The 261,763-nt window shown below is 54.8% G+C and overlaps 55 protein-coding genes across 55 annotated transcripts; 28 read left to right on the top strand and 27 right to left on the bottom strand.

The window, feature by feature from the left end:
• Positions 1–20,648: 20,648 nt before the first annotated feature.
• On the bottom strand, positions 20,649–22,787 carry GCG54_00004108 (Tyrosine-protein phosphatase cdcA; the record flags this gene model as incomplete). Its single annotated transcript, XM_045404163.1, has 3 exons — positions 20,649–22,177; positions 22,230–22,550; positions 22,760–22,787. 3 exons carry the CDS (start codon positions 22,785–22,787, stop codon positions 20,649–20,651), a joined length of 1,878 nt encoding a protein of 625 aa, XP_045263998.1.
• Positions 22,788–24,171: 1,384 nt separating this feature from the next.
• GCG54_00004107 (uncharacterized protein) lies at positions 24,172–24,608 on the top strand (the record flags this gene model as incomplete). Its single annotated transcript, XM_045404162.1, has 2 exons — positions 24,172–24,209; positions 24,335–24,608. The coding sequence occupies 2 exons, from the start codon at positions 24,172–24,174 to the stop codon at positions 24,606–24,608; spliced, it is 312 nt and encodes a 103-aa protein (XP_045263997.1).
• Positions 24,609–25,052: 444 nt separating this feature from the next.
• Positions 25,053–27,155, bottom strand: GCG54_00004106 (Phosphorus acquisition-controlling protein; the record flags this gene model as incomplete). The annotated part of the gene is made up of 2 exons (XM_045404161.1): positions 25,053–26,552; positions 26,604–27,155. The coding sequence occupies 2 exons, from the start codon at positions 27,153–27,155 to the stop codon at positions 25,053–25,055; spliced, it is 2,052 nt and encodes a 683-aa protein (XP_045263996.1).
• A 4,690-nt stretch (positions 27,156–31,845) lies between these two features.
• Positions 31,846–33,486, top strand: GCG54_00004105 (uncharacterized protein; the record flags this gene model as incomplete). The annotated part of the gene is made up of 7 exons (XM_045404160.1): positions 31,846–32,108; positions 32,168–32,246; positions 32,322–32,521; positions 32,597–32,733; positions 32,799–32,919; positions 32,982–33,024; positions 33,082–33,486. The coding sequence occupies 7 exons, from the start codon at positions 31,846–31,848 to the stop codon at positions 33,484–33,486; spliced, it is 1,248 nt and encodes a 415-aa protein (XP_045263995.1).
• Positions 33,487–42,356: 8,870 nt separating this feature from the next.
• Positions 42,357–42,830, bottom strand: GCG54_00004104 (uncharacterized protein; the record flags this gene model as incomplete). Its single annotated transcript, XM_045404159.1, has 1 exon — positions 42,357–42,830. One exon carries the CDS (start codon positions 42,828–42,830, stop codon positions 42,357–42,359), a length of 474 nt encoding a protein of 157 aa, XP_045263994.1.
• A 3,860-nt stretch (positions 42,831–46,690) lies between these two features.
• GCG54_00004103 (uncharacterized protein) lies at positions 46,691–48,155 on the top strand (the record flags this gene model as incomplete). Its single annotated transcript, XM_045404158.1, has 2 exons — positions 46,691–46,945; positions 47,004–48,155. 2 exons carry the CDS (start codon positions 46,691–46,693, stop codon positions 48,153–48,155), a joined length of 1,407 nt encoding a protein of 468 aa, XP_045263993.1.
• Positions 48,156–48,360: 205 nt separating this feature from the next.
• GCG54_00004102 (Peroxisomal biogenesis factor 6) lies at positions 48,361–52,673 on the bottom strand (the record flags this gene model as incomplete). Its single annotated transcript, XM_045404157.1, has 3 exons — positions 48,361–49,006; positions 49,063–52,429; positions 52,493–52,673. 3 exons carry the CDS (start codon positions 52,671–52,673, stop codon positions 48,361–48,363), a joined length of 4,194 nt encoding a protein of 1,397 aa, XP_045263992.1.
• Positions 52,674–55,558: 2,885 nt separating this feature from the next.
• On the top strand, positions 55,559–57,745 carry GCG54_00004101 (Sterol esterase 2; the record flags this gene model as incomplete). Its single annotated transcript, XM_045404156.1, has 1 exon — positions 55,559–57,745. The coding sequence occupies one exon, from the start codon at positions 55,559–55,561 to the stop codon at positions 57,743–57,745; it is 2,187 nt and encodes a 728-aa protein (XP_045263991.1).
• A 2,689-nt stretch (positions 57,746–60,434) lies between these two features.
• GCG54_00004100 (uncharacterized protein) lies at positions 60,435–61,376 on the bottom strand (the record flags this gene model as incomplete). The annotated part of the gene is made up of 1 exon (XM_045404155.1): positions 60,435–61,376. The coding sequence occupies one exon, from the start codon at positions 61,374–61,376 to the stop codon at positions 60,435–60,437; it is 942 nt and encodes a 313-aa protein (XP_045263990.1).
• A 2,684-nt stretch (positions 61,377–64,060) lies between these two features.
• On the bottom strand, positions 64,061–65,204 carry GCG54_00004099 (Cytochrome c peroxidase; the record flags this gene model as incomplete). The annotated part of the gene is made up of 2 exons (XM_045404154.1): positions 64,061–64,653; positions 64,712–65,204. 2 exons carry the CDS (start codon positions 65,202–65,204, stop codon positions 64,061–64,063), a joined length of 1,086 nt encoding a protein of 361 aa, XP_045263989.1.
• Positions 65,205–68,133: 2,929 nt separating this feature from the next.
• GCG54_00004098 (Pre-mRNA-processing factor 39) lies at positions 68,134–70,522 on the bottom strand (the record flags this gene model as incomplete). Its single annotated transcript, XM_045404153.1, has 6 exons — positions 68,134–68,305; positions 68,359–69,665; positions 69,835–69,910; positions 69,962–70,065; positions 70,155–70,370; positions 70,451–70,522. The coding sequence occupies 6 exons, from the start codon at positions 70,520–70,522 to the stop codon at positions 68,134–68,136; spliced, it is 1,947 nt and encodes a 648-aa protein (XP_045263988.1).
• A 3,053-nt stretch (positions 70,523–73,575) lies between these two features.
• GCG54_00004097 (Inositol-1 4 5-trisphosphate 5-phosphatase 1) lies at positions 73,576–77,749 on the top strand (the record flags this gene model as incomplete). The annotated part of the gene is made up of 6 exons (XM_045404152.1): positions 73,576–74,210; positions 74,260–75,549; positions 75,598–76,133; positions 76,187–76,296; positions 76,345–76,454; positions 76,504–77,749. The coding sequence occupies 6 exons, from the start codon at positions 73,576–73,578 to the stop codon at positions 77,747–77,749; spliced, it is 3,927 nt and encodes a 1,308-aa protein (XP_045263987.1).
• A 2,871-nt stretch (positions 77,750–80,620) lies between these two features.
• On the top strand, positions 80,621–81,310 carry GCG54_00004096 (uncharacterized protein; the record flags this gene model as incomplete). The annotated part of the gene is made up of 1 exon (XM_045404151.1): positions 80,621–81,310. One exon carries the CDS (start codon positions 80,621–80,623, stop codon positions 81,308–81,310), a length of 690 nt encoding a protein of 229 aa, XP_045263986.1.
• A 934-nt stretch (positions 81,311–82,244) lies between these two features.
• Positions 82,245–83,201, bottom strand: GCG54_00004095 (14-3-3 protein-like; the record flags this gene model as incomplete). Its single annotated transcript, XM_045404150.1, has 3 exons — positions 82,245–82,607; positions 82,681–82,768; positions 82,849–83,201. Coding segments are annotated over 3 exons (804 nt in total), but the record flags the coding sequence as incomplete, so codon positions are not given.
• Positions 83,202–88,247: 5,046 nt separating this feature from the next.
• GCG54_00004094 (Lipase A) lies at positions 88,248–89,501 on the bottom strand (the record flags this gene model as incomplete). The annotated part of the gene is made up of 1 exon (XM_045404149.1): positions 88,248–89,501. The coding sequence occupies one exon, from the start codon at positions 89,499–89,501 to the stop codon at positions 88,248–88,250; it is 1,254 nt and encodes a 417-aa protein (XP_045263984.1).
• A 914-nt stretch (positions 89,502–90,415) lies between these two features.
• On the bottom strand, positions 90,416–91,013 carry GCG54_00004093 (uncharacterized protein; the record flags this gene model as incomplete). Its single annotated transcript, XM_045404148.1, has 2 exons — positions 90,416–90,590; positions 90,652–91,013. 2 exons carry the CDS (start codon positions 91,011–91,013, stop codon positions 90,416–90,418), a joined length of 537 nt encoding a protein of 178 aa, XP_045263983.1.
• A 1,475-nt stretch (positions 91,014–92,488) lies between these two features.
• Positions 92,489–93,215, top strand: GCG54_00004092 (60S ribosomal protein L36; the record flags this gene model as incomplete). The annotated part of the gene is made up of 3 exons (XM_045404147.1): positions 92,489–92,545; positions 92,866–92,966; positions 93,053–93,215. 3 exons carry the CDS (start codon positions 92,489–92,491, stop codon positions 93,213–93,215), a joined length of 321 nt encoding a protein of 106 aa, XP_045263982.1.
• Positions 93,216–93,646: 431 nt separating this feature from the next.
• GCG54_00004091 (uncharacterized protein) lies at positions 93,647–95,247 on the bottom strand (the record flags this gene model as incomplete). The annotated part of the gene is made up of 2 exons (XM_045404146.1): positions 93,647–95,045; positions 95,111–95,247. The coding sequence occupies 2 exons, from the start codon at positions 95,245–95,247 to the stop codon at positions 93,647–93,649; spliced, it is 1,536 nt and encodes a 511-aa protein (XP_045263981.1).
• A 785-nt stretch (positions 95,248–96,032) lies between these two features.
• Positions 96,033–96,849, top strand: GCG54_00004090 (Proteasome subunit beta type-3; the record flags this gene model as incomplete). Its single annotated transcript, XM_045404145.1, has 4 exons — positions 96,033–96,035; positions 96,101–96,119; positions 96,192–96,643; positions 96,706–96,849. The coding sequence occupies 4 exons, from the start codon at positions 96,033–96,035 to the stop codon at positions 96,847–96,849; spliced, it is 618 nt and encodes a 205-aa protein (XP_045263980.1).
• A 278-nt stretch (positions 96,850–97,127) lies between these two features.
• Positions 97,128–100,302, bottom strand: GCG54_00004089 (Calcium-transporting ATPase sarcoplasmic/endoplasmic reticulum type; the record flags this gene model as incomplete). Its single annotated transcript, XM_045404144.1, has 3 exons — positions 97,128–97,218; positions 97,269–100,119; positions 100,185–100,302. 3 exons carry the CDS (start codon positions 100,300–100,302, stop codon positions 97,128–97,130), a joined length of 3,060 nt encoding a protein of 1,019 aa, XP_045263979.1.
• A 2,223-nt stretch (positions 100,303–102,525) lies between these two features.
• GCG54_00004088 (uncharacterized protein) lies at positions 102,526–105,690 on the top strand (the record flags this gene model as incomplete). The annotated part of the gene is made up of 6 exons (XM_045404143.1): positions 102,526–103,335; positions 103,383–103,700; positions 103,757–103,957; positions 104,010–104,463; positions 104,517–104,738; positions 104,789–105,690. The coding sequence occupies 6 exons, from the start codon at positions 102,526–102,528 to the stop codon at positions 105,688–105,690; spliced, it is 2,907 nt and encodes a 968-aa protein (XP_045263978.1).
• Positions 105,691–106,715: 1,025 nt separating this feature from the next.
• Positions 106,716–107,358, top strand: GCG54_00004087 (uncharacterized protein; the record flags this gene model as incomplete). The annotated part of the gene is made up of 3 exons (XM_045404142.1): positions 106,716–106,879; positions 107,124–107,247; positions 107,302–107,358. 3 exons carry the CDS (start codon positions 106,716–106,718, stop codon positions 107,356–107,358), a joined length of 345 nt encoding a protein of 114 aa, XP_045263977.1.
• A 2,524-nt stretch (positions 107,359–109,882) lies between these two features.
• On the bottom strand, positions 109,883–110,383 carry GCG54_00004086 (uncharacterized protein; the record flags this gene model as incomplete). Its single annotated transcript, XM_045404141.1, has 2 exons — positions 109,883–110,256; positions 110,326–110,383. 2 exons carry the CDS (start codon positions 110,381–110,383, stop codon positions 109,883–109,885), a joined length of 432 nt encoding a protein of 143 aa, XP_045263976.1.
• A 6,869-nt stretch (positions 110,384–117,252) lies between these two features.
• Positions 117,253–118,035, bottom strand: GCG54_00004085 (uncharacterized protein; the record flags this gene model as incomplete). Its single annotated transcript, XM_045404140.1, has 3 exons — positions 117,253–117,580; positions 117,681–117,906; positions 117,954–118,035. 3 exons carry the CDS (start codon positions 118,033–118,035, stop codon positions 117,253–117,255), a joined length of 636 nt encoding a protein of 211 aa, XP_045263975.1.
• A 332-nt stretch (positions 118,036–118,367) lies between these two features.
• Positions 118,368–119,232, bottom strand: GCG54_00004084 (uncharacterized protein; the record flags this gene model as incomplete). The annotated part of the gene is made up of 2 exons (XM_045404139.1): positions 118,368–119,009; positions 119,074–119,232. Coding segments are annotated over 2 exons (801 nt in total), but the record flags the coding sequence as incomplete, so codon positions are not given.
• Positions 119,233–120,418: 1,186 nt separating this feature from the next.
• On the top strand, positions 120,419–123,597 carry GCG54_00004083 (Serine/threonine-protein kinase plo1; the record flags this gene model as incomplete). The annotated part of the gene is made up of 4 exons (XM_045404138.1): positions 120,419–120,757; positions 120,811–121,259; positions 121,303–123,007; positions 123,058–123,597. 4 exons carry the CDS (start codon positions 120,419–120,421, stop codon positions 123,595–123,597), a joined length of 3,033 nt encoding a protein of 1,010 aa, XP_045263973.1.
• Positions 123,598–124,292: 695 nt separating this feature from the next.
• Positions 124,293–124,718, top strand: GCG54_00004082 (uncharacterized protein; the record flags this gene model as incomplete). The annotated part of the gene is made up of 1 exon (XM_045404137.1): positions 124,293–124,718. The coding sequence occupies one exon, from the start codon at positions 124,293–124,295 to the stop codon at positions 124,716–124,718; it is 426 nt and encodes a 141-aa protein (XP_045263972.1).
• Positions 124,719–124,841: 123 nt separating this feature from the next.
• On the top strand, positions 124,842–125,924 carry GCG54_00004081 (uncharacterized protein; the record flags this gene model as incomplete). The annotated part of the gene is made up of 1 exon (XM_045404136.1): positions 124,842–125,924. The coding sequence occupies one exon, from the start codon at positions 124,842–124,844 to the stop codon at positions 125,922–125,924; it is 1,083 nt and encodes a 360-aa protein (XP_045263971.1).
• A 3,292-nt stretch (positions 125,925–129,216) lies between these two features.
• GCG54_00004080 (uncharacterized protein) lies at positions 129,217–130,041 on the top strand (the record flags this gene model as incomplete). The annotated part of the gene is made up of 1 exon (XM_045404135.1): positions 129,217–130,041. The coding sequence occupies one exon, from the start codon at positions 129,217–129,219 to the stop codon at positions 130,039–130,041; it is 825 nt and encodes a 274-aa protein (XP_045263970.1).
• Positions 130,042–130,408: 367 nt separating this feature from the next.
• On the bottom strand, positions 130,409–131,668 carry GCG54_00004079 (uncharacterized protein; the record flags this gene model as incomplete). The annotated part of the gene is made up of 3 exons (XM_045404134.1): positions 130,409–131,021; positions 131,107–131,224; positions 131,305–131,668. 3 exons carry the CDS (start codon positions 131,666–131,668, stop codon positions 130,409–130,411), a joined length of 1,095 nt encoding a protein of 364 aa, XP_045263969.1.
• A 1,013-nt stretch (positions 131,669–132,681) lies between these two features.
• On the top strand, positions 132,682–138,435 carry GCG54_00004078 (putative glucan endo-1 3-beta-glucosidase; the record flags this gene model as incomplete). The annotated part of the gene is made up of 6 exons (XM_045404133.1): positions 132,682–134,418; positions 134,475–134,522; positions 134,583–137,848; positions 137,900–137,993; positions 138,088–138,141; positions 138,193–138,435. 6 exons carry the CDS (start codon positions 132,682–132,684, stop codon positions 138,433–138,435), a joined length of 5,442 nt encoding a protein of 1,813 aa, XP_045263968.1.
• Positions 138,436–140,291: 1,856 nt separating this feature from the next.
• Positions 140,292–142,535, bottom strand: GCG54_00004077 (Protein SKT5; the record flags this gene model as incomplete). The annotated part of the gene is made up of 1 exon (XM_045404132.1): positions 140,292–142,535. One exon carries the CDS (start codon positions 142,533–142,535, stop codon positions 140,292–140,294), a length of 2,244 nt encoding a protein of 747 aa, XP_045263967.1.
• A 10,422-nt stretch (positions 142,536–152,957) lies between these two features.
• Positions 152,958–156,702, top strand: GCG54_00004076 (Chitin synthase 4; the record flags this gene model as incomplete). Its single annotated transcript, XM_045404131.1, has 2 exons — positions 152,958–156,216; positions 156,266–156,702. The coding sequence occupies 2 exons, from the start codon at positions 152,958–152,960 to the stop codon at positions 156,700–156,702; spliced, it is 3,696 nt and encodes a 1,231-aa protein (XP_045263966.1).
• A 5,476-nt stretch (positions 156,703–162,178) lies between these two features.
• On the top strand, positions 162,179–164,488 carry GCG54_00004075 (uncharacterized protein; the record flags this gene model as incomplete). Its single annotated transcript, XM_045404130.1, has 2 exons — positions 162,179–163,276; positions 163,334–164,488. The coding sequence occupies 2 exons, from the start codon at positions 162,179–162,181 to the stop codon at positions 164,486–164,488; spliced, it is 2,253 nt and encodes a 750-aa protein (XP_045263965.1).
• Positions 164,489–166,423: 1,935 nt separating this feature from the next.
• GCG54_00004074 (putative beta-glucosidase btgE) lies at positions 166,424–168,272 on the bottom strand (the record flags this gene model as incomplete). The annotated part of the gene is made up of 2 exons (XM_045404129.1): positions 166,424–167,985; positions 168,107–168,272. 2 exons carry the CDS (start codon positions 168,270–168,272, stop codon positions 166,424–166,426), a joined length of 1,728 nt encoding a protein of 575 aa, XP_045263964.1.
• A 5,222-nt stretch (positions 168,273–173,494) lies between these two features.
• Positions 173,495–178,093, bottom strand: GCG54_00004073 (Vacuolar protein sorting/targeting protein 10; the record flags this gene model as incomplete). Its single annotated transcript, XM_045404128.1, has 2 exons — positions 173,495–174,134; positions 174,192–178,093. The coding sequence occupies 2 exons, from the start codon at positions 178,091–178,093 to the stop codon at positions 173,495–173,497; spliced, it is 4,542 nt and encodes a 1,513-aa protein (XP_045263963.1).
• Positions 178,094–180,298: 2,205 nt separating this feature from the next.
• GCG54_00004072 (uncharacterized protein) lies at positions 180,299–180,916 on the bottom strand (the record flags this gene model as incomplete). The annotated part of the gene is made up of 1 exon (XM_045404127.1): positions 180,299–180,916. One exon carries the CDS (start codon positions 180,914–180,916, stop codon positions 180,299–180,301), a length of 618 nt encoding a protein of 205 aa, XP_045263962.1.
• Positions 180,917–183,167: 2,251 nt separating this feature from the next.
• On the top strand, positions 183,168–186,984 carry GCG54_00004071 (Calcium-transporting ATPase 2; the record flags this gene model as incomplete). The annotated part of the gene is made up of 3 exons (XM_045404126.1): positions 183,168–185,912; positions 186,096–186,481; positions 186,528–186,984. The coding sequence occupies 3 exons, from the start codon at positions 183,168–183,170 to the stop codon at positions 186,982–186,984; spliced, it is 3,588 nt and encodes a 1,195-aa protein (XP_045263961.1).
• Positions 186,985–187,940: 956 nt separating this feature from the next.
• On the top strand, positions 187,941–188,221 carry GCG54_00004070 (uncharacterized protein; the record flags this gene model as incomplete). The annotated part of the gene is made up of 2 exons (XM_045404125.1): positions 187,941–188,090; positions 188,162–188,221. The coding sequence occupies 2 exons, from the start codon at positions 187,941–187,943 to the stop codon at positions 188,219–188,221; spliced, it is 210 nt and encodes a 69-aa protein (XP_045263960.1).
• A 654-nt stretch (positions 188,222–188,875) lies between these two features.
• Positions 188,876–189,549, bottom strand: GCG54_00004069 (Protein HMF1; the record flags this gene model as incomplete). Its single annotated transcript, XM_045404124.1, has 4 exons — positions 188,876–188,992; positions 189,050–189,253; positions 189,313–189,326; positions 189,393–189,549. 4 exons carry the CDS (start codon positions 189,547–189,549, stop codon positions 188,876–188,878), a joined length of 492 nt encoding a protein of 163 aa, XP_045263959.1.
• Positions 189,550–190,858: 1,309 nt separating this feature from the next.
• Positions 190,859–193,313, top strand: GCG54_00004068 (Dolichyl-phosphate-mannose--protein mannosyltransferase 4; the record flags this gene model as incomplete). Its single annotated transcript, XM_045404123.1, has 3 exons — positions 190,859–191,122; positions 191,202–192,837; positions 192,886–193,313. The coding sequence occupies 3 exons, from the start codon at positions 190,859–190,861 to the stop codon at positions 193,311–193,313; spliced, it is 2,328 nt and encodes a 775-aa protein (XP_045263958.1).
• A 792-nt stretch (positions 193,314–194,105) lies between these two features.
• On the top strand, positions 194,106–195,436 carry GCG54_00004067 (uncharacterized protein; the record flags this gene model as incomplete). The annotated part of the gene is made up of 2 exons (XM_045404122.1): positions 194,106–194,720; positions 194,774–195,436. 2 exons carry the CDS (start codon positions 194,106–194,108, stop codon positions 195,434–195,436), a joined length of 1,278 nt encoding a protein of 425 aa, XP_045263957.1.
• A 137-nt stretch (positions 195,437–195,573) lies between these two features.
• Positions 195,574–198,261, bottom strand: GCG54_00004066 (uncharacterized protein; the record flags this gene model as incomplete). Its single annotated transcript, XM_045404121.1, has 2 exons — positions 195,574–197,159; positions 197,217–198,261. 2 exons carry the CDS (start codon positions 198,259–198,261, stop codon positions 195,574–195,576), a joined length of 2,631 nt encoding a protein of 876 aa, XP_045263956.1.
• An 814-nt stretch (positions 198,262–199,075) lies between these two features.
• Positions 199,076–200,350, top strand: GCG54_00004065 (uncharacterized protein; the record flags this gene model as incomplete). The annotated part of the gene is made up of 2 exons (XM_045404120.1): positions 199,076–199,552; positions 199,961–200,350. 2 exons carry the CDS (start codon positions 199,076–199,078, stop codon positions 200,348–200,350), a joined length of 867 nt encoding a protein of 288 aa, XP_045263955.1.
• Positions 200,351–205,876: 5,526 nt separating this feature from the next.
• On the top strand, positions 205,877–208,264 carry GCG54_00004064 (Zinc finger transcription factor ace1; the record flags this gene model as incomplete). The annotated part of the gene is made up of 2 exons (XM_045404119.1): positions 205,877–206,614; positions 206,675–208,264. 2 exons carry the CDS (start codon positions 205,877–205,879, stop codon positions 208,262–208,264), a joined length of 2,328 nt encoding a protein of 775 aa, XP_045263954.1.
• A 2,375-nt stretch (positions 208,265–210,639) lies between these two features.
• On the bottom strand, positions 210,640–213,987 carry GCG54_00004063 (ATP-dependent DNA helicase MPH1; the record flags this gene model as incomplete). Its single annotated transcript, XM_045404118.1, has 2 exons — positions 210,640–213,750; positions 213,808–213,987. The coding sequence occupies 2 exons, from the start codon at positions 213,985–213,987 to the stop codon at positions 210,640–210,642; spliced, it is 3,291 nt and encodes a 1,096-aa protein (XP_045263953.1).
• A 1,112-nt stretch (positions 213,988–215,099) lies between these two features.
• Positions 215,100–217,205, top strand: GCG54_00004062 (Nuclear RNA export factor 1; the record flags this gene model as incomplete). Its single annotated transcript, XM_045404117.1, has 3 exons — positions 215,100–215,600; positions 215,684–217,117; positions 217,170–217,205. 3 exons carry the CDS (start codon positions 215,100–215,102, stop codon positions 217,203–217,205), a joined length of 1,971 nt encoding a protein of 656 aa, XP_045263952.1.
• A 6,698-nt stretch (positions 217,206–223,903) lies between these two features.
• Positions 223,904–226,216, top strand: GCG54_00004061 (uncharacterized protein; the record flags this gene model as incomplete). Its single annotated transcript, XM_045404116.1, has 1 exon — positions 223,904–226,216. One exon carries the CDS (start codon positions 223,904–223,906, stop codon positions 226,214–226,216), a length of 2,313 nt encoding a protein of 770 aa, XP_045263951.1.
• A 1,841-nt stretch (positions 226,217–228,057) lies between these two features.
• GCG54_00004060 (uncharacterized protein) lies at positions 228,058–228,801 on the bottom strand (the record flags this gene model as incomplete). Its single annotated transcript, XM_045404115.1, has 1 exon — positions 228,058–228,801. The coding sequence occupies one exon, from the start codon at positions 228,799–228,801 to the stop codon at positions 228,058–228,060; it is 744 nt and encodes a 247-aa protein (XP_045263950.1).
• Positions 228,802–229,722: 921 nt separating this feature from the next.
• GCG54_00004059 (uncharacterized protein) lies at positions 229,723–231,741 on the top strand (the record flags this gene model as incomplete). The annotated part of the gene is made up of 2 exons (XM_045404114.1): positions 229,723–230,823; positions 230,893–231,741. 2 exons carry the CDS (start codon positions 229,723–229,725, stop codon positions 231,739–231,741), a joined length of 1,950 nt encoding a protein of 649 aa, XP_045263949.1.
• Positions 231,742–232,450: 709 nt separating this feature from the next.
• GCG54_00004058 (Exocyst complex component sec10) lies at positions 232,451–235,051 on the top strand (the record flags this gene model as incomplete). The annotated part of the gene is made up of 2 exons (XM_045404113.1): positions 232,451–232,646; positions 232,695–235,051. 2 exons carry the CDS (start codon positions 232,451–232,453, stop codon positions 235,049–235,051), a joined length of 2,553 nt encoding a protein of 850 aa, XP_045263948.1.
• Positions 235,052–235,340: 289 nt separating this feature from the next.
• Positions 235,341–238,358, bottom strand: GCG54_00004057 (Mitochondrial protein cyt-4; the record flags this gene model as incomplete). Its single annotated transcript, XM_045404112.1, has 2 exons — positions 235,341–237,969; positions 238,021–238,358. The coding sequence occupies 2 exons, from the start codon at positions 238,356–238,358 to the stop codon at positions 235,341–235,343; spliced, it is 2,967 nt and encodes a 988-aa protein (XP_045263947.1).
• A 3,408-nt stretch (positions 238,359–241,766) lies between these two features.
• Positions 241,767–243,731, bottom strand: GCG54_00004056 (uncharacterized protein; the record flags this gene model as incomplete). The annotated part of the gene is made up of 2 exons (XM_045404111.1): positions 241,767–243,341; positions 243,681–243,731. The coding sequence occupies 2 exons, from the start codon at positions 243,729–243,731 to the stop codon at positions 241,767–241,769; spliced, it is 1,626 nt and encodes a 541-aa protein (XP_045263946.1).
• Positions 243,732–255,668: 11,937 nt separating this feature from the next.
• GCG54_00004055 (putative L-lysine 2 3-aminomutase) lies at positions 255,669–257,336 on the bottom strand (the record flags this gene model as incomplete). The annotated part of the gene is made up of 5 exons (XM_045404110.1): positions 255,669–255,956; positions 256,005–256,555; positions 256,612–256,799; positions 256,850–257,016; positions 257,073–257,336. The coding sequence occupies 5 exons, from the start codon at positions 257,334–257,336 to the stop codon at positions 255,669–255,671; spliced, it is 1,458 nt and encodes a 485-aa protein (XP_045263945.1).
• Positions 257,337–259,177: 1,841 nt separating this feature from the next.
• On the top strand, positions 259,178–260,791 carry GCG54_00004054 (uncharacterized protein; the record flags this gene model as incomplete). Its single annotated transcript, XM_045404109.1, has 5 exons — positions 259,178–259,209; positions 259,283–259,752; positions 259,809–260,117; positions 260,178–260,277; positions 260,341–260,791. 5 exons carry the CDS (start codon positions 259,178–259,180, stop codon positions 260,789–260,791), a joined length of 1,362 nt encoding a protein of 453 aa, XP_045263944.1.
• Positions 260,792–261,763: the final 972 nt, after the last annotated feature.

Below are 261,763 nucleotides of genomic sequence, written 5' to 3'. Positions count from 1 at the left end.
GGTGGTGGTGCCGGGGGTCTAGGAAGTCGATGCTGGGGTACGACGAGTCCTCCATGGTCCAGGCAGGCAGGACTCGGGAACGGGTATTTTGTGTGTGTGTGTGTGTGTGTGATGGGTTGGATGGGTTGTCCATTCTGGGACTAAGATGGGCTGTTGGGGGCGAGCAACTTTCCCAGGGCCAATGGAGGGAGGGGATTTGGATGGGCAATGATGGGTGTCTTTTTAGGAAAATCCCGATGACCCTCTCTGGCGGCGACCTCAAGGACCCAAGGACCCAAGGATCCAAGCAGCCAAAGACGGGACCCTCTCTGTTGTTGTGCAGGCCGAGTGCATCGGGTTGGCGTATGAGGCGATGCATCACAGCGGCGCACCTTATTGGGGAGGCGATAATCTTCACGGGCAGGGGTGTCTTTGGGATGCTGTGCAATGTTAGTGGGTGGACGGAAGGATGGATTTGATGGACCAGGCCCAGGATTGCACAGAAAAGAGAGGAGAGGCACCGCAGAGGCGGCCCAAGATGGGTTGGAGAGGAGGAGTTGAAGGCCGGGAAGTGATGAGGAAGAGGAGGATGAGAGGAGACACTGGAGGAGGGCCGCTGGTGGGGTGGAGAAAGAAGGGTGAGGTGGGTGGATGCTGGATGCTGCACCGATGCGGACCAGGGACCGGGAAGGGGAAGGGGAACACTGTGAAGGGGGGGAAGGGGGGCGGCACAGGCACGACGCCAGCCAGAAGGAGGGGGAGGGGGGCGTGGGACAACCAAAAGGACTCCGCTTCGGCGGCCGGGGGTCGTCGATGCTGGCCCGTCCAGCGACTCCAGTGCCACTGGGCGGCCGGGCTGTCGTGTGGCCGGGAATTTGGTGGTGGACACTGAGGGGATCCATGGATACCTACCTCCCTAAGGTAGGTAGGTAGCTGCCAGGGACACCAGGTACCTCGAGCCAGTAAAGGGCGCTGGCAGGCCTCTGCGAGGATATTCAGTGGACCCCCGCCCGGCGCTGCTCAGCAATTGAGCACCGCGTCCCGCTGCGGCTTCACCACTCACAGCGCCCAGAGGCCGTGTCGAGCGGCCTGCTGAAAACCGACGCCATGATGCCCCCCGTCAGGCAACCCGCTCCAACAACCGCAACACCGCAGCTTCTCCCATCGGTTGGCTGGCTTGGCCTCTCGTCCACTTTGTGCCAATGTGCCAATGCTGCTTCATCAATGACTGATATCACGCGAGGGGCACAGGACATGGTTCCAACATGTCCTCAGTCATGATCCCCGAGCTTTGGTGTGTCTAGACTCAGGCCTGCCCCAGTAAGAACCACAGTTGCACACAGCTGGTTCGAGCCCGCCAACCTGTCACAACCCAGAACGAGGCATTGACCACATTGAGTCTTTAAACACAACACCGACCTGGGTATCTGTAGATGGACCATGCTTCGTTGAGAAAGGCAGGTGAGCTGCTGATAGGCAGATAGCATCCTTCACACAATTAGGAACCCTTGACGTTGTGGCGTGGCTGCCGCCGAGGCGACCACTGATCACCACCACCACCGAGGGGCAAGCAACCTCTTTCCATGTCTTTCCAACTCCCTGGGTCGTTCTCTCCACGGTGCTGAATACGTATTCTCCAATGTGATGTCAGGCGAATCCGTCGTGTCTTGCGGTTGGGGCCTTTCCATTGTCTTGCCGCCCTGGCCGCCGCATGTCGACCGCGTCCTTCAACGACGTTTCTTTCATCGCCTTAGTCCGGCCTCGATCTCGACCTAAACTTAACCTCAAAATCAACCTGCCCGCTAGCCAACGTCCGGCAGATCTCCTTGGAACCTGTCGAGTGACCAAGGGCTCCCTCGACTGTCGACGGCCTCCCGTCAAGTTGACCTAGTCAACTGTCGTCACTGGAGGTTTCCCAACACTGCCGCGTCCCACCAATCCCGCTCAGCCTCTACCAACCGTTCATGCCTGGAGGCTTAACACGACCAGCTATTCATCTATCCTGCCTGCCATCCATCCTGTCTGTGTCCTGTGGCGCAAATCGGACGCACCGCCGACCACCTGTTGACTCAGATCCCTCACCTCCATCGCCGTCGTTGACCACATCCTCGGCACGGCACCATTTGCTGCATGTCTAAGACACCACCAGCTCAATGTCTCGCCCTTTGACGTCTCTCTCGTTACAATGCATCTCCGTGTCTCACTCTCTTCCCCCTCCTGGAGCTCGCAGAGCCGAGGCACAACTATCGCAACGTGAACCACAGCTTCTGCCGGCTGCTGTCCTTCCGGGACACGTTTTGGTCAGGTCAGGCTCGACGGTCCTCCTCTGCCACATCATGGATCAACGGCTCTTGGCCATCTTTTAGTCCCATCCCGTTGTTTGGTACGCGGTCGAGCGTTTCAAAGGCGGCTAAACAGTCCCGCTGAGGTGCGTGGCTTGCTGGCGCGAGTCAGCTGGACGCCAGCGAGGCACGAATAGCAAGAGCCCCAGCCTTCGAGAATGGAGATGCTACTGAGAAGTGCCGAAGGCGTGCGTCTCGTGGGGCACAGACTAGAGACCGACGAGACGGCAAAGGAAGACACGAACAACGCCTGTCGCACTTTGCGCAACCTGTTTTTGGTTCTGTTCTGTCCCGACCAAAATAAACGCAACAGGTTGACGACTCTTTGCCACGTCGGTCCACCACGAAGAAGACTCCATGTTGCGGTTTCGCCGTATCCGTACTGCACTGCGCAAAATGGCCTCTCAATCAATGTACTGCATAGTGCTCCTCGGAATGTACACCATATGGACATGGGCATGGCCACCTGGACGGGCCGACATGGTACCCCTAGGCTGGCCCAGCTGTGTGTGGCACCTGAAGGCAAAAACAGCACTCAACCGACTTTAGGGCTGAGCAGTGCCCTGTCAATTACGTCGTGTGTACGGATACAGCTGAAAAAGAAGAGGCAAACTCGAGATGCCCCCGGTTTACTTACTGCAAGGCCCTGACTCTAAGGGTCCATCAAAACGACAAGAAAAGAAGCAAACATATTGGCGGTCGGTCTCCGACGTCAAAAAGAAAGAATAGGGCCACGTCGTCTCAAGACATTTCTCGCTCTCACTTCCAAGGCGCCGAAACCGTTGAGCTAGTCTCAGCAACTAAGGCACCTAAGCAGCACCGGCGGTGAGGTATGCTAGTTAGCAACCGCCTAAGGTACCTTAGGTGCGATCAAGAAACGCCACGGCAGAGACAGTCCTTAGACGCCAGCCATCGCGCGGACATCTTCAGACCGCAGCCACAGGGTCTTTCTGACACATGGAAGCCAGCATGCTGTTAATTGAAGGTTTCCCAGCCAGCGCCGGCGTTCCTGCCCGGGCAGGCATGGCGGAAACAGGCTTGCCAACCCAAAATGCTCACCAAGATTGAGTGGACTCCGCCTTTTCATTTCCAAGCCGCCTTCAATCTCAGTTTCCAAGCCCAACCATGCCAAATTGAACAGCGCCAACGGCCTTGTTTGCCTGTCAACACAGATCATAGTCTGGGGCACAAGTCCCGGATGACCGTCACTCCGCAGTCCGCATGGCCATCTCGGCCGACCATGTCTTCATCTCACGCCGGCGGTTGTGGACGGCGGCTTCAAAGTCCCATCTGCAACATCGAGTCTCGGCACTCTACTCGTCCCCAACGCGCCAGCCCCCGATTGAAGCAGCCGACTAGAATAATGTATGACACGCATCTCAATTACATAGCAGTCACAGCACGCATGGCGCCGAGCTAAAGCACACATGGTCACAGAGACACGGCAGCCTCCGGCAGCCCATTTGCAGAGTCACCCACCAATGCAACTGGTCTCTGGTTGGCCCTGTGGCGCTTCGTCGCCGAGCCTCTCAGAGCTCACAAAGCAATTACTGCAACCTGAGTGGTGCTTTCGACCTGTCTGGCTGACCACTCAAGCACCCCTGTTCCAGAGATCGGTTGGCCGTCACCGAGGCCGTTGCGAGCACACAGCATAAGACCAAAGTCGATGCCAATCCTCTTCGCTTGTCCTGGCCATTCATCGCCTCCCATGACGCCCAAAGAGTTCTCACGTTACCAGCGCAAGATGCGGCCTGTCTCTTTCTGGCTGCTCAGAGGTGGCACGCAACTGAGGCCTGGAGAGACTCGGCTGAGTGTTTCCCGAAGTGTTGGGAACCCCTTGGTGCTTCAGAAAGCATAAGGCCCATCCGAACAAACTCCCCCAGAGTCGAAATTTTCTACTAGCTTCTCGGCGGTCCTGACAGAACTCAATGCCCGTGTCTGCAGGTCTTGAACCCGCCTTCTCTGCATACACATGTACATGCGGCGCGTCGGTACGAATGTGCCTGGCATCATTAGGGGTGCGCACCACGCAGGAGGAAAGACTTCCCGCCCCTCCGCGACCCCTGTACGCCCTCTCATCGAGTCCTTGTCCAGGCATGCTCAGCTCGACCCAATCACAGACAACAAGACAGAAGCGATCCCACCCACACCTTTTACCCCCGCAACCCACACCACCACCACCACCACCACCAACAGCTTGACCCTGGACGTCAGGAAGGCCCTCACATCTGCTCGTGCAAAATGAGGTCCAGATTGGACATCATGCGATATTGCGTCCACCGATGATCTTGATGACGGAACAGTCTCTTTGGAAGAAGGCTGGCTGTATCGCAGCGTCGAGAAATCTAGGCAATTTTGTGGCGGAAACCAAACTGTTGCATCAACCAACTATCGAGATGTTTGTGTGATGAGGTTGTGCCGCTCAATAGTCCTTGGAACCGCGGCGCTTATCGATATCTGCAGCCTTACCATTTCATGCGATCGTCCGTCCTTCACCCCTTTGCAGTCACAGTTCGGCCCTTCTGTCTGCAATGGATCGGCTGGATTTGGGAGTCTATCACGAGGTTCTGTGAGGCACCACAGACGGCCAACATACCAGCGTTTCACAACGTCACAACAACACTTCCCTGCACCTCGAAATAGCCTTCCTAGGGCGGTCAACAATTTGACGTCCGCGGCGGCAGTTGAGTTGCTGGAATCTCAAGCAGAGATGGATGTGCCGATTCTCCTGCCCGCAATGCATAACGTGGAGTGCTGTCAACTCCCTGCCGTCACCCTGTTTCTGGGCTGTCTTCGCGATGGCAGACTCGAAACGAAATGCCTCAAGAAGCATGTCGTAACTTCCAACCTCGAACACGAACGGGCGGCCAGTGATCGTTTGATCGGCAACAAACCACGGGATGGCTAGAATACGACATCTGCGCTATGCTGTTCCATGTCGCCCGTTTAAGAACACGAGAGGCTCGCCAACCACCGGAACCAGAATGAGACATTACTTGGGTCTTTAAGCTCAGGCAAAAGAAATTCGAGCTTGCCGGCAACCGAAGCTCTCCGAATGCGGTGAGCCGCACATGGTTTCACGGGAGTCCGTTGGATTTGATCATTGGGTGTCTCTACCGCATAATCGCATTACGGCCGCAGGAACGGCACGCATCACCATCTCCAGATGACACGATACGGGAGGCTCGCCGGTGTTCTGCGAGACACACGCAGAGCTGTGCTGGATCTGCCGATGCCATATTGCTCACACCCCTGCCATTAGGAAGGCTCCTTGGCAGGGCTCAGTAGTAACAAGCAGGTTGGTGAAGAAGGCGCAACACGGCTTCGAGGCAGGCCGCACAAAGGTGCACTGAGCCGTCTTGGTTGCAGCTATTGCCTGCTTCTCTCACTCTTCCGCGTGGAATCCTTCGCAAAGCAACGTTGTGTGGCTCAATCCTCAGCCTTGGCGCCGGCATCGACAGGGTGTGTCATCCGCCGGCGGGCTTCTAGAAGATGCAGAAATACCGCGCAGAAAGCTGCTCGGACGCGTCACTGCAGGACGGCATACACTTGCTCGAATGGGTATGGACTTGCCGCGACTGACAAGAGTAGCGCGTGGTACCGGTCCATTCCGCATCATGTCTCACTTCCAGGCCGTTGCTTCGAAGCTCAATGGAAGCATCTGAGCCGTTAGTCGTGGCTTGGAACTACGCCTGCGTGCCTGACTCGAAGTTTGGTTCTTGTCAAACTTCTTTAAGCTAGGTATTATCCGGGTCAGCACTATGGACAGAAAGGAGCGGTCCGAGAAATTGGCCGGCGGGAAGCAAATAGGCAATACTTTGGGGGAAATTGATCGTCGCGCGGGTGGCCTTCTCCCACCCCAGCATCGAAATGCACCCAATCCCATCGAGGCCCTCGCCCGGATAGGCATGCGGACGCTGTGCAGCGCAATAATGCCTGCTAAGGTTGCTGAATATCTGGTGCGTTTCGCGACTGTTGCGGTAGGATCGTCAGTCCAGGGGACTCTACTAAGTAGGTCGGCGATTGAAATTGCCTCGCAACGAACCTGGTCATTGTCAATGAACTTGACATCGGCCCGGAAACTGAGCGCAACCAACAGCGGACACCGACCGCAATGACCTCTCAGTCGTTGCGAACCGCTATGGGGAGCAACTCCTATCATTTCCACACTTTGTGAATCAAAGGTACCAAAGGGTCTCAATGTTTACAAGTTCAAACATTACAGAGGGTCTGAGCTTTCAATGATTGCGACGGGAAGTGAACCGGGGTGCCTCTTTTGGACGCGTTGAGGATTGGGACCGTTCGGGGAACAGGCTCGACCGTATTGCCGGAACGCAAAGCCGAATCACAGCCATTGGAGACGCTCCGCCGTATGCAAGTCAAGTGCGATGCTGCGGATGTAACGATTCTGGTCGTGAAGGGGTAAAGGTTTGCGATGTTGGCCCGTTTCCATTGTCAGCCCAGGCTGCCCTCCGTTGGCATCGTTGCAGCGTCAGAGGGGTCTTTTGGCTCGCCTGTGACGTCGGTACCAGAAAGACTAGGAACTGCGTAACACGGCCAGTCGATTCCATGATCTGACCACAGGATTACAGATATGGCGATGCGGAGCCCACGTTCACAGCGCCCGGCCCAAGCAAGTTACGACAACGGTGACTGGTCAGCTACCCAGGCTCTGATCGGGCTCTCGGTGTGAGCATTCCGGGGCCGGCCTAGATCGCCAAGACAGCCTGAGAGGCTTGGGACACTTGGCCAGCCGGGAAGCACTGGATGGGGAAGTTGAAGACGACGGCGATGAAGATGTTGGTATGCGCCGCGACGGATGACGGTCTGGACCGGCGGTTTCCGGGGGACGCATATCGGGAAAGTAAGCCTCGCGCGGTTCAGACTGCAAGTTGCTGCTTCGGGGCATAAGAAACCCTGACTGAGGCCGACAATCGAAAGGCGAGAAGGCCGGCTGTCGTCATCAAGGCCAGTCCCTACGGATAGCTGGTGGACGCAGTGTGCGCCAAGTGCCGCCAGGGTTTGACCAGATTTCCCCCCCTGAAGGCCCTGAAGGGTTGCTCTGCGGCAAGATCCACATCTTCCCCGGTCAAAGTAAACAGGAGGGTGGACGGCGTTGGAAAAAGGACAAAAAAACCTCTCAAATTCGTGGGAATACCAACAACAGGACCGACCGAGCGGGTCCGGCGCCGGGCGACGAAGCAGTTTTCGGGAGGTCGCGTAGGAGCAGGCGGAGCGGGAAACTAACTGGTTCCAGAAGCCCGCCCCGAAGTGGTAAGCCAGGGGAACCAGTGCTGACAGGGCCGCCAGGGCGCCCTTCTTCTGGGAACATCCCACGCAACTTGGTTGCGTGTGCGCATCACAGCGAAGTTGCCTGCCTCTGCCTCCCGTCGCACGCCGCCGTAGTTGATCTGTTCACACCTTCTCGGACCACCCCGGCCACGCAGACTGGATGGATGGACCCAAGATTTCTCCCGCCGTCATCAATGCGTGACGCCGAACTCGACTGTGCGCGTTTGTCATCGCTCGTCTACGCTACCATACTGCGATAGTCGTACTGCAGTCTGCGGCACACACACTACCACCAGATGCCCACTTCACGCTCACCCGCGTCCGTCGATCCACTGGCGAAGACGAGGCACCCCTTCTCATTCGACAAAGGCGTGCCGGTCAGTTGGGCAATCGGAGAAGGGGAATGTCTTCCGCCAGCCGCTCTGGAGACCGCCCACATGGCTTCCCTGCGAGCACGTAAATCGCTGCTTGTCGTTGGAGGCGACACACGCGAGACGTGCCATTGAGACTGGAACCCATCGTGCCATGTTCTCTCGTCAGCCGCACCACAGCTGCAATGGCAGCGAAGACGACTGGTCCGCTCGGAGAGGACAGCCTGGGCAGCTTTGCCTCTTACAGACGGGACTTACAGTTGAAGATGTCTGAGTGAGGCATTACGCAACAACCGAAGCCGCTCCCGGAGTTGTTGTCGATTCTAATTCGACACCAAACGGACTGGATGCGGCCCGCACGCCGGCCGATGGGAAAAAGCGTCATCAAAAAAGCAACGACCAGCAGCGGCCCCTCCTTGGGCCGCAAAAAGCCTCTTCAGGCCACATCCCGTTCTCGCGTTCGGAGCAGCGCAAACCTTATCAACTGTGGGCAGCGGAGGCATTAATGATTGCGTACCTTTCCCGGGACCAAAATCAAAAGAAAAAAGACGCTTCCACTTTTCAAGGACATGACAGGTCTTTACACATCCAAGCGCACTTCGTCGGAAACATTGTACCCCGGGCAATCTTGGGAATGCCAGGACAAGGTGCCTTTGCACCACGTTCGTCTCATCCACTTCCCCACCGACCTTTTTATCGCCCCCGGTCTGTCCCAAGGACTTTTGGACATCTGCCTGTCAAAACTCTCGACGACGACAGGCAAACAGGCCCACCACCTTCCAAAAGCAATGTTGGCCAGCCTCATCCCCTTGGTCTGGGTCCCTGGGCCCGTAGCGGTGCTGATCTTGGACCTGTCAGGAATCAATTGAGGGACCGCCAGCAACCCCCGCAAAACGAACGGATTGCCCGTCGGCCTACACAACACGATGCCTTTCCTGGCCCAGCACGTCGGGTTTGAAATCGCCGCAGAGGCAATCGGTCCAACCAAGTGACTAACATTTGCCAATCCCCTGCTAGATGGCACTGCCAGCAGGCCCCCTATCCCCTCGGACATATGAGCTGAAGCTTCGAGCAAAGATGGCATGATGAGAATAGCAATTGCTCAGCGCGCATTTGATACCGGCCTCGGGTTTGCTTGAGACACGGGGTTTCCAGGCCTCCGTTTCCTTATGTCTAAAGTCGAGCCGGGCAGCATGAGTGATGCCTTGACATCCTCTCTCCCCAGTCCTCAACGAACACTGCATCCCTGATGGCAATTTACTTCTTTGTTCTCGCCTTTTTGTGGTGTGAAGCACCAGACCCTTCAGATTCTGTCACATTTCTGGAGCCCCTCAGCATGCGTATGCACACTTCGACGCAGGCACAAGTCGTCTTGGAGGACCGAAAAGGCTGCATACTGCAGCCCTGGTTGGCCGAGTGAGGGTGTAAGTGGGTAATATGCAGCTTGGCATCGCTGCTCCATCCTTCTCCTTCCTCAGATGCTCACCCTCCGTCTTGGAAGCCGCGTTCCTGTTCGTCTCGCTTGGGGGCCAGAAGGATCGTCTCTGGTTTTCGTCTTTTCATATCGTCTCCGTATGTCGTCATGGTCAACTTATTCAAGTTTCACATATCGCCCGCCCTGGCTAAAGCCTTGCGGGATCTTTCGACGAGGATCAAACGACCGTACACGGCGATAGTCATGTATATTTCAGCCCTTTTTGGATGGCATAACACGAAATTTGGCCCATCGGGGCGGTGCTCGAAAGTTGAACGGAGCGATGGTAGCCCAAGTGGGCCAAGACCTTGTCAGAATCTTGGTGAGGAATGGTGTGATGGGGTCGTTCCTCACCGGGAGCCCGGTGGCCCGGGAAGGTTGAGTGAGCTCCTGCAAAATACCGTATCCAGAAGAACCACTGCAAGCCACGATGCGGAGTAAAGGGCAAAGAGAATTCTCTAGAGCCGACGGGACTCGGGAAACCTCATTTGCGTGCAATTACCTCAATTCTGCAGACTGCTCGAAGGGGGGAAAGCTGACCGGCCAAGGTGTGTCGCCTCTCGTCCCAACTCGCGCGCAATCGTCTCGTGTATATGCAGTTGGACGTTGGATGCAGGCCAAGCATAGTCTGCAGGAGGCACAGGCCGAGGGTGGCGTTCGACAACGACGGCACAATTCTAAAGACTGGAAGCAGAACGCAGGGCAAGACAACATTCGACCACGGACATGTGAGCTGGTTGCCTTCTTGGTGAACGAACCCCCGGTCTTTGCAATTCTGACAGAGTTCGCCCAAGGGGATCCGACAATTTCATTTCGCCAAACTGAACCGTGCCTCGCTGATTCCAACGAGGATGCGGGCTAGCGTTTGGCACTATTGACAATTCGACATAAACTCGCCGCTGCTGCAGAGACAAGTCTTCCCAGCAATATGGGAAGATGAAGAGAGTCGGTCGGGCTGGACAAGGGATTGTCATTTTGACACCCCCCGGAAGATTCCTTGATGTGACGCTGAGGTTTCGTCGGATGGAATTATCCATCTCGTTGATCGACGGGAGCCCGAAGCGACTCCGCTAGGCGGGCAGCAAAAGAGGGCAAAATAGCAACGCTTCAGTCTGGCGGACCCGACGATCCGACGATGAGGGTTGTGTCCCGTCTTTTGCGGCCATGCCCAACGGAGGTTTTTTCCTCTGTTCCCTTTTTCTCGCTTGTCGTGTTTGCCGTTGGGGGAGCTTCCTTTACCCACCCTCGATGGCACCTGTCAAAGGGTCTAGTCGTTCGAAAAGAATTGAGACACGGCTAACTTTGGTTTAGGCCGGACTGGAGCGTTGCATCGCGTGGCTCTGGTAAGAAAGCTCGGGGGCACGCGTCGAGTAATGATCTTCGCGGCGTGGGCTCAGACTGTTCTCTTTTCGATACAATCGTTCGAAACTTCGGGATTGCGAGGATTTGACGTCTTTCTCTGTTGGTGCTCCGATGCGACGTCGGCCGCGACGCTTTTCTGGGGCCGTTGGGGATATTTTTTCTTTTGCTGTTTGCTGCGCGCCGCAGTACCGTTCTGCCGCCAAATGCGCGCGGCGGAGATGCGCTCCGGTATTTGATCTGCAAAGCGCGAAGCTTGCGAAGCTACGAGGCTGGGGTTTCACTTTTTGGCGCACTTTGGCGGTGAGGCTTGCTGCGGTGTCTCTCAGGTCGTGGAGTTCGTGTTGTGCGACGGACTTGTCTCCGATGTCTCTACCGGAAGTCGCGGTTTGCTGTTCGTTCGGCGACCGACATTTGCAGACTGGGCGAAAGTGGCGCCTGAAGATCGCCATCTGATAATGGCTCGAGTCATGCTCGGACAAGGCCCCCTTTGTTCGTTCCCGGGCTATGGGGACCTTGGATGGAATGGAATGTTCCTTATCGAGTGGGGGATCGATGATCGCGTGGACGGTCTTGTCGTCCTTGGCCTTGGGGAAATGGCGATTCGTGATTTCGGGGCTGAGCAGGGGCGACCCAAGTGGTTGGAGAGGGCTTCTTTGAGATTGACGATTTTGGGGATACATTGGTCTGGGCAGAAAGTTTCTCGGATTGCGACGGTAAGCTTGTGCGGTGATCTCAATATCGGAGGGTGCTCGATAACTTTCTTGGATCAGTGTCCATTTGTCTCTGTGGTTGTTTGGTACTTTCAGGTTGACAGCTTCGAAGGTTTGCATGGAGGGCTCGGAGGACTCGAGGAGGGGTGGCATCCAACCATCTCGACGAGGCAATGGGAGAGAGTGTGAGGGGTGCGTATGTGAGTCTTTGGAGCACTCTTTTGGCGTCTATTGGATAAGTGTACCTCGGACGCCGCGGTTGTCGATCTCAATCCATGACGACACGTGAAGTTGGAGATGCCCTCGGGGTCAAGCTGACGTCTGCCCCTTTGCACCGAGACATCCTCACTGGCACCACATGCACTCAAGTCACGCTGCATGGTCATTTGAAGGTGTATATCAGCTCTTCTGAGAGTAAGGTAAGGTAAGGTCGTCATGTGGCAACTTGCCAGGTAACTAACAAGACGTGCCCTCGGAGGTCGGCGACGAGCAAAAGAGGGGCCACAAAGAACCAAAAAAAGACATGCAACACCAGGCATTCGCTGGTCGTCTCCGACCCAACTACTACTCTGGCCCTCACTGGTTTATCGATGGGAGAGCGGACGGGATCCCGAGTTCTCCAGTGGGTGTGGTCGCATGTGCTTGGAGATGGGGTGGAGGATGGTTATGAGGTGGGTGATGATCGGTATGGGCGGGTTGAGTTGCCTGGGGTTGAGAGTCGGAATCAGACCAGATTGTTTGTGTTGAATCAACTTAAGGGAGCCTGGGTTCATGCCCAGAATTCGCCGCAGGTTGTCGCTTTGAGAGAGTACTTAACGGGGTTGAGGGGGTTGTGATAGAGAGCTCTGTAATTGATGTCTTTGACACTCTAGTCGCAATGAAGTATCTCCTAGGAGACTGTGTTACAGCAGTCGTGGTTACACAGATGTCTACAAATCTAGACACGTCGTTAACTCTATCTTCCTTTCAGCTGTCTCTCTTCCTCACTTCCCTGAGTGTATTCATGTTTAAAGCGCGTACGAGCCAACGTCATGAAGTGAGCCCGGAAATCGGTGAAGCGCAGGAAGACGGCTTTCTTGTCGATTCGGGGTCGGCGCCAAGCAGGATCCAATGTCATGGCAAGATACTCAGCGTTTACCGGGCTGACAGTTCTTGGCCCAGCTCAACAGACGGCGTTGACACCGAGACTTTATATCCCTCCTCATGGAGCCAGGTCTTGAGACGAATGCATCTGGCTCAGCCCGCCTCCTTGCCGATGTCTATGGCGGATGGTTTAGTCGGTCCGAGTGTGAATTTACTTCTTTAAATACCTTGACCGGCTGGTATTCCGTTTAAAGTCTAAGCAATATGGTGGTATTTAACTGCTCGTACATCCTAATAGTTGCCTGGGAAGAGGTATGACGTTTACAGACTATGCAGCTTTCAGGTTCGGTACATGTCTTCGTCTCGCACGTTTCTGTCTGATTGCGGACATTTTGTTTCTGGTCGCTTCTCGTGGCCGTTTATGAATGTGTATACTTGAAGAATACGATATGGAAGGAGAGTCTTATATGATTGTGTGATTACTCTTCACTATTTATATAACTCTGACGGGTCTGTTCATGTCATGGTCCGCGTATCTAGCTTTTCGTTGCGCCTTGGACTGTCAGCTGAGATGGTGTGAGGGTGGTGAGTATGGGCAAGTTGTATGAGGATATAAAAGAAACATGGTTTGGATAGTTTCTGGAGGTAACAAGACAATGAGTGCTGCTGTTATGGTTGCTCGGTCGCTATGAGTGTGTTCAGGCAGCATCGTCTTGATTTGATGCAATGTGAATGCTGTCCGACCATATGTGTTGAGAACCACTCGAGAAGGAGCAATGATCAGCACGTATTCAGCATAGTATAATACATCAAGGACGGAGATTACGAGGGAGGATAGAGCCCAGTAGTCACGCATGTTTCGGCCGGGAAAGCCCTGTTCCGCTTGGCAGCAAAGTCCTTTTCAAGCATGAATTTTTAAGCCTCACCCGAAAGTGTTTCAATCGAAGGCGTTGGGACATGAAAATTTGCTTGTTCAGTAGACCTAGAAAAGAAATCGACAACAGTTTACACACACTACGAAAGTCCGCCGACCAAGTTGAGACAGATTCCCAATCAAAAGCAAAACAAAGTCAAACCAAATCCCACGCGATCAAAAGCTGACCGGAACACAAGAGGCGTTGATACCGTTTTTTTCTAAGCCTCTTTTAAATGAGACGGTTCACGCCGACACAAGCTCCTTTCTCCCATTCATTTCGTTCGCCTTGACCCAAACCCTCCGTCTTAGCGGCGGGCCCACTTCGACTTCGGAACCTGTTGTCACCTTGGACATGATGTCCTCAAGTTCACCGTCCTTAGTCTCAGTGCCTTCTTGGATTATATGCGCGGTCTCTGGAGAGAAGACTTGGCTTAATGACATCCAGATGTTACCAAGGTAACTGGTTCTTGTGAGCCTCAGAAACAGTATCATTGTAGTGATTAGCAAACCAAAATGGATACCGATGATGCTAATTACAATACCGAAGCCGAGCCACCGGACAGGAATGAGTTTCTCCTCGGCTAAGATGAAAGTCGCAGTGGATCCCATGTTGTAGTACGGCAGCTCCTCGTAGTATTTCATCTGCTCAAGGATGGTGAATAATTCCTGCAATGCTTCCGGGAGGCTTCCAGTTTCTCAAATGACATTTTGAAATAGGGATGCATGAGCGTAGTGCACAGCGCGAGTGGAATAACCCCCTACTTGCAATGTGCCGCAAGGGTTTAATTCATCAGTGATGTTGAGGGGCCCGCGGACGACGAAGGGCAGGTCACTGGCAACAGAAAAGAGCCCTGTTACTGCCAAAGAGTCGACCGAGCCATTCGTCGTAACTGGATTGAGATCCCATGCGTCCTTCCATTCAAGACGAAGAATGCCGCGCTCCTCGTGGGACATGGTTTTGTCATCGACGCTGTGATATTGAATCCTCACACCGTCGGTGTCGTATCGGCTGGCACGGCGATCCCAAGCTACGCTGCGTGGTATTCCGTTGGTCGTGCTGGACATTTCAACGTCTTCGATGGAGGCTCCGAAATTGGAGAAACATGCGCTGACAGCCATGCCAATGGTGTTGTCTGCCGAATCAAAACGTGTCCATACTCCCTCTGAAGATGAGTCCAGCCCTAGTTGATTGACAGTAGAATCCCACAAATGTGTGTTTGGGTTCTCTACCCCATGCTCCTGTACGCTCTTCCGCCAGTCATCTCCGACTCCAGTGCTGTTGAACACCAAGAAAAGGTTCGTCAATTGTAAGATGACGCCAGGGACCAGTCTCGGAGTAGACATGATACCTCCTAGAGCTAGAGCTCCCCCATTTACGGAACAGATGGATGCCTGCCAGTTGAGAGCGGTGTTGTTGTGTTTAGTGGGTGCGACACAGTTGAAACTCCATGGACCGCCGTCAAAATATTCCAGGGGAGAGCTTTGATCGTTGCCATCGACATTGAAAGTCAGATTACCGCGGATGAAAACGTCGCTGAGGTAGTCGTTATCATCGAAAGACTTGCTGGAATAGGAAAAGGTGATATTGCTGAGCACAGGTCTGTGACAGACGACCCTGGAATCTACGACAGTGGCCGGACCGTCATAATTTCGCAATCTCATGCGACTCTCTTCATTCACGAAGGGAAGGAAAGCACGCAAGAGTCTCCCTGTATCTTCAAAGTCGTCTGCTTCCTGAGCTGGAGTAGATATTCTTGGGTGTTCAGCAAACCGGAAGTATGTTCCAGGAGCTGAGTGCCAGACCTTCGAGCCATCCCAAGTACCTTTAACTCCCCCGCTGTCCTTGTTGAGGTAATTCATACTGACGGATTGCTGAGGGGAGGTAACATTAACATTTCCGAGATCGGAAAGGAGAATAGTTGACGTGAACTGTGAAATAGCTGTCAAAAGTACTGAGACTCCAACAGCGGCAGAATAAATCCCACTCGTTCGCCAGGGAAGATTGAAGCTGGTAAAGGTGACGAGGTTGTGCGGTGACGCAGATATTGCTCTTAGCAAAGAGACCAAAGGGGCAGAAGTTAAAGGAACCCCAGTCCTTTCTAACATGAGTGAGGCTGTCATCGCTGTAAACACACCCATCTGAAGTGATAGCATCACTCGAATGATAGCAGAGGAGACAGTGATAGCTCTCGAAGTCCAGTCGGAGAACACGATCAAATTCCACAGCCGGCCACGGTTAGTCTCGCTGGTCTCTGCTGCCATCGCGCCTTGCCAAAGGCATACGAGAAAGGAAACAGACACGAGAATGGATATTGTACCCAAAGACAGTATCAGAATGCCCATTATCCCGATAACACTCCAGTAGTTGCGAGTGGTATGGGGTCTCGATGGCTGCGTCCTCTGGTGGTCCAGAGATTCTTTGCCTTCGGACTTTGGACGTGATTGAGCCATCGCTTTCGTCTTCCGGACATCGTCATCCTTTGCGTGGATATCTGGTTCACTCCCTTCGACCGCTTGATAATGATTTGTTGTAATCAGCGGCCGCGTCCTTTCGTGCGTTGGGCGTGACTGGTCTGACGTTTTTGTCTTTGAGACATCGTCATGCTTCAACTGATCTATCGTTTCGATGTCTTCGATTGCTTGATATTGATTCATGATTATCGCATACTTTTTCTGGGAAACGGGGTTGAGTTGGTTTGTCAATTGGGCCGCTCGTTTAGAGCTCTGTGGATGTTGTGAATCAGATGCTGATGGATATTGGTGAGATTATCACAAGAAACACGATTACATGAAACAAGATTTGAAGAAGAAGTTCTTCTATATATGTCTGAGTCGGCTGTGGAAAGTTGCTGGCCAAGTTCATTTTATTGTCGTATCTCTGAGACCATAAAGAAATGCACAATATGATCATGCGCATGTCAGATAACTCCGCCGAGGATGATAGGTTCTTGCCTCATGACAGCCACAGATGATGTGTCCTCCATAAAGATTTTCAGAATACATTCTACGCTTTCGAATTCATAGGCACGGAGGGTGTGGTACGTAAGACGCCCCCAAGATTGACAAGGTCTTGGCTCCTACAGCCATTTCTATTGGAGGACCGCGCAGGCAGACGAGGCGCATCGCTGCGCCAAGTGCATGGAAAATATATTGACTGCCATCCAACATTCTATTCTGGACTCGTCTGCGCCGCAGAAGAGGGAGGCACCTTTTGAAATGCACATGTGCTATTCAACAATGTGGAATCGAACCCCCTACTCACACAATATTAAACTAGATCTAGATAAGTAAAAAGAACGAGACAGGAAGAAACGAAGGCTTTCTTGCTGAATTGGTTTCCCCATAGCTGCTACACTAAGTGGCCAGTCAGTACAAATCAGAGTAGTTAAGTACAGGCACGGATAGTTCTCCTGTTGATGAAGAACGCGCAATGTATGGCAGGTAATCAGAATGATGAGCACTTTTCTTTGACGCTGAATGGGGCCGATAGCTAGGAACCAAGACTTTAGCAACACCCGAGTGTAAAATTGGCACGAAAATTCTGCGTCTTGAGTTTCTAGAAGATCAGTATATTGTTCGTAGCTCGCCCAATCTGTAATACTTCACTATCCTCATCACGGGAACTACCAGCATGCCGGCGTCTTTGAATCTAAAGCCAGTCCTCTTGACTATGTTTAATGTGACGTTTATTTTTCAACTCTTAAGTCTGTTATCACTACCAATCTGGTGTCATGAGGCAACGTGTCTGAGGCTACGAAGAAAATGACCAGAGCAAACGTGACACAACGTCGAGGAGCAGGATTGCGCTCTGGCTAGTAGGACTCAAATACGCAGAGGCTAGACGTCCGGGAAAATGATTGAAGAAGCCTCAAGTGATGGAGTAACGAGAAGCAGGTGAAATCTCACACCCAGATGAGGCATGTCTCCAGTGGCTTGTCTGCCCTCGCCAGTAACAACCTCGAAGTAGTAAGCGCATTCCTGGGTCGGCTAAGATATTTTGGAAGCAAGATCTCCTTCTGAAATACGTCTCAGCACTCTAGATGGCTCTGGAAGCCGACAACATTTGCTACGACCATTGACTCTTTCGCAGGAGAAGTCCTACATAATTTCAATTGAAAACCAATTTTGTTCTTGCCTGATTCGACGTGTACACGCTGACGAAAGCATGACCAGGTCTTCCAAGGCTCGGCAGTACTGTAGTCTCCTATTGGTGTATCGTAGTATTTGGCCTCGCTCCAAGGCAAAACTAGTACAAAAACAGCGTGTGCATACAGACATGGACTCATGATCGTTCGCATTACTACAAGCCAGCCCGCAACACTAACAAGGCTCTATTCCAAACTCATCAACTCTTCCGTCGTATCTGGCATCAAGGGAAGCTTCCCATATCGATCCTAGAAGCTCATCAACATAGCTCAGGGAAGGGACTGTATGCCTGGGTAGAGAACACCTGCAATCGTTGCATTTGAAGGCAAGTAGTCTTGACCAAAATCAAAGCGACGCATGTATGCTATGTTGTGGTTGACACAAGGCCGGAAAGGTCGAGACAATTTTTATAAAAGGAGACGGAACCACGAAGATACTCTTTCTGGAGCATAAAGAGCATCTACATCCTTAAACAAGGCTTCAATCCGGAATTTGGTTCGTAAATCCAGACACCAAGCAGGGCGGAAATCATCTGCTTGCTGCAAGATCGGCTCGGAGGAAGTAGACTACCGATGTCCTGGCCCACTGATTCTCTACGGATACACGCAAGACGGAGAACAGAATAGCTTCGCTGTAGGAATCAGCCAAGACGAGGATGCTTCTAGTCCAAGGCTGTGGCTTCGGAATCTAAGATGGGGAACACAGTCGTGTCTACCACCATTCATGGTGCAATCATTTCCAGAACCCTGCACCTGGTCCTTATATGCAGCCTCCTATACCAAAGAATTCAACTGGCTAGGTGAAGTCTTTATAAGTTGCATTCTCCGATGAAGACTTTTGTTCTCGGCCAAATATGGTGCTGGGCTGATGCTGGCGATAGACAGCTTCAGAATCCGCACATGAACAGAGAGTATAACAACACAAAGAAAACAAGAGAATGCATTGTTGCTAGAAGTTCAGTCAAGTTATGCTTCCGACTAGGAAAACCTATGAAATACTCCAGGAAGAGACATTCAGGATGACGACGGAGGTATCCCGTGCCTTTAAAAAGGGAAGCGGAGACAGCAAAGGGAGACGGCCTGTGGAAGTATCGCGCCTGCGAGGAGCTGGCTTCAGTCAGTATTGGCTCAGTCTTCCATTCTAAGGCATTCCAAGACCGAGTCCAGTTGCTCCGGAGGCACAGTATGAACTGCCGTTAGCCTGCAATATATACTGGCACCATAGATGGTCAAGGAGTCTCTGCTACACGAACGGGTCAACGGCTAGGTCTCAGCCCCCTTACTCGGGGCCAGTCAGATAAATAGGGACTTGTTCGACTGAGAAGAAAAGATTAGGCAAGCAATCTAAACCCTCTCAGTCAGGGTGTTTAGATTGTGTCATAAAACCTTCGCCTGCGGGGGTTTTGTCCCTTCCAAGAAGACATTCCCACCCTCGACGAAATCGCAGGACAAGAGTTCAAGCCCCGGCTACTTGCCGTCCCTCAACTCGGACGCTCCCATATCATTCGGCCTCTCATTCCACGATCCACGAATCTATCACGCGACGTTCGAATTCAGTGCATAGACGGAAGAACCAGCCATGGCCTCACATTTCATGCGGAACGCCCGGAAACCTTTTATCCAGAAACACGTTCTTACACCTGGGAAATTTGCATGACGGGAGTTCTTGCCAAAGCGACGGCAAATACAAACACTTGCCAGACTTACCTCTCAACAGAAAGACCATCCCCAGATTCGAGGCTTAAATTGCATCTGGCGAGGGTATATAAAGCCACCAATACCGCTGCCAATGTTCAACTCTCCACTGGGATGTAACCAAGGTCTTTGTTCGCACCGTATAGGATCTCGCGGTTGTTAAGTCTCCCAGGTGCGTTCTGTGGATGACAGGCCTTGTCGCCATCCTTCTCCAGCCAACACTCTCCCATCATATCTCCGCTGACCTCGTCTCTCCTCACTTCCATTCACAGGGTATCCATCCGAATGCTTCCAGGTTGCAGTCAGACAGCCAGAAACTGTGAAAGCTCTCAATGAGCCCACGGGCCATTCTACCACATCTATCTCTGTACAAGAGGGATGCCATCCATATTTTAAATTGGCTCTCATGGACACAGCCAAGACAGTAGTAGCGATCTGGCCTGTCCGTTGAGACGAAAGTGACTTCAGCATGGTCATGCTTATATAGATAGAGACCCCTCAAGGCGACCGCAGCAGACGCGGAATAGCTTGCACGATCATTACCAGCCTGACCGATGGTTTACAGAGGATCTGTCTCCAATGCAGGCTGAGCAAAGAGGCACTTACACGTCATGAAGTAGGCCAATCAAACACCACCATGCTCAGGACAGATCAAGTGTGCGTACTTTTTGTATTGCTGCGGAAAATCAAGCGGGGAAAGCGTATCCATCATATTCTGACGATGATGCTCACGACATCTCTCCGGGAGGAGGCATGCCCACTGCCACTGCCTGCCATCCCGACCTCTCCATTCTGCCTCTAGCCCATGCGCACGGAACGACCAAAAAAATAATGTTGAAAACAGCAAACAAACAACAAATACAATTACAATACTCAACACCCTTATGCCCCATGAACGCCGTTTGTGAGAAACCCTCCAAGCAGTTTGAACCGGCTGGCTGCCGTGCCAGCCCTGGTATATATGCATTGAATGCCTGGGCAGGTAGAGAGAGAAGATGCAAAAGCCCTCGTCAGATACGCCGAAGTGACCATCATCGTCATCATCATTTCGCAATGTCGTAGACATCATTCCAGCCAACGCTGGATTTCCTCCCATTGAACACCAGTTCCCCTTTGCCGCAATCTCCAAGGTTGCCAGAACCCAACGCCAATACATGCAGATCGACATGGACCGGTCGTGATCATCATCATCATAAGTGGTTAGTAAGCTATCGGCAAGCACCTAGTGGTCCTCGGAAGTGACTCTTAGTCCTGGACGAACGAGACGTCTCTGGCGCTCCTACGCGCCAGAAACTTTGCGCGCGGTTGAGGCGGCCGTCGCGGACATGGCTGAGCTGCCCACGCTGCCGACCCGACCACTCGTCTTTCGTACTCCTTCCTTGGTTCTCAATGGTGAATCGCCCGAACGCTTGCTGCCACGAACTTTGGTGAGGACACCTGATGCGCTGCTAACGCGGTCTCCAAGGTTCTTGACGCGTTGTGTCCCGATGTTCTCCGCATCGTTGCTGGCATCGTTGTCGATGTACGTCTGGTACACAGTAGCGGCGGAGTGGCTGACTGATCGCTTTTCGCTGCGAGTAGGCGACTGCGAGGTCTTCCTGTGTGTGCGCATCCTAATGTCCCATTCTTCGTCCGACTCGTTGGGGCCGCGAGACTGCTTGTGAACGGAAATTACTTCCGTCTCCTGGTGGATGGCGCCCTCCTCATCGACGGTTGCGTGGTATGAAGGGGCTCTTTGGTAGGGATGATGACGGTCTGCACCTGCCCTGTTGGTCTTTCTTGGCTGTCCTGGTGTTGGTGCCGGGAGATAGTCTTCCTGAGCCCCAATGTTATTGCGGTCGTGGTCGACTTCGCTCAGAGGCGTCCTGTTTGATGTGCTGCGGTGGGGAGGTGTGGAGGCCTGGCCGTTGCGAAGGGAAGTCTTTTGCATGGCGCGGATGGGGGTGCTGGGGACAGCAGCGTTGGCAGCCATCTCCTTGCGGAGCTTGCGCTCGATGCGCTCCTCAATCCACCACTCACGGAAGATACCCTGGTTGATGTGCAGCCAGTGCTGTTGGGGACCGACGACCATGCCGGGGCGCATGAAACGCATGAAGGCGATGATCTCGTTGGCGGTGAAGCCGTGGCGGTAGATGAGGTAGGCGCCAATGAGGCAACCTGTCCTGCCCAGACCGGCCTTGCAGTGGACAGCGATGCCCTTCTTCTTGACGGTGATGGTCTCGTGCGCTAACCTGATGAACTTGCGGACGGTTGTGAGAGGCGGGCAGGTGCCGTCGTCGAAGATCATGTCCAGGTGGGAGATGCCCATGGACTCGAAGAATGAGGGAGAGTAAAGGGGAGAGTTGAGGCGGACAACAAGGCCAATGTTGCGCTCAGTGAAGTGCTTCAGGACGTTCTTGAAGGGCTGGGGCAGCGCCTTGTTGGCATCCACCTGTCCGATGCTCTTGGGGAGCTCATCCCACTCCTCAGTGCCCTCGATGACCTTGGCGACGGGGGTGTGCTGGGGCGACGCAAAAGCCAGGAAGTGTGGTGTGATCCAGTTGAAGTCTCCGTGCTCAACTCTCTCGAACTTCTCGTACTCGTCAAGGTCGAAGTTGTCCAGGGCGCAGCAGCCCTCCTCCTTGGCCTTCCACACGCCGTAGACGACGTCCTGAACGGTGATGCCGTAGTCGGCCTGACTGTATCCAGCGTCACGGAAGGGCATCAGAGGGGGGTCGACCTGGGCGATGGGGGCCAAAGCCAAGTGAGGCGGCCAGTTTTGGATGAGAACCATGTAGCAGGCGAGCATGCAAGCGGCGTTTGCGCGACCTGGGCGACTGTTAGTGACCGGTTTTCATCGCACCCTGAGACTGGTACTCACTTCTGGGGTCAGCTCTGCTCCAGAAGACGATGGGGCGATCCTTGTTCTCCTTGGCACCGAGCACATCGTGAAACTGCAGGGCGAAGCGGTATAGGTGACCGATGTGCAGCGGGCCGAAGTCGTGGTGGAAAGCGTTGTACAGGAGGGTGTCGTCGACGGAGAAGTAGTAAGGCGTAGGGCGGACGGCGGCAGACTGAATGGGGGTAGGGCCTTCGGCGGCTCTCTGCGATCGTTTCCTGGGGGAGGTCTGGACGGGCTCGCCGTAGGGGAAGATGGTCTCGGCCGTGGGAGGGTGGATGTACGCAGCCAGGTAAAGCCGGTCTGAGAGTACAGTCAGAAATGAGATCGGGAAGTATGCGCAATAAAAGTAGGGATGGATCTGCTGCGATGCTGCGCTCGTGCTGGAAGGCGTTGCGCTCAAGTCGCTGTGCGACGATCTTGAATGCCGACTCCGCGCAGGGTAATTATGCGACATGATGGCGATGATGCGAATGGACGGTTGAGGTCCGAAGAAGGGGTGGGAAGCTTACCTGGGATGTACTCAATAACCTGGCCCATGTTTGGGCTCTTAGAAGAAGGGGCCATTGGTCTCGTGACTCTCAGTCTCCTCTGATGATGTTTGGATGAGGCAATTGCTCTTGCGACGGGACCTTCTTTTGGATGCAGGTGCAAGCGGGCCTGGTTCGGAAAGGATAAGGCAGGTGCCGAAATTATCCAGAGGCGAGGCTACTCTTTGTATGCAAAGTAATGCGCGATCCAGGGAAGGCAGCGACGGAGGTGCGGGTGCGAGCGAAGTGTGTTGGTCTGCGGGTGAGGAATGTTGGAATCGTCGGGTCTGAAACAATAACAACAACAACAAGATCTGTAGTTGGCGGCGAAGCCAGGGAGGTATTTCTGATGAAGCGAAGGCAGAGTGCAATCAATCCAACCCAGAGGCGATTAAAGCGGCGCTTTCCTGCGGCAGCGCAAGAATTGAAGAGATTTTGGCGAGAGTACGAGATGGTGAACAGGAAGGTATTCCAAAGGTAAGGAGCGACCGATGCAGGTGTTTTTGTATGGTTTGCTGTTATTTTGGCTGAAGCGGTCAATATGGGGCCGGCCCAAAACAGCAAGGGTCGACTGTTGTTACGGAGAAGCTTGGTTGCTGGCTGCCGGGCTGCCAGCCGTTGTCGAGACAACCAGCAAGGGGAGGCACAGACCACCCGCGCCTCCTGACGAATCGTTCGACGTGGTTCAGCGCCTCAGGCAACCGCACCCGCCTCCAGCTCATGTCTCTAAACCCGAACCAGCTCTTTGACGGCTGTTTAACCACTGACTGTCGCCCACGAAGGAGTCTGAACACCCATCAAAACAAATCCATCGATGTCCACTGCCCCTCAGTGCCCTTCGCAGTGATCCCTCGCGCCGTCTTGAGTCTAGCCTTGCTTATCGGGGGGGCGGCATTGAGTCTTGCGCTGCCGCAGCCAGCCCAGCGCCTAGGCAACCCCACGTCGCCCAGGTCCGCATCAACCGACCGCACCTTGCAAGCTGCCCGCAAGGTATCTTTGCACGGCTTCTTGTCTTGCGCAGTACCTGTCGACGCAGCAATCCTGTGCGCATGCGCTGTCTGGTGTCACCCTCGTGGAATGGCGGGGCACCTTGTCTTCTTCTGATCTGAGCTGTCCGCTGCCATCTAGAAGGAGTTTGTCCGTCCTTGTGTATCCTGTCTTGTCCTGTCCCGTCCCGGTCAACCCATCCCATCCCGTCCCGCGGTGAGCCATCATCGGGTGGGCGGGACACCTTTTTTTTTGCGCTGCCGCCGCCAGCTCCAATGACGACTTTGTAAAGACCGACAGCCAAACACCAACTTTTTTTTCCCCCATTCCTGAACCCCTCCAAACATTTGCGCCGACACTGTACCTACCCACACTTAACCCAATCCACTCCCGCAAAAACCGCAACCATGGACAACGCAATTGACACCGAATTCCCATGCTCATTGTAAGTTCCCGACTCTCACTTGTCGCATTGTAGCCCGTGCAAGGTGTGTCGCGCATTGTGTCATTTGCGACAAAAAGAAAAGCCGACGAAAATCACAAAAAGAAAGCTAAGACAAATTTCCGCAGAACTATCGACGTCCCGTTCCCTACCCCGCGCCTGGCCTCCGTCGCCCACAAGGCCCTCGCCGTCGACAAGGAGCTCTCGCCGCTCGTCAGACGCACCTTTTCCATCGAGGAGAACTCCTCCGAATCTGCCATTCTCCGCGTCAACTACAAAGCGACCACGAACCGCATGCTCCGCGTCTCCGTCAACGGCCTCATGGAGAGCCTCAACCTCGTCGTGGAGGTCATGGAGGAGCTCGACGTCGACGTTCTGGAACACAACCGGGACAGCCAATGATTGCGTGTGTCACGCCGGCGTTTTACGGAAGCTGGGTTGTCTTGGGGTTCGGACGTCAGTGTCGGAGGGGAGAGACAAAAATCAAATCGCATCCACGTGCGACGGGAAATAGGAACGATGCATCATTATTCTTTTTTACATTTGTGATACCCAATATACAGCCACACTTTGTGCGACGACTTTTGTGACGCCTGGAACATAGTCCATGATCACAAGGTGTCAATCCTACTGTGTGCTATGCCCAGATCGAGGTCTGGAACATGAGCCAATCCTTTCGCACCTATTTTCGCCATGGTATATAACGTTTACATGGCCACATAAACCTAGCAATTATACAAATCCAAATAACCCGCCATCGATGCTCCTAGATTACCTCGTATATATCGTGCCTGTTGGGATATCCCGCTGCCGAAGGCTCCATAAGCCACCCTTAATGCGCACCCATTACTCTGTCGAGCTTTCTTTTTGTTCAACAGCTTCCGTGCTTCCTGACGGCTCCATGCGCTCCAGCTTCTTCTCGAGCTCTTCGGCCCTCTTGTTGGCCTCGGCAACCTCCTGCTTGAGCTGTTTGATATACTCAATCGCCAATTCGACAGTGCTGGCCTTGCTGTTCGGCGCGCCTCCCGCCTTGTCTTTCTCCTTCTTGTCCGCGCTGTCGCTTTCGCCCGACTCCTTTGGCGGCTGAGGAAGGAGTGTTGCGATCTCCTGCAAGGCCGAGTTGATGCGATTTCTCCGGCCCTGTTCCGCGATCTTGTGGGATGTGCGCTTGGATGTGAGATTCGTCGATAACTCGCTCGGGTAAGTGACGCCAGGAACAGTGTTGCCTTCGAGAATGTTCTGGTAGTTTGACTTGGAAGCCAAAAGGCGGGAGGCTGTATCCTCGGCGGACATTCCGCCGGGCGTGCCAGGCAAAAGCGGCTTGATGCTAGGTGATATCCTGGGTCGCAGAGCAGGAGAGACGTGAACCGAGCTGACACTTCCCCTCTTCCCGCCACCCTTGCTTCCCCCTGCCAACAGTTGGGGCGTCCTGCGCGCCGAGGGACCCGTGGAGCCCGGTGCGAGGTTCGGGCTTGCGCTCGCTGAAGCAGCGGCAGTCGGTTTCGCAAAGATGGGAGATGGCAGCGGCTGGAACGACGAAGCCCTAGCCGAGCCAGGATCTGACGGCGACTGGGTCGGTGTTGCCGTATCAATTCGTGGAGGCTGGGGTCTTGAGTTGAAGTTGACGGACTCGGGAAGTTCGAAGGATTCGATATGATCCGAAGGCCCAAGGTCTTGAGGATTTGACGCTGCTGAGTTGTTCGCGCTGGAAGAGGGAAGCTTCATGAGGGAAGCTGGTGTGGCGGGCGAGGGCTTTCCTTGGATGTGAGCCGGAATCGCGGGGTGCGGCTGGGGCTGAGGTTGGGGCTGGATGAATGGAGATTTGCTCGACGCCTTCTGGGGAAGTGGTGGGGGCGGCATGTCGGACAGGTTCTCAGGTGATACTGATGCGTTTTCGGATTCTTCGCTGCTCATAGGGGCAGGCAAGGCCGTCGAAGGCAGCATCTGATCAAGCCCATCTTCGTTCACTTCCTGCATCTCAGTGAGGGCTTGCGATACCATCTTTGGTGTCGGGCCAGCCTTCTTCCGCTGAGGCTTTGTAATGGGAGACTGGCGAACACTCGACTTGGCCTTTACTCTAGCGTTGCTCTTCCGAACTTTCTTGGCCAAATCCATCGCCGCAGGCTGCGCGTTTGCCGATGTCTCAACGTCCATCTCGGCGGGGGAGTTGTGCGCCGACAGAGACGAGCGGCGGTCATACAACAGCCCTTGGTCACTTTGCGCATGAAGGGCTGGAGAGGTAAGAGGGCTGAAGTATGCGCCAGGAATGGTAAAGCCACCAGCTTCCATCTGGAAATGGGGATCTAACGGCGTGACGGCAGGTGACACTAAAGGAGTAAAGGCCATCTGAAACAGTCAGCGATGCGGCTTTCGGGGTGGTTAACGGAAACACCTTACATCTTGCTGCTCCTTCATCCGCTGGTACCGGTTGTCGAACATTGGGGTTCGGCTCTGATCCGAATAAAATTGATTACTAGCGGGAGGCATTTCGAGACTCTGCGGGGTTGGGGGAACCGCATGCTGGTTGGTGTAGTAGACGTGCTGCTCGTGAATCTGGCGATGTTGCTGCTGGACGCGCTGCTGCTGCAGATACTGGATCTGAGCATCGATTTCGGTAATGGCATCCGTGGGAGTCGGCGGAGGGATCAGTTGCGTAGGAATGGCAGGGTGCGCAGCTGCAGTGGTCATGTTGATGAGCTGCGACTGCATGGCGGCATTGGCGTTGCTCATGACCATATTGGCGTCGGTTCCTCCCATCTGTGTGTCGAGCTGTTCACGGCCGGACGGGTGCATCATGCCGGAGCCACTTCTGGACTGGAAGTCGTTGAAGTCGAAGGCCATCGAGTCGCCCAAGTTGCCCATGCCTCCCATGTTCAGAAACTGCTGAAACTCTTCATCGTGGGATGGCGCCAAGGCCGGATCTTGGTTCCAAGATGCGGCGTCCATCATGGCGACACTGATTTTCCGAGCCGCTAATTCGGGTTCCGAAGCACCAATTCCAAAAATACCAATGCGCCAAAATCTTTTCGTAGGCCTTTCTCCGCTCGGCTCACTTTCAGTGGTTCAGATCGTCGAGATAGTTGATCAATAACAATAGTCGAAGAGGTAGCTCGGAAAGTCAGTTGGTCGGAGGTTGTCGGTAGATTGCGCATGAAGAAGGGTAATGCACAGCGCAGGTGGTCGTGGGGTCGTGTTCGAGTTGCGTGGGGACAGTTGGAGTCTGCCCTATATGTCAAATGCGAGAAGCGCAAGTGCTTCGCGCCAAAGATGTTGGTGAGGATACGTGATCTCTCTCGATTGTTGGGTAGCAGAGACGTCAGACGGATTGGTTAACGGGTGGTGAATGAAGTCGAGAAGGGGAGGGTGGCAGCAGAGAAAAGCTGCCTCTCTCGGTGGAGAGAGGCTGGCAGAAGGACGGCGAGCAGCGGCCGGCGGCAGAGGACGAGCAGCTGATAATGGTGGGGGGACACACCCCCGGGCAGAGAAGGATGGACGCTGGAGGCGGATGGGATGGGCTGCCCAGATGCAGATGGATGGGTGGTTGAGTTGCACTGGCATTGGAGGGCCATGACTGGTCAGCGAGACCGTGGACACATTTTTTTTGCGCATGTCGGCGGATCCAAGCTTTGGGACTATCAAGGGTGTTGAGGGTCGCTAACTTGAGGAACTGGACCGTGCCCAGCGTACTGAACTTGCCAAGGGTTTTCCTTGCACTCGACCAGCACTTTCTGCGCAGCAAGGAAGCCATGTTTTTTCTTTTCTGCAGCAACCGTTGCCGACGGACACGCGGTTTTAATGGGAAGAGAGAAGGACAGCCTGGGTTGATGAGTGAACGCTGATGGCCCGTGGAAGATTGAATGAAGCAGCTGGTACGTGTTGCGCTCCCGTCACACCGTTGCAGAAACCGACCAGGACAGGAGGACGACGTTCAGGGCAGGGCAGCAGGGCGCATTTGACGCTTCCATTCTGAGAAGACGAAACAACTGCCTAACGAGGTTTCATGTCCGGTCTTTCTTTGACTGCCCGCACTGTCAGGTTCGGAAATCCCCGCCTCCATCAGATCAGGCACCGCTGGAGACGCGGAGGGCCTTCTGCATGCCTAGGTACCTTACCTCAGTATCATGTCCCTGGCCAACTGCAGGAGTAATTACTTGGCCGGATGCTCTTCAACTGCACACCAATGTCCACAGTCCAGGACCTCGAGTGCGAGCCACTTCATAGTCACCAATGGTTTCCGTGGTAAATGCCCTGACTAAGTTGCCTGCCCCGACAAGTCGATCCGAGACTGAAGGGTCCTGTCTGTGCTCAACGAGACCCTGACTAGGTTGGTCCCTCTGCGGTCTGCACTCTCGTCCCTCGCCATGGGACGAAAAGCTTCTCGTTTTAGCCCCTCGGCTCGGAGGGAATATCGGGGAAACAATCGCCTGCGATGACCAACCGTTGAGGAAGCCCGAAGCATCGCCCGCCTCTGTCAAACCCGCGACTCCCCCGTCAGGAGAGCGGAGAGTCGCTGCTAAATATCACGGCTGGGAAAATTTCTCACACGATACCCTTCTTTGGCCAGGCGCCCCGATCAACAGAGGACTCTAGCCAACAGTTATTAAATATAGTGGAACCCCTCCCCTATCGGTAACGGCGCCGGTGCCTCGCTACATAAGTTCGTCGCCAAGCGAACTGCAGGCCGGTGAGTCTCCAGCCGCGTGCTGAGTCCTGCCTATCCGTGTGTGTGAACAGACTCCCGCCCGTGTGGTTCGGACTATATATCCAGAAAACAACATACATGCGAATACAGACATTACCGGCGGCAGGAGAAAAGAGGAAAGCCAAGACGAAAAGCTGACCTGTCAACTGCCCAAGGTGGCTCCCGCATGCTGGGCGCTGGGCAGTCGACCACATCCCGTCCCGGCCGGCGGATTCATGTCCACTGGCCTCGAGTCGGGGTGCCATCCGACTTGACACTGACAGCTGCTGCGGGAGATTGGGAATAGTACCCAGCCGGCATCGGGCACTGCACCGCCGCATGCCATGTACGAGAACGGGGACCAGACGCTGGATGTAACCGTCGCTATGGAGTCAGAGTAACAACAGTCCAGCTCGCATTAATTTAACGCCACCGGTACTTGCCTGTCTAGAGATCCAACATCGGGTTCTTTCGTGACTCTCACAGTTCGAGTCCACAGTCTGAGCCCTTCCCAATGGAACCTGGCAAGGAACCGGCCTCGGGCTCCGAATGCCAGTGATCGCCCTCATTACCCCTCTCTCGGGCCATTCTTTCATTCAGATCTGGGTGCGTCTGATGAGTGTCTCGTGACGGCTCCAGATAACGTTCAGTCGGGAGATGTGAAGACCGAATGAAGCATTCGCATGCGATGAAGCCCGTCATCAACAGTTGCGCCCGACTTCTTCCGCGGACCAACCCCCCCAGGCATTTCCTTAGGTAACGCAGTTCTAGAACAAAACCGCAGGGCTCCTTCACGTGCGTGCGACACTCGTGGGGGTTCGATGCTCAAGGCGGGGGGCCCAGAGCCCCCTGCTAGGTTGCCTGTCGGTCTGTCCAACCCGAATCGGTACGTACTGCGGTGCCTGCACGTCTCGACCCTCGAGGTCAATCAAGCCTGCGCTGAAAGCTTACTGCACCCGCTGCAAGTGGTCCGAACTTCATCACGTCTTCAGCCAGGCCATTTGAAGATTGAGAATTATGTCATTACCTCTGCAGCTGCATTTCGACAGTCAACCTTGTCTCAACCTCGCATCTCTGGACTCCTGAAGGTTGCGTCCCGCGGCATGAATTATACCATTTTTAGGACATGGCCGACATTCCCTGCTGTTCACCTCCGTCATTTGCATCCACCAGGTCAACTTCCAGACGTCATCTTCGGCATGGCAGCAGACAAACAATGTCGATCTTTGTCGGCGAACATATCCGAACGCCGACCTCAAGGCATGGAACCGCGGAAACGCAAGAGAAGCAACAATGAAGACGGTACAGACAGATCGTTTTAGCGCGGCTGTCGAAATTCCGCTCAACTTGTCAAACAAGAGCGTCCATCCATCTCTAGGTCGAACCCACTTAACCATAATCAAATACCTACCTAGTCGCCCACGGCTACTATTTCCTCCGAGCCTTGTCGTCGTCACCCAAACTCCCTCAGGTAAGAAAGCTCCGAATGTCTTCTGTCGACGCTTCCTCACGCTGTTCGCAGGCAAACGGGTCGCGCGCCAAAGGCTGGTTGGATAACGATGCGGCAATCTTAAGCGGGTTCAAGGTCCCAACATTGCGACTCGGCATTGAAGAACGAGATGCCCACCACCCTGCTTGAGGCCTGGTCATCTGTGCAAGACAGCCGATTCGCCGTCACCTGGCCTGTAGGAAGGACGTCCTTGGCACCGTTCCCCCACAGGCATTCGTTCAGGATGATCTGCCAACTTCAACACACCAATCCCGTCTCCGCCGTTCCAGTTGGCTTTCCTATGCCCTCGATCCAATCTCACCTGCAGGATATGCGAACGAATCACATCGCGGCCGACTACACCTATTACTGCCAGCTGCAATGGGTTCCAAGAGAAGAAGTCCCACGCTGAACCGGGCGTGCGCTGTGATTACCCTAATTGCCCACTAATTGGTGCTCCCGCTCTGCGTCGACTTTGCAACCGGTGCCGCCCTTTTTGGCTGCATGGCCCCCGCGCGGAATGTGCCAGCGGCTGCAGAGCGGGAAGCTGCGGGGAGCAAGGCTTTGACTTCATCCATCACAGCCGCAGTTCATCGAGAAATAACCTCGTGTGTCCGAGTTCCACCCGGTCAACGCGGCATACCTCTCGCACAAGGAAGCAAGCAATAACCTGTAAACGGGTCGCTGCTGTTGTTGCGTTGGTGTCCTATCATTCGCCCTTTCCACCTCTGAGAGTGCAGACGTGGAACCAGCAGGCCTTAGCTGTGAGGCTTATCGAATATACCCAGACAGGCAACAATTAGAAGAAGACGGAGTAACGGGCAATTACCTCTCCGTCTGTGTTCCAGGCCTTATTTGTGATTACTGTTTCGTGGAGGCGGCGTCAACTCCGAAAGTGAGGCTGGAAGCAAAACTGCGCCTGCTTTCGGCGGTTTATTTGTCTCTACCACCCTCCTGGGTAAACGGCCATCGGGTCGGTATTCGATGATATCCCTTGTCTTGCGAGCATGTTGTGCACGAGGGCACCCCAAGAGTCAGAGAAGAGAGGAAAGAGGCGAAAGTCAGTTCCCGAGAGCTATCCCATGAGTAGCTAGTGCTACGCCTCAAAGCCATGTCGATATGGGCGTTGGCTGTTTCCGGCGCAAAGTTGGAGATGATCAGCCTCGACCGAGCCGCCGGGCCTCCCTTCGTCGCCGTTTGTCTCGCGCCCACACGCAACTGTTTGGACACAGATAGCTCCAGCTTTGGCATCCCCTCCAAAACGACAGCATGGCATTGCGCGGGTGGCTTCTAGGTTGCGATCCGGGCTTACAGGCCTTTGTGTCGTTGGGGGCAAGTGCCCGTCCATCCCTCGAGTCGTTCTGGCTTGCCTGGCACTCGGCGGGCAGCCTGCCGGAAGCGGCCAGGGACCTGCCGAGCCTAGAACTAGTCGGCGGCCAGCTCAAGTTCCTATCGAGTCTTATAATTCTATGAACCCCTCTCATGCCGACGAAGGCGCATCGCCGCAGTCGAATTTCAGAGTCGCAACTTCCGATGAACGCTCTCAACGAACATCAATGGTAGATCTCGGGGTCAACGGCATCGACGCCAACATCGAATCGGGTATACGAAGAACGGTTCGGTTTGGCTCGGCGTGGCTGCATCCTGTCACGAATATGGGAAACCCGGTGGAGATGACGGCGGAGTGCTGGGTATGGTACTGCTTAGCCATGACGGCGGTTGTCATCCGATTGTTCGTCCGACCTCACTATCTGGTCTCAATTCGACGATGAACTGACCTTGGACGAAAAGCACATCGCAGTATATTGTAAGAAAGCGCAAATTTATCAAGGAAATCCCGCCAGATGATATCTTGATGCTCCTCCTCAGCGTACGTTCCCTGTGTGCCCTCTAATCATTTTTCTCCTGAGTGACAAAACCCCCAGCTGACATTGAAATGTGTTAGATCACATACACAACAGCAATCGTCGCGCTATTCCTATACTTCGAGATCGTATCGGAAGTCGACCTTGACAACATCACTGCCGAGGATAACTTTGTCGTGGGCCGCAAGCTCGGAATTCTCAACATCCTCGCAGAGACGTCCATGCAGACGACTCTTTGGGGCAACAAATGCTGCATTCTGCTATTATACCACCGCTTGACGTACGTGGGCTCCTCCTGTCCGTTCGGATTTTTTCATGTATCAGGATGGCTGACATTGACCCCGGGGACACACAGTCTCTTCTGTCATCATCGCAGGATGTGGGTGCTTGTTTCGGCGTATGTTGCCTTGGCATACGTCGCAGTCATCGTCGCTTTGTACGGAGGATGGTGCCGGCCGTTCTCGGGATACCTCGTATTGGAGCCGGATAACAGTAAGTTGTGGCCATGGTTCGGTTCCCAGATGTCGGGTTGTTCTAACGATGTGTCCTGCAACAAGTGGAATGCTTGACTTGGCTTCACTACAATAGCCTGCAGTTGTCATTGAACCTCTCCACGGATCTCATCCTGCTGATCATTCCCGTCGTTTTGATCAGCAGGTTGAACATGAAGATCGGAAAGTAAGCACTTCTCCCTCCCCCACCTAGTAGCTCGGCTTGACTTACCATTTGCTCTTCAACAGAAAGATATTGCTCGTCTGCCTATTCAGCTTGGGAATCTTCGTCGTAAGCTCCCAATTACTAACCGCTATCTCTCTGATTTGGCTCTCTAACGAACACCAGATGCTGGCTGCAATCCTGACGAAGGTGAGCGTCTTCACAAATCAGACCGCCCCAATCTGGTTCCTCTGGTGCGTCCGCGAGGTCTCCACAGCCATGCTCGTGGGCAACCTGCCGCTGTGCATGCCCACCTTCCGCATGTGGTGGCGCTTCTTCTTCCCCGGCAGCGGCGCCAGCGCAACGCCGGGACCGCACGAGTCGGCCAGCGGGGCGAGCGCCGTGACAAAGAGATCAGTGGCCACGACGGCCGCCTTCAGCGAAGCTACTGGCGGCGGCGGAGAATCATCCACGTGGGGCTCCTCGCCGGCGAGGAGTAGGATGAACGATGATATCGAGATGTATGGCACGTCTAAGGCCGGGGCGAGAGGTGAGGGTCGGAGGTTATCTGTCGACGAGGAAAGTGTTTGAGGGTGACTTTGGGTGGTATCTTGTCTGAGCGAGCGTTTATTACTGCTGTGGTTTGATAATATCCCCTCTAACTCGTAATTCCTAATGCATCAACCTGGATTCTAAGCTGAAGCTTGGTGGTTGTGAGATGTTGGCAATAGCCCCCAGATATGGACAGACCTCCAGACACCACACCACGTCTGCGTGTCGCGATTGAACACTCAGGAACTTTCGTCTACACATTGGCTCAGCAGGTATAAATGTCTCGTGCTGCACTACCTGATTCGAGAAAGGCCAAGAATCTTGCGCAATGACAACACGAGTTGTTGCTGAACAAGAAGTCATTTCCTCGGCCAAGAATGGAATTGGTAACTAATTCACCACGGAAATCATAGACAGTCATTGTCTCCTATCTAAAGAATAAGATGTGAATACGTTAGAAGCAATGGCGATGATGAGGAGTGCTCTGAAACATGTCCTCTTGGGGAAGCCTCCCAGGGGTAAAGGTTTCTAAGGCACCAAGAATGTAATGTCTGGGTGCGCGTACGCCACAATCGCAGACGCATAGAGCACGACTTTTGCCTCGATCTGTTCAATTGCCCTTTGGAGTGGACATGCATTTCGTCGCATTCTTATAGCCCGTATAGCCTTCTGCAGATGTGCACGGAACGGCGCGGCGGCGCTGTTGATGAACACAAGCAGCATCAAAAACCTGGACTTGGCTTTTCCTATAGATTCCCCAAGTTGACGGGTTGACCTTCTATAAAGTCTCAGGTTCTAGTCTCCATTGCAGTCGAAAGACAATAAGTACGATGTAACACTCGCCTCATGTTTTCCTCAAGAGGTTTCTCGGGTAGAGGGCCATGGTGGGTGGTCTCGATGAATCTCCACAAACACAGATTCATCTTAGTCTCTCTATCATTATTCGACTCCTATTACTATGAAATAATCAAAAACCTGCGATGAACGGTGACAGAATGAGTCTCATTCTTCTCAGGGAGCTCTTTCCAGCCATTTCAGGTTTCAGCTTGATCAAAGATCTAATGAATCTTTCCCGCTTAGGTTATCCAACGAACCTTCCAAGAGGCTCGATTTTCCTTTGGGTTTAGAATGTTGATAAGACCGCCGTCAGTTTCTTAAGTAGCAAAATCTGGCTCGAAAAGGCCTCTTGCGTTTAGATGGCCCCTGCTTTTGTGACGCTGCACCGCTTCCATAGCGTTGGCACGATGACATGGCCTAGAGGACAGAAGGACGGGAAAAGGTCTGCTCTCTGCGTCATGTTCCGGCATTCTGGAGTCGTGGTAGTATTCCCACGGAATCGTTGATGTGCTAAGATGATTCAACGCAGGGTGGCCGTATGTCGATTGATGATTGTTCTCTGGTTCTCCTGGGTTCTTGAGAACTAGTTCAAGATGTAGATTCACGACGGCGGCACCTTGTATTCGCAATGAACAAACTCACCTCGTACTTGAGCGCCGTCCTTCGTTCACTTGCATATACTAGGCTTCGAGGTGACATCATAGCCCTCGAATGAACACAACCTGATAAAGACGGAAAGGAAGGGTGCGATGGCCACTGGGTGTCTCGTTGGTTTGGGAACCTGCTGATTTGTTCATCCTGGGGTCTCTCGGTAATGGGTTTCAGCAGTTTAAAACCAAGTTCACCAATTTGGGTTGAAGAGCATCTAAGTCTCTTCAAATGCGGGTAGATATCAACTCCCTGTGTTCGGGATGTCGTGTCAGAGTTTACATATTATAGCAGAGCCCGCAGCATCAGCGCAGCCTTCTCAACAACAATGAAAGCGTTCTCCCATTCATTTTGTTGGAACCAGGGATTGTATTTTGAAGAACTCCTGGGACGTGTTTTCTCAGACATTGGCAGCAATCTATTGTGTGAGTTGTCCATGTGTCGAGGTGTGATACACCCAAATCAACCTGTGAATACGATGGAAACGAGAGAGAGCAAACCGGACACGCAACGTCATTTGCGAGAAAAGCAGGGGCCCTCTCAAACGACCCTAACATAATAGTATTTGTTTTTTTCATGCTCAAGTGAGTTTTCACGCTGAAAAGCATTAGTCAAAACTCCCGAGAGCACATCATTCTTGGGGTTAATCGATTACTGAGGCCGGCCAGCGATGCTCTTAAGTACCGAGAAGTCAGAATTCACTTGAGAGAGGCCTAGGGCGCCGAGCTTTGGACAGCGCTCACGGGAGTGTTTGGGAGAACTTATTTATCCGTATTCTCGCCGCTTCGCTGCTTCCAGGAGCAGCCCCAGGCATCCGTATCACTCGTGGCCTCCCCCCATAAATATCTTACCACAGCAGCCTCAACAAGACCACGACACAAGATCATGGTACTTGTGGGAAGGTTGTGCCATGAAATCTGATTCTCAACTTGCAACCCGAAACAAGCTTTGCGACGTCACGACTGGCGGCACTACCAGAGGGAGAGTTAGAGATTGTCCCATCATCGTTGTTCGTAGTATCATCCACTCAAATACGCCACAAGCGAAAGGCCAGTAAGTTCCAGGACTTGATTCCAAAACCATGGCAAAGCCGAGAATGGTCTTCGGGGAGACGCGAGGCAGACCGGTGAGCCATATAACCCTCTTTCCTAACTACAAGCGGTTCCATTTCGCGCCGAACTTATCAATTTGCAACGACTCCATTGCCCGTCTCTGGTCATCGCAACCGATTCCAAATTATCCTTTGTTCATCGCGCCTAGTTTTAGAATCAGTTTCGACTCAGGCTACTCTTTCCTTCATTGATTCCTTGACTAATGGTAGTTTCTCGACTTGTCATGTCCAAGATGCCATACGACGCGTTGGCAATATCATGGCGACTTGTTGTAATTGCTGCCTTATGTGCAGAGATGGGTTGAGCGCGCCTGATTTATACCGCGCAAGTAACAAGACTGGGATACTCTCGAGCGCCAACCAGTATGTGTCGACGCAGCCCAGCCCCCGACAGTGGACACGACTGGGGATAAACCTTCCAATATGAAAGACTAAAATCTCTTCACAGTGGTGAGCTTCATCTCCAACCACCAGCAACATTGAGCGCGTCGTGATTCCTTCTTTCACAGGAAGAATATATTTCTCACAAGGACCATCCTTGAAAGTTACCACGTCGCGAACCGAATGCTATACCAGCGTATTCAAGCAGCCGTGCTGTTCTTCTTCTCCGTCGTCCTGTATATATCCATTTATCATACAAACGTCTGTATGTTTCCAAGGCTTGAGAACAGACTATGAACGCATTATTCGCATCATGTTTTGCACAAGAGATGGCCGTGCAAGACGAATTTATAAGCAAACCCTAGAAGGAGACAAAATATCATTGCACAAGCTTTGATACAATGTATTTAAAGACTCCTGTTATTACTTGAGATTGCCTAAGCAGGATCGTGTCCTTGTACAATAATACCTGATCGCTCCATCAACATACTTCCTACCTCACAGCACGTGCTAAGCCAAAATCCTCCGACGAAGAAACCTTCGGTAAGTTATTCTCGTCAGCTTCCCTCGTTGCTTCAGATGTATTCTAAGACGTATTCGAAGCCTTATTCTTCTTGCTCGGAGCATGTTATGATATATCATTAAGGTAAATTGTTGCTGCTTTTTCCAAAACATGACCGCTCGAATCGCTTGCCAGACCAATCTAATGCCTATCATGAGGGTTGCCACAGTAACATCACCGAATGGATGGCACATGAACCGAATGGCCTGCAGAGAAGAGTCGCAGGGCCACGCAAAACCACGGAGTCATCCACACAAATCCCGTCATCTTCTGTCGTCCACGTCGCGAGCGTATCTTGAAGGAATACGCAACCTCTCATATCAACAACGAGAGATTTCCAACTTACATATATGACGTAGGTATACACCTTGCGGGAACCTACCGCTTAATGTTTATGGAAGATACACTTCCGCGAGTTCATTTTTGTTCGTTGACAGAAAACTTTGATTTAACGGTCACCATTGATGTCATATTTATCTCATGCAGTTGAATCGGTCTGGGCGTCTTGTTGAGCATGGAGAACATTAGACGCACTTGCCAAGTTTCTGCACTATTCACACGAGATGCTAAGCACGCACAGGTTGCTTCAGCAAAACTGCACTTGAGTACGAGAAGCCAGAGCTGGCCCCAAGCCCTTCCTACAATATCCAAGCCTCATCAGAGCCACCAACAAGCGAAATCGTGAGCCATGCAAACCCCCTTGCACCTTGCCAACCCCTCAAAATGAACGTCTCTCATCCACCCACCCCTGAGCGACCTCCCAAAACGTCGGACACAATAAATACTGCATGCCGAACCAAACATCTCACGATGCCGGCCCAGTCTCCAAAAGTCCCAAAACGGGCATTTTCCTAAATCTTACAATGCTAATGCCCCTCCCGGGGAACGCGGGCCCGCCTTTCTTACGTTTCAAAACCACCCGCGCAGTGCCGCTGTATTTTTTTTGCATACCTCGGCGCATGCATCCAGAAGGAGAAAACGCCCACAACCTATGGGCACAAGCAGACTAGAGAATCCCAGAGGGCCACATGGCAGTACACGGCACAGCTGAATGCTCGTCGCATCTCACAGTTGACGGCGGCGCATTCGGGTGCTGCCACGTTGTTTTCCCGCACAGCTCTCAAAAAGACTGCACATGGAGCCAGGAAGCCCCCGTTTCGTTTCACGTCCGGGGAGAGGGGGGGCCAAACAAAAGCCCTCCTACCCCCGCCTCAACGAGAAATACCTCGCGTGCCGCGGCAAAACCTTTGCCCATCATAGCTGCAAAAAGGCCAGAAGAGAAATGACCGAGACTCACAACGAATGCAGGCATCGGACGCCGGACCTGGCTCCGGCAGAAGGAGGAAACGTTGCTGACGGCTTGTGAAATTTGACTTGTCAAGCGGCAGAAGGTGATCTCGAAGATCCCCATCTTCGCGGGCTCATGGGCCACCCCTCTGTCCCGGATGTTCGCAAGCGAGGGAAATGCACAGCACACAGGATGCACAAGGCAGGTGACGGGCATGCGAGATTGTGTCCAGCCAATGGCCCTCCTCCGCGGGACATCCCACCAAGCTCCCCGGGCCGTGTCGACTGGCTCAGGAAGGATCCCGGTGACATGGTTCCTTGGTGGGGGCTGCCGACGGCAGCGACGGGAGCCTCGTGTGGACGGGAAGATGTTCCGTGACGCACGATGCAGCCGATGCGTTTTCCGTTCAAAGTAATTCGGTAGAAGAAGAAATCATGACAACGAGCGCCGAGTGTGCGAGAAGGTGGTAATGGCTCACCCGGCAAATCCCACACAAATGCAAAGTTCAAGCATGCTGATGCAGTGTGTCCGGCGCTCGAAGTTGAAAACTGACAGCTGACCCCTGACCCCGGCAAGGTCGAAGGAACAGTAGGCCTAGGCACCGGCCCTCAGGGATAGCCTCAAGCGGGAAAGTCTTTTCTGGAAGAGTGGACTGGTTTGCCCCAGAAAGCCGGGGTGCCGCGCAAGTCGTTCAGCATGTCATTCCACCGTCTCTTTCGGCCGTACAGAAGGACTCCATCTGCACAACATCCTCAGCCTAATCGCGCGTCCCCGGATCTGGTTTCTGTCAGATTCTCCTCGGGTTTCTTATTCTGTCAAGCCATTGGTCGGTAGAAAACAAACCCAACGACCTGTCTCAGTCCCGTAACGCACAGCTGTTGAATGCAAGTGAATGTAGCTTCGCCGGATAGTCCAAGCCGGTCGCCCGGTTTGCTGTTGAGCGGTTTTGTTGGCGCCGCCCCGAGGGCGGATTGACCTCGCGTACTGCAGGTGAAAAGGAGTCGAGATTCAACAAGCCCTTGTCGACACAAACGGACTCGTTCTCAAATCTGCAAACCGTCCCCCGGCCATATCACGTCGGATATGGCAGGGTTTCCACACGCTGCGCACCGGAGTGGGAATGGTTCGGTCAGGTACCCGTTTCCTGATCCACTAATGCACCTCATCAAAAATTTCGAGACGATATTGCGCCAGAACAGGCCATACTTTGGTCTGGTCCTGTGTTGTCGAGGAGGTTGGCAATTGTCAGATGCTCAACATGGACTGGTGATATAGGTTGCAATACGTGGGGGAGAGCATGAAGATGACAGTGAACCTTCTTGATTCAGTGCGACGGAGCAATGTCGAAGCGAGTTGGTCCAGGCGCGTTGGTGAAGCAGGAGAGGAGAGAGAGGGGTGAGAGGGGTGAATCGGCCATGTTCTGCAAAGCGGACGGCATCAAGAGTCAGGTCCTAGTCCTGAACCCGTAAGCTTGCCGTGTTGCCAAGTCAGACCTCGCACCATCCTGGCCAACAGGGTGCTCAAAGTCTTTCCTGCCGGAGGAGGAGGCCGGTCCCGAAGAAGGATGACTTTAGGAAACTAAAGACCAGACGAGAAGGAAACAACACGCAGACCGGATGATGATTTAGCATCAAACGTATCATCCTGCAGTATTGGGTCAGTGTAAGGACAAACTGCACAATAGGCAAAATCCGGTTGGCCCAGGCAAGGGGCGCACTGCCACAGCCCCGGCAGGACAGAAAATTTGAGAGGCGACGAGGGCGGGATTCGACGAAGCAGGTTATGTAGGTTCGGTGCCACCCTGCATGGCTCCTCCGCGTCTCGTAGCCCGCATACGGACGCGGGTCGATTGTCAGATGTAAGTGAGCTTGTGTGCGTTTGTGCGCAAGCGCGAGAGGATGGCTGTGTGTGTGGTGCTGGCAGGCAAAACGTATATAAGCGTATGAGTCCCATCCCTTCTGGAACGATGGAGCTGACAATCGAAAGACTGAACCGTTACCGACACCTCGTGCGAAGAAGACCCCCTTCGAAAACCGGACCTGCCCAACCTCAAGAAACCTTGCTTGTCGTGCTACCAGCAAAGCCCACCGTACACCCGTCCAACTTGGGCGCCCTCTGTCTGCGTCGTCCCTTCTCGAAACTTGGCAGCCCCGGTTTCTCCGTCAGAACAGTTTCAGCGGGCCGAGCCGTGAACGCTATTCAAACGACCGGACCGCGCGAAAGAAGTCGTCCTAGCCTTGTTCAAGGTTTATGTTGAGAAAGAAGATCCGACGAACGCCACCACCGAAATCATGATCGACTCTCCTTCCAATAGCAGTACCTGCTCCCACGCCAAGCCACAAACAAATAATATGTCGATGAAGCAATGTGATCACAAGGCGGTATGCGGTTGTGAGGAGCGTATACCGGCGGACAAGACGCTATGCGACCGTTGTGCGCAGGGGAATTGCTGAAAGATCGGCGCGCAACGCATAAAAAAGGAGGACGGCGTGGAGCAGTGGTTGGGACAGAGCGAACGCGAAGCCGTCATTTGGCTATGCCCCTCGTGGCCACAGACTCGAGTGATCCCCGCGTCTCACCCACTGACCGGCGGCATCGCCACGCTGGCAGTCCTCAATACAATCTTCATCAGGACTGCCGTCGAGGCAAGGAAATGGTTTCAAGTTGATGCGACAGGTCGGCAAGCAACAGACCCACGCAGTTCGGAAGGGAACCGAAGCCTGCGTCTGCATTTCATATCGACGCGGCCCCAAGCATAATCTGTAATAGGCGCAGCGGGTTTGGAGTTCTTTGCCTTGGAGGGGTCACTTTGTTTCGCGGGGTTCAACGCGCCGGATAGAGCTGGAATGGGGAAGGGAAAAGGTCTCGGATTTGGGTACTGTACACCGCGTAGATTAATTCATTCCTGTGCTTGAGTGCTCTCGTCTTTTGAAGTTTGACCTGTGCAGGAGGTCGATGGGCGCAGCGCAGCGTAGGCGAAGCGTCAACTGCTATTCGGTGCCAATCGAAGCGATCGATGCAGGGATGCAAGCTGCCGGGATCGTGCGTGTTGATGATGCTCGATTGGCGCATAACCGTCGGGACCCGAGGCGGCGTTGTGGCATCCTTGTTCGGTGCAGAATTCCAGGTTGAACAACATGAAGTCCAGCCATGTCCTACTGTAGCAAGAAGTTTCTGTGAGAGGTCAATGTTAGAGAGAAAGATGACGGATCTGTAGAATGGGGAGGCGACGTTGAATGTCTTTGTTGACGAGACCTAACCAGCGGCCCGTTCCTTTAGTAAGGCAACCACGTGGGCGAATCAGTGCGTGGAAGCAGCCATCGAACCAAAGAGGCCTTTTGGAAAGACGCCATTGGTCGAGGCCGCCGTTTTCAAGTCCCAACGGTGGGCAGGAGTTGTGTTACATCAGGCTAATGCTGTCTTGGCTCTCTTCCATACAAGACAGCATGCCTCCTTACTTGCCATTTCCCTCAAGCTGAATCATCTTATATAAAGCAGGCATACTTCATTTCAAAGGTGCAGGCGCACTATTGCTGATGTGCTGTCAGGCGAGATGTAGGTCAGACACATTGGCTTTGTTGAGAGGAATTCGGGGCAAGGCAGATTCGAGTGAGGTGCTTGTGAAACGTCCATAGCAGATCTGAGTCGTCCAAGTTCCTCGATGGAGATCATGTATTGAAGCGGCCATTGTGTGTCATTCACAAACGAATCGCATGCCAGTGGCAGTGAAGCATCCAGAGTGAGGTCATCTCATGATCGTGTCATTCAAATAAAGAGTATGTGCACCATATAGGGGTATGTATGCGGGCAACTCCGACTAGGTATAAACTCTCCTCCAATCCGTCCTACTGCCCAAACAATAAGTCTACGGCCAGAAGTGAAGGCCATCCGGTAGCCAAGGCTCCAAAAACGCTCTCCGATAGATATAACACCATAGTAGTTGTTAAGATTTAAAAGGTTCTCCAATCAGCCTATCCCCGTAGAATAAATGGTGGTATCGGTAGAATCGAATTAAGTAAAGGTGACAAAGGAGTCAAAAAGTTTCGGTACTCATGTGAAGTTGGATGAGTGTGGCGAGACGCTTAGTTGAGAGCGATGGCAGCAAGGCCGACAACAGCAGCCAGCAGACCGCTCTGGACGAAAAGACCGTTACCAGCGCTGGCGGGGGCGGAGGTGGTAGCGGGGGCGCCGGAGGAAGGAGCGACGCCAGAATCGGCCGACGTCTTGATGGCAGTAACGGAAGACTTGGTGGTCCAGGGAGCAGTGGCGGTCGGGCCGTAGGTGGTAGAGTTGGAGGCAGCGTAGAAGCGGCTCGAGGAGGTGGAGGTGGAGGTAGAGGTAGTGGAGGGAATGACGACGCTGGGGGTCGAGTTAATGGTGGGCAGGATCGTCGTGGTCGGGGTGTACAGGGGGCAGGCGGTGTTTGTCGGGTTGCACTTGGTGATGGTGACGGTCTTGGTGGTGGTGGCGGTCATGGTAGTGGTCGTCTCGTCGGCGGAGGTCTGGGCGACGGCGACAGACGCGGCCATGAGGGCGAAGATGCTGGTGAAACGCATTTTGAATGATTTGGAGGATGAAGACGAAGAGTCGCTGATGATTCAAGTGCTGGTATAAGTCGATGTATGACCAAGAGTGATTCTCCACCGAATTGAGAGTTGTGCGTGCAGGCGAGGAATGCAGTGTCAAGGAATTGACGTGACGATGCTGTCTTGTCGATAGATATGTTTGAAAAGAGAGTGATGTGCAAAGAAGGCACGATGACGAAGAGCAGATGTCAAGAGAGTGTGGGCACCGGACGCGATGGTAAAGAGAGCAACAACGGTGAGGAAGCAAAAACCGTGTAAGGCGTGTGGGAGGGGGCAGGCGAGGTATTTCTCCTTTTATCGAAGCGGCCTGGACGACGTGACTGCAGGTACTGGACGGCTACCACCCACCCACCACCCACCACCAACACCACCACCCAGGGCAGGCTAGGAAACCACCCACTTCCACCCCCATCCGCCATCTCCCATCCACGACAATAAGCACAAGCACATAAGCGCGGACAGAGCATGGGCTGGCGGCGGAAATTTTGCCAGCGCTGGGTTGGGTCGACTTTGGATGGCGTGCCCACTGTCCACGTCCCTCTGGGCTGTCTGTGCCTGAGCCCAGCTGAGCCTGTGCCTGTTGCCTGTGCCTGCACCTGCATCTGTGCCTGCGAGGTCCCGTTGGTCGCCTGCGCGGCAGCTGCCTTGTCCATGCCTTGGGGGAGACACCGACGGGCAGCAGATGCCAGAGACACTGAGTGAGAGAACCTAGGCAAGGAGATGAGGCCTGAGGATGGTGCCTGTTGTGTGTGCTTGTGTCTGTCGGCGTCCCGGTGTCCAGGCCCAGAAAAAGCTGTGAAAGCCGGGCGACGGGCCACGGCACCTCAGGATCGTGTCCAAAAATGGGTCTGTGGCGCCGTGATTGGCTGCGCAAACCTTCTCGGTGGGACGGCACTGAGCTGCGCTTGTTGACCCTGGGCGGTGGCTGCACCTCCCACTGGTTCGTTCCTGGAGCGCCCCTGAGGATCGCCCCCGCAATCCCTGCTAGCACCCTGCAGGAACAGCAGCGCCCATGTCGTCCGAAAACAACTCATCCGAACTCACTCGCTCGAGAGCAGAGACGCGCAGAGTCAGTCAAATCAAATCGTCTTTGCCGCCATTGCCAAGAGCCCAAGTCGATGCTGCACTGCTGATTGCCTCTGTCTGGATGGAGTCCTCCGGGACGTGGGCGCAAAGTGGCTGCTGTTGGGGGGCCGTCGCCGTTGTCGTGGGAAATGCGCCTGCCAATCATTGCCCGCACAATCAGGGATTTACATTGTCTTCCACGTCGTTTCCATTCTTTTGGGTTGTCCCGGACCACACTGTGAAGTCGAACAAGACAGTCCAACAGTCAAGCCAGCGCTCTGCCCTCCCGCCATGGCGCCGATGCGGCTTGCTATCCGTCGACGGATGGAAAACTTTGCAGCCAAGAGGCGAAGCAGATGTTCTAGCCCGACATTAGCTGGCGCTGATGCCATCGTCCGGTCTAAACGTTCTAATATTGGATCCTGCAGCGTACCAGGTCAAAAAATCCAGAACATCCAGCAGAAGAAAAAGGAAAACCTGAATCAACGCCAACAACGGTGCGGGAGGACATCAACAGAAACAATCCACCAGGCGATGCGTCTTTCCCCCTCCCGCTCTCGTCTGCAATGACGACGCTGTGTGCCGTGCGATCCTTATCGTTCGGCCGATTCAGGTCTTTCTCTTTCTGCTCGGTCATTTCGTCGTTCCACGGTGTGACCCCAGAGGCTCCAGGGTTCTAGCATTGAAACACCATTCAGGTTGCTCCTCGCACCGTCAATCTCACCACCAGATCCCGGCGAACCAAAATTCAAGACGTTGCTTCCAGAGGGTTCCCTTGTCGGCGCAACAGTAAATCGGCGCGAGAAAATGACCCCAATCATGGGGGTCTCCACTGCCATTTCCCATCTGGAGGGGGCCTACGCAACACTCTGAGAGTTGACAGCGTTTATTAGCCCGGGGGTCAGCAAAGCGAATCCTTCGTCAAGCCTGATGCGGGTTTGCGAGCAGTAAGTGTTCTCTCGTCCGAGTACTCTTCCGAGATGAGGCCAAGCTGCCACGATGGGGTCGGCGATTAGCTTTTGCATGGCTCGCCAAGATGATGAGGATGTCGGTTAACCTCCTCCGACTGCGTCTGTTGAATGCGATCGTCAATGAGCAATCCAAGTTTCTGCAATTCCTCTGCAGCAAGCTGGCCACTTGTGTTGTTGTGCAACCGTCGGTAGGGTAGGAAACCGCTCCGGCAGGCGTTTGTCTTTTCCGCGCCAGAGCGCAAAACCCCCTATGGATTCGTTCATTGCAACGTGAAACCATTGTCCATCGTTTCTGTCTTGGTTGTCACATCGCTCAAGTCCTCCATGTTGATTGCAACCGGCAGACACCTCTCGTGCATCCCGAAATTGAATGGGCACACGTTGCAAGGAGGCCCTTGTTGAACTTGTTTGGAGGGCATGTTGGTCTGCTTGCAATTGAGTTGATTGTCGACAGATGTCTCTATCGCAGACTTCTCTCTGACAACGAACGAGAACCACAGGCCAGAGCGCTCGGATAGCGAGGCATGGCTAGTCGCGATGGGTTGCCGCGTTGCCGCGCAGCGCTTGCCCATTGCTGTGCTCATAGCCTGGTGCTAGCTGAAGACCAACGTCGCAGGCGACAGGCCACATTCCACGTCGGGGGCGATGTTTCGAATCCTGTGATGGGGGCCCAGCATCGACGCCGTACCATACGAGGTCTTCAGGTTTGTCACGGCAAGCCCTTGGCCAAAGAGTCAGGTGCTTGTCGAATGTGAAGCACCTAGATTGGTGTTGTGGACCGGCGAGCGGTTTTTCGGATCTGTGATCAGTGTCGGTTGCTGCTACCGATGACACGGCGTGTCCGATTTCTGAGCAGCGATCTTTCATTTGCTGAGAAGATCTGTGCCAAAGGCATGTTGGTCTGTCTGCAGCTGGTCACATGTTGGTTGTCCAAATTTATCTCTTGGTTTGCAGTTCTCGTATCAACGGTGCCCAATACGGCGTCTTGATTGGCGACGATTGAGTATGCCTGGATGCCCCGGATGCCCCCTCGAGACAACACGAGAACGAGAGCAGCCGACAACTGTCACCGCCATGCATTCGACGTGATTGGCGATTGCAGGTCCGTTGCGCCTGTTCGAAATGTTTTCCAGAGAAAAGGGCGGTGTCGCGTGTCGTGCGAATGAGGCATCACCGCCAGTCGCAGTCGACACCGCCGACCACATCATCGCGCAGGAGCGGGTGATGCAGGTGCAAGGGCGAGTTGGGTGGTAGTAAGCGCGAGCCTATGCAAGTGCAGCTCTGCCAGCGCAGCCCAGCAGCCACTTGCTGCACTCATTGGGCAAGTAGCCTCTCTGCGTTGTTCCCTCTCGTCCCCTTCAGACGGGAAGTCCAGCCTTGGGCAGCACCTCAGTTCTCTCAGGTCGCTGAATGGAACGAACCAGTTACCCCGCCCCCGCATCCTACCCGCCGCTGACCTACCACGACCCTTTGAGTTTCATCTGCGTGGAACCTCCACCGACCAACTTCCAGCCCACGTACGCCTCACGTCGTCTGGAACGCAAACACATGTCATAATACAGAATCCCAAAGATATCCAAACCCAAGGTACGCACGCAATGCAATATTCTTCCCCATCGCGTTGCAGATCCTCTCTTCCCAACGCCCATCCCCATAGTCCGGTGACATTTCCTTTGCTGACTGATCTGGCCCCCGAAGCTTACCGGCAGCTGGCCCTCCCTCCCAGAAGCTCTTCCCTGCAACCACCCATCTTCCACCACAACCTCGACCCGCATCGAAAAAGAACACCGAATCATGGCAACCGCGACGACGTTCTCGACCGATCCAGCCCTCTGGATCTTCACCTCCCTGACCGCCGGCTCCTCTCACATTGTCACTGCGACCTCCCGTCTCGAGACGATCCTCCGCGCCAACCGTGTCCCCTTCAAGGCCATCGACATCGCGACCGATGAGAAGGCCCGTATGCTCTGGGGCCGTCGCGCCGGCAAAGATGCATCCGGCCGCGTGAGAAGACTTCCGGGTCTGATCCAGGAGGGCTTGGTGCTCGGCGTGGGTTACCCCTTTTTCTTCCATCCGCAGGAAATGAGCTAATCCGCTCCCCGACCAGGACCTCACCGAAATCGAAGAGTGGAACGAGTACGGCGAATTGAAGCAGCATGTCAAGATCTACTACGACGAGTTCACCATCCCAAATATCCACAATAAGCCCAAGATCATCAAGAAGGTCATCAAGAAGAAGGTCCCAGCCGCCGGAGCAGAAGGCGAGCCATCCACCTCGGGCCCTGCACCCCCCGCACCCCCGGCCGCTCCACCCCTGCCAAAGAACGAGACCTACAACGCCGCTTCGAAGCCCGCTGCCGACCCGAAGCCTGCAGCAAGCGGCAGTTCGACCACGCTCCCGGTGCGCTCCATCGCCGACGAAGCAGCCGCGAAGGCTAAGCAACTCCGTCTGCAATCGCTGCGCGAGAAGGTTCACGGCAAGAAGGACGAAAAGGCCGAAGAGAAGAAGGCCGAAGGCGCGAGTGCTACCGCCGCGTCAGCCGAGACCCCCGCCGAGCCCGAAAAGAAAGCAGAGACCCCAGCCGCCGACGCCACAGAAGATGCGCCCCGAAAAGCCTCCGTAGCCAGCACTGGCAGTGTTTCTTCGGCCGCCAAGGCAGGCCTCCAGTCCCCGACCACAGGATCCTGGGGCGCCTCAACCACCAACCCCGACGCCCTTCGCGAGACACTGCAATCACCGACAACGGCCCGGTGGAAGCCGTCGGACGTCGACAAGCCCGTCACGTCACACATGGGCGCCCAGGTGGCATCCGCGTCTCAGGAGGAGATTGCAGTCGTTGAGAAGGCCGAGGCGATCAAGGAGGAGCCGGAGAAGGAGTCGTCATCTGAGGAATCATCTGAGGAGGAAGAGGCCACAAAGCCACCCATCGTAAAAGAGGTGTCGCAAGAGAAGATTGCCGAGGTGGAGAAGGCGCAAGCGATCAAGGAAGAGCCTGAGAAAGAGGAAGAGGAGGAAAGCGACGACGATAGCGATGAGAGTGAGGAAAGCGAGGAGGAGACGAAGAAGGTTGAGGCGCCCAAGGAGGCAGCTAAGGAAAAAGTCAAGGAAGAGCCCAAGGAAGAAGTCAAGGAAGCACCCAAGGCCGAGGCAAAGACTGATGCAAAGACTGATGCAAAGATCGAGCCAAAGGTCGAGCCAGAAGTTGAGGCAAAGCCAGAGGAAAAGGCAGAGGAGAAGGTGGAGACGACAGAGAAGTAAGCATCACCGCCTTGCCGGCAAGGATTGCAAAGCAAGACGTTCAACCACTCAAGGTAGGAGAGCATGATGATGTAAGAGTAGGAGATGTTCGCGAACCCTCCACAAAGGCCATTCTTGATGAATCGCTTTTGCTACATGAGATTAAGTCGTAGGTAGTGTAGTCCATCTCATCCAAATTCTGTCTTATATGCCAACCAAACCGCCTTCAATACAATCCCTCGTCATCACTAGCCGTGCCATCCTGGAACCCGGCCACAGCCTTACCCTTTCCCTTGCCCTTGCCGTTCACGACGACGTCGCCCTCGGATCCGTACTCGTCATCGCTATCCGTCGCGATAGCTTTCCCCTTGCCCTTGCTCCCGCCGCTGGCGACGGCCTTGCCCTTGCCCTTAGAACTAGCCCTCGACACGATCGACGACCCCGACACGGCTCTCAAACCCGCAGTCGCGGGCCGCTGCTGCTGCGGCTGCTGTTGCTTATCCTTGTCAGGCGAGCCCTCGAACATGGCGCGGACCTGCTCGTAGTGAGCCAGCTCGCCCGCGCTGACGGACGGCACGAGCTCGCGGTTGGCGGCGAGGAAGTCCTCCTCCGTGACCATGACGGCGATATCCTCGGGCGTGGCGTGGTGGTCGAAGAAGTACGCCGTGGAGATGGGGCCCTGGTGGCGGCGCGTGGCGAGCGCGGCGGGGTCCGCGTTGATCTCGCGGATCTTTGCATCCACGGAGGCGGCCTGGCGGGTGACGGCCTTGAGCATGGCGTCGGAGCACAGGGCGTAGAAGTCGGCTCCGGTGTATGTGAAGGGGAGCTGCTGGGCGACGGACTGCAGGGAGACGGACGGGTGGAGTGTGAATCTGGAGGGTTTGGTCAGTATGGTTTATTACAAGGGAAGGTTGAGGATTCTACTCACTTTCTGGTAAGAGCTTCCAGAATCTTGAGCTGCTTGTCGTGGGTGTCAGATACTCCGAGGTAGAGCATCTTGTCGAAACGTCCGGGACGGAGGAGAGCAGGATCCAAGAGGTCTGGTCTGTTCGTGGCACCAATGACGAAGACGCCGCCGCTGGTGTCGTCGCCTCCGGACATGCCGTCCAGCTCTGCCAGAAGCTGAGAAACGATACGGTCCATGACTCCACCGCTGTCACCCTGGTTTCCACGCTTCGGCGCCACTGAATCCAACTCGTCAAAGAAAACAACGCAAGGTCTGGCATCTCTGGCGCGCTGGAACACGCGTCTGACGTTGGCCTCGGACTCACCAATGTACATGTTGAGCAGCTCTGGTCCCTTCACGCTGAAAAAGTTGAGACTATACTCCGTAGCGATAGCCTTTGCAAGCAGCGTCTTTCCGGTTCCGGGGGGTCCGTAGAAGAGAATACCAGAGCGCTTCTTCATGCCCTTGGCAAATAGCTCTGGTCGCTCGAGCGGCAGCTGGATCGTTTCCGTGACGGCATCCTTGACGTTGTTCAAGCCTCCAACGTCGTCCCATGTCACGTTGGGGATCTTGGGAGCACCGATGGCGCCAGCGAAGTTCTTGCGCGCGGCTTCAACGGCAACGTCAAAATCGCCCTTGGTCACACATCGGGCCATCGGGCCACCTGCGACTTGAAGGTCGCGGACGGAGACGGTTCGCCCCGAAGTGCCCGTCTTGAGAGAGATTTGCTCCAGACGCAAGCGCTGTGCAATGAGCGCGCGGTCCACTACGTCAACGAGGTCCCCTGCTACCAGTGCAGCTGTCTTGAGGGCGATGCCATTGAGGTCGACTTCGGGGTCGAGGTTGATGCCGCGATCTTCAACAATGGTTCTCAGAATACCCTCACGCTCAGCTTCGTCAGGAGCACCCATCTCCAGCTCATGGCTAAAAAGGCCGCGGACTCCGTCAGGCACCTTGTCAACGTCGCTTGTCGTTGCGATCAAGACTCTTGTGTCCTGCAGGATTTCTTTCATCGTAGAGACCATGCGATCGGCCGTCAACGCCTCGACGTGCTTGATCAGCAACGCCGTGGTTTCTGGGCCACAGCTCATCGCTCTCTCGGACCTTGTTCTTAAAAGTCCTTCCGTCTTGACATCACTGCCACTGGTTCCGGCTTCGCTCAGTATGTCATACGCATCAATAGCATATGTGTGAAGTCCAATATCTGAGCAGGCTTCCGACGCGACGGTTGCCTTGCCGATGTTGCGATGAGAAGACGTAAGAAGGATGGCTACCGGTGGCATCTTAAGATGGATTGCTCTGGGACTGGTGGCTGCAGCGAGAAGCTCCCTGAGACGCCGTCTCAAGGAAGAGATGTGACGTTGATCCTGTTCAGGTAACGTCAAGGCAGACGCGCTTGGTGACTTGGAAGGCATCTTCTTGACGCCCATATAGTATGGCCAAGTGCTGTTCTTGGTAGCGGGTATACGGCTGGTGGCGAAGCCGGAGCCATGCATCGCAACTGAAGAGCTGTCGATGCACGCAACTCCACCCCATAGATCGTCTGACTGGTCGTCTTCCGCCTCCGTTTTGGATATTTGGATATGGCCCACCTTGAACCAGGCTACTTGATCGACCCTTGAGGATCCATCCTTGGTAAGAGCCATAACATCATCCACTTCTGATCCATTGCTCCCGCTCGCCTGCTCTTGGAGGGCCTTTCCTAATTGCGTGTCGATAGGTACAGCAAGGAGGTCTCCTGTCCTAACGAGACGGAACTTTTGAGCAAAGTAGCGCTTCAGTCCACCCAGCACTGCCGACTGGTATGCTCGCTCGGCAGTTACAGGGGACCGGACGTGTTGGATCGTAATATCGCGAGCGTACGGCGGTCGAGAAGCGCTCGTGAACTTGGGTAGAGTTCCCTTACCTTGGTAAGAACCGCGCTTGATAGGTGATAGTCGCAGATACGGAGGCCCATCAAGATTGGCCAGCAGAATTGGAGAAATGTAAGCTGCTGGGCTTGTCGGCTTTTGGAGCTGAGACTCGAAGAATGACAACCTGCGTTCCCCGTGCTTTGCGCTAGGTATCCGTGTCACCGGGCGTTGCGAATATCCCTCAGGAAGACCATACACCCTCACAGGCCGCCAATTAGACTCAGTCGGCTCTAGTGACGTAAAGCTTCCGAGGCCAAATGCGCCAAATCCGTTGGCAGGCGGTTCCTCGGCGGCCTCTACACGAACCCAGTCTCCTGAAAAACAGCCAATCTTGGACAGTGATGATATGTCTACGAAGATTCTGGCTTCGTCGTCATCCTCAGGGGCGGGCTTGGGGTGAAGAAGATCTACGGCAATGGGTCGAATCAAGCCCTGGGCCTTGAAAAGTCGTCCTCGGGGCCTGTCAGGACGAGCAGTCGTCGCGGTAAAGTTGGAGAATACAGACGCAGGCGTGGCAATTCCGTTGGTCTTTCTTCCTCTTCCAATCGTCATTGGAGTTCCAGGCTGCATCGTGGATACGCCGCTTGCTGTCGTGGGAAGCGTCGGGGCTTGTAAGGAAATCATATCGTCCATAGAGTCGTCAGACAAGTCGTCGTCTTGATCGATGCCAGAGAGCTCCGACTCTTCAGTTTCTGTGACCGAGTCCAACTCTGTAGTCGCAGCATCTGTCTTATACCGGTCTTCGGCAGCCGAGTAAAACTGATCGTTCGCTGTATCGTCCTCGTCGTCTTCGGGTACACCATTCAGGCTGCGGTTCGGGGGAATTGCCGAGGCGTGGCTACGTTTTGCGTGTACCCGTCCTCGCATCAGAATGATTTTGGTGTTCTCAGACAAGATTCCCTGGCTCACAGGCTCACATAGCATGATCTTTCCAGGATTCGGCGGAACGTGGGTGACTGGATGCGGAGGCAACGGCAGGGGGAAGAGATCGCCGGAATGAAGCACTATCAGGCTGCCCAAGGCCACGCGCAAAGCGGCAATCAGACGGCCGTCTGGGGTTGCCGGTCCCTTTCCAGTAGGAAGGCTAGGATGATCGCGGAAAAATGTTCCCTCGCCTTGCTCCAAGCGCTTCGTCAACTCGCTCTCGAGGCTCACAAATACCGTGTCCAACGAAAGGGCGACCACGTCAAGTATCTGTATCTCGATGCCGCTGCGACTGTGACTCGAGAGCTTCGACGGCGCGACTTGTTGTAGAATCGTCGCAAAGTTCTGAAGCGACAGAGAAGAGGGAGAGAACTGGACGGTCGAGGGTTTCATGGTGGAGGACTTGGTCACAGGCACAACTGTCCAGGCGGTTTCGGTCGGAGAGGGGTTCGGCTCCCACGGAGCGATCGCAACATGGTGAATATCTTCGGAGCCGTCTTCACGGGATGGAGCTGCGTCCACAAGCAATTAGCCATCGTGCGTGAGTGATAGCGATCTGAACAAGCGCGTCCTACCATCACGGAGGTGGGGGAACAGGTCCGCAAAGAGGTCCTCGGACAAGATACCGATGTCGCCCCTGACCTCATGGTCGTCGAGAATAAGTCTAGCAGATAGGGAGGGCTTGTCCTGTCTTCTTCTCCGTGTCCTTCTATTCCTCCTCGCCTGTGATGGCGGCACAAGCTCCGAGGTTGTCATGCTGGCGTTTCGGGACACGGGCCGATGTGAAGCGAAGCAACAGACGATATCTCAAATACGCATCGCAGGAAGTACAAAAGAACGGCCCAGGCGTCGAGTGTTAACAAAAGGAGTGAATCGTCGCGGAGCAAAAGATCAATTGGAGCCGAAGGGTATCAAAAGTCGCAGGACGGCGTGTCCCGATCGCGATGGCGGCGTTGAAGAGCTTAGCTTAGGTCCCTGAGTCCAGTGTCGGCCTCGAGTCGGGGCCAACTCAAGCTTCGGCTGGGGGTGTCTTAGGCCTCGGCATTGGCGCAGGGCCAGCTGCAGCCGCACCTTTTCCCCAATCTCCTGGGGTTACCAGGAGGTGCTGCACCTCAGGAAGGCAGCGGGGATAGCCGAATGACTAAGCACATTTCCCGGTGGAGCATCGACGCCGAATAATCCCCGCGCAAACCATACTTGACTCCATCGATAGTCAGGTGCATGTTGCTATTCACCAAGGCAACTGTCAATATCGCGAGTCGCGCTTGCTCATGTAGCAAGGCTGTTGTCGAAAGGCACCATGTCTTGCGAATTTATCTGTGCAACAATGGTTCCTCGTGGTAAGATGTTATCGAATGCCTCCGTCCGATATCGCATCCCCAAGAAGTGCGAGGTAGGCATTGGCAAGTCGAATATTGGAATGAAAATCATCCAATGGAAGAAGCGTTGGGTCTTTAAATTATTACTGCATGCTCTTCTTTCACTCTCTAATTCAAAGCTCACATAGGTCATCCCGCCCATGCGGCCTCGACATAGCACAAGCCCACAATTGGGAGATTAATTGGCATAGTGTATTCCTCTTTGGTGAAGTAGAAGTTTTGGGTAGTTAGCCCCAACAACAGCGCACTGCTTTACACGCTCCAATGAATGTGGCTGATCTCAAGTGCCATTCTGGAGTTGCAATCAAGTTCCTTATCAACGAGTTCTCCACTCAAGACAACGTCAGGAGAAGATGTCATGTTGACGCTTCTGCGGATTGGAACACAACATTCATCCACATGGATCCACTTACCACAGCTTCTACTTCGCCTCAAGGCGTATTTATCGACGTCCTACATGCATCTGCATCCTAATCGAATACCAAAACGGGTTGTAGGTGACCAGTTCGGGTGCAGCAGCCGGCCACGTCGCAATTGAGTTTCGCCGTGAGTAAGCAGCGCATTATTTCTGGCTTACAGGACAACTCCTAGCAGCCCCGTATGACGACTCTCTGGTTTCGCGGGTGTGCGGCATCCGGACGCGCTCCACGCTTTTGGCGAGTCGCCTTGATCCAGCTGAACAGAGACAAAAAATTACCACATCTGGCACAGTACAGCCTTGTCCAAACACCAAGCAGACTGCGTAATGTGGCGATCAAGCGATTGCTGGCACTGCAGATCCGGTTCGTCCTTGTTATCCGGCCGAGGAGGCTGGAAAGACAACACACTTCTCAGGGTAGAGAGCACAGACGCAGCGGCTTCGAAAAAGTCTGAATGTGCATGGGATGCTGAGTTGGCCGGGTTGACCCAGACTGTTGCCAGCAGCATCCGTACTCGGTTTCCGTATCCGTAAACACCACCCCGACTATTCTTGGGATTTTGTGGCGAAAGGCTAGGCAGAGTTCAAGGTAGCCGCGTGGTTGGTGCCGTTCAAAGGTTTGCGATGACAGGTCTGTATCTGGATGTTAAATGATTGGCAGAGTTGACGCGGCATTCCTTTGTCCTATCGACGACACCTTTTTTTGCCTCCTTCGAACACATTGAGCAACAGATCCATCGCGGCCAGGCTTTTCCAAGATATATGGCAGTGCTGTCGGGATGTCGATGTCAATGATGATGCATGGTTTTCCAAACACATCTCGGGATCGTCACATGCTTTTTTTCTCCGGCTGGTTGAGGTCCAATCAATGCAAGTCATTTAACGGATGGCTCCAAACAACACAGCTGCTATGACGCAAGCGGGGCTCCTCCCCGGTCGATGGAGGTCGACGTAGCCACCCACTGGCTCGACGGCAGCAGCAATCTGCGATGGCAGCGATACCTCAGCCGGCAGCGACTGGTCCGGGCTTCTTCAGCGCTTCAGCGCAGCGTCAGCGACAAGGGGAAGCCGGGAGGCTCCAAACAAAGTTTCCTGATGGCTGCGGCTGGACCGCATGGGCGTCTGCGTTCTGGGAGGGTGTTGCGTGTGTCCGTCCTTCTGTCGTCGGGTCTCTCTCTCTCTCTCTCTCTCTGTGCAGTGCCAAAGTGCAAAGTAACATTGGCATTGACATTGACACCTTCCAGACCTGACCGCGTGCGCTGGAATCTGGACACAATCATACCACGATTCTTGCGGTGAGACCGACTTGTCGTGATCTTTGCATTTTCGGCGGTACGCGAGCGCGTTCACCCACGTCCGTACTTTTTTTTTTTTGTTATCCCCCCCTTCTCAAATTTCCCCATCCCTTTATCGTTACCGTCCGGCGGCGCTCTCCCTTGTTATTATTAACCCGCCAACCGTTCCGTCTAGTCGATTGGTGTGGCATTGGATCTAATCCTTACCTCCGCCCCCAATTTGCGGCGACCACACCCCTCCACCACCCCTTCCCTTCTTCCACTATCGTTCCGGATCTACGCTTTGCTTCCCTGCTTTGGATACCACCCTCTCACCTCCAATGATGCCTGTTCATGCCATCAGTGGCTTTGGACTGATCATTTGAGAACCAATTTTCCATCCCAATCATCTTTTGCCAACTTCATCGCGCATTTCATCCCGCTGCGCAAAGAGAGGCGACCCTTCCCCCTTTTTAGCCGTTCCAGTCCCTGCAAATCTCGACCCTGCGCAACTGTTGCGACGCAGAACATATTTCTCGTCTGCGATCGGGTTAAAAACTCAAGAAAGACATGGGTAACTTCTCCGATTCCTCGGACGGCCGCCGCGACCGAATACGCGACCATGCCGTTACACAAACCGCCGTCGAATTCGCCCAACAAGCCGAAAAGTTGTCACACCAGAAGCACGAGACCAGCGACTCCGCCGTCGCCGTCGAGGCCCGTTTTGTCACACCGCAGGATCCCGTTGTCGTCACATCAGAGGGGCATAGGCTTCCGGGAGTCCCTCTACAAGAGGCACACAAGTTGAATATACTGAAAGAAGAACTCGAAGATGGCCCCGCGGTGGTCAAGATCAAGCAAGGGGACGAGGTGCAAGACGAGGTCGCCAATGCTGAAGAGAGTTCGGAAAGACAGGAGAGGGTAATTTCCCTACCAACGGACGTGGATGGCAAGTCTCTCCAAAGATCGCAAGAAGGCTCCCTTCGTCGCCAGATGCCGCCCTCACACACCAACCCCTTGTTTCCGCCTTTACCGCTTTACGGGCCGCCATCGCTGTTTCGCGACTTCCAGTGTATGGTTTTCCGGGTGTCGGCATTCTTCCTGAGCTTGGCGTTTCTTGGAGTCATTGTACTCGGCGCACTCTTCACCAGCATTCCGCCACTATGCACAAGGATATTCTACCGCCTAACACTGCGCAATCCCGACAAGCGGAGGCCATTCTTCGAGGAAGAGATACGCAGAAACAAGCTCCGTAGAGACCAGGACAAGAATTGGAAACGAAGCAAGTCCAGCCAGAAGCTCAGCAAGGACAAGGAGTCCATGGCTGATGAGTTCGTCCCGACCGAGGGCGGGCCCGATCCAATCGTCTGCGATGTCGGATACTACGCGCGTCGCGTTGGTTTGGACGTCGAGGAATTCCAAGTACAGACCGAGGACGGATTCGTAATTGACTTGTGGCACGTCTACGACCCGAAAGAATACACGCCGTTGAGCGAGAAGGAGAGAGCCGACAGAGGGCCCGACGTTTTCACTACATCAAGGAAGAAACTCAAGGATCCCGAACAGAAGAAAAAGTTTCCTGTCTTGCTTATGCACGGTCTACTGCAGAGTTCCGGCGCATACTGCACCAATGACGAAGATTCGCTCGCATTCTACCTTTGTAAATCTGGCTTCGACGTCTGGCTTGGCAACAACAGATGTGGCTTTAAGCCCAAGCACGTGTTGCTCGAGTACTCCGACCCGAGGATGTGGTGCTGGAACATCCGTCAGATGGGCGTTTTCGATCTGCCGGCGTTGACCTCGCGAGTTCTCTACGAAACCGGATTTGAGAAGATTGGTCTGATCTGCCATTCCCAAGGCACAACACAAACCCTCGTGGCCCTAGCCAAGGAGCAGCGACCAGACTTGGGTGAAAAATTGACAGTCTTCTGCGCCCTTGCGCCTGCCGCCTACGCGGGACCTCTGATCGGAAAGATGTACTTCAAGTTCATGAGGATCATCACCCCTGGCATGTTCCGCTTGATGTTCGGTATTCATGCCTTCATCCCCTTCATGATGCAGATGCACCAGATACTTCACCCCAAGGTCTACGGCTGGCTTGGATACAAGGTGTTCTCGTTCCTTTTTGACTGGACAGATACAAGATGGGATCGTGGTCTGCGAGATCGCATGTTCCAGTTTGCGCCTGTCTACGTCAGCTCGGAATCCATGCGATGGTGGTTGGGAAGGGAATGCTTCGCAAGGCACAAGTGTATCCTTTCTACCAAGGAGGACGTCCGCGCTGAGGAGAAGGAGGACCGCATTAACGGCGACGACTCTCACACCCTGCGAGCCGATGACGCCGACGGCCTTATGTCCCCTCGTACAGTCGATGAGCACACTCGTAGGCCCAAGGGCTCAACAGCATGGTACAACGAACAAGCACCGCCGTTCGCCCTCTGGGTTGCTGGAAACGATGACCTCGTCGACGGCAAGAAGCTCCTCCGCAGATTCGAGAGAGGCCGCGAGCCGCACCTCCAGGTGGTGCACAGCAAGGTCATTGATGAGTACGAGCACCTCGACGTCATCTGGGCCATGGATGCCCCGCAGCAGGTGTTTACCGAAATCCGCGAGGTTTTATGGAAGACTTGCAATGCACGGGACAAGTGCCGTATTCCCAAAGGCTGCGAGGACGTTGCGAAGTGGGTGCCGCCGGTGGCCAAGGTCGCCAACGGGGACACGGAAGAGAGTCAGTCGAGCAGTGATGATACCGAGTAGACTTTGGCCTCCGAGTTTCGGCAAGTTTTTCTGCATGAGTTGGAAGCGGCGTTGGTGAAGAGACGAAAAGACGTAGACCTCGTATATACCTCGGGTGGAAAGCGTGTTTTGGTTTTCCCCGGCATCGCTCAGGAGTAAAAGCGTTGGACGACTTCTTGGATTGCACGAGTAAAGGTATGGCACACGCGTAATGGTAGTCGTTCTGGCAAGAACACGGTTGGAAGAGTATACAAGTATACACTAGAGTAAGAGTAGACGACGTACACGAATCATTGACTGCGGTAATTCTTCATTCTCTTTCCGGGATTGGATTACATGGCTGAGACAAAATCCTTTGGACGTACAATATATCACACCGACCAACGTGCCTCGTTAAAACTTTGCCTGGCTAGATGATCTGCTGTTGAACCAGAAATGTGTCCACACGTTTCTGTGGACAGCAAGGCCAAGTCCGACGTAAGTCTGCTACATGTCTTCCTACCATACCGGCCTCGCCAGCGAAGAAGGTTGGCACAAGCAACCTCATATGGTATCCGCATCAGCACCATCCTCTGGGCATTGGTGGTGGAATAAGTCGAGGTTCACAACACATTGCTAGATCGAGAGGTTTTGAAAAAGTCCAACTCGAAGACAGACACTGGCTTGCTGAGTCGAGGGTGTGTTCTCGAAACGCTCAAATCGGAAGACTTGATTATCCCAAAAAAAGCGACGATCAGCAACACATTCTTGAGGAGTAGACTAGGGACAAACAGTTCGTTTTATACTCTGCTAGCATGATGATGATGATGATGTTGACGACTTTCCGGAGACGTGCTAGAAGCTTTTTTTACTTTCACTTTGTTGCTGTTTCGTTGCTACTGCTCGAATAGACCGCTGATTGGGCATCGATGTCGATTACATAAAGCCTACTGCGCTACTGTTGGGCATCAACCCTTCAATGTGACGAGGATGGGAGAAGAGCTCAGTTCGTTCGACTTGTTGCCGTAGCCTTTGAAGAAGTCTCACGCTAAGAGTTTTCTGGAAACTTGAGCATTCTCAAAAGTTAATCTGTACATACGTTCCCTCTCCGGCGTTTTCTCTGGCTTATTCCGGGACATAATAATACCAGAAAGATTCATCTGCTGTGTGTTGTGCGCAAGCGTACATACCCACAATGTAGAAACATTGAAGCTTGGAGTGATCTATTGGTATCAAGCTCTCGCAGCGGCAGATGTGATTTTGTCACCAAAGCTTGTGTCTACTCACGATGTTGAATGTTAGAGGCAGATGCACTTCTATTAAATGTAAATATAAAACAGAGAGAGCTTGACCTGGAGCAGTTTCGGTCAGCCAGCAGATAAATCACCTCGTTGTAGGCTTTATTTCCATGGGTGACGACATCATTGTGCGGTCACGCAAATGCATCAATGACTGTGACACCGACTTCAGCGCCATATGGATATCCTAAGTCACTACTTCACTGTTATTGGCTTCTTATACAATGGAATAACCGAGCGTTCTGAGCGGGTGATAGGAAGCCACTCCCGACAATGCCAATATGCTCGACCCGAAACTCGAAGTGATGTCATAGTGAATGGCACGGCTTTCATGGCGGGAAAGTCTTCTCTTGAATTAGTAGCTGGAGCAGATGCGACCAGAAATGGCAATGATGAATGGAATACGCTGACCACTTCAGGAAGCGAAGCTTTTAAAAAACTTCTCTCATCCTAACATAGTCGCCACTAACGATGTTCCCAACAGAACAATACTGGCAATACAACCCAAATTTGCCTTATTTAATCAACTTTGACTGAGATCTTTCGGCTAGGCGGGGCAAATTTTAGCTCTTTCGGCGTCCCTTAGAAAAAATCATATCACAGATATACGTTACTGCACTCCATCGAGACGGAATCCATTGCGTACCTGTGTATTTCAAAACTCCACAAGTCTACTCATGCTATTTCTCGTCAATTCCTTCTGATTGTTCTCAAGAAGAGTTGTGTTAAGCTGCAACTCGCACATACTACGGCGTCTGTACCTTGTGTTCACGTTCGTTTCGTTCTAAAATGATGCGGCTCATACATAGTTAACAAGCACTCGCAAACCCGGACTGGCCAATCGGGTTCGATGTCTCCCAAACAATCACCCATTCGCAGCCCTTTTGTCTCTCGCCTCGAGGCAACCCGTTCGCAAACAGCGAGGTGGGTATATAAGTCATCCATGAAAGACACATTCACCCAGAAGAACCCAACAAATCCAAACGTCGGTGGGGGGCGCTTCTGCAAACGTGGGTGCGAATCTCGAAAATCTTGTCAAGTCTTCTGGAATCTGTTTACGACTGCAATGGGCACGATTTCTGGGGCCCATGCCTGGCCTATGTACCACGTTTCCCAATGGCGTTGTTCTCTGTTTATTGCGCGGCAGATAGCGCAATGAACGTTTGCGACTTTGAGCGGAGGACGGAAACTCACATGCTTTCGACCACACTTTCTCAACTTGGTGGCTATGTCACTTCGAGGGTCCTTGCTTGGAGTAAGAAATGGTATATGTTTCATTTTACATAGTCTATTAGGACTTGGTACAAGAACCTTAAGGCTCTATATCTACGACTCCTCTACAGAGGCAGCCCCAGACGAGGCCTCCAGCCAACTGTCTAAACCTCACGCACGTCTGCGACTTCAATCCCTCCTTCACCCCATCTTCAACCACCTCAACCGATCCTCTCCGCCTCCTCCATCAACTTCTCAACACTAAACCGCGGGTCTCCCGTCCTGAACCACTCCAACAGCTTCTTCCTCTCCGCCGCCCTCTCCTTCCCCTCAGCCTCCCCATAAAACCTCTGAAGACACATCACAAGCCACTGCGCATGCTCCGACTTGACTCCGCGGTCCTCCGACAACTTGCCGTGCATCAGCACCAGGCCCCTCTCGTCCGCGAGGTCCGTGTGGTGCGTCACCGTCGTGTGCGGCTGCGCGTACTCCCCGCGCGCCTTGAACTCGGCCAGCTGCGTGAACATGACCGTCGCCGTCTTGGACGCCGCGTCGAACACCCACTGCAGGAAGTGGATCTCGGCGCCCTGCGACTCGTGCGGCACCGGCAGCACGAACTGCGGGTTCTCCCTCGCGAGGGCCTCCATCTGCCGGAACGTCGACGACGGGATCACTGCGCAGAGCGATGTCGGGTCCGAGGCGTGGCGCAGCCGCCAGATGGCCGTTAGCTCCTTGTCCGGCAGCTCGCGCGCCTTGGGGAGGTCGAGGATCTCGTCAAGGGACTTGATGCCGTTGCCCGAGGCGCCGGGCACCGGTGGCGGCGGCGGCGTTCCTGTTTGTGTCGTCGCGGTCGTCGCCGCGGGCGCGGGTTCGTCGTTGAGGATCTCGTCTAGCCCGGGTACCGAGATGGCGTCCCTCTTCTTCTGCTCTTGGATCTTGTCGGCGTAGGCGGCCTTGAGCTCGTCAATGTTGGAGACGCCCTCCTGCTTGGCCTTCTGCTCGAGCTTCGCGCGGTACTTTTCGACGACGGCGCGGGGCTGCTGGGTCGTTGCGAGGAAGCGCACGTCGTGGACCTGGGCCCAGCGGCGCTGGTTCGAGGCGCGGAAGGCGCGCGCCGAGGAGGTGACGAGGTGCCGTAGCGCGGGGATGCGGCAGGATGCCATGTTTGCGCGGAGATGAGGGTTTGGTTCTCCTCGGTGTATCGGGATCGAGATCGGTTTCGGTGGGTGTTTGTCGCGCGCGCGGACTGAGGGGTGGCGAGCGTAAGGTGCAAAAGTTGAAATGTCACTCATGCAGCGTCTTCAATTGAAAAGCTCATGTGGGCCCGGTGGCGGGGCCGGTTTTCGGCGCAGCTAAATGCCGGGCTGCAGCGCGGAGGCGGGCCGCAAACTCAACCCGTCGCGCTTCGTGCCTCCGTTGTGCATCCTCGTCTTTGCATGGAACCTTATACCCAAAACGAATTTGAGCATCTCGCGCGCCTTTTGAACTTACTATTCTAGCTTTACGCCGCTTCGGCCCGCAATTTGTTTTAGTTCCACTTCTTTCTTTCCATACCCCTTCGTAACAGCGAGTTGATCCCAAGGCCTGCCTCACGTCCCCACCATCTTCAGACAGATTTTGGCCTGTTCAAATCATGTCATCGCCGCCTAAGTCATTTGAGTCCCCGGCTATCTGCTCTTATTAAGGTCAATTCCATCCTTCCTGGACAACCCCCCGGCCCTACTTCAGCAGAAGCCATGCGATTCGCGTGCAATGTGGAGGAAGAGTGCATGCCAGTGTACCGCAACCTCAAGATTGAGACACGCTCTTCCAACCTCTTCTACTTCTTTTTCTCTTTGGCCGTCGTCCGCGATGATGTGGACATATCTTAGTAGTCTCGGGACCAGTCGCTGATTTATGGTGGTATTGACGACAAGGCAACCATCGACAAATCGTCTCCGGATGACTCCCCCATACCCTTCAGCGAAATGGTCGTCGTATCACAGAATAGCCCAAATCAGCATCCAAAAAGCGCAAATCTAGCTTTGCTCCGCTGACGCAGTCTATCAGGAGCCCTACGTGAGGCTTAGGCTGTGCGGCATGGGTTTCCAAGTCATGCGTCCTCTGTTGCCGCCACTTCTCCTTACCGGATCCAGCCCTTTTCATCAAGACATTCCTGCGATCAGCAGTCGGATGGGTGGTTAAAGACCGCAGACCTTCTAGCTGGCTCCTCCCCGGATTCCGGCGCGGGGCCTGTCAACCGCTTTTCGGGAGCGGGGCCGGTACGCCGGATTGTGCTCCAGTCGTCACAGCATAGGTAGTGTCCGTTACAATTGCTTCCCTCGTGCCTGCAAGTGCTAATCACTCCAGGGTTCCGGATGGAAAAGATAATCAACGCTTCTATTAGCCAAGATGATAGAGAGCCACGGGCAAAGTGTCCATCTCGGCCGGGGCTGGCTTGGACGCCCCACAGCGAGCGGTTACATCCCGTCCGGGGCAACCCAAGCCTGGGTAAAGCCATATGGGGTCCAAGTCGCCCTGCGGCTTAAAGCCAGCATCTTTGGGTCAAGAACATCTCTCCGATCCACGATGGTGTCGATTAGTATCGAACCATGGCCGTGAGACACGGAACCGGCTCAAGTGAACTGGTAGTGCCCCAGAAAGCTTATGCACAAGCATAGGTTACGCATCATGGCCGAGGCGATGAAGCTGCGATTTGCTGGACCAAGCGGTGGTGATGTGTCTTATGAGCTCAATCAGTGCACATGGAGATGACGAAAAAGGTGTTTGAACGAGCGGGAGGAAGTCCAGACTGGATTATGGCCTTCTTCCCGTGTCTGCGACTTTCCTTCTCCGCTGTTGGTAAATGTCCTGCCTGGATATAACAGGGGACCGCGGGATATCCGGCGTCGAGAGGGAGAGTGTGCTGACCGTGTCGGAGTTGACTGCCGGGTACAGATCATGCCCGCGTCTTGGGTCGAACAGGGAGGGAGGGAGATGAGGCGAGGTGACGGTGCACCTGCATCAACCGCCCCCAGCACCGTCTCATCTTTGGTTTCCCCAGATCATAGCACGCATACGAACGATTTCCAGACGATGTCTTTCGTTTTCAACCGTTGGCAGAGCTTCTGGGTTGCTTCCGTACCTGGACCCAACGCTGCCCCCTCAAAGAAGAAATCGCCATCGCTAAACAAGACAAGTGGTGCGTCATCAATACAATCCGAACCGGGACCCGAGGAATGAAGACGCAGAAGATCTTCCCTTCCCGCCCTAAATGCGGGGGAAAACCCCATGTCCAACGTCTGGGGAAACGCACTAAGGCAGGTGCCGATGGTGGTGGTGGTGGTGGTGAGCTACCAATCCGTCGGGATTGGCTGCGCTCAAAACACCCATGACGCGAAGAAACAGTCCCTGCTGCCGTCTGGAAAACCGGAGAGGTGTGTGTCGCCTGGCCATGTGGGATAATGATGAGGGGAAGCCGGCCGGTAGGGCTTGGATTGGAGAAGGGGTCAGGCGGTTATTATTAGCACCGCTCGATCCGACCTCGATCTTTCCCCTCATCTCATCTTTATCTCGACTGCATGCCATCTCAAGTAATGTACCGTCGGGCGACTTCATCGGTGGCCTGCTGTCTTGTCTTTCAAGGTTCACGTTGATTGTTGTACAGGAACTATGGACATGGCAACACTATGAAAACATTGTCCAGGATCGGACTGACGCTGAAAACCAGGTTCGAGGGCATTGCTCTTTCGCCTCTCGAGTTTCCTCCTCTCTCCGAGCGGATATCTCTCTTCTATGTCTAACCTTTCGTGGTTTTGGTAAATCGCTTTCAAATCAAATTTGCTTTCCCACCTCACCAGCGGCACATTTACTCGGCCCAAGTGGGCTTGAAAGTCCAACGCTGATCCTCGCCCTGGGCAAAGGGGACACCAAGCTCGAACAGCTTGACAATAACGTTGGAGAAGTCCTTGAAGAAGGAATCATTGTCCTTGGCGTACTGCTCAACGTACTTCTTGAAGGTCTTGTCCTGGATCAGAGCGTAGTCGGCGGGAAGCATCATCAGGGTCTTGGTGCCCTTGTCCTCGTACTGGGCAGGGCCGTCCCACTTCTTCCACTGCCACTTCTCGTTCAGGAGCAGCTTGTAGTAGTCGTTGGTAAGAACGGTAGGGGAGAAGGTCCAGGGGCCGTCGAAGCCGGAGCGGTCGGTGTGGCAGCGGCCAAGGGCGTGGGCACCGGCCAGGGCGACGATCTCCTGGTCGTTGAAGCCCATGCGGTAAAAGATGTCGCGAAGGTGCTTCTCGCGCTTGGAGGCGTCAGGGAGACGGCCGTCGGGGGTGCAGGCAGCAGCCTCACCGTCCTTGCGGCCAGGGCGGTAGGGGATGACGGGGCCCTGCATCTCCTGGATGGCGCAGACGCCACCGAGGATCCAGAGGTCGGAGTAGGAGATCCAGGGGAATTGCTCTGCGAGAGGTTAGCATTGCTGGCGGGGGCTATTGACTTCGAATCGGAAGCAACGTACTCTTGACGGGCTCGAGGAAGTCACGGGCAGCCTTCAGACCGGCGTTGGCGCCATGATCGGACTCAGGGGCGAAGCGCATGGTAGCGCCGTTGCTGCCACCGGTGCCGGTCTCCTTGTCGAAGGTGCCGCTGGCGTGCCAGGCCAGACGGACAAGGACGGGGCCGTAGCTGCCGTCATCGTACTCGTCGTTCTCTACGAGGCGGTCGGCAATGGCCTTGTACACCTTCTCGTAGTCGGCCTTAGTGGGGTTGACGATCTTGGGGGTCGAGCCGGCAGAGACGCCGCCCTCGCGGGTGTAGAAGTAGCCGCCGGCTCCAACGACCGCGGCACCGGTGAGCCAGATCCAGGTGGAGCTTCCGGACTTGGAGGCGGGCTCGGAAGAGTAGAAGCGGCGGCCCTGCTGGCGGAAAGCCTGGCGAGGAGCGACGGCGAAAGTGTTTCTAGAGGTGGTGCGCATTGCCGCGCGGGCAAATTGTCTGGTAGAGGCTGCCATCTGGTTGGGGTTGTGTTAGTTTTGGGCTTTATCGTGAGCAGGATTGCGGTGTGTGTGTGTGTGTGTGCCGGGTAACCAGCCGATATAAGAACACCACTCCTCAACAAGAAGATATGAGGTATGAAAGCTGTGTTGGGGGTTTGGAAATAGCTGGAGACCAACCTTGCTTGAGCTTGAGGTGTGTATGGGATATCAAGAGTAAGATCACAATTCCAATGGAGCGTAGAAAGAAAAAAAAGAGAAATGGAAACTCTCCAGCGGGGAGGGGCGGGAAAGGGAGCAATTGACAGTTTAAAAGAGACTCCCGAATGTTCCTGCCCGTTGCCCGGGGGCGTTTGAGAACTACCTGTGTACCCTAGGCTTGGCCGAGCTGGCACACCAGGCAAAGGCTGCTCGGCTTCGAAGGCCGCCTTCTGGCACCATTCCGGAGGGGGGTGAGAGCACAAGACAAGGACCAAGGACCCCGACTTCCCAAGGAGAGACAGACCTCAAAGTGAGAGAGGGACCGAGGGAGGACGGCGACGTGTGAAATGAGAAATTGATGGCCTCTGACTGGTCAGATTCGTGAGCTCCAGTCCAGAAACAGGGGACCGGGGGCGGCCAAGATGCGTGGGAGCCACTGTTTCTTCTCCCCCCGGGCAAGGGCCCGACTGCCTCCTGCTTCGCCATGTGGGTTCCCACGACGTTTGTGGTGGATCCCGACCTTTTACGTCGTCGTCTCCTTCGTTCGCCTTGTGACGGCACGGGAAGGTGTGCGCGCGGTACCTTACCCTGCACCTGTGGGAGGTGTATGCTGTAAGCCGAATGGAGCTAGTTTGCTCACCAACAAAGTCGAGAAATTCCGTGCTAGCGACCGATATCGAAACGTGCCGGTGCTGGGCTTGGTGCTGTTGTACCTGTCAGAGACAAGGCCGAGGACGAGGTATTATCCTTTGCACAGCATCTGAGTCTTACAGCCCGAGAAACGCTGACACATGCGCTAGCATGAGTTGGCCATGTGGCTTCCATTGCATTCACAATTTTTTTTGCTCCGATAATGGAGGCCGGGGCAAGGCAGAGAAACCCCCGAATTGCGTCCAGAACTGGATTGCTTATGAGAGCAACAATTCTAACTTTGGCATATGACACTTGAAATCAAATAGCAGCCTCCAATGGGCGGCCGGCAGCATCCCGCAATGGGTCTTTCAACCGTCGTTCTCCGTCGACCTCCGGTCATGGTTCGTTCGTCGATGACGATTCTCGTTCATCCCCACGACATCAGGGTCAGTCATATCAAGCAACGGAAAGTGATTTTCTCGGCAAAGCCAGCCGATTGCCTGACCCCACGCTGAATGGTCGAGAGCCGCTGCTGCGCAACCAGCTCGCCCTTTCATCTTGTAGTATTTGTAATAAATCTCCCGGGGGACCCAGTTTCTGCGTTGACTCGAGCCCGCCGCCCCAGATGCGCAGATGGGGCGCCGATGTAGGATGGGGAGCGGGCTCTGCTGGGCTGCTGCTGTAGCCTGTCGGGAAGAACAGTCTCCCCGCGCAATTCTGACCTGACTTGACTTCGTAGTCGCAAGTACCCATGTACCATTTTGATACGGCGATGGCGACGCAGCAAACGTGCTCAATCACTGCGAAACGGCCACCTCCCAAAACTCGGCCCTTGGCTGACTCGGCCTTTTGCCTCACCATTTTCGCCCGTCTCCTCTCCTTGAATATACCCTCGAATGTGTGCTTTTTTTTCGTCAATTCCTACGCCCTATCGTGACACAACCCAAGCCAACCGATGTTCCCTGAGCACACATCCAACAGCACACTTTAGATCAGCGCGTCTCCGCGGCACTCGGCTTTCGGGAACACACTGCACATGGGAAAACGCATTTCGTCGGCCCCTCTAACACGTTGACTGCCGTTGTCGCCATCCCGCCGTTGCCTGCGCTGGCATCGCCTACCCCCGACTCCTCCACTTCCCACGGGTTCGGATGCTCCCTCCCCCAGCTCACGCCATGACAAACGCCAGCCATCCATCCATCTTCGGCCTCACCTACACCCTCAGTTCCGAACTTCATTCCGAGCCGACAGCAGAGGGCTGAAAACGCACCTAGCTTAGCGGCCGGAGCGTCCTCGGGAAAAATATCTACTCTTCCGTAGGGCGCGCGACTTGACGCACCCCCAGCGCGTCGACACTAAAAAAAGGCAAAAACTTCCTGCGGCTTCTTTTCTTGCAGGACCCCTGCTAAACTTACCAATCAACCTCTTGTCCATTTGTTTGCATCCCAAAAGCTGTTAAAGTCTGATGCCCAACGCCCGTTGAACAAATAATTCGAACGCGCCCGACAGAGTATAATGAGAGTTCGAGAACCACTCACACATTGCTTCCAAGAGTCCTTCTAGAGCACGTCGACACCGCAGCCGCTGGCGGTCCAAACAGTGGGCACAGACCGGCACTTTCAACCCTGCTCCCGTGGGGATATTATCGGGGACCTCGGTGCCTCCCGGTCTTCAATCGGCGGTGCTACCCGTACCTTAACCGTCCCATCGGGCTGCGGGCAATACATAACTCGGCGACTGGTCGCATTGAGAAATCCCCGCCATCACTTTACGTCAAGGTCTTCATCATCAAAAGGTTTGTTTAACGGTTATTGCGCAATTAATATTCGTGAGGCAACATGCCGCACAAATCATGAGAGCCGGTATCATGCGACCTGCGATCCTTTTGGGCCCTAAGCAAACAGCCTCCGCCATGTCGTCGCCCCCCTGTAGGCGCGGTCTCTCTATCTGGAGCACCTCGTACACGCTGCATACAGTACAACTTCCCGAGGCCAGCCACCCGCGTTCAATCCGTCGTCAAATCGAGTCATATAGTACAAGAAAGTCGAGAAATGCCTCCAGGACGTGCCAAATCCGGTAACTCCCGAAAGTGTTCAGAAAATAAAGACGTCGTTTAGTTGAATGGTGCCGTTCCCTGGCCCTCGGCATCTGGTTCGTTGGGCAGTTCGTAGTACTTGAGGTATCTGGCCTCCGCACGGTGTCTCGTCGCGTCATCCAGTTCGCCTCCCCCGACGCCGTTTTCCTTGCCGGACTTGGCCTTGGCGAGGACAGAGATGGATCCAGGACTGTGACATATTAGCTTACATCCTCACCGATGTATGGATCATAGAACCCTTACCCGTAGATCTCCCGGTCAATGGCCAAGAATTGCTTCATGGCATCCTTACCGCCTCGCTGTTGAAGGTAGGACAGGTAGACGTGGTACAAGTCCTTCTTTGTTGAGGCCGACAGGCGGCTCTTGCTCCGAAGTTCATCAAAGATCTGCTTGACGCGCTCGGCATGCTGGTCCTCAACCTCGGTGCTGGTGGCCTGCTGGAGCTCAAACTCCAGCCACTTGTCCCAGAAGACGCGGCTGTCGGCATACCATTGCACGTTCTTCAGGAACACGTTACGCGCCTCTTCAGTGGAACCCTTGACCTTCCAAAGGAAAGACGCCCATTCAGTCACCAGCGCAGCCTTGGTGAAGATGTCAACCTGTGGAGAGTCGATTTGTGCCTTGAACACCTCAATGGCAGCGTCCAGTCCGCTCTGGCGACGCTGGAGATGAGCCCACGATGTGATGGCCTCGATGCAGTCAGGCAGGCCCATGAGGATCGCGGCATGAATGTCCCTCGCAATGTCAATACGACCGCAGCTTTCCTCAAAGTAGGCCCACTGAAGCCTGATGCCTGGACGGCTGATGGGCACGAACAGAGTGGCGGCGCGCTGGTAGATGATTCTAACTTCTTCATCCTTGTCCTCCTGTGCCGACATCCATCTGGCGTAACGGAACCAGAACTCATCGTAGAATGCGCAGGTAACTAAGCATCGCTCATAGAGGAAGACTGTGCGCGTGAAGTCACCCTCAGACTCCTCAAAGTCGAGGTACTTGCGCCAGTTGACGAGTTGCGGATTCTCGAGCTCCGTGACGTGGAAATAGGGGCGCTTGACCTCGGATTCGTACGTCCACCGCTTGTTGGTTTCGTTCTGAGTCTGGGTGAAGTATTCGTAGTACATTGCGTCGATCTTGGTGCGGATGTCACGCTCCACCTCGAGTTCTGTTCGCTGCACGCCTGCATACTGGGCAGCCTCTGCCTCTACCTCGGCCTTAAACCTGTCGAGTGTTTCGGCAGGAACCAGTTCGGTAACGGGACGGCTGTGAGAAAGCTGGCGAAAACGCTCAAAGTACCGGGCGTACTGGTGCATCGGGATGTGGATGACGCGGGAAAGGATTGCAAAGATCTTGTCCTGCGCCTCCTGTCGTTCTTCGTACTCAATGTACTTATCCCAAAATGGGTGGGCGAGGAAGTCCAGGCCAACACAGGTAGCGCCACGTTCGAACAACCTGAAGAACGGGGTCAGTAAACGGCCAACAAAAGAGGGGGAGGGAGTGATCAAAGCAATGGGGAAGGCGGGATATACAGGAAGGGGTATCAGAAAAATCAACTAGCGAGTCCAAGTCCAAAGCATTCCAAGGAGAGCGGTATGGTGGAGATGCGACGTGAAGCGTGAAGCGGAGAACGGATGAGGTCATCGTCAAGTGGAAATGAACAGAGCCTGGTAAAGTAGTGTGAGAGGGCATCCCAACAATGGGGCTGCTGTTGGCATTTCTCACCGTCGGATACTTGGAGAGGCGGTGGGCATGGCCAGTGTATCGCTCGTTCGAGGTCTTGAGCGGCCGATGAGGCGTGCTGTGGTGATGGTGATGTTAAGGGGAAGGAAAGCCGACCATCTATACTTACTCTCTGACGAGGTGTGGGACATGAGTGGTCTCCATTTTGAAGGAGCAGTAGTCGGTCCACAAGTCGACAGAATTGGTGATGCTAGCACATCCTCGCTCGTAGACCTGGAAGAACGCGGCGTGTTAGCGACAGCTCGGGAGCCAAGGGAGGAATGTTTTGCGACGGGATGCGCCGCCATGCGACAATCACGTACCATCTCGGCCGACTCGGGTCCTGCAATGTTGAACTCGAGATCGGCGTACTTCTTCCAGTAGCCAAAGAGCAGGGGAAATTTGAGAAGGAATCGGTCGTAGGCATCGCGCAGAGTCCCCAGGGCCTGGGGGCTGGAGTTGCGGTTCAGGCCGCCCTCCAAACCCTCGCAGGCGCGTACAAGCTTCTCCCAGTGCTCGAAGTTATCGGGATCGGTGTCCTGCAAGCGCAACAAATGTTAGCAAATGGCCCATTGGTCGAAACGGCAGGTGCGACGCTGGCGATGTCGCAGTCACGTACCACCTCAGCTTGAAGCTTCTTGATCTCGGCATTCTCCTCATCGGAGCTACCGAAGTGGTCGAAGTCAGACATGATGGGCCTGGCTGGAATAACGAGTGGCGGGGGTTGCGATGGAATTGGCCGAATAGGAAAAAACCAGAGTCGATGGCGATGCGCAATACCGCCGAGGGCTGCAGCAGAAGGGAAAGGCGGTTTGCAGATGACAGAATGAAGGCACCTGCTGTGTCGAGGCTGTAGCCGTGTGAAGCGTGGATGGCCGGGGCGAGCTTCAAGGTCGCGAAGAGGAAGGGGGGCTGGATTTTTTTTATGAACGGGCGCCGCACTTTCAATACGGGCTGCATGCAAAATGGGGCTGGAGCAGCATGTTGCTGGGCAAAGATACCTGGAGCCCATGTACCCTGACAGGTGAACCCTGGCAAGCAGTGCTTTATCAGTGACGCGCGCCGACCAAAAAAGATCGGCCGAAGGTTGGTTGGCGACATCAGGTGGTCGGCACTCCACCAAACCAAGGCAGTCGGTACATCATCCGCTAGTATTCTGTCTAACCTTGGAACCTGAGGTTTGGGAACGCAACCCATCTCCCAAGTTAGCTACCTCAGGAACTCTGTTGCCTTGCTAAGAATGTCGGGTAGCTTTTTTACGTGCAGCTGGGCCTGTTCTGTCCCAAAGTACGACACTCTGCAGCAGCTGCAGCATCAAAAAGTACCAGTGAAATGCCGTCCCCGTCCCTGCAGCAGCCGCCGTCGCATTATCCGACGATGCCAACCCAACAGACTAAGGTGCCGAAAGTACCTGGCAGTGGTTCAGTGCTTGCTTTCCACGCATCAGTTGCCCATGGGAGGTCGCTGTTGAGTGGATCAGCCAGCCATCCATCCCATCCACCCTTTACTGCCACCAGCCCCGGCCTTTCCCACGGAGCCTGCCTGAGATTCCCTGCATAACTTCATCGGATTCTGGCGAACAGCCCGACTGACGGACGCTGTCCACTGTGGAGCCCTTCCCAAGTCCAGTGTTCGCTCCGCCCGTGGGCTGTCGTCTGTTCGCCAAGGCCCCGTCGCCCACCACAACCAAGGTCCCGTCGTCTGCCTGAATTTTTTTTCGTTGGCGCACTTCGTCGCGTATTAGGTAAGCAGACGGGCTCTGCGTGGATCCTATTTGACGTCTGATACTCACGAAAAACCTTTCACTCTTTCTTTTCCTCTTCTACATATCAAAAAGGCTTATGATGATCTCCCAAAAATACATGATAGGAAGAGAATGACTGCTCACCCAAGGTGGCGGCGTGATCTCAACTCACTTAATCTGAAGCCTGGCATGCGTAAAGCATTGATAATTCGCCTCTTCCCGTTGCATGGGATTCCCCAAGGCCTGGTCGTTGTCACCTCCGCGTCTCATCTTCATGTTTCCCCCTTTTCCCGCTGTACCCCCACACACTCTATCTATCGCAAGACTCGAAGTTGACGTTTATGCCCATGGTCAATTCCGGAGCACTCCTAAAGTGTTGTTGCGCGACACCCCCCTTTTTAGCTTGCGCGACTCGGTTTCCTATTGTCTGTCAAGGAGTGACATTTTCTGTCACAGAGGCTCCGAGTATCCGAGTCTCGGGGACTTTGCAACGATTTTGGATCTCCGCGTGCAATAGCACGAAACAGATGCTTTGATGGCTCTGGTCCTATGGATAGCTACTTTTGTTGCTTTTGACTACACTTGGCATCGGAATATGTTGATGTTGAAGGTTAAATGATTTGGTGATCAACGAGGCCGCACCGTGTAAACCACGCGGAACTCGAGACCGATGCCGTTGCAGAATTATGCCTGGAGAAGTACTGCCAAGCAGATCGTACGATGATGAGACTTTCTCATGTTCGTGAGATGCCTCTGTCACGACCATGTACAATGATTGTGCACCTGATTAGAAGAGGAAGACAGGCGTAGGGGGCGAGGTTGCCCAAACGCCTTGCATACCGGCGACAGTCCCTCGACCTCCCTGACATAGAGATTAGCTTCGAAGGAAGCTACCTAAGAATGGTGAGTACAGGACTCTGTGCTCTCATGATCTCTATGTCAACTCAAGGCCAAATCATCTCGGAGGAGTCCCAGTAGCCGTCTTGGCCATCGTATTAAGCTACAGCAAGTTGACCGACCTCGCTTCCATGCCGTTATCATGTCCTTCGAAAATCGCGCCGTAACCTCCATATTCTCTCTCTCTCATTTTCCATATCCTGCCCTGAAAGACTTCAAATGAGGCGGCTAAGGCTTGGGTAAAAGTCCAACCATGAGAGCAGCAATAGGAGGAAAGAAAGCGTCAGGGGGGCAAACTATGATCCGCCGAGGTATGCCGAATCCCGACTCGTACAAGCTCCTTTCGAGAAGTTCGCAAGTTGCCTTGTGGACAGTGAATCCAAATATTAGCTCTTCTTGAATACATCCTTTGTAGAGTCTTCTTGGGTGTTCGTCGCATGTCTGGTCTTGGCCTGTCTACCAAAGTAACTTCAGGCACGGTGAGGTGACAGTTTCCGTCCTGGTCCCTAACCCTCGTTTCAGCAAGTCGGAATATTTGCAGTTTAACCTCACCGAATAGACGGCTCGCTTCGTATGGCCGCAGTCTGGCGACCCATTCATATGCTGGGTTCCAGCTGGAAGCATCCTACGGGAGAGGGTCCGCCAGGGCGAGATGGTGGGTACGTACCTAGTGAGGTGCGGAATGTCGACATGTGCAATTTGGACAGCTTCCTCCTTCGGTGGTCTGTGAGGCTGAAACGAGCTGCCTCCCAGGCGGAGCTCAGGCGCTAAAGGTAGTGGTCCAGCTCTAAACACCTTGTACCTCCGGTGGGACGGACGTCATCCTTGGGCTCCGCATAGGCAACCCAAATCCCGCTACAGTCAGCCACGGCATCCGTAGTTGAACATTTGGCGACCTCAATCCCACTGTGCCGCGGCCACCGCGCATCTCTTGCTCAACGACGCCTCGTTGCGACCTGCGTCTTCTCCCAGTCGTCTCCAAGACCATTCTCGGCTCGGCCATTGACGACGGCACCCTTCGATGAACGCAGGCCAGCTATTCGATTCAAGCATGATCTGCGACACAAACGCATCACCGAACACCTCACCCCTACATCGCAACCATGGATTACGCCAGCTCCGGCTCGTGGCCTTCTCAGGTGCCGGCGCCCGAGAAGTCTAGCAAGCTCTACATTCGCGACTACCCCCATCGCTCAATTGCGATCGTTTCGTCCTCTCACGCACTCATCTTCCGTTACAACTTTAACAGCACCGGCGCGGCCGCGAACGGCTCCCTCACTTCCCTCGCATCCACCCGCTCGCGACCCAACGGAGGCGACGGCGCCGCAGCGAAATGCATGGTCGAGTTCACTCAGATCACAAAGAAAACACTAGCCGATTACCGTTCCCTGACGCCGCGACCGATCTACGGAACATTGGGCCTGATATCCGTGGAAGGAGATGTGTTCCTCTCCGTCGTAACACATGCCACAAGAGTTGCCACCCTTAGGCCGGGAGAGACCGTGGAGCGGATTGCAAGCGTTGCCTTCTTTTGTCTCAACAACAGCGAGTGGGATGATGTGGTTTCTCTGGACCCTCTGGACTCCGAGATGTCGGATGTCAACTCGGTCTATGGTCAAAACCTGAGAGGACGCGAGGTAACCCTCGAGCACCCTTGTACAGATCTGCGCAAGCTTTTGGGGAATGGAACATTCTACTACAGCACCGACTTCGATTTGACAAACAGACTACAGGACAGGTAAGAAGGACATTCCCGCAGTGCGCTTACAGGCAGCTGACAGTCTCAGAACGGTGAACTCATCTGTATTTGATATCGACAACTTTGACGACTCATTTTTGTGGAATTCGTTCATGATTAGTCCGCTGGTTCAGTTCAGGTCTCGGCTGTTGCCCCAGGAGCGCGACGCACTTGACCATTCGCGGTTTCTGACATCAGCTATCCGTGGCTTCTGCCGTACGATGGCAATCCCACAAACAAGTGCTCCTCTGAGAACAAGGTCAACCGGGCTGCCATCGTACTTGACAGTCATTTCGCGTCTGTCAAGTCGGAGGGCCGGAACTCGATTCAACTCTCGAGGCATTGACGACGATGGCAATGTTGCTAATTTCGTTGAGACGGAAACCATGTACTGGAGTCCAGGAGGCACCTTGTTCTCCTATGCCCAAGTCAGAGGCTCTGTACCGCTCTTCTGGGAACAGACCGCCGAGCTTATTCCCGGTAAACAGAACATCACCGTCATTAGGTCTCCCGAGGGAGCTCAGCCGGCGTTCAACAAGCATTTCGATGAGCTGGAGCGAGCCTACGGCGCTGTTCATGTCGTCAACCTCCTTAGCGAGGGCAAGCCCGGTGAGGCGCAACTCAGCCAGCTGTATCACCTCGCGGTACAGCACTGCCCATTGAGCCAGGTCGGAGAGGACGAGTCTCAGGATCACGCACTACTAAGAGAAACCCACTACGACTTTCATGCCGAGACGAAGGGCCCCGGAGGGTACGAGGCCGCCCGTCAGATCCGCAGATACATTGAAAACTCTACGGATGGGTTTGCGTACTACTTGGCCGAAGAGTCGGATGACGCTGGCCCGGACGCAGATGCACAGGGTGCCGCGCGGATGGTGGTTGTTCTTCAACAAGAAGGCGTCTTCCGTACCAACTGCCTCGATTGCTTGGACAGAACGAATCTGATTCAGACTCTCATTTCCCAGATGGCCACAGAAGCATTTTTGGGCCACAAGGGGGAGTATGCTACGCAAGACTTCTGGATGAGACACTCAACCCTGTGGGCAGACAACGGAGATGCCTTGTCCAAGATTTACGCCGGAACTGGTGCTCTAAAATCATCTTTTACCCGCAATGGAAAGATGTCGCTGGCTGGTGCTGTTGCAGATATGCGCAAGTCTGTGCAGCGACTTTACCACAACAACTTTACCGATTCGGCAAGGCAAACGACGATTGATCGACTGCTTGGACGCCTTGTCAACCAAGCGCCAGTTCTCCTGTTCGACCCAATTAGCGATTACGTCTCTGGTGAACTTACCAAGCGTAGTGCTGAGTACTCCTCTGTGCAGGACATTACAATGTGAGTCCGCTTTTTCTTACGATAAGTTATAGTTGCTTATAACTGTAGGTTGGTCGGCACTTTCAATCTCAACGGCCGCACCGAGGGTGTGGATTCCGACTTAGCTCAGTGGCTCTCCCCCGACGAGCTTGGAGATGTGCAGCCTGAAATCGTTGCCGTCGGTTTCCAAGAAATTGTTGAGCTGAGCCCACAGCAAATCATGAACAGCGACCCTTCGCGGAAGCAGCTCTGGGAAAGCGCAGTGAGAAGGTGTCTCAATCAGCGTGCTCAGGCACTCGGAGGAGAGAGATACGTCCTCCTTCGAAGTGGGCAGCTTGTTGGAGCCGCGTTGTGTATTTTCGTCAAGGCATCTACGTTGGCGAAGATCAAGAACGTGGAAGGAAGCGTAAAGAAGACTGGCCTGTCAGGAATGGCAGGCAACAAGGGAGCCGTAGCCATTCGGTTTGACTTTGCAAATACCCAAATTTGCTTCGTGACAGCCCATCTGGCCGCAGGCTTCTCGAACTACGATGAGAGGAACAGAGACTATGCGACAATTCATCACGGCCTGCGTTTCCAGCGAAACCGCGGAATTGATGACCATGGTGCGTATCAACTTTAATGTACGAATGCTGGGCTTTGGCTAACCAAGACACAGACGCTGTCGTGTGGTTGGGAGACTTCAACTATCGAATTGGCCTAACCTCGGAAGCTGTTCGTACGCTGATTAAGAAGCACGATTTGGATTTGCTTTACGAGAACGACCAAGTGCGTAGCCTCTCCTCGTCAGGCTCCCCAGTGCTGATTTGTGTTTAGTTAAACCTGCAAATGATCGCGGGTCTGGCGTTCCCGTACTACTCTGAGGCTAGGATCAACTTTCTGCCCACTTACAAGTTCGATCTCGGAACCGATGAATACGATACTTCGTGAGTACCTAAGCTTGTCATACGCCAGCTCGCGACTGATTTCCTCTAGTGAGAAGCAGAGAATACCGGCTTGGACCGATCGCATTTTGCGCAAGGGCTCCAATCTCCGTCAACTTGCCTACAATTCAGCACCACTCAAGTTTTCAGACCACCGGCCAGTGTATGCAATTTTCCAATGCAACGTAAGCATCGTGGACGAAACTCTTCGCGACAGGATTAGCCATGACCTCTATCAACGACGAAAAGCCGAAGTTGGCGACTCAACGGCAAACCTGGACTCAGAAGAGACCGACGATGAGGACCTGATTGGCTACGAGGCCATCGAGCCCGGACTGCCTCCAGCCAGTTCTGATCGTCAAAAGTGGTGGTTGGAGAACAAGCAGCAAGCAAGAGCCGATATCAAGCAGCCCAGAGCTCCCGACGGGCACACGACGATTCTGAATCCCAATAGGCCACCAAATCCCTTCACACCAACGACAGAGCCTGACTGGGTCAACGTTCCGCGGTCGAGGCTATCATCTTTTTCGAGTGTGTCGACATCGCCGTATGAACACGTCTACGCACCAAGCGACCTCTCATCGTCCGCAACGAGTACGACGGCTAGGAGGCTGCCTCCACCTTTCGACCCGTCAGCTATGCCAGCTAAGATAGGCAGACTGAACATCAAAGACGAGAAGTCATCGCAACGAGGCGAGACACCACCCCCGCCTCCGCCGCCTAGGAGGCAGACCGGAGGCATGGCCGCAACTCAAGCAGCCCCATTGACGATGAATCAAGCGCCTCTGATACCCTCCAACAAGTCGCAGACAGTACCACCCGCTGTTCCACGGCCCTCTTCAGCCGTGTCCCAATCCTCGACACAGTCCAAAAGTAAGCCGGCGCCACCCGTCGCGAAGAAACCAGCACATTTGGCCACGGCGCCTGCATTGGTAAACGACGGGAACGGCTATCGTGATGACGACCCATCAGACAGGCCGCCGCTGCCAGTACGAGCCTCTACGGGGCTGTCAACCACGAGTTCGGGCGTTGGCGGCGGCGTCGTGAGGAAGCCAGTAGGTGCACCGGCCAAGCCCCCGCCTAAAAGGGCGGAAACATTGAACATGCCAGGAAGGCAGTCTCCAGCGGGGGCGATTGCACTTCCGGGCATGAGACCTAGCGAAGCACGACAAAAGCCCTTGATTCCAGCCAAAATCCAGAGGAAACCAGCACCAGTAGACTTGTTAGACTCCCTGGGCGAAGATAATCATAGCGACATAGGAAGCTGGGAGACGCTTGTCCCCAGTACACAGAAGTAGTGTGATAAGATTTGAGTTTTCGGGACAAGAAGAAGTCGAGAGCGCTGACGGGCGTCGTTTGAACAAATAGACAAGACTACTTTGGGTCAAGTCGGCTGGTAGGGAAAAGAAAAACAAAAAGGATTCGGCGGATTGCTGTTGCTGTAGCACCAGTAGACATGATTGAACGCCTTGAAAGAATATAAAAACGCGCGTCAGACAGGCGCATTGCTGAGACGATTCTTCAACTGCCGTGCCCCGGGAATTGACTGGCGTCTTCTGGCAGCCATTGTTCTCAGATCTTGGATGATACTCACAAAGTGCTCTGAGGAGGTGCTCTGGAAGCGGCGCCGCGGCGTGGGATGAGCCGGGGACCCAACCCAATTGGGTTCCCTGTCTCTGCCACCAGCACACACACAAAACGTCATTCCAGCAAGTCTTTACTTCACCATCTTTTGCAGCAGCAGCAGGAACAGCAGCCCTCATTGAGCTGATGGATGGACCCTTGAATTCGGTTTCCAAGTCGAGATCCGCATACTTGCCCAAATCTCAGCCCTCCCCGTCCGCCGCCTGTCTCTCCACCGCTACTGGTATCATCAGCGACCATCACATCACCACACCGCTTCCAATCATCTCCACGAGCCACCTGCCCGCCCCTTTTTCAACAAGCAGCCCTTGACATCTGACAGCGGCATTAGCCCGAAGCTGGAGTCGCGAGGCCCAGGTCATGCCCACGCCCCCGTCCCCAACCACACCTGGAAAAGAGACGCCACAACGTACAAGGGGTGGAGTGACACCAACAGGGTGACCCCGAGTCGTTGCACGCGCCGCACCGCACCGCCGCACCATCCACCAGCTCTCTCACGCTGCCTCTCCCTCCAGTCTCCAGCGTGCTGCGTGAACTTCGATTTGGCTCCATCTTGTCTTCCGGTTGCGGCAGACCAGCGCAGTCCAGGGGTTCCACAAACCTCACCAAAAAACCCACCCAGGAGTCAACCGGGATAGGGACGTGAACACCTGCCGATCGCGGGGCCAGCGCGATCCCCAAACCAGCAACGTCCAAGCAGCAAGCGCATAGCGGGACGTTCTCATCCTTCCTTTCACCACGACTTGAGACTCGCCAGAATCTTTCTTCGCTTGCAAGCGGCGCGAGAGCCGGTCTGCTTCACCAGCACATAGTGTCAACCGGCTCGCCTTCCACCCGTCCCATCTTTTTTCTTCCAAACCACGCCTTATCAACCTAAAAGGAAACCAGCACCACACCTAATTCTGAAAAGGGCCTATGCCGTTCCCTCTTCTGCTCCTACGGCCTGACCTATCTGCTTAATCACCTGCCGATCTATCCACCTCCACTACCACCCTCAATCCGAGCTTGGCGGGAAAATATCTGCAGGGTTTGTTGCCTTCACTCCAGGGCCGAACGACAGACGAGACGGACAGGTTCGGTTCGAAACGAAACGACGCCTACGACGACAACGACGACGACACAACACACTTGCTATTGCCAAGCCACCCCACCACTCCAGCCTAGCCAGCCAGCCTTTAATCGTTTTTATTTCTCTCGCGACGCCTCTCGTCGACCTTGTTGACTTGTTTTGTTTTTCCTTGCGAGACCTGCATCGAACTACACCACACCAGCCATCATCACCCAACGCCATAGCTTGAACGGATCACCGCCCTTTGGGCTACCAACTGCTACCCCCCCTTGCCTGGGAACTACCGCGCCTGCCACCCAGTCACAAGCCCCGTTGACTGCGACGCTTTCTTCTTCCTTCCATTCTAGCGGGCGTTTCCAGACCTTTTTCTTGACACGATATTTCGGCTCACTCATGCACACTTGACGGGCAGGATACATTGCATGCACTCATCCTCCTGCTTCTTGCTGTTGCTGCTGCTGTATCTCATTTCTGTTTCATACGCCCGTAGGTGTCTCGCTAGGATCCGTTCTCCCACCCATCGCAAGAGAATCTGCACCTACTAGCAAGACCGGATGACAAGAACTCGAGCCTTGACTCGTCCCCTCCACACAAAAAAAACCACACGCACACATACAGTCCATTCATCTTCTGACAATACCGTTTACCAACCTCAAGTTCTTTCTTCTCTTTCCCTAAACTCGTCACCCATCCATCCGTCCCCCCTCAATCTTCCCGGACCAACATACCACACCCTCAAGTCTTGGCTCTCGTCCTTGTTCTGTTAGCTACAGCTGCCGTTGCTGCCACTACTGCCGCGCTGCTCGCCCCTCCGAAGGGTCACTAGAATCCGGGGTTGGCGCCGACTAAATACTCTTGGAGGACTACCGAAGCACATGAGAAAGGAGATATCAAGCTAAAGGCAAAGCTGCCCGAGTTCAAAGGCGCGGCAACCACTCATCCAGAAACCTGGTCCCGTGCCCCAACCAAAACTTCAAGCCCATCTTGATTCTAATAACCTACACACCCCCCTTTCGACATCTTCACCCGCATCACTTCCTTCCTCTCTTTCTCTCTTCCTTCCGCACACTATACGAAATAGCCTTTGGGGACAAATAGTATCCAACCGCCGCAACGTGGGAACGGACAGACGAACGTTGTCGACACACACGGTTCAGACGACTACACCTAGTTTTGAAGCAAACCTTCGCGAGCACCAACCTCTCCTCGGTCTTGGAAGCAGAAGAAAGGCCCTCTCGTCCAATATACCAACACCGAACAGAACAAGGCCAGCCACGCACCACTCTCACGGTCTCACTATCCAAGAGCACGTCCTACGTTACCCGTCGCCGTCTTCTGGAAACTCAAGACGGCCCAAGAGAAATAACCACCGCACGTCGTTTATACACGAGCCACAACCCCGTTGTCGACTCACACACCACCACCCCGTATCTTTCTCACCAAACCAACGGCCACCATGTCTCTCAACGACCCGTCCATCTCGAAGCAGATGCGCATCCAGATCTGGCGCGAGGAGGTCGCAGCCTCAGCGTCCCTCTGCACCTGCCCGCCAACCTCCCCAGCCGCATCCCAATCCTCGACAAACATCTCCCTCTCCGCCTCGTCCTCCTCATCCTCCGCCGGCGGCGGCCTGGGCGATGCCTTCTCCTTCCCGCGCGGCGACATCCTCCCCTCCCAGCCGACCTACTGCCCGACATGCTCCCGCCTCGGCGCCCCCTCAGCAATGGGCCTCGAGCCCTCCTCCGCCTACCTCGACGAGATCCAGCACTCGGGCGGCCTGCTCGGAAGCGGCACCTTCGGTGACCGCCGCGGCAGCCTCATGCTCTTCCGCACCAAGCACGGCAACCACGCCATCTTCCGCGGCATGCGCAACTTCGTCCGCCGCATCAGCGGGAGCAGCAGCGGCGGCGGCGGCAAGACCGGGCCCCTCCCGCCACGGGCTGCCGACGAGGCCACGAGCATGTACCGCCGCGCGACCGTCGCTCACCTGGCCGGTGCCAACAAGGCCGCCGCCGCCATCGCGGAAGCGGAGGCCGAAGCTGAAGCCGCCGCCATGGACGACCTCGAGTCCGGGGACGTGATTGGTGAGAAGCAAGCAAGGCTTCGTCGTGCCCAGAGGTTGCTTGTGAGGTCACATCGCAACTAATGAGCTGATGCTGCCGTCGTATACAGCACACATGATACAAATTATATTAATGGGCGGGGGAAGGCTTGTAACTACGCAATCCAGTGTTAAAGTTGACGAAACACAATAGGGCGGTGTCTGGCGTTTTGTATTGTTATACTGGTAATTGGTATAGAAACAGACCAGCTTGGGAAATACCATTTTGTTTATCCTTCTGCATCCTTATGTAATTCCATCGTCCCGCGAATGTGAGTGCCCACAAGAAGGCACGGAGTTGTGTGTACCATATCACCGCCTTTGTCAATCAAGCATGTCAGCAATCCTTTGATCACATGTCAAGCCACGTACGCACACAAAATTCACACGTACATCTCACCACAGAACACAACAGTTGATGAACATTTGTGATTTTCTTTTTTGTCTTTGTAGACTGAATAGACAGGGGCATTGGGGGGGTAAACACTTTCTCACTCCCGAGAAAACGCAACAACGTAAGGACCACTATGAGGAAAACCGAAAAGAGAACACAAGACAGCCGTAAACCATCCAGCACATGGGGTTAAAGCAGGATTCGCGCTGATGAACAAAAGGAGAATGGCCCTGGGTGTGGGGTTTGAAGAAGAGGAAGGTTGGTAGTTAGCTGCCAAGTAAGAAAGTCCTCAAATCCTCCCAAGTCTCTTATGAAAGAGACCGTTCCAGACCTAGGTTGAATCCAAGGAATCAAAAAACGGATTCATGCCACGCATTATTCCTTTCTCCGCGTCCGAATCCCCAAAAGCCCCCCCTTGTGCCAAGATCCCCAACGCGAGTCGCAGATATCATCAGCCAGCTGAAACATGCTGGTCAAATCCGGGTATCAGCAGGTCTGCGTGAGGCGCGACCTACCAACCGAGTAGGCGAGCCATCTCAGTCGTGTCGTCAACCGAGATGGTGTGGTATCAGGGTAAGACAGAACTTAGGAGGCAGCAGGGGTCTCCTCAGCAGGCTTGGGCTCCTCGGCCTTGGCCTCCTCCTTCTTCTCCTCAGCGGGGGCATCGGCGGTGCCAGCAGCGGCACCCTCAGCGTCAGCGCTGTCGGAAGAGGTCCAGAGGGTGAGGTTGTCACGGAGCAGCTGCATGATGAGGGTGCTGTCGCGGTAAGACTCCTCGGAGAGGGAGTCGAGCTCGGCGATGGCATCATCGAAAGCCTGCTTGGCCAGGTGGCAAGCACGGTCGGGGGAGTTCAGAATCTCGTAGTAGAAGACGGAGAAGTTGAGGGCGAGACCGAGGCGGATGGGGTGAGTGGGGGTGAGCTCGGTCTGAGCGACATCGGTAGCGCTCTGCAAAAAGGCGGCAAGTCAATAAGTATGTCCTCTCGAGGGTGCGTGAAACCATTGATAGGTGTATTCTCACCTTGTAAGCCTCGTGGGCAGCGGTGGCAGCACCCTTGCGCTTCTCGCCGGAAGCAAACTCGGCAAGGTAGCGGTGGTAGTCACCCTTCCTGCGTTGTGGGACACAGCGGTTAGTTCCGGGGCAAGAGCGGATACGGGATGCAAGTGGCGGTGGCATCGAAAAACGTACATCTTGTGGTAGAAGACCTTGGACTCGCCGGTCTGGGCGTTGGGGATAAGGGAGTCGTCGAGGACGTCAAGGACATCCTGGCAGACCTGCTCAAGCTCGGTCTCGATCTTGGTGCGGTACTCGCGGATGGTGCCGACGTGCTTGTCAGAACCCTTGCTCTCCTCCTTCTGCTCAATGGAGGAGATGATGCGCCAGGAGGCACGGCGGGTGCCGACGACGTTCTTGTAGGCAACGCTGAGGAGGTTGCGCTCGTCGACGCTCAGCTCACCGCCCAGCTTGGCGACCTCCTTCATGTAACCGACCATCTCATCGTAGCGCTCGGCCTGCTCGCAAAGGCGAGCGAGGAAGGTCTTGCTGCAATAGGGATGTCAGTAAAAAGCTGCGCGCAAGATCCCCGGCATAAGAGGTGGTGTGATGTGATGGTGGTGGCCCATCGCCGAGGAGGAGGCAGTTCGTCACAAACCTTTCACGCTGGAAGAGGGGCAGAAGTCAGCATCATTTCCTGTCGGGGATAGCAGCAATGAGGTGTTTTGGGGTAAGAGGGAAGCATAGAGTGCCGGTAGAGGCCAGATGCCAGCCATTCCGATCCTGAATCTCGGGATCTGTGCCAAAATTTGACGCGCGGAATGGACGGCGGATCGAGGATGGTATCGTGGTGGTTGCTGGCGTAGCACAGGCAGGCAACGAGGGGCGGAGGGGTTTTGGAGAGGCGTTGGGCAGCGTGGGGAAATGGTACTTACATCGCCGGAAGACATGTTGAGCTGTGGTTATTTGAGGATCTTGCGATTAGGTAGAGAGTGGGTGGAAAGGGGATAACAGAGGTTGGGAAAGGATATTCTGTAGGCGTGCGTCGGGTTGTTGGGGGAAGACGGAGACGCGGCTTTGTTTTGGTGTTGTAGAAAGAAAAAGGTGTGGTGTGGGAGAGGGAGGAAGGCGGAGGGTGTGTTTACGTGTGACGAATTATTTTGGGAGGGGGAGTCTCTCTCAGAGGGAAGTTGCGAGGTGCGAAGGTGCGAGGCCAGCAGCAGGTGAAGATTTTAGTCGGGTTGGTCCAAGTTCCCCAAGTCCCCCTTCCCCCCAAAAGGCAAGAACCCAAGTCTCTACCTTACCTCAGGTCGCTCCTTCCTCTGATTCTCTCAGGTTGGGGCCGTCGCTGGGGGCGGCGGTGCCGTGCCGTCCCTTCACCGTTGTACAGTACCTCCACTACTATTCAATTCACCTGGGTACTTTTCCTTTTCTCTCTTTCTTCCAAAGATACCCTGCCGTTTCGAGGGTGCTATCCAGAAGGTATGCCCACTGCTGGTCGGGTGTCCAGTCTGCTGGCCTCACCTGCCGCTGCCACGCCCCACCACGTCCCCTTCTGTGAGCTGGTGGGCTGCCCTCCATGCCCAGCTCGCTGCTGGTCAGGCTCTCGGGGCTCGGGGGGTTCAGGTCCTGGTCCAGGGCATGGGGGCCATGGGCAGGTTCCAATTTGGCGGGAGGGCAAGAGAAACGGGGCGCTGGGCTGGGCTAGGCTCGCCTGTACCTTAGGCCCAAGTTTACTAGGACGGTACAGATACGGGCAGAGTGAATGGGCTGGCAAGGGGTACGGAGCGGGGGTTTTGGTCCTCTGTGAGCTCTCTGAGGCTGCAATTCTCTTCACATTTGCTGCTGGGTTGGTGCAATTCACTTTGTCTACCTCACCGACGTTATTCCACCGGAAGCCGGCTGAGCTCTTCCATTGTGGCTACCTACCTTACCTCAGAAGGAGGAGCAGGGCGGTCGAGGGATGGGACTCGACGGGGACGCCATGGCAAATTAGAATTAGCACATGTGGTGAGGTCCCTTTGGCGAGCAGTAGCCTTGGGTTTAGCCTCATCGAAGCTCAAAGGCAAAGCTGCCCTGCCGTATCACCAAGTCTACAAGTGGTCCGTCAGCCGGCAAAAGGGGCCAAGCAAGGCATATAAGTATAGAAGCTACATGGCAGGCCATGCAAAGCTTGCGACATGATGACATTGCTTATCAAAGAGACCTCGCATCTCATACTGACGGGTCCTGAGAGTTACTATGTAAACATCACAGGTCCGTTGTTGCCGGACAGTGGGCTTCTACACCTGCCAGCACCGTCCCGAGGTACTTTCCAAGCTATTCTCGATGATTGAGGCCGCCTTGACCCGAGCCTGAGATTACCCAAGTCACATCTCCAGCAGGAAATTAAAGAAAAGAAATGCGCGATACAACTTGAGCCTTCGGAGGGGGCCATAGATAACCCAGGCCAAGGTCATTTGCTTCCATTGGGTGTGCTCAACTGAAATGTGTGCTGGGCGGCGTTCGCTGGTGGATGAGCCAGCGCAGCACTGCACAGCATAGCACAGCACAGCAACAAGAGCAAGAGGGTGGTGAGGTGAGGGGCGGGGCATTCGGCTGATGAGTTGACTCTGGGGGGTGTCATCAGGAACAGGCCAGCGAACACTGTTGCGTAGATTTGCCTGGAACAAGAGAGAATCACCAGAGAGAGGGGGGAATCACGAGACAGGAAAAAAAGCACATTTTTGCAGCAGGTGCAAGATACGTACAACCAGGGTGTGTGGTGAGGCAAGAGCGGGGAAGCAGCACCCATACTGCATGCCGTGAGGGAAGGTAGAGGTGGGTCTGGAAGCCGCGAGGACCCTTCGGCCAGTGAGAAGCCAGGATTGGCTTGCTCATGCTTGCTTGGGTTTTGGTGCTGGCTGTCGTCCTCACTGTCACTTTCACCTCTGCCCAACCCAACGTTTGGACACATCGATGGCGTAACCTTCAGCGACACAAGTCGACATTGCACAGACACACGGACTCATTGGGCTGCCAATCGGCTTTCTGACATACATCCCATTGAAGCCCTCGCGGGTTCCAGGACTTGCTACTGCTAATTACGCCAAAATGCCCCTCTAGATTGCCCGTCATCTCTTCACGAGTACCTCGAGAATTCCTGGTCTTGGGAATCTCCTGCGCGGCTTATCTCCCACCAAACCTGGGGATTGACATGTACAATGTCGAATGCCATCCAATGTTGTCTCGGATCAGCGCCTCATCCAGGTTGTCTCGAACTCAATGACAAGCACCAAACCTGTGACTCAACGTCAACCTCACCATTCGTTTCGACTCATGCGCACCTCGTCCATCTGGAGGCACATCTTCGTTATATCACGGGTGCGGATCAAGGGAAATTGACTGCTCGCCAAAGCGGACAAACAGACGACATTATGAGCTTCAACGGACCCTGGGAAACAATCTAATGGGCGGTGGCTCCGATCATTGGAAAGACTCCCATGACAGACAAATACCACGAGAGACAGTGCTGCGCATCACCTGCTCATGTCGAGTTACGGATTGGCGTCTTCTCTCCTGGCCAATTACTTCAAAGAAGCGCGCCTCTGTCCTCGATGCCCGTCTCGCAGACCGGCGCTCTGATGCCGGGGGAGGCAGCCACTCGGCCGACTAAGCCACGATCCCACCCGGCGAGCCGTCCAACCACAACGGCCCTTCTCGACCGCCAACCCTGCTCTTGCGGCGGCCTTCTCTGCATCTCTCATGCTGCTGGTCCGCATGCTTCTTAAGAGGGCGGTGCCGTGTCATGCACGAAACTTCTTTGCCCACCAGTTGCCCGCGGCTGCTCGTGTACTGCGGCGCAAAATACCCGATCGTTCATCAAATCTGCTGTCGTGCTTTCGATCTTGACCCCAAAGAAACCGGTTTCAAGCCTGGGGTGGTGGAGATGCCATCCATACGATCAACGCATCACCCGTCATCCTCGGCCGTCTCTCTCTCTAGTCTCTTCCCCCTCACGGGCATCCCAGTGAGTGAAACGTGAAAGATTGAGATGTCATCTCTGCTTCAGACGTCGAACCCCAGCCCGGCAGCGACGAGACGGCGACAAGCAACCGATTAGACATCCGCCTGGCCGGCCCAGACCGGGAGCTCTGATGATCTCACACACTTTAAACCTCTGATCTCTGATCTCATGGCCCATCCCACCCCTTTTCATCCCAATTTTTTTTCCTCGCCCTCCCACCCTCCAACGTCGCTGCCGGCCCTCACAGCGCACACACATCAGTGACTCACATCCAGCACAGCCCATGGGCAGGATCTCCCCCCTCCCCCTCCATGCATTCGGGTCGAACAGGCGACTCGCAGCCGCCCAACAGCCTACAGGTCCCAAGGGTCGCCTTATCGCGTGGCATCCTCCCAGGCCTTGTTCAAGTCGCAGCGCCAAACCAGAAAATCTTCCGCGATCCCGACCACTGCAACCCAACAGAGACACCTGTGTGCGTTGGCAGTGCCAGGCTCCTTCTCCAAGCTCTACCCTTTTTTACCTCGCCTTGCTTAACACGGGGGGACGGGGGTGCAGCTTTGAGTTTCCCCTCCCATCTTCCTTCGCTACCCCGGCATCCCGTCTTTCGTCAAGTGGCATGAACCCTTGACCTGGGCCATAGGTCCAAAGATTCATGCGAACAAGCCCCAATGGAAGCTTTGATGTTGCTTTCCAGCAGCCCAGCGTATGATCACTCACTGGAGACGAGGGGGAGGGGGGAGCACCAAAATAAAAAGTCTCCGTCCACGGCACCGAGGAACCGCGCGCAGTCTGTAGAAACCGAAAAGTCCGCGAGGAATTCAACGTGAAAGGCCGTTAGTATCCACCCGGCCTGTTGTTCCCGGCGCGCCCGCATACTGCTGCTGCTACTGCTGCGGCTGCTGACGAGGTAATGGTCCTCCTCTCGCGTGGCCACAGCTTCCATCGTTGAACCCGTGTCGTGCGTGTCTCGGCCAACCCCCACTTCACCGCCGAGAGGAACTGCAGCTCAGCTTCTCTAGAACCTGTGGAGAGATATGACTGCTGGAAGCCCTTCAGAAGAAAACGGCCCAGTTCCTTTTCTTTTTCCTCGTATCCTGGACGCAAAAATAGCGTGGCCTACCAACGGCCTAGGCCTTGCATCTCGTCAGGCCCATGCTGCTCTCTCTCGACGATGACTTCGTGCCCAAGTGGCGAAATGCGCCCGCGCCCTCTTACTACCTTGACTGAGTAATGAGCCCACCGGATGCCGTCCTTTCCCCTTCCAGCTGCTGATTCGCACGCCCGGCGGAGACCTGACTTGAGCCACTTCGGTTTTTCCGCGATTCAAGCTTAGATAGGTACCAAAGGACCGCTGAGGGAATTCTATTGTGTTCTGTTACAACCTCAAATGCTACGAATCCTAGGTATCTGAGGACGAGAGGAAAGAAAGAAACGCCCGTCGGCCCAACCAGACGCCTGATTGCTTTTTCCCCATCGTTCCCTTACAGCCAATCATACAGATGCCCATACAGTATCGCGTTACAAGCGCCGCTGAAAAAGTGCAAGCCAGAGAAAAACCATGTCTGCGCCAAAGAACCGCCTCCCGCGACTAAAGCTCGTCCGACGCTACGCCGCCGTGTCCGCCGCCGTACTTGCCCCGCCCCCAGTTAGCCGGATCGCCGCCGGGGACGCATAGCCCGAGCCGCCAGAAGTAATCCCTGTGAGCGAAGAACAGCTGCCAGAGCTTGAGCCGCGTCGGGAAGCCCGGGAGTCTCTTCTTCAATGACTTCTCCGCCTCGACTACCCCCTCCTCCTTATCCATACCCGCTTCCTCGATTAGATCTCGCGCTATCGACTCGAATAGTCCGCCGTCGCCCTTCGTGATGCACCTCGAATCGCTGTCGCCGCGGCAAACCAAAACATCCTCCATCGACGGCGACAGCTCCGACTTTGCGATGTAGAACTCGCCGGCGTGCGGCTTGTATCCCCACTCGGTCAACGGCAGCAACGGCACGGGGTCACCAGCGTGCGTCACGCGGCGGTAGGTCCTGTTCATCGCGTTCTGCCCCTCCCCATCCTCCTTGTCGAGCTCGAAGACGGTATCAACGTAATCGCAGAGTCCCTGATTGCCAACCTTGGGTTCCCCGAAGGTCGTGACGATGACATCATCCCAGCCGAGAGACACCTTGATCTCCAACGCCGCGAGCATCGCCACCGCTCCGCCAAGACTGTGCCCGACTAAGTGGACGGGATAATCGGGGTACTCCTCCCTCAGCCTCTTCAGCTCCGGCAGCACGAGCTTCCTCGCCTGGCGCCACGACGCCAGGAACCCCATATGCACGGTGCAGTCCTTGCAGCGGTGCTCGCGCGGCGGCTCCTCGTCGCCGTCGTCTGGCGACGGGTACGGGACATACTCCTGCGGGATGGTGCTCAGGTCCACGACGGTGTTGGTGATGCTGTACGTCCCGCGGAATGCGACGATGACGGCCTTGTCGCCGACCTCGCCTTCGAAGCGGTCCTCATCGCCCGGGCGGCGCACGCCGTGGTCGACAGCGATGTAGCCACAGCTGTCGCTCAGCAGTACGCCCGTGTTCCACGTCGTGATTAGGTTGAAGGAAGGGAATTCGTTGCAGCGAGAAACGCAGGAGAAGGGCTGGGAGATGCCCGAGGTGCCGACGCAGTAGGTTATGTCGACGATGCGGGAGGTGCGTTCGAGGGAGCGGAAGAGGTCGACGGATATCGTTGGGGGAGTATTCGCGGTGACGGATTCGGGGCCAAGGATGGGGTGTTGTTGCGAGGATTCGGTAGGCGTGGCGGTGGCTAGAAAGCCGAACAACGGCGCGAGTTGGAGCAGACGTCGCATGGTGAAGGTCGCGATATCGATCCGTGACGTCTTTCAGGTGTCTTTATGAAATGCGGACTGTGGTTGATGATCGGGGCCGCGAGACATTGCGCAGGGGGATCTGCCACTCGATGCAACGGTGCCGGGGAATGGACGTAGATAATTATAAAACGCAGCTCAACAATAGGTAGGAATGGGGTCGACAGTGCAGGTGGGCAACCGAAGCGACGATGACCACGTTAGAACGGTAAGCAAAAGCCGTTAATGCCCGACCTTCCAAGCACACATGATGGCAACTGCACCTTGTGAGCGTGCTGCTTGAAAGAGGAAATTGCGTCGTGGAGGGAGGATCCGCGACGACACAGCAGGACAGGATACCGACGTCTCAGACTGATCTCGTGAGGTGAGCGTGGTGAGGTCATACGGCCATGCAGAAAAAAGGACGAGACAGCATCCCATTGAGTGGGATTGCGGAGGCGCGGCAAAGCGACGATTGCCGACGTATGGTTGGTCCAGAGTGTGTCGGTCCCTGGAAGCCCGCTGGGGAAAAGCCTGGGGTTGGGCTGCTTTGCCCCGCGAAAGTGCTGTCAGACGCATCTAGCCGGCATGGCAATGCTTTCCCCCTTCCTAAAGCCCACCTGCGCAACTTGTTGGGGAAGTTCATTTCAGCAGTCTCATGCGAATGTTAAGGTAGATGCTCACTCAGGTGGACAGGAAGTCTATTGATTATTCTATTTTCGTCAAGTACAGTTTTGTCGTCGGACAAGTCTTTCTCTTGTCTCCTCGTGATTCGGGAGAGGATGTTGGCCCTCCCTGCTCCTTTTAGGTTCATGTCAAATCTCATGCCAAGGTTCGATCACCAGGCCTCAGCGTCAGTTTCATCCTTCCCATTTGGTAGTTTGCTTTTTTTAATGTTCATCTCAACATGACCCTTCTTAACTGCTGGGTACGGGCTGGATGCTGAAGAATTTCGCTCGGATGTCGTCCGAGTTGGATGTGCATGCAACGGCTCTCCTGGCACGCCTGTGCGACCGCGCAGACACTCCGCTGGCGGTACCGTTGCATACGAGAGGAACGGATGCCGTTCCGGATGCCTCGTAATCGGCGGCGCTATAGATGGCGTTAGTTGTTGCGCGAGAGCTGCCAGGCAGGTCCTCATCAAGTCACTTACCCATCATCGCCTGGGCAAACCTTCTCGATCACAGTGATGGTGTTGTTCTGCCAGATAAATTGCACCATTGAATTCTCGCAGCTATATCTCGGAGTGCGACCGTCGCCTGATACGGGCACGGAAGAGGAGTTGAGGTGACATGGCGTGGTGAGGGTGGTGCTGTCGTCGTTGAAGGTGAAGTCCAAGGAATCCGCCGTCTGGCCGTCCGTAGACTGAGCAGCAAAGTTCTGGATCTGGAAATCGTCCGGCAGGTTGCAGTTGCCTGCGTCCGCCATGGCCATGACGGAGTCCGGGACCGCTGCCATGTAAGAGACCATGGCCTGGGCCGCAGGGGCGGCGGCAAAGAGGAGGGACAGCTTCATGATGACTGGTGGTATGTGTATAGTATCTAGCTGGGGTTTCAAAGATGGAGATATGAGCCTCAAGTGAAGGACGTCAAGCTTCGGACAAAAGAGACGGAAAGTTTGGATGAACGATGGAGCGTGGAAAGGCAGCAAGCAGGGTGGTCTATAAACAAATCCAAGGCAGATCCTCGCGGTCAGGTCCTTCCAACTACGTAGCTAGCTTCACGTTTAAATACGAAGTGGTTACTCGCAGGATCAGACCCAGAAAGATCTCCCTCCCGCCGCCCTAGCGTTGCTGCGTGCCTTGCAGACTTCTTCAGGGGCCCGGGAGGGATGAGCATGGCTAAACTTCTCCAGAGGCGCGCAAGCTCTCTGCAGATCCTGATGCAATCATCCGGTCCGGCCGTGCCTACGGGAATGGCTGAGTTGAGGGGTTGGACGAGTAGTGACTCCAGTTTAGGAGAAACAGCAAGCACTGCCGTCATTAAAGATGGAGCACAGGGCGAGGAGGGAGAGGAGGTTGATGCTCGCTTGCATTACACGCCGCAAGCTCAGCGTTGCGTGCGTTGGTCGTTTAGCACTTGGTTCAGGGGAGCCGCTCAGCCTTGATTGGCCGCTGGGTGTTTCATGTTTCCCAGCAGGGCATCCTTACAAGCTGGACCTTTCAACGTCCTTGCTGATGTTGATCCCATTTGGCCCCCCTTTTGGGTAAAAGCCAAATCCTGGCTGAATGGGCCGATTTATTCTCCGCAATTCATGGTTCAGAAGGCATTCATGGGAGGCGGTGTTCAAGGGGGGCTGAAGGCTGGAAGCTGAAAGGTTGGGGGCTGGGCTGTCCACGAAATAAGATACCCGTACTTACTTAGATGTAGAACAGGGCAGCAAAAGGCCAAAAATGCTTGATTGACACGGCGCCAACGCGCGGCTCTTTCCACGGCAGAGTCCTTGCCGATTCGGGAATCACGTACGTTGGAAGAAGCAACCATGCTGAACTGGCAGTGGGTTTTCTCGCGGAGGCTCTTACGCTCGAGGGCAGATACGAGCTGCATGCGGTGAATCGTCGCCTTCAGTCGAGGCACAGCATTCGATAGACATGTATCTAAATTTGTCCCCCAAAAGAGTGTTGGTCCATGTCGAAAGTCGGTGAGATGAAGCGACAACAGCGCTGCGAGACCGTCTAGAAAAAGGTCTTAACACATGTATACGTAGCAGCCGGCTGAATCTGTTAAGCATGCTCACTTGCCTCTAGATAGCCAACGGGCCAATCAGAGGTCATCGGGGATAACAAGCGCTGCTCGTACCAAGCGCACCCACCCTGCAGCAGCGCGGCCAGCCAGATCTTTTCGCTAACCCCCAAAGCACGTGACCACACAAACCCACTCGCGAAATTTCGATTCCACCCCGAACTTTTTTTTCGGAGGGCCGCCTCTTGATCTTTTGACCACCACGACAATACTAACCCGACAACCCAACCGTCCATCAGCAGCATCAAGATGGCCAAGGAAGCTCCCGCCCGCTCTGGTCTGGCCACTGGCCTGAACCACGGTCACGTACGTCGCCTCGCAATCCCGACCTGAAGAGGATTTTTCACTATCCCCCGATTTTCTCTCGATCGATCGACTTCCGAAGAACTCGAAGAACAACTTGTCTCCGAAAGGGGAGGGGAATTCTCATGAGGACAAGGAGTGAAGGTTGATCGAGGGAAAAGAGGAGGAAGAGAACAATTTTCTGAAGGATACATGACACCGCTTCGTCTCACCTCGTGGAGGATCTCTGCACAACACACCCTCTCTTCCACGAGGGGAGCGAGCACCCTCGCTTTTACTGCAGAAGATGGACGCTGACCGGTTGTGATTTTCCCCCAATATAGAAGACCACCGCTCGCGTCGTCAAGCCCCGTGTCTCTCGCACCAAGGGCCACCTCAGCAAGCGCACCTCTTTCGTCCGTGACGTCGTCAAGGAGGTTGCCGGGTAAGTTCACACAATCTCCATGGCGGACGATAGTCCACCAACATCATCATGCATCACGCTTGCTAACCCACCACCCCCCTCTCCAGCCTTGCTCCCTACGAGCGCCGTGTCATCGAACTCCTCCGCAACTCCAAGGACAAGCGTGCCCGTAAGCTCGCCAAGAAGAGGCTCGGTACCTTCGGCCGTGCCAAGAGAAAGGTCGAGGAGATGACCCGCGTCATCGCCGAGTCCCGCCGTGTCGGTCACTAAACGGAACAAATCAAATCAAAATCGGGTTTATTGCGCTGCACTGCGGCAAAGTTTTTATCGGGGTCGGTTTTGGGCAACAAAAGTATCAAATGGGTATAAGGCGTGTGGTCACAAAAGTGGTCTCTTTCCCGGGAAAGCTTCCTCACAGTTTCTGATGAAGGCTGCTGCATTTGCATCATGGGATAGCATTGCAGCTTCACGACAAATACCAAAATTTCAAGCAAGCCCGTTGCTGCCTCGATTTCCTACTTCATGAACTGAGTCTCGCTTGTGCAATGTGACATGTCTGATATGATTGCCTCTCTACATGCTCAAGTCATCGAAAGCATTGGTCCCATCCCTCTAAGCCTAAAACTCCGCCCATGGATGCTGTGCACCGTCCGCACAGAGCAGCGCTAGATGCTGTACATGAAAAGGGAAAACAGCTCCGTCTACTTCTTTCCAGGGAGCTTAAGCCACTTGGGCAGTTTCTTGGCCACACTACCCTCACCTCCTTCACTCTTCTCTGGCTTAGCCACTGCGGCCGCCTTCTGACCGTCGTCCTTCTCATCTACGTACTTGGGCACGTCTGGTACTGTAATGTCTTTGGCCCTCTGCGCAATGTCACCCTTCAGGAAGGGCTTCTTGCGGATATCCGCCGGCACGCTGTCATCCCAAACCAGGCTCAGAAGAACATTACGTGTCAGCTTGTAGTCGTGGATGAGCCGGTTCTTTGGCGTGTTCTCGTCCTTGATGACGGTTTTGCTGCCAGGGATCACCAGTCTAAAAGCTTGACCCGTGTGTGCCATTGCTTGCCTCACTCCTTGGTAAAGCGTGGCGCCGGTGGCTTCGTGGCCGAACTCCCACTGAGCAGAGGTGTTGTCGGGAAATCTGACTTTCACGACAACTTTCGAAACAGACGCTAGCTTTGCCTCCTCTGCCTGAGCCTGTGCCTCCAGTTCTCTGTCTGATAGGAGCCTCTTGTTCTGGGAGCTTTGCTGAAGTCGAGCCTGGTGCAGTTGGGCATGTGCGATTGTCGGCGTGTAGTCGTTTTCTGATACATCCGCAAGAGCAGCTGCTGGTGTTGTGCCGCTCGGCGCCCGGAAAACACTGACGGGTTGCAAAGGATCGAGAGGCTCGACTGGGTCCACGTCCATTGCTTCAGGCTCTGCCGCTGCCTGGTTTGCCGCCTCCTGGAGCGGCGCTTCGTTTGTTTGTTGGTTTTGTGAGTCGTCCGTACCCTCCATCGATGTGGGCGCCTCCTCGGTTGCAGTCTGGGCGACTTGTTCAGTCGGCGCCGGTTGCGTCGCGGGCTCAGGGGCGGCGGCCTCAACCTGACTATTCTTCTTCGCCTCGGCCTCAACCTCGGCGAAGAACTGACTGATCTGCTCCATGGCGTCAAACAACGTCTGCTCCGTCTTTCGGAAGGACAGCCTGATCAGGACGCTGCCTGAGTTGTATCCAAGTTGCGACAGAGTCTTCTGGAAATCCTCGAATGTCGCCAGCTCTCGGCCCATGATGTTGAGCACTGGCGTCTCGTAGTACATCTGGCCGCTGCCAGTTGCTCCTCCGCTTGTCGTCTGCGCGACGCCGCGAGCGGTGATGTTGAGGTTCTTGCCTTGACTAACACCGCTCTCGAACTGGCGCAGAACCTTCCATATCGTGAAGTCGCTCGGGAGTTTCTCAATCAGTCGCCCGTTTGGCGCTGTGTTTGCTTCGGGCATCGGCAGTTGGAGGGCGACCGAGACGGCGGAGGGAGTGTTCGACTTCTGGACGAGCTCAAGCTTGGCGCCGGGGCTGAGACCGCTTACTCTCCAGACGATGGACAGGTCGACGGTCTTTTGCTTATGTCTACCAACTGGTTAGCAAGTGGTGACAAGGACCTTCTGATGGTTCTCTCCGGGTGCGTAACATACTTGAGGATGTACTTGTCGCTCGACAAGTTGAGCTTCTTGCAAGCCTCTTGCAGGACATCTGTCATATAGGTGCCTGGGCTAACCTTGACGGTGGCCCTTCGCAGGTCTGAGCCGATTACCACCACATGCGAAGACATCGTGGTAATATGCTTCTAGTGGTTTGTTCTTGCAAGATCGTATCCGACAACAGGTAAGAAGTCGGGTGTCGTGAGGTAAGGTAACAGGTTGGCCTTGAGTTGTTGTATCAGGGTCAAAGTGTCGTTGGCGGGGTTGAATGCTCGGCGGGGGGCAACCTGTTGTTGCGTCAAGCTCTCGCGGCTTGTATTAGTGATGGAAGTCGGCGGAACAGTGAGGAAAGTAACAACACAGCGCTTGGCAGCGGTGTCGTTTCGTCCAAGGCCGGAAAGGCGGTATTCGGAAGTAAGAGTTTGTATAAACCGAATGCTTCGGTTTGCATTCAGATCTAAGCCGAGTCAAGGTACCGCCTGTCAATGTAGGGAAGGCGGGATACGTGAACAGGCCAGGCAGACGGGAGGTAGTCAGCAGAGGCAACCGGGGGACGTGCATCATCGCTGAGCACTCACTGAGAGCTGCCCAGCCCGGCAGCAAGCTCGGGCCAATCAGCTAGCTTCAGCCCGCTGTACGTGGATTTTCCGACCGCTTCGGCCGCGCCATGCGTGTTTGCCTTGCCCTGCAGTAGCAGCAGAACAGCCAGCAGCAGGTGCACCTCAGCATTCCGATCCCGTCAACCTCCAATTGCAGCTCCCACCTGCCCATCCATCACGACCACCTTCGACGCAACACCAAGGCTATCCACAGCCAACCCCGCGATACATCACGACCTGATCCTCGACGGCCCGTTTGCTTCGACTCAACACACAAGCTTCCCAGTTCCCAGCGGCCCCTCGCTCCAGGAGCCAAGATGGTATGCTCGTCACTCCCCCTCCTCAGCCTCGAGGTGCAGACCACCAAGCTAACTTCTCCTCCCAGAGCTCCCCCTTCTCCATCAGTTCGTTCCCCTCAACCCGACAATGCCCCGAATTGCATCGAACCCGCCTTTCTAACATGTAATCTTTCACAGATGGCGGTGCCTGCGTCGCAATGGTCGGCAAGGACTGCGTCGCAATAGCCTGCGATCTCCGTCTCGGCCTCCAGGCCCTGACCGTCTCCAACAACTTCCCCAAGATCTTCCAGTACGGCGACGTCTTCCTTGGCCTCACCGGCCTCGCTACCGACGTCACTACCGTCGGCGACCTCTTCCGCTACAAGGTCAACATGTACCGCCTCCGCGAGGAGCGCAACATCGCCCCTACCACCTTCGCCAACCTCGTCAGCAGCTCCCTCTACGAGCGCCGTTTCGGTCCCTACTTCGTCTCTCCCGTCGTAGCCGGTCTCGATCCCAAGACGGGTAAGCCCTTCATCTGCGGTTTCGACAGCATTGGCTGCATCGACTTCGCCAAGGACTTCATCGTCTCTGGTACCGCCTCTGAACAGCTATTCGGCATGTGCGAGAGCTTATGGGAGCCGGATCTGGTATGTAGCATCCTTGGGCTCGCAAATTACGTCGCGGCAAATTCTGACAGCATTTCCAACAGGGCCCGGAGGAGCTTTTCGAAACGATCTCCCAGTCTCTGCTGAACGCCGTTGACAGAGATGCACTGTCTGGCTGGGGTGCGCACGTGTACATTATTGAGAAGGACAAGGTCACCAAGAGGCTGCTCAAGGGCAGACAAGACTAATTTAACGACGGTGAGAAGTGGTGGGAAGAACGTGCTCAATAGGACCGCTGCAAATAGACGGTTTCTAGCTGTACCAATAGATGGAAACAATCCACTATGACGGCCTACGAGGCCTACATGAACTAGACGAATGACCTTGTTTTACAATCACATTCTTTTGGGGCTTCTAGCCTAAGTGTGGTGCTATGGCGTCGTCTTATGTACACTGTGTGTAAGATATGCCAGCTTTGCTATGGTACAAGTGGTCTATGATCTAGCTTGAGCTGATCTCTATCCATCTAAGCCTCCTTCTTTGCCTTGGAGGATGTGATCGCCTTCTTCTGACTGAAGAACGATCTCTCGACAGCCTTAAGACCCTCATCAATGAGACTAGGGAAAGATTAGTATATCATCGGAAATTGGGTTAAGGGACAACTTACATGACGGGGGCGCTGATGTACAAGACCGCCTTCCACTCGTTCCAGTTTAGGGGCAGGATGGAGAACAGGCCCTGAAGGAAGGGGGTGTACAGCAGGGCGAAATGAAGAGCCATCGAGAGGGTGATGGCATAGACGAGTTTCATGTTGGCCCAGAGAGGCAGAGAGAGGAGAGACTCGCTGGACGAGAGAGCGTTCATGGCGTTGAACATCTCAATTACGACGAGAATTGATAACGAAACCGTCGAGGCAGACTTGGCGGCGTTGTTAGCGAACATCTCGCAGCCAATCTCGGGGAAGTCGCTGGAGCAGCGGTGGAAGTGAGAGAGGTGCGAGAAGTTGATCTGGGGACCCTCGGGGTTGTACATGAACCACCAAGCGTAGCCGGCCACAGTCGCAACACCGACATAAGTGCCAATGACTAGGTAGCGGAAGAACAACCAGCCGCCGATTAGAGGCTCGTCACGCTTTCTCGGCTGACGTCTCATGATATCATGGTCAGGAGGGTTGAACGACAAAGCGGTAGCGGGAAGTCCGTCGGTGACCAGGTTGACCCAGAGAAGCTGAACAGGAATCAAAGCCTCGGGCATGCCAAGGGCGGCGGTCAAGAAGATAGAAACGACCTCACCAATGTTTGATGAGATAAGGTAACGAATGAACTGCTGGGTGTTGTTGTAAATGGAACGACCCTCCTCAATGGCGCTCTCAATGGTGGCAAAGTTGTCATCAGCGAGGACCATGTCGGCGGCAAGCTTGGAAACATCAGTGCCGGAACCCATGGCAACACCGATATCAGCCTTCTTGAGAGCGGGGGCATCGTTGACACCGTCACCAGTCATGGCAACGACCTCACCCTGCTGCTGGAGCAGGTCAACAAGCTTCGACTTGTGGCTGGGCTCAACGCGAGAGAACAGGGAAGCAGTACGAGCAGCCTCGGCAGCCTCGCTCTCACTCAAGTTCTCAAATTCTCTGCCGGTGAAACTCTTGCCCTTGAGGTCCTCATACTCGCTGAAGACACCAATCTGTCTGCAGATGCTCTCCGCAGTGTTGCGGTTGTCTCCAGTGATGACAATAACACGAATACCAGCGGCCTTGCACTGGCGAATAGAGGCGGCGACTTCGGGGCGAGGGGGATCAAGCATGCCAACCAGACCAAGGAAAGTGAGGTTCTGCTCGAGCTGTGCGTATTGCGCGGTAGACTTTGCTGACTTCAACAGGGGGTTGTTGCCAACGTTGTCGACACTGGCGAGAGCAATGACACGGAGACCACGGTTGCCGTAGTCGACAACCTCCTTGGAGATCAGATCAGAGAGCTTGCGGTCGAGGGGCTGGCGCTTTCCATTGGCGCCAACCAGAGCGTGAGTGCATCGTTCAATGATAGACTCAGGGGCGCCCTTGACAAGAAGCTTCTTCTCCTGGCCGTTTTGAACCAGGACAGACATGCTCTTGCGGTCTCTCGAGAACTCGTAGGTAGCAAGGCGGGGGAGATCATTCTCGTACTTGGAGCTAGCGTAGTGAATGCAGTCCTCAGGGTTGCTGTTGTACGGGGCGCAGGGACCAATCTTCTCAACCAAAACCCTCAGAGCACCCTCGGTAGGCTCGCCGACGTTGGAGTAGGCGGCACTTCTAGCGTCGTACGCGAGCTTGGAGTCGTTGCAAACAGCCGCAACTTCAGTCATCTGGCGAATGGTAGCAGACGAGCGGGTAAGATCAGTGACCTTCTCGCCGTTAAAAGAGATGGAACCCTTGGGGGCAAAGGTGGTGCCCTCAACGTCAAGCTCGACCAAGTCGCTGCCATTCTCGTTGAGGTAGACGATCTTGCTCACACTCATCTGGTTGGTGGTCAGAGTACCGGTCTTGTCGGAGCAGATAACGCTGCAGCTTCCCAGTGTCTCAACCGACGGCAGACTTCTGACAACGGCGTTCTTTGCAGCCATCTTGCGGGTGCCCAGAGCCAAACAGGTGGTGATAACGACAGCGAGACCTTCGGGAATAGCGGCAACGCCGAGAGAAACAGCGATCTTGAGGTAGTAGATAGCACCCTTGGTGAAGCTTCCGTGACTGGGGTCACTGAAGTGGGGGATGTTGATGAGCCAAACCAGAATGCAAATGACCGTAATGACCTTGGCGAGGCTGTCACCGAAGTCGTTGAGCTTCTGCTTGAGAGGAGTCGGCTCGGAGATCTGAGCAGTGATGCTCTCGTGAATGTCACCAATGGCCGTCTGAGATCCGGTCAAGACAACGACAGCCTTAGCACGACCAGTAACAACAGTCGTTCCAGAGAACAACATGTTGACCTGGTCCTGCAAAACGGCCCTGTCATCCTTGACGACGAAGGTGTCGTCCTTGCCAACACTCTCACTCTCTCCTGTCAAGATGGCCTGGTCGACGGCGAAGCTGTTGCTCTCGATGGCGACAAGTCTGCAGTCGGCAGGGATGCGATCACCAATGTGGACGGAAACGATGTCACCGGGGACGAGGTCCTCGGCCTTGACGCGGGAGACATGGCCATTGCGAATGACGTTGGCCTCGTTGGCGGAGTACTCCTGGAGGGCGGCGATGGCTTTCTCGGCGCTGCTCTCTTGTGAGACACCAACGACGGCGTTGAGGATGAGAATGGTCAGAATCTGGAATACCGGCACTGTTAGCCCGAGAAAGTCTTGGTATTGTGGGTATATGCATCTGGGATTACGTACCACTGCTGGGTCAACGAAGGCGCTCCAGCCTTCCTCCTCGTCGAACAGGGCGAGGACAAACGAGACGGCGGCTGAGCCGAGAAGAATTATCACAAGTTGGTCCTTGAACTGCTCGAGGATAAGCTCCCAGATGGGAGTGGGCGGGTCTTCGGGGATGACTGCGGACAGACCGTTAGCACGGAGCTATCGTGGGTTTCGGGTTTTGTGTCGCAAAGCAACTCACCATTTCTGCCGTGCTTCGTTCTTGAAGCAATGACTTGCTCATCAGTGAGACCGGTATTGGGGTTCACTCCCAGGGTAGAGAGGACCTTGTCGGTGGGTGAGGCGAAAGCGCTCTCCATCGCGAAAGATGCGCCGAGCGCGGAACGTGGCTTGTCGAGAACCGGCAACAGCTAGCCGAGCTTCAACGGTGATCGATATCGAGATCCGGCGTGTTGATGAGAACGAGAACGGTAGCTCTTCAACAGGGGAGGAAGAGGGAAAGAAACTCCAAACCTGTACCGAACAAAAGGTTTAGGAGTCGAAGATATGAAGGAGAGAAGGTGCTGGAAAAAGTAGAGATCAGACAGCCAGCATATCTTATTGCACTGGCGGTGGGGCAGGAAGCTGAAATCGTCGCCGAACAGCCAGTTTCCAATACGCTCTACGTGTTCGTTCAGTGGCCGGTGCCAGGCTACCCTTCTGCAACTCTACTTTTTTTGCCGTCGAGAAAGATCCCGAGCTAGTCCGTCTCCGGCTAGGCTCGGTGGGGGGCTCCCCCTGCTACAGAGGTCCCAAGGTCCCAAGGTCCCAGCTTTTCCCCTGTGTTTCCCTGTCCGGATCGGGGACTAGCCACTGCGACGATGAGGCTAGAAAACGTGGGGCAAGAGCCAATCAAGGTCTCACGCAGCATGCTGCAGACGGCAACTCCAGCCAGGGCGGGGAGCCCGTAGGGCAGAGCAGTAGAAGGGACAGGTCATCATCAAACACTGAGTTTTGCTGCTGCTGAGCATCTGAGCACCGGGAAACACCAGGTAGCAGCCTCGCAGTGTTCAGCACTAAGGTGTCGGATCTACGGCCTGGGAGTAGGTGCCTTCGTTTCGTTAATTAGTAAGCTTACTTCGGCAAAGTGTCGACCCTGTCTTTATCGTAGCTTACCCGACATGAGTGCCTACCTATCAATTGGTGAGGTATGATGTATCCAGCTGCCGCCTTATCGTTCCATCCAGGTACCTTACTTACCTTAGGTAAGCGAGCTGTGATGATATTGCTTACATAATAGTGCCGCGTGAAAAGGACACTTCAGAAACGAAACGACTGCCCATTCCCGATCCGAACCAAGTCCCGCGGGCCCCGTCTTTCCTGGACTGGGACTAGGCCGCTCCGGAACCACCAGACCCATCGCCGAGACCGAGTCAGGTTTTAAACGAAGCCGAACATGCGGCGAACGGCAATGCAACGCATGCATAGCATCGTGGGTTCATGTCTTGCGTAAGGTAGGACGAAGACGTGGGCCATCGGCGGCGATTAACGTCTTCATACCCACTCCAAAGTCGCTGAGGTCTCAAAACTTTTCCACGTATCTTGGTGTATTCCTCGGGCGCGCGATGGTGGGCAAAGCCACCAAAGCCAATGGTTGGGCAGGGGCGAACGGATGGCAAATCTTGATGACCGGTACACGCCAAAGAGACCGGTAGACAGAGCGTCCTTTGTCTCCCGCTCACTACGCCGCTCGTCGAGACATGGCGCTGATAGAAGGCGGCCCGTCACCGCCATGTTGAGCTGGCCATGTATGAAGGACGCCATCTTCAGAAACCTGCATCGAGCTTCAATCAGTCCCAATCGTCACGTCCGGACCAGAGGACAGCATCAGCATCATATGCATGTTCCGGCTGGACGTAGGTGCAACGCCGCCGTCCAATTCGCGTCGGCGACGCAAGATCCACGGATCTTGACCCGACAACGAGTCTCACACTAGCTCTACATTTTCTCGTCCGTTGCATGCCGCAGCTGCATTCCTCCCGTCCGGTTCGTTGGTAGACTCGCCGGGTGCGACTTTCCACTGCAGGTCCGTACCACGCCGCGTTTTCTCGTAGTAGCCAACCTGTGAGAGCTATGCAGCTTGATCGTCGTCAGGACTCGAAGCCGGCGAAGCAAGTGCGCGCGACATAGTCCCGGACAAGTTCCAACTACGTGGTTTCGGCCAGGACTTTCCACTCCTCGATTCCATTGTCTGTTTTAGCCTCCAGACTTCCTCCTCTGCCGTGTTGAAAGAGCCATCCCACCTCCTACTCTTTCTCCAACTCCTCCCTTCCCTCCTTCGCTCTAGTCAACCCCCACAGGCCTTCGTCCCGTCTCCTTGAGTCAGGAACTCCAAGCCGCGACATCATCCTCGTTGGCTTCTTCAACCCTCCCGGAAAAAAAACCCTCTCCCGTAGCTCGCAGTCCTACCAATTTTGCATCATTCATCTCCTGGTGTTGCTCACGTACATCATGTTTTGAATCCTCTAGGGCTTGCTTTTTGCTTCTTCTCTTTTTTGGTGTCTTGGAACCCAGTCTTACCATTCTCTTTCTTGGACCTCAAAATGGCATCGCCATCGCCACCAGACTCTACATCTATTGGAACAAGTTCCCGCTCAGGTTCCGTCCGAATCACCCGTAAGACATGTCCCGCCACATCCAATACCCCGTCGCCAATGCCCCGGCAAAACTCATCCACCACGGACGACCAACTCGAAGATGTCGACCTTTCATCCGAACTTGACGGCCTACATATTGACGGCGTCGAAGTTTGGGACACTCTGAGTGGCATGGCTGCTTTTGGGCTCGAGCACGATAGCAACAACTCATCCGGCAACACTACCCCATTCCCTCGCATCTCAATGGACGACAGCGACGACGACGTTCAGGAGCTGTCAGAGTCAGACGCACCAGGTAAACACCATGGACCTTTTCACAAATGGATGAGGAACCTGCACCGACGAGCCAGGCAACGCCCCAAAGCTATGAACGCGGATGGCACCCTACCCTGGAAACTCCTCGACCCGGCTGATAGGTCAGCTCTATCTCGGAGGACTCGACACAGGAGGTCATCGTCAGGCTCATCTTTCGGTTTTGTTGCGGCAGTGAGAAGTGCTAGCGTCAGTCTTGCGAGCGGCAGCGTTATGTCCCGTCCTCGGGGATACACCCGCCGTTCCTTTGCCCAGTCCAGAACTGATCGCAGCAGTAGAGCATCCTTCACCGCAACAAGGTGCTCAGAGGACAGTTGCCATGTTGAGTGGCCTGTAAGGGCTGACCCGATGGCAACGGAGCGTGCTTTACAACGCCGGCGCATCTTGGAGGAGCTCATTCAGACCGAGGAAGGCTACATTGGGGATATTCGCTTCCTCATGAATGTATGTCTCCAGCCAAGCACAGTAGCCCACAGAGCTAAACATCGCAGGTATACATTACGATTCTTGCGTCCCTCCCAACATTGCCAATGGGTTTGAGATCTTCGATCAATCGAAATCTTACCGACATTGTTGAACTCCACGAAGAGCTCTTAGGGGAGCTGCACAGAGTTGTTCCAGACTCCGAGTATTCGCAAGCAGACGTCCCTGCTACATCTAGCAAAGTCCCTACTCGTGGCCACCAACGGCTAAGAAGTCTCGATTCTGTGCCAGAAGACGACAGGGCCATAAGCTGGCTGCAAGATGTTCCCGGGATGATGTCAGAAGCACAGACAGCCGGCGCCGTCGCCAAAGTCTTTAGCAGAAAGGTAGGCTCCCAGCCAATTTAGGTTACTGCAAACACCCGTGGCTAACAAAACACGAGATGAACCGGTTCTTCGTTTATGAGGAATACGGAGCCAAGTACGAGCTGATGATCAAAGATGTCGCCTCAGCCCATCGCACCATGCCTCAATGGGATACTTATCAAAGGGGCATCGAGGCGCTGGCTTCTTCATTAGGTTCTGCAAACTCCCATGCCGATCAATCAAAGAAGTCATTGACTATTGGCGACCTCCTCGTGAAGGTAAACACCAAGAGCCTTGACTGCGTGTAACCACAAACTGACACGTAACCAGCCGATTCAGCGCATCTGCAAGTATCCGCTTTTGTTTGCCGAGCTCCTGAAATACACGCCCGTCGCAGACTGTCCCAACTCCCACATGGAGGTGGAGAGTGCCCTTCTCCGGTTGCGAGAGGCGACGGCGGAGATCAACCGGGCAACCAACGATACTCGGATGAAGTCCACCCTGGAAAAGACGTGGATTCTCCAAGATCGGCTGGCCTTCCCCGAACAAAAGCTAGATGCTGCATCCAAGAATCGGATCCGATCATTTGGCCATGTCGAACTTTGCGGCGTGCTGCACATTTGCTGGCAAACCAAGGAGGGTGCCAAGGGGCAGTACATGATTTGCCTTCTCTACCACAATATCCTGTGTCTGGCTTCGGCCAGCAAGGTGGACCAGATTTATACGATCCAAGCATGTGTCAACTTGAACGGTATCAAGATTGAAGAAACGGACAACGGTCGGGGTAGGTGCACAGCTCACTGTTTGCTTTGGCCCGTTATACTGACACAAGTGCAGGTCTACAGTGTCATACGGCTCCGTTCTCGTGGAAACTTGTATTCGAATGCGACTCACAACTGTATGAAATACTCATGACTGCATGCACGCCGCGCGAGCAGGAGGAATGGCGCCGCAGGTTGTCGATTCCCAACAAGAGAAATGAGGAGCAGGTCGATCCCAACTTGTACAGCTCTATTGCTCTCCCCATCCGAAGCCTGGGCACGGTGTTTAGAAAACCAGGTTAGTTATCACGACTGCCAGAGTATCGGCCGTTGCTGACCCCGATCAAGGCACTGTTGCTCGTCGAATATCGATCCATCGTGCTACCACCGTGGGCCCGAAGTCGCCCTTGTGCCAGGTTATTCTCAAGAACACCAGCGTTATGCGGGATGGCTCGGAGGGAACCTCGAGCTCATCGATCAATCGTTCGCAGTCGTTGCTCACAACAGCAAACCCACGCATACCCGTTATTGCTCCTCCGCGCGGCGAAAGAGCACGACTAGAGGCCTTGATGTCTGACATCTGGAGTCGCGACGTGCTGCCGTTCCCTAGCATGAATAGCAGGTCCCGCAGCGAGCATCTTGTCCGGAGCTCCGCCAGCACTGTGATGCGAAAATTGAGTGTGGCGAGCATCGCCAGCTCCTTCGCGAAGAGGTCAAACAGCGTGGCAAGCATAGGCAAGTTTATGTCGGAGGATGACTCGGGCGAGAAACAGGAGGACGCACATCACGGGCCTTCCACCAAGCTTACCAAGGCTGAGCCTTTCGACGCTAAGCACGTTTCCGATGACGAAGCGAGTGAAACAACAACTGCCCGGCTTCCGAAGATTGACGACGATGTCGAATTCAAAAGCACGGTCAGCGCTCCCACGACGCCAATGTTGGGCCCGGTCAAGCTTGACGTGCACGCTGATCCAATTGAGCGGCTGCGGCTAGAATGCGACAAAGGAGTGGCAGTAAACGCTCTACATTCTAGGCCGATTGTTCTGCGTACGGCGTCGGGAAATAACATCCCTCGAGCTCGTCGAAGCCCACTGCCGTCCAAGAGGTCTCCTCGTCCACTGGACGTGGTTAACCAAGCCCGAGCACAAAAGGTGCCTAGGCTGTCCCATAAGCCGTCGCTACGATGGGGAAGAGTTGGAACATTGAACAAGGAGGACTGGGTGCAGGGCATCCGAAGCTTCTTCCGATAGCAGGAAGCTATGACTAACGAATGTTCATCACTACGGTTGATAGATTGGGTTGGATGGGAGCATGAAGACATCACATTCGTTATTTGACCCGCATTGGGTAATCTACAGTACCCGAGGCAGTCGGCCAGAGGTGACCTGTCCCCAGCTATTCTTAGTTTACGCAGCATTAGGCTGTTTTGGTCGTCGAGCAGACGAGAGCATAATGATACCCCTCCATTGCATGAAAGCTGGGGCCTTTGACGTACGTGTCGCATGTGATGTCAGTGAGGCCATCGTGAGGTTTGCAATGTGGCTTGATCTCTGATTGCCTCAGGTGGAAGGTAAACGGATGTCCGACCTCTCCAGGTTTTGGGAAGCTTCCACCAGGTTCAGCTCCAGCTCTTGAGCCCCACAATGGCATGCTGCTGTGGTGATTGCTGGTCAGCGAGGCTCGGGTGACTTGCGTCAATGTACCCCGCGACACGAGAGTGCGGGAATTCCAAGGAGGCTGGACCTGCCCCCAATGTTCCTTTTCCATCTGGATCATTCCAGGCGCAACGTGTGAAAATCCCTTTGGCCTAAATCTTGGTCAGAGAATTAGCAGTGACGTACTAGAGTGGTGTAATGCAGGAACGCTCAGTGTTCCCGGTACCTAAAAGCGACGTACCTGGAAGGAGCACGGAGGCACTGGTGCCCCGCTCTCTCCCTGGGCAAGCTCGAATGGCGGGGCAGTGATGAAAGGCAGTCGCGTGTTCCCGCACCTATGACGTAGCTTCCTAATCACAAGCTGTACAGCTCCTGCCCTCTCCTGCCTTAGCTGAGGAAGCTCCCCTCCCTAGCCTATGGTTTAAAAAGCCTTTCCAGAAGCTCCCTTCTACTTTCATTCCACAGATCAATCCCCATCACCTCAACAATATCAAGATACCCGACGATCTTCGTCTTCACACACACATTCAAGCACCAGCGAAAGACCTCCATTGGAGCTCAGTATCACAATACCATCACCACACCTACCTACCACCTACAACACCCACAACACAGTCAAAATGGTTCGCGGCGAGGCTCAGCAGACCAAGGTCCACTACAAGGGCGCCAACGACGACTTCCTCATCTTCGTCGAGGACCCCGAGCTGTACAAGAAGTGGAAGGGCGATAAGTCCGTTCCCTTGGCTCACTTCGTCTCCTCATTCAAGATCTTCGTCACGCACAAGTAAGTCTACAATCGTCTTCACACATTATCAGGTCTACCGGCCTATCATTTCTATACCCTTTCGGCCGTCTAGAGACACTGGCGGCTGGCGATACGCCCCAACCTCACAATAGCGGCCTGGGTCGTCGGTGGTTGGCCAAAAGCTGCACTCTACCCGCCGACCGGCTTGGAGACCTACCCCTCACCTCTTCGTCATCACCACATCAGCCTCAATGGTGCGCGCGGCGGCTAACAACCCAAATAGGCAGGGCGCACAGGGCACCTACGATGCCGCCTCCAAGGCTTCATTGGAGAACGAGTTCGGCACCCACGTCGATGAGGATGTCATCAAGCAGATCTTGGAGAAGGGTGACACACAGAACGTTGAGGTAAGCTTCACGTTGAGCCAGAAATAGTCAACCATACTGACGAACTCTCGACAGTTCCCCGACCGCCAAGGTCCCAAGAACGACTCCCAGGGCGGCATGGTCGCCCACTAGGAGGCCCCTATGGCAAGAACATGCACCGGCTGGAGTCGGCATGGACTGTCTCGCAACCGGAAGGTAGTTTCAAGGCGCCTCCACGGATCGAGACATACGCAAAGGTTATCCAGGCGTAATGGATCAGAGCGTTGAATTTTGAGCGATGATGTTGTGCAGAACTGGTCAGCGAAGGAATTGCGCTGGGGCGAAGGATACTCAACATCAAGATGGGAATTGTGTCTCTTAATGACCATTGCAATGGCGGGGAAGGTTTGCGCAAGTGGGCTACTTCGAGAGTGGGATGCTACCTTGCTAAATAACCTTAAACATTCCCCCCGAGTTCGTCAAGGGCTCATATCGACGCCAGTGTGTTTAGCCACGGGTCGATTGCATGGATTTCTACCTTAGTGATGAGATAGTTAATCATGAGCGCATGACATCCCAATTCGTTTTCGTTCCTGACTTGGCGTCTTATCATCGTGTGATTGTCAAACATCAAGATTCCGCCAAGTACGCACAATACTTGCCGCCGCTACCGACAATGGCCCGGGCGAGCATTGGCAGCAACCGTCGTTCCTCTCTCCCCGCCCTTAGAATCGTCAGGGCTGTTCCAAATTCCTCCGGATGATGTTTTCTTCAATACGCCTTCATCATTCCAATTGACAGCTCTTTGAAGTAAAATGAACAACTCCGTCCAATCGACTACGCCCAGACAGCGTACCTAATCTCATGGCAGTAAGGTAACCGCATGTAAGGACCCGCTTTCCAACCGCTGGGTCATCGCGAAGCAACGAGCCCGACCGCCCGGGGCACCTGGGCTATATAAAGACTTGTTAACCCCAAACCCACGCGCAACACCAGCTAGCTAGCTTCTGCAGGTACCAAAAACCAGACGATTTCTCGGGGCGCACGCAACACACGTGAGAGAGGTGGTGTGTCCTGTCACAAGAAGAGGAAAATTCGGTGTGGTGGGGTGTCAGTCGCTGTCCACCGCCCAACACCCGCTGCTCGTGATGTGCGCCCGTTTCGACAGTGTTTCGGGCAGGTGTTGTGAACGTGGAGACCTCGAGACGGCCCCTGCTCGCTTTTTTTCTTCGCTGTCGTCTCAAGAAATCTCGCCAATACTCTCCCTCTCCTCCTTGACTTGCTTGTTCCTTGCATATACAACGCTTGTGATGATAATAGAAGCGGTGCTATCGTCCCGTTTTGGGGGCACCTGGCCGTTGGGCAAAGCCGCTTCACCTCCGCCACCCCCCCGGGCTATATGTGAAGGGATCCAGCGGGCGAATCCACAGTTGCAATTTGCACTGCCCTACGCAAATTGCAAGATTGTAGCCGCATCTCTTGTTTAAATTTTCTCCGCTGGGCGAGCCCCCAAGACGACATGGCCTGGGGTGAATACGAGAATTCCGGGTTGTGAGGCTAGCTTCTCCTTTCGGGAAGAGGGCTGACTGGATACTTACTCAGGGTCTTGTCAAATGATGTAAGGTTTTTTTTTTTTTTTTTGTCTTCTTCTGGAAGGATGGGAAGAAAGTAGGGGTGAACATGTCAGCGTGTGTTAAGCTTGTTTGCCGTCTTTACCGTGAAGTTTGAGCAAGTTTTCCCCAAGCGGTAATCGAGAGGGAGGGAGGGAGGGAGGAGGAAGCAGAGCAAGGCATGGGTGGGTGGTTATGTGTTCACACAATGGGCCGACGGATGTATCGTGTGAGTTGCTTTGGCAAGTTCTGGTCTTCTTGACATTAGGTTGTAGCATTGGTATGGCTATTCGCTATGGTATCCATGGCCACATTCTCTTTTGACAGCGATGGCTTCTTTCCCCCCTTCTCTTACATGGTAGAAGGGGCACACTCTTGTTCTTCTTCTTCTTCCTTCCTCCCACCATCCATCCCATCCATCCGAGCCCCACAACCCAAGATGGTGTTGAGCCGGGCTTCGGGATGATACAACCGCCAAGGGTGCCTCTTGTCTCCGTGGCCACCGACGTCAGCCCATGAGGCTCGTTAAGGTCCCCGCTCTTGCGAAACAGGACGAACGAATACCAACATGGTTGACCCTGCCCCCCTGTCCACCTGTCCTCCTCTTCGACCACCCACACCAGAAGAAAGTGATTCGCCCAACGCTTAGAGATGACTTGCAGAGAGGAAATTGACCCGAAAAGGAAATCTTTCTTTTGTCTTTCGAGAAGTCCGGTTTTTTTTTTAGCCGTGTTGGTTTTTTGTGAGGTTTTGATGGACAATTGGAAAGAAGAAAACTCGATTTTTCCCTATCGGATTGAGGAGGAAAAACGCCGATGCTAGATGCCGTGATATTCGATTGAAATCGTATCGTTAAAAACATGTATAAGAAATTCGGTTGGAATCATTGCTCAGAGAAAGAACGATTAGGGTTTCGTAGGTTCGTCCGAGGTTGGGGGTGGAGGTTGGTGTTGCTCGTCGTGGGGTTGAGTGTTGCACACGGGTTGTCTCTCGGTCGGGTTGTAAGCCTGCGAAGGCGAGACGGGTTGTACACACTGAGTGATGAGCGTGAAAGGCGAGATTTTAGTTTAGACCTTGCCGCGAGCGCCTCTCTGGGGGAGTGTCCAGGGCTTAGCGCAGATGATCTCTCCTTCGCTGTAGGCCCAGAAATAGACGACAAGAGCGATGAGGTAGTAAAGGGCAGCGTTGGTGCCTTGGTAGATGAGGGCGGCGGCGAGAGTCGTGAGAGGGAGCATGATGAGGCGGAACTCCAGACTGCGGTGGATCGCGCTGCCGGCGATGAGAGGCATGGGCCATTCGAGGGCCACCATGAACACCGACATGATCAGATTGATAATCTGCAGTACCGGTATAGGCTTGACGGCCGGATCCAGGGTCTTGGTCAAAAAGTCCCAAAAGATCTTGGGCCAGAAGAAGCCCTCGAGAGCGGCTCCAAACTGGTCTGTCAAATAGAGTTAGCAACTAGTGTGATGGCGTGGGCTTAGGCCCGTTGGTGTAAGTCTGGACTTACAAACTGCAGCGCTCATGACGATGAGGCGAGCCCAGTGGTTCTTGATAAGACGACCCATCTTTCCCGATTACGAAATACTGATGTTGACTTTCTTGATGTCTTTGAACCCTTCTTTTCCTCTCTCTTTCTGATTGCTCAGTTGCGGTGTCGTATGAAAACGTCTTAGTGATATCCTTTTCTGCCTGTTGCGCTGAAACCCTTCGATGACCTCGTGTGATCGTGACTGTCGTTTGAACCTCTTGCTACCCAAAAACCCGAAAACCAGCGAATGAAGGGAACGAGGGAAACGGTCGTCGAGATCGGAGTCCTCTCTTGCGTAATAAAATCGGGTTGGTGCAAAAAAGGCGACTCAGTCGAAGAGAACCGTGCAACGGCGAAAGGAAAGGAAAGGTACCGGACCTGCGGGTTGAAGGAAGAAGTGAAGGCGTCGAACAGAAGTATGTCGATATTAAAAGAAGGCTATCGACAGGCTACGCTGGCGAGGCAAAAGAAGAGAAGGTGCGAGAGGGAAGGACTAAAAAGTGTCAACCGATCCCAAGGCGGGGAGGGCAGACAGATCTATATTGAGACGAGAAGAGTCGGGATGGGATGAGACGTCCTGGAGTGGAAGTGCCAACAGACCAGGGGTCTGGGGGGGTGAGGTGGGTGGTGATGGGTGGAGAGGAGGTGTCGAGGGAAGTGTGGGCTTGCCCAGCCCAGAGGGCAAGACACCGAGCCGCGCAGAAGGCTGGTTGAGGCTTGTATCAGGATGTGGCCCCGGGCTAGCTGGCTGGGGAGGGTATCACTACTATCGGGTGTTTCTGGCTCGATACTGAGGCGAGTTCTCTAGAGATCCACGTTCGAGCAATCTGATCTATGATGACAGCGGGCATCCGAGCGGCATTGAGACGTTTCTGGTTGCGCGAGGGTGTTGGGGGTTGTTGTTGGTCTGCTATAGCCCAGGCAGGCAGACGATAAGAGGCGGAGCCAGGGGGTGGTCGGTGGTTCAAGCCCAAGTTGGTCTGCGGTGTTGTGGTTGTGGTGGAGCAATGGTGAGGGTCTTGGTGAGGATGATGGCAACGGCGTGTGATGTTCCTGTGAGGCTCTGTGTGGGAATATTCTCCTAGTGCCGGGAAGCCGTTGTGTGAAGACAGGTACGGGGTAAGTGTGTGAGGCAGAGGTCAGGATGATGAGGCGTTGTGGTGGAGTCGCAGTAAGGTAGGACGTGATGTTCGTCAGGGATCCGTGCTCTATCGCCCCCGTCGCATGAAGTTTGTTTGAAGATCAGACAGTACGGTTGTCAGGGACACTGGTGAAGCAAGGAGGCGGACGAGGGAAGGAGAAAAAGGTGGTAGACAGGAAACGACGGAAAGGGTGCACACGCGAGAGCTGGAGGCAGACGAGTTTTAAGAAACGCCGGCTTTGGGAAGACCAGGGTTAAGCGTTCATGGTTCTTGGTCTGGGGCGGGAATGGATGCAAGAAAGAAGTGCAGAATGCAGAAAGCGGCGCGCAGAGCGGCATCATACGTCGGTCGAGCAGCGCAGACTGTAGCATTACCCGCCAGAAGCAGGACCCAGCCACGGCCGAGACCGCCCATGATCTCAGTCGATGGCCAGTTGATGGTGGTCACACACGCGTGGACAGCGCACTAGAAGGGCCAGGGCCCGGGGTGTGATGGGGTTGCAGCCGTCACTTGACTGCTGCACGATGGGGAAATACATGGCGGTAGAGGGAATTACAAGAGAGAGAGAGAGGTAGAGAGAGCGCATATTGCGTGGGCATCTTGGCTTCGTAACCTCGCTGTGAGCAATAAGCAGTGAGCGGACGTGGGTGAGGGATGTAGGCCGGCGGGTACGGATGCAAGGGTAGCCGGGATAGGGACAGGAACGAGTCTTGCATAGTAAGGTACGTAGACGTGGAGGTAGCCCGAGGAGGGAAGGAAGCAATGCATTGTTTCCTGCTGCAAGCAATATGAGTTGAGCAAGCGTGGAGGCGGGCAAGCAACGGTTCGAATTGGTAGAGAGTTGCCCAGAGAGGTGAGAGAGAACTGGCAAGAGGTTAACGCATCACGGTGATTGGTCTTGCACTACCAAGTCGTGGGCGGTTAGAGAACGAGCTCGGGCCAATGAGACCCCTTGCCGCTTCACCTTTGGCAGGCGAAGGGTGGGGCATCTGGGAGGTGCCCCTGCAGCCAAGGGACCAGGGGTGAGACTGGGGCCGTCTGGTCTGCCGTCAGATCATCGCATCCTAGCGGGATACTTCCGAACACCGCAACCGTGTGGTGGGATGACATGTATCTGCGCTGACCTGGAGGTGTCGTCCCAGGTTTCTGCTGGCTGTCGTTGTCCTCGCTTCCACGACACCACACGGTCCAATGCCCAAGACAAGACAGACGAAGCCAGCCCAGCCCCCAGCAACTAACCCCCAGCACACCCATAGCAGCGCTGAGATGCCCTGGAAAGACCAGCCCTCCAGTAATTGCTTGCTGGGTAGAGTGCTAACTGTCGCCCTGGTGCGTTTCCCAGCCCACTTTTGGAGGAGAAATCGACAATCTAAATTGCCCAACGGTCGATTTAATCTATCTAGCCCGGCCATTTCAGCAAATGAACGTGGAGAGAAATCTACGACACGCAACTCGGGGACGGAAAACAAATGGTTGAAAGAAACATTTTCCGCCATTGCCCGTCCCTGGTAGGTGCAAATACAGAATTAGACATTGTCGTCTAAGAGAAGTACAGCAGCAGTAGGTATTGCCCAACCACCGCGCAATTGCCAGTGAAAGGCTCCCACCCGTCCCTTCTAGCTGCGGTGCTGTGCTGTGCTGGTGCTGTGCTCTCCCCGCTCCTCCTACACACCTCACCTGTCGCACGAACTCAATCGATCTTCCAGATGGCGTGGAAAGCGTAACGGAGATCGTGCACCACCCACTCACACACACCCAATTGCGAGAAAAGACCCGACACAGCCCAAGGACCCCGAACTTCAGACAAGGTGCAATCCCATTGAGCCTCCAGCAAAAAATCCAGAGTGTTCATGCCATCTGATCCTCAACCAAGCCCTGAGACGGCTGATCAAAACCGCCTCAGACAGACGCAAGTTCCAGAATGGCTGTGCTGAGGCACATGTGGTTTGAGAAGATGGGACGGGCTGTCCGCCGCCCGGTCGCAGGCGCTGTCTCGTCCGAGCCCAACCCTGTCGCTGTCGTCGTCCTGTTGACCGCTACCGAGGACGACCCCTGTCCCCCGTTGCCCCAAGAGAGTCCCATTCAGACCCCGTTTGGCTCCCAAGCTGGGCATACCACATGGGACTTATTGGACATGGATCGAATTTTCCCCTTCTTTTTTTCCCTGTTCCGCTGTTCTTGAGCGGGAGCACTCTGTATCTTAAGACCCACAGCGGACGCCATCTCAAGCTTGTCAGTGACCAGAGTGACGACAACCACGGCAGTCGTGAGTGCAGGTGGAGACGCATGAGTCGATATCGAAGAAGGAACAGCTTCAACAGCCTCTCAGAATGCTCATGTGGAAGCGAGTTACTGTCAGTTGGCTGCCATTCTCGGTAGCCTCGCCGCGAACCTAATGAAGCCTCACCATGGACAGCTGACGCCGCGGATGACAACCGAGCAAAACGGTGGTGTCTACACTCTCTTATTCAGCAAACCTTTCAGATGCATGAACGCCTGCCCTCCCCCAACTTCGTCGACGTTACGCAACGAGGCCCCTGCTCTCCTCACAACTCTCGACTCGGACCGACGAACAGACGATGGGGGATGAACGCTGCACTTCAGTCCGCGAACAGACCGCCGAGGGGACAGTGACATTGCCCATCGAATCTGCCAAGCAACCCATGTCGACAGAACCTTAATCATCAGCGTCGAGATGGGGGCGAAAGGGGGCGGCTTTGCTTCCGCTACCAATCGTCCTCGACTCTGGTCTGGTCCGGTCTGGCGGTCACACCGACACACACTCCCTGTCTGCGACATGAACAACTCGTCAAGGTCCATTCCTCCGATGGCTGCTTTTCAGACGGTCCATTTGGGATGTAAAGCCGTTGTTTTCAAAGCGTCGCTGGTTTTTGTGGCGTCAACCACCGTCAGCTTTCTGTGGCAGGCGCCCGGATGTCACTGCTGACAGCTCGAATCGATCGTTCCAGGCTGACGCTACCTTTCCTTAGTTGAAGGCGGGAGGATTTGCCTATGTTGCTGCCGCCGTCTTGCCCATCACCTTGACCACCAGCAGTATCAGCCTCTCGCCGCCAGGTTTGGACTAGAGAGGCTCTCTGTGTGTCAACGACTCTAGCGCGGGCATGCATCCTTGTATCACCTCGCGTCTCCGGGGATGCACTTCTTGCGCAGTTGCCGCACTCGAGTCGAGCACGGTGGTTTACGGTTGCACACGCAATGCGTACTACCAGCAACCACGTCGCTGGTTGTCTGATTCAACGCTGTCACGGCGGGGTTAGGTTGCGACGCAAAAAATCGATAGTCCCTCGGGCCAAGATCACGCAGAAAGGATGGACCGCAATAAAACTGCTCAGATCTGGATCGCCTCGGCAGACAAGTGGCGGGTTTTCAGGCCATATTTGACTCTTGTTCAATTTGGCAATATGCTCGCCTGCCGAATCAACGACACTGCAGCACATCCGCCGGCTGCATTGGTACGCTGCAGGATGGGCCTAAAAATAAAAAAAGACGCGAGGGAACATCGCCGCTGAGAGCCCTGAGAGTGCGTGTGGTCAACTTTATTTTCGCGGGCGGCTCGCGGCTCTTCGCCATTGGCTCCCCTCTCAGCAGTCCACATGGCCGCGGCCCACACTCTCCGGGGTTCTGGCCAACCATCTCAGCCGGCGCATCTGCCCGGAGGGGTTTGTCGTCACTTGTGCTACTGCAACCGCCGGGCAGATATCACAGCAATCTATTCACGCAGGTTTTCAACGACGGAGGCTGGACAATGGACGGCTCGGTCTCGCGAGGCGGTCAATTCCTTCTGGAATCACAACCCATTACTCTCGGCACATGAGCTCCACGCCAGAAATAGCTCCATCCCAGCGCCGTGGCCGTTGCGAGTGGCCCGACGTGCAGTGAGCTGCGAGATCTTCTCATGCCATGCAACGCCATATCCCCGCGCGCCCGGATCCAATGGGCCGAATTGCTCACCGACATCGCAAGTTCCATCGCAAGTTCCATCGCTTGCACGTGGATGGCAAAAACCTCGGTCGCTTGACCTTCTTGCGGTTGCCTCTCCCTCACCAAGACTATCGATTCAAGAAACACAGTCTATTTCCATAACAGCGCTCATATCACCAAACTTTGGGGGCCATCATACGTCTGAAGGTTTGGTTTGTCAGATAAGCATACCATCCGGAATCCGACCTGGACCAAGCGTCTTCTCATCCATGAGCAAGCTTTCTTGACGATATCACAACGACCATCACGTAATATGGGTGTGATCCGGCTACAATGCGGCAACAGTATGGGATCGTCCAGCCCCTCACCCTTGGTCTAAACGGTTCAGGGTCTCCACTTGCAAGACGTGCCTCGTCACTCACCAAAGACTCTTGCATGTGCTGGATGTGGCCTCTGCGGCACGACTCGGGTCACGGCTCCCAAGTGCCGTGTTGAGGTCACCAACGTGCATCTGCCAGTTGCTCGTGTCAGTCATTTTTTTGTCTTGCTATTACCGCACAACCCCTGTCCTCCTCCGTGGTGAACCCAACCCAGTCAACCGAGAACCAAGGCCATCCCCACTTGGAGGCGTCTATCTGCAGCAAAACTCACAACGCAGAGAAGGGAGCAGCCAGCGAGCAAGACATTCTAGAGCTTTTCCACGCCACTTCGTGATCCACGGAGAAGGCGAGAGGCGAGGCGAAGGAATAAAAAAAAAAGTCGGGGCAGAAGAACCGAAAAACAACCATAAATCTGACGTAGATCACGAGTCGGATGAGACTGGCGACCAAACCTCGCGAATCGTGGACTTGAGACCCTCCTGAGAGATAGCCAAGACTGTACTGTCGATAAAGACGCTGCTTGATTGGCACTTTGACTCTCTGCAGGCTACTCTAAACGTTTGGGGGATCAAACACGCACTGCTGCACCTCAATCTCGTTACTGTCTGTTCTGATCTGCAGTCGTCGTCAGTGAGGAATAATAGTAGATTCATGGTGGGAATAGCAAGCCGCGGGGTAGGGGAGGGTGAGGTGCGAAGAGTGAAGGGTGGGATTGATCAGCACGGCTCTTAGGCACAGCCGAGATGTGAGGAGAAGAGGCCAGGCTTGGACGAAGGAAGGACGAGGTTGTGACGGCTCTTTGCACGCCCCGACGGCAAGTGCCTCATGTTGTCGCTGGACACCCACACCAGTTGCGACACCACGCACGGCTTTTGGTCCGGTTCAAAACTGTCAAGAGACTCGCGACCGCCCATCTGAGCATTGATCCCGGGCTTTCATCTGACGTTATGAGACGCGACAGGTGAAATCTGGCAGTATTTCCAAACACTTTTTCCGCGGTGTCAACTAGTCTTCTGAGGCACGAACGACTAGTAGTTGTGACGGGCACGCCTCTTTTTTGCTTCTACTGATTTTTGGTTGTGACCCTGCTCAATGATTATGTTGGCGGAGGTGGCTTGTCTGGCTGTCAAAGCCTTCAAACCCCACCATCTAAGCGGGTTGAGATCCCCCTCCCCCTCTCTCGTCTCAAGTCTCGAGTTTTCAACCCCCTGGTGAGCAACACGGAACACAGCCTCCCCGTTCCTGCCATCGAGCCCCCTTATCGTCATGCCAGTGAACGCCCCAGGATCTGGAGATTCTCGTCAGACAGCGGCCAGACAGATGCCATCCGAATACCCAGCGTCGCATCCACCCAGCGAGTTGGCATTTCTTCCTGCGCGAAGCCTCCCCCTTTCCCACTTTCCCACTCTCCCCTGCCCACGATCCCGGCGTGATGGTTCCGTTCAATGCGCGTCGGTCTCGATCTTGAGAAAGTCGAGAACCCGCTTGCCGTCTGCTTCGCCCAGCAGATCGAGGATTCGCGCGCGCCCGTGGGGGGTGGCGGCGAGGGCGGCTACTTCGGCTGGGGAGCGCCCGAGTTCGCTGAGGAGGTTGGCGGCGTGCTCTGTCAGGGGACGGCCGGCGGTCATGTGCTGGAGGAGGGAGATGGGAGTACACTGCTGCGGCTGGGGAAGGGGTTGTTGTGCGGAGGAACGGAGCGCGGCGAGGGTGTTGGGTAGGTCGGAGGCGGAGGCCAGGGGGATGAGAGGTATGTCGTGCTTGTCGAGCATCCTATTCGGCGGTGTTAGTTGATGTTTCCTGCATACTGCTGTGATGTGATTGTGGTGATAAGGTTGATTGTGACTGTGATGGGATGTGTCTGATGGCTTACTGGATTTGAAGCTTCATGAACGCCTCCATTGGGTCCTTCTTCTGTCCCAGCGGGTCCAAGAGGAAGATGACGGCTGCGTTGCTGCCGCCTTCGAGGTTGGCGAGGCGTTCGACGCGCTGCTCTGTGGTCGGGCCATCGAGGTCTGCTGGTGAGAGGAGGACGAGACGGAGAGAGCGGCGTTGCTCGGGGATGGGGAGGATGATGTCGTGCGATTTGATGTTGGCCTCTGTTGCGGTGTTAGTCTCAATCTGTCATGGACGAAGGGTATGTTACCTTTGAGGCGAAGGGCGTTGTCAGAGAGAGCCCGGACGGCTGGTGCCCATTCAGGGCGGCTTCGAAGATTGGAGCACCACATGGCTGGCCGGATTGAACAACTGTTCGCGCTGAGTGGTTGTCAAGAAAAGGGAAGTTCAAGGTTGAAAGTTGAAGTGGTAATTGCTTTTTTGAATTGTGATTGGCATCTTTCTATGAGGTGAGTATAATTGATGGAAAGAGCAAGAGCTCCCCGCCCGCTCTTGCCTTTAGGTTCCTTTTCCAAGAGTTGAGGTTCCGTTTAAACATGCCGCCCAAAGTCTATATAACACCGTACAAGTACAGCAAAAGCCCGCTCAATGGTATCATGGTGTATCGTATAATCAATCGCCTTCGCTCCCTCTTTCAGCATTGCCCGTTGTCTCATCTCATCCCTCACGCTGCTGTCGGCGTCGGTGGTGATTGCAAAGTGGGCAACAGAGGTTTCTTGGTTTTGGGATCCCTCAGCTCCCGCAGCGCCTTCTCCAACGCCTCGTATCGTTGCTGCCGCTCCTCTTCAGAGCGCGCCAGTTCCTCCTCGCGGCGCGTGAGCTCTTCCAGCTTGGCATCCAACATCTTGATCCGTTCCGCGTTGTGGTCCGGCTTCTGCGACGCCTTCCAGTACTCATAGATGATGATGGCACTTGCCACGCCCAGGATGAACGCATCGCCAATCACGTCCGCGAAGAGGTCGACGGCCTTGGCCTCGGGGAGCGACCTGAACTTGCGGCGCCACACGCTCGTCGGCTTCTTTTCTGATCCTCCGCTGGACGAAGAAGAGGACTTGCGCCTGGCGGCGGCCTCGGGGTGTCCGGCCTCGAGCTTCGCCTGTTTCGCCTTGGCTTCTTCCTCCTTCTCGACCTGCTCTTTCGTCTTGACGGTGGGCGCTTCGGCTTTTTCCTTGGCTCTCATCTCGGCCTCGACGTTACGGAGGAGCGCGACGGAGAGGCGCATGTTGAGCTGGTGTATCGACTGGCCATAGCGGGCGGCGAAGGCGCGGAACTTGGGGTGGTCGTGGGCTTGTGCCTTGATGCGGTTCTGCAGACGGATGGTGTTAGTCACACTGAGGAAGTAGGATAACGGAAGAGAAGGTTGAACTTACTGCGCCGTACTTGGACACATGCCTCACGAAGAGGGCAGCAATCTTGAAGAGAGGCAGTGGCACCATGGTGGGGTGGTTCTCACGCGCCGATCGGAGGGGTTCGTTGGTTGGAGGAGCGAGCTCCGTGAGCTCCGTGCTACGGCTATGTCTTGGCCCGGGCTTGGCCGGAGCGTGTTCTCGTCAATTGGGTCGCAAGCGCTGGTAGACCTCACAGGCAAGGCAATTGAGGTTTCGTAGTTGCAAATATGTACAGTGTCAAGGAAATCGGGGTCTTCGGGATTGTCAATTAGGCAGCTGACGTCGCTGCGGGAGCTGGAGCCTTCCGTGGGGGAAATATTCGGAACCCGCTCATTTGATGTTCCGCTTTATTTGACCCTTCGGAGCCGATTCGAGTACGGGCACCCCCGGCTAGCTAGCCGGAGTGAGACCTTGGAATTTGGAAGCTGTCGGTAAGGTAGGGGTCCGGAGCCTTTGGCCAAGTTTCGCCGATGAAACTGTCCAAAGTTCACCAGACCTTAGCATTGATCCCATCTACTTAGTCGCCGGCCTTCCTATTTTGCAGAAGAGACCTAATGGCCGTGTTGCTCACTGAATGCACTTCGAAGCCGAGTCACGCTGGGGAGCATTTGTTGCTGAATGCGGAAGGAGTCCCCTGTCTGCTTACCTAAGGACGAAAACAGGCGGTTGTGGGGCAGCAGCGGGCACTTTGAGTGGCTCCCAGAGCAGACGTTAGCGCTCCAAGCTTGCAGTTTCCAGGGCAACGGTACGCGAGAAGAAGGTCAACAGCGACAGTAACACACCAACAACTGAACCCGGTCCTTTCACTCCACACCCAAAAGTTTACCGTTCGTCTCAACGGCGCATCATCCCGACACCTCTGATCCGTGTGTGAGTTGCTACGCCGGTCTGCCTTCATTTGGCATTTCAATTGCTTCGTTTTGGTCTTTGACTGCCGGGAACTGTTTGTTCAGCATTTTCCCCCCCATTCGCACATGTACTCGCTGCTGCGAAACTTGTAAGTGTTTTGCGTCCCCCCTTCATTTCGTTGCTACCTACCTGCCCTTCGTTTTGTTTCGGCTCCTGCACTTGTTGCGGTCAGCGGAAGGTGCCCGGGTCACACTCTTCACTCTTCTTTCCGCAACTTCAGTCCGTCTTTCTTTGCACTTTTCCCACTAGCGGTTTTCGCTCGCCTCCTCCAATGTGCTGACGATCGTGCCATTCTCAGGTCCCTCCTCTCCATCACCCAGGGACGATCCTGATCCTCGCATAACAACTTCTCTTGCTCCCGAGAGCTCGCATCTCTCTCGAGACCGCATCGACACACGAGACGCGCGCGGCCACAGCCATGGCCCATAGACTGGTGGCTAAAGGGGGCGTCGATTTGGAGGCCTTGTCGCCTAGGGACGCTAACGCTCAACGTATGCCAAAGGCGATCGAAATGAAGACGACGAAGCCAGTCGCCCAGCTCAAGGCGGCCAAGGACAAGGAGCCGCCGCCGCAACCCCCCGCCGCTGTCGACGAGCCTCCGAGCTCAGACCGTCCCAATGGCGCCGTCTACCAGGTTGGCAGGATGCTCGGCAAGGGCGGTTTCGCCGTGTGCTACCAGGGATATCTCATGCCGGAGCGCAAGAAGTATGCCTTGAAGATTGTCAGGAGCCAGATGCCCTCCAAGATGATGCAGAAGGTCAGCAGCATGTCGCGCGGTAATTTAACTTTGAGTTCTAACGTCTTGCGCAGTTCCAAACTGAGCTTCAGATTCACTCCAAGATGAACCAGAAGAACATTGTTCAATTCTTCAGGGCATTCTCTTTCCACGACTGCATGTACTTGGTCCTCGAGCTCTGCACCAATGGCTCTCTCATGGACATGGTCAAGAAGCGCAAGGGTCTGACCGAGCCCGAAGTCCGTTTCTACTCTGTTCAAGTCGCTGGCGCCATTAAGTACATGCACGGGAAGGGAATCATTCACCGCGATTTGAAGATGGGAAACATCTTCTTGGACCACAGAATGAATGCTAAGGTCGGAGACTTTGGATTGGCTGCGTTGCTGGTTACTGGCCGGGACATGCAAACCATAAGAAGGACCACTTTGTGCGGCACACCCAACTACATTGCCCCCGAGATTCTCCAGAAGGGAAAGAAGGGACATGACCACATGGTTGACATTTGGAGTCTGGGTATCATCATGTTAGTCTTGCCGACGATGATCTGCGTGGAAAAGTGCTGACAGATACAGGTTCGCCATGTTGACATCCAAGCCGCCTTTCCAGTCCACGAGCACCGAGGAAATCTACCGCCGCGCGAGAGAACGCGACTACGAATGGCCGAACCCAGAAACTTCGTCCAAGTTCATCAGCCAAGAGGCCAAGGACTGCGTTGCTACGATGCTCGAGGACGCTGATATGAGACCCGACCCTGACATCATTGTTCAACACCCATTCTTCACCTGTGGCTACATGCCTGTGGAAGAGGACATGACCACCAGACTACTGACACTGCCACCCGATGGCTCGGAATTCTACGCGACCCGCATGAGCTCCAACCTGCAGGCAATCACCCAAAGAAACCATGAAGACATGTGCAGAGAATGTGGAGTTGGACCTTGGACACCCGTGCAGGTGGTTCACACCCAAACCTGGAAAGAGATGGCGGCCGAGGAGAAGTCTGGCTTGACGCCAATGATTCCCCTTGGTGAGGATGTTGTCTACAGACCGTTCGATGACTGGCTGGCCGAGAAGCGACAGGCGAGCGAGAGGCGTCAAGCACGCGCACTCGCTGCTTCGTCATCTTCCCGCTCCGAGAGCACGAGAGAGCAACAGCAGCTTGCTGCTTCGCAGACTGCACCATCCGGCTTGCTGCGCCAGCCTCCTCAGAGCTTTGCTGCTCAGCAAAGAGCACAAAACCGGCCTCCGGCTATGGCTAGCAGCACCCGATCACGACCTCCACCAGAAGCGTCTTCACAGCCTGCTGAACCTGTGCGGCCGAGATCCGTCAGACAACAATCCGCGCCGGAACCTCAAAGGACAAACCAAATGTCTGAGGCGCCATTGAGAAAGGCGACTGCCAGTCGACGGACGCCGCTACCGACGAGCCAGTCCACAAGCGCCCTCCCTAGTCAGGCTATGGTGCCGCAGTCCTCCAGCCAGCCGACCGTCACAATGACTGGTCTGATGGAGAACTTGAAGATCTCATCCGATAAGACGGAAATGGCTTCGCTCTTCAGCCCATCAGAACGCCCAGAGCCGGTGGCTAGCTCAAAACCGGATGTTGTGTTGGAGCGTCTTCGTCGACTTCAGGGCGAGTTGGAGCGTGCTTTGAACGCTCGCACGATGGCGATTATCTCGTCCAAGGACGTCACCCCCCCTCACCCCAACGTTGTTGTGAAGTGGGTAGATTACACGAACAAGTTCGGCCTTGGCTACATCCTGAACGACGGTGGCGTTGGCTGCATCCTGCGCGATATCCCCACTACTGAGAGCAGCAAGACCCTCACACTTCCCTCGGCGTGCATGCTCGTCCGTGATGCCGAGAGGCATATCGAGCGACGGCATGACGAGACATACCCTGAGAGACATCAGCCTTTGCCGCCTGGACAGGACATTCACTTCTACGAGAACAACGGCGAAACGGGCTTGGCTCGAGTTTCGGTTTCCTCGAAGCAGTTCCGCGTACCGGTTTATGAGGACGGTACCCCTGGCAAGCTGAACCCCGGAAGGGATGTTTATGAGCACCGCAAGAGGGAGAGAGTCATCCTGTGGAAGAAGTTTGCAAACTACATGATTGCTTATGGCAGAGATGAGGCAGTCCCTGCCGAGGAGACGCCCATTCGCTCCTCCGAGTTCACTGTCAACAACTCTCAGCCGTCGGACTTGGTTACCTTCTACCAACGCTTTGGTGATGTTGGTTGCTGGGTCTTTGGCGACGGGCATCTTCAGGTTAGTTTCCTACCGTGTTTCGATGACCTGACTAGACTAACAAACTGCAGTTCAACTTTCCTGACCATACCAAGATTGTTCTAAACGCTGCTGGAACATGGTGCCACTTCTGGCATCTCCCTATGGATGCGGCTCATAATCTGGCAACCACTGGCAGTCTGGGAGCTGCCGCGCTTGATGAAAGGGCTATGCTGTCATATCCTCTGCAAACGCTACTCAATTTCCAGACGAAGCCTTCATCAAGTCGGGCTACTCGCCCTACCACCACCTCCCGCCGCCGACCCGAAATTCCCGTTGAACTCCAGGGAATTCCGGCCGCCAACGACTTCCGTCGGAAGATTGAGTTCATCAAGAACGCCGTCAAGGAGTGGACGACCAACGGTGGCTTGGGCAACAGCGCCATGGACCGCGAGCACCGTCTGCGCTGGGGCGGCCACCGCGAGACGGTCATGGGCAACACCCCTATCAAAGGTGTTTGGGTTACTGTCGGAGCTCGCTGGGGCGACACCAGACTGTCGGCTTACATTGACCCGACCAACCCCATGGAGATGGGAGAGGAGATTGACGAATCAAAGAAAAGACGTCACTGAAAGACAGAAGTTCTGGCACGCCCAGAGCAAGAGAGGACTCTGCATTGTTACGCATGTTTTATGGATAATTACATTTCAGCCAGTCCGGCTCGCCGGCTGGTGCTCACGAGATCATGCCATGGTCAACAAGACGAGGGATGGCTTTTGGGTTGGGCATCTTGGGAGTTTGAGGGCTTTGCGGACATAGCAATGGCGTCGTGGGAGCACAATACACTGTTACGAGTATCTACGCAGCGCTGTTAATTCCTTGGTTTTTTTCTGATGTCTGTTAACATGCAACCTCGTTGATGTTCTCTTGTGTGGGTTGTAGCTGCCGTTGCCACGTCGTTGACTGACGGTGTTAGTCGGAGGAGCTTAGCGCCCACCTTCCAAACTTTGGGCCTCAATGCTTGATCAGAAGGAACGAAGACGGCTGCTTCTCGACTTGCCAGCTTGAGTTGTAGGCAACAGCGACTGTCATGGATCAGGAGCAACCGCTTCTTTATCAAAAATTCTCGCACATTTCCGCAACGTCACCCAAGCATCCAACATCACCATTGACATCCATTGCGGACGTCAGTCACGGTATTGCAATCGTTGCATCATCACCACAATCGCTCAACATACAGTCGCTCAGCCAACAGTTTTCAACTTCATTCCCGCTGCTTCTCACCAGGCTCTAGCCGTTCTGGCTTTGCCCTCTTCGTTACCTCATCATGGCTTCCTCATCGTCATCGCTGTTGCCATCACCTCCGTTACCATCCTCTTCCGCCTCTGCTCCCGATTCGCCCTCGCTAATACTGCACGCGTCGTCTCCGCCAACTTATCCACACTTTGGTTCCGCCGTTCCGATCATACTCTGGAATATTGATACCAATACTTGTCATACCTTTAATGAGGACCCGCCGGAATACATCACTCTCTCACACAGCCACGAAGAAGACACCGAAGAAGATATCGAGACCTTGAGACTCGACTTCATAACATACGTGGCAAAAGAGCATTGTATTAGTTACGCCTGGCTTGATCCACATTGCATGGGCCAGACACAGGACGAGATTAGTCGTTCTGTTGAGTCCATGTTCAAGTACTACCAGGGAGCCAGGTTCTGCTGCGTGTGGCTTCGCGGCCTGGGCATTTAGAATGTGTGGGACCAATCTTGCCATCCGTGTTTCACTGAAAGCTGGTTACTTCAGAATCTGCTGGCGTCCACATGCATCCAAGTCTACGGCGGAGAACGATTATTTATAGGACAGATCACAAAGATGACAACGCAAGAATCTCGAGAAGACCCGGAGGACCGCGTCCTATGTCGCCTCGCGAACAGCATGCGGCTTCCACTCACTGTCTTGTCATATCTATGGCCCGAGATACACTCTCGTCACACCGTTGCTCAGAAAATGAGCTGGGCAGCTGGACGAAGAACACGGGAGCCCGAAGATAAGGCATACTCGCTATTGGGAATCCTCGATGCGAGTGTTCCGGTATCATACCCTGATCAGAACGCCTTCAGAAAGCTGCAGCAGAACGTCGTCAGCAGGCATCCAAAAGACCAGTCAGTATTTGCCTGGGCTCTCGGCAGTTGGCAGCCTAGTACAATCAAAGGAGGTTTGTGGGCAGAATCGCCAGACGAATTCGCCGGCTGTAAACGCGTCCTCCTCAAAGACGAAAATCCAGCCGTTGACGGATCGCTTATGCAATTAACTCCCCGACACTCGCTCTTCCTATCAGCGCCCATCGTGATGTCGGAGTCAGACTCCCACCGTCACCCATACATGCTAATCAACTGTGCGATCGAAGCCCTTAATGGCAAGCTTGTCTCTATCGGTATCCCGCTATGTCAAAGCGGTGACAAAGAATACTCCCGGCCGGGAGGAATCGCTCCGAGACCTCTTCCCTCTTCTCCGCACCCTCAGTACACGCACAACATCGAGATCATCCCTAGTGCGGGCCTTCATGGGAAACGGCGATTTTCACTGGCCTTTGATCCAGAATTGGGAGATATCCAGCATTGGTTCACCGCCATTGGCCGTATCGCGAATTACCGGCTAGTCCATGACGAGGAGAATGGTCAGATTTGGCACTTTGAGTCCTATCCGGGCTCGGAAGCACCCACGCAAGAAATACTTCATATACAAATTGGAAAGTCGAGTCTGACCATGGACTTTTTGGCCATCAAGCTCGAGTTGAGTTGGGGTTTACGCACCTGCCAGTGGGATATCACAGCCTGGCAGGCTGCTCTCACGAGAGGAAATTTCCAGAACTACCGGAAGCTCTTCTTCTACTACGGTTCCGTACTTCGAGTGAGGCGACGGGATGATGGGGTGCTTTATATCGCAAAAGACTAAGAGCCCTCGCGGAACAGTACCGGAGACGAGACCGCCGAGGGGAGAGGCCTCGAGATTAGGTTTGGATTGAAGGATGGCGCCGACTAGGAGAACGATGTCGAAGAAGGAGGGCAACTTGGGAGCACATTCGAGTCTACAGGGCAACTGGTCGATAACGAACACGGGCGGCGACCCAGGTATGGCTTTGAAACCGACGCCGACTAGGAGGACGACACAAGCGAGGGCGACAATACCAATGAGGCTAGGACAGCATAGATAGGACCAACCATGATGCCGGAAATGCCGGCAGCAAGACCGAAAAAGACATGCCGCGTAGACAGCGTTTGCTATTTAGATAGTGTATAAGAGCAACCATCAGCGGTTGGTGCGAGCGAGTATGCAATCGATCGCAATTCTCATTCAAAACATGTGTCTCTTATCTTTCCACGGATTGCTAGTCGCCATTAATGTGAGAAGATCGAAGCCATTCGTGGTCGTTGCAGTGATCCTCGTACGCATCATGCCAAAGATGAATACATTGCCATCACAGAATGACGGCGACGTCAACCCACGGGCAAGTCAAGTCTCCTAGACCTTTAGGTGGTCGCTTATAGACAAGCAGTTAGCTGGATAGAGCAGCCGCTGTGTAGTTAAGTCAACCACAGCCACCAAGCAGTCAGTTTAGTTCCCGCCGTGCGCCAAGGACAGAACTTTGACAATGTATTCATGTGCAATTTAAACGATATCTAAGGGCCTTTACTATCGCTTAATGTTATACTTTTAGTGTTGCTGCCTATTGTGGGCTTTAACTATGTTTAACTCCTCCTACTCTTAGTGACAGCTTCTATGAGAATAACTAAATCAGTTTACTTCTATATAAACTTCTCTATATTTAGTTAAATCTTGATTCTGTGGCTTCCTGCTCCACTTCGTCTCGTTGGTGTCCCCATAGGACCATTCTTTGTGATTGCTAATCTCGCTGGCGTTGTCTCACTGCTGCCGTGATAGTCACCTTACGCTTCCTTCATCACCACATACGACCATACCCACTGGAAAACTCGGGATCCCGTCCGCTCTCCCATAGATAAGCCAGTGAGGGCTGGATCAGTAGTTGGGTCGGTGACGACCAGCGAATACCCGGTGTTGTATGTCTTTTTGGTGTTTTGACCTTCGGTTTTGTAGCTCTGTTGAGGGCTGTGTATAGAAGAGCAACGATAACCCCGAACGAAGAGGCCCCCCTCCTCTACTTAGACTCTATCCCTAGGGTGGCTTCAGAATGCAGTATCTAATGTGGATTTGTAGACTTTTTCTTATACTGGGTGGAGTGTTCCTCAGCTCTTCGCAACTCTATCTGAGGGCGAAGTGCAATAGGGTGTGGGAGTGTTTTATATCACAAAGGGTTATATTTTAGCTTCAACCTCGCTCATTGTCTACTTCTCAGACATTTACATAAGTAGGTATAGAACGCGGACGTCGTTAGAAATCTACATCAGAACAAAACCTCAGCATCCACTTTTGCCCTTCGCGATCCCCACCGCGGGATATCCTTCAGGACGAAATGATGAGTCGACATGTATTCACCATCCTTCAAGAGATCCTGTAAACACTGGAAGCTTAAAAAAGTCGAAAGAGGCTTTTACAAACTTTTTCCGCATGCAGAAATCACCGTACCTACTAATAAAAAGCTCGGGGTCCCGCCCGCTCTCCCACAAACCACCAGCCATTCAGCGCTAGGTTAGCAGCTGATAACTATGCCTCGTGACATGTTGTATCCGTAAATAGATAAGGTAAACAGATAAATGCGGCCTCGCATACTGGAGCTAAACTGACGACTCCTCTCTCTCTCTTCTACCGCTATTAATCAGGAGTTTTACTAGTTAGGTAGTGTTATTTAGCTATCTAGGTAGTATCTATATATATATATATATATATATATGTATTCTATAGCTCTTCTAAAGTAACTATATTTCCTGTTTTCATCTTCGTTATTATTATTATCTATTATCGTTATTATTATTATTATCGTCTCTACTATCGTTTTTTTTTTTTTTTTTTTTTTTTTTTTTTTTTTTTTTTTTTTTTTTTTTTTTTTTTTTTTTTTTTTTTTTTTTTTTTTTTTTTTTTTTTTTTTTTTTTTTTTTTTTTTTTTTTTTTTTTTTTTTTTTTTTTTTTTTTTTTTTTTTTTTTTTTTTTTTTTTTTTTTTTTTTTTTTTTTTTTTTTTTTTTTTTTTTTTTTTTTTTTTTTTTTTTTTTTTTTTTTTTTTTTTTTTTTTTTTTTTTTTTTTTTTTTTTTTTTTTTTTTTTTTTTTTTTTTTTTTTTTTTTTTTTTTTTTTTTTTTTTTTTTTTTTTTTTTTTTTTTTTTTTTTTTTTTTTTTTTTTTTTTTTTTTTTTTTTTTTTTTTTTTTTTTTTTTTTTTTTTTTTTTTTTTTTTTTTTTTTTTTTTTTTTTTTTTTTTTTTTTTTTTTTTTCTATCGTTCTCTCTATAATTACAGATTATAGGGGACGCTACCCAACTAGCAAAACTCTTGATCAGTATCTCCAACCGCATTCGAACCTGTCCCTTCTAAAGCGTCTTTCACCTCGATCCATGAAATCATGCTCAATCCAATGATGCGGTGGGAAGAAAGGAGAATCCCAAGGCGGATCAAACGGATGACATGAAAATGAATGACGTGAATACGAATGACGTGGAAACGGATGATGTGATCACAGAGGAGGTGGTGGCGTTAGAGGGGAAAACGAACAATGTGACGGAGGCGGAAACACCGGGGAAGGAGGTCGCGAATGCTCATAGAAGAAAGGATGACCCGGGGGCAGAGGATGGCCGTTATAGGTAATTGTAGGGGCATGTGAACAGTCCGAAAGCGAATGTTGGGGAGACGGAGGTCGACAAGGCGGAGGTTGATAAGACGGAGGTTGATAAGACGGAGGTCGATAGGGCGGAATTTGGACTGGCGGAGGTTGTAGAGGATACGGCACCGGCCGGGTCACTTCCACCGGCCGGGTCGGCGACGACTGTTCCCGACTGGGCCCGCAACAGGAACCGGCCCCTCCAGGGGTCAAAGGTATCTACCTAAGGTAAGGTACGTTGGTCAGGTACGTAGGTAAGGTAGGATAAGAAAGAGTGGGTCGGTACACGAGGGTGCCCCTGCTTTTAGAACGAAGCGAGCAGGGGGCTCCCCTGGGAAGTGAAGTACTTATTCCAACGCCTTTCCACCTCTTCTCACTTTTCTCACGTATCAAGACCAACAAGGCGTACCATACCGCCTGCTTCTTTTCTAAAAAGGCCTTCTCAACACCCACCGCATCATCATGCCTACTACCTCGACTACTTTCCCTTCCTATCAAGAGCGGCTAGATGCGGGTGCAATAACCCTCACCCCCGACGCAGCCCGCATCTTTTGGAAGCTCCAAGGACCGCTGTCAACCTGCGTCTTCGTCGTGGAGGATCACCGCAACATGGAGTCAGCTCGCGAGCCCTACGCCCGCCAGGATTCCTGGCACCCTGTCTCCCAGGCATCGGTCACGGAACCCAAAATCGGGTCCATCGCCGTGACTGTGGACGCCCTGCGGCAGTGGCAAGAGAACTGGCTCGAGCTGCATGAGCGACATGCAGACCCCGACGATGACGATTGCGTCTTTGGGAAGCTAGATCCAGAGTTGTACGCTCAGTCGGATGATGAGGAGGAGAACGACGAAGACAATGAGGAAGACGGACTGGAACTTCTGCGGTGCTGCGGTACAGACCGACCCGCCAAAGGGAAGTCCCTGATTGTCAAACCTTCGGATGTTTCAAAGGGATATGTCACGGTCCATGACTACATCTCAGCAGTCCACCCGTGGCTGATGGGTATTAGGGAAGAGATTATCCAAGCGGATAACGTGTGGGGAGACAGGACGGCAAAGGACTACGAAAGGCTGGTGGTCGAGTACAACATTCCGCGAACTTTGATGATCATGGACGAAGACAGGTTTCTCATGGCAAACGGCTCAAAGCAAAGGCCTTCTGCAGTCAGTACCACTTCATCCGGTATTGATTGGGCCGCAGTGGCGCGGGAACCTCCAAACTATAAGGGCATGTACATCCCCAACCTAGACACTATGCCCAAGCACCTGCTGCCCAAGGACTTGCAGTAGGGCGCGTCTGGCTGCTGGTGGGATTGGGGGGGCGAATACGACTTCAAAGATTTCTTGGGGCGATTCGGCCATGCAAATCGATGCACATGGTAGCATATCTGCCTCGTCAATAAGATAAACGCCAAGATATAGTCACGCAATAGCAAGAACCAACCAAGTCACGTCCAGTGCACATAGAACAGGGCAAACAGACACAGATCTCAGCGCAGCAAATTGACATCACTCAATGAATGAATGCATCAAGCCGAAAAATCCTGTCTTGATATTCTCGGCTATTCCTATGATTCTATCCAGGCCTATTGCCCCATTCTTACCCTCAACATATAGTTCTCAAAGTGACCAGATCAAAGGCTTTGTGTGAGCCTTCTTAGCAGTATTTGCAAGCTCCAGGAGGGCAATACCCATGGCTGCATGTGAACTCGCACAGATCCACATAGTAGGCATTGTCCGGGCCTCCGGCAACATTGTCATCCGGGCAGCCGTGGCGATCAGTCAACTCCGGGATCGCCGCGGGCTCGGACGCAGGGCCAGTACAAACACAGACACCCGCGGGACAATGATTGAAATCACAGCTGTATGAGCAGAGACCTATCAAGTTGTCCGACACCCCCTCGGCTCTCGTGCCCCCCGTACAGGCCGGGGAGGCCGCAGATGACGTAGAGATTCCCGCGGTGCTCGTCGTGCCTGTAGCTGTTGCGGCCGTCGTCGTAGGTGCGTTAGGAGTTCCCGGCGTGAACGTGAACACCGGTATTGAGGTGCCTTGCGGCGGCAGCGCTGAGGTAGTGCAGTTGCCGAGTTGACACTTGCCCAGGCCGCAGAAGTCGGGGCCAGTGCCGCACTCGCCGTTCATGTTACAACAGTCTCCCCACTTGCCGGCACACTGCTGCATTCCATGAGCCAGGCCGCACTTCCCGTCGGTGGTATACACGGTGTGGCCAGGGCAGAGGCCCTCATAACAGGTACCGTCAGCGCAGTCCTCACTTATTTACAGTTAGTCTCTCAGGTATACGAGCGAGTAGAAGGATAGTGTGAGAATAATCCTATTATTCAGGGTATATTACTTACAGCGTTATGCCACAAGTCCAGGTCTCTGAGTTACAGCAAGGAAAGTCAGAGTAGGCGCAGGAGGCATGCCCGAAATGGGGACCGCAGCGGCCGTCTTTGTTTCGCAGTGGTTCTATCCCTGATGAGATCAATCTTGTTAGTATTATTACCCAGCAATATACGATTAAGTCTAGTACACTGAGGTGGGAGTTATCTTACAGCCATCAGTGCAATATTCAGTATTAGGCTGAATATTGCTGCAGTCGTCGTTGATCTCTGGGTTCAGCTTGAAGAAGGTCTCGATGTCAATCCAGTGGAAGTCGGCTAGTTCTGTGCAGGTGTAGTAGTTGACCTCCTCATCCGTCTCACCCCAGGAGCGGCAGACAACCTCCCCAGGGAGCGCCTCGCCGATATCTCGGGTGACTAGAGGAGTAACGTAAGGCCGCTCCCCCGCGGTAGGCGACGGAAAGTTTGCAAGGTCGCGCTTCGCTACCCAGGTAGCAGGCTGGCACTCGTCTGCTGCTTCCCCCAGCGGGAGAAGCGCAAGCACGTGGGCCACTGCTGAAAGAGATGAGAATTGCATTGTGCGAAAGTGCTCTAAGCAAGATCTGCAGAAGGCAAAGCTTAGATGTCAAAATAAATAGGAGTAAGTTCATGAGGCCTTCGAGAGGGGGGCCCAGAGATGTGGAAGTACCAAAGGAGTGAACATGGAGAAGACGAACATCGTGTCCATCCAAGCAACAGAATACCCTAGTCGACGAGGAGCAAAGTTTTCCCACCGGAAACAATGCAGAGCATCCTATGTGAGGTGCCTGAAATTTGAACAGCTTCTCCTGAAACTCATATTCGTATTTACGACGGTTAGTTAATTTCCATGGGCGGTTTGATGAGTCTCAGCCGCGCGACCCGATGGGAAAATGCAGAAAAGTAAGGCTAGACTACGGTTGGAAAGTTCTCACTGAAAAAACTCGACATGTCTTCACCTTCACGCCCAATAGGGCAAATGCGGACCCTCAGGATCAGACATGGACCCTAGAGGTTCCATTCGAGACGAGCTGGACAGTCATGTACCAACCAACAGGTTTCTGCTTTTGTCACTTACGCCGAGCGACGATGGGTCGCTTAGAAAGATTCAGGGCGGGTCTATCCGTAATTTGTTGCCTTACTGATTAGCTGCGCCGCAGAAGGCCGGTCTCGCCGTCTGTGCCGCAGGAAGCGCCGGATTTCTGCCTAGAAGTGAGTTGCTTCAGTTCCAAAGATCTCAGAATTCATGTAAGAATGGTACCATATGTGGATAACGAGATGCAAATGGATTATGGGCCCAACGCGCATGGTGTGTTGACCGTTGGTGATGAGGTTGCCCGAGTCTAACCTCAACTATGAGATGGGTGACAATGTCGGACGGACGGAATGAGTCGACGCGCTGAGATAATAAAACATGTAAGTGAGTCTTCTTCACGATGCATTGCATTTCAAAGTCAATCATCAGTGTGCATTCTCATCTGTCTGACCTCGTTCACTCATTCATTCATTCATTCCTTCGATTTCTATTCTTTTGTTTAGTGCGACTTGGGTCGCCCGCAAGCCGCCATTGAGATGGCCTCCGCGCGGACCTATCTATACGTCGTCCTGACAACTCTCATTCTTCCACTCTTTTACTCCCATGACAAGTCACAAGTTCTTGGACAGTTCATTCAGGGCTATCAGTTCATTCCTGTCAATCAAGGTGGCCAGCCGATAACATTCTGGCGGCCAGCCATCAATGCCAATCCGGTCCCTGTGATCGATGTCGAGCCTCAAACGGTCTTTCTCGTGTACAACTGCGCGTATATGAGAGAGATTTGCACCAACTACTTCAACTATGCCGCGACACCTCGCGGACAGAACCGCCCATACCCAACACGCTTTGGCTATGACCTGAACACGGGCAAGAGGAGGCGCAGCGGCAAGAGGCGCGATAAGTCCTGCCCTACAGGAAAGACGTCAGGATGGTCGACCTTCCACTCCTGTCCCGAGCCCAACCAGCAGAGACCGATGCGCCACGATGGTGAATGGCCTCACATTCAGCTAGAGTCAAGCACCACGGGCAGCCTCATCGCTCACATACGCGACCCTACCACCGGCCAAGTCCTGGAGGAGTCCAAGATTCGCTACTCATGTGACGAGTTCCCGCCAGCCACCTGGGTGGAGGGCGGTAGCGGAATGAACTCCCCAGAAGCCTCAGCCGAGGACGCCCAGACGCGATGCGCCGCCATGCGCTGCGGCAAGGGTCTCAACGGTGTCAAGATCAAGGCCGAGCAGGACTGGCAGGCCGTTGCCCACGGCCGCCTTCGCGAGCAGCTGCTCACCCTCGCCAGACCGTTGGGACCGAGGGGTACCAACAAGTACCCATTGTTCAACGAACGTGACAGTGTCATTATGTTCCAATTTCGCGCCATCTACCAGCCAGCCCAACCCTACGCAGCCTGGGTCGTCACCTACGACGACCCTGCATGGAGTATTGTGCAGAGTGAAATCGGCATCACTCAGATCAAGCGCTCCGACGAAAACGTCACAGAACCGTTTCCCCTCACCTGGGCCGATAAGATTTCGGGCGAGGAGTTGATTGCCATGATGAGCAAGGCGAGCCCGCGCCAGTGGCACCCGATATCTCTCAACGAGACCGTCGATGACCTCCCCTCCATGTCTTTGCCAGGCGACATGGCTTCTGACAGCTTGAGCTTCGGGTCAGAAGCCAGCGACGACTGGTGGAAAGACGATGATCTTGAGGAAGAGTATCAGGGTGAGCTCGACGATAGCACAGATGACGATGATGAGAAAGTGTCTTCCGTGAGACATATGCAGAACATCACTCACTTCAATATCCCCCAGCGCGCCTTCGTCCCCGCAGTCAGAGACACTTCCAAGACTGCGAGCACTCCATTGCTTAAGAACGCGACCACTTCCGACATCGAGCGAGCCCGTCGCATTGTACAGGAAGCCATGGCCCAGTCCGCAACCCTCAACAAGGCCCGTCTCGCAAGACCTCTGCGCAACAAGTACAGCCTGAAGCCTGGAACTGTTCTTGGTGCCGGCTCCGGGATCAGGCGCCGCCGTCAAACAGTCACCGCTGGAGAGAGTGATTTGGTCGTCCCTCCGCTTTTGAACATCACCGAGGCCATCGCCTCCGCTGCCGCTCTTTTGTCCGAGGCCGATGCCGCTGGAATCTCAGGCAATCTCACCCGCAATTCGACGCTGCACCAACGAGCCAGGAGGGCCACGTCAGGCACCTACTGGATGGAGCATCTTGGTCGTAAAGGGACTGTTCCTTGGGGTGACGACCCGACATACAAGGTATAAACATTCTCCACTCACCGCGTTATTCAGTGTCTGACAAATTTTGATTTCAGGTCTTCCGCAATGTTCTTGACTACGGCGCTGTGGGTGACGGAGTAACGGTGCGTCAACTCTCATGAAAGAGCTCATCATCCACGATCCGACATCTGACTTGCTTCTAGGACGACACCAAGGCCATTAAAAAAGCTATGGATGACGGCCGGCGCTGCGGCGAAAAGTGCAACGGCTCAACCACTAAGAATGCCATCGTGTACTTCCCGCCCGGTACCTACCTCATTTCTACCCCTATTCCCATGCCTTTTGGCACCCAGGTCATCGGTGATGCGAACAACTGGCCCACGCTTCTGGCGAGTCACAACTTCATCGGCCTGGGAGTGCTCTCCTCTGACGAGTACACGGGCGTGAGAAACCCCGATGGCTCCGATGAACAGTGGTACATCAACACGGCCAACTTCTACCGCCAGATCCGCAACATCCGCATTGACATCACCCAGACCCAGTCAACTCAGGACGTCGCCTGCATTCACTGGCAGGTGGCCCAGGCCACTAGCATCCAGAACGCGGAGCTCATCGCCGCCTCTGGAAGCAAAAACCAGTACGGCATCTTCGCTGAGAACGGCAGCGGTGGCGTTATCTCGGACATCACGTTCCGCGGCGGCGCCTTTGGTCTGTACGGCGGCGAGCAGCAGTTCACGGCGCAGCGCATGACCTTTGACGGATGCACCACGGGCGTGCAGATCATCTGGGACTGGGGCTGGGTTTGGAAATCCATTACCATGACCAACGTCGACGTCGGTTTCCGCCTGCTGGGCGAGGCTGGAGGCAGCGGCAACGTCGGCTCGGCCGCCATATATGACTCCAGCTTCCAGAACGTAGGCACTGCCGTGCTCATAGCACCGCCCGACTCGGCCCCTGGATCTGGAAGCACCGGCGTCATCATCGAAAATGTTTCGTTTCAGGGCGTGGCCAAGGCCGTTGCTGATACCAGCGGGAGCACCCTACTTGCGCCCGCTGGCAAGGTCAGCCACTGGGCACTCGGAACGGTGTACTCGTCCAAGGACCGTCAGTTCTCCATGGGACAGGACTTTGGAACGTTCAACCGGCAGTCAAGTCTGCTGGACTCCAAAGGCAACTATTTTGAACGCGCAAAACCGCAGTATGAGGGCAGTTCCGTGGGCGATTTCGTTCATGTCAAGGACTTGGGAGTCCTGGGAGATGGTGTAACCGACGACACGGCCGCCTTCCAATCTGCTCTCTACTCCAGCTTAGGCAAGATCCTCTTCATCGACGCAGGCTCCTACATCCTGACAAACACCATTACCATTCCCCGTGGTGCCAAGATTGTCGGAGAGACCTGGTCCCAACTTGTCGCAGCGGGATCTCTCTTTGAGGATGCTAAGGCTCCCCGGCCCCTGATTCAGGTTGGCAAGCCAGGAGACGTTGGCGACGCCGAGATGCAAGACTTAATCATCACCACCCGCGGCCCGACGGCCGGCGTCATTCTAATTCAGTGGAACTTGCGAGCAGCGACCGCTGGATCCGCCGCACTTTGGGACGTACACGTTCGTATTGGCGGTGCGACAGGAACGCAGCTTACACCTACCGAGTGCCCGGCCCTAACGAGTGGCATCGCACAGGGGTGCAACGCCGGCAGTTTGATGATGCACATCACATCGACTGCCTCGGGCTACTTCGAGAACATGTGGTTATGGGTTGCCGACCACATGATTGATGATCCTGATCTGGAAGATGCTGCCAACCCCATGGTACAGACATCCATCTACGTCGCCCGCGGTCTGCTCGTCGAAAGCGTCCAACCCGTATGGCTATACGGCACCGCGTCAGAGCACTCCGTCTTCTATCAGTACAACTTTCACAACGCCCGTAACATCTTCGCTGGTCTGCTACAGACCGAGTCTCCTTACTATCAGCCGACCCCTCAGCCGCCTGCCCCCTTCCAAGACGTCGTTGACGTCTTCAAGGGCGATCCAGACTATACTTGCGCTTCTGGAAACGAGTTCAACGGCTGCGATGAGTCGTGGGCAGTCATGATGCGCGGCTGTGCCAACATTTTCGTCGCAGGGGCGGGTGTATACACATGGTTCTCGACTTACACGCAAGAGTGCATTGACCAGCATGCGTGCCAGAAGGTGCTCGTCTTGCTGGACGATAATTACGCCAACGTCCGCTTCCAGAACCTCGTCACTATAGGCGCCAAGTACATGGCCGTCATGGACGGTGTTGGCATCTCGGCCCTCGATAACCTCAACGTCGAGGGGCATCCGCGCTGGTCTCTGATTTCCATCCTGGATGTCACCAACGGCGGCAGAACATTCCAGGAGGTTGGCTGGATTGATCCTAAGATCTGGGCTATGGAGACGCCGGGATTCACTTGCGCGTTGCCGTGCGTGGTCAAGTTGCCGCCTTGGACTGGGGCTACGAGCACCGTCAACTTCCCCATCGTGACAGTGAGCGACGGCGCGTGGACGACAGCCATCACCCGACCGCCCATTACCATCTCAAAGTGGATGTTTCAAGAGGTCACACTCAGTGCCGGAGGAGTTGCCGCCCGGGCGACAGCCGGAGCCGGCTCGGACCTCCAGGCCCGCCAGGCCGGCGCTCCCGTTGCTGAGTTCTGGCCCGTGCCGGCGACGACTCCGTATTGGCCTCCCGTGACATACATCGGCCCGGACGGTGTGGCAGCAACCACCACACTCAGCATGCCCTTTCCGACTCCCCCGGCTTTGATCGGGCCGGACGCGGCGGCGCCTCCGGCTGGGAGCTGGCCCAAGAGGGCGGTACAAGCTTTCGCCGGCGCAGGATACGACCCCTTCGTGGACCAATGCTACTTTGCAGACTTCTCCTGCCCCAACCCTTGGTCTGGTTACGGCGAGGCCGAAGATAGCCCCGATGACCCCGAGGACCCGTACGACGAATATGGCCCCGAAGGCAAAGTTACCTGTCCTCCCGCGACGTCGACGAGCGCCACATCCAAGTCCGCAGTCCCAACCCAGCCGACGCAAGCTGTGCCCGTACCCGTGCCCGCCCCGTCGCCGCTCGAACATGGAAACCCGATTGACAACAAGAAGAAATGCTACAACGCCGGACGCGGCGCTGACCACACACGAATCGACAACGCCATCAAGTCTTTCTGCAACCAGCTGGGTGACGAGGGAAGCGTCATCCGCAATAAGTTCCACCTGGCGAAGACTGTCGAGTTCCCGAGGAGGTCGGGCGAGCTCGGGCTCGAGGTTGTCATGGAGTTTACCCTCAAAAAGGGCTGCGAGTGGACGACGGACTTCGACCAGTGCGCCCGCTACCTGAAGGTGCCGGTGGATAGCTGCGACTGCGGCGGCGTGGATTCGAAGCATGGCGGAACAGTCACGAATAGTTGCTACTTCTGGAGACTCGACCCCAACAACAAGTGGTGAGATATCTACTTAGTTTTTGGGGATAGGTGATAAGCCGAAGCGGCGAGGCTTTGGAAGCTTTCGGAGAAGCTGCTGGGTCAGGAGTTCTCATTCGAAGGGGAAGAGACGACGAGACCCGGAGCATGGCGCTTCGCTAGACAGGTAGTAGGAAGCCGCCACAAAATCCAATACAGAATTCGTTTCAAGATGTGCCCTGATTCCCGATATCCGATTATCTACTGACGAGTGCATCAAGACCGTCCGCGACTACCATGACTTCCTCAAGGACATGGACCTTCCCGATACAGAAGTGATGCAACAGCCTGAGGGGGGCTGATCGAGCATCACCTTCGAAAACGAGCGGCCCCTGAAGAAGACAAGCATGGTCGTCTCCCTCCTGTGCCATCTTGCCCAAATCGACCGGTTCCCCGACTGCCAGCAATGCAAGAACGGCGACGAAGAGGTCAAGACCCTGCAGATGGTCTCAGAAAACCCCGATATCTGCGACGAGATGCCTTGTCACGCGGCCGGCCTCGCCCAGGGCCTAGAAGAGAGTCCCATCTTCCTTCTCGACACGGAGTTCGGCGTCATCCACGAGTGGTAGTCGCCACGAGGAAATTATAGAATACTGCTCGCGCAAGCCGATCGACTGTGAACGCGGACTTGAGCCGCGGGGTTGGTACGACGTCGTGCCCGACGCGCAGGCCGGGTGGCGTCCAGATGTTCTTGCATGGGCCGTCGTGGACTATCTAGAGATGCGCAAAAATGAGCCAGCTGAACTTTGTCTCACATGGCCCGAGGTCCGTTTTGGATATCTACACTCCGCATGAGGACGACCCTGAGGATATATGTTGGAGACGTTGAGGGGCATTTATCGCGAACATGGCTGGCCTGACGTCAAAAACTTCCGCAAGAGGGAGTGTCTGGACGCTGTGCAAAAGGCTATGAAGGGAGCGTTGGCCTGATGTCCATCACTTGCCCTAGATACTTGTAGTAACGAAAGACAAAACACGAAAGGTCATTCAAAAAGATGTGGCTAATCGGGTAGTGTTATTTACTTATCTAGGTAGTGTCCCCTATTATTCGTAATTATAGAATGATAGAAGTAATAAAAAGGATAATAACGATGGACGATGATAATAATAGATAGTAATAATAACGAAAGTGAGAATAGGAAATATATTCACTTTAGAAATAAACTACGGATTAGATACTTGTATATAAATACTACTAGATAGCTAAATAAAACTGCCCGACTAGCAAAACTCTTTAGAAATGAGTTCAAAATATATCTCCTGGCACCAAGCTAACTTGCCTGTTGTTGTTCTGCTAAGAAAAAGAACCGAAAAGAGAGCATACAGTCTCCTCAACTCCGCCTCCAAACCGCAAAGAGCCAGTGTTCACAAGATCTAGTTCAACTCACACAAACACACCAGACAAAAAAAGCCCACGACAACTTCATCCCCGAGACACCACCACTCCCTCCCCCCTAAATCGCCGAATCCTCACACTCAGCAACCCAATATTCTCAGCCCCTAAATCCACAAAAGGCTCAGCCCGTCTCACCATCTCTCCGTCCCTCCAACGTCCCTCCCTGCTGCCCACCCATCCACACACACACACACACACACACACAACCCAAAACATCATCATCCGAACCCCCTCACCATGTCCACCCAACACCACACGCAGCCATATCCCAGCGCCCTGTGTATCGATGTTCCTCCCCCTTTCCAGAAAATTTATGAACCCTGTGCCAATGCGCCTCCCAGCATCATCCTCTTTCTCCCGTTTCCCCTGAGTACATACGGAAGTGAGGAAGAAGGAAACGGACAACGCCGGCGCCAAGCCAACGACAACATCATCATCATCAGCAAACTACTGAAAAGTCTGGACGAGAAAGACACGTGACAGTGCGACGTCCGAACAAAAATTTGCGTGTCCGTTGACCTGAATGGCCACCAGACGGACATGCTTCTGTCAAAGGGGTTCCCCCATGGTTTGCATGTCCGGGACGAATCACGGACGTCCAAACAACTCCGGACGAAACACGCGACGGCCCGATGCAAGTTGTGAGACCGGACTAGCATCTCAGATCAGTGTCGTCAGCAGCACGCCCCAAACTTCAGTCACAAATATACTACAATCACAAAGTGAAAGGAAAAAAAATGAGTCCTCCAAGACGCCTGTCCGAGACAGGGAATTATGGTATCTTGTATGTACAGGCTTCCACTGAGCTCCTAGCCATACACACCGATGAGTAGAAAATACGTGTCCCCTCTCTTGAACGCCCTTTTTCGCTATGAGGCCGGCCAAATGGTGCCGCAAGACGTGTCTTGGCCATCAAAATCACCTGGGCCATCATGCCATGCAAATGCAATTCGTAAAAACCATGCCTTATCCAACGCCGGTATCGAATGATGTGGTTCAGTCGCCGCTCCACTCCTCTTTTTGGGTCTCTCACATCACAATGCAGTCCTTGTCCTTCTCCTTGTCATCTGCGTTCTTCTTAATCTTGCCGTTTCGGGGCGGCGCGACCTCCATTGGCGTGCCCCCGCTGACGGCGGCTTGAATGATAGCGAGACGCTGCTTCGCACGTTCATCGCCAGTGTCGGCAGCTTTCACGTACCAAACGTTGGCCTCCAGGATGTCTCTCCTACAGCCAATGCCCATCTCTGTAAAGTAGCCCACGGCGTACTGAGCCTTGACGTAGCCTATTGGTCTCTTGTTAGCAATGATCTCAATGTGAGCATGTGCGTTACTGGACCACTCACCAAGCTCTGCCGAACGACGCGCCCATTCGTATGCCTCCTCCTCGTCCTTCTCCAGAATCGGCTCGGCTCCGACCATATACCACGCACAAAGCCCCATCATGGCACCCGCATGGCCGCGTTCAGCAGCTCCCGTGTAGAAGTGAACGCTCAGTGCCGGGTCCCGAGGACAGCTCAGCTTGCCGTGCTCGTATGCCTCGCCCATGCGAAAGTTGGCTTCCGGATGGCCTAGCTCTGCTGCGGCGGTGAACAACTCGGCGGCGTAGGTTTCGTCGCGGAAGATGTCGTCACCGTAGCCAGTCTCGTAGAGGCAACCCAATTGATACGGAGCAGCACTGTATACTGAATCCGCTGCCTCCGCGGCCAACTTCATCCATTTGATACCCTCCTTGTAGCGCTTCTCTCCCAAATCGCCCGAGAGACAGGCCTTTCCAAGGCGAGACATGGCACCAGGATGCCGCTTCGATGCCGACATGCGCAAGTACTGAACAGCCTTAGCCGGGTCTTTGCGGCAACCCCATCCAAACTCATAGCACAGCGCAGCGCGGTATGCAGACTCAGCGTGGCCGTGCTTGGCAGCCTGAACGAAGAGAGGGAAGGCCTGGTTATAGTCCTCCTTTCCTTTGCTAAAGAGACCGGAGGCATATCCATCTGCCACATAGTATTGTGCGAAAGGATAACCGTTGCTAGCGAGCTTCGTCAATATTCCCTTTGCCTCCTTCAAGAGCTCATGAGGCGAGTTCGGGCCATGCTGAGGGCTTGAATTGCCTTTGCGCGGGGCGGGCTCGCTCGCGTCAAGACCCTGTTCTTGAGCAGTGGAAATCAAGAAGACGGCAAAAGAGTATTGGATGGAGAAGTCATTCGTCTTCTTCACGTTTTGGCGATACATCTCCAGCGTCTTCTGGGTGCCCAGAAGCGACGCATTGTTACCCACAGCGCTCTGGAGCTGATTGTTGTTCAGGTTGATGGGTGCGGGAGCTGGCTGCGGGTATGGCACGTTCAACAGCTCTGCGTATGAGACCGGTCTGTTTTCGGGCGACTTGCGGGTGCCAGAGGGGGTTCTCATGTGGGATCCTCCGGGCATCAAATTGGGCGAACGTCCTCTAGGCGCATAGTCCGAAATTGCAGAGTAGGCAGACGAGGGCCGGGGCATCGAGGTTCTTCTCGTGAAGCCGGTGGGCGTCAAATGGCGGTTGACTGGTGTTCCGTCGGCGTTCAAGCTGGGGTTCGAGGACGAACGGCGAGCGTCCATCTCATGAGGGACGCTACCGACACGAGGAGGGTATTCCTGGTGGTGGTAGTACTGGAACATGGGAACCGACTGGTTTCCGGACATGTTGCCGTCAACAACCGAGCTCCCGGGAGAGTCATCCTCCTTGTAATCGGAGGACTCATTGTTACCAGAAACTGAGCTTGCGCTCGTAGTCGCGGAGGATTCTGCCGACGCCTGTTGTAGATTTGTGCTCGTGGTCGTGTCCGACTCTCGGCTTTGACGGTTACCGTCTGGTGACCGCGGTATGCTGTAGCTGTCGGAATCCCGGGTCCCCCTTTTCGCGCGGTAAATCTGGTCATTGCCGGGTCGAGAACTCGCAGGACTCAGGTATTCGGGCTCGGCAGTGTAGGCGGTAGCATTTGTCGTCGTGGTCGCGAGCGGTGGTAGTTGCTTCCCATCACGACTGTGCATTTGACGTGCAGAAGACTGGTCGTAGGCGGAGGAGTGGTTTGGAGGGGGAGGGGCATTTTGTGGTCGGTAGTGGTCTGCGGCAGGAAACTCTGCTTGGTAAGGTTGCGCCATCTCGATGTTCGCATTGGATGGCTGAGCCCAGTTGTCGTCCTGAAAGTTTACCCGTACTGGAGAGACGGGAGCGTCACGAATTCGGGCGGACCCCTTGCGGCCGGCGTCATCGCCTATGGCGAGGCGCTCGGGAGACATGTGCGTTCGTAGATGATGGTTCGGGCTTGCAGTCGGAGAAATGACAGGCGTTGATGCCGTCGCGGCCGCCATTAGTCAGTTTTGTTGGAAGTCGTTGGCTAGGAGCTGAAGAAAACAAGTGAAAGGAGGAATTAGTTCAAGTTGAATACTATTTAGACATGGAGTGAAGATTTGGGGGACGGGCTCTCTCGCGCATTGCTTGTGGTGCGTGGCATGCTTGACTTGTTATGTAAGTCGGAGACGGGGGGGAGCCTAGGAGACGAGGAGGAGGCAGTAGAGCGAGCGAGACGAGCGAGCGAGCAAGCAGCAAGACCGAGGAGGCAGCGAGCGAAGCAACAAGCCAGCCAGCAGTAAGGTACCTGAGCAGCAGTAGCAAGCAAGCAGCCCTGAGGTACTGCGTACTGCTTGCACCCAAGCCCACCCGTTCTCACCCACTCAACCCACTCTACCCACCCACACACACCACGACTGGAATTGGCACCAGCACTGGCTCGCACAGGGCGCCGGGGCTCATTCGTACAGACGGGCAACAGGCCAGGGCCCTGTTCGGGTTGGATGGCGAATGGTGCCTTGCTAGGGGGTGCGCCTGCTTCTGTAGCGCAGAGGACGCAGAAGGACCAGAGGGACACTTGCGCCCAAGGGGGCTAGCCGGGGCTTGCCTTGAAAGAGGGAGGGCTGATTGACAAACCAGCCCGACCACTGACAAGGCAGGTACGGACACAGCTGCAGTGCGTGTGTGGTGCCGACGGTGTAAGGTCGTTCAGGTTTGAAGGGGGGAGGGAACACGAAGGGAACGGGAATACGGTAGCTTACCAGAGACGAGGGAGGCGACACGTACAACGGGCACCCCAGGTATCCTGCAAGCCCAAAGTGACGTCGCGAGCCACAAAGCCGAGTTGTGTCTTTTTGTCTTTTTTTTCTTGCGTGGTGGTGAGGTTAGGCAGGCGGCGACGACGGGAAGAGGTGAATCAGTGTCGGTAATCGGGACGCAGCAGGCGTGAAACAAGCGACAGCTGACCGCGCGAGTGCCGGGATCGAGTCAATATTATAGACGAAAATCAGATGGCGCAGAAGGCTTGAATAATGAATGTAGGTAATTCAGATATCCGAAGTGAGTACCGGTCTGCACAAACTCGGACGGGGAAACTGCACGACCTGACTTGAGTAAGAGTTGAGGGTGGTGGTGGGATTGTTCCAGGCCAGGTTCAGAGCGGCCGGGAGTGCCGGCAGGGACATGTACTTTGTCGAAGGCAGTCCGGGAGAGGAGGCTCTTGGGCGAAGCACGTCAGGAGGAAGGAAGAAAGGTGCAAGGCAGACAACCTGTTATTTGAAAATCCGAGGAAAGAAGAACTGAGCAGACGAGCCTAAGGCAAGGTACGGCACGCAGGAGAAAGTAATGTGTGGGTATGTGAGGTGAGCATTGACGTCGTGCCTTTCCCCGTGGGCCGAAGCAGAAGATGAGATGGAATAAGGGCAAAGGGAAGGAAGAGCCAAGGAAAAAGAAACTAAATGTCGTGGAAAGAAGTAAGGCTACGAACGTATGTACGTTATGCAGTCAGCAACAGCAAAGCCAGGGTGCGCCAAGCCGATGGAGCAAGTCTATTCATACATGTACTTATTTGCTTTGCATGGAGCTGAAGTTGAAGCTGGAGACGAAATGGCAAGGAAGAGCCTTAGCTGACCAGGCCTGACGGGGGCTGAGGAGCAGCAGCAGCTGTCATACCGCAGTGTTGGGAGGAAGGAGCAGCCTGCCCGGGAGATGAATCCGTGGCTTCGGGCGCAATTACCTGGCACCAGGACAGAGGGCAGGCTGCTGCTTGTTGGGTCTCATCTCATCCCATCCGATCCCATCCTCATCCTACGGTTGCTGTGCCTGGTTTCTGGTGTGGTGTTTTGGTGCCTACACAACACTCGCCGCACCTCATCTCCCCTCACCTCACCCCAAATCACCCACCTCAGGATGTAATTGGGGTGGCGTTCAATCTTGGTAGCGCTGCAAAGCGGATTTCACTGGCGTCGACTGGCTGCGAGGGAGCGTCTCAGACGGTCTGGTCCCCCGTCTTCACACGAGGCTCCGGCCCGGCCTAGTGCCTGAGGGCGAGTGCCTCCAACGTCAATGTCCAATGAAACTTGGCCCTTTGTGCACTCGCCTCTGGCAGCGAAAGTGTGCTCCGTCATGTCATGCCTCGTGGTGGTGGTCATCGTAACGGCGAAGGAGCCAGAGGAGGTTGGTGATGGGCGATCAGGTATCCGTACCTTACCCAGGTGAGGAACGGACGTGGCCGCTTTCCTATTCCATTTGTCGTACCTTATTCGTACCTTGCCTCCTCCAGCAGGCCCCTCCAACCCAGCGATGCAACCTGCAAGCAACCTGCAACCTGCGAGCTGCGAGCTGCCCCGTGTCCTACATGCAGTGCATCCACCGCCTGCTGCATACGCATATGGAATGGGATATGGAAAAGAGAAGCATGTCGAACTGAGGTCCACGCCCTTGCCTCCACGCACACTCGCCCGGCCTTTAGCCAGGACCCCGCCGCCGCCGCCGCCGCCGCCAGCAGCACTTACCACTTACACGGCGGCGACGGGAAAACAAGACCTCATTTCTGCATCTGCCATGACCTCTTGTCGGCCGTGTCAGCACACCAATGTCGCCAGAGCCTGAACGACACTATCGTCTGTACACAGACCCGAACGGAACTCCTGGCAACCCCGACATCGCCTCCGGCTCCAGGAACGTGGACGTGGGCGTTGGCGGTCAAGCTGGAGTCTGCCTATGTCAAACCCTCACTGCAACGCAACGCAACGCAACCCCGCGACGCTGTCATGTCACCTTCGGGTCACCGCCTCTCCGGCAGCGCCAAACTACAGACTACCTGACCTGCTTACAGATTTGCAGCACAGGACCAGGTGAGAATCAGACAGGTACCTGCCTTACGTCAACTGGGCTTCGTTCGTCAAAGGGGCGGAAAAACACTTCTGGATCTGATCTCAATAACCAAATGCCCGCAACTAACACGGCCAAACCTGGCAAGCCCCCGTCGCCTGCAAAGAGTTGAGAGGTTGACGGCCTCGGCCCCAAGGCTCTTGGGACCCTCCAAGTCGCAACAAGCAATTTTGGGATCCATTTCATGGCATCCCTTTTTTCCTTCTCGCCAATCCTCTCAGCCTCCTCACGTCGTCTCCTCCGCCTTTTTGGAGACAACGCGCGTTGAGATGCTAATGAAGCAATAATATTGCCGTTTCACCTTGAGCGGAGGGGGTGCCCAGCCCTCGGCCTTCCATTCGCCTCATTCTTGCCTGCCCTTCCTCACCATCGCCCAGCCCCGAATTCGCACCGCCCTTTTTCTGGCCATCCTCTGGGATGCACAACCGCGCAAGCATGCAAACCCGGCCTGGCAAAGATCACTGATGTCTCCGAGATCCCTGTCATCACCTACTTGGCTGGACTCCGGGTCCTAATCCCGTTACCCTTCCCCGCCAAGGCCCTGTACGAAAGAGAGAGAAAAAAAAGGGACTTAAGGGTAGCCCTCCACCACCGACTGGCCTGCCGAAAGACGGATCCGACGTGGAGAATGGCTGTGAGGTTCGAACCCACTGTCAGCAACTCATGCTAGCACCAACGCTACGCATGCTTCTGCAAGATCGAGGTGGCCCTGAGTTGGAATACGACCGGACTCTTTGCGCAACCCGCACTTCTCTTTGTGGTGAAGGGGTTTTTGCGCGATTCGTTTGCCTCACCGCATGAATTGATTCGGCACACTTGAGAAGGTTCGCTTAAGCCTTTTTATGTTATTCTTGATATACCTCAGGGGCTTTAACACGAGCACATCTGGTAACGTCTCATTGGAAGCCGGCAGCATGATATTTCCAATTTTGGGCGCCCCCAGCTTCACCGTCTCCGCCGTTCCATGAATATTCAAGTGGGTTCTAGTTCGACTCCAGCGGCGCTCCAGCGTGGGTCATGGAATGGACGGACGAATTGGCGAGGGGTCGGGGGGTTGGATTGGAGGCCGCGTTGGACGACCCTGCAGCCGCTATTGAAAGAGGAACCGAGAAGAGAGAGAGGGAGAAAAAACTACGAAGTACATGCCCATCAAGCACGCAAGTGGCCGGCTCAGTTAAACCGAAAAGCCAGCGCCGCGGCCTGTTGGAACTTGAAAGCGCCGCCGGTTCCGCCGTCGCCGGGCAAGCCTCATCCGAATCATTCGTCGCTGCTCGTCACGATTACTTCGTATGGGCTTGGGCGGAGCAGAAGAACAGGAAGGCGACGAAGAAGCAGCGGGAGAAGGCGGCAGCGCGGGATTTCACGAGGAAAAGCGGGTGGTGCGGATTTTGCTCGTCATGTGAGGCATCATCCCACACGATTCTGTCGCTATTGCGAAGTCGTAATGTATGCATGCATGGATGGGTATTGACTGGCCGGCCGTGCCCCTCGTACAGGCCACTTTCGATCAACACCGTCAATCCACTATTGTGCATTGCCAAGTCGACCGACCCTAGCGCTCCCCACGCCTGCCTACGAATACAGAGCCCCTATTCTACGAACACGTACGGCTGACCTCTTACCCAGGCCTCAAAACGAGCACCTTGGTGCCCGGTCAGAGTGCTGTGCAGGCCGAACCCGAGCACAAAGACTGGGGTTTGCTTGCTTGCTTGCTTGCGCTTGATGGAAATCCATTTCACTACGGTCCAGCTCCGAGAGTTTGCAGATTCTCTGACATTGCGCCGCCATTCAGTCAGACCGGTGGTTTGGTCAGGAGTCGGCGGCGACGGCGCATTGCTGAGCATTCATCCAGTTCCCAGCTTTCATCGTGCGGCTGCCCTCTGGGCTTCGGAGCCTTTCCACAGTCCCCCAGCCCCGTCGTGGGTCCAACGTTAAATGGCGTCGGCCACGGCGGTCATCGCGGATCTACAGCCACCAGCGTGCGACTGCAACATCACAGCTTTGGTGCACCCAATCACTGTCCGCTGTCGTGTTCCCCGCAAAACCAGACTGCGGCACGTTGTGCTTGGAAATTTTAAGGACCCCAGAACCTTGGAGCCGGCTCCTGTCGACAGGCTCTTTCGATTGGCGAAAACTCTCAAGACTGCTGTTTGCAGCAGTTGCGAATGTCAGCTATTGCCGTGGCGCCTCGCGGTCGAAATGATGATGCGAAGGCTTCCTGCAGAACGACCGCCACAATTCCACCTAAAAACGGCTTGGGAGCCTGCGACCAGCCCAATCTGTGACTGGTTCGACGGCGCACCCGCGTGAAGATCGAAGGAATGAATAGCGGGTTCGCTGCAAATCCGCGAAACAAGCTGTGGAGGAGGATCATCTTTCGCACCAGGTGCGAATTTTGCCCGCAAGATATCCATCCTTGGCATATATCCCTTTGCCAATCGACGACGCAAAGGATGGTCTTTGACATTCTGGCAACCTCTATCTGGCCGTCTCGTATTGTCTAATGATGCAGGGCATTGTTTATGGTCATTCCTTCGTACCACGCTGGCGCTCAGGCGCTTACAACTCCAATCGTTCACTGAACTGTCCATGGCACCAACCAATGTGGCTAGTTCACCCATGCCGATGACACGAGTGTCAGCCTTGCGCAAATATCGAAGTGACGACTAACCGCCCACATGGACCAACCACAGTCCATCTCATTCTGACATGGCAGCTTGAAAAAGCCCAGGACGCATCGCATCGCTCCCTGACCACGATGCGCAGGAAACTGCCCCTAACGAAGACGACTCTGGAGACTCTATCGTGGCTCCTTATCCAAGATACCGGCTTTGCCGTGCAGATCAAGGATGCCGTGCATGCCATCAACCGAAGTCAACGATCCGTCACATGCACTTATCATATGGCATTCGGACCCTGTTTCCCAGGCCACTCGCAATATGGGAAAATACCATTTCAAGAAGCGAGGGTATCTCGACCGACATCGCCGTGTACTCTGGGCGGTTCCTGTCGAGGAAAGAAGCGGAAGTCACCCGCTGCTCGTGTAACCATCTCGTTGACGACCTACTGGTGTATGTGCGCAGTTCGCATCTTGACAATTGAAGCAATGTGGGACCAATGGGGGAGGGGGCCAGTTGATGTCAACAAGTTGTCTCGGTCTAAACGTCACCTACTCATGTTTACGGCAATTACGGCGTCCAAACAAGTTACTGGAAACATTCCAGCCAATGGACCACACAGATCCCACAGGTTTCGTCTGATACGGCACATTGGCCAGAGGTTCGCATGTTTTGGGATGAGACAAGTTCGGACCGGTCAGGAATGTCGGTCTGTCTGGTCAAACTCCGAGGTTTTGTGTTGATCGAAATCAAAATACACGTCAGACCAGACGAGAGCCTCCGAGGTTTTCAAGACCTAGAAATCTGGAGTCGAATATCTCATAAAAACATATGCAGGCAGTGTTGTGATGCGCTGACCCGCCCAATTTGGAAGAGGCTGACAAGTTTCAGACCCCACGATTTGGCGATGGCCGCTTATCGCTTCCGAGAGTTTCTTCTCCCCTTGACAGAATCTTGGGATCCGGAACCTGGTACGTTGTGGGACAGACGCTAAACACACACAGGAGACATGAGAACGTGCGGCTAGCCGTGGTGGATTACACACGATAACCCGGCAGAACTTCAAGTGGACGCTCTACTGCATAGTACGGATACTAAGGGAGGCTGAGAAGGGTACCATGTACTAGGATGGGTGAATTTCGTTCCAGGCGGAGGCGGCAAGGGGACTTCAGTAGGCCGAAGCAGCCGAGACTGTTGGCCAAGGCGCAAAAGCTTACTGGTATTGTCGACCAGGTTTGTCTACTTTGACAGCAACGATGACAGCTGCAGCGGAGATGGATGCTGGCTTGAGTGGTGCGAGCATTCTTCCGTGGGACGGGGACACCCCCACGAAGCGTGTTTGTTTCGTTTCTGCTGGAGGCTGCTGGGAAAGGGTCCTCTAATCCTATCGAAAGGGGCATGGACAACCGATTCGTGGGAATAGTTCCCGGAGGTGGTGGAACATTCCTCGGTGGGTTCCAAAAGCATCATGACGATCTTGGCCATCTCCTCACATCTGATGCAAACCCAGGAGTCAAGGTTCGAGATTCGAAATTGCGTCTAAGTTGACCAAGGCACTATTATCGGGCGCCGCCAAGAGGCACGGAAGGCTTTAAACGGAGACTGGCCAGGCTTTGGCCGGTATCATTCATTATGAAATACCCAGGCCAGGGAATGTCGATGTTTTGGACTCGGGAATAGTCAATAACGCCAAGTCGCAGGAACGATCACTGATAATCAGATTCTGAGGGCGCAAAGTCATGACATGTTCCAGCCAAGGACGTCTACTGGCTGGGCGGGCTGACTAAGGTAAGTACTGGGAGGTGGAAATCAGAGTGCTTTCTTCTGCGGCAACTCGGCCCATCCCTTTCGCCTAACCCCAGATTCAATTGGGCGCCTTCAGCAAGTCAGCACAGGCACAGAATACCCGTGGGCGAAATCTGGCCGAGGTGTTCACCAAATACAAAGCTCAGGCGCAGGTGCAGATGTAGGGGTTGGCTGGCTCAGTCCAGAAACAAGGACCGAGATGCAGCAGCAGGTCAGCAGCAGAGACAAACTCTCTTTTTCCTGTATTCTGAGCTGGAGGACATTTTTGGAGGCTTTGGGGGCGGCTGGTCGGCTGGGCAACAGGGGTTTGAGCTTTTGAAAATAGCAACCCTGGTCCTGCATGCTGATCTGGTTTCCTTGGCCTAGCTTAGGAGACAAGCGCGTATTATCCCGGTATCCGTGCCGACTTTTGGACTGCGGGTGGATTTATGCTCACATGGGGACAATACGGGACAGTGCCCGCCTTTGGAGTCCTTGTCGCCCGCTCGCTGCTCCACGCCGGGCAACAGAGTGTCATGGACACGACGGGGGCGAGCGATGCGATCGATTACAGGCTCATTGCGATGGCCGGTGTTGTTCGGGTTTCGGCACTCGAAAGAACGGGCATGAAACGGGCGAAACGGATGATTGAATTGGGTCATGCGCGTGCCAGAAAGCTGCGCTCTCCCCTCGACGTTTTGCCCACAGCAACGGCGGACGCCGGGCTACTCGGTCGGTACATTGCCTGCATTTGCCGGGCGCGTGGAGTTTTGCACCCAATTCTCCCCCTGTCCCCGAGCTGAACGGGGTACTCACTGCTCAGGTCGTGGTCACCTTGCCTGGCAATCCAGTTCGATTTTAACCTTAGCCTGCTCTGGGTTAGACGAGAAATTCGACCTCCGTCGCATCATTCTCACTAATGTGAAGGTCGTGGAGGAAGCACTGTCCGAGCTGCCAGCGCGGTCCTGTGAGGACAAAGTCAAGTTCAGCCTGGCGAGACGAGAGGCAACGGCTGCGTGTTCAAACTCTTGAGGGGGGAAAGGATGGCACCGTAGCGACGAGGGCGAGGCATCAGCAGCGAGGTAGCAATGCGAGCCAATGTCGAGGCCAATAATACGAGATGGATTGAGGCGAGGGTGCCGCGCTGTGGCGGTTTGGCATGGGAATGATACGGTGCGGCGCTCAAGACGGTACCCAAAGCGTCACCCTCGTCGTCACCTTGGACGAGGTACCTCTCACGCCAGCCATCATCATCGGGGCAGAGGCACTAAGACGGCTCCCACGCAGGTCACTTCCCCTTTCCTCTCTCCGTTTGCTCTGTCCCTTAGAGCGTGTGGTGCGGTGCTTGACCAGAGCTGGAAAGGACTGTCCCAAAGCAATTCTGCGAGATCCGCTCCCCATTTTCGTCGCTCATCCCTTCCTTCAGGGTGCCTCAACTGCAGCCGTGCGGAAAGTGCAAACCGTCTTGCCATCTCTCTCCCTCCCGACCCTTCCTCTCGTTCCTTCTTTGCACATCGCATTTCGAATCGTCCTCTTGGCTTTTCGAGGCTGCTCACTCTCGTTTCACCTGTCAGACCAACATCTCAGTCATCAAGAATAGGCTGAGAGACTTGACTTGTTCTCTGTACCCTGATCCCAACCCGCAGCGACGAGCAACCAACGTCCAACGAAGCGAATCGCCCGACGAACAACGACGAACAATCTCACCAACATTCGTTCCCCGGAAAAGGACCATCGAGGCAGTGCGCACGATCGCGTCAGCTTTTCTTGCTCGGTCGTCGCCTCCCTGCCAATCCATCGCTCGCTCGTTCGTGAGGTGCATCTACCGCCGCCGCCCATCAACCCCAAACTCCGGCTGGGCCACCAGAGCGCCCAACATTAATAACTCTATCCGACTATCGAAACAGCCGAGCGGCTTCTGGGCTGCCGACCACCATCGCTGTCGGTGTTGCTGTTGCTCTTTTTCTAATTCTGCTGTTTGGGTGTGCTTCCGAAAGGATACCTTTTGTCTTCATTTGCGCCGCCGCAAAACGGTTTCCCGCCCACGCTCCATCCCATCATCTTCAATCCCATAATCCTCCTGCACCGTTGTGCGTCGTCTCATTCGCATCGCATCCTATTTCGTCGCTACTCTTGACACGACTCGGACCCGGCGCCCCCTGGTCCCAAGTTGTGCAAGGAGCCAAATTTCAGAGAAGGCGCATCGGCCGTGCGTTTGCTTAAGTACGCAGACGGATCGAAAAAAGAGAGTGTGTTGCTGAGGGCTGCAGGGAAGTAAGAAGAAAGAAAGGAAAGGCAAAAAAAGGCAGCACCCGCTTGGGTCGAGAGTTCATCGCTTACTTGGCTGCGCCGTGCGGTCTGGTCTGGTCTGGTCTTCCATCGCCCGATGTTGTGAAGGCTCCACCGGGATTGCCCACGTTCACCAGCTCCCTCACCACGCCCTCTTATTCTCTTGTAAGAGTCGCAGCTTCACTACTGCCCGACACACCGAACAGGGAGCAAGCAGGTTGCGGCTTCTGCTTGCTTGGAGAAGAAGGTCATTTGCGGGCACCTTCCCTGCTTGCCTTGCTGTTGGCCCCCCGATTTGCTGGCGCAGAAACGCAGGAAAGCCGGGTCGAAAAAAGGGACGCTTCCCCATTGATTCGCGGTCTCCCAAGGAACAACCCCCCGCCAATAGCAGGGGTGCGAGGCCTGGACAATCCACAAATCCTGCTGGACGTTGCTTTCCTTCCAATAACAACTCCTGTGAGTATGACCTCCTTCGAGCCCAGCGATCGACCCGCATCTGCATCGCAACAGTCTGTTGTCTTTTCGCTGCTGTTGTCTGTCTCTTGACATTTGCTACCCAATTGTCAATTTTTCCACCTCGCATTTTTGAGCCTTTCACCACAATTACCCCCTCCACGATCGAGAATAATCGAGTCGATCTGTCGCTCGTCGTTACGCGCGACAGAACCTCTCTTGTCTTTCGAAAGGGTGAAGTCTCCCTCTGCTGCATCTGACGATCCCACGTTGCTCGACGCAAATCTTGACCGCCACGGGACCCAAAGCTAACGTCGCTCTCTCTGCAGGACCATGTCACTCCCTGAAAGACCTGGGCCAAGCCCTCCTTTCGAGAATAGTAGATCCTACCGGAATTCACCGTCACGGCGCAACCGGCCTGGCGATGTCGAGACCGGTGGCTACTATCCCGTAGGAGGGCGACCTTCCCATCAAAGAGGACTTTCTGCGGGTGGGCATTCAGCGACGTCCTTCCCTGAGACGATCTCAACTCCTAATGTCAACACAGAAAGCCAGCCCTTGTCGCCTACCTTTGAAGGATCAGCCGCAGGACCGTCCTCCCCCGAACCGTTCCAGCGAAAGAGAAGCTTGATCCGACCCGAGAGACACAGAATCGACAAGGACCATCCGAACTACTACTACAGGAAACATGCCGCCAACATGAACGTGTTGCCGTCCGCCACCGGAAACGACCCGATTACCGAGGACATGGAAGGGACAACTGACGTTTCAGGGCGCTCGCAGACCAACGATAACTACTCCGATGCCTCGCCGCCGAGAGGTCAAAACAGCAGGCAGGCCAGCTTGGAGGAGAAGAAGGGAGGACCGACTCGGACAAAGGAGAAGCGCTTGAGCCGGCACAAGTCTGGCAAGCTCACTAAGGAAGGGAAGAAGCGCAAACACCCGGCCGAGCAGCTTAGCCCGCCGAGTTTTTGGAACGTGTACTGCGCCATCATCACGTTCTGGTGCCCAAACTTCATGTTGAAGTGCTGCGGCATGCCTTCCAAGAACCAGCAGCGCGCCTGGAGAGAGAAGGTCGGTTTGATCAGTTTGATCTTGCTTATCATGGGATTCGTCGGTTTCTTGACCTTTGGCTTTAACCAAGCTGTTTGTGGAACTCCTCCGCCGCGCCTGCGCGTCAACGAGGTGTCTGAGGGATACATGATTTTCCATGGAACCGCCTACGACCTGTCGGGCTCCCGTCATCCTCCCGCCGACGGCGTGCCCATGGTCAACAGAACTCACGGTGCCAACGTCCTGTACGACCTGCCTACCAAGTATACGGGAATGGACGGCAGTTTCTTCTTCCAGAACGTCAACGGCCGTTGCAAGAACCTCATTACTCTTGCTGACAACTCTGATGTCCCCACGAACAGCGCCGGCGACCTGGCGTGGTACTTCCCCTGCACGGCTTTCAACCAGGACGGATCGTCCAAGCCAAACCTGACGATCCCTTACTACCTCGGATGGGCTTGCCATACCACTCAGAAGGCTCGCGACACCTTTTACCTTGACTTGAGCGGGTCCGCTGACGTCTACTTCACTTGGAACGACATCAAGAACAGCTCTCGCAACCTGATTGTCTATTCTGGCAATGTTCTCGACCTAGACATGCTCAACTGGTTCAACAGTTCTCAGGTCAAGGTGCCTTCGCGTTTTGACGAGCTCAAGGACAAGACTTCAGCTGTCAACCAGGCCATCCGCGGACGCGATGTCACCAGAGCCTTCCAGTCTTCGACCGACAAGCAGATTGCTGAGTGTTTCGAGGAGATCATCAAGGTCGGCTCTGTCGACACTGAGACTGTCGGCTGCATTGCGTCCAAGGTCGTCCTCTACTGTTCGCTTGTCCTCATTCTGGCAGTCGTCTTGACGAGGTTCTTCCTCGCCATCTTCTTCCAGTGGTTCATCAGCCGAACGTACGCTGCGGCCAAGACCTCTCAGACCGGCGACAAGCGCAAGCGTAACCGTCAGATTGAAGATTGGTCCGAGGATATCTACCGGGCGCCCCCCAGACTGCCTGGAGACGTTGGAAGTAGTGTCAACGGCTCTTCTGACCGCACTAGCAAGCGTGGCAGTTCATTCCTCCCCACCACTTCCCGGTTCTCTGCCGTTTACGGAGCGGGTGCAGTCCCGGCTGGCGGAAAGCGCGCGCCGTTGACCATGGCCAGCTCCGGAGCGGGCGGCAATATGCTGCATCCAGGCAACGCTATGTACCGCCAGGGCAACGACAGCCGTACCAGTTTCCTTCGCTCGGATCCTTACACCTCTACAGCAAGCCCGACAGATGGTCCCGGCCCTGCGGGCTTCATCCACGAGGCCGTTGTCCCTCAGCCTCCCGCTGACTGGATGCCTTTTGGATTCCCTCTGGCTCATACGATGTGCTTGGTTACGGCCTATTCTGAAGGTCTACTTGGTCTCCGCACAACTCTGGACTCCATTGCCATGACCGACTACCCCAACAGCCACAAGGTCATTGTCATTATCTGCGACGGTATCATCAAGGGCAAGGGTGAAACGAAGTCCACTCCTGACTACTGCTTGGACATGATGAAGGACCATACGATTCTCCCTGACGAGGTTGAGCCCTTCTCGTACGTGGCGGTTGCCAGCGGTTCGAAGCGGCACAACATGGCCAAGGTCTACTCTGGTTTCTACGACTACGGCACCAAGTCTGCCATCCCTCTCGAGAAGCAGCAGAGAGTTCCTGTCCTCCTCGTTGTCAAGTGCGGTACCCCTGATGAGGCTTCCAAGTCCAAGCCCGGCAACCGTGGCAAGCGTGACAGTCAGATCATTCTCATGTCTTTCCTCCAAAAGGTCATGTTCGATGAGCGTATGACCGAGCTTGAGTACGAAATGTTCAACGGTCTCTGGAAGGTTACGGGTATCTCTCCCGACTTCTATGAGATAGTACTCATGGTCGACGCCGATACCAAGGTCTTCCCCGACAGTTTGACTCACATGGTGTCTGCCATGGTCAAGGATCCCGAGATCATGGGTCTTTGCGGAGAAACCAAGATCGCCAACAAGCGTGACTCCTGGGTCACTGCTATTCAAGTCTTTGAGTACTTCATCTCCCATCACTTGGCCAAGTCCTTCGAGTCTGTCTTTGGTGGTGTCACCTGTTTGCCCGGTTGTTTCTGCATGTACCGCATCAAGGCGCCCAAGGGAGCTCAGGACTACTGGGTTCCTATCTTGGCCAACCCTGACATTGTTGAGCACTACTCCGAGAACGTCGTCGACACCTTGCATAAGAAGAACCTTCTGCTGCTCGGTGAGGATCGTTACCTTACGACGCTGATGCTCAGGACCTTCCCCAAGCGAAAGCAGGTCTTTGTGCCTCAGGCTGTCTGCAAAACCACGGTCCCTGACGAGTTTGGCGTCCTGCTTTCTCAACGTCGTCGCTGGATTAACTCGACTATCCACAACTTGATGGAACTGGTCTTGGTCCGTGATCTTTGCGGTACCTTCTGCTTCAGTATGCAGTTTGTCGTCTTTATCGAACTGATGGGAACGCTCGTGTTGCCTGCTGCTATCGCCTTCACCTTCTACGTCGGTAAGTAACTTTCGTCCAGCTTTGCTTAGTATACAGCTAACACTCTCAGTCATCATCTCCATCGTCAACCAACCGCCGCAGATCATCCCTCTTGTCTTGCTTGCACTCATTCTCGGTCTGCCAGCCGTTCTGATCGTTATCACCGCCCACTCCTGGTCGTACGTCTTGTGGATGCTTATCTACCTGCTCTCTCTGCCTGTTTGGAACTTTATCCTGCCTACGTACGCCTTCTGGAAGTTTGACGACTTCTCTTGGGGTGATACCAGAAAGACGGCGGGCGAGAAGACGAAGAAGGCCGGTCTCGAGTACGAGGGCGAATTCGATAGCAGCAAGATCACCATGAAGAGATGGGCCGAGTTCGAGCGCGAGCGTCGGACACGCAGCAACTACTGGGGATCCAAGGAGAACGTCGTCGGATGCGGAAACACCTGGTCGATGCCTCCCGGCCACCAGTACAATGACGAGTACTACCACTCTGACGCATAAAAGCAAAATCTCACACACGGCGGGCGTTTTTGTTTTTGAGCAGCATGATGGGTACCACGGTTTTTATACGAGAGGCGCGATCATGGCCTTGTGTTTTTATTCTTCCTCTTTTCTGATGACAAAAAGGAGGGACCACGAAGTATAGTCAGTCGTAAGAGGCTCGGCATTTGTAATAATGGGGGACGGCCGAGAGGGTAGAGAATCCGCATTGTTTTTTGCACTGGAAACGTTGACATTGTTCTTGCTTTCTGCGTACTGTTTCCTCTTCAGAGGCTGGTGTTTTGAAAATAGCTGGTTGCAATCTTGTCTCCACGAAGGGCGCGGCATTGGGTTGTCTGGTTTTGTACATATCTCGGACGCATCAACAAGTGTCGGTAGTCGTAGTAGTAACCAACCCTTTTTCGAATTGTTGCTGAACTGTGTCGTGTAACTCGCCCCCTTGGGACGTGACTTGAAGTTACCCAGCATGGAAGTGTCTAGACGTGCCGCGTCGCCCCTGATTAGGCGTACCGACAGGCTGACTCCCCTACTGGTCGTTCCGGCCGAGAAGCGCGAGCCGTGTCTGAGACGAAATGGCACACGCACACACATGCACACATACGTTTTGTGTCTGGAGTATCAGCATACTCTTGCGTGTCGGTCATCATACAGCTAGCTAGTTGGAAGAGGGATTTAGGGGACTTTGTCACGTTCAACATGGGAAGAAGAAATGGGAGAGAGCGGCGTTGGTGGTGGCGGCGGCTCTGTGTAACCACATTCCTCCCCGTCCTTCGTATGAATCTACCAAGGAGGTTTTCTTGGCGGTTGACGGTGCGAAGAGCGGGTGGCCTCTTCCTTTTGCCTTGCCCATGCGCAGCCTCAGCCGTGTCCGCCGACTTCTTCTTCTTCTCTCTCTCTCGTTCTCTGCTGCAGTTACAGCTTGGCTTGGTCTCATTTCCCCATACTGTACCTCGGTTTTCCTGTTGTGGTGTGTGTAGTTACAGAGTTACATGAGGTGGCATTCGCTTTCTTTTCTCATTCTCAAAGTAGTTTTCGCGTGCCGTCCCGCGGTTCTCTTCATACCACGGTTTCTCCTGATGCTACGACGGTGTGGTTCCGATGAAACTCGGACGGGCTTCTTTTCTTCTTCATCTCATAGTTGAAGTTTTCGAGAAGAAGGGAGGGGGGACGCAACGCCGGACGGCCACGGGTAACGGATCTTATTATTGGAGATCCCGGCGGGCCGGTGAGATTGTGGAGCCCCCTTGGTTTGGAGGGGACGCGGAACGACCTTTTGCCTACTTGGGTAGTTGGTATGGTCCTCTTTCTAGGTGTCCGGCAGGCAAAAGCGGGCGGGCAGGTAACGGCGAGGAGAAAGAAACGGGATGCTAGGCTGACGGGGAGTATATGCGCACAGCACAGACATTGGAGATGCGACCAGGAGGCGGCAGAGACGAGAGAGAGAAGGCGAGGAGGAGTGGGGGATGCGAGGGGGAGAGGGAGGAGGGCATTGCGTGGTATGGCTGCAGGTAGCCGAGACAAGATGATTTGGTTTTTGATGTTACTTGGTTTGTCCTTGCCTCTGCGGGTGGACTCCTGCTGGATAGTGTGTCTTCGGATTCGTACCGTTCCCGCTGCTCGCATGCTTTCTCGGGCAGGCAGGAAATACTTTGTTTTCTTTCTTTCTTTCTTGACGTTTCCTGCTCCCCTCCTACCCCAGCGTGCAAGCGAGAGAGAGAGAGCAGACAGGCATGTTGGACGCACGGCCTTCGCGCCCGGTGGGGGTCACCAGGGTGTCTTTTAGTCTCACAGCAGGAACTGCGCGCAAGGAATAGGGCCTTGGTTACGGGATTCTCTTTGCTTTTTCAGCAAAATTTTGACCGGTGTGTCGTTGGACGGGGTTGGATGCTTCGACCCGAGGCGCCGCAGCGCCCCGAGTTTAGGTAGCAGCGCCGCTCTTGCGATGTTTTTCTGCCCATTCTCATTCTTCTAGAATGTGGATTCGGGATGGGGGAGGGCCCGCCCCGCCATTAACCTCGAGCTATTGGCGCCTTTGACGATGGAAATTCGAGACGAGGCTTTGTCGAGGCTCAAAGGCTCAAAAGGAATTTCCAGGGCTTGAGACTCGGCGTGGAGCTCGGTCTCAGCGGTCATGTCGATCAGTCGAGGTTCTGTTCATGGCTGACGGGTCGAAGCTTGGTTTCCGGGGTCACTGTATTTCTGACATGGGAGTGGTCGATCCTGCTGTGGGATTTCAACAGAGCGGTCCTGATTTGTCCACTCTCTTCATGTTGGCGGCCGCGCATGTTGAAGCACCCCATGGAATAAGTAGACCTCAGCGGGAAATTGTGCGATTATGTGAGCAGTGTTGGAAAGACAGAACCCCCTTCTCTGCGAGAGGTTGGATCGGGTTTTTTCCCTCTCATCCCCTGTCGTGCTTCCAAGTCCCTGCGTAAAAGGCAAGGGGTTGGGTAAGTAGACACTGACGAGGGCAGCAAGTGCACAGGCGAGTTGTGAAAAAGCAACGAGTTTGCGGAGCCTGAAGGTCGGAGGCAGCAAGGAAATGGTTAGTATTGGGGATGGTTTGAAACTCGGGGGACCAGCACGCTGCCGATTGTGATTGATCACCTCAACGGGTCTCCTGTCACGCGCGCGTGAGGTTGGGGGTGGGCTTCTCTTTTCATTCTGGCGCACCGATGGCTGGCAGGCAGCTACTCCAGGGATTCCATCGTTGGACTGATCGGGATGTTGCTGTGGCTTGGAGGTGAGGTTGCAGTTGGTCAGATTTTGGCATCGGTCGAGCTGTTGTTTTTAATGTCAGCTTCTAATATAGGGGTCCGCTGGCGAATGAGACGGCTTCAGCGGTGTGTCGATGTGAGTCGCTCACAAGAGTAAGGTAAGCTTGCGTCGCCAGCGAAGGAATCCTTCGCTGCGTAGTGTCCCGTGCGAAAGAAAAGACAACTGAGGCCTGCCGTTCTTGCCCGGTTTCCGATGCCAGGTGGCAGTCGGTGAGCGTTCTGTATCATTTAGCTTGGGTCGGCGTGGAAGGGGAGTCTTCCTAATCCAACGACTTACATGAATGTGGGCTAGCACCCCTGGATGACCAAGGTCAGAAAGTGAGCGGGGTGACAGGTCACATTGTGAGTGTTGCGAAGTTTGGAGAAGATGAATCAAAACTGGCCTTTTTTTCGTCAATGCTCAAATCTGACGGACGGGAAGCGAGAATGACCGTCGTAGAGGGATGCTTACAAGGGAGGCTGAAGATCAAAAGAAAAGGCCGTTAGGCCACCGTTGGAAGAAACAGACTCCGTCAACGCGTGGCTGGGTTGGTTTGGTTTACTGCACGGTATTGGCAATCGGGGTGAGGATCTGCATTGTCGTGTAGGTAAGCAGCACATGGAGAGTATATTCGCGCACTAGAGCATGCTTTGTATGCCGGATATGGTTGCATGGCTTTCTCTGGGACTGCTCATGACCAACTAGCGCTGCGGCAAGAGTCAGGTCCTCCAAAGACGTTGGAGGCTGCTGTCCAACGTCTGAACGTCGGCTGGGTCGTGACGTCAGAGTGAGTTGAAGAAGCGAACATGTCCACGGTCTGAAAGTAGCAAAGCGAGGTGAGAGTACGGATACTCCATACGGGGGGCACTAAAGAAGCATGCGGACGGAGAGCTGGCCGCAGTGCACATTTCTTTCGGCCGGAGCGGAATTGCAGCTGGGGTTTCTGCTAATTGTGGCGACGTGCTGCTTGTCGAAAACGATGCGTCCCATCGGGACATGGTTATGTGGTGACAAGAAGTGGCCGGGTCTGGCCTGGCCAGGTGCAAGCTACCGCCGCGTCGTGGACGAGGTCGCTCGTGTATCCCATCCGTACCAAGCCAAGCCCAACGTGGTGCAGGTGGTCTTGTCTCCAAGCTCGCCTCGTTCCCTGTGTATGCGTGCTATCCGTACCGTGATACAGAATGAGCTGAGGTGTTCTCGTCGTTTGTCGGGGGTCTTGTTGCGTTCCCCGGGGTTTCCATGGGGGGCACTCAGCGCCGCACACCATTTCCCGCCCAGAGTCAGCCATGCATTTGATATTGGAGGTGGCGTCCATAGAGCCGGCGTCGGGACCAGTCGCTGTCTTGTTGGACTAGGGTGAGTTCCCGTAATGGTGCTCCCTCTGTGCTGCGTAGAAAAGCAACAGATGCCCACGCTGCGAAGCTCGAGATTCCTAGACGGACAGGGTTCGTGTGCTCGCGGCATTAGGTTGGCTAGCATGAATGGCCGAGGGCATGCATGCCCCTCCGGTCCTTGAGTGCAGGTGGTGGTGAGGGTGGAGGTGGCCATCCTTGAACCAGCCTCACCACCACTACCACCATTTTGCCAATCTTTGCGAGGATTGTCGGGACGCAACAATGTCTTGCCTGTCGTGGGAGACCCAGCAGAAGCCACGATCTTGACTCGAACTCAAATCTCGATTCGGCGGCTAGGAAAATGAGGCACCCTCCGTTCCTCACCTTCGAAGCTGCGACAATAGAGCGTTGTTGAAAAGATGGTTGTATTGGTAGCAAGGCATGCAGGGATCCAACGGTGGAAGGAAATCCAGGTCGAGTCCTCCACACCTTCTGAACCCACAAAGACCAGGGCCGTTCTTCTCAGCACCAAGTAATTTAGTGAGGGATTGACGAGAGCTGAGAGGGATCGGGCCTTGTCACAGCACCATTGACGAGGTTCCACCAAGTGTATCTTTGCAGCGAAGGTACATGCTCTGCAGCCATTGCTACCACCGAGATCAAAGTCCCTCTTTAACTCGGAGACCTCGTCAAGTCTTCAATATGGGCCCTGGAATGCAACTCAACCGCCAGGCCGCCTCGCTGCGCTGTGCGGTCGGGTGTTTGGTTGGCGCGCCTTTCGCAGTGAAGTACCCTTCCCCATTGTCCTTCGATCCCAGTGAAAGATTCCCGCTCGGGTCCCATTCCCGCTCCCGCCCTGCTACAACACAAGCACTGGCACTGGCACTGGACTCGACCTGACCTACGCCTGACCGCATCCTCGACTGCCCGGACCAGACTCCAACAACCTCCCAGTCCGTTCGCCCAGAACACGACCAACACCTTCTGCCACACATCTCACGACAACCCAGGGCAGGCGACGATACTTTCGTTCCGAATTGACAGCCTCCTCGCATTCGAACTTTGCGAACGAAGACCGACTTGCACCCGCTCTCGCAAACGTTGCACACCGACCGGTCATTGACTCTGCGAGATTGAATTGTGCCCCTTGTGCTTGGAGGAAGAAGCAACGGAGCTTTTGGACTGCCGAATACGCCGGTGGCCATCCGTATCAACGACTCGTCTAGGCAAAAGACTTGACCTCGAGCGAACACACGACGTACAATCTCGACCGCTCGAGAAGAGGCCTCCATCCGACTCGATCAAGGCGGCCGCTTGCTTCTTTGCTGTACACCTGACCTCGATGATGCCCATTCGGGCCACGACTCAGACTTGAAGCGAGCACGATGCGCCCAAGAACCTCAGAAACAGCCGGCTCTCAGCCTTCCCAAGCACAGGCTACACCCGCTCAGTCGAACCATCACCACAGCGTGACCTTCGCTCCGCCAGTCGATGGTCCCTATGACCAAGATTCCCATCACCAGCCTGCTCGCGAGACCAGCCAGCACAACTACCCCCAAGAGCCACCAACGCATGGCCAAAACTTTGCCCAAGCTTCGTACGCTGCTTCGACATCTCACTTCGTCAACCACTTCCCCGTCGCTCCGTCGTCCCTCTACGATGCCGCCAACTCCTTCTCATACAACCAGCACCCTTACGATCCTGAATACATAGACTACGACGATGACGAAGATGACATTGACGAGGAGGACGATGAAGACATGGACATGAGCGACAGCGACGGCGGTGCTCCTCTGGGTCACACTTCGACTATTGTGCCCGTAGCTAGCACCCTTTCGCCCGTGCCCGGAACTGGCGCGATGCTGAACTCCGAACAGTATCCTGGCTCCCCGCATGTTCACAACACGATCCATGGACAACTTTCGCCCGCAGAACCTCCTTCCCATATGACGTCCTACTGGGTCCATTCTGGCCCTGTGTTCGATCCATCAGGGCCTATGCATCCTACCCCGCTTAACACCATCCCCTTTCACCCAATGTTGAGCGCTGGAGGCATGGACGAGGATGACGATGATGCATGGCAGTCAACATACCCCGCCATCTCTGGCGTTTCCGGGGCCCTCCAACAGCATGTTGTCACGGGTGTCGACGAGGAGGAAGAGGCCATATGGCAAGAAGATGGCCCCCCAGCCGCCAGCAACGCAAACCCAAGCACTCTTGGCCCCGAGAACCTCTGCCTCCGGGATTTCTTGAGAGACTGGGCTTGGCGCAATCGCAATGGTCCTAGGCCCAGTATCAGGTCAATCAGCGCGCAATCCGCACAAAAGGTTGCTCGAGTACGGTTTTCGGACCTGGAAGGTGACAGGTGCGACTTGCAAGGAATTGACTGGGAAGACCTTGGGGTCCTTCGCTCGGAGGCTCGCGTTCGCAGGAAGTTGGACTACAAGAACTACACTAACCGGGCAGGCTCAGACAAAGTGGAGGTGAGAGTTTCCAAGAGCCTTATCTCAGACTGGCTGGACAAGCTAACACTTCTATAGTTGGACTACCCAGACCGAGAACTCTATAGCACTGAGAACTTCTTCAGGTTCCGCCGCATGGATGTCCGTCAGAACGTCCACCTGGCTCATTTCCAGCTGCGAAACATCCTGGCATGTGCGGGTAGAAGCCGTATTTTCTATCCAGGCCAGCGAGCTGTGCACCAGCTCAACCCCGTCACCGGCCATAGTGAGGTAGCTATGGACCTAAGCGACTTGGGCAATGTTCAAATTTCTACCTTGGACGCCAACTGCGGAGTACTGATTGCCGGTACCTTCAACGGCGAATACTGCATGCGCAATGTCCACAGCCAGGACAAGAAGTATACGGAGGGCCAGATAACTAACCATATCAGCGGAATCACCAACCACCTACAAATTCACGAGTCGCGAAACTCGACGCCGATGGCAGCTTTTGCAAGCAACGATCAAGGATTCCGCGTGATGGACGTGGCGACCGAGAAGTTTGTCTTGGAGACGCAATACGGGTGTCCCATTAACTGCTCCGCTCTCTCGGCTGACCGTCGCCTTCGCGTGATGGTTGGTGACAACTACAACGTTATGATTGCTAATGCGGACACTGGCGAGATCCTGCAAGAGCTGGGCGGACATCGCGATTTTGGATTCGCATGCGACTGGTCAGACAATGGCTACACTGTTGCAACGGGCTTTCAGGACATGACTGTCAAGATTTGGGATGCTCGAAAATGGACCAAGCCCAATGGCGATGGTTATCCGCTGGAGACAATACGTTCAGAAATGGCCGGAGTGCGCAGCCTGCGCTTCTCGCCCACGGGCAGCGGCCCAAGTGTTCTAGTTGCGGCGGAGGAGGCCGACTGGATCAACATCATCAACGCACAAACCCTGAAGCAAAAGCAGTCATTCGATATCTTTGGAGAGATTGGAGGCGTGGAGTTCGCAAACGATGGCCAAGACCTCAATGTTCTCTGCATGGATCGAACACGGGGTGGACTGCTTCAGCTGGAGCGCTGTGATCTGGGTGCTTGGGGAGGGTTCGAATCGGTGGACGAACCACAGGAAATCGACGTGCGAACTCCTGATCTCGGCGTGTCCTATCCCGAAAGGACTTATCCTCCCAGCTATCCTGCTAAGGCGGCGAGAAAATTGTCCGTATTCGACGATTTGGAGCCATTCTGAAGAACTTGATGCCCGGGGAGACGGCACTACGATCAGTGCTTTGGACGGTCTGGCGTACGGGTGGCAAAACTTTGGCGTTTGCGGACTCATTTGCCCTTGACGATAACGACCCCGTTCATTATAATGCGCCCCGCGATTATTTTCGCATTGGTTGGTTCTCTTTTCTTGTCATGTTCTTTGACGACACACGGCTGGCATATAGATGGGTTTTCCGAAACAGTGCATATGTCTGAAGGTGGGAAATAGCATGGCAAGGGCTATGGAAGGAGGCCCCTCCGAAGCATTTTTTCTCTGTTTTGATCTAGCACAGCGTTGAAACTTATTCTTTTAGGCATGGAGGATTTTAACGACGTCACGGATGGGGGGCATTCGGGAATGGTGTCTGTCGCATGGTTTCTCGGTTTTCATCATTTCATTCCATGAAAGTACTGCGTGCTTTTCGTACGGTTTTTTTTTTTTTTTTTTCTTTTTTGGACAAAAGGGTGGTTTAGCATATGACCGACCACACAGTCTTCCGAGTCCGCGGGGGAGGACAACGGGACTTTTATTCCATACGAGGAATATGACGACCTTTCATTGTCTTTTGTTCTTTTCATCTATGATACCGTTCGGGTTTTTGGCTGATTGGATGAGCTGGGTCTAATCCAGGCATACACATATCCCTTTTTTTCTCGCGAGATACACCTGGGGGACGGTTTTGAGGGGATCACTTTGATAGAATAAATCACTGATTGTTGAAGCCACTGTCTACTACTTTGTGCGGTTGAGGTACAATGGGGAATGACTGCTCTTGGTGACGATCGACGACTATTGACCGTTGGACGATGCCATCGAGATGGTTGGGCAAGTGGAGCCCGCATTTTTGCTGTTTACCTTTCCTAGGACATGCAACTGCCGTGTGTGCATCGTCATCAGAGGCGGCGCCTCTCGAACGCCTCAAAAACGGTTTGGCGTTTTCTTCCCCCCTTGGTTGGAAAGCCCGACCACCCCTAAATTCGATCTGAATTACACATTGCCGTCTTAGCGTCGCAGCCACAATGGACCCGAAAGAAGGAAAAAACAACGGCTGGAAATCGAAATGACAAAGGGGGGAACGAGAAGGAGGAAGCGGCCTTTTTGTTTTGCTCCGTTTCTTTGATGGGTGGGCGGTTCTCGTTGCGACCTGAAACGAAACGGGATCGGTGAGCTAATCGTGGAATGGGATTGGAGGTTATAAGGTTTTTTGTTGATAACCCGATTGTTCGGATGAACGGGTGGTTCATCTGGGATTTTGGATGCGACGTTGTGTGGATGGAATGCTGGCCCATATCTGAACTCGCCAAGACGACTTCTCCCCCTTTGTTTGTTTTCCATTGTCACATTGGCACGCAAATGTCTTCAGTTACAACATTAAATCGGATTTGTTTGTGGCTCATGAGGCAGGCTTAAAAAGGGCTTGTTTAGATGACACATGAAATAATTTTTGGGGGGTTCTCTTCGTTGCCGCCTTTCAATCCTGCCGCGACGAATCATGCCCCCTAAGTGATACATATGGGAAGGAAATCAGAGTAACACAGGGCGAAGGGGTAGCCCCCTTGTTCCGTCGCTGAACCCAGAAATATTATATATACATCAAATGCTTAGATGACAGTATGTTACATAAAAATCCCTGGACGTCGGAAGAAGGGTTGATTCTTCTCGTCTTTCCCCCTTCCTGTTCTTCCTCTTCTGTACTCCTCGTCGGGTAGGGGGTTGGTTGGGTATCCAATTGCTTTGAAAACGGTTTCGTCGAAATTGTCGTCGGATGGAACGGTGCTTGAAAAATGACTTCATGTACATCTTGTTTTTGGTTTATATGTAGGGACCAACATCATAGACAGGAGGGCGTGAGCTAGGCCGCGTGAAATTGAAAAGTTGTCTTGTTTCGGTGGCTTCTCGTGTGGTCGCTCTTCCCGCTTAGAAGAGGTCACCGCAACCCCAGGTGCGCTCGCAGCCGCAGGAGCCGGGCTCCTTCCACTCGTCGTTCTTGAAGGAGAAGAAGACGGTCTTGCCACCAATGAGCTCACGGATGGAGCTGATGGCGGTGGCCTGCTCGGCGGTACCGGGGCAAGCCTTGCCGTTGCAGGAGCCGCCGGAGGGCCAGCCGCACTCGAGGTTGATGGCAGCCTTGGAGCCGCAGATCTGGGAGGACTCGAGGATCTCGAGCTGGCCCTTGACGAAGGTACCGGCGTCGGAGGCGGCGGTCTCGGCGTTGAAGTAGGGGTGGATCTGTCCTCCGACGACGTCGACGGCGTCACAGATCTCGGAGACGACGTCACTCTGCTGCCAGACACCGACGGTCTCGGCGGTGGTGAAGGGACCGGTGTAGCCGGCGCCCTTGATGGTGGCCTTGGTGGAGACGATGAGCTGCTTCAGGGAAGAGGCAGAGCAGCGGCCCTGGAAGATGCACTCGTTACCGACGACAACGAGCTCAACCATGCTCCACTTGCCCCAGGCGGTGATGGCGTCGACCTGGTCCTTGATCTCCTGGGAGTTGGGGTCGCAGGTGGCCTTGACGAAGATGCCGATGATCATCTTGAGGCCGTACTTCTCGCAGGCAGAGCCGACGTTCTCGAGGGTGGAGCAGTCGGTAGAGTAGACACGGACGACCTGGAAGCCAGCCTTGGCGATGGAGGCAATGTCGGAGTCGACCTGGTCGGCGCTCTTGCAGGAGCCGGAGGCGTCCTCAGCGTAGGGGGTGTAGGTCATGGCCCAGTGGTCGCCAGAGCCACCCAGGTTGCCTCCGGTGGAGGGAGCGGTGGCAGAAGGCTTGGGGGCGGAGGAGGAAGCGCTGGAAGGCTTGGGGGCCTCGACGGCAGAGGTGGTCGGGGCAGGGGCGGGAGCCTCGGTGGTGGGCTTGGGGGCCTCGACGGCAGAGGTGGTGGGAGCGGGAGCCGGGGTGGTAGGGACCGGGGCAACGGAGGTGGTGGTGGGCTTGGGCTCCTCAGAGGTGAAGGGGCAGACGACGACGACGCTGGTCTCGACAACGGTGGTGACGACCTCGGGGCGGGTGTAGGTACCGGGGACGACGGTGGTGACGACGGGGTAGACGCAGGTGGTGGTCGGGACAGTAACGGTCACCGTGGTGGGAGCAATGGTGTAAGTTCCCGGGGTAGGGCAGACGTAGGTGGTGGTCTCGACGACGGAGGTGACGACACCGTTGGTGGTCTTCTCAGTGGCGTAGGGGCACACGACGGTGGTGGCATTCTGGACGACGGTGGTGACACCTCCGAAGGTGTGGGTGCCGGAGGGGACCGCGGTAGTCTGGGCGCCGCAGACGGTGGTGGTCTGGCTCACGGTGATGGTGGTAGCCGGGAAGGTGTAAGTGCCGGGGGTAGGGCAGATCTCGGGAACGGGAGTCGGGAGGTCCACGGGGGGCTTGTAGGTGGACGTGGGCTTGGGCGCGACGGGGGCCGAGGTGGCGGCGGAGGGGAGAGCGCTGGCAGCAGTGGAAGGCTTGCTGGGAGGGTTGGGAACCACTGATCTTCAGGTCAGCTCGACGATCCTTCATGTTGATAGCCACGATCTTCACCGTGGCCATGCCGTAGGGCAGAGACGGGGCACTCTTGGCCGAGTCAAGGGAATAAGATAAGAACTCACGCGTAGGCTCGCCGTGGATGGTGGTGTAGATGGTGGTGCATCCGGGGACACACACCGAGGCCTCGGCGCCTCTCTTGAACAGCTCACCGTGAGCGTGGCGGTGGTGGGAAGCAGCGTTGACACCGCCAATGGCCGCGGCGGCGGCAGCGAAGATGGAGCCCTTCATGATTGGAAATTAAGTTGCCTTTTGGAGGATTTTTGTTGTTTTCGTGTATTATCGACGTAGGTGTCGGTACGAGAAAGCGAATGCCCGCTAAAAGAGTGAAGCGGTAGTGAAGCTGAGGTGATGAGAGGACGAAAGGACGACGAAACTACGTTGACGGCATCAACTCATTTGACGGTGTTTTCGTGAGGAAGGGAAAGGAGAGAAGAGAGGGAAAGAAACGGGCGGGACTGGGATGTTATTATTATGTATGGTGGTTGCTTGCTTAGATTAGGTAGAAGGCTAGTATCCGTACTCTCTCATGGGTACGACTCTGGGAGGAGTCCCTGACCTGGGGGGGTCCTGGGGGTGGCCGACGACGAACCGGGGTGTGTGCACGACGCGGTGCGGTGTGTAGCCCGCCCACCTCAAGGATAGGTTGTGTGTGGATGTGGACGCCCAGCAGAAGTGGACGACGGGTGGGCATCTAAGCATACCGTACCTAGTACGAATGGGCACTCGTTCTGAAGGTGTGTGCCCGGTGTGGGTGACACTTGTTTACCAACGGGGAACCGGTTCATCCATGGCTTGATGGGCTTGACGGGCTGGATAGGGATGTGGCCATGGCCATGTGGGCGCATCTCAGCCATGCCAGGAAGCGTCGTTTCGTTGTTTTAGTGTGCACAAGCAGCACCTCAGAAGTGAGGTAACTTGCTAGCGAGACTTTCTGCTGCCAGCAAACAAGCCCCTGCCTCACTTGGCGGCAGGGCCACGAGCCACGGCATGAGGTCGAGGAACCAGACCTAGAACTAGAACCTCGAGCGAGAAGAGAAGTCAGAACCGTGTGATCCTTCAAGGGCCTTGAAGCCCAAGGCGACGAGGGCGGTGGATTGAGTCCCAGGGCCTTGATCATGGGAAGCCGGAGCAATGATCAAAAGCTGTCGCCTTCGTCGGTCTGACAGGCTGTGGACGGAGACATCGTAGAGCGAGGGCCCTGGGCAAAGGGCTGAGAGATACGGGACTTTGCAATCTGCTGGTGAACTGGACTGGCAGCGAGTCGGGGGCCGCAGCCAACCAATTGTCGGTGTTGGTGGGTTCTTGGCCAATCTTCAACTTGACCCATCCAAACGATTGACAGCGCGCAAGGAAAAGGGGAGGCGAGATGGCAATCCCGGCTAAGCGTGGTCGTGTCAACCCTTATTGGAAAGCCAAGACGATCCAGCACCTGGGCACCCAGAGCAACCGGCGGCGAGAGAGAGAAAGAGAGAAGGCAAGAGGCGAATTAGAAGAAAGCGAACGACGGAGCGAGAGCCCTTGACCAACCGAATCCACCGTTGATGGAGGGCGTTTAATTGTGCCCAAGATTTGACGACTCGGCAGCTGTGGGCGCAGGACACGAAAACGGGTGACTTTGAGACAGCATGAGGCTGGCCAATTGCAAAGGGTCAGCAGCATTCAGCCCAGAGCGACTCCAGTTGCTTCCAGGCTACGGCGTCAGTGAGGAACAAGGCGGGAAGAAGCAACGAAAGCGCAAAAAGACAAGGTTACGAGGGAAAATAGGGGATGATGTGAGCCACCACTACCAACAACAACAGCGACTGAGGGCGACGAGTGACGGGAGAGAGAGAGAAACAGCACCGGCCTTGCAGGCTAGAGGGCGGAGCTGCAAGGTACCCGAAGTGGCAGTCCACTGATTTGGGAGGGATCGGCGGGTGCGGGGGGGCCTTGCAGCAACACTTGGGAAGTTGGGAAGGAAGAAGGGGGTCAGAGGCGAATGAGCGGCCCTGGACTGGTGCGCCCGGGAAATTAGCTAAGCGATATTAGCACCAAGGACCCAGAAAATTAGATGAAGCTCTCGCTCACGCTGTCAGGTCTCTGGTCTCTCTCTGGCTTCTGCAGGTGCCGCCCAGACGAACCGGTCTTCGGCCTGTCCATTCGTGCCTTGGCACTAACACTCGCTCGCGCTGGCCTCTGCTGGAAGGAAGAGAGCAACCTGAAGCTATCCAAATCTCATCTGTCTAATTCCATCACAGCCTAGCAGTCCTACCAACCGCCTTAGTGCAGACCTGCCCAGATGCACGCTGCAGCGGCAGTGCTAATGTAGTCAGTGCCCCCGTTGATCCAGTCCGAGCCAGACGAATCGACGCGGTGGTCTTTTAAAACGGAATGGTTCAGTGACGGTGTTGCAGCATCAGCATGTTCCATCTTCCTCAGCTACGAATTTGGCGTTGCCGTCCGGCTCCGATGACAGTTTATTTTCGTATTCGTCCAATCTGCTCCCGTCGTTTCGCATGGACACGCACCTTACAACTGCAAGGTGCAAGGTCTGGCAGATTTTTTTGGAATGAACGCGGCAGCCACAGTTGAGTTAGACGAACCACAAGCAAGATTGCAAAGAGCAACACACCCCCCGTCTGGCGTCCTGCCCTACGCTGATTATGATGATGATCTTCTGCACGCTTTGGGAAGAAGACGAAATGGAACCGTATCACGTCCCCTCCCTTTTCGAATCTCGAATCGGCCATTTCGTCTGCATCTGGGTTCTAGACACACTCGGGAAAAAGAGAGAGGGAGGTGGTGCGTGTGGTCGTATTACACCTAGGTATCTCTTCCCCACAGTCTCATGTTCGTGGCTTGCGACAGCCGGCGCCTAGGTCTACCGTGACACCGTCTGCGCCGCCAGCATCATCTGCCGCGATGAAATCTGGAATTGCGATTTCTTGGGCGTGATTTCAACCCAGATGTCTAGATGCGAGATTTTGGTACCGACGAAAAGGGGTCGCTGTTATCGCCTGACTTGCCTCCTGCAGTTGGCTGCGCTCACGGCCTGGAAATGAGGTCAGCCCAAAGAGATGCATCTCAGCTGTACCTGCATAGGCATGTACTCAAATGCGACCTGCCAATGCAAGGGCCCCGAAATCCAAAAGAATTGCCCGAGACCGCCTCTGCAGGCCAGACAGGACCACGCACTAACACGCCTCACCCCAAACACCTCCAAAAGAAACCTGGAAAGCGCCACCGCCGTTGTTGGCCTCCTTCATCAAGCCTGCTCGTGGTCTGAGCTGTGCGCGCTGTGCGTTTCTTCCAGCTTTCTTCTCTGCAGCAGTCTGGCTGGCTCCGTGGGTCCGCCAACAACCACCATCCACGTCTGGCTTCATCTTCGCTGCATGGAAGGACGCTGCGCGCTGCCATTTCATCAAGGAATGCGGGAGATTTCTGCCTGCCGTCATGGGCCGCGACCTGACGCTCTCCGCGGATGTCTAGCTGATCATCGATGATGTCGTTGTTATCAGTGCACCTCGGATTCAACGAGTTTGGCCGGGTACGAGGGCGGGAAAGAACAGCCCTGTTTCCAGCTCTCTCTCTCTCCAAGGTCAGCTTAAACTTTCGCCACAAACAAAGGCAGGAAAAGCGGTCTCTCCATCTTGCCCGCCGCTTATCCGGTAACGAGCGCCCTTCGCCTCCCCCGGAATACCTTAAAACCACGCAACGGCACAACGCACGCGATGCAACGGTCGCACCAAAGAACAATTCGCAAATACAACTTTTGGGGGCCAAGTCTGCTCACTCAAAAGGTATCTACCATCTCGCACCCGTGACCGGGCTACGTTGGGCATCTCTCTCGTCGAATCTTGTCTTTCCTCTTGCATAAAAACATGTCACCCACTTGCAGGATTTATGCAATGCCCGCCAAGTGGACATCAAATCTCCGGAGCGACCTTCACAAAATCCAGCTTCACGAATAGCTTCACAGTCTCCAACAAGGTCCCCCACCACCTACCCCCTTTTTTTTTTTCTCTCTCTCTCGTCCCATCCAGTTCTTTTCTGCCTCAATCCCACTCGCTATCGTCCCCCCTGCCCCAACACCCCTCCCCTCTCCGCCTTATCCTCCCCGGCTCTTCAACTGCACTCAAAAGAAACCAAGAACCGAAGTCTGGGTCACCTCGTATTTTTCTCCCCGCCGCATCTCTCTGCGGTGCTGCATTCTGCATCCGCGGAGACTGCATGTCGATCCCTCCCCGAAACCACCCAAATCCAATCTTGTTATTCCCTCGTCTCCCCCAAAGCGAAAAAGAGGAAGAAGACCGCCCAAATCCGTGATATTGCCAACACAATCCTTTAGAGAACCCGAACCGTTCGGGCAAATTGCGACGAGACCCCCCTATCGCAGCTGGCCAGTGACGGCGGTAAAGCTATCCGTAATCACCAGTCCATCTCAGTGCTAACAGCCGTGCCTGCCAACCATGTAATTCCCTGCAACCCCAATCACAAAATACAACACCGTCCTCGGAAACATCTCTTTCCATATGGGCCATATCCCCTAGCACACCGACGATCACCACAGAATAGACCACACCGGTCCACACCACAGACGAGCAGGAAAATGCTTGACCTCTGCACATCACCTCCCAATAGCCCCTTCTCGAACCTCAGAGATCAGCATCTGATATCCGCCGTAGAGAGTGTGCAAGGCCGTCTCTCCCGTCCCTGCCCACGTGTGCCCACTTCAGCCCAATGGAGGGAAGATCCAAGTAGCAGATAACATTGCGGAATACGAATCCTGTCACCTACTCTCTGTGAGTGTGCTTGCTGTAGAAACCAGGCCAGGTGGTCGATTCATTCGGACGACGGCTCCCCCCTCCCCCTTCCCCGTGATGGCAAACAGCCCAGTTGCTTTCGTAGGCGGTCAGCAACAACCTAAGCTCCCAAACTTGCCGGCCCCCCGAGAAAAGGGCGCCTCCCCCGGCCCGGGCTGACCGGCATGTCCCCGACTCTTTGCTGCCCGGGGTCGAAGGTTGTCGGTGATTTGGCACATCTCGCCTAAGCAGCCAGACCGCCAGCCCTCCGAGGCTGAGTTTGACTCGCGCACATCATGTCGGCATTTCCGCGAGAGCTCTCTAGCTTGCTCGCGCCTTTGAGGCTGTGTGACCTATCACCCCGCAAAGAGAAATAGAGGGGCCCTCGGTTCTTCTTCACCGCACGAGGAGACGTGTTGTTTGAAACGAACGCTCAATGGTTTAATCGCAATGCCTGATAACGTACAATTGTGTTTCCCTCCGCTTCTAAGCAAATCTACCCTTTGGGGTCTCTCCGACCTTTCGCCGCCTTTCCTAACCTCACGCCGATCCAAGAGAAACAGTAGTTGTGTCACAGTATCGAAAGTCCTGCCCTATGTCTCTCAGGCGTTTTCCCCTAACCGGGAACCCGAACCAACCCAACCCTCAGTCGTCGGTCATGAAAGCTCTCTATACCTCATCGTCGCTCTCGTCGCCCAAAAGCTCGCCTTCGTCGTCGTCTACGACGGCATAGTCGCCTCTGCCGCGAGCGAAGCTATCCCTCGTCGTAAAACGCCTGTTGCCCCTTCCGGACAACCAGCTGCCTCCTCTGCTGCCGCTGCTCACCCTCTCGTAAGCAGAGGTGGCGCTTCTCCACGCGGCGGAAGCGACGAGCGGCAGCGCGGAGACGACGGCGACCACGGCCGAGAGCGCGATGACCGGGTACTTGACCCACGGCGCCTCGCTGTCCATGCTCGGTGATTCTCCCAGGCGAATCTGTCCAAACTTGCTGTTCCAGTTGTTGTAAACCCACCAACCGATAGCAGCTGCCACTCCGACAGGAATGATGACGGCGAAGAAGATGGCCACTCCAGAAGTGCCACGGCGCCTTTCAAACTCGTCCTCCTTGCCGGCGCAGGCGTGGACCTGAGACTGCTTGTCGAGCTCCTGGCCCCCGACGCAGGTCGTGAGAGGAATGCGGCGGTATCCCGTGGGCTCGTAGTACTCGACTGCGTCGGGGTTCTCCTTGCACCATTGCTCAGCCGACATGGGCTGCTTACCAGGTACAAGACTGCACTGCTTGTGGTTGTCCAGCTCGAAGTTGTAGTCACTAATACGAACGTCAGTCAAAATGTCAAACAGGTTCGTTGCTTCACTGGTAACTCACCATTCAAAGTCAGGTCGTGTGCAAGTGCAGTTTGAAATCTGGGGGAGGCGTTCGACGCGGCCGTCGTTAAAGCAGTTTCGGTCTTCTCTCTTGCGCAGGTACTCTGTGACGTGGCCAAAGAGGCAGTTGTCTGCCTGCATCGGGTGCTTGGGGGACCACGTGTAGTAGTCGGATTCACCGTTCTTTTCATACTTGCAAGGCTTGTCGGTCAGGCCAGTGAAGTCAATGTCGACGGTGAACATCTCGTCCTTGTCGGACTTGCACCAGAGAAGGAAGTTGCGCGACGATCCGGAACGAACAGTCGTGATGTCCATAATCTTGACCTCATTTTCATCGAACTTTTGTTCCTCCCAATCCTTACCCCCATTCGTGGAATACTTGAAGACATTCGACTTGTTGGGGGTGGCGGTAGTGTAACGCTGGACGAGGACAATGATGGAGCCCTGGTCACCGTATTGCCATGTCCAGACTCCCTTGGCTACGCTCTTCCAGGTAATACCAGCGTCCGTTGACATGAAGGTATCGGCATCCTTGATGCTCCCCAGGCTGGAGCCGACGTTGCCGTTGCCGAACATGACACCAACAGCAGTCGCCGCGGAGAATGTCTTCTTCTTATCGGTTCGTTCCGTGTAGTGATGGAGATGAAGGGCGCACTTCTCGTCACCCTCGTTGCTGCTGCACTCGTAGTTCTTGTCCGCCGCGTCCTTGCGAGGGGGCGGCAGGAAAGCCCACTGAGCACCATCGTTGTGGCTAATCTGCGTGTGGACCTTCTTCGGCTCGCTCTCCTTGTCGGAATTGATGACTGTGTTGATAAGCGCGACACCCTCAAGACCAGCAATCTTCTCGAAATCGACGTAGTAACTGTCGTCGCAGTTGACCTTGGCAGCGCTCTGTACGTACGACGTGCCGTTGGAGTTGCTCTTGATGATGCTTCCGTACCGACGACCTTCAGCGGACGACGTGGCCACGAAGAGGTTCACGGCATGAGTGGAGCTGTCAAGAACAGTATAGGCGTTCTTGTGTCCAACCTTGAAGTTGACGGGGAAATGCGCTTCGGCGTACGTCACTCCATCCAAACTGGCATATGGCTTCAGGTCGTCCTTCTGCTTATCCTCAACAGCAACGACAATGAACTCAGCCATTGTGGCAAAGTCGCTGACATCCGATTGGTGGTACTGCTTGTCCTCTTCGAAAAAGTCATTGCTGGAAACAACCACCTTTGGTGTGCCCTTGTCATTGTTCTCCTCCTTGTTGGCCAAGCAGACAATCTGGCGCGCGTCGCGGAACTTGTAGGCCGAGTTTCCAGTGAACTCGCACTTGCGGACATAGCGAAGAGCTGTGTGCCAATTGTCACCACGATCCTTCGTGATGGATGCCTCATGCCAGCACTCATCCTTTTCACACTTCTTGCCAACCCAGATCAGCCAATCCTTCTTGTCAGGGTGGAAGGACAAGGGGCTGCCCATCTCAGTGTCGGCTTCAGTGGGCGCGTCAAAGTGGTGGAAGTGTTCAGCATGGTCGATGGTGTACAAGACCTTCTTTGAATCGGTCGTGAAGAAAACGGTGTCCTTGAAGTGGTTGTGCGGGTAGATTCCGTAGATCTTCTCGTCTTTGAGAATAGTATCCCAGTCCTTGCCGTGGTTCTTTGTCCGCCAGATGGGTGCCGACGGATCGATCTTCATCTGGCCGCTGCTCGTATATTCGATGGGTCGAACAATGATTGTTTCGTCTGTCTCCTTGTTCGTCTCGCCCCGTTCCAAGTAGAACTTCTCAAAGTCGGTCTTCTTCGTATCGAAGGTGTGTTTGATGGCCTTGACTTTGCCGTCGACGGGTACGCTAGGACGCGTGTCCGTATCACCGCACTTTCGCTCGACAGGGTCATCCTTCTGAGCGCCGCTCTTACGCTTGCAAGTGTTTCCAGGAATCAAGCGCCAGCCAGAAGTGCCCTTGAACGTGTCCTCCGCCTTGGCATTCTTGCATGCGCCGTCGGGCTTGATGATAGGCCCGGCAATCTCGCACTTGCCGTCCTTTCTCACAAAGTTGTAGTCGCACTCGAAATCAGCATCCGTGCATTCGCAGTCCTCCGTAACTGGAACAGGGTCCTTGAACTCCTGCTTGATGAAGCAGTCGGCCGTCTTCTTGCGGCGTCGGTAGGTCTGCTTGTGGCCCATCAAGCAAGTCGGCTTGCCGTTATCGTCGGGACGAGCGTGCCAATCTTCCATATCGTCATCTTTGCAAGTTCTCTCGTGCAGGCCCTCAAAGTCAAGTGCGATGAGGTGGAAATTGGGGTTGTCACCGCCACCGGTTCTTCCAACAAGCAGGAATTTCAGACTGGTCGAGTCCTGGGTCGTGGTGAGGAGCTCAGGCTTGATCTTGAGGTCGTTCGGGAGCGCAACCTTCTTCCAGCTCTCGCCGTGGTCGAGAGAGTAGCGAACCTCCGAGACATCCTCCTTGTAGGAATCCTTGACGGCTACCAGGATCGAGCCCTGGTCTCCGAACTCGTACTTGTGGGGGCCATCCAAAGCCTTCTTCCACGTCACTCCGGCATCGTCGGAAACGAAGACATCGCCCTCTTCGAACTTGCCCAAGGACTTGCCCGTGTTTCCAATGCCGAGAACAAGACCAGGAGCGGGGCTGGAAAAGACTCTGCCAACGTTGTCGAGGTCTGTGACTGAGTGCAAGTGAATGTTGTCGCTGCCGGCTTTGAGCTCGTGGAAGTTACGGCCGTCGTCAAACGTGATCTTGGTGATGATTTCCTTTGCCGCCTTGTGGTTCTTCTCCACCTCCTCAGCGTTCTTGACGACATTGACGATGAAGACACCCTGGACGCCTGTAATCTTCTCAAAGTCAACATGACCCCTCCTATTACGGTTGGTGTGCTCAATGTTCTCGATGAAGAAGGTGCCGTTGGAATTGCTGGTGAACATGACGCCCATGGGGTTTGAAGTTCCGGTGTTAACCACATCGACCTGGATGCTGTAGTTTGTGCTCTCCAAGACCGTGTACGCATCCTGGTTGATCTTGTGGCCATGCGCGGCGGGAAACATGGCGCGGTGCCACTTGATCGTGTCGTCGGTGACGAACAATGCCATCTCGTCGGTGTTGGGAGAAGAAGTCGCAACCATCAGGTACTTCTTGACAACAGCCAGGTTAACGACGCCCGAGACGCCCTTGTTCGTGTCCATGTTGGGCTCGAACTCCTGGATCTGGTTGCCCTTCTCTTCAAAGTAGTTATCCGAGGCGAAAAGCCTGTAGTCGTACTTGGAGGTCGAGGATTTGTCAAGAGCGATACACAGAATGCGCTGCTCATCGAGGTCTTTCTGGCCGGTGGTGAACATGGTGGATGACTTGGCCCACCAGCACCCCACGATGTTGTTGCGCAGGGGCTTCGCTTTGCTCTTGAAGTTGTCCGTCGTGTACATGGCGACTTCCTGGCAAAAAATGCCGGCGCATTGCATGCCACCGAAAATGATGCGATCGGGATCGCCGGCATGGAAATGGAGGATGTCGGCGCCCTGGAAGAAACTCTTCTCGATGACGCTGTCGAACTCGTCCCAGGTCTTGCCCTTATCGGTGGTCCTGTAGTGCTTGTTGGTCTCGGTAAGGACGTAGGCGCGGCTCTTGTCGAATTCGTGCATCACGAACAGGGCGGCTTTGTCGTCGGGGATGCCCTTGACCTTGTTCCATGTGACACCCGCATCGTCGGTTCGGTAAATGTTGCGTTCGGAGATATCGTGGTAGAGGATAACGTCGGAGTCTTCGAAGTAGCTGAGGCCGGCGGGCGGGTGCTTGGTTGTGGTGACGCTGATTGTCGGATCATCCTTCGCGTGGACGGCTGCTGTCCAGGTAAGGACAGACAGCAGGATGCGCCAGGAGGCTGCAGCCTTGCCCCCTAACCTCATGTTTGGAGCTGTGTCGGAATCGTGGTGTTCATCAAAAGAACAAAGTGGCTGGATGGGATGCGAAGTCGCAAGTGTGAAGGAGGTAGGAATTTCTCCCGGAGTTGAAGGGGTTTGCGCAGGGAAGAAGTGGTTTGGGCCAGCCCAGCAGCAATTGATTTACGTGGTGTCAAGACCGATGATGGTTGGAAGGTCGTCGAAGTCAAAGAAAGGTCCGGAGGAAACGTCAGCGTAGGAGGTATGTTTCGCACGCGAGTCGGGTGGCTAAGCTTCAGCTCCACCCTAGCTTTGACGCCACACCAACGCATCAGGAAGCATGCACCAGGGAGGCCCCGGTGCTACCGACGGATCACGGTGCAGCGCCTGTCGGCCCCGCCCCCATGCACGGCGACTTTTAATAGAACACCGACTGCCAACGGCCTGCGGGTTTCTTTTTTCTCTGAGTATTATGCGTCGCGGAACCAACCTTCGTTGGTGATATCTTTCTTTTCGGATCATGAAGATGGGATCTAATCTCCGCAATATTCAGCCGGAGCTTGCGCGCTGTGAAATCCCAACAAACTCAACCCCCAAGCCCCCTCGATTGTGAAGCTGAAGAGAGGGCGCACCACATAACTGAGACGCGTCACCAGGGGCAGGCATCCACTTGCGTTCTTCGGCGTTTGACTGGTCAGCAAACATCGCTTTTGAAAATATACGAGACCTAGTTGCAAATGAGATGAGAGAGAAAACTGAATGGTTTCCAGTCCGGGACATAACCACGGATCAAGGTCGGTGCGAACCGCCGTGCGCTCCTCACACTGTCTCGGAGAGACTGGACGTGGCCGTTCTCGCAATGCAACCATCCGTTGGCCACTGATGCTGCCGACTATCCGTCCTCGATCCATTGTTCTCTGGCTCCCATTTCCACGTCCAATGAATATCACTTCCGCTCCGCGCCGTTACCTGTCACTTTGCACAGCAATATGCGCGGCCCGCCATTCATCGCCGAAATGAGACAAAGACGGTGCTCTTGACACTTGGTAGTAAGCCTCATGACGGGTGATTACCCAATACTACTCGTCCTTTATATGCAGTGCCCTTGCATCCTGGCAGTTGTGGTAGACCATCTAGCCATACTTTTCATTTAGTTTTTTTCTGCTTGATGGTTGTCTGAGTTCAGCATTTCAGTTAAAAAAAGATTCAATTTACCCCGATCTCAAGAGCAGCGGGGAATCTCATGCAGGTCTGGCCCAAGCATCTAATTGCCGATTGAAAAGAAACGTGGTGAATCAGCCTCCAGGCCACGACGTCAAAGCTGCTCATTGAGAATTGACGGGAGGTCCTCAATGGACCCTGGTGCGCTTGAGAACTCCACACTTCGCGGGTTTTTTTTTCTTCGAATTGGCCCACCGATCCAACCGGGGATCTGTTCCCCATCTCCCGCCAGGCCATCCGACCGGGATCCGGATGAGACGAAGTCATCCGGATCGGCGTCGTGGTCCCGCAATCTTCAACCCCGACGACAACGAAAGATAATTCGCACCCGCAAAGTTGCAACACTGCGTGTTTCCTGTTGCATCGAAGACGTGCACGCAGAAGGTTGAGACGCCGCCAAGCTCCTAGCGGCCTCTTAATTCAACGTGTGTTGGTTTGAGGCAGCCCAACGCACAGGAACCTTTTAAGCAGGCAACGATCACAATATTTCTATGAATTATTATCGATCAAAGTCTCATCATTATTAAGCTAGCGGGCTCGGTGCCCGCATATCTGGCTTGTATTTGGGTACGCATTCGTCATGCGTTCAGAAACTTTTGAAGTGAACAACGCCAGGCTGAGTCTCGCAGCTCTGAATGACTGCGCTTTCTCGACGACAACCAGATTATTAGTGGCCATCTCTAAGTGGTGTGGCGGTGATCCACCAAAATCAAACGCATCGGCGATCGATTGGTATGGCTGCCAATGGCAGTGTCCTGTATTCTTGCGACCCGAGGGGCGTTGCGCTGCGTTCCGTGTCCAATGCCTCGAATGGCTGTCAATTGCTTCTTGCAAAGTACCGTTTCGGTTTTCAAAACTCTTTTGCTTGAGGTTCGCGACGGCATCAGGCACATGATAGAAGGGCGCGGATATGGCGAAAGAATCCAGCAAAACAAATTGCGCATGGATCTTCGACTTTGTGTGACTTCCTAGCTTTTGGCAAACATCGAGGGGTTATGGCTCAAGTACCGGTCATGCATCTTTCGCGTTGTCGTCGGCCGCCGAATCTCCCGCATCTGTCTTCGCCTTCGGCTCACCATCAGCGTCGAATCCAAGAGCGTCCAGCTCACGAATAAGCTCGTTGATCTTGATGACCTTAGCAATTTGCTCGGGCAGAAGCGTCTCTCCTCCTTCCTTCTTGTTCTTGAGGTCTTTCGCCTGCTTGAGCTTCTTCTTTATGTTGCGTGCCTTCTTCTCTCGCTCCACCTCAGGATCAGCCTCCTCGGCCTTGGGTGCCTCATCGACAGTCTTGGCCTTCTGGTCGTCGGCTTCGTCTTCGTTGCCGACCTTGGCCTTCCTTCTTGCCTCTCGACGCTTGGCGTTCTTATTGCTAGCAGCTGAAGATGACGCCTCAGGCTTGTCGTCTTTCAGGCCGGCCGCACCAGGTATGCCGGTTCTCGTTCCGCGGTCACGGAAAGCTGCGGCAGTGCGGTTCTTGTAGACCTCAACATCCTCAGGCGGGCGGTAGCCGGGGCGGATCTTGATTGCTTTGCGGGTGCTGCCGTCGGCTCGCACGGATTCGGGAATCTGGCGCTCGCCTGCATCGTCGGTCACGATGCCCGCGTTGGAGGGTTTGGGTTCAGAAGGCATGTCGTCGGGCACGTTCGTCCGGATTCGCGTAAAATCGAAGTGATCGGCGATAACCCAGCAGCTTCGCCGGGCGCACTCGGTAAGGTACGCTTGGGCGCCGAATAAGTTAAGTGAATCGGTATATCGCGAACAAGAGCTGTAGCCAATGTGCGGCTGTAGCTGTGTCAAGTCCGCCAGATGCTGGTAGCTGCGGGCAGCTCGGCTCGGTTGGGCAGGTGTCGAATGCGGTTGGATGCGGCAGATGTTCACAGCCTACCGCGGGGCACACACGGTCGCACCTTGTTTCTTTCCAGAACTACCGCTGCAGCTGCAGCTTTCGGGGCAGTTTGGCAGTTGCAGACAAGACAAGCCAGCAATCGGATGCAATGCAGCTGATGGCAGCGAAACAAGAGGGCGACAAGCTACGCAGCCGTGGAAAGGTCCCGTTTCGATCTGGCAAAAAGAAGGTGGGAGACGACGTCGAAACAGCCCCTCCTCGTGCACCGCGCACAGACCATTTTGGGGTCTGAACCTTCTTGCTCACTGCTGGACCATGATTGGCCCGGGCCACGACCATCCAATCTGGCGGATCCAGGAACACTGGACGAAACCGCGGGCACGTACCGCCACAGCTGTGAGCTTCCCACCTTCCATAGACAACAGCTGGGGGTGGCGGGGAGCACTCGGGCTCTGGCACCACTGGGCTCTCGCGCTCGCAACCCTCTCATCTGCGCTGGAGGAAAGCGAAGCCAGGTCGATATGACGCCACGTGTGTCGCCCACTCTAGCCAGTCAGAGCTGCATCAAGCCGGCGTATCCTACTCTCTCCTTCGCAAACAAAGTCAAGTACCACACCGTCAGGCACTCTCCCGTGTCATCCCAAATTTCGAGGTTGCCACAGAATCCTTGCCCCTGTGCAGCCAGGCTTTTTCCATTTTCCCTGGTCTGTCGCCCTCGGTCTCATACGATGGGCCTTGGCACTGAGCAGTCTCGACAGGGTGAGGTGGCATGTGGGCGACAACGCAGAAGTCCGTTCCGCCTGGGATTTGGCGAGGCAGATTCCTGGGTGCCTGTTTCGATCTGATTGACCATACCATTGTTAGGTTCGTTGACCCGAAGCTCTATTTAAACATCAGGAGCCGCTACCAGGCCGGGAAGGCTCGTCCATGGCTTCCTTAGTTGGCCCTGCGCAGCAAGTGGCTTTCACAAGAGGGCCTCTCTCACCGACACACTCCGCAGGGCGAATAAAAGGCGTTTCGTCGGTCAGCATGACGCGGGACACCTGCCGGGCATGCATCTGCATGGAGGCAGCACGAGTGCACCTCTCATGTCTGTCGAAATAAGAGTGCGCCGGCTGCCTCCAGCCCCAAAGCCTCATGCCGGACACAGTCTATCTGGGGTGGCATTGCGAGGTTCCAGACGATTTATGGTCTCAGTGAAGAGATGAAAGAAAGACTGGTTGATTAAGGGATTCATCGTCATCAATGACACGCAACGCTCCTCGTAACCGCCCTTGGCAAAGAGACAAGCTTCGTCCCGTCAGGTTCAAGCTTTGCCTGGCACAGTCCGCGTTTGCCAAGCCTTAGGCGACATGCTGGTCTCGCCCTCATCAAACCACCACCTCTCGCGCAACACCCAGGCAAATTTGCCTGTTTGGACGAATTGTCATAGCCCTGCACGCTCACTCTTGGCACTGACCTGGAGGCCTGTTTCTGTCGCTTGTTTTGTGCAATAACAACACATCCCCTCCGTCATTGCTTGTTTGACGAATGATGTCGGTAGGTTGCCTCTTCCCCGAGGGCCGCGGTACACCATACCTAGATTATGCAAGGCAAGAGCCAAGGGCCTGTCGGAGATTTTGGGGCCATTAAGATTCAAATTGAGTTTGTTATGGTTGAAGGTGTTCTAGTGGGCAACATCAGGCACAAGCTACCTTGGGTATACAAGGGAGTTGCTGCCTCTTCCTCACCTCTTCCTCACCTCCTCCTTGCCTCCCTTACATGTGTTTGCTTAGTTTCCGTATCCTGCCTCCTACCCCAACAGTGAGCAGTTCTTGCAGTTCTCTGAGGCATTGCCTCGTCTACCACTTTTTTAATAAGCCTCCTTCCGAAGAAGGAAACAATACGTATTGTTGATCTAATTCCCCTGCCAAGCTGCTACGCCTCCAAACTCTCATCTTTTCGTCCATCGACAGCAGCATGAGAAGTATTTACTGAAGCCTCTTACATCTCCGTTAATCGATACATCAACACTACGAATAGACGCTATTCAATATGGCGACTCCGCCAGAGAAAGCGACAACAGAGGCCCAGCACGCCGACAAGGGCATCGACGTCGCCGACAAGGTCGAGCATAGCAGCGAACACCATTCAGAAGATGTCATATCTGAAAAGACCAAGGATCACCATGAGTCACATGACTTCCACTTGGACACGGCGGACGCGTTGACGCCGGATCGTGGCACCGAGGACATGTTCAAGCCCAAGAATGACAAGTTCGCCTTTTCTCCTGGCCAGCTCTCCAAGCTTTTGAATCCAAAGAGTCTAAACGCATTCTATGCATTGGGTGGTCTAGCTGGCTTGGAAAAGGGCCTTCGAACGAATCGGAAGACGGGTCTGAGTGTCGACGAAGATCGCCTGGATGGCACAGTTTCCTTCGAAGAGGCTGCCACCAAAGGAGCCCCCAAGTATGGTGCAGCTGGCAATAATGTGCCCGAAAAGGATCCCAACTCAAAAGGAGACGACTTTATCCCCCCTCCGCCAAGCGAGTATACCGGTGGTTTCTCGGACCGGAAAGTCGCTTTCAGAGACAACCAGCTGCCAGACAAGAAGCAGACATCGTTCCTGCAGTTTGTTTGGATCGCTTACAACGACAAAATTCTGATTTTGCTAACCGCTGCTGCTATCATATCCCTCTCTCTTGGCTTCTACGAATCATACGGCCCGACCCACAAGGAGGGTGAGCCACGCGTTGACTGGGTCGAGGGCATGGCCATCATCGTTGCCATCGTCGCCGTCGTCTTGGTCGGGTCAATCAATGATTGGAACATGCAGCGCCAATTCAACACTCTTAACAAGAAGAATGATGACAGAACCGTCAAGGCCATTCGGTCTGGGAAATCAGTGGAGATACCTATTCATGATATCGTCGTCGGCGACGTGGTGCACCTCAGCACTGGCGACGTCGTGCCAGTCGACGGCATATTTATCGACGGTCACAGTCTTAAATGCGATGAATCGTCTGCCACCGGAGAATCCGACCTTCTCAGAAAGGTCGCAGCTGATGAAGTCTTTGACGCACTGGACAAGATGGCGCATGGAGGTGCTGCTGGGCCTGATGTCGAAAAGTTGGACCCCTTTATCATTTCCGGAAGCAAAGTTCAAGAAGGTACTGGAGCCTTTTTGGTCACGGCTGTGGGTGTCAACTCATCGTACGGTCGCATCACGATGTCTCTGCGGACCGAACAGGAAGAAACACCTCTTCAGAGGAAGCTCAACATTCTCGCCGACTTCATTGCAAAAGCCGGTGGCGCTGCCGGTCTTCTATTATTCGTGGCGTTGTTCATAAGGTTTCTCGTCAAACTGCCGAACAACCAAGGGACGGCCGCTGAAAAAGGCCAAGAGTTCATGAAGATCTTCATCGTCTCCATCACTGTTGTGGTGGTAGCAGTGCCGGAGGGTTTGCCGTTAGCTGTTACCCTGGCTCTTTCCTTCGCGACCAACCGCATGATGAAAGACAACAACCTAGTTCGAGTTTTGAAAGCCTGCGAGACCATGGGCAATGCGACGACGATTTGTTCCGACAAGACTGGGACACTGACCCAGAACAAGATGACGGTAGTTGCGACAACTCTGGGCAAGAGCGTCAGCTTTGGCGGCACAGATACTCCACTCGAAGAGTCCAAGGAGGGCAAGGCTAAGAGCAGCAGCTCTAACGGAGCACCTGTGTCCTCAGTTCGGAATGTTCCTGTTGCCGATTTCACCAAGGACCTCAGCATGGAGACCAAGAGCCTATTAATTCAAGGCAACGCCGTCAACTCCACAGCCTTTGAGGGTGACGAGGATGGAGAGAAAACCTTCATTGGATCTAAGACCGAAGTCGCCCTGCTCTCCTTTTGTCGAGATCACCTAGGAGCAGGTCCAGTCCAGGAGGAGCGCGCAAACGCGAACATCGTCCAGGTCGTGCCCTTCGACTCTGCGGTCAAGTACATGGCTACAGTAGTCAAGCTTTCGGATGGGAAGTACAGAGCGTATGTCAAGGGTGCGTCTGAGATTCTCTTGGACAAGTGCACAAAGGTCCTCGAAGACCCCAACAGTTCTGAGCTCAAAACTGCGGAGATCACGTCAGACGACCGCGAGATGTTTTCGCAAACCATCACATCGTATGCCGGACAAACACTTCGAACCATTGGGTCCTCGTTCAAAGACTTCGAATCATGGCCTCCGAAAGATGCGGTCTCTTCTGACGATCCCCGAGCTGCAGACTTCAACAAGATCCATGCAGACATGACGCTGATCGCTATCTATGGCATCAAGGACCCTCTACGCACTACTGTCATTGACGCAATCAAAGACTGTGATCACGCAGGTGTGGTTGTTCGCATGGTGACTGGCGACAACATCTTGACCGCAAAGGCCATTGCCAAGGAGTGTGGAATTTACCATGCTGAGAAGGGCGGCATTGCCATGGAGGGACCGGACTTCCGCAGGAAGTCAGAGGAAGAATTGAAGGACATCGTCCCGAAGCTCCAGGTTCTTGCTCGCTCCAGCCCTGATGACAAGCGAATCCTGGTACACACTCTTAAAGAACTCGGGGAAACGGTTGCTGTTACTGGAGACGGTACCAACGATGCTCCAGCACTCAAAATGGCAGACATTGGTTTCTCTATGGGTATTGCCGGGACGGAGGTTGCGAAAGAGGCCTCGGAGATCATTCTCATGGACGACAACTTTGCGTCAATCGTGAAAGGGTTGATGTGGGGCAGAGCCATCAACGATTCCGTGAAGAAGTTCCTACAGGTACGTTGCTATCTTGTCTCTCATATCTCTACTGTCGTCGCCGTCGTCTCTACTGCCTATCGTCTCTACTGCCTATCGTCTCTTCCGCTTGTCGTTTCTGCAGTCAACATCGTTGTCCCCGACATTTCTCATATCTACTATCTATCGTCTCATTGTCGTCGCTGCTTCTAATCCGAGATACAGTTTCAACTCACTGTCAACATTACCGCTGTTGTCCTGACCTTCGTTACTGCGGTTGCCAGTGAAGACCAAGCTTCTGTATTGAATGCCATTCAACTGCTCTGGGTCAACCTCATCATGGACACTTTTGCCGCTCTTGCGCTTGCCACCGACCCTCCAACGCGTAGCGTGCTTGATCGCAAGCCAGAACGCAAATCTGCTCCCCTCATCACATTGAGAATGATCAAGATGATTTTCGGCCAAGCTGTGGTTCAGCTGGTCGTGACGCTGGTCTTGTATTACGCGGGATCTGGTCTAGTCGACGTCTTGGAAGGGCAAGACAGAGCAGTGAAATTGAACACGCTCGTATTCAATACCTTTGTGTGGCTGCAGATCTTCAACGAACTCAAGTAGGTTACAGCACTTGGCCATTGTGTACATGCTAACGCAAAATAGCAACCGCCGCTTGGACAACAAGCTGAATATTTTTGAAAACATCACCAAGAACCCGTTTTTCATCGCCATCAACCTGATCATGATCGGCGGGCAGCTGCTGATCATTTTCGTCGGAAGCGATGCTTTCAAGGTTGAACGATTGACTGGTAAGGAATGGGGCATTTCTATCGGTCTCGGTGCGATTTCGTTGCCCATGGGTGTCTTGATCCGTCTGCTCCCTGACAACTGGGTTGGCGCATGTATGCCCTGGTTCATCCGTAAGAAGTGGGCGCCAGAAACCATTTCAGAGAAGCGACTGGAAGAGCATCGCGACTTTGTCGAGGGCAAGGATACGCCTCTGAGAACGCTTACCGGTCTTCGCGGTAGGAGAGCGGAAACACATATCCCATTCCGAAAGAAGATGCATAACGCCAAGGAGCACGCCAAGGAGAAAGTCACTCACCTTGCACATAAATAATCTGCAGCTGTGTTAGTTTGTTAGGTTTCATCTGCGCCTCGGAGTATTTCATTGGCACAATAGATCTGTTAATAACGTTAATTCAATTAATTCTTGCAAACTGGACCAAGATGCTTCTGGCGATTATTTGAAAACCACAGGCTGTTGAAGATTGCATCCATGGCCGTGAAGACAGTTGTCCAATCAAATCACATCAAATGTGTACTCAGCTACGAAGCTTAGTTGCGATGTAGCAGTCCAAATGACTCCGAGGCCTGGTGGTTCTGTATCTGTCGTTTTCGACAGTCTTCGACGACCCGTGAATGAAGCAATACGGGCCCGACCAGAGGCGACAAGCGGTAATGGCTTGTGATAATGTGACTGACGAGGCTTGTGCTGGTGAGGCTTGTCTCTGCTTAGTCAGCACGAATGTCCGTTGGACCAAAAGGGTGGGTACCCAAGTAGCCAATCAGAAGACAGGCAATTCGGCAAAGCTGGTGCTCCCGGAACATCGCGAATTTCGTCAGGAACCTCACCTCTGAAAACCATCTGACCACCCTCCAACGACTCTCGCCTCGCCGACCGCATCGAAGCACCCTCGTCCTCCCCACGCGAAGTGTATTTGACAGACGACATTCAAGATGGTAAGGCTTCTGCGCCGTTTGTTGCGCCCTCGCGACCGCAATTGGCTAATCGCTCATCCTTTCTCCGTAGGCCGCCGCACGACCTTTCTACACGCAAGTCTCCCTATGACCCCTCCGACCCCTCCGACCCCATTCCGACTGAACAAGGCTACCCGGCTGAACGCCGCGATGACTGCGGAACTTGAGTTTTGCTGACTGTGGAGAATTAGCGCCCTGTTCAAGAACAACTTCTCCATGCTTGGCTTCGTCTTCGCGACGGGCTTTGCTTTCGAGATGTAAGGAGCACCGAATACCCCCCTGTCGATTTGAGACGACGCCTAGCTGAGGAAGGCAATGTTTGTGGAGGAGGATTGCTGGGGGATAGAGGAGGCGGAGGAGGCATCAGGGCGGCGAGGAGCGAGCGAACGTTATGCTGACCGGTCTTCTTTGCGTAGGGGCTTCAACGGTGCGATGAACAAGTACTGGGACTACCTTAACCGCGGCGTAAGAGAACCCCCTCTCTGTCTCATATGATTTCCTGCCCCGAGGGAATGCTAACGCATCTGTGACAACAGCGCCAATGGAAGGACATCCGCGCCAGATACGTCGAGGCTGCCGACGAGGACGACGAGTAAACGATGCCTGAACGGGATTCTTCTTTAACGATTGGGTTCGCGCTGCTTGGGGCTTTGCCTTTGAGGGCTCTGGTAGAGTGGAGGATTTGTACCGATAGACGGAGGGGTGTGTAGAACAAGAACTACCTTTCTGCTTATTATTCACACACATGTGGTTCTTTTTTTGTTAGTGAAGTGGTTGAGGTGAGGACTGCGGTGTTTTGTTGTGAAGTCGCACTCGGGGGAGAGATGCTGAAATGCATTTGTGTTGATGAATAGAAGAATGGCACTGAAGTGGCATTTCCCATGAGGTGAGGTCAGTTGGTTCTGAAAGATCTCTAGAATTTACGAAGTTTGAAATGTCCTCAAGAGCCAAGAGGTCGAGTCATACGGAAGATTTGTGTCTGAAGATGGATGTCGTAATAAACACCATGAAACCGTTGGATCGGAATTCGAACTTGTTCCAACGCTGTCACCATGTCGCGCTCTTTATCACAGCGTGCCCCGTCCCATTCATACCTTCAACATTCAGAAGAGGTGGCAGGCACAGAAAATATGGAAGAGTCATGTCATCACCAATGCATAGTTAAAAGCCATAGGAAAGACGGCGCAGCAGGTTTAACAGTTTTGTTTTTGGTCTGTAGAGTTACTACAATCTCCGACCTCGGAAGGCGCTTAAGGAAGGGCAATAGCCTCAATCTCAACCTCGACGTTCTTGGGCAGAGTCTTGACGGCGACGCAGCTGCGGGCGGGCTTGTGGGTGAACCACTTCTCGTACTCGCCGTTCATCTCCTGTATACGCCAGTCAGAAAGTGCAGGTTGAGGGGAGAGGGGGCCGCGGAAACTTACGGCAAAGTCGCCCATGTCGGCAAGGAAGATGTTGACCTTGACGACCTTGGCAATGGAAGAGCCGGCCTCCTTGAGGACGGCCTCGAGGTTGGAGATGCACTGCTTGGTCTTCTGGGTGATGTTGCCCTCGATCAGGACGCCCTCGGGGTTGAGGGGGATCTGGCCGGAGCAGTAGATGGCGGTGGGGGTCTTGACGGCCTGGGACTGTGGTGGTGGTTAGCTTTTCACAGGGGGTCCAATTGCTCGTGTGAGTGAGCTCATACGTAAGGGCCGACGGCTATTTCAAATGATTGTTGTCAGTCAATTGAGTCACATAAGACGAGGGCATTCAGGAAAGACTCACGGGCCGGGGCGTTCTTGGTGAAGACAATGGACTGGTCAGACATCTTGACGGTGTGGATGCTAAAGGGCTGAGCGTGGAACTTTGTGAAGACGCGGGTTGAGGGACGGAGGGCACGAGAGGAAACTCTGGTGACGGATCTGAGGAGCGAAGAGGACATGAGGATTGAAGAGTGGAAGGAGGAGGGGCAGGTTACCATGGACCGTGGATTGAGCGCGCGCCTTTGGTGAGGATTAAGTTGGGACTTCCCAGGCTGGACGGGCGAACCCCGCCGTTGCGCCCTCCGTTCTTCGGCGTCGAGGCCCGGGCGGGTAGCAGCGGGGTCCTGTTACCTCTCGTCGGAGCGGCTACCCGACCGAGAGTTTACGTACAAAACTGTCGATTACGCCTTGTCTGAGTTCCGTTAGTTGGTGAGAAGCAGTTTTGCACGCATAAGAATTGATTGCGTATTATGTGTATTATATAGTGGACGAGGAATGACATGAGCTAGAGAGTATCAAAAGGGACAATGTTCTTTCAACCAACATGAGCCCGTGATAGGTCAATTGCATCAAATTCCAGCTGAATTGCTGCGTCAGGAATTGAACTCGATTCAACAAGTCCTTACTTTCGCTAATCACATTGTTGTCCCCGAGCAAACACGCGGGCGTAGCCACAGACTGCGCGTACAATGCGTCGGGTAGAGTGCCGTTAATGGTTACGAGGGCCCTTCTTATCTTATCACGGCGGAAGGTGGGATGGAGCTCTCCCCAACCAAGACGCCCCCGAAATCAACCCCCAAAAATTGTTAGCGTAACCCACCTCAGCTCCGTCCAGCAGGCAGGCAGACAGCTTCAGTATGGCCAAGTGTCCAGTCCTTGAGTCCAGCCCGTCCACCAAAGTCCAAGAGGCAGAAGAATAAAAGCAACAGACCCCTGCCGCCCAAATTTATTCCCCAGGCCATCCTGTGTCCACGAAGGTTCAGTGTCACTTCTTCGCCAGGGGGTTTCCTATTAATTTTTCCGCGCGAGCTACCTGGCCGAGGTGATCCAACCTTCCTTGTCGTTCGCCCTTCACCACCACTCTTCTCCATCGCGAGACTGATTTTGTTCCCTCTTCTTCGTTTCTGCCTCCCTGCCGCAGCTTCTTCTGTCGTTCCTTACCTCGACCTTTCCTTCTTCTCTTCACTGTTCTCTCTTCGCGCCTGTCTTCTTCAATCACCCTGACGTGAGGGCTGACGCGGTCCACTTTTTCCCATAGCGTGTAAGTAAGCTACAAGCCCCTGAATTGCTCCCTTACAACCGCAGGAGCACAGCTCCGAGGCGCGATACGTACCACCATGTAGAGCTACCTGTCCTTCTTGATGCGACCCTTCTGGGAACCACACTTTTTTATCTCCCAGCTTCCCAACTCAACCTCCAATCTCGCGAGACTTGGAACTGACAAACCCCGTCTCGCGCAGCTCCTCTCGTCCATTTCCGATTCCCAACATGGCGCAGACGACTGCCACCTCCCCGCAGGGCAGCGTTCGCCAGCGCAACACGGGCTCTACTAAGAAGGGAGCTGTCCCGGGCGCCGCTGCTGACGCCGTCGCCGACTCTCTGACCAAGGCCGCCGACAAGACCAAGCGCGCCGGCGCGGAGAGCGGCCACATCATCGGCCTCGTCGTTACCACTGTCCTCGCCTTCGTCACCCGTTTCTGGGGTATTAGCCATCCCAATGAGGTCGTTTTCGACGAGGTTCACTTTGGCAAGGTACGTCAGCTCTACGCTTTTTTTTTTTTTCCCTCTCCTTCCCCAAGACACGATAGCTGACAGCTTGCTTTCCAAACAGTTTGCCTCCTACTACCTCGAGAGAACCTACTTCTTCGATGTCCACCCTCCGTTCGGAAAGCTCCTCTTTGCCTTTATGGGATGGCTTGTAGGCTACGACGGACACTTCCACTTCGAGAACATTGGCGACTCGTACATCTCCAACAAGGTTCCCTATGTCGCCTTCCGCGCTCTGCCCGCCATCCTCGGCGCATTGACGGTCACCATCTCCTACCTCATCATGTGGGAGTCTGGATACAGTCTGCCTGCCTGCATTCTGGCCGCCGGCCTCATCCTGCTCGACAACGCCCACATTGGTCAGACCAGACTGATCCTCTTGGATGCTACTCTGGTCTTCTGCATGGCATGCAGCTTGCTCTGCTACATCAAGTTCTACAAGCTGCGCCACGAGCCTTTCTCGCGCAAGTGGTGGAAGTGGCTTATCCTTACTGGATTCGCCCTGTCTGCCGACATGTCGACCAAGTATGTCGGTCTCTTCGCTTTCGTCACCATTGGCTCTGCTGTGATTATCGATCTCTGGGCTCTATTGGACATTAAGCGACCCGGTGGCGCGCTGTCCCTTCCGGACTTTGGCAAGCACTTTGCTGCCCGCGCATTCGGCCTCATCCTGATGCCCTTCCTCTTCTACCTCTTCTGGTTCCAGGTTCACTTTGCCATCCTTACCCGTTCCGGTCCTGGCGACGACTTCATGACTCCCGAGTTCCAGGAGACCCTTAGCGACAACGTCATGTTGGCCAACTCCTTGACCGTCGAGTACTACGACACGATCACCCTTCGCCACAAGGAGACCAAGACGTACCTCCACAGCCACGAGGACCGCTACCCCCTCCGCTACGACGACGGCCGTGTTTCCAGCCAGGGCCAGCAGGTTACTGGTTACCCATACAACGACACCAACAACTACTGGCAGATCATCCCCCTGGTCGACGACCAGAAGACGGGCCAGGCCGTCAAGAACAACGATGTCGTCCGTCTTCGCCACCTGGGCACCGACACCATGCTGCTCTCCCACGATGTTGCCTCTCCTTACTACCCTACCAACCAGGAGTTCACTACCGTTCCTTTGACTGAAGCCTACGGAGAGCGCCTGAACGACACGCTCTTCGAGATCAGGGTCGAGAACGGCAAGGCTGGTCAGGAGTTTAAGAGTATTTCCAGCCACTTCAAGCTGATTCACAACCCCAGCAAGGTTGCCATGTGGACTCACACCACCCCTCTTCCCGAGTGGGCACACAAGCAGCAGGAGATCAACGGTAACAAGCAGCTGGCCCCTAGCTCCAACATTTGGTTCGTCGAGGATCTCCCTTCCGTTCCCGCAGACTCCAAGAGACGCGAGAAGCCGGAGAAGGAGGTTAAGACGCTGCCCTTCTTCCGCAAGTGGTTTGAGCTTCAGCGCTCCATGTTCTGGCACAACAACCAGTTGACCAGCTCCCACCCGTACGCCAGTCAGCCCTGGCAGTGGCCCTTCCTGCTCCGTGGTGTCAGTTTCTGGACACAGAACGACACCCGTCAGCAGATCTACTTCCTCGGCAACCCTGTCGGCTGGTGGCTTGCAAGCAGTTTGTTGGCCGTGTTCGCCGGCATTATCGGTGCCGACCAGGTCTCTCTTAGACGGGGTATTGACGCTCTTGACCACCGTGAGTATATTGCATCTTCTTGATCATTTCGAAGCTAACCCCACCTAGGCACACGCTCCCGTCTGTACAACTCAACCGGCTTCTTCTTCCTTGCCTGGGCTACTCACTACTTCCCTTTCTACCTCATGGGTCGTCAGCTCTTCCTCCACCACTACCTCCCAGCACACCTGGCTTCCTGCCTTGTTGCGGGTGCTCTTCTGGAGTTCATCTTCACCGCCGAGCCCGCTCCCGAGGAGGGCTACCAGGTCATCAAGGGCAACAAGAAGGGCGATGGACCTAAGAGGCACATCAGCGCCCGCGAGCGTTTCGCGGGCCAGAGCCTTCTCCCCGCCTGGATCGCATGTGGTGTCATCCTGGCTGTTGCCGTCGCCGGCTGGTACTTCTTCCTGCCGCTGACCTACGGTTACCCCGGCCTCACCGTCGAGCAAGTCGTTCGTCGCAAGTGGCTCGGCTACGACCTGCACTTCGCCAAATAAGCGCCGTGAGGTTGAAGTCAAGCCCGCAAGGGATTGATACAGAATTTAGACGAAGTTGCTCCAGAAGTCGGCACTCCAGCGACCCGGCGTTCGGGTCACGGAAATACAGTTATCAGAAGCCAACGAGGGGATGGGGCTAAGCTGTGAATGTAAGATGAGATGACGAACAAATGGGACACACTGTAGGGTGTACAACTAGTTTTCTTGCGTTGATGAATAGTTCCAGTTCAGCTATTTTCGACAGTTTTCAAAGTGAAGCCCGTCTGCGTGTGATGTAAAAATAGTGACATTAATGCGTTGAGGCTGTCGCGCTCCTATTACCCCTGTCATCCACGGGAGGGATGACCTGAGCTCCACCAGCCAATCACCGAGTCTGGCCGCTTCTCCAGGCTCCCAATTACTGACCCCTGTCAGCCCTGTCAGCCAATGACATCAGTTCCCCTGACCAATTCCAGTGACCTTCTGTCAGGGGACCATTGGAAGTTTGGAACCCCTAGCAGGAGCTTTGAATCTGGACAGTTCAACCTACTTCTCTCGGTCAGCGTCAGCGCAGGAGGAAGGCGTGGAAGGATCGCACGACAAGCAAGCACATTTGATTTGCTATTTTCCCTTTCCGTTTCGCATCAATGGAGTCTTGTTTTCCGAGGTCTCTTCTTCTTCCTTGCTAATTTAGACATCATCCCGGTCTGGGTGTGGTGACATCCCGCGAGACGCCAGATCGCCGGTGCCGAACCGAACGAGGGAACCCGCCGGAAAAAAAACCGCTCGACGCCAATCGACGCAAATAACGAAATGGGCTTCCTGAACAGTCTCAGGCTCCGCGCGCGCCGAGCTATGCGCTCGCGAGCGCTGCGCAACCTCGTCCTCCTCCTGGCGGCGTACACCCTCCTCGACGCCCTGCGGATCCAGCGCATCATCACGGGCGCGACGCCCCCGCGCGAGGCGATCGCGAAGCGGCCTAGAAAGACGCAGAAGGTGTACATTGCGGGGATGCACTACAACGACGGGGCGCTGATCAAGGAGCACTGGAACGCAGCGGTGCTGGGGCTGGTGGACGCGCTGGGGCGAGGGAACGTGTTTGTGAGCGTGTACGAGAGCGGGAGCTGGGACGAGAGTAAAGCGTGGCTGAGGGAATTGGACGATGAGCTGTTTAAGAGGGGGGTGAGGAGGAATGTGGTGCTGGACGAGAGGACGCATTTGCAGGAGGTCGAGGAGGGGGAGAAAGACGACGGGGGAGGAGAGGGGACGAAGGAGGGGTGGATTATGACGCCGAGGGGGAAGAGGGAGATGAGGAGGATACCGTTTCTTGCGCGGTTGAGGAATTTGACGTTGCGGGATCTGTGGAGGTTGACGGATGAGGGAGAGGTTTTTGATACAGTCCTGTTCTTGAACGATGTCGTCTTCACTGTAAGAAACTCCGGGTTTCCGCCCATGGCCCCGCTTGCTGACTCTACCTACAGGCCGACGACGTTCTCGCGCTGCTGGACACGAACGGGGGCCTCTACGCCGCGGCGTGCTCGCTCGACTTCTCGGAGCCGCCCTCCTACTACGACACGTTCGCGCTGCGCGACTCGGCGGGGCAGGCGCACCTGATGCAGACGTGGCCGTACTTCCGGTCCGCGGCGAGCCGGGCGGCGATGATGGCATACGCGGACGCGGTGCCGGTGCGCAGCTGCTGGAACGGCATCGTGGCGATGCCGGCGGCGCCGTTCCTCGCGCCCGAGGCCAGCGGGCGCCGGCTCAGGTTCCGCGCCGTGGCGGACTCGCTCGCCGAGGAGAAGCACCTCGAGGGCAGCGAGTGCTGTCTCATCCACGTGGACAACCCGCTGACGGAGCATCTGGGCGTGTGGCTGAATCCGAGGGTCAGGGTCGGGTATGACGGGGACGCGTACCGGTGGGCGAACCCGGCGGAGGGGAGCTGGGTGAGCGTGTGGAGGGTTATCGTGGGGAAGTGGGAGGGGAGGTTGAGGAGGTTGCTTACGAGTGACAGCGTCAAGGAGTGGGTTGTCAGGAAGAGGGTGAGGGAGTGGGAGGCGGAAGGCGAGGGGAGGAGCGAGAAGGGGGTTGATTGTCTGATCAACGAGGGACAGGTTCTTGTTTATAATGGGTGGGCGCATGTTTAAAGATACCCTGGTATATATTTGAGAATGTTTAAAGCCTTGCGGCAATCTATCTTGTTATTTCTGATGCCATTACGTCTCGTTGCGCCGTGGACCTTCTACGTAGCTACCCATGCTCATAATGCCGCCTGCTTAATCAATTAAGCGTCCAAAATGCCTCCCAAATTCACCCCCCAATATGTCGTCAAGTCTTGAGATATGTGGTCTGTTTCTTGTAGGAACGGGTGGAGGGAGAGCTTGTGTGTCGTCCCGTCATGAGACAGCGCGTCTTGAAGGAATGGGTGAAGTAACGGGTTCGAGACTGTGTCCGTTTCAATGACCACTGGGTTCGTCCCAATTTCCTCAAAGAAGCGTGTCAGCGCCGGGCTCTTCTTCGTCTCCTCATCCACCGAGACGGACGTGGCGTCGATTGCTCTGAAGCCACCAGTGGATCTTGCGAGCATCGGTCGTCGATTGATGATAGGTGCTTCAGTCTGGTCGTCCAGCGACTTGTCGGGAGAGCTCGGTGCGGTTTTCTGTATGCTATTGAAAAACGTCTCGTAATCGTTCAGCTCAGAGTCCGACATATTAGAGTCCTCTTGCGTATCGTACTGTTCTTCGTCATCGCCATCGTCGCTCGACTCGGAACTCACACTCCAGGTGCTTCTCACGGCCTCTCCAGCACTGTCATTTTTCTTAGGCTCGTCGGTTGAGTCGGCATTCTCGCAAAAACGAAGCCGACTAGGCGTCCCAACCACGCTCTTCTTTCTCTCAACGCTCTCTTGAGTCGTTGCCCTTCCATCCACTGCGGAAAGCAACTCCAGCAGCGCGCCGTCCTCGTTAAGGATATCGCACTCCTTCAGTGTCTCCAGTACCCCTGTTGCCGCCGCCTCGATCAAACGATCCATCAAACCCTGGCTGATAACTTTCGGGAGATCAGCTATGGATACGAGGTCATACAGTGAGAGGCCGTGCTTGCTGAGGGTATGAATTTGTGTGGACGTGAGACAGCCCTTCCTCTGTGAGTCCGCGGCGCGAATCTTGCGGAATACTGGGAGGATCCTATGCCTTCGGCGGAGGTCGTTTGGAGGCGCGAAGGCGTCAACAAAGCTAAGCATCTCAATCACTGGTCCCGAGTCCCAATATACCGAGCGTATCGCCTGCAGTAGACGAGTGTACTCTGTTTTGCCATCATGAGAGGCGAGGACCAGCTCGTGGAGGTCTGTGAGCTGTTCCACCGGGTTGATGTCTGGTGAGGGGATGACGTGGAGAGCGAGGTAGCGAAGGATGGTCGAGTTACAAGCAATGTGATCTTGAATCTCGTTATGAGTTGCTGTCTCGGGTAGAGAGAGACCTGCTCTGATTACAGCCAGGGGACCTTGAGCATTGGGTGCGTTAGGAAAGAACGGAGGCAGGTCAATTCCTTGGGTCAGTGTCTCCGGAAGTGGAACATCCACGGGAGTGAGAACATCGCCTTCAGATGAGGACGAGGATTCTGAGTAATGTTCAAGCAGATCGTCAATAGAACCGTCTGTCGTTGCTGAAGGAGGCTCCTGGTCGTCATCGAGGATATCCTGATCGACGTTGGATACGGGTGGAGGGTTGGTGCATCCAACCTGCACCTGGTCGTTGCCTCTGACGGTGATCGTCATGGTCTTGCCACCCTGAATGAAAGAGTAGGTTCCCGGGCCAAGGGTAATTTGGTTTCCGTTATCTAGCTCCTTGGGTTTGCGTTCTGACGCAGGTTCTGTTACGTTGTGTAAGCGAATTGGTTTGTTGGTATGGAAGACCAGCTGGGCCGTACCTCCAAAGATCTCAACAGCACCTGCGTGTCCAATTTCGGCGTTTGTTTGTTCTTCGTGTGCAACGAACGCCTCAATTGAAGAGTCCGCGATGGGGCTCTCGGTAGGTGATGTCTCCCGCTTATTCCCGTGCCAGTCGAGAGCGGTGGGAGGACGGGGGAAGTCGCTAATATTCACTTCTTCGTCAGAGCACTCGCTCGATGTCGCGGACTCCGGGGGCGACGACGGGCCCGGATTGCGGTATGTGTCCAGCACATGCCTCATGGACCTCGCAGAGTTCTCCCGGTAGTCTTCCTCAGAGGTGTCGATAGGGCTCTCTGCCAACATCATCATCGAAGTGCTCAGCGAACCGGGACTTTCGCTCCTTCCGTTTGTGGGAACACGAGGAAGAACATCGCGCATCGTTTCCTGTTGAAAATTGCGACGCGAGGAGAGAGAAGTCGCCCCTTCCGTCTCCGAAGAAATGCGGCGAAGAGATGGACGGGAGCCAGATCCGTCTCCCGAGGTCTTCCCATTCTTCGTCTTGTCCTTCGCCCTGTGTGATCTGCTCGTCCTGTCAGTACTTACGACCATCTCGTTTCCCTCGGCAGGCGGCGTCGTTACCTCTTCCTGCTGTTTCGCAACTTTTTGTTCATCGCTGCTGCTGCTTTCATCCCGGTAGAGATCCTGGCCGCTCGCAGCTTGCGTAACTTCAGGCCTCCACGACGTAATGCCGCGGACGATGTTGAGGGCGCGGAGGATGGTGTCGGCTTCGTTGCGATTGCTTCGGGCGCGCTTCTCAGCTTCGTTTTGGAGGCGGCGAAGCGCGAGGAGGGCTTCCGAAGACTCACCTCCTCTGAGGCAATCTAGCGTCTCTCTGATGCCCTGAGTGTGAAGTTCGAGGGGAACGTCCCGGGCGTATGCTGTTGTCAGTTTGGGAGGCGCGGAAGAAGCTTTTGCCAAGGTGATCGTTGATGCCGACGTGTAGTTGAATCCTGACTGACTAGGTTGAGGACTGGTTGGTGCGAGCTTCCTTCCGGTCCAGCGGGAGAAAAGTTTGAAAGGCATCTTTTCGGTATTGCTCGTTGGTGAATTCACTGTTTGGTGGGGGTGGTTGGTGGGTTGCTGAGAGTCAGTGAATTTGGCAAGGTGAGAAAGCGCGCCCCTATTTGACTCAGACTTGGTCAAAGACGGCAGTTGCGACAGAACATTTTACAGTTTGGAAGGAGCGACCCTTTCTTGAAACTTCTCGCTGCCTTCGCAAAGAGGAGTGTGTTTTGTGGACTCAAAGAGCATGGTCGGCGTCGTGGCTCACGAGCCCATGTTCCTTTGCTTTTCGGCGAACTTGTTACGAGCCGTATCATCATAGTCGGCCAGTCCCTTGGCCTCCACGCTGAAGGAGTCTCGCAACAAAAGCATTGTCATCGATTGTTCTTTGAAGGGCCCTCAGTGGTGCGCCGCAGATCTGTACTACCACTACCCCACGCGAGAGCCCAGGCATATCTGATGGTTTCTTAATCGTCCACACTTTCTTCCATAATCGTCTTAAGTATGAGACAGAAAAGCTGGAAGCACACAGCGTCTGAAAGGTTGATTCAATCTCTTTCTAGATACCTCTCAAGACATCGGTATGAATCAACACAATGTTGAGTATCTTACTATAGAAGTAGAAACACATTCTTGAGTTTTCTGAGCTCGGACAAGTTGTTTGTGGAACAATGTTCTTGACAACCACACGAACAAAGGTTCAGGCAATATGTTGTCTGTACTCTACCCTCGCGACTCTATGCTTCCTGGAGGATCACGAACTACCGTAAAGAACCAGAACACAAGAAATTGTTCAATACAAGCACCCACATCGTCAAATATATGACTTGCCATGATGCCGCAGTCAACCATGTTTCCAGTCACAAACGAGCTTGCCAAACATCCAAACCATACTCCCATCAACTACACCATCTTCCTTAAAAAGATGTGCTACAAAAAGCAAACGTACTACAAAAGCTGCTCCCACACGCGCACAGAGGAAGAAGACTGCCCCCACCAGAAGCGCCTCAGCCAACTGCGTCTCCAAGAGCGCCTCGACGCCCACCGCCGCCAACGAAGCTCCTGGCTCCTGTGTATCTTCTGCTTCCTCATCGCTCCCGAGCCGCGGACGCGCACCCCGGAGCCCCGCCGCGAGTGCCCCCTCCAAGACGTCCGCGTCGAGGTCGACGGCCGGTGTCCGCAGTGCCGCCTCCTCGACGCGCAGGCGGCCGCCGTGGGGAGAAGGGATAGGTACGAGTATGACTACGCGGCGCGCCGGTGCCGTGTCAGAGGTGAGGTGAGAGGGAGTGAGATGAACGCCGTTGCTGACCTTGTGAGTGCGCAGGTGGTGGATATAGCTGTTCCGATGGATGATGCGGAGAGGAGGGAGGGGACGAGGGGGAGGGCTGGGTGGAGGGAGTATGACGCGCGGATACGGGAGCCGGAGAGGACTTACATGCCCTATCGCCCCGAAGGTCGTCGGAACACGGACGCCTCTGCCGGTTCGCGACGACCGAATCGGGGCCGGGACTTTGTGCCGTATGTGGACTCAGCGTCTGCTTCGTCATCGAGCTCGCCTGAGCTGCCGCAGACGCCGCGGGTGAGTAGCCTGGAGTCAACGTCTTCCGCATGGCCTGCCCCTTTGCGGATTTCAAAGACCAAAACCCATATTAGGAGCCCGGACAGGACATCCTCAGCCTGTCCTGCTCCCCTACAGATATCAAAGACTAAACAGAACCAGGATCCGTCGAGACCTACACAAACGCAGCATCTCAAGAGCCCAGAGTCGACATGTTCCGGCCGGCCAGCCCCTTTGCGAGTTTCCAAGACCAAGCAGAACCAGAAACTGTCAAAGTCCAAGAGGAGCTACTCCAGGAAACCGGGCCGAAGCGCAGTCGCAGCGTTGGAGAACCCGCCCCTGAGCGCCGTGATGGAGGACGTGGAGAAGGCCTGGAACGATGCTTGCACGGATGGAGGCTCCGCTGCCAGGACTGCCCGAAAGCCGTCGCAGGAGCTGCCGCCGCTGACCAGCCCGTCCTCATACAGCCCGGAACTACCGATCGAAGATCTGATTGACGAGGTTGAGCTCCTCTGGCGAAGGGCAGGCTGCAGCAACGATGGACCCGGGTAAGGTCGTCCCTGCTCCTCAGGTACGTATGCGTTCACGTCATATGTAGACTACGGCTTAGAGTTGGCTTCTGGACCCGTCAACCCGGGACAAACCTAGTGTCCCTAGTTACTGTACAGATCTTGAGGTGGGTTCCACGGCTTGGGGGGCCAAAGAAGTTTACATGGGGAGAAACGTGACATGCATTCGCCTTTTTGGATCTACGGGGCGCCGGGGTGGCATGGACAGAGACAGAGTTGATGCTAGCGGGAAAAACAAGCTCAAGGCAGAAGAATAAACGAGGACGCAGCCAAACTGCAACTGTGGCCCCCGTCTTTGATACGCCGAGACCGGTTCGTGACGATGCGGATTCGTGGCCTCTTTCGTGGGCGCGTTTGACCGCTGCACGTCAAAGAACAGGTTTCGCTTTGCCAAGGTTGTTGGTGGCCACTTTGTGCTTCTGGCATAGGGTGAGGGGTTAAAGGCAAGATGGCTGCAAGGTACGTAGTATTCTCAAACAAGAGGGCCAAAGGCAGAAATATTGATGCCTTGTCGTGATGCTACGCAGCTGGTTAAAAAAGGTCTGGCCAAATATGGCAGTCGCAAGAGATTGGCGGAGCGGAGCACTGGGTGATAGGCTGCTCTATTTCCGCAGACTTGATTGGTGGATGACCGGGGACCCCCCCATAGGGCTGACCAGCCGGGCAGACTGAGGGCCGGGAGATCATTGATTCGTTACCGCCTACGAAGTACGTGTCGTATCCATGGTGGACTTTGTAAGCCAATGAGGTGGCGGGATCGGTTCGCCGGCGGGATAAACTGCGTAGGTAAGGCACGCAGCGTTTGGAATGGAGGTGCGGACGAACAACGAGCCGTCTTGCTGGAATGGACGGGAGAGAGGAGATGGGGGGGGGGAGGGGGCGCGCGGTCGGTTCGCAAGTGCCGTCCAAGTCTAATGAGTTGGGCCTGGCTCTGTCCGAGAACCGTGAATACGGGGGCGACGACGGATAGCACAAACACGGGATTCGGCGGGTTCAGGGACGGAACGGGATGTTGACGAGGCGAAGAAGCTTGGCCTCTGACAGGACGCCGTCACTCACATACACACACACACATACGCGCCCGCGCGCAGTAACTCATTAGTTAGCTACTAGCTGGCTCAGTTCTGACCCGGCGAACCGAAATTTTGAGTCAGAAAGCTTGCTCGGTTTGAGTTTACGTGCTTCTTCTTCCCACGCTCCGGCGCACACACTACTCTCTGGGACCTGACAACCGCCACGCCAGCCCTACGTGTGGAGAGGACCAAGGGGGGCGGCAGGAGCGCGGTGAGGGTTGGAGGGGGTGGTGGTGATGAGCAATTGGCTGACGAAGGCCCGTTTGACGTGGTGGTTCCTGCAAGAAGGGCGGTACTGTGAGTCCTCATGCCGCCTGTGCTTCTCGTTTCTTGTATCCGCATGCGCGTAAAGGTACTGTGCAGGAGGAGGAGGAGTAGGGATGCTTGTCCAAGGGGAGTGCGTGACTGCGTAGGTGCTGCGTTACCCGTATTGCTGGCGATTGTGCGCAACCGCGCAATCCATTGCCGTCACTGCAAGAGCGCCAAGGTCCAACGGACGCAAGCCAGGTGACGAGTCAAGGTCCTGCAGGTCCACGTCCGTCCTGCGTCTCTTCCAACGTCCCGTCATTTGCTTCGCATCCAATGTCGTTGCTCAGGGCAGAGCCAGAATGCGAGCGAGGGGCCGACCCTTACGAACGGCCACGGCGGCAAAAGAAGGCTGCAGAGACGACCGCCCAGATATTGGGGTCTGTTAAGATGTAACCACCCCTGTTAAGGTGGACGACGTATTGGACGTCATTCGACCGGATCCAGACCAGCAGACCGGTCGATGGGTACGGCTAAACCTCTAGAGTGTTATGCCAATGGTGCCATGCTACCTTGACACCTTGCTTGGTCAGACTTGGTTCGATTACTTTCCCAAGGGGTTGGCGTTGCAGTGTTGTTGGGCTGGGACGACAAGCGAAAGAGAATGCGCCCGCTGGCGGTTCCGATCCATGTCGATCACGGAGGTCGGGTGACTGAAGACTGACTGGACTGACCGACCGAGCGGACGAGAACGCCGAGATGCACCGGATGTAATCAATCAGGGCCGGGGGTTTGGGATTTTCCACGACGGCCGGGCTGTCGTTGGTCTGGTCTCCCTTGTTGTGTTCACTTTGATGGGGTCGGCCGCCGCCCCCACGGTAAGCGATGCGATGTGCATGCTTCCAGAGGTCCGCAGTGGGCTCTTGTGTGTTTCGTTGTCTGTTTTTTTCTTGCTCTCTCTCTCGCATTTTGGCGATAACCTCCACAGATGGCCCACGGACCACGCGATTGATATCACAGGGTTGCGGAAAAGGGAAGGGCGTAGATGGTGTGGTGTGATTGGTCAATTTCCGGAATCGAACGGTGGCTCAATCGTCGCCGGTGGCCAGCTCAAAGTTGCAGTGTTGCATGGCATGGGCAACAGGCCGGGAGATTGGATCAAAGGGGGTCCATCCAGTGTTGCACCCAGCCTGCGGTGAGTGTCTCTGCAACTGCTGTCACTGCAACATATGGACGAGACTGCTCATTGCAACCCTGATGAGGGCCCGCGGAGGAGGCTGAGGGGACCTGAGACCCTCAGCCCAAGGTCCCAAGCATGAAGCACTGCAGGACCAAGCATTTGAGGGGCCCGCTGGTTGGTGCTGGGGGCGGAGGGGATTGGGGGACGAAAGAGCGGAATCGGATTTGGGAGAAAGAGGCGAGAGAGACAGACCCGGGTTGGCGGAGAAGGAAACGATCCAGTGGGATGTCATGGATCAGGCTGGGCGGGTGGAGCACATGCGGAAGTCTAGGACACTGGGAACGGGGTTCAGCAGTCTTCAGTCCTGAGAAGAGAAAGGGACTTTGGTTCTGATGGGCTGATGGTGACGGGGGTAAGCGAGCGAGGCCAATTTGAGCTTCATTAGTCCCCATTGGAGAAAGTACCGTGCATGAGGCCGTCTCCTCTTGGGCTCCTCTTTTTGCAAGACAGCAAGACGATCCCTCGCCTGTCTCTCTCTCAGAAACAGTCACCAGTGACAGAGACACAGGACCTCAGCCACAACCGGTGCAACAGAAGGGAGATGCAGGTGCAGCAGAAAGCCCAGCCGTGTTTGCTGTGCTGTGCTGTGCTGCGCTGTGCTGCGCTGTGCTGTGCTGGTATGCCTCGCAGGATGGACGCCAGCCGTGCTAAGCTTTTGCTGTGCTTCACCCACAATTGTGCATTCTGCCATGCTATGCCATGTCGTGTTGAGACGATGATGATGATGATGTAGTGCGGCGTGCGAAAACAGCATCTGTCCTCACCAACCCCTGCACAGGACTCATGTCGATCGGTATGGACAGTGTGATGGGCTTAATGAGGCCATCGTGGCAGGACTTCTGAACTGCAACTAGTCGAGGCCTCAATGCCAGAGTTCTGCTGCTAATCTGCCAATCTGCTGCCACAGCGGACGTTGAAACACAATCCGTCCCATTGCGACACTTTGGCCTCAGTTGCGCCCATTCGCCGTTGGTGTTGGCCATCTCATTCCCCAGGTTCAGGGTCGAGGGTCGTCGGCCGATGGCGCCATTCTCTGAATGGCAATTCGTACTGCTGCGAACCTGTGCGGTCCGTTTGTTACTGGGCTGGACCCGGCCCCCGGCTGGCTGCTCTCGCTGTCTTTCTTTCCACCTGGTTTCCACATGCCATGCCTGCCCCGTCGAGACCCATCAAACAAATTGAAAGCATGGCGGGAGCCGGGGGAGCGAAAAGGCAGCCGTTAAACCGGTGCGCCGTCCCGAAATGCGTTCGTGATGGCTTGCCGACCGTTGGGGGTGTTTGAGCATTCAGCGGCCAGAGAATTCGGCTGCCTTTTGGGGTTGATGCGCGTCCAACGTTTTAGCTCAGCAGCACGGCACGCACACACACGACCTCACCAACGCGCAATACAGAGAGTGTACTTCGTGTGGACAAACAGCAACAGAAATGGACTCGGACCCAGGGAGAGAGAGGAGGTTGTCTTGTCTTGCTTGTTTGCCGCTGACAACAGCCAGCATCATCGGTCCCGATTCTGGAGCAGACGGCACCGCAGTGTGTGGGCTGCGGATACCATCATCATCATCACCACCGGTATGAAATGGAGCTATTATTGAAACCTCTCCTCTCAGCCGTGACGCTGTTACATTGAGCGCGATTCTCAATATGTCGTCGGTGCTAATCCAGCACTCTAATGCTTAATTCCGGGGCTGTGCTCATGTCGCTCTTTCTCGTCTGCTCCACTGTAGCCCAGTTTAGTCCGACGGCTGCAGCGCGACGGTGACCCTAACAGCGGGCCCTGCACTCGCTGCCCTGGAGCTGTTTGGGTCCCAGGTCGCGTCTTGTACCCGACGGCGGGCGTCTTGACGAGGAGTTGGGCCAGTACTTCGATTTCCACCGTCCCAAAACCGCCATTCTCGCTCTTTTCCCTCAGCGACCCTCCAGCCCATGCACTCAGTAAACCCAGTAAATCCAGTAGCGTACCAACCCAGCGATACCTCACTCTTGACGCTCCCCTGCGGACGAACAGGGGTCCGATCCTCCTCAGTCCGCAAAGCCCAGACTCCGCCTCCACTAACCGCCCGCGACGCCGTCTGATTGGCCCAGCTGCTCCAGGCAGCAGCCTTCGCCCCGGGCGCTCTCAGGTCCGCTCACGTCGTTCACGTCGCTTCTGCTTTTCTAATCAACCTCGACGACCTTCGAGCCAAACCGCCAAATCTCACGCTTCTCCCGCCTCCATCCCACCCCCGTCCACGTCCTCGTCTTCGCCGTCCTTTCTTCGACCGAATCCTCCTCCACGTCCTCAACCATCTCTTCTTTTTTTTCTCCCCTCCCTCATTCTCGCACACCACCGTCCTCAACTTTCAGGACTCGACATCCGCCCGCACCTGTACTGAGGCCGCCACATCCAGTCCGCAGTTGGCACTTCCCCCACCATCTCTACTCGTCCGCCGCTTCTCCCGGACACTTTCCCAATAACAACCTGCACATCTGCCCTCTTCTCCCTCGTCTCTCTCGCCGACGCGTAGTCCCGCAGAGACGAACGAACCGCTCCTACCCCGTGTCTCGCATCCAGCACTCTGCAGACCGGACCCCAAAATCAGGCAGACTGATTTCGGCCTCGACTTAAATCGTCTCTCCTGCATCCTCAGACTTCCCGTCGCCGACATACCATCATCTCCCGCACCAGCTGTTATCACACATCGTAAGACTAGGACCTCTCCTTTCTTCTACTTCGTCCACACGTTCCCCGTCTCAAACATCTGCCGCCACATTGCCACATTGGCCAATCCTAAAACCTTGGGGACGATTGGCTCCAAGAGTTAGGACTATCCTGCATCTGGCGTACCGGCGTTGTCCTGGTCGTGACTCACACCCCGTGTCCCGTCCAGCCCTACAACTCGAATGAACCCATAAGATATCTAACACTCTCCTTGTTGACAGAGTTCTGGACACCCGTGTCATTACCGTCACCATGTCCGTCTCCGTCAACCCTCGACGAAGGACTCCGGTGACTCGCCCGGAGTCTCCTGCCGGCCTTAGCCTTAAGACCAACATGACCCTTCGCAAGGGTGCTACCTTCCACTCTCCCACCAGCCCTACCTCTTCAACAGACGATGCCTTGGCCTCCCCTCCTAGCCTTCGACGCTCTCAGACAAACCTGGACGACGTCGTCGACGCCCATTGCCGTCGCGCCGCGTTGATGATCGACGACATTGAGAACTCTCTCTCCAACATCACCATCGTCTCGCCCAAGGCCAGGTCCTTCCGTGACGACAGCCTTCCCGTTCCCAGAGGCTTCCTCAACCTTCCCGTTGTCGACCCCACCATGGCCAAGGAGAAGTCAAAGGAAGCGGAACGCCGCATTCTGCGTCCCAGAACCCGCCGCTCCTCGAGACATCATGAATCAGATAGCGGACTCGGCACCTCTGTCGCCCCTACCACCGAGACAGAGCCTGCGACCACCGCATCAAAGAAGGCCTCTGCCATTACTAGGTCCGCTGCTGCCACCTCTTCATCCACCAAGGAGAACCTTCGCGGCCTCAGCCAAAAGGCTGCCAACCGCATCACAGAGCACATTCTGCGCCCTCTTCGGGCCAAGCCTGCCCTGAAGGACTTTGAGCCCATTGTTCTCGATGTTCCTAGACTCATTAGAGAGAAGGAGATCATCTGTCTGAGAGATCTCGAAAAGACTTTGATTTTCATGGCACCGGTAAGTCAAGCACTGACTGATACTGGTCTTTGGGGAAATACTTATCGATTGTTGATGAAGGGGAGGTCCAAGACCGCCGCCTTGTACCTCGACTTCTGCCTGACATCGATCCGCTGCATTCAAGCCACCGTGGAATACCTCAGCGACCGAGAACAGACTCGACCCAACGACCGACCTTACACTAACGGGTATTTTATCGATCTTGTCGAACAGCTTCACCAGTACGCAGGCCAACTCGCTGCCGCCAAGGAAAAGGGAGACGTTGAGATCTCGTATGGTAACCCCGCTCCCGAACTATCTACCCCTGCTAACGCGGCAAACAGCACCGACGAAATCAAGCTTTACGGTGGTATCACCGAGAACGGACGCCCTGCCGAGCTCGTCCGCGTCCGCAAGGACGGTAAGGCCATCTCCATGGCTACTGGTCTGGAAGTCGACCTTGACGACTCCGCACCCATCAAGATGAAGCGCTCCATGAGCCAGCAGCTGGAGGACGAGGAGGAGATCATGCGCTCCATGGCCCGCCGCAAGAAGAACGCCAGCCCCGAGGAGCTCGCCCCCAAGAAGTGCCGCGAGCCTGGCTGCAACAAGGAGTTCAAGCGCCCATGCGACTTGACCAAGCACGAGAAGACTCACTCGCGTCCTTGGAAGTGCCCTGTTCCTACCTGCAAGTACCACGAGTACGGCTGGCCGACTGAGAAGGAGATGGACCGCCACCACAACGACAAGCACTCTTCGGCTCCTCCCATGTACGAGTGCCTGTACAAGCCTTGCCCTTACAAGTCGAAGCGCGAGTCCAACTGCAAGCAGCACATGGAGAAGGCCCATGGCTGGACCTACGTCCGCACCAAGACCAACGGCAAGAAGGACAGCAAGGCCGGCAGCGTAACCCACGCCACTCCCCAGCTTCACCACATGCCTACCCCCTCCACCAGCAGTGCTGCCACTCCTCCTCCGCCAATGGACCAGGCCCAGCACTTCAACTTCAACGACCCCATGCTTCCGTTGCACCCCATTGGTCCCGTCGGTGACTTCGCTTCCCACATTGACGGCATGGAATTCCCCTCCTACATCTCCGACGAAGAGTTTGAGCAGGTCATTGGTGTCCAGCAGCCGTTCGACAACCAAGTGGACCTCGAAATGTCCTTGTCTCCTTCCGACCACAACACTCCCAACACCGACATCTCGCTTGGCCCGTACTCGTACCAAGACGGCCCGGAGTTTATTGTGGAAGACGACATCTACGCTGCGCATGCTTCGCTTCCCACTCCTGACCGCGCTGTTTTTGCCGACAAGCAGATGAACATGGCTTTCCCCATCTACCAGTCTGTACCTGCCTGCCAGCCGCAGATGATGCCGGCTCAGCCCGCTCCTCACATCTCCCCCATCGGCCAGGGCAATGCTATGCTCTTCACACCCAACTCGCTAGCTGAGGTCGACGAGAGCTTCGATGACAACTTTGGCAACGCCGGTGACAATTTCTGCGGCAACGACTTTCAGTTGTTTCCGTCCAACAATGCTACTAAGGCTTTTGAGCCTCTGTTCGGCGAGGTACCGAGCGCCGGTCTGGGCTACTCCCAAAATTCCCAAGACCCCTTCCAGTCACTAGACTGGAACAACATCGACTACACAAATTTCCCGAGCCAGTAAATGGTCTCAAGCGGAGTGTGCGATGAATACGGTAACAGCTCTTTGGAGCTGTAAGTGTGACAAAAACTTCTTGGTGTTGGACAGGTTTATGATTTTATGACTGGACACGGATTGAGCCATTTGTATTGGCTCGAGGAAGTCGGATGTTCGACTTTTCCTCTTTGACGCGCTTTTGTACAATTGGTTTGGCAGAACCACCCTGCTTGCTCTAGGATTTATCTCTTTCCTCATTTTTAATGGTATGAGATTGACGATAGAGGATGTGTATGGCACAAGATGTGGTGACTTGGGGCCAACAACAAGAGGTCTCCACTAGTCAGCCCACGGGTGTGAGGTAGCAGATCTCTAAACATATCGCTTTGAAATTTGATATGGCAAGTTCTGAGAAAACCAAAAAAGAAAGCTATTCTGTCTATCTGGCGTCCGTTGAGCAATGCCGTGAAGTGGGATGTTGTGTCACCTGTTGACCAAGTATCCACTGGAGGATTGTTTGCTCTGGATGTCACGGACACAATGGAAGAAAGGGGGCCCAGAGGCCTAGTTGGAGCGGACACGGCTCCGGCAGAGAGTCGAAAGTCTCCGCGGGATTAAGGGTGGAGGCGTATGACGTCTGGGGCGGCGACTGTGAGTCTCACGGCGACGGATCGGGCTTGACGGGGGATTAGGTCTCAGGTTCCGGCTCTTCCTACGATGGAGGGATCTGCGGGCTGGGATACGAGGGAGCCGGCGCGTGATCAATTTCGTTGGCAAATAGGGGCCAAGGGAAGGTAGATTGCACCGTATTTTTAGGATGGAAAAGGGAAGATAGGTAGATTTAGGAATCTCAAAAGACCTAGTTTGAGACATGCTCGTGGGCCTTTTCCTGGTTTTTGGTGACTGCGTTCCGTTGTTGGACCGTTTGGTGTCTTGTATCCGTACTACCTTAGGTAGCCTATGCTCCCGTCGTCCATGTGTGTGAGACGGGTTCGGCGGGGATAACCGTTCTGTCCCGCTTCCCCCGTCGGCTTACCTAACCTTCCGAGGTGTCACTCAGTGATTACGTGAAGCTCCTGTGGGATATCTGCACCACCCAGCTGTCGACGGACCGCCGCCCGTTCGCTTGATTCCTGAGGTCTCCATGCCCCACCCACCGCAAGGTGCCGCCAGCTCCAAAAAGCGCGTCGGCAAAATCTCTTCGCCTTTCCTTCCTCCCAACTTCCATCCACCACCACCCCAAACGCGTATCGTCAACGCCGCCGCGTCGCAGCACGAACGTCGCACATCGAAGCTTCACGGATTCAACTCATTCTTTTTGAATCCGTCGCTGAGAGGTAAGCTAACTCATTTTTCCTCACGTCACAAAATCACGTGTGTGTGCTTCACGCACGCGCAACGACCAACATATGATGAATTCGCATCACCCGTATCTCATTAGGAAGAGCCGTCTGAGACGCCCCGGAGCATTTCAAGGGCCTTCGGGAACGGGGGAGGAGGGGGAGAGCGCGGGAGAGCGAGATGTGGGAGGAAAGGGAAGTCGGGGGAGGGGGGGAGAGGGCGAGTGTCGTGTGTTTTCCGGTCGCGGATCTCTGCAGCCCCTGCACTTTGCGTGCCGGCACCGCACGGTCTGCCGATGGACGCGCAACTTTACCTCTGTGGGGGACGCGCTTCGAACGCCTGCTTGACATTCTTTCCGTTGGCTCTGCGAGGAGCGGCTGGATTGTTCGTGCAAGCGCTACGGGCGGCGGAGCGCGGACCTTTGTGCAGACATTAAGGGCTGGCGTTGGAGGTTGGACTCTGGATGGTGGAAGATGCTTAACAGCGCTTTACATCGATGGTGTTCGGCGGGAGCGAGGCGGGGAAATGTTGTGGTCTGGTTCGTTGGCTGGGGGCGGCGTTTGTCTTTTTCTTCTTTTCCTTGCTTTCTGGGACCTTTGGCGTTTTTGCTTTTCTGTTCTTCTCCCTCTTCTTTTCCCTCCGGAGGTCTGCTCCCTTCGGCTTCGCTTTCCTGTTGACACCCTATCTGTCTGGACACCATGGCTGCGGGAAGTTTGCACCGTCATGTGCCATCTCGTACGTCGTCGGGGTAGGGGCGCAGGGAGGTGGGGTGGGGATGTAGTGCTTTTAAATTGGGTTTCTGACATTGGTCTTATTTTTCGCTTGGAAAGATTCAAGATTGATCTGATTTTGGACCTTTGCTGACTAGACCTACAGGTGCGCGTTCTAGCTTCGAGGTTGGTGTTGGGGGACGAAGGTTGATGCGGAGAGGTAGAATAATGAAATGTGTTCATTCAGTCATGCAGTTCGTTCTCTAGTGATGCTATGTACAATCGTGCCATGTTTTCACCTGCCAGATATTACCCGTGTCTATTAAACAATACATGCCGGCCCCCTAAGGCTTATTCGTCACTATCACTGTCAAATACCGGGCGCCTTCTCTGCTGCCGGCCTCCCACCTGTCTCTGCGGCGTATCATCTGGCTCGGACTCGAGCTGAGCCCTGCTTGTCGACGGCCGCTTCGTGCTGCTAAGCAGATCGTCGTCATCATCCAGCAGCGAGTCCACCGACTCCTGCGTGGGCGGAAATTGAGTCGGCACGTAGAACGGCTTTGATGTCTCTGTCCGCGTTGGAGAATCGGGGGTTGCAGTTTGGCTCGACGGTGGATTGGATGATGTCGGTCGCATACTGGACATAGGATGGTCGTCCGAGACAACGAAATCAACCAAGTCAGCTCCGTCGTCCGAACCGTCAGTATCCATCGCGTCGCTGTCCCGCAAGCAGTCATCGCCGAGTTCATCGCTGTTGATGCCACCTCGGGCTTTCTTGGTGGCTTTCTTGCCGCGCTTCTTGGCTGCTGGCTTTGGGCGGCGTCGCGGAGGGGATTCTTCCTCCTCCATGTCGTTGAGGCCATCGTCTATGAGGGCAGAGGCGGCCATGAATGACCTAGGTTTCACTGCACCTGTAGATACGCGTTTCTTGGGACGGGACTGCTCGACTACATCGTCGTCGTCGGAGAATTCTGTCACGGATTTGGTGGCTGGGGGTCCCTCATCCTCCGTATCACTTGCAAAATGCGGCACCTGGATGTTTTTGTATCGGCTGGTATCCTTCTCCCCATAAGGTTTCGTGTACCGGCTCGCAGTATCCTGCTGCTGAGAAAGCTTCTTGCAAAGCTTGACAAACTTCTTGGTCCTTGCGCCATGTTGAACCTTCTCGACTGGTCGAAGTCGTCGCTGAAGTAGCGGGTACGACGTCAAGTTCGGCATCTCAGTCTCTTCGATCTTCGTAGTGCTTGCTGGCACAGAACGGTAAATCCTATCCAGCTCAGCTAGTTGGGTATCGGTCAACACGACAGAGTTCAAAGATGGCACATCCTCAATAAAGTCTGCCTCCGTTGGCTCCGGCTGCTTCGGCGGACGACCCCTCTTAGCCCCTGCGGTTGGCTTGCCAAAATCTGATGCCTTTGTGAACCCAAGCTCGACACCGTCCGGAAGATGGAATTTCTTGGGTGGCTTCTTCTTGGCTGGGTGCCTTCGCTTCTTCGGCTCAGGCAGCGCCGGGTTCTGAGTGTTCTCGATGGGGATCTCAATGTGCTGCATGACAACTTCTGGACGAATGTCTCGAGGAATGATCCGGGCTGATAGATCATGCCTGAAGTTGAACTTGCTTCCATCGCTGATAATCTTTTGCATCTCTGCATAGTTGTCCTTGGATCTGGCAAACGCCTCTTCCTCTTTCCCCCGCATGAGGAGCAGGATGATGTTTCCCGCTCGCTTTCGTCCGGTTCGTCCCATTCGTTGCAGCATGCGGATAGGCGAGGAGGATGCATCGTAGCAGACAATCAGGTCGACTTGACCAATGTCTAGACCTTCCTCACCAATGGATGTTGCCACCAGTACATTGTACTTGCCGTGCTTGAACTTCTCAATCGTCTCAATCTGTTCGGCTTGCTTCATACCTGCTGACCTTTTGGAATCTGCCTGGCCGACAAAGACTGTGGCCTTGATGAGTGGCTTGTGACGATTCAGTACCTGGACAATATCCTCGGCGCTGTCTCTGTACTCGCTGAATACGATGACGCGAGTTGCTGAATTCCCACCATTGTCCATGAAGTGGTTCAGAATTCGGTCTTGGAGTTCGGTCAGCTTGGGATGGCTCGCAAATCCATCAATCCGAAGCCACTTCTCCATGTTCGACATCATCTCTTGGAAATGCTCACTTTCCAGGATTTGCTTCTTATATTTTGATCCTTTCGCCCCCTTTTCCTCAACCTCACTTCTGAACTCCTTGAGGTTCTCGTAGAACGGCCTCACTCCGTGAAAGTTCAGTAGTTTGATCGTGTGAGCGAGGCTTTGAAGAATGGAGAAGATGGACCGCATCATGCCTTGCAGTCCCGGGTTGGCACGTCGGCCGACATTTGCAAACCAATCCTTCTGTTGTTGCATCAAGCCATATGCCGTGATAGACATTGGGTCTCGTCCGTAGTAAATGTTTTGTTGCGTGAGTTTGTCCATGAGGGGCTTCAGGGCTTTGGTAAACAGGTCCTTGATCTCACACATCTCGTCAGACGGATCAAGCAAAACCTGCTCGACATTCCTTTGGTGTACGTATTGACGAATATCGATGGACTCCTCCGTCCGAATCTCGATGTGAGATATGCCGAGATTGTCAATAATCTCTTGCACGGTCTCAACTTTGGAGCCAGGTGTGGCTGTCAAGGCCAAGACACGGAAGTAAGGATTGAAGCGACGCATGAGCTTGACGACTTTGGCGTACGCGTACTCGCCCGTTGCACGATGCGCTTCGTCGATAACCAGAAGGACGATCGACTTGGGATCTGCATAACCATGGGACAAATCGTTGGCCAGAGTCTGGGGCGTCATGAAGAACACTCGCTTGGATTGCCACTCATCAACCCTGAGGGCCGGTGCGGTGTCGCCCGTCAGAAGCGTCGTCTCGGATCTTGCAATTCCAGCAATGTTGAAACACGCATCGACTTGCTGGGCCACCAAAGGCTTCGTAGGGGCCACGAAGACGATTTTGGCATCTTTAGTCCACCGAAAGTAGTTGAGCATGACGGTTGCAGCGATGAACGTCTTGCCGAGACCAGTGGGAAGGGCAACAAGCGTATTGTTGAAGATTCCGTTCTTGACAATGCTGAACTGGTAATCTCTCGTGGCTCCAAGGTTGGTGGGATAGAGCCAAGTTTTCATGGCTTCGCGGTCAAGGGCATGATGGGCAGGTGGTTCTTGCGGCTTGTCTCCTCTATAGACCCTACCAAAACCAGGTTGGGCTGCTTGAATTGGAGAGTCATCTGCCACTCGGCCACCGAGTAAAGTTGTCTGGCGGTAAGTTGCTGAATTTGTGCGAGTGAGCCCGTTCACCGTCCTTGGCGCTGGAGCTGCCGGCCTAGATGCAAAAGCAGGCTCTGGCGAGGAAGAAAATGCATCTGAGGGCAAATCATCAAGATCGTCGCTAGTGGACTTGTTGTTTGTTGCCCTGGAGAAGCCCTGGTCCGTAAGTTAGAACACATAGGGAGATGGAAAAGGCAGGAAACACGGTCTTACAGAAGCTGTGGATTTGGAAACAGCCCTGGAATTACTTCCGAACGACTGACGTGCTGTGTTCACCCGATTGTAAGATGGTGCCAGAGGGACAACCGAGCTCGATGGACCAGCCTGCGTCTGGCTGAGGGCCTCATAGAGGTCCTCGTCGGCGATGTCATCACCGTAGTCATCCGAATCCATATCGACTCCTTAAATACTAGCCCAGGTGAGCTGAATGATTGAGGTGGTCGGTCAATCGGTCTGGTCGTTGTCATAGAACCCCGGCAGTCTGGCGCCGACTCGAAGTTGGCGGTTGAAGCTGGCGGGGTGGCCACTAAGTGCTGGCTTCCCGATGCGCGCATGGAGACGCGTCGTTGACGCGAGCGCATATCTGAGTCACATGTATAATCACATGACCCGCGAGCTGACATAATCAAGATAAGGTTCTGCGCGCAAGAGCCACCCGGTTGTCAAGCTCCAGACCATCCATCCATTCCATGTTGTATCCGTAAGGTGGGACCAGGGACCTTTGCTGACCGAACCGTTAGGCACCTGTACGCCAGAGGCAGCAGCACCTTTGCTTTCCAATCAGAAATTTCCGTTGCTCAAGGTATACAAATCGTAACCCCCAGGTGCAAACCGCAAAAACAAATCTGCCCTTTCTGGTGTTACTTGCCTGTGATTCACCACAGACACCTGGGAAGGTCCCGGGAGAGGTACCTGTTGCCGGAGCATTCTGCTGAGACGTGGTGGCACTAAACCTTTTCCAGAGAGGTCGCATGCGACCTGAGCGTTCCTGCCTGGTGGCCTGCTACCTTGAGTGGTGGGGCTGAACTCAAACGTCACTTGCTCTTCGCGACAGACGAAATTCTTCACCACCTTTACAGCTCTGCATCACTCCTTAAAAGTCGCCCACCGCCTTATAAGACAGGGTCTTCTTGGACAGGACCGCAACCGAACCCTTCTTTCAGATTTTCTTTGTCGATTACACGAGCTTCTGCCCTCCAAAAAAAGCGTTTTCTACTTTTAACGGTCCACGAGGTCTGCGCCAGGTCCTTCGTTCTTTGTGCCCAGAAGCTTTTCGCGCAACGACCCCGACAACAGACCCTCGCTCAACGACATTGAAACGGCTGCTCTACACCAAAACGATCGCTTCACTTTCTAATTGAAAGCGCGAAAACACCCATACAACTAGCTCACCCTTATTCGGCGAGTGTTGAGCGTCACCACCTACCCCTACGCCGACCTCGACACCTACTTCCACACCAACGCCTACACCTGTCGCATCCCTACTTCCATCCTACCGAAACAAAATGGCGCCCCCTAGAGCACCGAGGGCCATGGCTTCTCAGCCTGCGCGCGAAACTCGCAGCTCTACGACGGGTGCAAAGTCGCGCGGCGGCGGCGGCATCCAAAAGCGAAGAGGCGGCAGGACAGCAACCGATAAGGACGGCGATCTCGACATGGGGAGCAGTGCTGGAGGAAGCGGCCCACGCCGAGCAAACAACAGATCATCTGCGGGTGATTCCAACAACTCGCGACCCCAAAGACCCACAAGATCTGGCGGTCCTCCCACCAAGCCGGGCTCGAAAGTGCATCAAGCCATCGCCCGCCACCTGGACACTGGAGATGGAGCGGATCTGGTATCCAAGAGGAGACCTCAGAGCACAGGTCTCGTTTGGTTGAGTGTTAAGGGTTTGAAAGAAAGCAAGGCCGCGATGAACGAGGACGGCGGCCTGCGGGACCTACTCACATTCTTGGAACGGAAATCTACGACCCTAGCTGGTCGTCGAAAGACGGTAGTCATCAAGAAGGTATGTTGTTGTGATGATGTGAGGGCTCGAGGGAATTACATAGTTATGCCAAATGGTCCAAACTCGTCGCTAACTTTCTATAGTCAAACATAAGAGGGGACATTGTCAATGTTGCAGCAAGCAAAGAGGATGCGGAGCAAATTCTCAAAGTGAACACTTTCACCTTTGCCGGAACGCCTTTGGAGATCACCGATAGCGAAGGTTCCCTCGCGGAGGCAAATAAGGCTTCGGTTGCGGCTCAAGAGACCAAACAGAAGGTCACCAACATCATGTCGCTCCGCTACGACATCGAGAACAAGCTCTTGAGACTCGACGCCCTTAACCAAGACGAGGGACTCATTCAGATGGGCATGTTGGAGTCAAAGGACAGGGCCGAGAAGCTATTCAAGGTCATGATGAGAATTTGCGATGATCTTTTCAAGACGTCGCAAGCCAAGATCGATGCCATCCACAGCATTAGTCTTGCCAACAACGGCATCGACACCGTCATTCAAGTCGAGGACCTGGCAGACACATTCCCCGACCTCATGAACCTCGACCTTAGTGGAAACCAGATTGCAACCATCGATGGCTTGTCAAGGTGGAGGGGAAAGCTCCGCAAGTTGGAGACCCTCTACTTGACTGGAAATCCGCTTCCGCTTGCAGATACCAAGGTCATGGCGGAATTGCTGCAGTTCTTTCCAAAGCTGCATAACATCAACGGCGAGCAATTGACGCCGGAACAAATCAAGCAAATCAAGGAAGCGGGACGACCTCAGCCAATCCCTCAACGCGGGCCCGATTTCCGTGATACTAACGGCATCGGCGAGGCCTTCCTCCTGGAATTCTTTGTCGGCTTTGATACCGACAGAACAGCTCTTCTCGCGAAGTACTATGACGACAATAGCCAGTTTTCATACGCCGTCGACACTCACTCACTTCGCGAGCCGAATCTGCCGCCACCGCTACCGTGGGCATCCTACATCAAGCAGTCACGCAACCTACAGAAGATTACCGGACCGGCTGCCCGAGCTGCTAGACTCTTCACTGGCAGGGAAGCTATTTGGAACGTATGGAACGAACTCCCTGCGTCAAAACACCCAGACATCAAGGCCGACATCAGCAAGTTCATCATGGATTGTCACATGCTACCTGGTCTCGCAGACCCATCTGGACAGCCTGGCGGCGGTGTCGACGGTATGATCATCTGTGTCCATGGCCAGTTCGAGGAGTGCGACAAGGACGGAAAGACGGGACTCAGGAGCTTTTCCCGCACATTTGTTCTCGGACCTGGACGACCCGGCGCGAACCCCATCCGCGTCGTTAGTGACATGTTCAGCCTGAGAGCATTCAACCCCCTTCCCAACGTCTTCGTCGCCGAGAACCAGGCACCTCCTGCCCCGGAACCGCAACAACGCCAAGCCATGATTGCGGAACTATCGAAACAGACGAACATGACTCCCCAGTATTCGGAGATGTGTCTGTCCGACGTTGCATGGGACTTTACAAGGGCTTTGGCAGTCTTCAACGAAAAGAAGGTAAGCGTGCCCGAATCTGGAATATTCGAAAACCCTATCTAACTTCGTCTAGGCCCAACTACCTGCGGAAGCCTTCGCCAGTGTTTAGAAAATGCTGTGCTCGTCTCAGTCCATTCTCCAGTACTGAAAGCGACGGAGGACAAGGTTGTATTAGGAAAGACGACGATGGGGCTCAAGTGCAACGTTGGCCCTTTGGCCCACCCCAGTTGATTATCTATTGAAGGAAGGAAGAAGGGACAGGATTTGTACTCCACACAGCGAGGAGGTAAACAGTATTGGGTAGGGGTCCTTGCGAAATGCGCAGGACTCGGGAGATCGGAAGATGCGAGGAAGCCAAATATTTACTCAAAGCGTGAGGTGGAACAGCGACCCAAAAAAAAAAAAAAAAAAAANAAAAAAAAAAAAAAAAAAAAATCACCACCAGATCGGTTTGGCAAGAATTTGGGATGGTTCCGAAGCGCAATTGTATATTCTTAAGAGCGGGACGAGAAGACGGACAGCGTCATAGCGGCAGCGGCGTGTTTTTGGTACTGGGGAGTCGGTGTTAGCATAGCGATGGCGGGTATGGGAGGAAGTGTTCAATTCAAAGTCGCAAAGTCGCATCCGCCAGTTCACGGGCTCAGTGAGGAATTTCTCAGTCTACCATATCGTGAATGTGATTAAACATGACTCAAATTGAAACGCAATGGCAGTGAGAGCAAGAATGGAGAGGAGCGTCGTGTGCGCAGACGTTCAAGCGCTAAAGCACATATTTTGATTGCTGAACGTGACGTTCCTCGGATGGACGGCAGGCTGGCTGAAGATCAGCAGAGACACGTTCATTGTAAGGCTGAAGAGCAGTAGCCATTCCCGCGGGCCAATGGGCCATGGCTTAGGTCATTTCAATGGAGATTGAATTCCAGAGGCGCGCGCGGTGTTGCGAGTTGAATGGGTGCGGATGACGCTGGGTGTTTAAATGAGGAACTGCGGTTGTGGGTGTGCAACGTCCCGTCCTCTGGCATTTTTGGGGGAGGGGGCTTTTTGGATGGGCTAATCGGATCCGAGAGGATATGTGTGTGATGGAGGCGTATGTGATATTGGGCCGAGAGTGATGGCGGCCCTTTCTTTTGATAGAATGAAGAAGATTAGATGTCGTTGATGGGCGCTTATTGTCTTGTAGATTCTGGGGTTGGGTTGCGGCGCGAAGATGCGTCACATGCGGTTGTGGTTTACTCCATCAGGTAGGTACCTACCGTTTGGCAGCAGCCACTAATTTAGTGCCGGCGGGTGCGCAGCAGCGGTGATCTTGTCTGTGGCCGTTGTGACTGGCTCGTCTTGTTTCCATGGGAGTGGTGGTGTGGTGGTGTGCTGCGTAGTCAGCAGAGTTGACGACCCGGGATTGGGCGATTTTGTTGCGTCTTTCTGGCGATTTGGAGATTTCATGCATGGTGCCGGGAGATCCCTTCCCACACCAACTTATTTGTTCTTTATTTTAAATTCTAGCGCTGGCGGCGACGGCGGCGGCGAGTTGGGGACCCCCCTCACTCCAGTGAGAGTTTATTATACTACTCGATTTAGAAAGTGGGATTACCTCAGCCTGGGTATTTTTGCGCAGGTGATTGTTGAACTGCAGGGGAGCCAGCGGTGTGCTGTGAGATGCAGATGATCGACTCTGTCAGGTCGAATGCGTTTGGATGGCCCTGCGCAGACGCAAGAAGAGCGAATCCACAGGTCTCGGGTTTTCTTTCCATGTGCTTTACTTTTTGAGAGTGGTGGTGGTGGTTGGTTGGTGCTAGCTTATTGAATCGCGCGCGCGCTGGTCTCTTTTTGCTGCTGTCTTGGCTCTTGTCTTGAGTAAAGCTCTACACCGGGCCACATCAGCCGAGAATTTGTGTGCACTTGGCTTGACATGGCTGATGGCGGTTCCAGCGGTTTCTCTGGGGATATTAAGCCTTTGTGTGTTTTCTTCTTTCCACTAGGGTGGTGTGGGAAACGGGCGGGCGAGATGTTTGTAGTTGAGATGATTTATGCTCTCTGGGCTTGTCGGCAACAAAATCGGATTGCCTGTGGGGGGAGCACATGGGAGGAGGTTGAAGGAGGGGAGCGGGGAGCAAGTTCATCGGATATACAAGAAGCACCGTACGATCAGACCGGTTCAGAGTTGCCGGGAGGAAGGGCTGGCCTGCCGTCCCAACGGTCGGTCTTCCTGTGTCAGGCATTGCCCTGAAGGCTTTCATTCTTTGACACTGACAGACAGGAGGGAACGGACGGCTCGGAAGGAAGGGCAGGCGGATTGCAGCTGGCAACAGGCATGTTTTGTATTTCGGGAAGGGGGCGATGTTGGGCACCGGAAAGGCTCACCCCTTCTCTCCTTCGGTACCGTTGGAAGTTGATGAACTGAACGACATTTATGGAGAGTGCCTGCTGTGGTTCTTTTTTTGGGCAGGGTGATTGGGGGCGGCGGGTTTCCTTGCTCAGCCATGTTCCACGACGTGGCATCGTCGTCAACGGCAAACGGCTAACGGGCCAGGCGCCCCCCAAGACGATGGAGCGAGGTGAGGGGGATGCGCCGGGACGATTGTTTGACCGTTGCGGCGAGGCCCTGCTTTGAAGCCTGAAGGATGCAAAATTGCTCCTGGATCGCGGAGACCAGTGTTGAGAGTTGAGAGGGAGCGGCGGCCGGCCCCCCTTTCTCCCCATCTCCGTTCCACAGCGGGCAGACGTTCGTTGTATCGCGTACAGTGGAATGGAGAAGAGCGCGGGACGGGTATGACAAGCAGAGAGGGGCCAGAGATCGAGACCATCAGAGGGATGGCATCGGTCACATTCAGAGATTGATATGGATGGGGAGGGGCGCGGGAACGCTTAGGCATTTCTGCTGGTGTCAGTGTCAGGTTGCTGTCTGTTCCTTCGGAGCCGGACTCGATGTCATATTTTTTCAAATCGGGTTGTGGCTCCCCCTTCCCGGATCGCGAAGAGGTTTGTGTGTTCTATTCGGCTTGAATGCTGGAGATGGAAAGAAACGCCTTGGCCCATTGAGTGTAGTATTGGCAGATGGATTAGATTTTCGAGATTCAAAAAACAGATAGTCCCGGATCGGAGTTACTCTTTGGTCGACACTCAGACTCAATTGAGAGTAGCATTGGAGCCCGACACGGTCGAGGCTTCCCAATCATGGCCGTGGCCGGGGAAAGGCTTACATGGCCCCATGTCACCGGCGCCGACCGAGAAGGATTTTGGACTTTTCAAGATGTGGCCGTTCTTTTCGTGCGCCTGGTCAATCTCTCACATTCTTCCATGCGTGTATTCTTTTAGAACAAGCTGAGGGAAGGAGGATGAACTGCAACCTGCACTGCAGCACTGCAGTTCAGCTCAGCGGCACGATTCATCCATGGGGCGAAGGGTTTCTTAAAAAAGGGAGCCTGAACGGCCACGGATACTGGGGGCCGAAGAAGAGGGGATCTCGAGCAGGGGCGCCATGCTGAACTGCTGCAGGTTTACGACCTTTTTCGTCAAATTGAGTGACGGCGGCTGCAAGGCGGGCTTCAGGTGAAGTGCGGCGTGCAGCAGCGCGCAGCAGCAAAGCTGTGTGCAGCGTGCAGCGTGCAGCGTGCAGGAAGCAGTGGAGGAAGAGCAGCCAGATTCTGGCGTGAGTGGCTCAGGGGCCGGCGGCGATGGACGACGGTTGCTGCAGGGGTTCACTCGTCTAGCGCGTTTCAGCCAGAATGCCATTCGAGGTTCCCAAAGTTGCATTCTGCGTGCTGCGTGCTGCGTGCTGCGAAGGGAGTACGTACCCCCCCGTTCCAGCGCCAAGGGCAGGGGAGAAACGCCCAGCGTTCAGTTGTTTGCTGCGCGTCCCTCCTTCTTTCTCTTGGCATCTTTTGATTCGCGACACACTGGCTGGCTGCTCGCCTCCCTTCCACCATCCTCAGGAGTCCCCTCGACCAAACCGTGGACGACGACGATCGAACAGCAGACACCACCCCGGCTTCACTGCATTTTCCTGCTGCTTATTCCAATTTCAGCCGTCAGCACAAATGCAGCCTAGTCAGCAACAACCGGGGCCGAGAAAGCACGCAAACCGACTCCGTACCGCGTGGCCGCAGCTCGCGCTATCCCCCAATCTGAACATTGAGCGACGCAGTCTGTCGCCCATCATCTCGTCCAACACCGGGGCGACAAGCATCATCTTTGATTGCCCACCCCAATTTGCAAAATTGCGACCTGCTGCTGCCGCTGCTCTCCCGTGCCGGTGTCGCGCTCATCTTCTTTTCTTTCGGATTCTTCCTTTCCCCTCCCCCCTCCTCCAGAAGGACCCCCAGTTGTCCCGGCCACGGCCCATTGCGGCGTCCACCGGAAAGCCCTGCGGTACGGGTAACGGATAGTTCAGCGCCCAAGTTTGATGAGCCGTGGTGCAGTATGACGCCAGTCTCTCGCTGCTGGAAGCCTGAAGCCTGTCGCTCACGCCTTCGCTTGAGCTGCCCGGTGTAAGGCCCCCCCTTCTTGGCCGGTGCCCGCTGCAGGCATCCCGATATTGTTTTATTGAAGGCCGAGGACGGGAAGCGGGCGTCCGTCCGTGGATTCGCTCGTGAGCTGGTCTTGGCCCAATGGCCCCTTCGGATCTGGCACTCTCGTCAATCGACTGTTTGCTGGGAGCCTGGGAAGGAGATCGTGGCTTTGGCTTGATTGCTTTCATTACCTCGTGGTCCCACGGCAGCCCGTGACGGCTTCCCTCGAGCAAAGCGACGCGAGTAACGCGAACGAGAGCCGGTCACTTCAGCTCTGCAGCCAAAGCCAAGCAAACGCGTGGAATTAATCCCATCTCTGCTTTGGCCAAGCCAATCCACGAGGCAACGGACGGACGGCGGATCTTGCACTATGGATGCCATCAGTGCTGTCAGTTAGCCGTCGTCTGGTGTGATCTGTCCGTCACTCTGGCCGGCTCCCCCCATCCTTTGACTGCAGAGCAAAAGTCTGTCCATGTGCCGTCAGACAACAGACGACCCGGACACGAGCCACGAGAAGCCTCGAGCCTGAGCCTGGAGCCTTGGCCGGCACGAGGCCCAAGAAGAAGAAAACGAGTACGCAACGGCGCCTGGCTTACTTTTGCTTGACTTCAACCGGCGCGCGTCTCTCTGGTTGCTTTTACACTTGCGGCTACGACACATCACCACTGGGGCAGCGCACCAGACTGAAGGTAGCATCGACTGCACCGGGGGCCACGTTATGATGTTGCGCTTTACGGCTTCAGGCTAGATCGCAGGAGGTCCGCCCGTTGTCATCGCCGCGACTGACTGGCTTGACTGCTGGCCGTTCAACGGCTAGCCTGACTGCCACTGGCTGCTGGGCTTCCTGGACACTGACAAGACAGAGTCGTCAACTGGCGTCAAAGCCCCCTTCGACTTCTCTTTTGGATGTGCCCCAATCCAGCAGCACGCGAGATTGGAATCGCTGATAGGCCAGAAGCCCCCGGCACCCCCTTTTTCAATCTCGTGCTGGACTAGGGTGCAGCCTCAAGGGTAGCTGCTTCTTGGGCCTGTACCTGGCGGCACCGCATTGTCTCACCACCCATCCAAGTATTCTTGGCCCGTCGTCTACTTTGGCGCTCGTCTGGGGGCCCCCTGCTCTGACCCAATTTGATGGCTCTTGGACCGTCTGATTCGTCAATCACCAGTCCAAGCCACCCCGGCAGAGCAACCAGGACGTTCCTGGCGACCCCCAGTCACGATTCCCAGAATCCCTGTCTCGTGTTTCCTCGCCTGCAACTTTGGGCTGTACCTGGTCGACTACTCCCAAGAGAGCGAGAGACCGCAGCGGCCAGAGGCGTGGGCCGCTCTCAAACGAGGTACCACAGCCCACTCTTCCTTTCGCCTCTCCTTCTCTCTCACTTACTCGGGATCTCTGCTTTTCTCCCTCTCCCTCTTCTCCTCCAGTGCCGTGTGTGCATTTTTCGCTCTTTCGAGGTGGAATTGCTACTCATCGTCTGGAACGTTGAATCTCGCAAAGGAAAAAACAAGAGTCGTTCATTGTAAGCCTTTCTTCGATTCCGTGACGCGGCAACATACTCGACGCATGCCTACATACGTCCGTCACTGCCTCCCCTATCTTCTCCTACCGACCAAACCGACCGACACGAGCGACAGTAATAGCCCAGGGGCGATACGACCTACCCACGACACCACCTCCAACATACGAATCCGACCAACGACGAACACGTCTCCGCTTGGCCACCCCCAAAATCCTGCGACACAAAGGCCTTCAGGACTCAGGAGAGCCAGAAGCCTTTTTTGTTTCTCTTCCAACCCAGCCGTCTGGGCCTCTCTTCCTGCTGCTTCCTGCCTGCCGCTCTAGCACTGGCCCGCGAAAGAAGCACCAGAAACTTTGTTCTGCAGATCAAACTCCGAGACAAGGGCAACGCTTCCCGTCCACGACAAATTTCAGGACACTGTTTCTTCCTCCCTTGGGACCGCTCCTCGATTTTCATCATCGGCATCACGTCCTGCGAGCTTGGGACCGACCGATCAACTTCACTTCGAAATCGCGAACGATTGAACTCCGGTTCGAAGCCTCGACGGCCCTCGCTTGTGTGCAGCCCTCACCTGGACCTCAGCATCTCACCCATCGACAAGACGACCCCTCGTGACGAAGCCGTTTTCGATACGAGGTCTCCATCTTATTTTTACACGAATCTAGTTTTGAGATATTCGCGCCATGTTGTTGTAGAGTGAACGATTCACGTCATCTTCTCACCTACACTCACGACCACATCTCATCTAACACAACCTCACCCCCCGACACACGGACACGATGACTCTCCCCGAGCCCCCCGTCGCCCTGAACAACATCTGCTCAGTTATCCACGACAATGTTCTGTACACGTATTCCGCAGACGCTTTCCAATCACTTTCGCTCACCGAGGGAGCGAAATGGAAGACTTTGACTCAGGGCGAAAAGGTCACAGGAGGTGTATGTGTCGGCTCAAATCCCACGGACGCCAGCCAGGCTGGCTTGTACATTGTTGGAGGTAAGGGAACATCGACGGACTACCGGGGACTGCAGAAGTACACGTTCGCGACCGGAAAGTGGGAGTCAATCCAACCACAGGACGCGGTAACGCAGGAGCGTCTGCTTCACGGCGCAACCTATCTTCCCGGCACTGATCAGATTATCATCTACGGCGGCAGTCAAGATGGTTATTCCGGGCCCTCGACGCAGACCTTTGTCGTTGGCGCCTCCGCACCTTACCACACCCGCGCCTACGAATCTACAGCACCACCCGTCGTGAACCCGATTGTGCTCACCTGGTCCGACACCCAGGCGGTCGTGGTTGGCGGCAGCACCACCAACTCAAAAGTCATGCTTTTTAACCCGGACACTCTGTGGACGGACTCTGGCGCGACTCTCGCTTCACCGATCTTGAAGGATACTACGGCGATCAGGGCGATGCTTATGAAGGGAGATGATGGAAGCAAGAGCTTGTATACCTTCGACCTGTCGACCTCACCGAACGAGGTCCAGCGTATGGTCCTTATCGATGCTTCGGGAGCACCTGTTGCCAACTCCGCCGCGGTGTCGAAGAAGACGACACGGACGGCGGCTGAGATGGCGAAGCGCGATTTGACTCTGGCAGACTGGCCTGCCTACAACAGCACCCTCGCGCCCACGGGAACCCGCGCCAACTACGCCCTCGCGTCTGACTCTACCGGTCTTGTCGTCTTTGCCGGAGGCAACACGAACGATGTTTTGTGCATGTTCAATGCGCGCGAAAACAGCTGGACAGACGCCAACCAGAAGTTGAGCGAGCAGTCTGTGCTCATTACCAGCGAGACGTCTAGCAGCACAAGTGCCTCGTCGACCTCCACTGCCACCTCAAGCAGCAGCAGCTCTTCAAAGTCTTCGTCGAGCGCAATCTCTAGTGCCTCCTCCGCCATTACTGCCCCTGCTTCTGCCTCCGCCTCTGCTTCATCCTCTGCGTCTTCGGAGACTGCTGCTCCCGCTGTTGGCGCCCCTGTCAGTGCCAACGCCATCCTTGGTATTGTCCTTGGAACTATCACCGGTATCATGATTCTCCTGGGCTTGATTCTTTTCTGCATCCGCCGTCGTCGTGCGAAGAATCAGCCCAACCCCGAGCACGGCCAACGAGGCTTCCCCGACGAGAAGGCTGGACTCGGTTACGGTAACAACGACTTTGGTCCCGCGCCCGGTTTCCGAGGACACCAGCAGTCTGATTCGGCTGGATCCTTCTCCTCCATGGCCATCTTGATGGGCAAGGCCAATGGTCCCAAGTCCAACGCTAACGTCGCTCCTCGCGGCCCTAGCAACGACTTTAAGCGTGGCTCTACGAACAGCTTTTTCAAGAGCACCATCAGCAAGCCCATGCCGCAGGTCAACGAGGTTCCCAACCTGGCACCGCCTTCCCGTGACGAGAAGGGCGTCTCTTTCGCCGCTGACACGGTTGAGCCCCGCCCCACAACACGTGGAAACCAAATGGGACGTCCTGGTGAGACTCGCAGAAGCTCAGGCTGGAACCGATACTGGTCTGGGGGCAGTGCTCTCAATATCCTCGGATTCGGCAACTCGAAGCGGACCACCGTCGACTCGGAAACCTCTCACTACTCGAACAAGAACCGGATTACTCAGGACTCTGCCACCGTCCCACCTCTTCACCTCATCACCCAGGATCTGTCCACCGTACCGCCCATTCGGCACGATGGCCGGCCGGAGCTCAACCGCGTGGTCTCAGGCAGCCCGACTGTCTCGGACTACTCAAACCAGATCCCCTTCAGAGACGGAGTTTCCGCCAAGATCGAATCACCCCGACGACCTACCTCGGACGCCTCATCTGGCTACTCAAGTGGCATTCCTGAGAGCGTCCGTGATACCTGGGACCCCATTGGCAGCTACAAGAAGCCGTGGGGTGCGGATCGTGCCCCGAGCAGTGTCTACGCTGAGAGCCTCTACCCGACGTCTCTGGCACCAAGCATCCCGTCAAGGCAACCAGGCCAGGGTCATCCGAGTGGTGTAAGCCAGCAGCCCCCGCTTGCCATGGCTTCAACGTCGTCAGACATGAGCTGGCTGAACCTCGGCGAGATCAACAAGGCCAAGCAAAATCAACGCTAGGTATAGCCGGCGATTCACTTGAAGTCATGGCGGTGACGAGACACTAATCGCCTCTGCGCAACCTCTCCGAGCTCCGTTCTCGGCCATGGCGCCTTCACGACATCCCAATCATGATCCGTCCTTCCACTTTTATACCCAGGTCTTTTCCGGAGCATCGTTTTCGGCGGGGGCCTCCATTCAGCATAGACGGCTTAGAGCACTCAAAAGTCCACCACTCGTTACAATCCCAATATTACCACACATATGTCTCGTAGAGACGAACACACATACTTGGCGTGCCCTTACTATCACACTATCGCCTACCTAAACTATCCGCCGCGCACATTATTTCCATTACTACTACACACTCGCATCACACCACCTCACTCTCGCTCTCACTCTCACACACTCTCGCACGACCGTAGGCATGGCATGTTTCCTCGGGCGGCGTAATTCTCTTCATCCGCTCGTGAACATGGCTTCCCACAATTCTTCTCTTTTTCCATCCTCTTTTCCCGATTTTCCTCCACATGTTTTTCTCTTCCATCTCTTGCTTTTTCTTCTTCGCTTCTAGCATCTCTCTTCTGTACATTCCTGTTTTTAGAGCGAGACCCGGGACAGGTCGTTCCCTTCGCAGTCAGTCATTTCCGTGATACCAATATCGCAGAGAACTCCATCAACACACGTCCAAGCCACAAAAAGGATTCCCAGCAACGTCGCTTGTTGAAGTTTGTCTTTTTCTGGTATTTGGCAATGTAATTATCAATTTTTTGTCACACAATACACCTCAAGGGTGTTTAGGAGAAGGGGTGTTGGAGGAGAGGAAGTTGTTCATCACTTCTAGGGGCTTTTTTGATGGTTTCTGTCACTTCATTCCCCCACTCCATTTGGTGGAAAGATGAAAGAGGGGAAGGTGGAGGTTGACATTTGGAAGGGAAAGGGAAGAGGGGGTGGAAGGAAGTTGAAGGGGGTTGTTGTTCGACCCGGTCTGGTTGTTGAAACTACCTGCTACTCTTGATGAAGATGAAAAAGGGGGGTGGCATTATTGTATTATTTCTATCAACTGCTTGTAGGGCTGTTCAATCGATGGCTTGTCAAGTCGAAACATGACCTTGGACTTGAGTGACTTCTGCTGTGATTGTCATTGTGGGGAAGGGTGGTGTAGTATGACTAGTTGACGTCGCCTTGTGGGCGCCCGTTCCATTGAGGTTTGGTCCATGCCGGCTGAAGTCAAAGCTAAGGACGTCTAAGGCCAGGCTCGCGCCGTGTCTGCCCTACCGCCATCGGTTTGGATCGATCCTGTTAAGCATGATACGCTGACGAATGCTGGCACCCAGGGCGTGTTGTGATAGGGAGGCTGCTGATGCCCTGTTGCTCGACGTCAAAGCTGGCCTTTGGGCGCACCGTGGGAGAAACACTGCGGAGGGCGGGGTTCAAAAACCTAAGGCTGAACTCATGCCCACTGTTACTACCCCTTAGATTGGGCGTCTTCCAGCTAATCACCTCCCGCGCAGCATGTTCAGGTAGGTCAGGAGGCGGCGACGTTAGCCGGCTCCGTCACTTATCCCAGTCGGGCTTTCTTCGCCAGGGCTTCGACCGATGAGAAAGATGTAACCTGTGAACGGGTTCATCTTCTATCAAACACCATCAACCGAGACGAGGAGAGCATCACTGGGGGACCAGAGAGAGTAGAAGGGTCGTGTGAGTATCTTTTTGTTATGGAAACCAATATCTATAGGAGGACCTCATGCCCTCTGTCCCGTCTTCTCTGCTCTACAATCGAAAGCCTGACGTCGCAAACAAGGATAACAAACACTGGTTTGTTGAGGACCCGGGAGCCGAGCTGGGTGCAAAGGTGTTTACTACTCACGGAGCCCCTGTCGAAGCATCTTCCAATACTCATCCTCGATATCCATGCCTTGCACGTGGCTCCAGATCCCAGCCTGACCCTTTATGAGCTGAATGTTGCAACCATCCTTCCACATCTGGTAGCTGGTCCAACCAAACATGGCTTGCACAAACACCTTATCGGGAGCTTCGTGTAATTGCCTTTCGAGCACACGAAACTGCTCCATAACGTCCTCTTTGGAGATAGTACGAATGGCTTCGCGCCACCAAAAACTAGAGGTATATAAATCATTCGCCAACTCGACCGGCCCTTCGGGATAAAGTCCCTGATCCTTCTTTATTTGGAGGTAAGCATACTCTAGGAGCCACTTGCCCAGCCAGTCGATGTCGTTCTGGATCTGACGTCTTCTGGCTCGCTCGTCCGAGGAGATGCGCTTTTCGCGGTCTCCTCTAACCAAGAATTCCAATACGGAAGGAACAGAAGGAGGTTCCGAGGAGCGGGGAGGAGTGGCGATCTGGGGAGGAGAATCGACGGCCTGCTTCTTGTTGGACGCACCTGGCGAACCTCCGCTTGAAACGTGGATCTCGTCCAACGGGGTCTTCGAATCATGCCTGGACCCCTTGTTCCCTATGGTCTGGTTTCCCCTGGTCTGATTTCCCCTGGTCTGATTTCCTCTGGTTTTGTTTCCTCTGGTTGTGTTTCCTCTGGTTGTGTTTCCTCTGGCCTTGCTTCCTCTGGTCTTCTTTCCTCTGGTCATTGCGACTTTAGTGCCTGCCTCGCCGAGATGCATTGGCTCTGTGGCACTCCTCCCCGCATCCTCTTCCAAGTCAACGGACTTTTTGGCAGCCCGTGGGAGGCTTTTTCTCTTGGGTGGCATGCTGTTTGACGGAGATTGTGTCTTCTTCGGCGTGTAGAAGAACTTGCTTTTGATAGTATGCAAGGTATGAATTGAACGAAGGAAATGTATAGTGTACCTCTCAGAGTAGCGGTGGTTGGATAGCAAGGTATTGTGGGCTGAATAGGAGGGGAAGTTGGCTGATCAAGGGGAGGGGATGGGTATTTGTTTCAAGCCGGGGGAGGATGTGAATGTGCGAGTTGCTGCCTCCCGAGTCCAGGAGTGAAGATTGGAAGGACGGAGGCTGAACCTGCCTCGCAAGTTGAAGCGGAAGGAGTAGAGCTAGAGAGGACAGGTGGGCCTCTGTACGCGTCTGATAGTCGGGCAGTAGAGACTTGCAGACATAAGCTGCCATCGCCACTTTCCACTCGACGTTACTTTGGCGTGCTGCGCTTCCCATCTCCTTCATTACCATATCGTCCTTGTGAATTTATTTAACTTCCTTTCCTTCCCCGTGTCTCTCTTGCCTTCTTCCATCTTATCGTCGTATCGTTTCTAGAAGGCGCCCTCCTTCTGTTTGAGATCGACTCCTGCTCAGGCCGGTATTTGTCTATTTAAACACACAGCCCACTCAGTCTCACAGCTCCCAACTCGCCAAGAGCACCCACACCCTCATCTGAGTATTACTGCGAAAGCAGTCACGGGTCGTGTGTCATACCAAGTTTGGCAAGATACCCTTAGGATACTCAAATCATCCCACGTGTAACTACTCATACATCAACTCCGTCGCTGCTACTTTTTCGACATTGTCATCCCAGCAGTCTTCCTGTCCACCTCTTCACAATGGCTGTTCAACCGGAGTTCTCACGGAAGTGGTCGTGGAAGGCAAACCTCCAGGCGTACGATGACGGACTCGGCGAGGGGCGTCAACCGAACCAGAAACTTCTGTTCTCTTCATATGAAACCCGCATGGCCACGCGGGCCGCCCTTATCGAGAGTTTGAAGGATGGAACGGCAAGAGGAACCACAAATCTCCCGACCCCCCAAGAGCTAGACAACAACAACCCTCGAGCGCGCCTTGGCTTGTGGGTAGGGTGGTACCTGCCTCTGGAGCCTTCCACCGAGCCTCACATGGCAACGCGGAGCCTTTCCATTAGCGATCTCGTTGAGCAGAAGGCCTCGAAAGATCAGTCAGAGGCCGTGGCAGTCTCGCGAAACTGCCCCACGGCTCTCAAAGCCATCTTCCCTACGAATGTCAGGAAGCGATTGGACTATTTTGCTCTTGCTGAACCGGATCCGATGACTGGTATCTGCAAGGCCTTTCAGATAACTGGTGCCACGAAGTCGATCTACTTCTTCCCCGAATTTCGAGACCAGGCTGACGACATCACTGACCCGAACAAACGAATTGGCGCTTGGAAAGCATCAATCCTGGGAATCGCTGGCAGGAAGAACGAAGGCGACAGCGACGACGACGGCGAGCAGGACGACGAAGACGACGGCAACGGGGGCAGCAAGGACAAGGAAAAAGCAAACAAGTCGGCAAAACAGAAGTCTGGCAAGGCCAAGTTCAAGTCCAAGTCAGGTGTGCGCATGCCCGGAACCAGCAACTCTGCGGTTGCCGGTGCCGGTATTGGCGCCGGGGTTGGCGCCGGGGTTGGTGCCGGGAACTCGCTGGGTTTCCAGACCCTGCACAATGCTTCTACTGCTCCTGTATCTGCTCTCAACCCTATCGACGCGAGCCAAATCGCGAAACTCAGAGCTGGGCTTGCAGAGTTGCGTTCGAAGATGACTCTCAAACTGTACAATGAGATCAGAGACGAGGTCGGAAAACTGACGAAAGTCGAGTTTCCCGTCTTCCCGAGCTCTACCTACCTCGACGCTTTCATTCGCAAGAAGAGACTCAAGAAACGGCATGCAAAGTTGGCGGTGGATGAGTTCTTCGTAGGTTACCCTTCCAAGACTGCACAACATAGTGTTTTGGTACCGGGCCCACTGACACATCACCTACAGGGTCTCTATCCGTTCTTGAGACGGGAATCATTGACGAATTTGAACCACTTTCTCGTTCATGTTGCATCCATCGCGTTGAGCAGCGACACGGAGGGCGTTGTCGTACTGAGCTGGGACATAATTCAAGACTTTCTCCTGACGCTTGCGTACCTTTGCGACGCGAGATATGCTGAGGAGCCGGAGTTGAAGAGGAAGGTGTTCCTCGCCTTCGAGATGGTTCGGAAGGAGGTTGGTGCTCTATCTCAGTCGAAGGAAGCTACCCCCCGGGACAGGATCCAAGACTTCCTTTCGGGAGTCATCGACAACATGGACAGACAGCTCGTCGTTCACGCGGAGAACTGCCGACTCGCGGCAAGTCTTGGCGAAGGCACGCACACCACAGGCGCTGCAATCGTTGAGCGATGGGTTAAGAGGCTGAGAGAACAGACCTCCAACGTGCAAGAAGCGGCCCGTCCGTTCAAGAGGCTGCGGCAATTGGTTGACGATGATGACGATGCCAATGATTTGCCAGAGACCGAGATCGATGGCTCTGGTTCGTTTGCCAGCTCGAATGGAGGTCTGGCAGCAGCCGGATCTACTGGAGATAGTGCTGGCACCCCAAGCCATCAACATGCCGAAGGCGAAAGCCTCGGCTCGAGCTCTCGCCCTGCTCCAGACGATTTCCATGGTGCGAACTCCCACATTGCTGAGCCAAGCACCGTCGAAGTCAAGCCTAGTGGTCCAGGCACCCCTCCTGGCACACCCAACTCCGACTCGCACCTCAGCGACCCAGAGTCTCTGGTCACTGGACCAGGCTCTCCCAAGGACCCGGATTCACTTGCCGTGCTCCAGCTCTTGAACGCAGCTTGAGAATTGACGGCCGCCTCAGGGAAACAATTCGAATATGGAGAAGAGACACAAGAGTTCAGGACCATACGAAGCCTTTGGTATATGGTGTGAAGGATAGAGAACTCGGCACTTGCGAGCGCGGCAGATCGGGAAACGCGCATGATTTATGCTCTATTTGAGAAGGAGAGGAAGGCAGAAGGGAACGGGATGCAGACAGAGCAGACACATAGCTCGCAGCGAGTTGCTTTGGCTTCTAGGCAGATAGTCCTTGAATTTGACTCGCGATTTCCTCACTTGAGGCCTTCTGGAGACCTCCAATGCGTTTAGATGGTCATTTCTGTGTTCGTTATAGCTGCGACGTCAGGAGGTGGTGTTGCTCAGGGAGCACCCAATATGACCTCCGTGCTTCGTAGTATCACGTGCAAGCTCGATCTCAAAGTGCACACGGGCCAACAATGGCGGAGAAGTGACTTTGGATCACTTGCGCTAACCCAAAGCGGATCCAAGGGACAGCTCGGTCGTCACTGCTTGAACGGCCACGCGGATAACGTGCTCCCGAAACGCGGAAACATCGAATCCCAACGACCTGGACTCGGCCTTCGCTGACCACGATTAATCCAGCTGCTGGAGCACCTCTTCTACGACTCGAAGATCATCGAGAATGATGTAGCGGGCTGTCACCAATCGAACCAACACAAGAAACGACAGCACTTCCAGCCCGACCGCAACCATGGAGCGGGCTGCGTCTGGGGCAAAGTCGCTCTTTCCCCAAGGGCCCAGCTTCACCCTCGACGATTTCTCCAACCAGGACTTTGTGGTTCGCGAGTTCGTCGACAACCTCGCCGAGAACGCCGTACCTGCCAATCGAAGATCTGGCCCGTCACAGCCTGCCTTCGACCCAAAGCCGCTCATTCGAACGTTTGAGAGTACGAAACCTCGAGCCTCTGCGCAGACTAATCGCTGACCGTTTCTAGACGCCCTTTCGCAGCTTGGATCGCTGTCCGAGGAACTCCAGGAGAAGGAATCGGAACTTCAATCCAACGTGCGACGAGCCGAATCCCAGCATGACCAGACCCTCGATACCCTCGGCAGAAAGCTCGACCAGTCCATGGCGTCCTTTGAGGCGCTCGATCTGTCCCTAAATAACCCCGCGACGAACGGCGACCGAAGCGCGAGGCAAGAAGCAGGAGGCAATATCGCCGTACAGATTGGAGAGAAACTGGAAGAACTGGACAGGAAACGAAGACGTGCCCAGGACGCCAACTTCCTCATCCAATGCTGGCTCGAGGTCAGCGAGACCGGCCAGCTGACGTCGCTGGAGGAGATTCAGAGGCAGGGCGGCGCTGAGAACAAGGTGCGATGTGCCGTCATTTCTAGGCAGCTCATGCGCATCAGCCAGCGCTTGGATCCGGCATCATGGGGCCAGACAAATGGGACGAATGGATTCCGAGGGAACGGCGTAACCAACGGCGTCACGGGAACGAGCCGCGCTCATAATACACGAGAGTTGCTGGAGAAATTCTCAGAATCCCTCGAGCAGGAGCTGCTGAAGCAGTTCAACAACAGCTACAGGCGTCAAAACTTCGACGACATGATGGAGTGTTCAAAGGTGCTGTACGACTTCAACGGCGGTGCCAGCGTCATTGCTACTTTCGTCAACCAACACCAGTTCTTTATCGACAGGGACCAACTGCTCTCGGACGAGGTGATGATGGATGGAGAGACGTGGGAACAGATTGCCGACCCAGATTCAGATCCACCCGGAGTCGAGCCAAGTCTGCAGTCTCTCGTTGACGAAGTCAAGTTGGTTATGCAGGAGGAATCCTTCATCATCAAGAGGGCTTTCCCATACTACGAGACGGTCTTGATCAAGTTCATCCAGAGAGTGTTCCAGCAGTCCATTCAGCAACGACTCGAGATGGTCTTGGACAAAGCCAATGAGGTCTCTTCGCTGGCCTTCTTGAGATCGCTGCATTCTTCGAGGACATACATCAGCAGTCTCATCGAGGATCTCAAGACTCATGGTCTGACAGAGCACCCAGAGCCAGCCTCTCCACAAATTTCTCAAACACTAGACCAACAGATGGAGGAACTTTTTGTTCCTTACCTTGTAGGCAATTCGTACATTGACCGCGAGAGAAAGAGTCTTGAGGAGTTGTACAGTTCGTTGCTATTCAAGTTCACAACCTACCACTCCAAGAGGAAGAAGGCGCCTACGGGTTTCATGGCATCCCTGGCGCAACAGAGTTCGCAGCTCTTGTCATCGGCCAAGGACGCATACCTTGAGCGTCTCGATTCGTCTGAATTGACGGCCACACAGAAGGCTATGATGCTTCGTGTTGCGGGAATTCAAGGCGACAACGAGAACAAGGAAGAAGTAGAGGTGTCGGAGGAGGATGGTGTTCTTAGTGTGGCAAACGCAAAGAGAATGATGAAGTGGCTTGCCGAGTCAGTTCGCAGGACGCTGGAGCTTGGCTCCCAAGTCGAGACACCCAAGGACGTCAACGTATTACTCAACCTGCTGCTCACTACCATGGGCCGCGTCTATGTCGAGACCGCTCTCGACGCCGCCCTGGACGTGGCGAGCTCCCAGGAGAACATCAAGACGGAGCCGGACCTCACTTACCTACCCTCCATTCGCCCTGCGGTTACCATCACCAGTATAATGGAGCGCTTCATTACTACTGTCCTTATCAAGCTGGCTGAGTCAAACACGACCGTTCGTCGTAACATGTCAGCGCAGACAAAATCCGCCATCGACGGCATCGAGCGCAAGACCAACGCCGTCATGCGTAGTTCCATCGACGTCGTCACCAACTGGGTCACCCGTTCGCTTGCGAACCAGAAGAAGTTTGATTTCCGTCCCCGGGATGGAGATATTGACTCCCTGCAGACCCCAACCTGTCTGCAAATCAGCCAGTTTCTTTCCAGTGTGTCTCGTCATGCCTCTCAGGCTGTTGACGGCCAGAACTTGGAGGTCTGGAGCTCCGAGGTTGCGCTTGCCGTGCTGGCTCTACTCTTTGACCATTTCAAGAAGTTCCAGGTCAACGCCACTGGAGGTCTGATGGTTGCGCAGGATCTGTCAAAGTACGTCTCCACCATCAAGGAGTGGTCTCTTGCCGCCGATGTCGAGGCCTCGGTCGAGCTCCTGACCGACATTGGATCGCTGTTCATTATTGGACCTGAGGCTCTCAAAGAAAAGTCTCGCACGCTCGCCACCGGACCCGCCGGTATGGGCAAGAAGCTCTCCAAGGCCGACTTCAAGGCCTTTGTCCAGCGTCGCGAAGATGCCAGTAGTGTTGGTATCCAGAGCGTCATTGCTGGGCTTTAAGCATGGCATGGCAGAAGTTGTTGGTTGAGTTTTGCTTCGATGGCTCGCATGGGAGAACATAGCAATGGGAAATCGCGGGTGTTAGCTTTGTTGTGATAATGATCGAATATGATACCAACTTTTACACGCCAATGCTGCATTTAAATCAAGTGGTATAATTGAGTCGTTGCTCGAGGCAGCCCATTCCTGCCAGTCGTTGTATGTCGTACATACATGTGGGAGTCTATGCTATAAAGATGATTTTACACGAGGCCATTGATTCCCTCTCATTTACAAACTTTTTCTCTCATCATACAGCTACGCGAGCAGCAGCACCCATCACCCCTGGCTGCTTCTGCGACGTCGCCATCGTCAACCTCCTCAGCGGCTGCACCGAAATCTGCGTCGTCACGACGTTGATGTCCTTGATCTCTACCTCGATCAGATCGTCCACCTTGATCTCGGCCATCTTGGCGAATCCGCTTAGCTGCGCCAGGTCGATCGACGCCGAGAGGTTGTAGAAGCTCGCCAGGCGCCCGCGCAGGCCGAAGGCGTACAGGCCGTCGACGATGAACGTAAACGTCGCGGGGAGGGGCGCCTCGCCGAAGCGCCACGCGCGGAGGAGCGCCTGCGCGATCCACTGCGTCGGGCCGTCCTTGTTGTCGACCTGCTTGATCTGGCGCTGCTGGGCCTGCAGCATCGGCAGCACGGGGGCGAGGGTGCTGCGGCGCCAGGGGAGGAAGTCGGCCTCGGAGCAGTCTGTGCCGGCGAGGGAGGACTGGGTGGCGCGCTCGCGGGCGAGGGCGGCGTGGATCTGCCAGTGGACGACGAGGTCTGCGTAGCGGCGCAGGGGGCTGGAGGATTTGGCGTAGGCGTCGAGACCGACGGAGTAGAAGGGGGCCGGGTCGATGGCGAGCTCGGAGGTGCCGACGAGGGCGAAGAGGGCGTGGAGGGTCTCGACGGGGATGGGCTTGCCCTTGAGGGTGAGGGGGTCGAGTTGCGTCCTGCGGAAGGCGGCGAGCTCGGACTTGTTGCGGATGGCTTCCGGCTGGGTGCTGTAGGGGATGGGGATCTTGCGCTCGGCGCAGAAGCGGGCGGCGACCTCGCCGGCGGTGTGCATGAGGCGCTCGACGAGGCGGTCGGCTTCGGTGGTGGCGTGGTCGGAGAAGCGGATGAAGGGGTCGCCGACCCAGGTGATGGAGGAGCCGGGGATTTCCGGGTCGCCGTAGGCGGAGGTGGGCGCGAGGGAGACCTCGGGGGAGTTGAAGCGGGCTTGGAAGGGGGGCAGCTGGCCCTTCTTTTCGCGCTGGTGTTTGAGGGCTTTGCAGAGGCGGTTGAGGAGGAGGAGGTTGTCTCTGTCGGTTTGGGAGAGGGCGGAGGCTTTGGTGATTTGTTTTGTTGGTGTGGAGGGGGGCGGCGGGGTTCCGACGGAGAAGGGGGCTGTGGAGGGTTGCTGGGTGAGGAGGCCGGGCAGGACTGCGGCGACTTCGTTTTTGGGGACATGGAGGACGTTTTTGATGATGCCGGGCTCGACTTTGTGGTCGAGGATCTGGCCCTGGTCGTTGACCTTTGCGCTGAAGGTCAGGGTGGGCTGGCCCGGGTCGAGCGAGAATTGCTGCTCGAGGTCGCGGGGGAGCATCTTGTTCGGGAAGCCGGGGAGGTAGAGACTCGAGGGTGCTTGTTGGAGGCGGCGGGCGACGTCGGAGTGAGGATCGATGGCCGAGGCCGGGTCGGCGATGTGGACGTGGATCCAGTATACGCCGGGCGTGTTAGTAGATTCGACGGAGAAGCCATCGTCGACGTCTGTCGTCGACTCGGCGTCAACACAGAAGACGGTCGTGTCGCCCCAGTCCCGTCTGCTCCCGGCGGCAATGTCCGGCCTGAGGGAGGCATTGACGTCGACAAGGGGCATCTTTATCGGGGTGCCTCTGTGTACTTTCGTATCGGGGAAGCGGTACTCGTAGCGGGCCGGGATGTCCCACGGCGGGATCCAGCCGATCTCTTGGAGGAAGGTGAAGGCGGTCCAGTGGGCGAGCCACTCGTCTTGGGTGTAGCAGTTTGTCAGGCGCAGGATCGTGGAGCCAAGGGTCTCGAGCTGCGACGCCTTGGGCACGATGCGGTGGCAGGCCCAGAGCTCCATGAACCGGATGTAGTCCAGGTCCCGGTTGCTCCACATCATGACTTTGTCCGCCTCCTTCTCGCTGGGCCCAATCATGCCGTGCGGCGTCCACTCTCTCCTCTTCCGGCTGGCCTCGATGACGCCGCGCGCTTTGAGGATGAACTGGCCGAGGCTGTTCTGTTTCAAAAGGGTCAGGGACTCGGCGGGCTTTTCGCGTAGCGCCGCGCCCTCGATCAGCTCGCGGACCTGGATCTCCGTCCTGCGCAGGATGCGCGCGTCGGAGGCAGGCCGCACCTCGTAGATGTAGTTGCGCCGGTGCCATCGGAGGTTCAGGGGCCGGAAGCCCCACTCGTCGCGCTGCAGGGCGCAGTGCACGGCGTACAGGGCGTGCGGGGAGAACTTGTCCTTGACCTTGAGGAATTCGGGGAGTAGCTTCTCTGCGATTTCCTCGAGGCTCAAGTAGTCTGGCTTGTCGGGGAGCGCGAGGAAGGTGCTGGCGTGGTCGAGCTTGTCGTGGGCCTGGTAGAAGGAGACGGAGTTGGCGCGGAAGGTTGTCAGGGCCTCCTGCAGACGGGCGGCGGTCGCGAGAGCGTCTTCGTTTTTGCGGTGGGAGAGCACGTTGCGGGGGTTGGAGACTGGCTTCGGGGGGATGATGTCTGTAATGTGGCGGAAGCTGGCGGGGTTGATGAAGTTGGTGAGGGTGAAGAGCGTGGGGATGTTTTGCTCGGGGACGACCTCGCCCGTGCTCATGTAAAAGTATTTCAGGCCGTGGTGATCGCCGAGACAGATGGCCAGGATCGGCAAGCGGCCTGATCCATACCTGCGTCTTGTTAGCAAAGCCGTTGTGCTGTCATGGCACTTCGAATCTCACCTCGTCTCCACGAGATCACCGGCCACAAGCGCCGACGTAGACCCTCTCAGGTCCTCCAACTCATCGCCGTCATAAAGAGCGCGATTCGCCTGGCTTTTGTTGTCGTTGAAATCGGTGTATTGGCCGTTGATCGCTTCCGTCGAGCCCGGAAGCATATCAGGCCTGGTTAAGTAGTTGGAGAGCGGAATGTCTCTTGTCGGGAGATCGGACAGCAGACGCTTGGCGGGGATGTGGTTCTCGGACTCCCAGGCTCGGAGACGGTCCCTGATATCGGACTGTTCACGAATCCTCTCCATTTCCTCGGCGGAGAGGTCGTGGGATGTCACCCGGGGTCTCATTGCGCCTCCTCCCCGTCCTCCCCTGCCGCGTCCTCTGCCACCTCTTACATTCGCAAATCCCCGGTCTTGGCCACATGACTGAATTTGCGCGTTAGTCAAGTGATTCTCGATGTAAGAGCCTTCACCGGGGTACTCACTCTTGATGGGCTAGCGTGGGTCTGTTGAAGGCTGGACCCGGTTACCACCCAGGGAACCGGCGTCCTAGCCGTGAGACTTTGAAAGCGGCCAGACGGCCGACTCAATCTGGACAACATCTCTGGCAAAATTTTAGTGATTTTGTGAAGAGATTGTGATGAGTGGCGGCCCTCACCATGAGTCCTCGGGATCTCAGTGCACAATGCGCCAAAATTTCTGGCCGTGACGTTTGGCCACCTGGGACCCACCCGGTTCCACAAGCGCGCTATCACGTGACTGCATCGAAAAGCTCATTGCATTGCAATGCAGCGTTATATTTGCCTCTGGGATTCTACATTTCCATCACCAGTTGTAGACGGATGAATTCTAGTAGCTGAGCGCATTGCGTGGTGTGAAGCACCAGGGGGCAGGATCATGTCAGTCTCGTCATGACGAACCGCATAGGGGAACAAACTTCTCTGGACCAACACACACAAGACACAGCCGTTGCATTGTGAACCAGGCTCAAACCGTCACAGGTGCTCTACAGAGCGAAAATCCTGAGGCGCGGGTCTACGGCCAATTGATGCTGAGATGCCTCCACAGACCGAGGCATCGTCGCTCGCAGACTTGGTCCAGTCTCAGCTCAAATGTAGCCTACAGCTTCTACGCAGCATTCCTCACTCCCCACGCCTCACGATCATAGAATCTACGTGTGCTATGAGACCTGTACCGACGAAGCTGGGTTTCCCGATAAGGCAGTGGATACAAAACCCGGCGCCGGTCCCGGCCCCACTCCCGGACACTCACCACCGGAGACGGATGATCGTCGTTGCGCCTAGATGCCCGACCTTGACGGTAATGGACGCAAGCCAGGAACAAACCTCCTGTGGCATCAAGCCACCTGATTCCGGGCGTCATCATCACCCTTCGGCCCGAACTGCCTCCTCCGACCTGTCTCGGCTCCCACCAGCACCGGTCTCCACTGCCGCCCCAAGTCTCAGTTCACTACCGAACACAGGACTCAATCAGGGCGCCATGCCCGCCGATCCGGTCTGAATCCGTCCCTCCCCAAACAAGAGGCGCAAACAGTGATCGTCAAATTTCATCATTGACAGACACCAAAGCATCCACCGCAATCTTGCCCGGCGCCTGTTCACATGGCCAACACGCCCAAATGACGAACTCCACACTGCCAAAGCTCATGCCACATGGTTTTCCCTCCCGACTGACAACTGACAATCTGCTGCGACTCAAGAATCAGGCGAGAATCGTCCATCAAGCTTAATGCCCCCTCCCCACCCGACCAAATGCAACCGCAAAGTCACCGTCGATACCACCCAAAGTGACCAACTCACCAACCTCCCCCGGCAACCCCCCGTTTCACCAATCCAGAATGTTTCGTTTTGCACAAATCCTTCCCGCGGAGATAAAATAAAGCACTCCGAAACGAAACCTGCCAGGAACCAGAGGGGAGCAAGCATTTACCAAGGCGCACGTGGCATTGTACTATGGGCAAATCAAGCAACAAGTCTCGGACGTCCAAGCTCCCTCCCCCTTCCTCCCCCAATACCTCACAAAAAGACTGTGCATCACAACCGTCCCTGCAAGAAAAAAACCACACCGCCTCATGACAATGTAATCGTGCTCAAATCATCTGAACATCGGGCGCAGCCAGTCCAAAACCCCCCAGCGCCCGTTTCCCATCACAAAAAAAAAAGAAGGAGCATCATTCCTTCTCAAGCGTTCTAGCCACAGGTAGAGAACCCCCTCGACGTCGTCCCCCCGTCCCCCCAAAGTGCCGGGACACTAACAACCTCACGAAACGAAACCACCCCTAAATTGAACCCGCACCCCAAATTGAACCCCGATAACCCACGGAAGACGACCCTTCCGAACCACGCTTCAAATCATCTCCCCCCACCCACCGAGAATGGAAATACCACTACCGCATGACAGGAAAAGACCAGCAACATGCTTCCCAATAAAGCCCGCCGGTGATGATCTGACCTCGTACAGAACAGGGCAGGCTACCTCCTCTTTCCCCAAGCAGAGAGAGACGGAGGTCCCCCCGCCCCCTCATCCCGTAGCCGTGACGCGAACCAACACCAGACATGAAAGCCAGAGAGAGCCCCGAGCGCAAAACACCGCAAGCAGACACAGTCACGATCAAACCGCCCGACTACCGTTAGATTTCTGCCCGCAAGAAGTAATAGATCCAGGGGTCCATCCCATCCCAATTCCCATTCCATCACATCCCAATGCCCCGTCTCATCACATCACCATTACACATTATACACATCCCATACGTACGTACCCACGGACCGCCGTTTATCCAAAATATGCCAATGTCATCCTCCTCCTTCCCAGCGCGACGAGCAACAGCAGCTGCAGTAGGAGATAATCTCTGTTTCACACACACAAGCACGACGTCCGAGTGGCTTAACGCCGAGGGAGCTATCAACCAGGTTCCTGGGTTCAGCTTCACACACTCTCTTGCCCATGCCAGCACCACCACCCGTGCCGTCGTGCCCAATCCTGCGACGATCCATCGCCCGTCCAACGCCATGATCCTCGCGTTGTAATCTGCTTACCGCCCTCGCAGCGCTTGCACACTTACCTGCCTGCCTGCCCCCAAAACGCTGACACGCTGCACCTCGAACGATTCTGTCCTGTGACAAGCACGGAATGCAACGCAGCCCAAACCTTCCCACGGACACGTTCACGTCTCCTGCATGTCACATACCAATCAGACACCAAAAAACGTGTCGCGGCGGCACAAGTGGGAGTTAATTCTTCTTCTGTTTTTTGTGAGAGGGGGCGGACGCCTGTGAGCGACGCCGTTGACGAATGCTACGCTACAACCCATCTTATCCTTCTCCCCTTTGAGCAATGATCCGCCTCTCTGGACGGGTCCATCACTCTGTGCGTGTGATGAAATAAAAAAGTGACAGGCGGAAACCGCGGCAGTTCCCATCTCCCTACAGTAACTCCTCCCACCCCTTATGCATCTCGCTATCACCGTCTTCCAACTCCTGGCTGTGAAGCCCCTTCCGCGCACACAAAAATCGCTCTTGAGAGAATATTCGGGGAACAAAAGGGAGATAATAGACACTATGAAAATAAATATGTATACATATTTGATTTGGGGGTATAAGAAACAGTGCTGCTAGTGTCATTACGTCGAGTCTTGCAATCTCGCTGTTGGAGTCTAACGGGCGTCGTAAAATTTGCGGTTCGAATTAAAGGGTCTGAGCATGGGCTGCAGCAAGTCAAGCATCCCATACCGCAGCACTATGCTTGTCCACGCCGGACCTTGTTCCAAAAACGCTTCATGACGCCTCGGTCATTGGTCTGAGCGTTCCACTGGTCCATGGCCGCGAACTGACGTTCAATGCTTTCTTTTGACGTCCCATCCCGGGCAAACGCGGGCGCGGCGAAGTCGTCTCGCAATGCGTTCGACTGCGATTTCCTGCCGGGCGCGGGAGGGCAGCATTTTCCCTGCCAGCCGTAGATCTGGTCGTCGTGAGCCCGCAGGTCGGGTCGAGTAAGGGTCATGCGTAACGTCATCTCCCTCGTCTCGGCCGCTGCGTACTCGTTGTTCGACGGCTGAGGGGAATATGCCCTGTCGCCCTTCAATGGCGGTGGCGGCCGGAGGGCGGTAGCATTTTCGAGTGTCTGAGGCGTCTTGGGAGAGTCCGAGTCGAGAGAACCATCCTCACTGTATATCGACGACCTATCGTCCGCAAGGAAAGTGCGGAGGTTGTCCGACTCGTCTGCCGGTACTGCCTTTGAGCGTCTGCTTTTGGGGTCCTTGCTGTTCCTTGCCGCCTCAGGAGACATGGCTTCCCTGGACGGGAACCCAAACTCAATGACCTCGTCGAACCTTTGTGGTGATGCAAGATACGCACGAAGCTTTAGACGGGCCTCGGGATCTTGGTAATGTGCGGCCTCGGGGTCAAATGCCGCCACGGTGTCTTGCGGACTGTGTTTCGGTGTGATGAGAGACAGGGCGCGGGATCTACGGCGACCATGACCCGGAGAGGTGGCTTGGGGGCTGCTCGGGGCGTTGCCAAATATCGGAGAGCCGGGGTTGCTCGTGACGCCTTGTGTTGTGCCAGGCCGGTTCATGTTGAGAGAGGTACGGCCGAAAGGCATCTTGGATATGGACAAGTGCCTGCGAAACGACGGCCTGCGCTGTTTCGGGGCTGGCGCCTCCTCTTGTAGGTTCTGGTGGTAGTCATCAAGGTGCAGGCGCAGATCCAAGTCGTCATCCTCTTCCAGCCAACGGAAGCTGTCGTAGAAAGAATCCCGCTTGTTCTTTGGTGAAGTCGGCGAAGTCGGCAGGATCTTCTCCGGCAGCTGCTTCTTCTTCTGTTCCGGCCGAACAGGCTTGGACTTCTTCACCTCTCTCTGGCTCGGCTGGGACTCCATGGTCTGGGGTCGGACGGACAAGGTCGGGCTCCACAATTCGTCTTGTCCTACGACGCTTGACGCTCTCCTTCGGACCTTGTAGACGGCCTCATCAGCCGGGTCGAGAATGATGTCGTGCCTGCGGTTCAGGCCCGAGGCGAGCTGCTCTTCGGTGATGATGTGCCTCTTTTTGATCTTGTCGGGGAGGCGGACGTAGACAGACGAGGCGCCGGTGGATGTGACGCGGGACCGGCGAGAGTTGCGTCTCTTGACCCGGTCGGAGACTTGGTCGGAGGCGAGCCTGGCCTGTCGTGCCTTGCGGCGCTGCTTGATGGTCTGGGTCTGGGGGTTGGGGCTGGTTTCCGGGCGGTCCAGGAAGGGGTCGAGGAAGTTTGGTGTTTGAGGGGGAGCCGGTGCGAGGCTGGCGAAGTGAAGTCTTTCGAGGGAGCTAAAGTACTGTGGAAAGATTTAGCAGCGATACAAAGGCAGGATGGCGGAATGTAAGTGAGATCAAGAATGGAATTGAATTGAGAAACAACGAGGGCATGCAATGTCTTAATGCAGGAACGAGCGAAGGGGTTGAGCGAGAATGCGGGAGCCGTGGTCGTGGTGTTCCTGGCGCGGTACCAATGCCAATGCCACTGGGCCTGAGACTGGGACTGGGGCTGGGACTGGGACTGGGACTGGGTACGGCTTCTCCAATGTGAACTGGGTCTGCCTGCGTGCGCTGTGCCTAACTAAGGTACTCGCGAAGGAAGAGCGTACCGTGTAGGGTATGCCTGTGCTCGTTCGTACCTGTGGTGTCGTGTTGCGTCGTGTTGTGCTGTTGGTGGGCGGGACCTGCATTGCATCTGCTGAGGTGCATGACGGATGGAGCTTTACTAGTATGGAGAGGGAAGCGATGCCGCAGTTGAGTTGCAGCAGGAGGAGTAGAAGAAGAAGTAGTTGCAGCAGCGCAGCACTTGCATCACTTGCACACCAGCCGCCGACAAGACATCGAGATCAGCAACGAGGAGCGACAGAAACAGAGCAAGCTCGGAACGAAGCTCGGGGTTGGGGGTAAAGCCTTAATCCAGCCATTTGGGAGTTTGGGGGTCGGTACTTGAGAGAGAGGCAGAGACAGAAGGAGAAAGAAAGGTACACTGGTACATGGCCAACAACTGGAAACACCTCAACTCCCACCTGAGATGGGCCATTATTGAGTAGGTGGGTTGAGGTGCCGTGGGGAGCAGGCCCTCCCTCCCAGTCCCAAGGCTACTACGGTAGGTACTGGTAGTGATGATCCATGACTTCACGGAAGACTCCAGCCAGTCAGTCCAGCCCAAAGTGCAGAGTGCCACAGCCCACCGACCTGTGTTCAATTGAGACAGGAGCAACGGCCTTCGGAATAGGCAAGGAGCGGCGGCACCTTCAAGGAGTCAAGAGCCATGCCGCCCTGCCCTGGGCCGGACGTGTGGGAAAAGCGTCCGTGGAGCACGTCAAGTCAGGTCAGTGCATCGGCGCCAGTGCCCGCGTCAGTGCATCCTGCGCTGCTTGCTGCAGCTCTGCATAGTGCACACCTTAGCAGAGCAGACTGACGCTCAGAAGAGGGCCAGGAAAGGGCGGCGAACAGACACGATACACGACACCATGGGGGAATAGCCTGCGAGGCCACGCCGCACCAGAGACACCATGCGCGCAACCGGTCTAGCTCCATGCTCCTTTTTAGCCAACGGCACCACTTGGCGGCCCGGGGGGCTCCATGGAATGTGGGAAGAGAAGGGGAATTGGGATGGTCCAACAGAAAGAGAGAGAGAGAGGCCGTTGCAAGACCACCGCCGTACTTGAGCAATCTTTGGTACGGCAAATGCTAGGCTTTGGGATGGGGCTTGTTGGAGCGAGGGATGTGACGAACGAGAACGAACGATATCGGCGGGACAGAGGAGAGACAATGACGGATCTTCGGCCCCAAGCTTGACAACTCCCGATCTGCAACGAGCCAGACCGAGACAAGTCGTTCGGTCCTTCCCTTGGGATTCTTCTCTCTAGCACAACGGCAATTGACTGACGATGACTGGATTTTGTGGACCAGGCTGCCCGGGTAGGTGTGCTGATAATCCAGACAAGGCAGGCAATATGAGGGCGAGCCGTGTTGGGACGATAAAGAGACGGGATTGGAAGAGATGAGGCTGGGCACGCGAGAGAGGAGGTCCCGAGAGCGCGGACACGACGAGATTGGACCGTCAGGACCCTGGTGTTGTTGTTGTTGACTGTCTGTTTTTGGGAAGTGTTATTTCTCGCAGTTCGCGAGTCATCTTCCCAACACCAAGGTCGTGGCGAGTCGCTGTCCAATACGAGTGCGTGATGGCCTCTCTCTCTTCGTGTGTTTGTTTGTGCCTCACCCCCTCACTTCTTTCTCGTTCGTTCTCTCTGCGCGTCCTTCGCTCTTCAGCGGCTGGCTGGCATGCATGTGCAGACTAGCGCACGTCGTCTTCACGCTTACGCCTGTGCCTGACAACACACTCTCGCCCGCGCTGACTGGCTGCGTCGGAGGTGATATTGGGGGTCGAATGCATGAAGGTGTGGGGGGAAGACGAACAGCTGGGGGCAGAGGGAAGAGGCTGCTGGGTGTTGGTTGGACGGAAAAGAATGCGTGGTGATGGGGGCATGCTGTGAGTGTGTGTGCGTGCGGTAAGGGGTTGAGAGGGGAGACCAGTTGAGGCTAACGCGGGCGGTTCTTTTGGGTGCATGTCTCAGTGGGTGGTGGATGCTGATGAACACCAAACACCCACAGCAGCAGCAGCAGCAGCCAATTCGCTTCCACAGGGACCTGAGCTTGAACGGGAAGCAATCCCAATGTGAGGGGAACCGAACCCACACACACAACCCCGGCCAGTCGGCGCCAACCAGGAAAGCCCCCGGCTGCAACTGCGCAGGCAGACAGGAACGCGGGATTCAGGCGAGAGCTCCAGGCGAACAGCTGGTCAGCAGCAGGAGGCAGTGGAGGCGAGAGGAGGCAAGAGAGATACCCCGGGCTCGGGTTCTGGGCCGCAGCTTGCTGCAGGTCTGGGCCCTCTTTGCCGTCCCTGCCCTACCAATACCACCTCACGTTGCCTTGAGCCCTGTAGAAAGGCTGGAGCGGAATTACACCCAAGGAAAGTTATGCGCTGTCCAATGCTCTCATGGCTGTGTGCCTGAACACATGAGAACAGGGGGCAGTTGGGCTGGCCGGCTGGCAAGGGTTTGGGGGGAAATAGGCCAATGTCTTGTTCGGGAAAGGTCCCAGGGGAAAAGTAGGAGAAGAAAAAAAAACCCACGGTCCGTGGAACTTTCAGACCGAGAGGGAGGAGAGAAAGCAACGAAGAACTCGGGGAAGAAAGAAAATGGCAGGGAAAATAATTTAGAAAACGCCACGGACGGCCTGTTTCTCGGTATGGCTTCTTGACAAGGGGCCGCGCTAAAACAGAGAGAAAAAGGAAACGCGGCACTTGCTCTCAAAGGAATGAGATCGGAGCGGCAGATGGTGGCTGACGCTGGAGGCGCTCCGTTGGAACATCAGGAAGAACAAGAATGGAAAAAAGGAATAGAACGACGGAAGGGATGGGGGTTCCGCCAAAGACAGACAGGCAGCCAGACACTCATGTCAATAATGAGAGAATGAATGCTCAGACATTGGGGGAAGGGATAGTGTAAGGCATGAGAGAAAATAGACGACGACATCATCAACAATACAATTCATAGCTTACCTTGCGCTGAATGGCCTCGGGCAATGCCTCAAACTCCTGCTTCGTCATCTCAGCCCCGAACGAGGCCGTCGAGGGCGAGACTGGCGGGGGCACGACGATGGACGTCAAGCCGTCGGGAGGAGACAGCGTCGCTGCCGTCGTCGCCTCCCGCTCCCTCACGCCGCAAATCGTCGGAATCGTCATGTTGGTCGCCGTCGTGGCCGTCGTCTTCTTGCTGCTGCCGCTATTGGTCTTCTCGTGGCTCTTGCCGCTCCGTAACGTCCATGTCGCAGAGGCTCCCGCAGACTCGGAGCTCGTCCGGTGCAGGTGCTGGTTGTGGTGGCTCTTGGACGAGTCGGGCCGTAGTTCGTAGAGCGTCTGGTGATATGTCGACGATGACGAAAGCTGCTGTTGATGTTGCTGCTGGGTCCTTGTTGCTGCTGATGACTGGTGCGGCTTTGTGCTCGTCGTCGTCGTCGTCGTCGGCTCCCTCTCATTGTTGTTATTGCTGCTGTTGTACTGGCCCAGCAGTCGCAGGTCGGGAGAGCTGTAGCCGTCGAGTCCGTGGTGCAAATAGTCCCAGAGGCCGTGAGACCGGTCCACGCCATCGTCGCTGGTCCTTCCGCCCGCCGCCGTCTCCGCCGGCGCTGTCGTCTTGCCATTGTTCTTAGCGCCGCCGCCGCCTCCAATCATGAACAAGGGCGCCATTGTCGCCGTTGTCGCTGCTGTCCTTGTCGTCGTCGCCGTCGTCGAGTCCGTTGTCGTTGTAGCTGTAGCTGTCGACGGGCAAGTGGTTACATCCGTAGCCGACTCGTCGAAGCTTGACCGCGCAGACGAGTAAAAGGAAGGGAACCGGGGAAATGAGTAGTCGTAGGTGGTGGCTGTGTGGTTGTGTATGTTGCGATCGTCCTCAGTAGTATTATGATTATTGCCGTTGGTGTTGGTGTTGCTGGTGATTTCGTTGTCAAACAGAAAAACAGACGAACAAGACGAACATGAAAAAGACGATGATGCAGTGCCAGGAACAATATCAACGGCATTGGGAGAACAGGACAGAGGGACCTGATCGTCCGCGTCCGCGTCGTCAAGGAAACTTATGAGCTCATGCCGGTCCACCAGCATCGCTGCCGCCGTCCAGGGCCCCCGAGGTTGGCGGTCCTGTCCCTGGAGCCGATGCTGCGGTCGCTGCTGCTGCTTCTCGTCCACGGCCCCCGGTCCACCACCACCACGACGCCTGTGAGTCGACCGTGACAGCGGTGATGGGGCCCACGGCACCGCGCCCATCACACCTCCTACACGCGCCAGCGCAGCCTTCATTCGCCCTCTTCCCTGCTGTGCTGCTGCTGCTGTGGTGCCTCTTCCGCCGGCGTCTTTCCTCCAGCTTGCTTTCTTCTTCCCGTCCTCCTCCACCTCCACCTCTTTCGTTGTGCAAGTCGTGGGTATCGATGACATCCACCACAACTTCTTTTTCCCCCCAATCGCCTGTGATCCTGTTACCTGGGCTGGGGGTGTCACTCCAGAGTGCTCCGCCAGCACCAACAAGCGGCTGCCGAATCCGGTATTGAGCTGAGCAGAGAGGCCCAGGGGCAGACCCTGTCCGCTGGCTGAGGGTCCGGTTGGGTAAGGATGGTGTAAAGGGGGCTCCACCGGCTCGAGAGGAATGCGAGCCAAGGGTCGAAATATAGGACGGAGCAGGGGACAACGCGAATAGAGTAAAGGTAAGGTAAGAAAAAGTATGGGTGGTATTAATCCACCGACAGGGCTCTGCTCTGTCCGTGTCTCTGTCTCTCTCTCCAACAGAGTCACTCTGGCCCGGGGCGGCGTGATGTGATGGGGCTCTCGAGAAGGGTATTGATAATGATGATCACCAACACTTTAGGCATGACATGCAATCGAGGGGATGATGCCTCGAGCGAGGGCAAAGCCTTTGTTCGAGCGGCCACGGCCAGGTTTTACACGCATGTACGGTCTTTTTGGCGGGGTGGTGTTGCGGCGCAGGAGAGAGGAGATGGGATGGCCGGCATATATGATACTTATTGTTCTCATGTATGTCTCTCCCTCTACGGAAAGGCCGCCGTTCGGCTGCAAGATGAGAAAACCAAGCAAAAAACGGGACCCGATGACACCTCGCAAGCGCGCGTACAGCACACATTAACGACGCGACGGCAAGCCATATAAAGCAAATATATATAGAATATCTTCAACGGTTGCAGGTTTTCTGCGATGGCAAAGCACGTAACGAGGTTATGGCTGGTGCGGTTTGTCCAGTCGCACAACATGTCTGTCTCCCTCACCCCTTCCATGTCTCGCGGAGCCGTCTGGCCATTGCGGTTCCCGAAACAAGTCAAGATCTGTCGTCGAGCTCATTTACCACGCACTTTAAGGCTTGCTGTGGCAGGGGCAACTTTGATATGCTGGCTACACAAGAAACCAAATCGCAGAAAGCAAAACCCAGCCGCACATCCATCACGCGAGTCTGTGCATCCTTTCCCTTGTGTCTGTGTGAGTGTCTCTCGCTCTCTCCCGTGTCTCTTGTCGTCCCTGGGTATCAGATCAATCATCTCCCATGTCCAGCCTGCCCCAATGCCGCGCCGCGGAAGGCAGTCTGTCCGACGGCACAGCAAAATTACCAGCAGAGAGAGCAAATACAAGTTCCAACACGTCAACTCTTGACAGCGCCGCCGTTCCCCCCCGGCCGTTCTATTTTTTGTGAGCCTTTCTGGTCTAGATGGATCGGAAACCCGGCAACTTCCATGTTGAGCAAAGTTACACGAGAAGGAACGAACCCCCCAATCGTCAAGAGCGCGAAGACCGGACAGACTCGAGGGGAATTGGACCAACCATCGGAGGAACTTCGAGGGCCACCCGGGACCCCTTGTCGCTGGGCGATCATTGGGCATGGACGTCGTTCCGCCGAACACCCCTAAACATGACTTATCCAACCACAGAGGAGGCACAACCATCCCGAGCTCTTGCACATACGGCGTCAAGTATCCGTACGGCTCCCTCGTTATCGTGTCACCGCCCGTTGGCGAGGAATGCGTGCTTCAATGGAGCACAGATCAGAAGCTGCACAGCGAGGTCGAACATGAGACGAGACACACAAAACACATACACAACTCTCTTGTTTGTTTATTCTCGATGAACGGACGAGAGAACCTGCAATTTACATGTACATGGGGGCCAACCCTTGCGCTAGATTGAACCAACCGCCCGCAAGCAATGAGGCAAAGACGCAGAAGCTGACTGCTTCGTTCCTGCGTGCCTGGCGCCTACGGGATGTACAGGGCCTGGAAATGGACGAATCATCCGTGGACTCTCGTTTCCTCCCCCTTGGACCCTAGTCTCTCTTCCTCTGCTTCTCCTCACTGCTTCGGCCCCCACAGACATCTCACCCATCGCCTCGAGCTCGACAATTGTGACGAGGCTCATGATGGAACCCCGGTCTGGGGCCCGTTGGCAAGCGTCAGCACAAGTCCGAAGCATTAGATTTAGCACCCTCATTTCTTCGCCTTCTCTCCTCTCCGTCAGCAGCGTCAGCCCTTTCTCCTGCTATCGGCACCTCTGCTGCGGCCGCACGGCGCGGGCATATTACCACAGACGGCATCCCGCGGGGTGTCGCACCTCCGAACCTGTAGGTCTCGGTGATATCAGAACGGAACTCGAATGATGAGCAGATGCAGTGTGGCAATTCCACTCTATCGAGCGTCATCCATCATACGGGCAACACCACCACAACCTGCCGCATCGCGCATGAAAGTCGCAAAAGAGAAGGGCGGCACAGGGGGCGGCTAGGAGAAGAAAGAAAACGTCCCCCGGAATAGACGGACGCAATGAAGCCTCAACCACGATTGCATGCACTTCCCGCCCGCTGAAGCGCCTGCCGTTCCTCGTGTTGAATGTACGTATGCACGCCTACCCGATCGGAACCTTGCTTTGGTTCTGCCTCTTCTTGGACGCAAGGTTGCAGTCAACCGACGCGCCGGGCGCTCAGAACACGCGACGAAGCCCCCGAGATGTAAGATGCCTCCGCGTAACCCCCTATTTCTTCTGTCTCCTCCGACGGACGGAGCTTCGGCATATCAGAGCTGGCGTTAAGACATCAATTGCATGACGACGATGTGTATGCTGGATGCACTGCTGCACCGCCCCCAAGAGGTCGCTTAAAACACAATCACACAAATCACACAGGAATCATTATGCGCCCTATGTTCAACCGTCCATCGAGTGCAACCCCATCAGTTCGTCGCTTTTCCTTCTGGAATGTTTCATTTCCATCCCACTTTTTCCGTCAAAGCAAGGCCATTCTCCTTCTCCCTCTGTCTCTGTCCCGCGTCTTTCCACCTTTGCCTTGTTCGTGCCTGCATTCGAATCCATGAATCGCTCCACGGCGGGGGGCCCTATATCGCTGATCTTATACGGTAGCGAAAGTCTGTCACCGGACAAAACCGTCCACCCACGGGGTCGGAATGGGACGAACAGGACCACCGGACGAAACATCATTTGTTGATGATCTCTTTCAAGACTTCAAAGAGGTTTAAAAAGGGAAACGTTTGAATGAACTGGCCCCGACGGGATGAAAATGCATATAGGGACCCTCTCTTCCCAGGTCCCGATACAACGTCGATTCCCGAAAAGCAGTGCAGGCCGTGATTAGCCTTCTTAAAGTCTTAATGCAAGGCACCTGCTTATGTCCTCAAAGTCGCGATGGACCTGCGTTCGACAGGCTTTCCCGGCCTTTCTCGCACATCCTCATCCATGGACGGAACACAGACAGTGATCATCCCAAGTTGGTCTTCATCTTTCCAGGGTCCATCTATGCTTGAGTCGAGCTCGCTCGAGGCCTAGACCCTGCCCCGCGAAACAAATTTGGGAAACATCTGACGATACGAAACAAAAAGAGCCTTTTGCCCAAAGTGTCTGTGAGTTTCGCGATATCCAGACAATTAAAACAACGTCAGTGACACCCGTCATCCGATTCACACAGAAAAAGATGGGGACCGCGCACGACTCGAGCCTCTTCGCCATGGGTCTGGCCTCGGCCGAAGACGACTCGCCTCTCTCCCTGGTCCAATATTTTCCCATTTGGCGTTAATTGCCAACTGCTTTTCACGGTTCTCTGCTCTCGCTGAATCGTCCCCTCCAGCGGGCCCAGAAAAACTGCAGGCCTGGACATATTCCCATGCCAAAAAGTCCCAAGCCGAACAGCCGGGCTGGAGCTTGTTCAACGCCGTGCACGCGAGGTTCGCCATCTCGAGCTTCACACTCTCTCCACTGGGCTAAACCCTAGAGAATACGGACCCGTACGTGATCCATGCGCCGTCGCTGCCGGCACATAGAGAGAGCAAGACACGCGAGGTCTATTTGGGCTTCAGTGTTTCACATCTACGCTTTAAACTGCGTGTTGTTTATGAGATATTGTGAAAAGTAGGTCTAGAGCCTCAGCTCCAATCTAAACTAGCTTCGCCGTTGCCATGTCTCCCAACCCCATATATCGGCCCCCCCTGTTTGGTTCGCCCCTCGAGCTAAGGTGGAAGAAGGAACGAAACAATCTGGAAGTATGAAACCTGCCGAGAAAGCTTGACCGCTTCCTCAGAAAAAGGCCCCCAACTGCGAAATGCAAAAAAAAGACTACTACGTCGTCGTCGTCGTCACCGAGAGCATGGGGCTCGGCGGTGTACGCAATATACAGAACACACAAAGAGACTTTCAACGCGGGCACACCGCAGGTTCGGCTCGTCCCAGAGCCGATTTTGCAGCGACGGGGTGCTTCCGCGAGCAATCAACTGGGTACTCGAAACACGACCGACGGGAACTCCGAGGACGAGAGGGAGAAAGGACAGGATTCGCCTGGTTTTGAGGTGGCAGGATCCAGATTGAAACCCCTCCCGGGCTCGAGGGAAGCAAACATTCCCTCTCCATCGAGCATCATCACCGCGCGACGCGATGGGGAAGGTCATCCTTCATGTCGCGACAGGGACCGGATCAAGTCGTCATCCATATATTCCTTTCTTTTTCCCCCGTCCAACTTCTGACGCCGAAGCCAGCTGTGCCTCTCTCGGAAAGAAGAGTATCAAGGGAATTCACCGGAATGGCAGCACAAGCACGCCCCTCGACGCGGGCCTCGAGAAGTGTCGTTGACAAAAAGTACTGTCGGCCATGTTTGGTCGGTCTCCCGCGAGGCTCCGACGACCTGTCATGTTTGAGATCTCGCCAATCCGTATGACAGGGAACAAAGAAAGAGGGTTTGATCGTCACAATCCACGAGGGCTGAAAAGCGGTGTTCGGGGTTTGTTTGGGGCTGAATGGGTGCAAGGTCACACCCGTCTCTGTCTCAGGCGAAGCAAGGTTCTTCCGCTGCCAGCTGCCACAACTGAGAGAAGAGCTCAAGGCGAGCAAGCAAGCAACACGTAGGTAAAAAGGACCTCGCATCGTCGTCGTACAATAAATCTTGTCTGTGCCATGCGGTCGCTCAATCCAGGCAGAGCGAAGATGGCCGAGTCAGGGCCTGCTCCCAATTGAGTCTCTTTCCGCTGTCAAAAAGGGCAAACTGATTCGGATTGGGGCAATTGGGCAATTGCTCCGTGCTTCGTCGTCTTTGCAAAACTGCCAATTCAAGATCCAGTCAAGTCTTGCCGCAATCTTTCAATCTGCAGGACCTGTTCATTTGCATCTGTATGCATCAAGATTAAGATGAAGAAAACAAATGCTCATGTTCATCGTGCCCACGGGTGTGGCTTGTAACATGCAGCGGAGGCCCGTAAACCACACCAAAGAAGAGCCTAAGAGAGCCCTTCCCGCTCCCTCCCTCGACAAGCCGCATCTTCTTGCCTTGCCCTCTTCGTCCAGCACTCGACACGCGAGTGGTCCAAATTCGCTGTGGGCACGTTTTGTGTGCTGTGGCCTCCAACCCCTGTTTCCCTGCTGCTGCTGCTGCACGGGGGAAGAGAGGACCGCGCCTTGGACCAAGGTAATTCGCGGCAAAGCGGTTAAACGACATGCCTTTCACCACGAAAGTCGCGGTGAGAGACGTCGTACAAATATGCGTCCAGACAAACATATACGACCACTTTCTGCCGTGTCCCACGAATCGCATCTGTGTTTCAGAGAAAAAAATTCAATTCCAGCCCAAACTCCGTCGTCCGTTAAAGCTTGGTTTTATGTACGTACAAAGACGGGTGACGCGTGGTTGTGCAGCGACGAGATCGAGCCAGGCTTACTGCGGTATCAGGCCAAAGTTTTAGCCCTTGTACAGGTAGCTGTGGCTCAAGCAGACCAGGGGCGGTACATCGATCGCAGGCGAAAGACCGGCCACTCAGCAGTTATTCCAGAGCTTCCCGTGGGACCGTCAGTCCCCACGATACGTGGCTTGGGCTAATACTTACCCATAACACCATAGTACACAAGCACATGTCACGAGATGGGAGACGCAAAGAGGAGCAGTACCAAATAACCAAAAAACCAAGTTTAAAAGAGCCAATCTCGACTTCATCTCTGCCGAGTCCCCGCCCTCGGCGTCCTCCGGAATGTTACACCAAAATGGGGCTGCTCCTCTCCCCAGATGGACTGCGACTTCAATATCTCCGTCGAGTGCTACGCTGTGCCGCGCCCGTGTTTCTATTTCTATTTCAGAAGTTCTGCCTTTCCCGTCCCGTGGGGTCGCGTCGCGCTCGCTAGATTTTTGGAGTAATACTGCTACTCTACGAACAAGCTGGGTTGGCTAAACCAGAAAAGCCCCGGAAACCGTGTTCCTGGGAAACACCTGAACGAGATTTGAGCCGCTCCGGCGAGCGTGCTGGATCATCTCATTTCGTGGCTACCGGAAATATGGACTCCCAGATTTGGTCCCAACTCCACGGGGCAGAAGAACAAGACGGAAGGAAAAGGCGGGAAGACCTATTTGTTTCCCCACCACCAGCAGCTCGCTTCCACCTTTTCGAGGCTCATGGAAGCATTCTTCTCCGGTTCGCTGGGTTACGGGGACTTTCTACGGCGGGAGATTCCCACGCCTGCCAAATCTCGCTCCGGAGAGTGAGTAGTGCGTGGGGAGCAGTCGAGCCGAGGTTTTCAGCTTCTTCTTTCGAATGTGTTGTGTGTTTCGTTGCTCAGTTGGCGACCGATCTCGTGGGCTCTTCTAATTGCTTCGTGGGCTGGAACCCATTCCTCCCTCGCTACCCTGCTCTGATCCCAATTTAGAGGCCGGCAGACCAGGAGACGTAATTCTGGGTTATCGTCCGAGCCGACGTCATGGTATCCCCGCATGGTGTTGATCCCGGTTGCCATAGCGGCTTCTGTCTTTCAGGTTGAAAGCAGCTGTTGGTGTGTCTCGGACAGCAGCCAACGAGATACGGGGGCAGAGGAAGTCTCGGGTACGGGGTCGGCGACCAGAAAGCATTCCGAGAAGCGGAGTGCCTCTTCCAAGACAATCATGCAGTCCGACATTCCCCCTCTCGGGCACGCTGTGGCCGGCCCGAATCGCTGTCGAGAACTGCCATCGCATGACATCTCGCCGTCATCGAACGGTCCGAACCCTCCCGTTTCGAATGAAGAATGGCATGTTCGTACTGTTGCACGGCAGATGGCATTTCATCACGGCATTTCGATCAGTCTTTGAAGTATGTTGTCTTATATAATGACTCCCAAGCTCAATCCTAATCGCACGCTACCCCTCAAAACTCAAGTCCCGCTGCCGTCTGCCCCTTGATGTTCGCACGCCAACAAGCATATTAACCTTACATAAGCCCGGATTCTTTCTTTAGCCAATCGCCAGCCAAGTCGTGACTACAACCAACTTGACCAACTTCCAAGGCATGCACATCGCCGCAAAGGGAGATGGCCAAGCCTAGACCCGGGGCTCGCAACTTCGTTCCAACATCGTTCCAACAGTTGAGGCTTTTGTGAGTGCGGCAAAGCTGCTGATAGGCACTCTGCTTTACCGGAAAGAGTTTACCGGCAAGAAGCACACCTCCTTCTTCCGAGCAAGGAGACGTTGCAGGACAGCAGCCGCCATCTGAGGCCCTAGATGAAGCGGTCGGTTGGTTGTAGGGGCGGCTCGCAGGAGACATGCCGCAACCGAAGCTCACGGTTCAACTGAGTCGACGGGGTCGTGGTACTCATACACCTTGTTTTGCTTGTCACGGCCCGTCACCGCGGGTGCCACATACGTCGACACACCTGTACTACGATCGTACGATTTGAACGTGCTTGCCAACCGCTTGCCACCTCCCCCAGGAAGGTCCACCACGAACTGTGGCATCATGAAGCCCGCAATCGAACCCCTGATACTGGCTTCCAGATCCAGAATGGTCTGCAGCGGCGTACGCAGGTGCTCCGACTTCCTCACCATGTCGTGTTGGTAGACGTAGTACTGGATAGAGTCAGCGAGGTCTTTAAGCCAATGGGTTACATTGCTCACCGGGAATATGTTGTTGTCCGCGAGTCTTCTGATCAGACTGGACATGGTGGCAACGTCGTCGTTGATTCCACGAAGTAGGACCGACTGGTTTCGCACCATCACCCCTGCCTCGAAAAGCCTCTGGCTGGCCCTCTCGGTGATCCAGGAAATCTCGCTGGGGTGGTTGATGTGGGTGTGGAGTGCCACAGCTTTACCGACTCTACGAGCTTTGTCCGAGATCGAGATTACGGCATCGGTCCATGGGTCATTCGGGTCCAGAATGCGCGTCGGACAAACAGCAAGACCCTTAGAAGCGAACCTGAACCGACGGACATGGTCTATTGAAATAAGACGATTACCAATCATCTTGATTTGTTCAGGCATGAGTTGATACGAATCTCCCCCGGAGACGACAATATCTTGGATCTCTGGTGTGCGCTCGATGTGTTGGAAGACGGCCTCCCATCGTGCACGCCCAGGCTTGAGGGAGGCTTTCGCCACACTCTCCGTATTGGCACCGACCGCGTAGGAGCGAGTGCAGAATACGCAATAGGTTGGACACACAGAGAGAGCTTCGGCATGCGGTCAGTCACGCTGCAGACCCGGGAGGTGTATCTCATGCACTCACGGAGGAACAGAGCCTTGTCGGGATACCGGTGAACCAAGCCATTGACGGGGGAGTCGGCTTCCTCTTCCAACGAATCAAGCGTCAACTTTGGGTGATCTGGCTGCATTATGGACTTCGTGGGTATGAATTGGCGGAAAATGGGATCGTTTCGCGGGTTGCTCCAGTCGATGCGACTGAGGGTGTATGGCCTAAGAGACTAGTTCAGTCTGGATTCCAGGGATTCTGGTGAGTAGCTTACATCACTCTAACAGACATGGTCGCTTCAGAAACGCCTTCAAAGATATCCGCCATCAGCTTTTCTCGAGGTTCCATGACACCATTTTGACCACGAGCGGGAATTTGCTCTGGCAAAACCCTGTCAAGGAATCGGTGCAGCTTGTTTGGCCCTTCGACCAGATTCTTCATCTATGGCAGTTTGTCAGCTATTTCCATCGGTCCAGTTGCGGCAGTACAAGACCTACGCTCCATCGGTAGCTGATAAACTCGGCTGTCGAGACATCCTCCCACCCTGGCACTTTGCGCCAGAACTGGTCAACCTGCTCCGGAAGTGGTCTCGCAAATGGTGTGACTGGGTCAAGTAACGGGGGATCTTCCACAATCCTCTCGGCAAACGCAGAATGGGCAGCTCGGACACGAGATGAAGTCCCGACCCTGCGGGAACCATGTATGTGACAGCCACGAGTTGGGCGAGTCACATAAACTTGGAGGTTACCTACGAACCTCATTTTGATACCAGCCTGCATTGGCTGCAGAAAATAATCAGGATATCAGGCTAGATTGGCTCGGAACTAATAAAATGGAGACATCTGGCGATCAGTTCTGCAGTTGTGCGGTTTGGAGTGGTAGCGGTAGTATTTCGACATCAGCTGGAGTCACCTGCGATATGGCTTGGGCGCGCTTCGAGCTAAGCGCGCAAAGTGCGAGCTGGGAACCAAAAGACAGAGATGCTGAAGGTGGAAAGGTGACACAAGATGAAAGAGGTTGAGGGAAGATATGGCCAGTCTGGGTGAGGCACGCCAAAAGAAGGACGGCATTCATGAGGGATGCTCTTAGAGCTATCGCCGTATTTGATATTCCTCCAGCACGACTGGCCACATGACGAGCTTTCCCAAAGTTCCTCCCAATCACGACGGAAGCTGCGGTGTAGAAAGAGATCAACAACAAGCAAGGGAAAGCAAACACGGGGTCGGGGGACCAAACATGCGCTTCCAGGGTCATTCCTTCAGCAGCCCGACTTGGACAACCAACTCGACGGGTAAGCCCTGCCCAACCTACCTAGCCCCGCCTCACTCATCCACGCTCTACGCCCTTGTCACTTCTACATGTGAATAAGTAACACAAAGGTACGGTACCCACCAACAACTCTAAGTAGGCACTTCCTAAGATTTGGTTCGTGGCTGTCGTACAGATCTTGCATGCGCATCCTTCCTCGAGTTGGGCTTGTCAACGTCTGCCTTCGTTTGAATCCTATCGAGCCACGTACATACCCAAGCAAGCCGCTCATTTGGCCAAAAAATCTCAGGGCAGTTGGAACGAAGGCCAAGCAGAAGCAAGGGCATGGAACCTGGGCAGACGACGGGCATCTTGTCCCAATTCGCCACGTCTTGCACAAGCAGCATGCCTACTACCTTGCCATCACGCCTACACACTTTCTTCTTCTTCTAGCACCCAATTGAGAACCGTTTGCATATATCCCGGTTCCATAAAAAGCCCGCACCATCAAACGACGTCGTCTCATTAGCTACCAGGCGTCCGGTCGACGCCCACTAGTTCCCCACCTCCCTTGACAGCATCCCCATTCCCACAACACCTCACCGTCCCTAACCGCGACCAGGATGCTGTTGCGGCAAGCATTTCCAAGACATTGGAAGACGACTGAACCAACTCACCGAGTCGATAGACGCGGGCCGCAACGAGTTATTTCGTCAAACACAAGTCTTTATTCATCCGCTCGAATGGTGAATGCAGAGATATTCAGCCGCATCATCCCAACAAGGACATTCAACCGAACTCTGAAGCAACGCTGGCTCTCGGTTGCTATATTCAGTTACAACAAACAATCGGCTTCGCCAGATGAGGGGCTCGTCTAAGTTGGTTGCTTCTCGTGTGGCCGATTTGCCTAGGCCCCCGCGGCAATGGGCTTTGCAATCCCCCCTTGGCGCGGTGCCCTCCGCGCCTCCGAACAAGATGGGTCTCCACCATCAACCTGTGATTTCTATCACATAGACAACAGGCCGATTTGAAGACTTTGGTTTATCATCAACTTCCTTCGAGAACTGAATATGATAACTTGGCTTTTCTGACCACCATTGACCAAAGTCCCAGCTTGAGATCCACAGCCAAAGTCCCAACTCCTAATCATTGACGGAAGCTCCGGACGCTGGTTTTGAACCAAAGTTCTCTGTCGAGATATCACTTCTGCGAGACTGTGGCAAGGCTTCTTGAGTATAACTCGACGATGGCCGTAGGTGTACACACACCGACTCAGCTCACTCTACATGCCGTGTCTCAGCGTAACGAAGCTTCGGCCATGGATACCGTGTCTGAACACAAAACGGCCCACGAAATGACCGCAACACCTCCTCAAAGAGGAATAGAGTATGGAACTATTTTCTTTGGCCTGCTGTTCAGGTGGCTTCACATAAGATAGCTGATATCTCAATTCTCATAGGCTACCGACGCGATATTCCGCGATACACATCGATCCAGCGGACCGAAACCGGCCGACGTCGCCCCAAGCTCGACCACTGTCTGTAGAATACCCATCTGCTAATCAAGTACAAGTCATCTCAACAGAGCCTGTAGACCGTGGCTGCAGGGCGTGGTCCGTCGTGGTGGGGTCGACGGCAACCATGATCCCGACCTTCGGGTTGATGACGACTGTTGGCATTTTTCAAGTCTATTTGAAGGAAAACCAGCTTGCAGACTGGTCTAATACGGATATATCGTGGATTATATCCGTCTTTGGCTTTCTTGCAGTCCTTCTGTGCGGCCCCTTTGGCGCAGTATTTGACAAGTTCGGCCCTCGATGGCTGATGACGCCTGCTGCCACGGTGTACTGCGCATCGTTTCTCGGCATTGCTTTCAGCAGTCGGTATTGGCAGTTCTTCCTCTGCTTCTCCACTGCCGGAGTAGGTGCGGGTACGTTGCTATTCATTCCAGGGCGTAATCAAATGTACCTAACCTTACGGACGCAGCGGCATTGACCACGAGCGCTCTAGCAGTGATCAATCATTGGTTCGACGAAAAGAAAGGGTTGGCAATGGGCATCTGTACCATGGGCGGCGGACTTGGTGGCGTGATATTCTCAGTCGTACTTCGATTTACCACCAAACACCTTGACTGGACTACGGCCAGTCTGGCTCATCTTGCAATAATTGGCGCGTTTCTGTCCCTCGGGTGCGTCTTGATCAAGCCCAAGATACGCAAGCCTCCTCAGGGCAAGCTGTGGGACTTCTCCTGTTTCCGACGCTGGGAATTTGTGCTCTTTACCTTGAGCGTGTGTGGTATGATCTTCTCACCCCGGCTTCATCAGTAATGGCTGCCCTAATGCAGGCCAATAACAGGTTTTGAGCTGGTTCTATTTGTGGCCTGGGGTCTGCTTCCGACGTACGCCAGCACAGTCAAACTTGGCGACGTCTTTTATCTGACCCTTGTATTCAGCGTGTGAGTCTAGCCCTCTCTAGCTCTGGCGATTTGGGGCTTCGAGTGCTGATCACGACTCTTCAGGGGTTCTTCTCTGGGAAGGATAATTCCCGGATATTTCACCGATAGGATCGGTCCTTTCAACGTTACCATTGTGATGACAATACTCACAGAGGCGACGATGCTTGTACTATGGCTCCCCTTTGGCGATACCTCTGCATCTGCATTATACGCTGTTGCTTTCCTCCTGGGATTTGGCACCGGCAGTTTCGTCTCAACGGCGGCGACGTGTCTTGGCAGACTCTGCAACGCTGAAGACAGCGGTACCTACATAGGCTGCTGCTATGCCGTCGTGAGTCTGGCGACACTGGTCGGAAATCCTGCGGGACAAGCTGTGTTGGGTGATGGACAAAATGGCCGCACCCGTTGGACCGTGGCTTTCCTCGGACTCATTCTGATGGTGGCCCTGACCAGCTGCTGCTTCGTGCGGTGGTTGTGTATGAACAGGGCATGGAAGTGGTCGGTAAAAGTGTGAGTCGAAACGGAACGACACCAGCCGTTGGACGAGGGAACAGTCGTTCTTTCTTATTTCCCATTCGACTTAACAGGGATCCAACCCACGCTGACGATGGTGGGCTGCCGGTATGACCAGATCCTTGGCTACCCCGTTTGCCACACCGGTGAGGCACTGAACCAACATGGTTGGTTGATGACAGCGTCACACCTAGTTATCTGATTTTCCTCACAGCGCATCCTGCAGCCGACATTGAGGGCAGGCAACAGCATAGAGCTAGCGATGATGCTGCAGGATGAAGCGCCCATGAATCGTACGACAATGCCGGCGGCATCTCATACACCGCAAGTCGGCATACATCGCGCTCTTTGTTTTCAGCTCTCGGTACCACGACAGCCCAAGCTTCCTCTAGCCCGAGCCGAGCCGTACCAGACACCCCCTTTGACCCCTTTCCGATCCCGTGCTTACGGGCATTTGTGGCTGCGACACGTTCGACAGTCTTCGCCCAGATACCATCAGGCCACTCGACCACTTCAGAAACATCATCTTCGTGAGCCAGAATAGAAGACAATACATGTCCTCCTGTGGAGTCGCAGATCGTTGACCTGCGGATCTGTGTTATGCGAGTTGTCACACGCGCGTATCTGAGATCCTACGGGGGACTCATCCGGGTCGCCCGCCAGGCCTGAGAGGACTGAAGCGGCCGGGGGTAACCAACGGGGTCGAGCGGTCCAAGCCCGGGTTTAAGAGTCGATGGTCCAGTTTTTCCTTGTTTTGCCAACCAACTCGCCGTTGGTCTCGCAAGAACGTTGATAATATGATTATGCGGTTGGTGGCGGGGGCTCCGCTTGACAAGGAATGGGTCACTTGTCGAGTGGAACAAGTGGATTTCTTTTAGTATGGGGGACGCTTCCTGCATGTTGTACATACATATTACGGTTCAGTTACTCGCTTTCGGACTGGTAGCTGCACAACAAGGAGACATGTCCGGGG

The sequence above is a fragment of the Colletotrichum gloeosporioides genome (assembly GCF_011800055.1).
Source record: "Colletotrichum gloeosporioides strain Lc1 chromosome Unknown consensus_48, whole genome shotgun sequence".
Classification (NCBI taxonomy): domain Eukaryota; kingdom Fungi; phylum Ascomycota; class Sordariomycetes; order Glomerellales; family Glomerellaceae; genus Colletotrichum; species Colletotrichum gloeosporioides.
The sequence above is the reverse complement of the archived record's forward strand: the minus strand, read 5'-3'. Positions and strand labels throughout refer to the sequence as shown.